Genomic DNA, 229,087 nt, shown 5'->3' with positions numbered 1-229,087 from the left:
CATGTTGGCCAGGCTGGTCTTGAACTCCTGACCTCAGGTGATCCATCTGCCTTGGCCTCTCAAAGTGCTGGGATTATAGGTGTGAGCCACAGCACTAGGCCACGAATAGTCTCTTTTTGACAAAGGCTCTCTGGATGTACAAGTGTGGGATTGCCCATGGATGCATGGAATCGGGTGTTCTGGGTGAGTAGCTCTGGGATATACATAAAAATTTATTCTGAAATATTCTAAAGTTATTATTAAAAATCCTGGTTTTGATTTTTTTTGTCATTTGCTTCTCCCTTTTAAAAACAAAGTCAACAATTGAGTTTAAAAGGCTAAAATTTGATTAGATATAAATGAAACATCTTTGCCTGAATGATGTCCCTGTAGCATTCTAATACTAAGATTGGGTTAGATTTCAACAATGAGATGAAGCTTTTAAGTATAGAAACCTATGAAGAAAATTTACAAGCTGAAAGTAAGACTTCATACAGCTGATTAATTCATCTCACAAAAAAAACTGATATTAATAGTAACATAATGCAGGTAAGAGCCTCCCGGGTGAAAAGGAAAAAGACTTGGATATCTCATTCACAGTGTGGCAATGGGAGAACTTTAGTTTCCTTATCTGTAACATGAAGTTGAATTGGATCCTTTCTGAGATCCCTTATGTATGGTCTTAAGTGGTTTCTGGATCCTTGAATATGTACTTTTTTTTTTTTTTTTTTTGAGATGGAGTTTCACTCTGTTGACCAGGCTGGAGTGCAGTGGCGTGATTTTGGCTCACTGCAACCTCTGCCTCCCAGGTTCAAACTATTCTCCTGCCTCAGCCTCCTGAGTAGCTGGGATTACAGCCGCACACCACCACGCCCAGCTAATGTTTCACTATGTTATCTAGGCTGGTCTCGAACTCCTGACCTCAGGTGATCCACCTGCCTTGGCCTCCTAAAGTGCTGAGATTACAGGCATGAGCCACTGCGCCTGGCTGAATATTCAAATTGATTAGGATAGAAAGTGGCACAGAAATGAAATTCACCAGTCTGTCTGCTTTAAACACTCTGGTCCCTTCTGGTCTGGCTGTTACTTTCTGAGGCTAACTCCCCCTTTCCTATGATGTTCACCACCTACCTGTCCATCCTCTTCCTCCAACTCTTGCTCATCTTGCTGGTCTCTGCTTGACCCTCGTCATAAAAGTTTTTAACAAATTAGTTATTTAGAAAAGTAGGAACTTAAGTTCTGTTTGCTGACCAAGATGAACCTACAATGAGAAGCTAATTCAAAAATGGAAAGCTTTTGGATATATATTGACTGATAGGAAAAATCAATTGAATTCAGTATCTCCAGTCAGTATATAAACTTGGACAAATTACTCAAAATGCCAGTTTTCCTGTGTATTAAATTAGAAGGTTGAAGTAGGGAATCTAAGTTTTCTTTTAATCCAGTTTGAGAAAATAGGATCTGGAGCACACAATTGTTAAGAGTATTTAATAAACTAGATGTCATTCCTAGAATATTTACACTAACGGATAATGGCTAAATTTTTATTCAATAACTTTGTGCCATTCAACATTAATACCATACTTAGAGTGAGGATACAAAAGAGAATGAGAGAACTGTTCCTTCTTGTGCCTGGTCTTGTGTTACAGCTTTTCAAAAGAAAGAGGCTGGGTGTGGTAGCACACTCCTGTAGTCCCAGCTACTTGGGAGGCTGAGGTAGGAGGTTCTCTTTAGCCCAGGAGTTGGAGGTTGTAGTGTGCTATGATGGCACCTGTGAATAGCCACTGTACTTCCAGCCTGGAAAATATTGTGAGACTCTGTCACTGGGGTCAGCGGGGGTGGATGGGAGAAGAAAACATCTGCATTCAAGCAAACACAGAAAATATTGTGATTGCTTTTTCCGTTGAAATAAAATTGGAGGAAATGAATTTTAAAATGAGAAGCTGAATTACCTCACAGAATTAATTCAATTTCTGAATGAGTTACTGAGGTAGCTTGTGCGTTTTCCTCCTTAAAATTTTTAAAACAGCACTCAATCATTTTCTCTCTTTTTTTTTTTTTTTTTTTTTTGAGACGGAGTTTCACTCTCGTTGCCCAGGCTGGAGTGCAATGGCTGAGTCTCGGCTCACCACAACCTCCACCTCCTGGGTTCAAGCTATTCTTCTGCCTCAGCCTCCAGAGTAGCTGGGATTACAGGCATGCGCCACCACCATGCCAGGCTAATTTTGTATTTTTAGTAGAGACAGGGTTTCTCCATGTTGGTCACGCTGGTCTCAAACTACCGACCTCAGGTGATCCACCCATTTTGGCCTCCCAAAGTGCTGGGATTACAGGCCTGAGCCACCACGCCTGGCCCATTTTATCTTTCAATAAGAATAAATTGGCCTAAAATTGAAGGATGGATTAAATAACCTTTCTAGTGGGGAGAGAGAATTTTCCAGATTCCTGGTAGCAGGATGAAAAAAAGGAACTTACCTGTCACATATTGGATTGGCTGGGATAGTAGTTTTTTGTTTTTTTTAAACATACATTTACCTCCTACACAAACCTGTTTTGCCTCTTTTATTACTATAATTTAATTTATATCAGAAGTCATGTCTCTTAAAGATTTTTTTTTTTGTTTTTTTGAGGCAGAGTCTCGCTCCGTCGCCCAGGCTGGAGTGCAGTGGTGTGATCTCAGCTCACTGTAAGCTCCGCCTTCCGGGTTCATGCCATTCTCCTGCCCCAGCCTCCTGAGTAGCTGGTACTACAGGCACCCACCACCACGCCCGGCTAATTTTTTTGTATTTTTAGTAGAGATGGGGTTTCACTGTGTTAGCCAGGATGGTCTCGATCTCCTGACCTTGTGATCCACCCGCCTCAGCCTCCCAAAGTGCTGGGATTACAGAAGATGGTTATTTTTAAAGCATCAACTAGCATATAAAAATTTTCCTAATTTATGTGTTGCATATCTGAAGTATTTATTTCAGTCTGGGGGTAGGGAGAGCAGAATAGGAAAAAACAATGTGAAATTATCAAATGAAGAGAAGGACTGTAATGGGAAATTCTTCTAAGTATATCCTCCAGAAACACAGCTTGTTTATGAATGGGGCCGTGATGCCAGAAAACTAATAAATTAACTTACAAATGAGAAATTCAGAGCAGTGATTATCCCTGATACCATTACTAGTTTCTTAGTGTAATCTGAATAACTAGACCCAGTTGGTTTACTCCCAGGATCTATACCCTCAATTTATTTGGTATTTTATACATGTATTTTCTGAGGAAAACAAAAATTTTGAAGTCTAAGGAATCAAAGAAAGTTTTCTTTATCAGGTAGAAAAGAGATAATAAGTATTTATTAATAAGATTAAGAGCACTTCCACTTTTATCATTTTTAAAGAAAGACTGTCAATGATTAGCAGTTGATTTGTATCCTTCAAACAATTAATAACAACAACTTGTAGTTACTTTAAGGAAAGATGTTAAGCTTTGAAATCTGAACACATAACTAAATGATAAGCAAACTGGTCTTCATTGGGATTGCATGTGAGTAGAATCTCATTCTGTTTTTTTAGTTATTAATATATAATGCTATTAGATTTCAATGCTAAAAACTGTAAAACATTGCTGAGGGAAATTAAGGAAGACTTAAATAAATGAGAAGCTACATCATGTTGATAGTTCAGACAATACTGTAAAGATGTCAATTCTTCCCAAACTGGTCTCTAGTTTCAATGCAATTCCAATAAAAATCCCAAGTTTTTTTTTTAAGAAATTGATAGATTCCAAAATTTAAATGAAAAATCATAGAACCTAAATAGCAAAAATAATTTTGAAAAAGTAATACGAAGTTATTCACCTTGGCATTTATTACTGTACCCCACTGTGCTGTGTGAGTGATGGGCTACCAACTTGCAGATGCAAGCACTGCTTTCTTTGGCAGTGGTAATGAATTTTAAGATTCCACTGTTATTTTCTTATTTATTTTAGTATGTTGTAGCATTGTATTTTAGATTTTTTGTCTGGGTTATTAAGGCATAATTTCTATACATTAAAATTCACTCTTTTTAAGCATACAGTTTGATGAGCTGTGCAGTCAGTCGTCTCCTAGACCACAAGACCGTGGTACTCAATGATCTGATTTCAGTTCCTATAGTTTTGTCTTTTCTAGAATGTCATCTAAATGGAACCATACAGTATTGTAGCCTTTTGTGACTGGCTTCTTTCACTTACTTTTAAAATCCATCCATGCTATTGCATATATCAGCAGTTTGTTCCTGTGGTGGCTTTATAATGTATCAACTTGGCTAGGCCTAGTTATGTTTCCCAAAATTCCCTTTCTTGTATGCTTCCAGTTACAAGAGACATTTTAATGCGAGACTGGAGAGCAGAAGTGAAGCAGCATCCGTTTTGTTCTTGATGTGGGCACTTCTGCAGCTCACACGTGCTGTAACTTATCTGCTGGTTCACTTTGCTAATGTGGGGCAGCAGCCAGGCCTACAGTTGACCCACCTTTCCTTGGATCCTCCTTCAGCTTCTCTGATTCCTGGGCCAAGTGAGTGTTCAGTAACATACTTGGAAAAGCAAGTGGCAAAGGGCAACACTTCTCCAACAGGGTACCACATCATAAGGTTGGAGATGTGAGGAGTCACGTGGGACTCGGTCTGTCTTCATGGGTTCTAGCTTGTTCCTGATCTCTCCCACTTGACATCCATCTTTTCTTCCCACCTGCCTACCCTGTGGACTTCCAGCTCTGCTCCAGCATTAGATAAAAAAACAGGGACTTACAGAGACTACTTACCAACTCCAACAGTTGTGTAATGTCAGATCCCTGTAAACAAATCACTACACACACACATACATGTGTGCCTGCAAATATCCTAGTAGCTCTGTTTCTCTGATTGTGACTGATATAATTCCTTTTTACTGCTGAATAAAATTGTCATTGTATGGATGTACAATTTGCTGATCCAGTCACTAGTTAATGGACATTTGGTTGTTTTCAGTTTGACATCATGAATATAGCTTCTATAAATGTTCACATACAGGTCTTTGACAGATTATCTCAAAACATGGTAGAGTAGTCCCCCCTTATCCACAGGGGATATGTTCCAACACCCCAGTGGATGCCTGAAACCACAGATACTACTGAGCCCAATTGCCGTCAACTGGAACACGTTTCTGTTCATACCGTCCACCCACAAATTTAACACCTTTTCCATCTTAACTAAGCACTTCCTACACTGTGGCTGTAACTTTTGCAGTTTCAGGTGTAACAGCAAAATTAGCACAGATTTTTTTTCTTTTTCACAATTTCTCAGACAAAAGATTCGTTCTTACTGTAGATGTTACCATAGATACATTTTTTTCTCTTTCCTGAAGTTCCTTAAGAAGTCAAGAGCTTTCACCATTGCACTTAAAGGAAGCAGGCTACAGCTTCTCTTTGGCGTATTCGAATTGCCTGCATCACAACTCTTGTACTTTGGGGCCATTATAAAGTAAAATTAGGGTTACACATAAAGCAAGGGTTACACAAGCAGTGGGATGCCATGACCATCGATCTGATAACAGAGAATGATGCTAAGTGATTAAGTGGTGGACAGTATATACTGTGTGAATATGCTGAACAAAGGGATGATTCACGCCCAGGCAGGATGGCATGAGATTTCATCATGTGACTCAGAACAGTGAACAACTTAGAACTTAAGAATTGTCTGAGCATGGAGGCTCACACTTGTAATCCCAGCAATTTGGGAGGCTGAGGCAGGAGGATTGCTTGAGCCCAGGAGTTCGAGGCTGCAGTGAGCTATGATCATGCCACTGCAGAGTGAGCCTGGGCAGACACTCTGTCTCTAAAAAATAAACAAAAAAAGCTTCAAGAATTATTTCTGGAATTTTTCATTCAATATTTTTAGATTATGATTGACTGTGGGTAACTGAAACCATGGAAAGTGAAACTGCAGATAAAGGGGGACTACTGTATATCTCAACTTTTTAAAATTGGTAATACAATGAACAGACTCTATCCATTTACAATCTAATGTCAAATTTTATTCACCTTTTTTCTTACAATATGCTGTCATTCAAAATGTACCTCAGAAGCGACTCAACTCATGCATACAGTAGGCACTCTATAAATGTTTTAATAATTAGGTATTTTTTAGAATGACTAAAAATCCAGATGTAAAATCCCAATTGGGAAGTGCATAATCCCATCGTAGACAAAATATATAACTTTACAATAAACATTTTTATAAGAATTTGCCCCAAAGAGGGAACACTTAAAATTTGGAAATTAAAAAATAAAAATGCAAAAGCAAGATGAAACATAATAGTAACCTATTTAGACAATGATCCCTGGATCGGTGGTACTTACAGACCAAGGGTTACCTGCACCCTGTGGCGTAAGACCATCTGACATTCAGTTAAGAAGAGAATTATATACCTAATATCCTCTTAACTGGAAATGCTGCGAGAATATATAATAGCCTATGAAAACATTTTAGCTACATCCCTTTATGTGAACACACCAAAAATTTAAATACATATTTTATTCTCTAATTTTAAAAAAACCAATGCTTTTCATCTTAAGCAGCAAGAATGATCCACAAGTAAGCATGAAGTCACTTTTATAGAAGCTGTGTTAAATTATGGAAAGTACCTTGGGAGATAAGCTCAAGAACCTTAGTCCACATATAAAACAAATCATTGCATTAAAGAGACCCTACGTTTTACAAAAACAAAACAGGTTGTTACTACATGTGATAAAAAAGTGTCTCCTATCTTAAAACTAAAAACATTCACTCCAACTTGAAAAAAAAAAGGACTATTACGATACAAAAAAATTAAAACCAACCAAATGTCGAGAAGTAGCTATGCAAACTTATAATTGAATAGCTAAAAAATAAAACATCTACTGACTGTATTTTTCAAAAACTATATAATTCTATAAAAATTTAAATGTGGACTACATCAATACATGGAAATGTATATATAAAATATTAAAAGAAAAAACATTAAAAATATAAAGTGATTATAACCATGTAAAAGTAAATATATTACAATAACAAAAACTGAAGTGAATTTAAATTGAAAGACATAAATAGATTCAAATATTAGGGTTTCTTCTTTGTTGCTTAAGATTATAACAAAATACAAAAGAAAAAAATAGACTATTATTTTAGATAAAATAATACTCCTAAACAATAAATACTGAACTATATGTGAACTCCTAAAACAGAGATATTTAAAACATAACTTCTATATTTCATGTGTATCCTATGAAGGAGATCAGCCCACATTTGCTGGTCTTCATTTTACAAAACGTTTTGGGCAATGTGTCCATTTATAACTGCCCCTCTTAAACATAAAAATAAAACATTTTAAAGCACTAAGTAAGAAAACCAAGCAGCATGCTAACAAAATCTATCTACTTAATCTGTTTTGCTTCTGCAAAAAGCCACTAACAGAAGGTTTAAAAAACTAATTCTATATACACACTTTACATAACATATATTTATACTATAAATATTTTAAAGAATGGCTTTTACATAATTCTTTATTTCAATATATATCTCATTAATTTCATTGCAAGTTATGCAATATAGTCTTTTGGATCTGTTATTGAAAATTATTCTCTTCATGATTTAGAAAATGGTTAATTTCTTGGATAAAACATAGCATATTTAGAAGTCCGAAAGCCAAGTAAATCCCTTATTTCATTTCGGAATTTTGACAGATCTTGGCGCAGTTCGTTTAGATTTTCCACAGTTGCCTGATCTGTACTTTGCATCTTCTGTCTCATGGAAGTCAAGTAACGATGCACTAGGCAGCACATCACTTTTTGATAGTTTTCATCTCTCTTCTGTTTCAAATTTCTCCATTCCTTCAAAACAACAATATGATACTAAGGATATGCAGAAACGATATTTAAATAAGGTAGAGTTCAAAAATATATTCACAGACACAAACACATCTTTAAATGCTTTATTAGACTATAGTTTTGCTACTACATGGTATAATATTCAACACTTGTTTAAAACAAATATAGCCTGCATATTTGTTTAATGAATTTAATTTTATGCTTATCTTGATTGAAAAAAATTAGTCTTAGGAATCCTTAGTTTATAGCAGGGATTGGCAAACTACAACCCACAAGCCAAATATGGTCCATATCCTGACTTTACAGCCTGTGACTAAGAATAGATTTTATAGATGAACATTTATCATCAATTGATAATAACACTAATTGTAAACTCTAGTTAAGTGAAATTTTATCCCCTCCCAAAAGGAATTCCATTCTTTTCACTAGTAGACCTGTGTTTAAAAAATTATTACTGTTATTGTTATATTTTGACTTTTATCAATAAAAGTTTTGTGAAAATTTGTTTTCTCTCTTATTGTATCACTGCTTACAATATCTCTGATTTTGTCTCAGCCTGAAAAGTGTAAAGTATTTACTATCTGGACCTTTACAGAAAAAATGTCCCAACCCCTGGTTTATAGTAACATATATTGAATTATTGATGTATTGAATAACTTTCAAGAAGAACCAGAAAAATATGAGCTGATTCTAGTAGTCATTCTTTAGCTACAGTGGCAGAATAGGTATTTTGAATATTTCCCATGTTTTAAAACTATGAGATGAAATTTTATATATTGGAGGAATCTGAAAAGTAAAAAAAAGAAATCACAGTACTATCTCCCATTCTTAATAATTATGTGTGTGTGTGTGTGTGTGTGTGTGTGTGTGTGTGTGTATATATTTGTTTGTTTGTTTTGAGGTGGAGTCTCGCTCTGTCACCCAGGCTGGAGTGCAGTAGCGTGATCCTGGCTCACTGTAACCTCCACCTCCTGGGTTCAAGTGATTCTCCTGCCTCAGCCTCCTGAGTAGCTGGGACTACAGGCACGTGCCACCACACCTGGCTAATTTTTGTATTTTTAGTAGAGATGGGGTTTCACTCGGCTGGTCTCAAACTCCTGACCTCAAGTGATGTGCTTGCCTCAGCCTCCCAAAGTGCTGGGATTACAAGCGTGAGCCACCGCACCCAGCCCTCTCACTCTCAATAGTATTTATTGAATCCTTACTTTATGTTGGATGCGATGCCATACATTAGGGAATATAGCAGTGAAAAAAAGTCAGACAGTCACGGCCCTTAGGAACTTGCATACTTATGCTTTAAGAAATATCTGAGATTAGGAATTGTTAAAACTTTTATGTTGCCATTCAAGCTTCTAATTTCTTACCTTTAAACTGTTTTGCCGTTTGACCTTGCCTTTTGATGTATGAGAGCAAATCCACTTACTGAGGCTACTAATCATATAGCAGATAGTCTTTGGTGAGGGAATGATGTTGAAAGGTGGAGGTAACGTACATTTGTCATCAAAGTAGCTAAGCCATAACTTCGCTCGCGCAAACTTCCATTCTTTGTCTTCATGATTCTATATAAAAGGCAAATTAAAAAGCAAACTAGAATATTAATACACACACAAATATGGGGGATGTTTCCACAACTTGCAGAAAAAATTTTGTTCAACATTTGCAATTATTATACATTACTTACATTTTAAAAATCTATATTTAATTTTAAAATACTATTTTTCAGTTCTTATAATCTTATAATCTTTGGCTATCTTATCTATTGTATGCACTTAGTATGGTCTGAGGAGAATATAAAGTTTTTAAAAGAATGAACTTACTGCTATCAACTGAAAGCTTTTATGAAGCATTGCCACCAGCAGTTTGGTAAGCACAATCACAACCACGACATTGTATGTACCAACAATGACAGCTCCCACAAAGGACTGCAGTTCTTCTCCATAGCCAAATCTTGTGACAAAGATTGCCACATGCGCTAAGGAGAAAATATACCAGAACAAAGCAAAGCAGGTGCCAATGAACCTGTAAAGACAATTGCATTTCTGTTTAAAAGGCAATTAAAGAAATGAGCAAAAATGAATAATTTGTTTATATCAAAATTATTTAAATAAAACATTGATAGTCCATGAACAATTCTTTATTTAAAAATGATGTTGACTTCCACAGTACAGATATGCCTTACTTTAAACAAAGAGACCCTAAGGAAGATAAATTATTCGTAACTGTTTAACCCCTTGCTGCCTTTCTGTCTGTTCTCAACAAGGCAGCCTATATGATTTGTTAATAGCTAATTAGATTTTGTCACACCTCTGCTCAAAACCTTCAAGTAACTCTCAATCTCAATAACTCAAAATCCTTACAAGGGCAAAAAAGTCCTACATGATCCCCATTACCTTTCTGACTTCATTTCCTACAACTCCCCATCTGATTCAACACATTCCATCCACACTGGCTGCCTGGCTTTTTCTTGAACATACCAGTCATGCTCCTAACTCTGGACACTCGCCTTTGCCGTTCTCTCTCTCTGTAAATGCTCTTCCCCCAGAAATGTTCTTCATGGCTTGCTCCTTTACCAGCTTTAGATCCTCACATGAATGTCATCTCTTCTGGGGCACTCCCTAGCTCCTTAGTTAAAACAACTCTGACACACAGACACTCTTTTGCTCATGCTTTATTTGTCTTTGTAGCCCTGACCACTGTGTGACATACTGAATATTTTACTCCTCTTTTTATTGCCTGTATCACCTCCCTAGAATGTAAGCTTCATCAGGGTAGTTTTGTTTACTAATACTTCATTTGCTCAGCACTTAGAACATTGTCTGGTATATAGTAAATGCTACACTGACACATACTCATTAATCTTATTCTTTACATAAGATGACACACAAAATAACTAAAGAATAGTTGACACATAATAAGAACATGACAAATGTGTCCTTCCACAACTCTTCTCCATTGTTTTATTTAAAAATGAAGGGAGGTATTTTGTTTACCTCAAAACAGGTTATTCAAATCCTTATGATACATTAGAGAAAAAAATGTTCATGAAGTTCTAATGATTCTCAATTCTAATGACCTCTTAAAAAGTGTTGAAGCTGTGAGCGTTTTTGGCTGTAACAATGACTGAGAGTTGCTACTGACATTTAATACCTGAAGGACAGAGATGCTGAACATCTTGCAATACATGGGACTGACAAAGAATTGCTCAAAATGCTAAGAACACACAAAATGCCAAGAATGCCTCTGTTAAGATAGACTGCAGTAGGGAAGACAAGGTAATAACTTGGACCCACTATTTAAGATGCTGTATGTAAAGATGACATAGTGATTCATGAAAAATAAGTATTTGTTAAAGTTTATGAACATTACTAAGGAATTTCTTAAAGAAAATGTGAAGTTCCATTTCTATAGATACTAATTCATATAGAAGATGGTAAAAAAAAAAAGACAAATATATTTACTAAAGCATTTAAAAGACACTCACGAATGGAAGGTATCATTGCTTTGCTGTTCACAGAAGATGCCTACACAGTCCTTCTGCTCCTTTGAAGTATATCCTTTATCATACAGTTGTGTCAGTCCAATTGTGAAAGAAAACAAAACAAGAAGAAACATCCCAAGAAATTTTCCAAAATCTTGTAACATCTGTCCCATTGAAATCTGTGGAATATATTACACAGGTATTCATTAAGATTATCAGAAAAACAAAATATTAAATATAAATGACCCAGCAACAAAAGGAAGAAGACAAACACATAATCCACAGGCCACCCCTTCTATTGCATCTGGTTGAGACAGATCAGCATTTTAAAAACATCGAAAATCCATCTGCCTAACAAAAAGTCATTCTAATCATACCAACACTATCAGTGTTAGATGGCATGTTCCTAGAACCTGGATCAGGGTTTCAGAGGACATTGTTGCTATGGAGATAGAGGCAGAGATACGGAGATTTAAGAAAAGGCCTAATTTGCAAGGGATAAAAGGAAAACACCCTGCTCAAACTTAAAGAGAAATAAATGCTTATATTTACATGGCTTCTTAAATTTTACAAATATAAAATCATTATGAGGCAAAGTATTTCACCTGATTTTTGAAACCAATTCTAAACCAATTCCTAAAATCAGCATTTCCTCCTATGGGACTGCCCTAATTTCTTTTGCTGAAGTGATAGATTTTCTTTCCCTTTGGGTCCATTTTAAGAAAATATTATGTGTGCAAGCCAAATGAGGGTGTCCAGTATTAGTAGTGAGTATCTTTTGTAGTTTAGACATGTATAGTGCATATGGAAGCTTTAATCCTAATTTCATTCTTCAAAATTTAGAGATTAGGTACTTTTCATAAATTCTTGTTTTTTAAATTGGCATACAAATTTGGGGACTAATGTGATAGTACTTTTTTGACCCAGCAATTCTATCCCTAGAAATTTAACCAATAGATAGGAAGTACACAAAGATGCATGTATATACAAGGATTTACATTGCAGCATTGTTAGAGTTAGCAAAAAAATTTTAGAAAATCCTCAATATTGTTTTTATCTTTTATTTTTTAATATTTTTTGGGAGGATTTTCCCGCAAAAACCGGAAAGCCTGCTAGACAAATTCTAAAAGAGCTGTAACATTACTCAACATTGTTTTTAAAAAGAATGAAGAACATCTACATGTGCTAGCATACAAAGATGGCTGTAAGACAGTAAGTCCAAAAAGCAGGGTATAAAACAGTATGTATATGTAGAATGGCTCCCATTTCTATTTTGTTAAAGGATAGACAAGATACATATTTTAATATAGATATGATTTAATATGCATAGGAAATTTCTGGAAGTTTACACAAGAAATTGTTAACCATGTTTATCTATGGAAGGGCATATATCTAAGGGTATAGAAGGCAGACTTTTTTTTTTTTTTTTTTAAGACAGTCTGTCACCCAGGCTGGAATGCAGTGGCGTGATCTCGGCTTACTACAAACCTCCGCCTCCCAGGTTCAAATGATTCTCCTGCCTCAGCCTCCCAAGTAGCTGGGATTACAGATGCCCACCACCATGCCCGGCTAATTTTTTGTATTTTTAGTAGAGATGGGGTTTCACTATGTTGTCCAGAATGGTCTCGAATTCCTGGCTTCAAGTGATCTGCCCACCTCAGCTTCCCAAAGTGTTGGGATTACAGGTGTGAGCCACCGTGCCTGGCCTCATTATTTTTAATGTACAAAATTTAGTGTTTTGAAACAACTCTTCCTCAAATTTAACAGGTCAAATTTATATAATTAATTACATCAAGCTTTAAATAAAATTCCTAATTGGCCCAAGTCTGCCAGCATAGCACATCCTCGCTTTCAGTGATACAAAATGGTAGCCACAGGCAACTGGCCAGATGCTTCCAGCCCACTAAAGTGGACCAGCTACTTAAGCAGAAGAGGTGAGTTTAAATTCTTAGGCACGCCACAAGCTAGTAACCCAGACTCTGCCATAGTGGAGAGGTCCAATATGCCTGACTTGTGCTTTTGACTAGACCATGTGGTACTTTTCAAGGCCTATGCTTCCCTCACTTGGCCCCTTACAAAATTCTGACACAAGAAGCAGGGGACACTTAGAATCAGAAAACTCAAAATATGTAAAAAGGAGAAGAAATGCATTTTCCTCTTAATCAATGACAGCTTTATTGGATCACCTTGAGAAAGAAAAGCATCCATTCAGATTGTGATTGCTTAGAATAAAGCTATACCATCTCAGTAGAGAACTCAATCCCTTATGACAGTAAGAATACAGTAACGGCTTTTGATAACTACAGAAAAGATCACCTTGAGGAAGGTCTGGACACTGCAGCTTACAGGTAAATCAGGTTTTCCAATAGTGACCATGTATGATATCATTTTAATTTTAAAACATGTAGTCAAAGTAGCTTTAATTTAACCTAAGTTTTAAATAAATGTAATCGAGTTCAGTATCAAGGTAAGCAGTTCTGAATGAGAACACCACAAACCTCATGACTTGCTTTAATTTTAAATTTAAAAAGAAATTTTTGAGACAGAGTTTCACTCTGTTTCCCAGGCTGGAGTATGGTGGTACAATCATGACTCACTGTAGCCTTAACCTCCTAGGCTTCAGCAATCCTCCCCACTCAAGCCTCATGAGAAACTAGGCACATACCACCATGCCTGGCTAATTTTTATTTATTTTTTTGTAGACAAGGTCTTGCTATGTTGCCCAGGCTGGTCTTGAACTCCTGGCCTCCAGCTATCCTCCTTGCCTTAGCCTCCCAAAGTGCTGCAATTAGAAGTGTGTTCCACCATGCCTGGCCTGACTTGTTGTTTAATAGCATGATATTGGTTCTTAATACAAGAAGAACTAAAAGTAGAACAGTGGATACCACTGAGGAGAACACTGGCTTGAAGACACTAATGAAATATTCATGTGAAAGGCAAATATTAAAAACAGTAAATTTATTTTAGACTGAGAGATTATAAGGTTTATGTATTTGTAAAAGTAATAATGCTTTCTCAAATATTTACTTTTTAAAAAGTACTTGGCGGTTTAACTTGAGAAATATGAAAACTTGTGAAATGAAAAGAGAAAGGTAATTAAAATATTAATACTGAAATTTACACAGAGTTAATACTAGTACACACAGGAAAAAATCCTTGCTAATCAGAAAAAGGGAAATTAAAGCAAACTACTAAATTAGCAGAACTTTAAAACAGCACCAAATGCTATTAATGTAGTGAAACTATTTTTATACTGCTTGTATTGCAGAAAATTAACATACTATATTGTAAAAAAATAAAAATACTGAGGTGTTAGGTGGATCATATCTTTTGATCTGTTAATACTATTTTTGGAGACTTACCCTTAGAAATAACAGAGGCAAAAAGCCTCATACACAGAGTACTATGCAGAACAACAAAAACAACCTAAATCTCTGATAAGGGAAAGGTTGCTATCATTAGGCTCATTAAATTACAAAAGTTGCTAACAAAATAAAGCAATAATAATGACAACTTCTAGTCACTGTCTTTCCAAATCTCCCTCCAGAATAAAGCCGTAATTATCTGTCCAAAAGTTCTATCTAAACAAGTCACCCAGGCTCAAAAACCTCCTTTGCACATGTGATATTAAAATTCCTGGCACAGAGACCTTCAGTGTCCAGCCCAGCCTGTCTTTTTTAGCCTCATCTCTCCAACTCCAATCCACGGTCCAACTATAAAGGATATGCTGTCTTCTCTAAGCATACCATGCTTTATGACTCCACGCTTCTGCGTGTTACTCTCCCTTTGTCCTTTGCCAGGCAGGCTTCTCATCCTTTCAAGGCTCAGATCAAATGCCACCTCCTCTAAGGAGCCTTCCTGACTCTCTCCAGCTACTTCCTCAGTCATGCTTCCAAAGTAACTTTGTTATTGCTAAAACAGTATTTTTGACTTCATACTAGTATTTATGTTGTTTGTCTCCTCTAGCAGTCTTTAAGAGCAGGCACTATGTCTTAGTAAGCTCCAGAGCCTAGTGCGTTAATTAAAATGTTGAATAATTCTTTACCACTTTCTTAGTTTCTTAATTTAGTTAATTAACACCAAGTCGTGGTTCTAACACTGTGTGAGCTGGGCCTTAGTTTCCTGATCTATACAAGGGATATAGTCAAATGCTGCATCAGACTCATCTGCATGTCATTTTCCAGCTTTAACCCAATCAATTTAATCAGTATCTCTGAGGGCAGGACTTGAGAATCTAGGTTGAACATGCTCCTCAGGTGATTCTGCAGCCCCACCAGTTTGGGAACCTCTGGACTACATGACTCCTCGGTTTCTCTAACTCTAATACACACCAAAATGCAAAACACCTGAAACAGCTCTTTACTCGTTAGAAGCAGCACCAACATGCCACTTATATTATACAGGCTACTAAATTAAATCTGATAATTATCCAGTAAAACCAAATAATTCACTAGAAATAAAATACACACTCATGTCTCAAGTACTAAGCTTTCCAAGTTTTCTTGTATTGTTTTTCAGGTCTGCCATAGTTAACTAACTATAAAAGGAATGGAAAAAATGGACCTAAACATTTATGTAAAGCCCACCATGTGTCAAGTACTGTGGTATGCATCTTACATACACTGACCCATTTAATCCTCACAATAACGGATAAAGAAACTGAGGCTCACAGACACTGAACAATGAGTGATGGAGCAAGATTTTGAACCAACCTGTCAGAACCCAAGGGGATGTTCATTCATTTGTAATATTAGTAATTCTAATAATTAGACCAAACAGAAAAGCAAGACAGTTAGATACAAGCACTTTCAAGTACCATAAATGTTGAGGCCTAGGAATGCATGCATAGACCCTCGAGGGCTCCCCTCCTTTGGTCTGATTTGCTCATCACTACCACTCCAGAACTAATCCTTGCCAGAGATTTCTGCTTTGGGGCTCCTCCTCAGAGAAACCTAATCAGTGTATGTGGTGCCTTTAAACTGTTTAGAATCACATGATATGGCAGATTTCCCTAGGAAACATTTCAACCTCTGGGAAAGAAATGCACCTCCTATCTTAAATGAAGTAGGAAGGGGAGGAACTTTAGGGAAGAAAAGGGATTAATATTTGAGAAAATTGCCAAATAATTTATTCCCCTCCAAAAAAAAAAAAAACCTTTTTTCCACTTAGTTTCTCTAGCTGTGAGGCCTGAAAGCATCAGGTCAAAAACAGAAGCTGAAGTGGGAGACTTGTTGCTTTTGTAAGGACTTCTTATCATAGCACTGAAGAAAAGGTGGTGATGTTTTACAGTGTGAAGGGGAAGAAAAAAAGAGGAAGGACAAACAGGTCCACTCGACTTTATGTCTGGGTCCTGTCAAATATGACAATCATAATAAACCTTAGCTTTCTCTTTGGATAGATTTTGGATTTGACAGTCCCTTGGACAGCAGGAGTAAAACTCCTTGAAGGGTTGCTTTCTCTGAAGGCCTTGCCTCTTTCTCTTCTATCCTCCTCAATCCACTCCACCCTACACTTTAAATGCCAGATTCAGTTAGAACCCTCTCACTACTTAGTACCAGTAACTGCCCTCAAAATACAAGCATACCTCGTTTTATTACACTGAACTTTGTGGCGCTCCACAGATACTGTGTTGTTTGTGGCAACCTTGTTTTGAGTAAGTCTATGGGAGCCATTTTTCCAACAGTATGTGCTACAGATGGGTAAGAATCAGGGACCCACGCAGCAGAGTCTTGGAGCAGGAGGAACTGATAATAATCACGTCTTTTGTACTAAGCTACAAGAATAAAGACAGGAAGCATGTGGGACCTGAGTGAGGGCCCTACCCTGGGACCAGCTAAGAAAAAAAGGAAATAAGGAAATAAGGAGAAAAGGGCAGAGTGCTGTGTGGCCATGGGTTGTTCTGTCTAAATTATCCAACTGTCAGTGTAAAAGATTGTTTAATTCATTTGAAACATGTGACTTGAATAACTTTTTAAAAAACTGTGAATTATTAAAGCCTGCCCACAGAAGTTATACAATAAGAGTTAATGAGGGAATCATATTATTCTGTAGTATTATACAACCTGGGGGGCGATTTAGTATAGTGATTAAGACCACTGGCTCTGGAGCCAAACCACCTAGGCGGAATCCCAGTCCTGCTACTTACCAACCATGTGACCTTGCGCAAGTTACTTAAAGTCTCTATGCCTCAGATTCTTCCTCTGTAAAATGGAAATAAAAGAGTCTGCCTCTTAGAATGGTTGTGAGGATTAAATGAGGTAATAAATGTGAATAAAGACTTTAGAACAGTATCTGGCACATAGTAAGGGCTCAATAAATGTCTGCTGTTATTACTATTATTACCACAATTATGTACAGATTCTATCTTCATGTCATTTTTTCTTTAAAATATAAAGCATTACTGATTTATGCCCAATCATGTTTCTTGTATCTGCTGAAGTGGATTAGCTGGCATCCTTCATAAAAGCAAAAGAAACAACAAAAAAATGCCTATCTATTTAGCTTTGTAGTTACCATTCCCTTTGGGTGTATTTGTATTTTGTTCATTCTTCTGTTTAGATCCATATTCCCCTGTGTTATTGTAGTCCTTCCACCTGAAGGACTTCTATTAACGTTCCTTGTAGTGCTGGTCTCCAGTGATGTATTCTTTTAGCTTTTGTGTGTCTGGAAAAGTCTACATTTTACCTTCATTTTTGAATGATATTTTGCTAGGTAGAGAACTCCAGGTTGACAGTTGTTTTTTTTTTCTTTCAGTGCTTTACAAATGTCACTCCACTGCCTCCTTGCTTGCATTGTTTCTGACAAGAAATCTACTGTCATCCTTATCTTTCTTTTTCTGTATATGATGACCTGCTATTCTCTGTTTGCTTTGAAGATTTTTTTCTTTATCACTGATTTTCAGCAGTGATACACCGAATATGATGTCCCTTGGTGTGATTTTCCTCATGTTTCTTGTGTTTGCAGGTTTATTGAACTTCTTGGATCCGTGGGTTTATAGTTTTCTTCAAATTTGGAAAATGTCTGCTATTATTTTTTCAAAAACTTTTTTGGTCTCTCCTTTTTTCAGGGATTCCAATTACATTAGTATTAATATTAGGCTGCCTGAAGTTGTCCCAAAGTTCACAGATACTCTTCATTTTTAAAAATTCTTTCTTCTTCATTTTATTTTGAATAGTTTCTATTGTTACCTATTCGAGTTTACTAATGTGTTTTTCTACAATGTCTAACCTGTCATTAATCACATCCAGTGCATGTTTCAGGTCACAGTGAAAATTTCATCTCTGAAAGTTTAATTTGGTGGTTTTTTTTTTTTTTTACATCTTCCATGTCTCTACTAAACTTTAAACTTTTTGTACATATGGAACACAATAATAATAACTGTTGAAGAGTCCTTATCTGATAATTCTAACATCTGTGTTGCTTTTGGATAGGTTTTGATGAACACATTTAAGTTACTTGGAAAAAATTTAATCCTTTCACATCTTGCTTTTAATATTTGTTCGTTGAAACTAGAGCAGTGTGTAGGCTAGAGATAACTATTGAGGCAAGACCCTTCTGAGTAGTCTGCTAATCCCGTCGGATGAGATGGTTCTTTCCCTGCCTCAGGTAGTGTCCTCACATGCATATGCTAATCAGTACTCTGCTGAATACTCAAGGGAGACAACTGCAGATCTCCAGAATTTTCTTTCTGTGCTGCTAAATCCAGAATTCTGCCAGGCTCTGACTGCACTGACCCACTCTGCACAATAGCCTAAAAATTCTCACAAAGCAGTAAGCTGGAGTGATCTTTGTTTCCTGTTTCTTAGAGATCACTGTTGTTTATTGTCTGATATCTAGTTTCTTATAAGCTGTTGTTTCATATATTTTGTTCTTTTTTCCTTTTTGATTGCTTTAGATAGAAGGGTAAATCCAATCCTTATTACTCCATGTTGGCTAGAAACAGAAGTCAGAAATTGACTCTTCATTCCTAAACAATATTATACTTTCTCCTTTTTAACCCTTTATAGGAATCCATAAAGAAATTTCCAGTATAGAAACCTAGTTCTGTCGTCCATTTTCAGTAAAAAAAATCAATGTGCATGTAAAAACACTGTAGACTCTTGATTAAAGCATTCATAGATGATATTAGTGGCAAAAATAAATCAAAAGGACAGATAGTTTAAGCCAGTGTTTCTATGGCTTACTGTGTTTTGGAAAAATACAGAGACTTGCACATATTTCATGAAAAACAGGTATGAGGTTAAATGACTTTAGGTAATGATGGTTTGAACAAGGTTAAACAAATTTCTTTCTCAGAGGCTTTAATGTGATAACATGCACTGTCAGTTCCCAAGAGGTATACAGTATGCAGTGTGTCCCAAACTTACTTAATTCAGAGCATCTCACAGGACTTGGTTAATAGAGCCACACTTCAGGAAACACTGTTGCTGGATGACAGCACAAGCCTAATCAAATCAGGTTTTTCCTATATATTTTATTTTCATATCCCTGTTTGGAGAAGGTAATTATGCCTTTTATTTAAAATATTGCCTTTAAAAATATGAGACAATCTAAATTGTTAGTAAATTTTGACTTAACGAAAAATGAATATTGTTCAGATTTTCAGAAATAATAAGCTATAGTATTACATAGAGCTAGCAGAGTTGACCCCACCTTCTGAAAACAACCAGTTACTAAATTCTGTGGGGTAAATGCAACCAATTATGAGTCTTTTCTTTGGTGCAAAGAGACTGAGAGTTTAGTCTTGAACTCTCATACATAATAATCATACTACTTTGGACAAATCAAATCCCATCTCAAAAGCTCAATTTCTTTAACTATAAAGTATTATAAAATATAAAGCTGAACTACATGCCTCTGTAAATTTTTTAGCTCTAAGTATGCTACTTTCCAACTTATTACATTTAATATTTATTAAACAAAAGTGTAGGTATTCTTTTAAATATAGCTTATTCAAAAATCATCAAATATGATTATTTTTGTTTGCACAGGTCCTCCCTTATAACCTAAAATATTTAAAACTTTAAATGTGAGATTCATTTTGATAAAAAGCAGATTTTTACATTACTCTACTGTCTGAAGTGTAATTATATTTTAAACATATCTATGTCTATGAAGTGGGGGGAGGAGGCTAATGGACCACAGCGTAATTAACTTGGAATACCTGAAAGCAAAGGATTATCACTGAGCCAGAAGCAAAGTAGATAAACATGCTGTGTCCTTCTAATTGCTACTTATTCTCAAAAGCAAAGTTTAGCTTTAATATCATGAGAGAACAGTATTCCAGTGGACAAGTAGAAAGATGTAACAATAATGACATCTAAAAAATGTTCTTTAAGAAATTTTAATTATTTACCTGTAATGGACCCAAGATAGAGCTGGTTGTATACATAAAAAAGAGACGAAGATAACTTAGAACATTTGCAAATGCAAAAAGCCCTTCTGCCACCAGTGTAGGATGGAATGCATCCCAATCCTTCCGATCAGCAAAATCATGAAACTAAGGTTAGGAAGAAAAAGCCAAAGGTAAATAAGCTCTCTCAATTTAGGAAAATAAAAGCAAATATTCTGACTGTTGAAAGAAAGCCATTTTAATTTTATCTTCTTATAGGGGATCTCCACTTATGTTTTATAGGGTTTTTTAAAAATAGAAATAATATTTTAATGAAATAAAAGATTATTATGTATGTGAGGCATTATCACTCTATATGAAGAGCTTTTTCCAGAAACTCTTAAATTTTAGAAAATTAAATAATTTTTTTAAATGATCATTAAGCTTTTTTATTAATGAAATGTTGGCTAGTTTTCTTAAATTCCACAACACAAACGTTAAGTACATGTGCTGTCAATTAATTCCCTATCATATTATATTAACCTACTCCTTTGACTTGGAATTCAGAGTTTTTTTTCCCCCTTTTAAATACAAAATAAAAAAGAGGGCATTATTGTACCTAGACATAGTGGTCAAATGTCCCTATTGCCTGGGATAGTTTAAGATGCTGTACCAGTTGCCCTGGCATAATTATTAATAGTGCCCCCTTTCACTCTCACAATGTCCTGATTTGGATAAAAAATTATATGGGTACTCCACTTATAGAACTAAAGAGATCAATCTGAAAAAGCAATGTCTCTCAATCCCTTTATCAAACCATTTATCTATATATGACCAGTTTTTTTTTCTTAGTAATTTCACACTCTAGACACTGAACGTACCTAACATATTCCATACTACTGATCAATTAAATAGAATTTTTTAATAAAATAGAATGATGTAAAATAATGAGCTTGCCTTTTCAATAATCTATAAGCTAATAAAAAACAGAGAATATTATATATTTTAGTTCCTTGAATGTGACACCCCAGAAGAATTCTAAACTCAGGGTTTAAACAAAGATAGTTAACACACAATTTATTACCCTTTCTGGGCTTGGGGGAGCTTAAATTCTTATGAAAGTAAATTATAAGTTATCTATAAGGGTAGAGTTTTGTCAAATTCTAAATAAAAATATATAGTTATTAGAAAAATAATAACATTTACATCACTTTTAAAGCTGTTAAAGATAATCATGATTTGAAATGTGCAAAATATTACATAACCAATTTCATTCATTATGAAATGGAATGGAATGGAAACTCTTTTTCTGGCAGATATAAAGATATCTAACACTAATCATTTTAAGTTACTTTGTTCTCATTTTAAGTATATACAGGTTAATAAGCTAAAAGAACCTACATCAGATATAAGGAATTGGCATGTAGTAGAAAGAAAATGCCTAGACAGAGCAGGATTTAAATCCAGTCTTGGTTTCTTATTGTGTGGTTTTGGACAAGTTGTTTAATATTTTTAGGCTTCATTTTTCTTATTTGCAAAATGGGAATAAGGAAATAAGGACTTCAGTCTCAAAGAATCCCAGTGTAGATAAAAAGAGATAGAGTATACCAAATGTCAACTATGGTCCCTATTATATAATAAATAACCATAATGTATAGGTAAGTAACACCCTGTAAACTACTGGAAAAATAGGAAACTACGTGCACACAGATAGGCTTAAAATGAAAACACACCAGACACTGATCTGGCTCAATCTAACTCTGAGTTACATAGCTAAATATCTTAGCTATTTCCAAAATAAACTTAATTTGTGCCTTCAATTGAATAGTAAATAGTCACCTTGTTGTGAGCAACCACTTTGAGGGCAAAGGTTGCCAAATAAAGAGAATTCATGACAAAACTGAGTTGATTACGAGATTCTTCTAAAAAGTCTTCCAACCCTTCATACCAGAGTCTTTTAATGTCTGACCAAATCATCCCTGAGAAAAGGAAGAAAAAAATCAGATAACACTTTCTTAATTCAATAATAAACTAAATACTACTTTAAGATTCAAAATATTAAATAAATAATCCTTGGGCCTTATTCAAAAGAAAAAAAAAACAAAAACATTTTAGTGAAAAGTTCTTAAAATCTGAAAGGAAATAACCTTAACTTTCACATGACTGGAAGAAAATAACCTTAAGTTTCATCTTTGGATGTGGAACAAACGTAAGAAACCAAATAAATTAATGCCAAACACACATGGGCACAAGCACACACACACGGATACACACACGGACGCATACACAGGGATACATACATACACGGAGACACACACAGATACACACATGGACATGCACGCACACACATACACACCCCCGCGCAAGGGGCTCAGTCCCTGATCCTTTTCTTTTCTCTACCTATACTTACTACTTTAATGATCTCACCCAATCTAATGGCTTTAAATATCATCTACATGGCAAAGGCTCTCAAGTTTATGTATTTAAGTTCAAATCTTTTACTTCTACAAATTTAGGTAAACCTAGTACCAGGTTTCAGCCTGTTTTGTTCTGTGAGTGCAAATGTCAAAAAAATGCAAAACCACTGCTGCTGATTGTGCATAGTGGGCATTGCACCCTCCCTTAAATCCCATTTTACTCAGAATCAAAACCAGTCTTCACAATGGCCTGCAAGGCTCCAAATTACCTATCCTCTCTGACCTCATCTCCTACTAATCTTTCCTTGTACTATTCTAGTCACGCTGGCCTCCTTGCTTCCTTGCTGTTCTTTGAACACATGATTCCTGCCTTTAGGGCCTTTATACTGGCTCTTCCTTCTGGCTGGACCCTCCTCACCCAGAGATCCATTTGACTAACTACCTCACTTTTTCATGTCTTTGCTCATCACCCTTCCTGACTACCCTATTTAAAATTGCAAACTGTTTGCAACTTTAAAATTGTCCCCCCCTCCCAATTCTCCTAACTCTGCTTTTACCTTTCTTTTGTAGTACTTATCTCTTTTCTAACACTGAATACAATTTACTTATTAGGTCTATTATTAATTGACTAACTTTCCCCCACTTTGGGTAAGCTCTTCAAGGGTAAGAATCTTTGTTTTATTTACCGATGTTTCCAAATGTCCTGAAAAGTACCTGATACAAACAGGGTCCTAAAAAATATTGCTAAATGAATAAATATACAAAAATAAAAACCAAAGCAAACAAACAGAAAAACTTTCCCTTTTTTGGCCAGAAGCTCCTCTATAACTATATATTTTTAGGAGTACCAGACCTCAGTAACATAATTCAGGATCATTTTATGGTACATTCCTTCATTAAGTCATTTTTGGGGAGAATACAGAGTAACAAAAGAATAGAGTACTGTAGCATCACACATGGGTGGAGATCAAATTAGGCCAATCAGAATCATTCTCTGGCTTATCAGTAGGCAAAATTATTCCCCTGGGAAACACAAGAAACATTCTTGAAGATCTCTGTTCAAAACATCTTAATTATGCAGTACCCATATTTTATACGAAAAAAAGTGTTTAAAACATTTGCAGATTTGACAGGAAAAACATTTTTAACAATTCCACCTCAGTATGTTTTTACTCAAAATGAATAGATGAAAACTGTCTAAAAATGTTAAATGAAATAGTCTAGCAGGTAACATTTTATTAACTCAAATACTGTTTTATTTGGGGAAGGAGTAGGGATGAAAGCTTTCTGATGTTTCTCATGTTCAACCTTCACCTACCACTCAGAGCTGTGGAGCAGAAACATATTAAACAAATCCTCCATGACCATACTTTCTTGAAGACTCAAAATTATTGTCTAATCCTAGATCCTGATGTGTGCAAATCCTTATTTATGAAACATCTTCAAACAAAAACCCTTATATTTAAACTTTAGATACACTCCTGTTAATATTTAAAACATCAAACTAAGAAAGATGTTTACAGAAATGTGTTTATTTCTGTGAAATGCAATATTTTACCTAAAAGAAACTCTTAACAAAAACTTACAACATGAATTGGAGAAAACTGTTGATCAAAAAAGACAGACATGAAAGTACAGTGAAGACCAATTGGTTAGTTTCCCAGCTCCTCTGCAATACCCCCACAAAAATGAAGCTAATACACTTGATGTATTGCATGTTTCCAAGCTGGATCAAAAACAACAAAGTAAGTTGAAACTAATCCAAGCAATACAAACACTACATAACCAACATTCTATGTTTTAGGGTCTATTTTTTTTAGAATTAATGTTAATAGTAACATTAGAAGGCAGCAATGTCAGCCATCTTGGGATTTCTCAAGGGCTTGATCTTAGGTCCTCTCTTTTTCTCAATTTATCTTTCTCCTTGTGTCTCACCTATGCCTATAGTTTCATATACCACCTATTTTCAGATATGCATACCTTTCTAACTCAAGTTCCAGACCAACTGTCTGCTTGACATCCCTTTTAAATATCTCAAAGGCTTTTCAAACTCAACATATCCAAAACTGTACTCAGGATCTACCTCTCAACACACAAATCCCCAAGCCTAGTACTTTTCCAAAAGACCAATATTGCTTAATAATCTCCCTTTCCTTCACTTCTCATATACTATGTATTTCAGTGTCCTACTGACCTTACATGATAAATATCTCTGAAGTCTGTTCCCTTCTCTCTTTCTCTATCACAATCACCCTAAGTCCAAGGTGCCATCAGCTCTCATCTGGATTAGTGCAACAGCATCGATATTAGTCTCCCTCCATCTACTCCTGCCACAGCACTATCCTCCCAGCTCATCCTCCACACTGTAGATAGAATGATCTTTTCGAAAGGCAAAACTGATCATGTCACTTGCCTACTTCAGGTAGGCAATGGTTTCCCCTTGTTCTTAATATATACTTAACCTGACCTACAAGGCCATGCATGGTCTGGTACAATATGTTTCTATAGCTTCATCTTGAATCAAGCTCTCCTGGTTCTCCCTGCTCCAGTAATGTTAGCCTTTACTCAGACCCTTCTTTGTACCATTCTCTCTCTTGCCACTGAGCTTCTGAATGTGCTTTTATCTCAGCCTAGAGTAGTTTCCTCTCCCAATTCTCTCAGTTGACATCTATTTATCTTTTAGATCTTAGCTCACTTATTACTTCTTCAAAGTGTCTTTCCCAACCTCCCTGACTAGGGCAAATGCCCCTATAATATGCTTACTCTTCTAACACTATGACCTTTAACCAATAGCACTTAATCCATTTTTGAGTTTTCATTTTTCCGTATGATTCTCAAGTCAAGTTTTTGATGGTTTTATTTGGCTTTTATTAGATCATAAGCTCCGAGTGTATGGGTCATATCTGCTTTTGCCTGTGCTTAGACAAAGTAGGTACATGACATTTAAAAAATACATTTCTATAATAGCCATTCTATTATGTTTAATAGCAAAAATTAAGGAAAAGGATACCATTAATATTCTGTGCATTCCTCAACAAATTATTCTCTTTTTACCTACCTTGCTTTTTATAACCTAACCTTACTTTTTTCTGAAAAGCTAATGAAAGCAAACAAAACAAATATACAAACATTGGTCACGATGAGTTAAAAAGTCATGTGTTCATGGCTTGAAATAGTAAGTTGAACCAAGCAATGACTTTAGGCAAGCAAGCAAAATACTCCTCCATGCTCACTTAGAGCAGGTTTGGATCTATATAATGAAAAGAAGCCCAGAGTGACCTAATTACATAAAAGGCTTAAGAAGATTTCTTTGGCAAGGCTTATTCAGATCAAACTGTTTCAAAGCAGAAACTGTGCTGAGGAAAGTAAGATACTTCCAGGAATTTTACTGGCTTAATGCACATGCATTCTTCTAGTGAAGTAGAATATGGTTAGAAAATTAATCATATTATGCGTGTAAGAGGGTACCCATGTATATATACATGTAATATCATTGAAAACAGCGTCATATAAAAGGGAAGAGCTATAGTTTTACCATTATTATGAAAATCGGGGACAGCAGTAATATTTATGCTATTCAAAGAGTGGTATGACTATTTTAGTTTGGTGAGTTTTTTCTCATTGCTAAGACATATAAACTTTAATTTGATTCTTATACAGACTGGGGTAAACTGAATCTAACAAAACACAGAAAATATTCTTTCTTACTACTAAACAATAGGTTATAGATAAATGTTATAAAATTTCATCTGTTTAAGACTAAGGAATATATAACAATCAGAAATAGTTTAAATGAATATAGGGAAAGTGCTCCTTAGCGATTCTCTTCAAACTAATGTGTAAAATTCTTCCAGGAATTTTTTAACTACTCAACTAGCAATACAAACATATTTCACATTGAAAGAGTCCCACAATCCAATATAAAACCATATATGGTAAAGTTAAAATTATTTCCTAAATTAAAAGATTAAATTTTAGATAAGAGCAAAACTACAGGAAATAAAAATATTAACAAGAAGGAATTATTTAATTTTCTTTAACCTAGTTTAGATGTGTATTATTTTTACTTTATCTACCTAATTTTAAACATTAATGCATCATAGATTAAATACTGTTAAAAGCAAAACTCTAATTATAATCTAGTTACCTGAAATTAACTGATTTTCAAATAAACATTCTAAAATATAAAAAGTATTTGTATAGTTACGGAACTAAAATTGAACATTGTGAAATAACTTATCAAAGTATTAAATAATTGAAACAATCAGGAATGTATTAATCAAAAGATAAATACACTCAATACTCTGTGCCATAGATAAGACTAAATTTTATTACCCTTTTAATCTATAGCAAATAGTAGATGGACAGATGGGAAGTGCTGAGGTTAAAAACAAGGTGGAAGATACAGAGGGAAATAAAGAAAATATCTTTAAAATACCATAAACAGATAATGTGATTCTACCTCAACTCTCCACATGCACCCTGACACACAGAGGGCAAGATGAGTAAAAATTGTAGAAGATGATTTAAGATATTTATTATACAGTGTAATACTTATAAAAATAATTTTCAGAAATAAAATGTCTTATACTTTTTGAAAAACTATCATTTCTAAAGAGATCTGGCTATCACTACAAAGAAATGATTTATGGAATGAGTCACCAGGGACTCCTTTAAATCTAAATTTAAATAATGTTTCCAAAATAGAGATAAAGCAAGATATGTCTGCAAAAGTTCATAGGTTCCAGGCCGGGCACGGTGGCTCATGCCTGTAATCCAAGCACTTTGGGAGGCTGAGGCGGGAGGATCACGAGGTCAGGAGTTCGAGACCAGCCTGGCCAACGTAGTGAAACCCCATCTCTACTAAAAATACAAAAATTAGCCAGGTGTGGTGGCACGCACCTGTAATCCCAGCTACTGGGAGGCTAAGGCAGGAGAATCGTTTGAACCGCGGAGGCTGCAGTAAGCCAAGACCGCGCCATTGCACTCCAGCCTGGGCGACAGAGCGAGACTCTGTCTCAAACAAAGCAAAACAAAACAAAACAAAAACCAAAAAGATCATAGGTTCTTAAAAGGAAAACTAATGTTATAAATGAAATAGAATAGTTAACTTTTAAAATGCAGAACAGTATAAAATAGATTGTTTCAAAATACCTAAGAAAACTTCATATTCTTACACCAAAAAAGCATTCATGTGTTAAAGCTGATTTTCTGTTTTACAATCATGAATAATTGTAGAGTCTGAGAATAAATAATTTTAAAATTCCATGTATTTAAGAAATATTAAATAAGAGATATGCTTCCTTATCATCAAGTTCAGGAACATTTATCTTTACAGACATGTTAGTTAAGTCTTCAGTGATCATGGAAGTGTTCAAATTCTTGTGGTGTGAACAGTGTAAAATTGCAAATTGAACCCAATATTCACAATGCCATCAATCAAGAAGGAATTAGTGGGCTAAATAAAGACAAAACCTTTCAAACTAACTTGATACTTACCAATAATCCACAGAATAAGAAGATAGTCTATTCTTTCAAGGGCTGGCCCCATTGTGTTTTTCTTATCCTCATTGTAGACAAGAGAGTATAGATTAAGCAAAAGCAGGAATGTGAAATATGATGCTCCATGAATGATAAATTTCATAAAAGGTGTGTGAATGATTCTGCCAAACTGAGATTTGGGAGCTATCAAATAACAAAGTGACAAAACTGGCCAAAAGATGCCTACTGTCAAAACAGTCATTATCTTCTTACAGGTGGGCTTGCGTCGGTAACCTGACATCTGTCCAAACCAAACAGTGTTCAGGAACTGCTGGCAGTTAGACTGGGAGACAAACTGAAAAGGACATACACACACATTAAAAAGAAAAAAAGTAAAAGGAAACCTTCAAATACTGATTGGTTGATATTCAAAATTTACTGAATAAGAGTTTAAAAATCAGTTCTATACATTCAACATAGTTTTGTTTTTTCCCTTTTTCTAACAAGAAAAGCATGTAGAGGTTAAGAGGATAGACTATGGAGCCAGATTACCTAGATTCAAATCTGGGCTCTGCTACTTGGTAAATGACCTTTACCAAGTTTTTAAATTTCTCTAAGCCTCAACTTCCCCATCTGTAAAATGGGAATAATAATAGTATCTACCAATAAAGTTGTGAAGATTAAAGGTAAAGCCCTTAGAATAGTGCCTGGTTCATAGCATGCACTCTATAAGTATTAACTATTATTATTAGCTTACTTAGCCATTTTTTCATATTTAATATATAAAAACTCATAATAATATTTATGAAATTTCAAAGTTAGCCTGCACAATCCATAGAAAAAGATACCACTAACTAATGTTGGACATCTTCAGTCTAGAGAAACTATTGATTTTAGTTACAAGAAGCCAAGAAGTCAAGATAGCAAAAACAATAAAAAGCTAAATATTAGACCTATTCTTGCTCCAAGAAAGCACTGCGGATTTCTTAAAAGGTATTAAAGACACTCTTAAGCCTGATTAAAACTGAATTTCATGTGAGAAGAAAAGGAAAAATATTCCTAAATATGAGAAAAATTTTAGTTCAGGTACAGAAACTAATTTACCAAAGTTTACAAATCTTCATAGTTGACAAATTTCATAGGCAATATTTTTCCAATATAATGCTCATGTTGTGAAGTATAACTTAAGGGTCCTGATAAGTCTATATATACTTATGTGATCAGGTTTGAAATTATTATAAAATTATATTATTCAGGTAATCCACAATAATATATGGTCAACCTTCTGTTTTAAAATGATTTATCCCAAAACAGAATATAACTTGTAGAATTAACACTGTAGTGTAAAAAAGAATTGGACAGAGTTTTGTTGTTTATTGTGCTTTCAAGAAAATTTCTAATATACTATAGAGTTGGCCCTCTGTATCTGTGTGTCCTACATCTGTGGATTAAACCAACCATGGATCAACAATATTTGGAAGAAAAAATCCACAAAGTTCCAAATAAGCAAAACTTGAATATTCTTCACGGCAAGTACTATGTTGAATTCACATGAATGAAATGATGTGTAGGCACTGTATTAGGTGTTATAAGTAATTGAAAGATACTTTAAAGTATATGGGAAGATGTGTGTATGTTATATGCAAATACTTATTTTTGGCAATACTTCATTCTTTACTCTTCTGCTCAGATTCCAATGTTCTTGGGAAATCTTAATTTGTCCCTCAAGGTGAAATGCCTGGGAGAGAAACAGCTTTTCCTCTCACCAATGACCAGGTTTAGTAAATCTCAAATTTAGTAGTTTCACCTTTTCTCCAAATATCAAAGCAATCTCAGGACTGATTACTGTCCTTGCTATTCCTCTATACAATGATGATTTAATTCGCAGTAATGTTAACTATGTATTTGGAATAAAAAGTTTAACTAGAAATGTTCTAAGTCTGCAGTGAAAGATGGACACGCTTTCTTCCTATCATCAAGAGGTGGGGAAGGGGGAGGTCAAAATTTCCTACTCTTCAATTCAACAGGCTTGTGATTGATTTAACTAGTAGATTCTAACAGAGGTGATGCTATGTGACTTCTGAAGGTAGGTCCTAAAAGGCCATGCATCTTCCACCTTGCTCACTGGAACACCTGCTCTTGGAGCCATGAACTGCTATGTAAAAAGCCACTCTGAAGCCACCATGCTGTGAGGAAGCCCAGGCTGCACACAGAGGTCACATGTACGCACCCCAGCCAGCCCGCATAGGCTTCTCAGACCACATCCTCAAAGTCTGCCCACTGTGATGGCCATGCCTCTCCTTGGTTCCTGTTGTGAGTTCTGAGGAGCCCCACCTTCTGTGGACTCACCCATCTGAGCACCCTGTTCCTGAGGCCTCAGCTGCTGCTTAGACACCAGACATGTGAGTGGAGAAGCCTCCAGCTGATTATAGCCCTGTCATTTATCTCCAGATGAGTTCCCAGACACGGAGAAGCAGAGAAAAAATCATGATTGCCATGCCCTTTCCTAATTCCTGACCTAAGAATCCAACAGCATAATAAAATGATTATGAAATTATTATAAAGTAACTATGAAGTGTTTTATGCCACTAAGTTTCAGGGTAGTTTGTTATTCAAGATTGATAACCTAGACAAAGCTTACCAACTGTTTGAGAAAATATCTTCCCCATTGATCGTATTTAGAAATCTAGTTTTAAAAACTATTTTACATTTTCATTCATCTTTAAAATCGCAAAATATCTTCCTTTCAAGTAACAAATATTACTATTACTGCTTGTCTTTTCTTTCATCTTCTTTAGAACGGTACATTTGGTTCCATTTTGACTCCACTCTGTGAGTCCTTCAGGGATATAACTATCATTAGAAAATTACCTCAAGATTTTTTTTCCTAAACAGGATAATTTTAGTTCTTTACGCCTTTCTTGGAAGTTCTTTTTTTAAATCACTTTAATTGATTTTATACCTTGTAATCCCCTTATTCTATCATTTTCTAGGACTTCATGTCCCTTTTAGGTTGTGGAACACAGAAGCAAATATATTAACCAGTAAACATCCTCCATCAATTCCTCCATCAGTTTCCTAATAACTTTGTGAGGCTCAAATTTTTAACCAAGGTAAGAAAAAATTCTGCCCTTAGCACCAAAGGTCCTGTATCTGGCCTTCTATCATTATATATTTCAGGCCCTATTTTTGTAATAATATAAATTTGATAAGCAAGTTTTATTTAAACATCTATGTTAATAATGAAAATAGTCTTAGAAGTAATACCTAATAAATACCATTTACCAACATCCCATACTATCAATTAGATATTATTATTATCTACATATGAATATCACTGTTTGGTTAATTATCTCAAAAATGAAATTTAAAATGCATATTTTCCTGATTCAAGTTCCTGGATCATGTGTATATGTATGCATGGGGAGTAGAAATGGGCATTTCTCTTAATAGAAAGGGATGATGCCAGAAAAGTCAGATTCAACTTAGTTATCATATCATGTACCTCTCCACTTTTGAGTTTCACAATGAATTATAAATAAGAGGAATCAGGAAATATAATATCTGATACTTTATCTTTAAATAGAAATCACTATTACTATAGAAGGGGCTATTTATAACCAGATCAATGAAAACCAACCTGTGACAGACAAAACACAAGATGGAAACTTCACTATAAAGTTTGTACCTACTACAAAGGATCTTACCTGTGTAGCAACTATTTAGCAAAAACATTAAATCAACATCCATGTTACAATTATAATCAATATTACTAAAAATAATAAAAACTACCATTTATTGCATACTTGCTTAATGCTAATACTTACTGTGCTAAACCCTTTTAGTATATATTCTTAATTATTAAAACAAAAGCTCAAACAGATCCAATAACTATCCCAAGACACACAATTTTTAGGAAGCAGAACTAGGATCTCAACCCAGATGAGTTGCTCCAAAGCCTTTGCCCTGAGCCACTAGACTACTGTAGAGAAAATAATTTAAATATATTACAGAAAGCCTCATACCTCTTTTTGGTTATATTTGATAGCAAGTTTTAGACGACTTAAATTCATTCTTTCTTCTAATAATCCCCGTTTGTCAAGAGGCTCGTCACTAGATGTATGGTTTAGAATAACTTCCAATTCACGAGAATTCCGGGCTTGCGCAAGTAAATCCTTAGCAAACATTTTACATTGCCGGGCTAGTTCCTCATAATCATTCCTACAAAATGCAGCATTCTATTATCAGAAACGTTGTTTCCATCTTCTAATTAAGCTATATTCACTAAAAACGTTTTTACTCAGCAACATTTTAATTCTGACAGTGTTACACAAAATCTGAAGTCATTTTCTGTGGATAATCAAAGGAAACTACTGGTGCACGAATTTTCCACAGCTTTGGGGAAAACCATAACACAATTACATTCCCTGTGTTCATACTAATAATCTTAGATGAGCACAGTGTTCATTTATATATACTGATGTTATTCCTAAAAATTCTAATAATATTTGTCAACCAGTTCTTCACTTAACTCATTTTCCCTTATTCTCTGTAAGCTTGGCTAAAACTTCCTTTTATATTACTCACCTTAACAATAGACATAATATCTTAATGCTATCCAATCATTATCATAAAATTTTTAACTAGAGCTTTTTCAATAGTCATCTACAATATGTTTGTTACTTCTAATATTAAGATAGCATTTTGATTCATATTTAAAGTGCTCATTTGAGTGAAATTCAAATTAGAAAGAAAGATATTAAAATGTGCCTAACAAAAACCTCTCTTTCAGAATCCCTATTCCTTGAATCTTGGGTTTGAACTGCTTATTAAAGGCAGGCCTAAACTAATTTGTGAGAAATGAAGCAGTTTTAGTATATAATTCTTTTAAAAAATATCAATTACGGCTGGGTGCGGTGGCTCACGCCTGTAATGCCAGCACTTTGGGAGGCCAAGGCGGGTGATCACCTGAGGTCAGGAGTTCAAGACCAGCCTGGCCAACATGGCAAAACCCTGTCTCTACTAAAAAATACAAAAATTAGTCAGGCGTGGTGGCAGGTGCCTGTAATCCCAGCTACTCAGGAGGCTGAGGCAGGGAGAATTACTTGAACCCAGGAGGGGAGGTTGCAGTGAGCCGAAATGGTGCCACTGCACTTCAGCCTGGGTCTCCAAAAAAAAAAAAAAAAAAAAAAAATTACATTAACTTTATGTCTAAGCTTAATCATAACTTAACAATAAAGTCAGAAATAAATAATTATGAGTCATGGTCTTGAGGATGGGCTTCAGAAAATAATGTTTTTATTCAGTTTTTTCCCAAACAGAAAGGAAGGAGAAACAGGAAGATTTCCCACTGGTTAGTCTTTCTATATAATGGGGCTTTCCATGAACTGGCTATATAAAAATCATAACTTAAGAATAAAAACTTCTTTGCCTTAATTTCTCTCATCATTCTTTATACATTCTATGTAGTTAAAACTCCTGAGAATAAGTAATTGGATTTATTTAACAAATGTGGCACTCCCTGCTTCTTGATTTAGGAATCTAACTGCAGATTGGAATGTTTATCAGAAGTATATATTATTACAAAAATATTCCATCTTTGGATAAACATTTGATGGACTACGAGATTCAAAAGTGAAATTTATACATCTTATTAATCTAATTCATTTCTAATAGATTACTGAAGACAAATAAGTGGCCTTATAGTTTACATGGAAATACAGAAAACCAGAAGCAAGGAGTCCTATATTCTAGTTATAACTTTGCTCCTACTTTTAGTTTTAACTCTATTCCTAATTAGATGCTGCTATTAGTAAAAATCTAGCCTTTATAAATCTCTTCCCCTGTCTACAAAACACTAGATTGAAGTAAATGGGTTCTATGATCACTTCCAAATCTAACTTTATTATTTTATGATTATATAATCATAGCAGTTTCTTCAAATCCTGTTTGAAAGGAGTTGAGTAAGTTTTATTTTATATAACTCAGACTCAAATTATGAGGTTACAATAGGAAGTTTTTCATATTTAAACAGAATAATTTAACAGCCTCATGTGCTAATAAAGTTAAAAGTAGCAACAAGTTACATTTGAACCATGTTTTGTGTGTTCATCAAAGTAAAGTACATACTTTATGTCATATCAAGTTTAAACAAAATTTAAATTATCCAAGTTACAAGACAGTAGTTCCAAACTTGAAAACATAAACAGGTCTTTTTTCAGTTTCTGGAACTCAGGTCTATGAAGAACACATTAAGTACTGCTGTTAAAGCTAAAGAAAACTCCAAGTTTCTTACTGCCCTTCCAGGAAGTAGAAGTTTGCACTTTCCCAATTTTGTCAAGTCACTGAAAGAGTGTCACACAAGACATGGGGTTCTAATAGCAGCTGTATAGGAAAGAAAAGGTAGGAATAGTTATAGATCTCCAGTAGAAACCTTGCAACAGGGGCTAGTGAAAAATCGTAATCAATTCCTCCTTCATTAGAGGGCAACAGGGATACTTTTCCATAAAGGAAAATCTCAACGCTTTCTCTCAACTCTACTATTAATAAAAGTAGTTTTCTAAGGATTTTTTTAAAACAATGTTTAAATTAGTAGTTTCATAGGCTGCTATTACAAAGTCTTTTTTTTTTTCAACTTACCCCCCTAAAGGAAAATAATAGGAGTGCTTCTTTGGTATGCCAAGTGCCAAAATTACATTTAATCTTCATTTCAGAAGAGAACTCAGACTGGGTGTTCATCCCTCTTAATTAGTTGTATTTTATTTTTATGTTTACATGTATTACATATATTATTTCTCTTACCAGAAAATCTGAGCAAGTAGTGAAAAGGGACTATGTCTGTGTGTGGAATGTCCTTGACATACAGAAAGCATTCCATGTGCTTTTGAAAGATCTGAAGGATCATTACTCAAGGATGATTATAGAGTCAGAGAATGAGGAGATATGTGAGAGAGAGAGAACAACTACAAATAAATTTGCTCCTGCTTTAGGCTATAACTCCTACTGTATTTCATACTGCTCTACCATGCCTTTGGTTAGGTTGAAAAGTGGGGACGAGATTAAGGGTGTTTATAGGGTGGCAGAGGGCAGATGGGGAAGGAATGACTTAAGTAGCACCAGGGTCTGTTCCTTTGAGGGAGAGCAGGGGTCTGTTGCCAAGTAAGTGGCAACAAGGTGTAGTGTTCTTGGATCAAATGTAAATATATACAAATTATAATTTGGGTAATGAAGAAACTGAGGTTGAAGATTTGAAACAAAATACATTATATAATTTGCATTCATTCCCACCTGAATTCCACCTCCACAAGACTTAGTTCTTTTAAATCAGCACTAAGTTCAAATGCTCTCAGAATTGGATCTTCCTCTGTTAACATTATTAGAGCTGGACTGGCCAAACATCGATATATATCAAGACGAAACCTGTGATAAAATTGGATTCCATAATGTAAAATAAACTTATACACATATAATTAGTATTTTAATCTATAATTTTCATAAATGTATACTTAAAATATTATAAAATTAAAAGAAAAACTACAGATATATTTATTACAAGATAACCTCCATAAAAAGACTTAAAACAAAGATTTTGAGATATAAAAATTGAAAAACCTTGCTATCTACTGCTTTTTAGAAAATTGTTTTACTGTCTCTTTTCATAGATTCAAAATGCCTTTGGTATAATATAAAGATTTTTGTTTAATCCAATTTAATTAAATTCATATTTCTGGACCAACTTTTTTTTAACTTAGAAGACAGGGTCTCGCTCTGTCACCCAGGCCAGAGTGCAGTGGAGTGATCACAGCTTGCCTTAGTCTCGAACACCTGGGCCAAGGGATCCTCCCACTTCAGCCTTGTGATTACAGGTGCATGCCACTACACCAGGCTAATTTTTAAAATTTTTATAGAGACAGGGTAATGCTATGTTGCCCAGGCTAGTCTCAAGCTCCTGGCCTCAAGTTATCCTCCCATCTTGGCCTCCCAAAGTGCTGGGATTACAGGTGTGAGCCACTGTGCCTGGTTTGAACCCAACATAATTTTAAATAAAATATGCTAATAACATAAATTTTTAATATGATGTGGATTTGATGACTAATACTTTTTTCTTTCTCTCTCAGTAATAAAAATACTGTTTTTTTTTTTTGAGATGGAGTCTCACTCTGTCACTAGACTGGAGTGCAATGGCACGATCTCGGCTCACCGCAACCTCCAACTCTCTGGTTCAAGCGATTCTCCTGCCTCAGCCTCCCAAGTAGCTGGGATTACAGGCATGTGCCACCACGCCCGGCTAATTTTTGTATTTTTAGTAGAGATGGGGTTTCACCATGTTGGCCAGGATGGTCTTGATCTCCTGACCTTGCGATCCACCCACCTCGGCCTCCCAAAGTGCTGGGATTACAGGCGTGAGCCACCGCGCCCAGACCATAAAAATACTTTAATATGCTCAATATATATAATACATGGTTTATTCGTTCAGGTTATGAGTTTGAAAGATGTTTCAAATCTTAAGAGTGAAATCATTTACTTATGCAGAGTCTCTAATGGAAAAGCACTCCCTTTGCCGTCTATAAATTAATATTCAAATTTCCATACCTAAATAGAAAACAAACCAGAAAAATTTTGCTATAGTCCATTTATTAATATAATTCTTAATTTACAAATTTGGTAGATATTATATAATATTCTTTTAATATAAATTTAAATACATGCTTATTATAAAACATAAGGTAAGCAATTTGGAAACATGATACTCCCTCATCCTTGTCCTCCCATCACCTCCCAACTGCAATCCTCAAAACTCGTCATTTTACAGAGAATTGTGCATGTCCCTGTCCCTGATATTTTCTACTCACACACGAACATAATCAGACATAATAAAGGAACAGCTTGCTTTTTAAAAAATGTAACATATCATGAATCTCTTTCTATGTTACCATATACAGATTCATCTCATACAACTGGATGGAGGTCTATAAGCTCTCCATTAATGAACATTTAGGTGGCTTCTAAATTTTTTCTGCTATAAAAAATGCAGCAATGAATATTCTTCAGTTTGCATATCTTTTGTGCACTTTCAATTTCTGGGGAATATGGCATTTGTATTTTAAATTCTGATAGATGTTTCCAAAGCAATAATAACAATGAGAGCTCATTTTCTCCAACAGCTTCATTAATACTGGGTATTACTGTTTAAATCTAACAGAAAATAGAATTTTATAGGTGGTTTAAAATGAATTTCTTTAGATGCCTGAGCATCTTTTCATGTTTAATATTCATTTATACTTCTTCCTCTGTAACTTGCCTGTTCATATTCTTTGGCCCATTTTTTGTAATGATTATTTATCTTGCTTTCAATCAATTTGTAAGATCTCTACATATCAAAGAAATTAGCCTACTGTCCATTCAAAAGTGATTCAAATACTTTTCTTTTTTTTTTTTTTTTTTTTTTTGAGACACTCTCATTCGGTTACCCAGGCTGGAGTGCAGCAGCACAACTTTTGCTCACTGCAACCTCCGCCTCCTGGGTTCAAGCAATGCTCCTGCCTCAGCCTCCTGAGTAGCTGGGATTACAGGTGCGTGCCACCACACCTGGCTAATTTTTGTATTTTTAGTAGAGACAGGGTTTTGCCATGATCCACCCACCTTGGCCTCCCAAAGTGCTGGGATTACAGGCGACTTAAATACTTTTAATCCAGTTTGTTGTTTATATTTCTACTTTGTTGTAATGAATTTTTCTATATGGAAATTCCAAATCTTCATTTAAACAAGTTTATTGTTATATTACTTATTTAGCTTATAGGTTTAATGTCTTACTTAGATACAAAAGTAATCCCATATAATGCATTTTTAAGAAAACAATATTTATGAAATTCAGTTATGATCTAGTTATTTAATTAATAAGTATATTAAGGATTTCTGAAGAAGTATTTGCCTATACTATACTGTCAAAAAACTGAGAAAAAAAAATATGTAATTGTGCAACTTATCCGTTTCCAACAATGTCTACATTAATTAATTTTATCACAGTTTCAAAAATAGGCTTTTGTATTAACCTACTTTATCATGTCTCAAGATATAGTAAGGATTAATCACAAAATGCACAGCAAGAGTAACTTCCAATAATGGTGGAATGAAAAGATTGGTAACCATTTGTATTAGACTTATAATGAAGCACCATTGTGTGGAAAGCATTTGATATAATCTGACAAATAATGAAGCCACTTCTTTCATAAGATCTATCAATTTTGGTACTCAAAACACCATTAAAACAATAACAGTATGAAGAGGCCAGTAATTCCCCTCCACACACACAAAAAAATACATAAAACTGAACAAAATTATCCAAAAAGACCAATCGTTTCAGGCCACTGGAAACTGTTTATTGAGAATTGTTGATTGTTGAAAAACTGCCAGTGCTTCAGGCAGGAATAGCCTTGCCTAGAACTGCCTCCATCACCCCTGCCCCCAGTTCAGTCAATGAGGTTTGTAGTTTTGCCATCTTGTAGCTTGTATACTTGTAGTTTTATGCCAGGGTGCCAAAATCAATTCAATGAGCGGCAAAAGCCTATAGCTCTACTGGCTGAAAGTAATGGACTTGGTGGACATGGATAGAGAAAACTTGCAGTTTTGCAAGACTGAGGTTGCAAACCAAGTTGAGGCAAGCAGTGGACCAACCAGAAACTTAACAGGGAGAACTTGGAAATAAGAAAGCCATAAATGGATTCACATAAGTTCTCCACAAATTCCTGGCTGACTAGAAAAATTACATATGTGTGGGGAACTTCAGAGAGTTGGTAAAAAGAAAAGACCAAGGAAAAATTAATAAATGCCCACAACTTCAAATGCATTCCCCAACTAACCCACAGATTGATTAGCAGATAGTACAAACTTTAAGGGCTGAAGGTGCATTAGCAGAACCTCAGTCCAAATCTTTGGCTGACATATGTAGACACTAAAAAGAGTCCTTAGGAATCAAACCTAAACAATGAAAATGACACTAAAACACAAACAAAGCACAGACATCATACAACACAAGGAGACAGATTCTGTAGGCTAGGCAAGTAATGTAAAAAATATAAAAAACAACAAAACAGGAAAAAAGTATACAGAGTTGCTATAATACATACAAAACTGTCCAGTTTTCAAACAAAGAAATACTAGATGTTCAAGGAAAAGGTGCCTCCCTGAGGAGCAACATTAGAGGTTTACCACTATGGGGGAGAGGGGGGTGGGGATAGACTTCATTAAAATAATCCAATCCATCACTAAAAAACTAAACAAGTAAATAACAATAACAAGCCCCAGGAAAGAGGGTGGGTGGGGACTAGCACACAGAGTTGCTACCATATTATCTAGAATGCCCAGTTTCCAACCAAAAAATTAAGGGACATGCAAAGAAATGGGAAAAGTATGACCCATACCCCCGAAAGGAAAAAAAAAAAAACTGCCTGCAGAGTGACCAGATGTCAGGATGCTGGGATACAGGCATGAGCCACTGCATCTGGCTTGTATTCCTTTTCATTATTTCTCCCTTTATGGATATTCTCTATTTGACGTGACATTTTCCTCTTACCCTGCTTTACTTTCGCAATCATGCTGTCCTTTTAGTACTGTGAGCATATTTATAATGGCTAGTTTGAAATCTTTTTCTCTTTAATCTGACATCTGGTTATTCTGCACGCAGATTTTTCTTCCTGGGGCAGGAGAATTGCTTGAACCCAGGAGGTGAAGGTTGCAGTGAGCTGAGATTGCACCACTGCACTCCAGCATGGGCAACACAGCGAGACTCCATCTCAAAAAAAAGAATATAATGGAAATTATGGAATTAAAAAGTACAATGACTGAAATTAGAAATTCACTAGAGAGGCTTGCTATGGGTTGAATTGTATCCCTCCAAATTTCATATGCTGAAGTTCTGTCTACCAGTACATCAAAATATAACTTTATTTGGAGATGGAGTCTTTAAAAAGGAAATTAAGGTACAATGAAAACCTCAAGGTAGGTCTAAATCTAATATGACTAGTGTCTTTATAAAAGACGGAAATGTGGAGACAGGCATGCAAACACGGAGAATGTCATGTGAACATGAAGATGGCCAACTACAACAAAGGAGAGAGGCCTAGAACAGATCCTTCCTTCACAACCCTCATAAGAAGTCAACCTTGCCAATATCTTCATTTCTGACTTCTAGGTTCCCAAACTGTAAAACAAAACAAAACAAAATTTGGTGTTTTTTTTAGATGGAGTCTCACTCTGTCACCCAGGCTGGAGTACAGTGGCACGATCTCAGCTCACTGCAGCCTCTGCCTCCTGGGTTCAAGCAATTCTCCTGCCTCAGCCTCTTGAGTAGCTGGGACTACAGGTGTGCGCCACCATGCCCAGCTAATTTTTTGTATTTTTAGTTTCACCATATTGGCCAGGCTGGTCTTGAACTCCTGATCTCAGGTGATTCACCTGCCTTAGCCTCTTGAAGTGCTGGGATTACAAGAGTGAGCCACGGCACCCAGCCACAAAATTTGTTTTTTTAAGCTACTTTGTGGTACCTCATTATGGGGGCCCCAGAAAACTAATACAGGGCTCAACAGTAGCTGTGAACTGGCAGAAGAAAGAATTAGCAAACTTGAAGATATATCAATACAGATTATGCAAGCTGAAGAACAAAGAGAAGAAATAATTAAGAAAAATGAACAGAGCCTAAGAGAGATGCGGAACACCATTAAGCATACCAACATACTCATAATGGAAGTACCGTAAGAAGAAAAGAAAAAGGAAAAGAAAAATATTCAAAGAAATAATAGCTAACAAATTCCCAAATTTCTTGAAAAACAACCAACACATCCAGGAAGCTAAAAAAACTCCAAGTAAGATAAATGCAAAGAGACCCACAAACAGAAACATCATAGTAAAAATGCTGAAAGTCAAAGACAAAATCTTGGAAGCAACAAGAGAAAAATATCAGGTCACTTACAAGGGAACCCAAATAATATTAACAGCTGACTTCTCAGTAGAAGCAGATGCCAGAAGGCAGTGAGAGAACATACTCAAAGTACTCAAAGAAATTTAAAAATTGGTAATCATAAATCCTAAATCCAGCAAAGTGAATGTTCAAAAATAAAGGAAAAATAAAATCTTCACTAGATAAACAAAAACTCACAAAATATATTGCTACCAGAACTGCCTTACAATAAATGTAAAAGCAAGTTCATCAGGCTGAAAGCAAGTGATTTAAAAAGCAATTATATAGAATAATATTTATAGAATAGAAAGTAATGTTTGGCCTATAACATAGAAATGTAATGTATTTCTATTTACATTTGGTGTAAATATTTTTCAATAACAGCATATAGTAGGTAGGTGGGGCCAAAGTTGTAATGAGTTAAGGAAATGCCTAGAGATGGTAAAGTAATAATTATAACAATGTTTTCTTGGGTTAGTAATATTAATAGATATAATATGTATAACAAAAATATCATTACGAGAAAGGAAATACAGATGTATAGGAGTAACATTTGTATATGTTATTGGTATTAAGCTGGTATAAATCTGAACCTGCTGGGCACAGTGGCTCACGCCTGTAATCCTAGCACTTTGGAAGGCTGGCGGGGGGACTGCTTGAGTCCAGGAGTTCGAGACCAGCCTGGGCAACATGGCAAAACCCCATCTCTACAAACAAACAAAAAAAATCTGACACTGACTTTGACAAGTTACAGTGTATATGACAAGCCCTAGAGAAACCAGTTAAAAAAAGAACTAAAAAAATTCAGTGAAAAATTCATTAATAAAAATGCTACATGATATAGTTTGGAATCTGTTCCCTCCAAACCTCATGTTGAAATTTGATCCTCAATGTTGGAGGTGGGGCCTTGTGGGAGATGTTTGGGTCATGGAGGTGGATCCCTCATGATCAGCTTGGTGCCATCCTTGCAGTAATAAGTGAGTTCTTGCTGTATTCATTCCCACAATATCTGATTTTTAAAAAGAGCCTGGCACCACCTTCTCTCTTTCTCTTGCTCTTTTTCTCTTACTATGTGACATCCTTGCTCTCCCTTAGCCTTCTGCCATGATTGGAGGTTTCCTAAGGTCCCTAACAGAAGCAGATGCTGGCACTATGCTTCTTGTACAACCTGTAGAACAATAAGCCAAATAAACCTCTTTTCTTTATAAACTACCTAGCCTCAGGTATTCTTTTATAACAATGCAAACAGTCTAATAAATCACATTAGAAAATATACTCAATGCAAAAGACAGCACTAATGAAGAAACAGAGAAACAAAAAGACATGAAACACATAAGAAACAAAAAGTAGACACAGAAAACAGCAAGTAAAATGGAAGGCATAAATCCAACTATCAATAACATTAAATGTGAACAGCTTAATCCAATCAAAAGGCAGCAGCTGTCAGACTAGATTTTTTAAAAATTCAATTATATGTTGTCTACAGAAGACAGACTTTAGATTGAAGGACACAAATAGATTAAAATTAAAAGCTGGAAAAAGATGTATAATGCAAACAGCAACAACAGGAAAATTTTAGTGGCTATGGTAATATCAGACTTTAAAAAGTTACTAGAGATAAAGAGGGATACCTTATAAGAATAACAGGGTCAATCCATCAGGAAGATATAACATGTATATGGCTGGGTACAGTGGCTCATGCCTGTAATCCCAGCAATTTGGGAGGCTGAGGTGGGCGGATTACTTGAGGTCAGGAGTTCAAGACCAGCCTGGCCAACATAGTGAAACTGCATCTCTACTAAAAAGACAAAAATTAGCCAGACGTGGTGGTGTATGCCTGTAGTCCCAGTAACTCAGCAGGCTGAGGCAAAAGAATCACTTGACCCCAGGAGGCAGAGGTTACAGTAGCCAAGATTGCACCACTGCATTCCAGCCTGGGTGACAGAGTGAGACTCTGTCTCAAAAAAAAAAAAAAAAAAAAAAGGAACATACAACATCTATAAATATATATACAGCTAACAACAGAGCACCAAAATACATGAAGAAAAAACAGACAGAAATGGAGAAACAGATAACTGAACAACAACAGTTGAAGACTTTAATATCCTACCTTCAATAATGGAGAGAACAATGAGGCAAAAGATCAACAAGGAAATAGAAGACTTAAACAACATTATAAATGAACTAGACGTAACAGACATCTACAGAACACTCTTTCAAACAAAGGCAGATTATATACTCTTCTCAAGTCTACATAAAACATTCTCCAGATTAGACCATATGCTATGCCATAAGGGAAAAAAAGTCAATAAATTTAAAAGGACAGAAACAACACAAAGTATGTTCTCCAACCACAATGGAATAAATTAGAAATCAATAACAAGAAAGTTATTTTAAAAACCCACAAATATGTGGAAATTAACAACACACTCTTAAATAATTGATGGGTTTAATAAATCAGAAGGGAAATAAAAAACTGAGATGAAAGAAAATGAAGACACAACATATAACAAATTATGGGGTTCAGCTAAAGCAGTGCTTAGAGGAAAATTTATAGATACAAATACCTATATTAAGAAAGAAGAGGCCAGGCACAGTGGCTCATGGCTGTAATCCCAATGCTTTTGAAGGCTGAGGTGGGAAGACTGCTTGAGGCCAGTAGTTCAAGACCAGCCTGCGCAACACTGAAAGACCCCATCTCAAAAATAAAAATGTTTTAAAAATAGAAAGAAGAAAGATCTCAAATCAGTAACATGACCTTCTACCTTAAAACAGTGACAAAAAAGAGCAAAGGGTATGAGGGTTCTTCATAAGGTGATAAAAATGTTCTAAAATTGACTGTGGTGATGATAATTTACATACCTATAGATATATGAAAACCCAACAAATTATGTATTTTAAATGGGTGAATTGTATGGTATGTGAATTCTATCTCAATAAAGTTCAAAAAGTGAAGGTGAAATAAAAATTTTCCCAGATAAATACCAACAGAATTTTCAGATAGTAGACTTGCCATACTGAGAATGCTAAAGCTGAAAGGAAATGGTAACTGGAATCCACAAGAAAAAATGAAGAGGAACAGAAATAGTAATTATGTGGATAAATATAAAAGACTACCTATGAATATTTTTTCTTGCATTTCTAAGAATGTAAGATTGTTTAAAGGAATAATTATAATACTGCATTATTGTGTTTATAACATATTTAGATGTAATATATGTGAAAATAATAGCACAAAGAAAATGGGAAAGCAAAGTTGCTACATTTTAAGTTGATATCAAGTTGAAATAGATTGTAATACACTAAAGATAAATACTATTATCTCTAAAAGAAAAAATTCTTAAATAGTTAAAAAAAACACAGAGGAAATAGAAAGGTATACTTTTTTAACACAAAGAAAACAGCAAAGGAGGAACAGAGGAACCATAACAAAAAGACATAAGAAATATAGAAAGCAAATGGCAAAATAAAAAACATAAATCTGTCATACCAAAAATTACATTACATGTGAGTGAACTAAACACTTCAATCAAAAGGCAAAAACTGTCAAAGTAGATAAAAAGCAAGATCCAATAGTACACTGTCCAAAAAAGACTATTTCAATTAAGAAAAACAAACATATTGAAAATAAAGGGTTGGAAAAAGTGCCATGTAATCAGTAACCATGAGAGAGGTAGAATGGATAAATTAATAGCAGAAGGAATACATAGCAATTATAAATGTATATGCACCTAACAACAGAGCCTGAAAATATACAAAGCAAAAACTGACACAGAAAAAGATAATGGAGCAACTGTAGTTAGAAATCTTAATACTCTCTTGCCAGAAATTGATAGAAAACCAGTAGGGATATGTAATATTTAAACAACACTATGAAACAATATGACCAAACTGAAATTTATAGAACATTTCCCTAAAACAGCAGAATGTATATTATTTCAAGAGTACATAGAACATTTCCATTTTAGACCATATGCTGAACCATGGACCCTCTTAATACATTAAAAAGGCATAAAATCATACAAAGTACATTCTCCAAATTAAGCAATGCCTTCTTAGCTATGACGCCAATATGCAAATGACCAAAAGAAGAAAAAAGAAGATCAAATGGACTCCATCAAAATTTTAAACTTGTATTCTTCAAAGGATACCATCAGAAAAGTAAAAAAAAAAAAAAATACACAATTCATCAATAAAAAAATCAGATAACCAATTAAAAACTAAGAAAACAATTTGAACAGACATATATCTAATAAAGATATGCAGATATCCATTAAGCAACCAAAAGATGTCATTCATATGAAATATCCAGAACAGGTACATCCGTAGGGACAGAAAGTAGATTTAGTAGTTGCCACCAGCTGGGAGAGTGACTGCTAATGAATATAGGGTTTCTTTTTGAAGTGATGCACAACTTTGTGAATATCCTAAGAGCTGAAATGTACACTTATGATATATAAATGATATGACATATAAAGATATATAATTTATTTATATATAATATATATTAATATATTTATATATAATATATTTTTATATAATATATAATATATTTATATATAAATGATACCTCAACAAAGATATCATTAAAAATAAAGTATAATCTCTAACCACAACAGAATTAAAGTAGAAATCACCAAAAAAAGGAAATCTAGGAAACTCCCTAATATGTGAAAGTAGAACAGCAAGTTTTAAAATACTCCGTGGATCATGAGAATGAGAAGGCAAACCACAGACTGGGAGAAAATATTTGCAAAAGACATAATGGACAAAGGACTGTTTAAATATTTTAAAAACTCAACCATAAGAAAGCAACTCAATTTAAAAATGGGAAAGATCTAAACAGATCTTTTTAAGTTAGCTTTGAACTTTTAAAGTTAGCTATGAAGAGTGAAAATAAAATTTAAGAAAATAATTCATGTACAATAGTATCAAAAAGTATAAAATACTTAGGAATAAATAGTGAAAATAAAGAAGCACAAGACCTGTACACTGGGGACTACAAAATATTGCTGAGAGAAATTAAATGAAACCTATTAAATGGAGAGATATACCATGTTCAATGCTTGGATAATTCAATATTTTTAAGATGGCATTTCTGCCTAAATGATTCAATACAATCTCTCTCAAAAATCTAAGCAGATGTTTTTGTAAAAATTGACAACTGATTTCAAACTTTATTTGGAAATTTAAAGGATATACAATATATGAAATTTTCAAGAAAAAGATTTTAAAATGAAGGACTTACAGTGTGTATTAGAGTTCTCTAGAGGGACAGAACTAATGGAATAGATATATATAGAGAGTTTATTAAGTATTACCTCACACGATCACAAGGTCCCACAATATGCCGTCTGCAGGCTGAGGAGCAAGGAGAGCTAGTCTGAGTTCTGAAACTGAAGAACTTGGAGTCCAATGTTTGAGGGCATCCAGCGTGGGGGAAAATGTAGGCTGGGGCCAGGCATGGTAGCTCACACCTGTAATCCCAGCACTTTGGGAGGCCGAGGTGGGTGAATCACCTGAGATCAGGAGTTTGAGACCAGCCTGGCCATACTAAAAATACAAAAATTAGCCAGGCATGGTGGTACATGCCTGTAGTCCTATCTACCCAGGAGGATGAGGCAGGAAGATAGCTTGAACCCAGAATGTGGAAGTTGCAGTGAGCTGAGATCGCAACACTACACTCCAGTCTGGGTGACACAGTGAGACTCCATCTCAAAAAAAAAAAAAAAAAAAAGATGTAGGCTGGGAGGCTAGGCCAGTCTGTCTTTTCACATTTTTCTGCCTGCTTATATTCTAGCCACGCTGGCAGCTTATTAGATTGTGCCCACCCAGATTAAGAGTGGGTCTGCCTTTCCCAGTCCACTGACTCAAATGTTAATCTCCTTTGGCGACACCCTCACAGACACACCCAGGATCAATACTTTGTGCCCTTCAATCCAATCGAGTTGACATTCAGTATTAACCATCACATAGTAATTGATTTTAAAACTTACCATAAAGCGATAGTAATCAGTGCAGAGTTATATTGATGTAAATATAGACATATAAGCATTCCTTTTTCTCCATAACCTCGCCAGCATCTGTTATTTTTTTACTTCTTAATAGACATTCTGACTTGTATGACATGGTATCTCATTGTAGATTTGATTTGCATTTCTCTAATGATCAGTGATATTGAGCCTTTTTTTCATATGCTTGTTGGCCACATGTATGTCTTCTTTTGAAAAGTGTTCATGTCCTTTGCCCACTTTTTAATGGGGTTATTTAAGTTCTTTATAGGTTGTGGATATTAGGTCTTTGTCAGATGCATACTTTGCAGATATTTTCTCTCATTCTATAGATCATCTGTTTATTCCCTTGATAGTTTCTTTTGTTGTGTAGAAGCTCTTCAGTTTAATTAGGTCCCACTTGTCAATTTTTGTTTTTGTTGAAATTACTTTTGAGGACTTTAATCCACCTTGAGTTAATTTTTTTATATGGTGATAGGTAGGGGTCCAGTTTCATTCTTCTGCATCTGGATAGCCAGTTATTCCAAGACTATTTATTGAACAGGAAGCCTTTTTCGTCATTGCTTATTTTTGTTTACTTTGTCAAAGATCACATGGTGGGGGTGCAGCTTTATTTCTGGATTCTCTATTCTGTTCCATCGGTCTATATGTCTGTTTTTGTGTTGTACCATGTTGTTTTGGTTACAGTAGCCTTGTGGTATAGTTTGAAGTCAGGTAATGTGATGACTCTGACTTTGTTCTTTTTGCTTAAGATTGCTTTAACTTTTCAGTTCTTTTTCGGTTCCATATGAATTTTAAAATAGTTTTTTTCTAAGTCTGTGAAAAATGATGTTGGTAGTTTGACAAGAATAGCACTGAATCTGTAAATTGCTTTGGGTAGTATGGCCATTTTAACACTATTAATTCTTCCTATCCATGAGCATGGAATGTTTTTCCATTTGTTTGTGTTGTCTCTGATTTTCTTCAGTAATGTTTTGTAGTTCTCATTGTAGAGATTTTTTTTACCTCCTGAGTTAGCTGTATTCTTACATATTTTATTCTTTTTGCAGCTATTGTAAATGGGACTGCATTCTTGATTTGGCCCTCAGCTTTAACAATGTTGATGTATAGAAATTCTGCTTGAAGATCAGCTGTTTGAAAATACACATTCAGCAGAGAAAAAAGACAAAAGAACAAAAAGGAACAAAGACTGCCTATAAGATATAGAAGAGTACCTCAAAAGACCAAATTTAAGAATTCCTGTGTTTAAGAGGGAGCAGAGCAAGAACAAGGGATATATAACTTATTCAAAGAAATAACAACAGAAAACTTTCCAAAACTTGAGAAAGATATAAATATCCACATACAGGAAGGTCTTAGACCACCAAACAGATTCAATCCATATAAGACATATAATAATCAAACTCACAAAGGTCAATGACAAAGAGAATATCCTAAAATCAGCTACAGAAAAGAAGCAAATAACATATAAAGAAGCCCCAATTCATCTGGAAACAGACTTCTCAATGAAACCATGCAGGCAGAAGGGAATGGAATGGGATTTTTAAAGTGCCCAAAGGGAAAAAAAAGCCCTGCCATCCAAGTGTTTTGTATCCAGAAAAAATTGTTATTTAAATAAGAAGTAGAGATAAAGTCTTTCCCAGACGAATGAAAGCTGAGACAATTCATCACTACCAGACCCACCTTGCAAAAAATGCTAAAGGGAGTTCTTCAATCTGGAAGAAAATACAAAATACCAGTGTGCAAATAAAAAATGTTCAAGGTATAAAAACCATTGGTAAAATTAAGTATACAGACAAACACAGAATAATCTATTACTGTATCCATGGTGTACAATCTATTCATATCTCTAGTATGAAGCCTCCAAGACAAGTTTATCAAAAACAATAATAGCTATAGCAACCTGTTAAGAAATAGGTAATATAAAAATATATCAGTTGACAACTAAAAGTGAAAATGTTGGGAGAAGAAGCTAAAGTGTAGAAATTTTTTTTTGCCTTTGTTTCCATTCTTTTGTCTGTGATCTAAAATAAGTGTCATCTCTTTAAAATAATTTGTTTTATATATATATATATATATATATTTTTTTTTTTTTTTTTTTTGAGACAGAGTCTCGCTCTATTGCCCAGGCTGGAGTGCAATAATTTGTTATATTTATAAGATGTTTTTTGCAAGAATCATGGTAACGATAGTATAAAACCTATAATATATTCACTAAAAATAAACATCAATAAATTAAAATGTACTACCAGAGATAATCACTTAACTACAAAGGAAGACAATAAGAAACAAAAAAAGGAAAAGAGAATTCTCAAAACAAGGAGAAAACAAGCAATAAAATGGTTGCAGTAAGTCCATACTTATTTATAATCACACTGAATGTAAATGGTCTCAATTGTCCAATTAAGAAGTATAGTGTGGCTTAATGGATAAAGAAATAAGACCCAACTGTATGCTGCCTTCAAGGAATCCATTTCACTTATAAAGATACACATAGACTGAGACTGAAAGATATTCCATGTAACTGAAAACTAAAAAAGATCAGGAGTATCTATACTTAGATAAAATAGACTACAAATCAAAGACTAAAAAAAGACAAAGAGGGTCACTATATAATGATAAAGGTGGCAATTCAGCAAGAAGATATAACAATTATGAATATCTATGAACTCAACACTGGAGCCCCCAAGTATATAAAGTTAATGCTTGCTTTATATACATGAGGGCTCCAGTGTTAGGTTCACAGATAAACTACAATACAAAACAGTACGGGACTTTAACATGCCACTCTAGTAATAGACAAATCATCTAGACAGAAAATCAACAAAGAAAGAGTAAAATTAAACTACGCACTAGATCTAATAGGCCTAACTGACATTTACAGAACATTTCACCCTATTGCTACAGAATATACATTCTTTTCACCAGCACATGAAACATTTTCAAGAACAGACCATATCTCAGGCTACAAAACAAGTCTAAACAAATTCAGAAAAATACAAATCACAAGTATCTTTTCTGACCACATGGAATAAAACTAGAAATCAATAATAAAAGGAATTTGGAAAATACACAAACACATGGAAATTAAGTAACATGCTCTTCAATCACCAATGGGTCAATGAAGAAATTAAGAAGAAAATTTAAAAATTTCTTGAAACAAATGAACATGGGAATATAACACATCAAAATCTATGAGACAGAGCAAAAGCAGTACTGAGAGGGAAGGTTATAGCAATAAATTCCCATATTAGAAAAGTAGAAAGAGTTCAAATAATCTAATGATGCACCTTGAGGAACTAGAAAATCAAGAATAGGCTGGGCACGGTGGCTCATGCCTGTAATCCCAGCACTTTGGCAGGCCAAGATGGGAGGATCACTTGAGGTCAGGAGTTCGAGAGCAGTCTGGCCAACATGGTGAAACCCCATCTCTACTAAAAATACAAAAATTAGCCAGGCATGGTGGCAGACACCTGTAGTCCCAGCTACTCGGGAGGCTGAGGTGGGAGAATTGCTTCAACCCGGGAGGCGGAGGTTGCAGTGGCCGAGATCACGCCATTGCACTCCAGCCTGGGTGACAGAGTGAGACTCCATCAAAAAAAAAAAAAAAAAATCAAGAATAAACCAAACCCAAAATTAGTAGAAGAAGAGAAATAAAGATCAAAGCAGAAATAAATGAAATTGAAATTTTAAAAAATACAGAAGAGGCCAGGCATGGTGGCTCATACCTGTAATCCTAGCACTTTGGGAGGCCAAGGCAGGCAGATCACTTGAGTCCAGGAGTTCAAGACCAGCCTGGGCAACATGGTGAAACCCCATCTCTACAAAAAATGCAACAATTAGTCAGATGTGGTGGCATGTGCCTATAGTCCCAGCTACTTGAAGGGCTGAGGTGGGAGGATCACTTGAGCATAGGATGTCAAGGCTGCAGTGAGCTGTGATCACGCCACTGTACTCCAGACTGGGTGACAGAGTGAGACCCTGTCTCAAAAAAACAAAAACAAAAACCACAGAAGATCAATGAAATGAAAAACTGATTTTTTGAAAAGATAAACAAAATCAACAAACCTTTAGCTAGACTAAGAAAGAGAGATCCAAATAAAAAAATTAGAAATGAAAAAGGAGATATAACTGAAACCTTAGAAATACAAAGAATCATTAAATAATATTATAAACTACTATATGCAAAAGTAATTGAAAAACCTGGAAAAAATGGTTAGATTCCTGGACACATACAACCTACCATGATTGAGCCAGGAAGAAATAGAAAACCTCAACAAACCAATAATGAGTAACAAGATCAAAGCCGTAATAAAAAGTTTACCATCAAAGAAGTGCCCAAGACCTGATGGATTCACTGCTGTATACTACCAAACATTTAAAGAAAACTAACACCAACCTTACTCAAACTCTTCAAAAATATTGAAAAGGAGGGAATGCTTCCAAACTCATCCAAAGAGGCCAGCATTACCCTGATACCAAAACCATACAAGGAACCAACAAAAAAAGAAAACTACAGGCCAATACACTTTGATATATTGATATAATATGAACATAGATGCAAAAATCCAGCAAACTGAATTCAACAACACATTAAAAAGATCACTTGTCATGATCAAGTGGGATTCATCCCAGGGATGCAAGGATGATTCAACATATATGTATCAATAGACATGATACATCACATTAACAGAATCAAGAACAAAAACCACATGATTATTTCAATGGATGCCAGAAAAGCATTCAATAAAATTCAACATCCCTTTATAACAACAACAACAACAACCAAAAAAACCCTCATCAAAACAGGTATAGGAGGGACATACTTCAAAATAATAAAAGCCAACAGGGAAAAATTGAAGGCCTTTCCTCTAAAGACTGGAACAAGATGATGATGCCCACTTTCCCACGATTATTCAACATAATACTGGAAGTCCTGGCCACAGCAATTAAGCAAGAGAAAGAGATAAAGAGTATCCAAATTGGAAAGGAAGAAGTCATATTAGCCTTGTTCTCAGATGACATGATCTTACATCAAAAAAACCCTAAATACTCCACCAAAAAACTATTAGAAGTGGTAAAAAAAAAATTCAGTAAAGTTGCAGGATACAAAAATCAACATACAAATGTCAATAACATTTATATATGTCAAAGAACAATCTGAAAAAGAAATCAAAAAAGCAATCCCATTTACATTGGTTACAAAAAACAAAACAAAAAAACTAGGAATCAATCTAGACAAAGAAGTGAAAGATCTAGGCAAGGAAGACCATAATACTCTGATGAAAAAAATAGAAGAGGTCACCAAAAAATGGAAAGGTATTCCATGCTCACGTACTGGAAGAATTAATGTTGTTAAAATGACAATACTACCCAAAGCAATTTTGAGATTCAATGCAATCCTTATCAAAATACCAATGACATTCTTCAGAGAAATAGAAAAAATAATACTAAACTTTACATGAAACCACAAAAGACTCCAAATAGCAAAGCAATCCTAAGCAAAAAGAACAAAGCTGGAAGCATCACATTACCTGACTTCAAAATATACTACACAGCTATAGTAACCCAAACAGCATGGTACTGGCATAAATACAGACACATAGACCAATGGAACATAATACAGACCCAGATATAAGTCCATGCATTTACGACCAACTCATCTTTGACAAAGGTGCCAAGAACATATTTTGGGGAAAGGATAGTCTCTTTAATAAATGCTGCTGGGACAGCTGGATTAACTATGTGGAAGAATGAAATGAAACTAGACCCCAATCTCTCACGATACACAAAAATTAAATCAAAACTGATTAAAAACTTAAATGTAAGACCTCAAATTAAACATTGGGGAAACTCTTCAGGACACTGGTCTGGGCAAATATTTTTTTCTGTGTAAGGCCTCAAAAGCACAGACAAGGCCGGGCACAGTGGCTCACGCCTGTAATCCCAACACGTTGGGAGGCTGAGGCGGGTGGATCATGAGGTAAGGAGATCGAGACCATCCTGGCTAACACAGTGAAATCCCATCTCTACTAAAAAAATACAAAAAAAATTAGCCGGGTGTGGAGGCTGGGGCAGGAGAATGGCATGAACCCAGGAGGCGGAGCTTGCAGTGAGCCGAGATCGCGCCACTGCACTCCAGCCTGGGCGACAGAGCAAGACTCCCTTCCTTACACCTTTCACAAAAATTAATTCAAGATGGATTTAAAGACTTAAATGTTAGACCTAAAACCATAAAAACCTTAGAAGAAAACCTAGGCAATACCACTCAGGACATAGGCATGGGCAGGGACTTCATGACTAAAACACCAAAAGCAATGGCAACAAAAGCCAAAATTGACAAATGGGATCTAATTAAACTAAAGAGCTTCTGCACAGCAAAAGAAACTACCATCAGAGTGAACAGGCAACCTACAGAATGGGAGAAAATTTTTACAATCTACCCATCTGACAAAGGGCTAATATCCAGAATCTACAAAGAACTTAAACAAATTTACAAGAAAAAATCAAACAACCCCATCAAAAAGTGGGCAAAGGATATGAACAGACACTTCTCAAAAGAAGACATTTATGCACCCAACAGACACACGAAAAAATGCTCATCATGACTGGCCATCAGAGAAATGCAAATCAAAACCACAATGAGATACCATCTCACACCAGTTAGAATGGCGATCATTAAAAGTCAGGAAACAACAGATGCTGGAGAGGATGTAGAGAAATAGGAACACTTTTACACTGTTGGTGGGACTGTAAACTAGTTCAACCATTGTGAAAGACAGTGTGGCGATTTCTCAAGGATCTAGAACTAGAAACACCATTTGACCCAGCCATCCCATTACTGGGTATATACCCAAAGGATTATAAATCATGCTGCTATAAAGACACATGCACACTTATGTTTATTGTGGCATTATTCACAATAGCAAAGACTTGGAACCAACCCAGATGTCCATCAATAATAGACTGGATAAAGAAAATGTGGCACATATACACCATGGAATACTATGCAGCCATAAAAAAGGATGAGTTCATGTCCTTTGTAGGGACATGGATGAAGCTGGAAACCATCATTCTGAGCAAACTATCGCAAGGACAGAAAACCAAACACTGCATGTTCTCACTCATTGGTGGGAATGGAACAATGAGAACACTTGAACACAAGGTGGGGAACATCACACACCAGGGCCTATTGTGGGGTTGGGGAGGGGGGAGGGATAGCATTAGAGATATACCTAATGTAAATGACAAGTTAACGGGTGCAGCACACCAACATGGCACATGTATACCTATGTAACAAACCTGCACGTTGTGCACATGTACCCTAGAACTTAAAGTATAATTTTAAAAAAAGAAAAAAAAAACAGACAACCAAAGCAAAAATAGACAATTGAGATTACAGTAAGCTAAAACACTTCCACAAAGCAAACAAAAGTGAAGAGCCAACTCATAGAATGGGAGACTATATTTGCAAACTATCCATCTGACAAGAGATTAATAACCAGAATATGTAAGGAGCTCACACAACTCAATAGCAAAAAACCAAAAATAAATAATCTGATTTTACAATGGGCAAAAGATCTGAATGGATATTTCTTAAAAGAAAACATACAAATGACCAACAAGTATATGAAAAAATGTTCAACATCACAAATCACCAGAAAAAGGCAAATCAAAATCACAATGCAGTATCATCTCACTCCAGTTAAAATAGTTTGTATCAGAATGGCACGCAATAACAAATGCAAGCAAAGATGTGGATAAAGGGGAACTCTCACACACTGTTGCTGGAAATGTAAATAATTATAGCCACTATGGAAAACAGTATGGAGGTTCTTCAAAAAACTAAAAATAGAACTACCATATGAGGGTGGTGGGGGTGTTAGGAGAAGGTGGGGATGGTTAATGAGTACAAAAAAAATAGAAAGAATAAGACCTAGTGTTTGATAGCACGATAAGGTGACTATAGTCCATAATTTAATTGTACATTTATTATTGTACATTATAAAAAGAGTATAATTGGATTGTTTGCAACACAAAGGATAAATGCTTGAGGGGATGGATACCCCATTTTCCATGACATGAGTATTACACTATTGCATGCCAGTATCAAAATATCCCATGTACCCAATAAATACATATATGTACTATGTACCCACAAAAAAAATTTTTTTTTAATTATTATATTTTAAGTTCTGGGCTACATGTGCAGAACATGCAGATTTGTTACATAGGTATACGTGCCATGGTGGTTTGCTGCACCAATCAACCTGTCATCTAGGTTTTAAGCCCCACATGCATTAGGTATTTGCCCTAATGCTATCCCTCCCCTTGCCCCCCATCCCCCAGCAGGCCCCAGTGTGTGATGTTCCCCTGTGTCCATGTGTTCTTATTGTTTAACTCCCACTTATGAGTGAGAACATGCGGTGTTTGGTTTTCTGTTCCTGTGTTAGTTTGCTGAGAATGATGGTTTCCAGCTTCATCCATGTCCCCACAAAGGACATGAACTCATGTCTACATGCCTAGTATTCCAAGGTATATACGTGCCACATTTTCTTTATCCAGTCTATCACTGGTGGGCATTTGAGTTGGGTCCTAGTCTTTGCTATTGTGAATAGTGCCGCAATAAACACATGTGTGCATGTGTCTTTATAGAATGATTTATAATCCTTTGGGATTATTTTAAACATAATTTTTTTTAAAAAAAAGAACTACCATATGATCCAGCAATTCCACTATTAGATATATATATATCCAAAAGAAAGGAAATCAATATATCCAAGAAACATCTGCATTCCCATGTTTATTGCAGCATTGTACACAATAGTCGAGATATAGACTCAACCTAAGTACCCATCAATGGATGAATGGATTTTAAAAACATGGTTTATATACATAATGGAATATTATTCAGCCATTGAAAAGAATGAAATCCTGTAATTTGCAGCAACATGGATGGAACCTGAGGCCATTATGCTAAGTGATATAAGCCAAGCACAGAAAGACAACTTTCACGTGTATTTGGTAGCTGAAACAGTAGATCTCATGAAGATAGAGAGTAGACTGGTGGCTACCAGAGGCCAGGAAGGAATGGGATGGATGAAGGGGAAAGAAAATAATACTCATGTATTTATTACTACTGAACTGTACACTTAAAAATGGCAAAGATGGTAAATTATTGACATATATTTTACCTCAACAATAAATAAAAAAAATTTTAAAACCACAGTAAGAAACCACTACACTTCTGCTAAAATGACTAAGATAAAAAAGACTAACAATATCAAGTTTCAATGAGAATGTGGCAGAATTAGAACCATCATACCAGGGCCTGGTGCAGTTGCTCATGCCTGTAATCCCAGCACTTTGGGAGGCCGAGGCGGGCGGATCACAAGGTCAGGAGATTGAGACCATCCTGGCTAACACGGTGAAACCCCGTCTCTACTAAAAATATAAAAAATTAGCTGGGCGTGGTGGTGGGCGCCTGTAGTCCCAGCTACTCGGGAGGCTGAGGTAGGAGAATGGCGTGAACCTGGGAGGCAGAGCTTGCAGTGAACTGACATCGCGCCACTGCACTCCAGCCTGGGCGACAGAGCCAGACTCTGTCCCCCCAAAAAAAAAAAAAAAAAAAGAACCATCATACCTTACCAGTAAAAATGTTAAACTGTTTCCAACCATTTTGGAGAACAGTTTGACAACTACTTAAAAAGTTACACACACCCAGAAATTCCATTCCTAGGTGTCTACCCAACAAAAATAAAAACATGTCCACACAAAGACTTGTAAGTGAATGTTCACTGCCAAAAACTGGAAACAACTCAAATGTTGAGCAGCTAGTGAACAGATAAAAAAAAAAGGTGGTACTATAACCATACAATGGAATACTACTCAAAAATTTTTAAAATGAATTACTGACATATGAAACAATATGGATGGACCTCAAAAATATTATGATAAGTAAAAGAAAGCCAGAGACATAAGTCAAGATATTTTATGATTCCATTTATATGAGATTTCTAGTAAAGAAAAGACTACAAAAATAGAAAAACTGGTGGTTGCATGGAGCTGGGGATGGAAACAAGGATTGACCATGAATGAACAGGCAAGAGAGAAATTTTCCAATGACAGAAATGTTAGAATATTAGATTATGGTAATAGTTACACACTTTAAACATACTGTAAATCATCAATTTCCACACTGTAAAAAAAGCCTTTTTTGAGGCCCTGTGGAGTAAGGTGATTATGATCTGTGTAACTTTCTGGGGTTTTGGTTTCATCCACACCAATATAAGAATATGGAAATATGTAATTCCCTATGTCCGAAGTACTTTTAAAACACTAATTTCATATGGTTCAACCTAAATATGTGGGCAAGTATAAAAAGAACTGGAGTAAATGAGGCAAGATTAGTAAGAGGCAGGCAAACTTAATAAAAAAAGGAAAAGAAACAGAATGGAATTCTGTATAGGCAGAAACTGGGAGAGGGGATTTCTAACATGTAACTAAGCCATTGATGAGACTAGTTTCCAATCTAACACTGTAGCGAAGAGTCACATTTCTTTTTCTTTCTTTTTTAGATGGAGTTTCGCTCTTGTCACCCAGGCTGGAGTGCAATGGTGCAATCTTGACTCACCGCAACCTCTGCCTCCCAGGTTTAAGTGATTCTCCTGCCTCAGCCTCCCAAGTAGCTGGGATTACAGGTGCCTGCCACCACACCCGGCTAATATTTTTGTATTTGTAGTAGAGATGGGTTTTCACCATGTTGGCCAGGCTGGTCTCGAACTCCTGACCTCAGGTGATCCACCTGCCTCAGCCTCCCAAAGTGCTGGCATTACAGGTGTGAGCCACTGCGCCCAGCAAGACTCAACATTTCTAACCAATGGTAATGTTAACCATTAAGGAACATGTGTAGAATACCAAAGTAGTAACAGTGGTTAGCTCTAGAAATGAAAAGAAAAATTGGGATTGAACAATACTTCCCTTTAGAGATTCTGGCAATATGGAAGCATAATGTCATAATACCTGACTCTTACAGGCCATATTATTCATTCATTCTCATATCAAAATCACCCTTTTTGGAGATTCATACCATTCAGTTATTCCAATACTCCCTCATCATCATCACTGTCATTTCCTACTTCTGTGTCACTCTTGTATATTCATTGAGGACTGTGGCACTAAGCAGTCTCTCTCCCAAGCCATTTTCCTGCCACTATGCCAGAAGAATTCCATACTCCTAAGATGACCCCAGCCAACATCTTACTCTCTTGGTAGATACTGAGCCAAGTTTTACAAATTCATTTGCCTTCGGGGTGATGTTGGTAATAATATGAATAAAGCTGAGTGTACATAGGGCTTACTGGCATTCAAGTTCAAAATTATAAAAAACACCATACAAGTTAAACAAAGCTCTTCTGCAAATTAAATTTTTGTTTGTTTTTTATTTTTATTTTTATTATACTTTTAAGTTTTAGGGTACATGTGCGCAATGTGCAGGTTTGTTACATATGTATACATGTGCCATGTTGGTGTGCTGCATCCATTAACTCGTCATTTTTTAAATTATACTTTATGCAAATTAAATTTAACTGGCAATCCATTTCTTTGCTATCTTTCCCAATTCCGGTGTTTCTCAAGTTTTTTAAATTTTTGTCTTCCACTAATAGATAATAAATAAAGACTCCTTCTTTAAAGTTATTTGAAATTTCAAAATACATCAAATATTGAGACTAAAGCCAAATCACAGCTATTATATTACTGAAAATGTTTTTCTAAACTACAATGGTTCACTACCCTTCCCTGGCCCATTAGGAAATATTACCCTGAAACTACACCATCTCTAAAATTTAAAAAACAATTGTCTCTCTTTTTTTTTTTTTGAGATGGAGTCTCGCTCTGTCACTTAGGCTAGGGTAGACTGTGGTGGTGCAATCACAGCTTACTGTAGCCTCAACCTCTTGGGCGCAGGTAATCCTCCCACCTCAGCCTCCTGCATAGCTGGGACCACAGGTGCAAGTCACCTCATCTGTCTATTTTTGTAAAGACAAGGTCTAGCCATGTGGCCCAGGATGGTCTGGAATTCCTGGACTCAACTGATTCACCCACCTTGGCCTCCCAAAATGCTAGGATTATAGGTGTGAGCCACCATGTCCAGCCATCTCACTTTCTTATTGCCAGTATATTGGCTCTTCAAATTCTGAGAAACCTTGCTATTTCTCTTTTTACTATTTTTTTTTTTTTTTTGAGACAGAGTCTCAGCTCACTGTGACCTCCAACTCCCAGGTTCAAGCGATTCTCCTGCCTCAGCCTCCCGAGTAGCTGGGACTACAGGTGCATGCCACCATGCCCAGCTAATTTTTGTACTGTTAGTAGAGACGAGGTTTCACCAAGTTGGTCAGGCTGGTCTCGAACTCTTGACCTGAGGTGATCGGCCTGCCTCGGCCTCCCAAAGTGCTAGGATTACAGGCGTGAGCCACCGCGCCCGGTCTCTTTTTACTAATTTTGTTAACCTCCTTTGCTTCTGCAGTTCTACTTAGCAATTCCCAGAAATTACTTAAGTCAGGGGTCCTTGCCATTTCGTACAAATGTTTTCTCAAAGATCATTAACAAACTCTCTCAAACTCTACTGTTAATGTTCCAAACCATTTGCAGTTTCCAAATAAACAAATCACGTGCTGTACTTTCTGCCTAAAATACCTTTCAATTTTTAACTCTTACTCCTACTAAAAGATCTATGTCAAGTCATAGCTCCCCCAAAAACCTTCAAACAAGTTTGTCCCCCAACCTCAAACCAAGCCAGGTAAAGTGTTTTCTCTAGCTTCAACCTCTAAGCCCCCACTGCTTCAACTACACTTATTTAACAAGCATATAATTTGAAAAATATTTACACTTAATACTAATAAAGGATTTTAAAACTGGAAAAAGCCTTAAAGATAATTTCTGCTTGTCATTTTATAAACTAGTCATTTTAAAACTAAAAAGTTAAGTGATGTAGCCATCGCTATCAACCAGATCTTATCAAAGAGAAACACAGATCTCTTTGTAAAATAGTCTTGAAAATAGAAAAAAAATCCAGGTAAACCTCTGCAAATAAACATCAGATTGATTCCCAGGAGACTTTCCCAAATTAGAGATTTGTCACTATCTCAAATCCATCACAGGTTTGTTCTTAAGGTGAGGAAAGAGTGAGGGTGGATGGTTTACAGCCTTAAAGTCTATTTCATATACTGTTTAACAATCCTTAACCTAAAAATAATTTGTCACCAGGCTGCCTGGGACTTCCAGATGATATTTTCCACAGTAGATATTATATTTGATACTATTTCAACTATATTTAATTACCATTTACATACACACACACAGTCATGCATTGTGTAACAGGGATATATTCTGAGAAATGTGTTGTTAGACAACTTCATCATTTCGCGAACGTCATTAACTGAATTTACACAAACCTAGTTGACATAGCCCATTAAATACCTAGGCTATATGGTATAGCCTACTGCTCCTAGGCTACAAACCTGTATAGCATGTTACTGTGCTAAATACTGTAGGCAACTGTAACACAATAGTAAATATTTGTGTATCTAAACATAGAAAAGGTACAGTAAAAATACAGCATAAAATATTTAAAAATGGTATACCTGTACAGGGCATTTACCATCAATGAGCTTGCAGAATTGGAAGTTGCCCTGGGTGAGGTAGTGAGTGGGTGGTAAGTGAATGTGAAGGCCTAGAACATTACTGTACTACTACAGGCTTTATAATAACTATACACTTAGGCTACCCTAAATGTATATTTTTAAAGTTTCTTTAATACTAAATTAAACCTAGCTCACGGTAATTTTTTTATTCTGTAAACTGTAAATTTTAACTTTTTTACCATTTTGGAGTAACAGCTTAAAACACATACAGTTGTACAAAATATTATTTCTTCATATCTTTATTCTATAAGCTTTTTACTATTAACTTTTTTTAATTTTACTTTTAAGTTCTGGGATACATGTGCAGAATGTGCAGGTTTGTTACATAGGTATACACGTGCCATGGTGGTTTGTTCTCATTGTTCAACTCCCACTTGTGAGTGAGACATGCAGTGTTTGGTTTTTCATTCCTGTGTTAGTTTGCTGAGAATGACAGTTTCCGGTTTCATCCATGTCCCTGCAAAGGACATGAACTCATCCTTTTTTATGGCTGCATAGTATTCCATGGTGTATTCTTGCCACATTTTCTTTATCCAGTCTATCATTGGTGGGCATTTGGGTTGGTTCCTACTCTGTGCTATTGTGAATAGCGCTGCAATAAACATACGTGTGCATGTGTCTTTATAGTAGAATGATTTCTAATCCTTTGGGTATATACCCAGTAATGGGATTGTTGGGTCAAATGCTATTTCTGGTTCTAGATCCTTGAGGAATCACCACACTGTCTTCCACAATGGTTGAACTAATTTGCACTCCCACCAACAGTGTAAAAGCATTTCTATTTCTCCACATCCTCTCCAGAATCTGCTGTTTCCTGACTTTTTAATGATTACCATTCTAACTGGCATGAGATGGTATCTCACTGTGGTTTTGATTTGGATTTCTCTAATGACCAGTGATTATGAGCTTTTTTTCATGTTTGTTGGCCGAATAAATGTCTTCTTTTGACAAGTGTCTGTTCATATGCTTCACCCACTTTTTGATGGCGTTGTTTTTTTCTTGTAAATTTAAGTTCCTTGTAGATTCTGGATATTAGCCTTTTGTCAGATGGATAGATAGCAAAAATTTTCTCCCATTCTGTAGTTTGCTTGTTCACTCTGATGATAGTTTCTTTTGCTGTGCAGAAGCTCTTTAGTTTAATTAGATCCCATTTGTCAATTCTGGCTTTTGTTGCCACTGCTTTTGGTGTTTTAGTCATGAAGTCTTTGCCCATGCCTATGTCCTGAATGGTATTGCCTAGGTTTTCTTCTAGGGTTGTCATGGTTTTAAGTCTTACGTTTAAGTCTTTAATCCATCTTGAGTTAATTTTTGTATAAGGTGTAAGGAAGGGGTCCAGTTTCAGTTTTCTGCATATGGCTAGCCAGTTTTCCCAACATATTTATTAAATAGGGAATCCTTTCCCCATTGCTTGCTTTTGTCAGGTTTGTCAAAGATCAGATGGTTGTAGATGTGTGGCATTATTTCTGAGGCCTCTGTTCTGTTCCATTGGTCTATATATCTGTTTTGGTAACATTACCATGCCGTTTTGGTTACTGTAGCCTTGTAGTATAGTTTGAAGTCAGGTAGCGTGATGCCTCCAGCTTTGTTCTTTGTAAAATTTTTTATTAACTTTTTTCTTTTTAGACTATTTTATTAAAAATTAAGACACAAACATACACATTAGCTTAGGCCTAGGATGATCAATATCGCTGTCTTCCACCTCCATATCCTGTCCCACTGGAAGGTCTTCAGGGGTAATAACATGCATGGAGCTGTCATCTATGAAAACAATGCCTTCTTTTGGAATACTTCCTGAAGGAACTGCCTGAGGCTGTTTTAGTTAACTATTTTTTTTATAAGTAGAAGGAATACACACTAACATAATGATAAAAATATAGTAAATATATAAACTAGTAAGTCATTTATTATCAAGTATTATGTACTGTATAAAATTATATGTGCTCTATTTTTTTTAAATGACTGGCAGCACAGTAGGGTTTGTTTACACCAGCATCACCACAAACGTGAGTAATGCGTCACACTATGATGTGACCACAGCAATGACATCAGTAGGCGATAAGAATTTTTCAGCTCCATTTTAATCTTACACGACCGATGTCATATACGTGAACTGTTTTTGAACCAAAATGTCATGTAGCACATGAATGTATGTATAAATGTTTCTGCTGAAAATCAGATTCTCAAATCTAGTCCAGCACCATGTATCTTATACAGCATGCCCACGTGTGATCTTGCTCAACCTGTGACAGGGTATTTTCTTGGTCAATCAATCCTCAGTTGTTCTTAACATTTTTAATTGGAGAAACAGGAAGAGATGACCAATAAGAAAGAGAAAAAGACTTGAACATTGTGTGAGAGGGGAAGATAGAGGCATAAAAGGTCAATATTTAGTTAGACAGAAAATAGTTTTGATTTCTTTATAAATGAGATAGGAGGTGGTATCTCCACTCCTTCCATGACTTGGAACTTCTCTTGGATTAATAAACTCTGCCTCTAAAAAGCAAATAGTGCCCCTGCCAGCAGGAGTATGAGATAACTTCATTCATAATTTGAAGGATTTTTGCAATTATTCAGCATTTGGTGAACACTTCTTAAAAATGTAGAATGCATTATATAAAACAAAGGAGCTACAAGTTTGGCTTTCATAAGTCACCCCAGCATCACATTTCTTAAAAGCTGCACAGAAAGAATACCAATTTTAAAAACCAACATTGTTGATATATACTATATCACACATCTATTTATCAAAAGTTTAATGTTCTAACCTGGAATGTCGGAGGCTATCCTTTTTGTTTTTTGCAGAACACAATGTGCATTCACAGCCAACTGCATGGGGCTTGGGTAGGGATACATCCTGTTTTAAGAGCATTGTAAGAATTTCATAGTTGTTACGATGAGCAGCTAAAATGACAGGTGCAACATCCATAGTCGTTGAATACTCAGGATTCTGAATTCGTTCCATTAGTTTCTGAAAAATATTTATATAAATGTCCAAAGTTATTATTTGTGACTTCAAAAAATATATTTATCTGAAGAATGAAATGAAAAAATAGGAAGGCACAAAGAACTTAAGAATTATTTAAGGAATATGTTAAACATTTTGCTTGGACTAAATTTTTCTTTGAAACCTCAAAACTTTAATTAATAAATACAATGTAATCATAACAGACAAAATCTTCAATAGGTAACATTCATTTAACTAGAGGTCTGTTTTTTCCAACAAAGAAGTGAGAATATCTAGAGAAATATCTTAGGGAAAAGTGTTTAATTTTCACAAGATTATAGAATCATCCTTGACAAAAATAAAGAAGAATGCTAGAAAAATATATTAGAAAAACAAAAATGCTAAAAAATAGGGAGAATATTAACATGTGAGAAAAACTGTAAGAATTTCACCTCTATGGCAAACCTTATCACACTGACAGCAATGCAGCTACTTGAAAAGGGTAATAGGAAGCACTCTTCATTTTGTATAATTTTCTACACATTTTCAATCATTACATATACTACTTCCTACTATAAACGCCAAAAAATTAACAATAATGCTAGTATTTAATGAGTTCTGGAACTGTTAGGCACTTTACATTTATCATCTCATTTAATTGCCATAGTAGCCTGCAAAACCAAGCATTATAATCCCCACGAAGAAACTGAGGCTCAGAGAAGTTAATGTGCCTGAGTCACAAACAAGGTGGCTGGGTGCTGATCAGAATCCAGGTTTGTATTACTCTAGAGCTGGAGCTCCTTCCACTGCAGGAGTCCACGGGCGTGGTAAGAGCATGAAATGAGGAAAATACCATTAGTAATTAAAGAACCAGGCTTAAATAAAAAGGTTGACTATTTTATAACTATTGTATTTTCTTTCCAATACTTCTTACTTTTTTTTGCAATATTATAAAAGTAGTGTATATACTTATTATAAAATATCTGAAAATGTAGCAAATCAGAAAGAATTTTAAAAATACCCATATTCCTACTACCCAAAGAGCATTTTCCAGTACAGTATTTCATTTTAATCCTTTTTCTACTACACCCCCCTTTTAAGGACATCTTTGGCATAAACAGTAGGTATTCTAAGGACCAATGATTAAACAGTGGTCATTAATATCTCCAAGAGCAGGGACCCTTTTAATAATCCATAAAGCAGGATCTTTACATAGCCCAGAATCTTCAGAAAAAAATAATTCATGCACAGAATTTTATATGCAATTTAAGGAAGTTCTGTGTTCAAGTATTTTATTTTGCTAATTTACCATAAACATCTTTATGAAAAGAGTGTTTTCCAAATTTAGGATTATCTCATTAATATAAAAGCCCAGCAGCAGAATTATGGGTCTAAAGGTCATGAACAGTTTTTTGTTTTTTTGGTGGAGTCTCGCTCTTTTGCCCAGGCTGGAGTGCAGTGGCACTATCTCGGCTCACTGCAAGCTCCGCCTCCTGGCCATGAACAGTTTTGAAGCTCTTGAAACATATTGTTAAAGTCCTTTTAATAGTTTATATTACCAATAATATAAGAAGGTACCCATTTCACACTAAAGTTTTACTCACCAGTCTTAGGCATGATCACTCCCAATTTATAGTGAAAAATACTATCATGAAATTGTAATATAATTTCCTTTGATCACTGGTAAGTTTTAATATTTTCTGATATACTTATCTGATTTTCCTCCTCTTTTATGACTAATTTGTTTATATACTTCTTATTTATTTACTGAGGACTTCAAATTAATGACTTTATTTAAAATTACAGAGAAACCTAAAACTAGCCCTTTTCCATCTATCATTGCATTACTGGTTATAAAGAAGAAAAAAATATATTTAATCCCTTAAGAGAAAAGTGGTCCTCATGTTTCCTATGAAACATACTTAACTGTATGAAAAACATCACTAGATATGCATAAGATTAAAGTTCATAATTCCATTGTTCATAATATAATCTGTATACTATTAAATAAAAAACCTAAATTTGAAAGTCAATTGCCAAAAAGACAATCTGGCAAGCCAGAATACAGAATGAATTCATTGAAATGCTAAAAGAATATTACCATTACTGAAATGCTAAAAGAAACTATTTTTCTTCTGCTTATAGCCAGTTTATATTCTCTCAGTTATTTAAAATATATAAAAATATTTAATATTGCCTCTCTAGAAGTAAAAGGGCTATCAAGATATGATCTTGGCTGGGCCTGTAATCCCAGCACTTTGGGAGGCCAAGAAGGGTAGATCACCTGAGGTCAAGAGTTCCAGACCAGACTGGCCAACATGGTGAAACCCCGTCTCTATTAAAAATACAAAATTAGCTGGGCATGGTGGGACGTGCCTGTAATCCCAGCTACTTGGGAGGCTGAAGCAGGAGAATCACTTGAACCCGGGAAGCAGAGGTTGCAGTGACCTGAGATCACGCCATTGCACTGCAGCCTGGACAACAAAACAAGAGCGAAACTAAGTCTCAAAAAAAATAAATAAATAAAAGAAGGTATGATCTTGCTGTCATTGAGTGTATTTAAATAAAGGCTGAATAATCTTTATTTGTTAGAGACAGAGTAGAAAGTGTTCTTTCCTTTTTTTTTTTTTTTTTTTTTTATAGAAGAGTTTTGCTCTGTCGCCCAGGCTGGAGTGCAGTGGCTCGATCTCAGCTCACTGAAATCTCCACCTCCAAGGCTCAAGCAATTCTCCTGCCTCAGCCTCCCAAGTAACTGGGATGACAGGTGCACGGCACCACGCCCGGCTAATTTTTCTATTTTTAGTAGAGATGGGGTTTCTCCATATTGGTCAGGCTAGTCTTGAACTCCCAACCTCAGACGTTCCACCCGCCTTGGCCTCCCAAAGGTTATTTTACTAAGTAGGTGAGGGCTGCCAACACTAAGATTTAATCGTTAGTGATAATGGTGATAAATAAAACCAGTCAATGGTTCCAGTACTCAAGCACACTACACCCCACCCTTCCCCCCAGGAAAGGAAATGGACTAAAAGGCTAGAAGATGGGACAGGTGTACCAAAATATAATAATAACTGCAAGGTAAGTGGCAGAAAATTGAATGGTATTTTAGATATTTCTGATCCTTTGGATAGGGACTATATCCTTTGGATAGGGACTATATTCTTAGCCCTTTGTATTCCTGTTGATTTCTTACCACCACTTTAACTAGATGGTACTATCCTCTGGAGAAAGTCACACTTTTGTAATAGTCTGAATGAGTAAGATTTTTCAGTTACTATATAATAAAGTATGCAATTTAGCAGAGCCTCTCACAGTTCTCAAACATGGCAGAGAGTCAACAACCAATTTATAATTCTTTCTTAAAACAATATTTTTCTTCTGCTTATAGCCAGCCTATATTCCCAGCAGTTATTTAAACTGCCTGTTTCACTGTATCATCACCAATAATGAATGTTATCATGTTTAAAATTTGATAAAAAACAATAAAATTAGCATTTATTTAGTAGTGACTATCCTCCTAATTACAAAAGCAATAAAGAAAAAGAGTACAAAAAAATCCATAATTTGGTTAGTCAATGAGAGATGATGATTGTTAGGTAACATTTTGTTGCATTTCCACACAGTCCCTTTTCTATGTGTATTTTTAACCTTGGTAAGTATTTTAACCATAGTAAGTATTCCACTTACTATGTTATATTTTTCCATGTTCCTAACTATTCTTTTAAAAGCACTGTTTTAATGATTGCATAATATTCCACTGTACATATATGTAATCATTTATATTTCCTATCTTCTATTTTGGAATGTTTAGATTATGTCACATGGGCTTTTAAAAATTACTACAAATAAGATCACAACCAACATTTTTGTCCACATTTCTGACCATTTCCTTGATAAGTTCCCAGAGGAGAAAGCACTAAGTTAAAGCATATGAACATCTTTCTTATGACAGATCCTGCCAAAACACTTCCCAAAATACCTGCCTCACTAGTAGCATATAAGACTGTAATACTCCCTTGCTATCAATGATTTTTTTTAAATTTTCAACTTCAATAAGTAAATTTGGTAAGTTTAAAATTAGTATCTTACTGTATTTGATTAAGATTTAACATTTTGTATTTTCTGCTATTTCTATGTCCTTTTCTAATATGTTTTTCACCAATTTGTCCAATATTATTTATGATATATGCTGCAAATATCTTTTGCCAGTTATTCATCTGGTTTCTAAATTTTGTCTGATGTTTGGATTCCAAAAATTTAACTTTTCTAACAGCAAAAACTGTGCCACTGTGATTTCTGTCCATTGCTTTTATGCACATAAAGTCTTTCCACTCACGATCAGTTAAACATTCACCTACATTTTCTTCCAGTTTGTTGGTTTCATTGTTTACGTTTAATTCTTATCTATCTGCAAACTAATCTATATTTTCAACATTACCTGCAGAATATTTCAAACGGTAAATACTGGTCCACAGTGACAAAATTATGGAAATATCAACTAAATTTAAAAAGTTTTCCTGAAAGAAATACTAATTATTCCTGCAAGTGTCTACTTACTTTAAAGTAATATTTTACAGAGTGAGAAAAAAGATCTATTTTTTGAAAAAACAAAATAAATTTGAGGGAAGGAAAAAATGGCAATGGGGCAAGAGATCTATTTTGGTTTAAAAATCCAAATTAATAAATATTTAAGAGTACTAACTACTATAGTTGGTCTTGATGATCGTTTTGGTCGATGATTAAGTAGTATATCAACAGCTCCCACTACTTCAGAGTCGATTGCCACCAAAAGTGCATCTGCAGACTTCAAAAAAAAAAAAAAGTTAAAAATGAAAATGGAAGATAAAAAGGTAAACTACTTCTTTTTACTAATTCATAAATAAAACTTTTTAAAAATTTTAAACTGTATTATATACAGTAATACTTTTCAAAAATTTTGACTGTACAAATAGTACATTTGCTTGCCTTAGGAGTACTTCTGTGTACCACAATACACATGTTTCTGTCCTGGTTTCAATGCATGCGTTGGTAAAATAATGAATGTTTCATTGAAGAGATTATTAGCGTAACAGTGCTGATCCATGCAGCATTTAAGGTTGAAAATTTTTTTTCAAGATCTTTACTCTTGAACTGTGGACCAAAAGAATCTTAACAATCCAAATCTATAAAAGAAACTGTCAAGAACTATTACTACAGGTAAAGGATTGTTTTCAGTCTAATGAAAATGATTATCATCAATGCAAACAGGAATATGGGGAGAATATCTAAAGGTGAGAGCCTTCTGTTTTCATTTTTAAAACACATGGCTGACTAAAATGCTACAAATTTGACATTTATGAGCAATTTTATCAAGTATAAGCCACAAATAGTTAGGCTACCAAAGTTCATGGAGACTGGAGGGAGAAGTGACTTTATCATTGTACTCCCAATCTATAGCTCACTGTGAAGATCCGAAAGAGGAAAAAGTAAGGAGACTCTGAGGAAATGGGGACTTTTCAACTTTGTAACAAAGCCTATAGTCCTACTGGCAACTGTAACATCAGGTTTTTGGATTTTTAGGGAAAAATATAAAGGAAGAAGGAAAACATGGGGATAAATAATGATTTAATCTAAGAAAATGCCCTGATTATTTTCAATCTGTACATTTTAACTGCTATAATCTTTAATAACTATTTAAATCAATGTTCTTGCTCTTGGGAACAAAACTGTATCAATCTTTAATATTCTTTGTAGCTGAAAAGAGTAAAGTTTATATCCACTTTATCTGGACGTAAAAAATAGAACTAAAAGTGGCAGACTTTAATTGAATATCTAAAAATAGGACTATGCACCTCAAAAAAAAGGGTTGGAGTCCTCACTCAACCCTTAGGAATCACCTATGTTTTCCCACAGAAAAACTTCCCACCCAGATGGGAAATTTAAGCCATTGTACTATCCCTTAAAACTTTCAGGGTTCATTGAGCTGTGGCCTATGCTTTAAAGTCCTAGCATTATTATTCTGCTTTGCAAACATTTCTCTTCAGATTTTAGCATATTTAGTCAGTTGAAGGAAATGAACAAAAAGAATGCTATATCCATTACTACTAAATATTTCATTTATGATTTTTAATTTTTTTTTTTTTTTTGAGACGGAGTCTTGCTCTGTTGCCCAGGCTGGAGTGCAGTGGCACAATCTCGGCTCACTGCAACCTCCGCCTCCCAGGTTCAAGAGATTCTCCTGCCTCAGCCTCCCGAGTAGCTGGGACTACAGGTACATGCCACCATACCCGGCTAATTTTTGTATTTTTAGTAGAGACAGGGTTTCACCCTGTTGGCTGGGCTGGTCTCTAACTCCCAACTTCAAGAGATCCGCCCACCTCGGCCTCTCAAAGTGCTGGGATTACAGGCGTGAGCCATTGCGCCCGGCCTATGATTGTTAATTTTAACCAATAAAGCTAACTACAGTAATGTCATTACTTTCATAGTCAAACACCAGGCAACTTCAACAATCTGAAAAATAGCCATGGATTTAAAAACAGCAACATATTGAGCTGTCACAAAGAAACTCCATGGGTATTATTTCCCAAAAGAAACAGACCCAAGCATTCTGATTTAGAATTGTCCATAAATGATGAATATCTGGCTTTCCCAAGTATCCTTCAGATCTTTACTGAATAAAAGAATAGCTAGATTAAAACCAACAGCGTAGAGGGAAAGGAAGAAAGAATTACTAAAAGTTGACTACTGAAAAGATTAAATACCAGTACAGCAAAATCACTATCAATGCACAGCAGTCTAAAGCCACTTAATGTAAGGACAAACATGTTAATAGTTTCAGACCATATGAAGCAAAGTAAAATAATTACATTCTCAATTATTCCAACTAGGGATGGTAAAGTTAAATTATATTCAGATACATTACTTAGTAAGGAATAAAGATTTACATTAAATCTTTCAATGCTTAAAAGGATAAGCTTCAGCTATAAAAATATTCATTTACATTAAAATGTCTTGTAAATAAGGAGTTACCATTTACTTATTCTGCACAAATGGTATGTTATTTGATAAATCAATGGCAGTTATGAGGGAAATAAATGTTTTAAATTATTTTAAAAATACATAGTTATACAAAAAATCCTCACTAGTTTTGCTTTCCAATTTCTCAGATATTTGACGATTCTTTATTAAAAGCTCTTCAATACACATACTTATTACATATTTATGAGATCATTATCTTCCTTCCTACCTTAGAATTTGTCTTCTCAACAATTCCCATACTCTTTCCTTTAAGCTCAGAGTAAAAAAGTTACTTATTTCCTTTCCAAAGCTACATTTTCCACCATAGTATTCTATTTGATGCTCTCCAATCTTTAGAACCCTGGTCCTTCATTTGCAGAAATACCAGTCTCATCTCCCACCTCCCAGAACTTTAAATCCTTCCTCACTCTTTGCTAACTTGCTTACTAGCTCTTTGCTAACTTGACTTAATTCCATCTTTCTCTTACCACTCAAGTTTTCTTCTTCCTTTCACTGTGTCAAACTTTGCAAATCAAAGTGTATCATTTCTCCAATTCTACTGATGCCAGTTTCCAAATCCAATTACTTTTTCTACCTTCTAATTTTTCTTAATTTCTAAGCCAATATGTTAAAAACTATTCTTTTGGCTTTCACAATGTTGTATTATCCTAACTGCCTCTGATATCTTCAACAATTCATTTGGTCTTTAATGAAACTCTTTCCATGTAATGCTCTTTATTAAATGTAGATGTTTCCTTAAGAATTAATCTGCACCAGCCCTTTGCTCTTCTCCATGATTTCACCTACTCTCACAATGGTGATGGGCATTCCCATGGCCATGACTGCTTACTGTATCTCTTTAGCCTGATCTCTCCCTAGAAATATAATGTTCATCTGTGTTTGTCTGATGAGGACTGCCTGATAGCTGCCAAATCAACAAGGATAAAACCAGAATTCACATTCCCTTGCCCCAAGCTTTACTAAGCTTCTGAACTTAATGTTTTCCTTTTTTCCTTCTCCTAGTCACCCACGTTTAAGATTTCCAAATCATCCTGGACTCCTTTTCAATTTCCCACTCCAAATCAAAATATTCACTAAGATTTGTCAATTCCTCACAGCGGTCTCCAACCTTTTTGGCACCAGGGACTGGTTTCATAGAGCAGGTAGGGAGATGGTTTCGGATGAAACTGTTCCACCTCAGATCATCAGGCATTGGTTAGATTCTCATAAGGAGCATGCAACCTAGATCCCTTGCATGTGCAGTTCACAATAGGGTTCGTACTCCTATGAGGATCTAATACCATCGCTGACCTGACAGGAGGCAGAGTTCAGGCAGTAATGGTCACTCACCTGCTGCTTACCTCCTGCTGTGCAGCCCAGTTCCTAATAGACCATGGAACCATATAGGCCATGGACCCATATCTGCCTTTTTCCCCCTCTTCTCATAGCCACTGTTTTTCTTACAGCACTGTTCCAGTTCAAGCCTTAACCTCTTCATATGTAGATTACTACAAAAACTGTTCACATAGGCTATAGCCTCTCCCACTTTCCATTTCCCAATCTATACTAAATTCAGCCACTAGATTCATCTTTCTAAAATACCACTGGACACATCACATCCTTTCTCGAAAATCATGTAATGGTATCCCCTATTATATAAAACCCAAATTCCTTATTCTGGCATTCAAGGCCCTTTGTATCCATTTTGTTTTAATTATTTTTCCTAATTCCTACTACTCCCCAAACCAACTGTTTTGTTCAAAAATGCTAAATCAATTCACTGTCTCAAAAATATACATTGCACATGACTCTGTTTACATCCTTCTCCACATCTCCTGTTCCCTACCTGTCTTTACATGTTTGAGAGTAGATTAGCATAATAGGTAAGACCATGGATTCTGGAGCCAGAACCTAAGTTCAAATTCCAGGTCTGCCATTTACAGAGTGACTTTGGGCAAGTTACTTAACCTTTTTTACCTCAGTTTCCTCTTCTATAAAATGGGGACAATAATAATATCTAGGCCAGGCGCAGTGGCTCGCACCTGTAATCTCAGCACTTTGGGAAGCCAAGGCAGGTGATCACCTGAGGTCAGGAGTTCGAGACCAGCCTGACCAACATGGAGAAACCCTATCTCTACTAAAAATACAAAATTAGCCAGGCGTGATGGTGCATGCCTATAATAATCCCAGCTACTTGGGAGGCTGAGCAGGAGAATCACTTGAACCCAGGAGGCAGAGGTTGCAGTGAGCCGAGATCACGCCATTGCACTCCAGCCTGGGCAACAAGAGCAAAACTCCATCTCAAAAAATAATAATAATAAAATAATATCTAACTCATCCCTGAATTCAATTTGAAGATTAAATTCAAATCCCTATGTTGTGAGGATTAAGTAAGTGAACATATTTAAGGTTCCTGGCAGAGAGTAGTATTATATAAATGTTAGCAATTATTAATATTTCAAGGCTGAGTCAACTGATACTTTTCCAATGAAATCTTTCTTGATAGCCCCAACCTATCCTATATTTCTAAATAATGTATATCAAACCACAAAAGTTTAAACATAAAATAGGGTTTCTCAATAGCAGCACTACTGAAATTTTGGGCCAAATAATTTTTTGTGGGGACTGTCTTGGGTATTGTAGGAGCCTCTACCCACTAGATAACAGTAGTAACCTGCCCTCCAATTGTGAAACCAAAGTATCTTCAGACATTGCCAAATGTCCCCTTATGGTGACAAAATCATTTGGTTGAGAACCACAGATATAGCACAAGATACATGAAAGCTCTTATAAATGCAAAGCAATATAAAATGGTCAAGTATTATTACCACTCAACACTTACCAAATACACCTTTGTATTACTTAATTTACTTGTAATTCATACACACTTTAATTGTCGAATTTGTCTTAAAGATCCTATCACGCAGAACCCATGTTTTACTTATTCATTTCCACAATCACACCCAACCAAAGGCCCTGGACATTTGTGGATTGATAAAATAAGACACAGGTAACCTGGACAGAACACAGTGAACTAGAAAGTGCATGAGATTTGCAATCAGAAGATTATATTCAAATCTTAGTCTTGTCCTTACTAATTTTAGAACTTTGGGAAATTCATTAAAGTCTATGAGCCTCAGTTTTCTAATCTATAAAATGTAACATCTATATAGGTTGACTGTGATGTACAAATGTGATCAAGTATATGAAAGCACCATGTATACTGCAAAACTATTACATGTATATAACCATGTGTAAAAAAGACAAAATTATAATACCATAGTAATTCTTTTATCCAGAATCAGTGTATGAATTTTTTTCTACCCTTATTTTCTAGGTAACTGAAGCTTATGCCTTTAAGTGTTTAATTTTAAAATTTAAACTATTTTGATGGAAGTCTTCTGCTTTTGTGTCTTATAGACACACAAACGCACATACACAAACACACATATATACAGTCTTTCTTCTAAAACAATAGGTACTGAATATAATTTAACTCTTCCTTACTGACTCTGCGCCATTGTTATAAGCCTTAATTATCACCCTAACATACAGCTCCCTCAGAGAATATCACATGTGTAATGCTGTTGACCTCTGTTAAATAGTGTCGGAGGTACCACTCCTCATTTTATTCCACTGCAGCTCTCATGCCCCTTCCATTGTCCCTCAGATTCTCTATGGATTAGAAATTAATTATGTTAAAATGGAAATTAAAATGAGAAAAAATAGACCCTGATGGAGGACTCCTATAACTAAAGTTCATAAATTTAATTTGTAAACTTCATGGCAGCAAACCACTGGGTGCTCAGAGGTATTTTTTACTTACTTTCTGCTTCTCAATTGTGGTCTGGATAGCTGAAGTTGCTGGGTAAGCAATTCTTTTTTTTTACTCCAAACATATATATGGAGACAGTACCACATGTTGTTTTATACATACATACATACATATATATATATAAAATAGCAATGTACATAGAATTACCCTACTTATATTCAGAAAATCTGCTGCGAATGTCTCCTGATGTCACTCAAAAAAAATGTGCCTCATTAAGAAAAAAAAAAAAAAGAGGTAGAATTAATGTGCCAAGTCCCATCATAAGCAAACCAAAAAGGAAAGGAAAATATTATCAAATTTCCTTCAGAATCTCTAGACTGAATTCATTCAAGACTTACACACATGCCTGTTTTTCTACCCAAACTGATATGAAGTAGGAAGGTCTACCTTTTATAGATAGATAAAAATCATTCATCTTTAGATAAAAAAAACATTAAGTTTCAAACAAAAAAATAAAATTTAATAAAACGTAGGAGAAAACCAAAGTCAAACTGAAAACTGTTTTGAGGCAGGAACATTTTGTTGATGTGTCTGTAACTAATACGGGCCAGAAAAAAAACTATTCCTCTGACACTTCCAGAGTATTTGTACTATTTTAGATATATATAATATAAATAGTGTTTATATTATATATATCTAAATTTATATTATATATTATATATATTATATATATCTAAATTTTTATATTATATTTTAGATATATATAATATAAATAGTGTTTATATTATATATATCTAAATTTATATATATAAATCTATTATATAGATTTAGATATATATAATATAAATAGTGTTAACATAGGTAATGAAAACAAAGTCATCTTTAATAAGTCATGTGGGGAAAATGACATTTGGGAGGAAAAAGATAAATCAATTCAAAATATTATACTTTTCAAAAAGTTTTTTTTGGTTTGTTTTTAAAACTTTTAGTGCCTCAAAACCAAATAAAAGATGAAAGACAGAAGGAGAGTAAGAGAGATAAGAAAGAAAAAGAAAGGAAGAAAAGGAGGAAAAAGAAGAAAGGAAACAAGAAGGGAAGAAAGCATGGCATATCTAACAGCACTTAGAAGTTAGTTAACTGGATTAAATTATCTAGCCTTGTACCTGACAACCGTAGTCCAAAAGAAGCTGCAGTATATCCAAGTTTTCGTTTTCAATAGTTATGGTAACAGCATTTCTCCCAAGCACATCTACGCAATTTATGTTCAAGTCACCTGAACTGTTTTCCTCCAAAATCTTTTTAACCATATAATAGTCACCTAAATAACAATATACAAACATAATTTAATATCCATGACATATCAAGTAAGGATGACTGTAAAGAAAAACTTAGCTTGCTGAATTAAAAGACTAAAAGCCTAAACTCATTTTTGTATATGAAAATCTACACAAAGAATGTGAACATTTCCTTGATGAAAATTTATACCTTAATAAAATAATACGTACATCAGCAGCAGACATAAAAAGTAGAAAATTTTTAAATGTACAGAATAAAATAAAAATTATTAGTTTAAAAATAACTGAATGATCATAAGAGGAGAAACTTTTGGAAGATATTTAAAGCAATTTAATAAAGGATGCCCAAAGGCACAGACTGGACGCTAGAAAAATTAGATGGAAAAAGCTTAAAGAATTAAGTTTTATACCTCAAATATACATAGATATTTACTTACACAACATAGTGTTAAAAATGAGATCTAGTAATAAGTAGAGGATATTATAAAGAGGTTTCACAGGAGAAAACATACTTTGGAAAAGCAGTATAAATACATATATATTCAAGGATATGTATAGTAAAGGGAAAGATGTCTGAAAATCCTCTTCCCTACTTCCCACCCTCCCAACACACACACACACCCCATCTCATTTAATGAAGCTGATGAGATTAAATGGCCAGGGAACATTCAGTTCACAAAACTCTTAAGGCAGGACTAGGATTAGTGCCTGACCTGTTAGGAGCAGGCAAACTGCCTTCTGTGTGACTGTAGCCCACAACAAAACAGTTGTCTCATGTGAGGAAATGACAACAATTACAGCAGTAATTATTTTCAGCAAGGCCCCACCGTATTTGTCTGCTGACCAGATGGTACAGGAATATGGGGAATAAATCAAAAGAGAAATGCTAATTAAATAGAGAAAAAAAGCCAAGGGGGGTTTTGCTTGTTTTGTTTCATTTGACTTGTTAAACGATAGATAAATAAGCCATTTTAAGTGATGTGCAAATACAGTTGCTCATTAGAAGTCTATACATAAACAGGGAAAGAACAATCAGCATAGAAAATAGAAAAAGAAATGATTTCATGATACAGAAAAAGAAAATACTGAAACTGGGCTAAATAACTGAGTAAGAAAGACAGGTAACATTTTATTTGTTAAAATTTCAAGTAAATTTGCTACTATTTTTAATCTATGGCCTTAAACTCCCTGCCTCACACATACAACTTCTTTTGAAGGAAGCTGGGTGATAGTTTTCTTGACAACGTATTTCCTTAGGTCCCTCAAGAAGAAAACTAGTCACAAAAAGAAATATTTTCCCCATAGTACTAGTAGTTAATAGTTAGACACAAATGCTCCCTGGGAAAACCTTATCAGACAGACACTTCACAAAGTGATACTCTAAGTCACAAGTTGAACCAATAGTGACCAAAGATAGACCAGTGAAAATTTATCACTATTACTGGAAAGTGACATTTAAAATCTTATTTCAGGTGGCTCTATTTCAACATCTTAGTAGTAGAATGCTACACATAAAAATTCTGGTATACTTTGTTATTGTGATGTGTCCAGGTAAGGAGTAATTTTTTATTTATTCTGCTTAGGACTCATTAGGCTTTCAAATTTTTTTTTTAATTTTTATTTTTTATAGAGATGAGGTCTCGCTATGTTGCCCAGGCTTGTCTCAAATTCCTGGCCTTAAGCAATCCTCTCACCTCGGCCTCCAAAAGTGCTAGGATTATAGGCATGAGCCACCACATCTGGTGTAGGCTTTCTAAATCTAAGGACTTCTACCCTTCATTAATTCTTCAGTATTTTCAGCCATTATCTCTTCAAATATTGCTTCATCTCCGTATTACTTTTTCTCTTGTCAACTTCTATTAGACATTAAGTTAGACCTTCCCATTTCAACATCTGTGTCTCTCAAGATTTCCTGTTTTTCTTTTTTTCCTCTCTCTTTCCTGCATTCTGGGTAATTTCTTCCATATTTCTTCCACTCACTTATTTCTCCTTTAGCTTCCATTCACATTCCTCCTTTAACCCATTCACTGATTTCTTAAAAATTTAATGACTGTATTTTTTATTTGCATAAGTTTTACCGGATTTCTTTCCAACTCTCTTATTTTCTTATGTTTTCATTTCCTTATTTTAACTTTCTCATCATTTTAAACATAATTATTTTATAGTCTCTGTATGACAGTTTAATTATCTGAAAGGAGTATTAATTTGAACCCCAAGACAACAAGAGGCAGGACCATGGTTATGTATTCTTAAAGGAGTCTTATTTTTACCCTTATTCAGAGCCCACAATAACACAAACAAGCTTCTTCGAAGTCTCCATGTGCTGGTAGATTGGTTTTTCTCCTCATCTACCTCTTTGCTGAAGGTACAGTCCTTTAAGGATCCTGGTTTTATGCTTAAATGTTGAATCCAACTCCTCACTTTGTACAGTCTCCAGGCCTTGTAACCTGTTCTCATATGGGCATTAAGACTCAAATCTCTGCAATGCCCAGAACAGTAACTCTTATCCCCACCCATGGAGCAGCCATAGTGTCAGCTCACAAACTCCTGTTTTTCAGTTTTTTCTTCACTTTTGTATCTTGGTGGTTTTCCCTACTTTCTTGAAAGCTCAGCTGTTCATTTAACTGGATGTTCATTATATTTTGGCTATAATTTCTAGGTGATTTGAAGACGAAAGGTTTTCAGATTATCTAATCAACCATATTGCTAGAGACAGAAAAGTAGGAAGAGCTACATAAATAAATCCTTATGACATTTTATAAATTTCAGGTATAGCGAACAGACAAAAATAATTGCTACATGTTTAAAAGTTTAGATTGCTGTTAAAAAGGAAAGTACATTACAAATATCACATATTCCAGCTTTAAAGTTTTTGTTTTGTTTTTAAGACAGAGTCTCGCTCTGTCACCCAGGCTGGAATACAATGGCACCATTTGGCTCACTGCAACCTCTGCGTCCTGGGTTCAAGCGATTCTCCTGCCTCAGCCTCCTGAGTAGCTGGGATTACAGGCGCCTGCCACCATGCCCGGCTAATTTTTGTATTTTTAGTAGAGATAGGGTTTCACCATGTTGGCTAGCCTAGTCTCGAACTCCTGACCTCAAGTGATCTGCCCGCCTTGGCCTCCCAAAGTACTGAGATTACAGACATAAGCCACCGTGCCCAGTCCTAAGGTTTTAAAGATTATTTCTATTGTAGTCAAGGAGCTATGCAAGAAAGAAAGAAAATCCCTAAAAATCAAAACCAAATAAATAAATAATTTTCATCCCTAAAAATAAAAAGTTCCACCCTGCTACAGCTAACACAGTCATGCAAATGAAAAATCACGTTATAGTCACAGAACCTATAGGAAACCTAGAGTGGTTGCTAAGCATTTCAGAGAAGTTTATATCTGCAATTCATTTAAAACAATGTACTATGTCAAAAAAAAAAAAAAAAAAAGACCAGAACAGTCTTAATTTTTAGGATGAGTATATATGTAAAAAGAGGTTAGAAAACTTAAAATAGCAAGAAGCTAGTTATAGAACAAGGATTACAATTCAAAATGCCTGTGTATGACAGACAAAAATATAAATGCCATTCATTTTATACTGAAGTTGCTTTCAAGAGTTACATCTTTTGTCTTTTAAAATATAACACATAGAAGGAAGTGCAACATACATAATCTGTTTACTTTTTTGGCTAGATGGTAGTCTTTTTCAGTGAAGGAAAAAGAAACCATTTTCAATCAATTCCACAGGGAATATACCAATTCAACAGCACGTGTTCTTAGCCCCCTCTCTAAAATATCTCCCATAATCTACTTGTCTCCATGTATACTGCTACCCGCAGTCCAAACCCCCATGATCTTCCTCCTGCACTCTGCAATAGCCTCTTAACTAACACAGCTGCTGACCAAGATTCTCTCCTTAACCAAAGTCTAGTCAGGCTTTTCTGAGCCCTTCTCCACAAGGCCTCCACCTTGGCCCATATAAACTTGAACAAAACACTAAGTGTTTCTAACAGCTGAAGGCCGGATCCCTAGGATGACCCTAGCCCCTCTTAAAATGCCTGCCCAAGAAAACTCAAAGCTGACATAAAAATTTACTTTTGTTCCAGCCAACACCTGAAGACAGGGCCCCTATCTCCCAGCCTCCAGGGAGGGTAGGAGCCTAACTCCTTAAGTGCCATTAGCAAACTCAGGTGGGATTCACATGGACCAACTCCTCAAGCCCCATATTTTGTAATTTTTCACTTCCCTGACTCCACTGAGCCCACACTCACCCCCTTCCTTGTTTACTCTTTTCCCTATTGCAACTTATATTACTTATTAATACTTTATACTGTAGCACAGGGGTCAACAAAGTTTTCTGAAAAAGGGTTAGATAGTAAATATTTTAAGCTTTGTGGGCCATGCACTCTCAGTCACAGCTACTCAACTCTGCCCTTTCAACACAAAAGCAGCCATAGACCATATGTAAACAAATGATAGTGGATGTGTTCTAAGAAAATTTTGTTTATGGACACTGAAATTTGAATTTTATAGACTTTTCATGTGTTACGAAATTATTTTTAACCATTTGAAATATAAAATGTTAAAAACCAGTTTTAGCTCCAAGACCTCACAAAACAGGCAGATATGGTCTGTGGCCCATAGTTTGCTCACTCCTGCTCTAGCCTCACCCCTTCAATCCACTCTGCACTCCACAGCTAGAGTTATCGGTTAAAAATTCAAAACAGAGGCCGGGCGCAGTGGCTCATGCCTGTAATCCCAGTACTTTGGGAGGCCGAGGCAGGCGGATCATGAGGTCAGGAGATGGAGACCATCTTGGCTAACATGGTGAAACCCCATCTCTACAAAAAATACAAAAAATTAGCCGGGCATGGTGGGGTGCACCTGTAGTCCCAGCTACTTGGAAGGCTGAGGCAGGAGAATGGTGTGAACCCAGGAGGCGGAGCTTGCAGTGAGCAGAGATCACGCCACTGCACTCCAGCCTGGGCGACAGAGCGAGACTCGGTCTCAAAAAAAAAAAAAAAAAAAAAATTTCAAAACATATCAAGCTTACAACCTTCGTGATATTTCTATCACACTTAAAATAAAGGCCAAATTTTTACTGTGGCCTACAAAGCCCTATAGGACTTAGTTAGACCTTGTTACCATTCTGAATTCATCTTGTGCCTCTCTACGGCTCAGCCAATGATCATTCCAAACCAATGTTTTCCAAACTGCAGGTTGCAACCCATTAACAGTCATGAAATCAATTTAGTGAGTCCTAACCAGCAATTTAAAAAAAATGAACTAGTATACAAAATACCAGAGTGATCCCATAGATCCTTAGCAACAAATTTACTCTGGTCAACTGTAATAAACCCTTGAGAAATACAATGGAGAAATGTTACAATACTGATTAAGAACAGGTGATTCCACCTCTTCCTCATTAGCATCTCGTTTGATTTTATGGCAAAGAGAGTATTAATGTTGTTCAGTTTAATTTTATATTAACCAAATTTGAAGTTAGTTGTGAAGTGTGAGAGAATTTAATGTCAAAAAATTTGTAAAGCTTTTCAAACCAAGTTTCTGTAACAAACCTGAGTGTGGCAATTGCAACATTCTAACTGAAATATTACAAATGATGCTTAAAACAGAAAGTTTTATTAAGAGGAAAAAGAATGATGATGTGAAAAAATACAAAGACATGATCAAGTTCAGTTGCTGGATCTGGAAATATAAATGACAATACTGATAAAAATGTTAACTGACATCAACCAAACTTCAAATTAGCTTGAACCAAATTCTAAAAAGGAAAAAAAAAAAAAACCCATGCAGACTTTTTACAGTGAAAATGATTTAAAATGTAGCTTTATCAAATGTGCAAAACTTGTATTACAGACCCCAATGTATTTATAACCATATTATTGTAAATGAAACCTTCAAAATTAAAGATACTAAAAAACATGGTAGGCTAAACTGTTTATAACACTTTGAATATTTTTGTAAAAAGACAATTATTACCATAATTTCTTAGTTGCTTATGAATCTTAATGAGGACTATTAATAATAATGAATATCATTTGGCAAAAGAGCAAAGATTCACACTGCTGCTGGAAATTATACTATAGCACAGAAGGTAATGCTGATTTTTTCATAGTAAATCAGTTGATAAAGATTATAAACAGCATATTCTTAACTCTATTAGAAGAATAGTCAAAAGCAATGTTTATTTTGTAGTTAGAGTCTGATAAATGACATGAGATCCCATTCACAATGCTGCTGTGAGTTGTTTAAAACTTTTAGTTTATATCAGGTTGTTGCAACACAGTCTCAGAAAGGATTTATTGTGTTGCTTAAATTTAATCTCATATACATTTGAATTATACATATTTATAAAACTAGAAAAATATATTACTGGCCAATATGTTAATCTAGAAAAACATACTTTTAAAAATTAACAGAAGCTATTAATAACAGTGCCAGTCACCCCCACTTTATACATAACAAAGCTTTGGCATCCAAAGAAATCTGAGTCTCATGACTATATTGATACAGTGCTGGAATTCTTTTAGTCCTTATCATTCATCTAGGCTCCTAAAAGTCATTACTTAATCACATCTTAGTGATAACTTTTGAAATCCTCATTACCTATTCAACTACTGATCTTACATCTTAAATTTCTCAGTATCATTAAATTTGGAAGAGTTAGCAATGAAGAAGATATTTAGAGCACTGGCAGCAAGGTAGAAGAAGAATTATTAGGTTACAATAATACCTATATAATAAAATTTAATCTTTTCACATGCTTCCTCCAAGTCTGTATACAAGGTATAGCTAGGAGTCTGGCTTGGGTTACATTTTTTTTAACTGCCCAGATAAAAGACTGACTCTGTACAAGTAATATCCCATCCTCCAAACTACATATAGGCCATTTAAGTTAAATTGAGCACTTGCTTCTTCCCTTCAGACAGATATATTTCATACAAACATACTTTTGTTTCCTTACTTCTCACTAGAGCACAAGAGAGCGTCTCCATTAAAGAATATTCTCCTAAAGGATAGGGATGTACTCAGTACTTTCTTGATAAAGCACTTTCGCAGTGCCTTAACACAATTAACAGCTTGATAAGTATAGTTTGATTGTGACTTACAGAAAAAGAGCAGCAAAGCTGCGTGATCACTATAAAGAATTACCAGTATCATAGAACTACCAGGCAGCTAGCTGCTGAATTACTAGTCTGTTAGAGATAAATTATCCACTAAGATTTTCGCAATTTGAGTCTTGTTGCTGTTGCTAAAGTATCCCTGAACCGTTCCCCATGGCAATGTTTTTCAACTATTACATTATAAAACTTCGGTTATTTGAAAAGCTTTCCTATATAAAGTACATAAATGCCATGTCTATGATGATTTGTGAAATGTTTATAGAATGCTGCCTACAATACCCTCTTTACCTCTCATTTCTGCAAAGTTTTTTCCTCACAGCACATACCTCCTTACATTAGGTGCCCCATTGTCAACATAACACTTCACACCAATACTCAGTACTCTGCATTTTTTGTTTCTTCCCACCACCATCCTCTCTAATACCAGACTTCAAAATCTCTTCTCAAATAAGTAAAAAAAATTTAAAGGCCCATTATTATATAAATAACGTGTTTAAAAAACAGCAGCTTAATATTACTTCTCTCAGAAATGTTGCACTTTTTTCTTCTGACTCTGGCTTCTCTCTGGAGTTGCACATTTTTAAAGCATCCTTAGCCCAAAGGTACACAAAGCTTATGGAGAAAGTCAGTCATCAGGCCAGGCACGGTGGCCCACGCCTATAATCCCAGCACTTTGGGAAGCCGCGGCGGGTGGATCACTCGAGGTCGGGAGTTTGAGACCAGCCTGGCCAACATGGTGAAACCCCGTCTCTACTAAAAATACAAAAAAATTAGCCGGGCGTGGTGGTGGGCACCTGTAATCCCAGCTACTCAGGAGGCTGAGGCAGGAGAATCGCTGGAATCCGCGAGGCGGAGGTTGCACTGCACTCCAGCCTGTGCAACAAGAGAAACTCCATCTCACAAAAAAAAAAAAAAAAGAAAAGAAAAAAAGAAATACAGTCATCAAAACATTTTTCCTTACAACATAGCAAATCTTACCACAAAGGTGACACAGGACACTGAGACTAGGCTGAGCCCAGTGATAAAGGTGAAAACCTGCCCTCTCCATCCCTCCCCCTAACCCCATGCTGAAATTTCAAGAAGGGGCTTCTGACTCATTTACTGCACATTAGATTTCCTGAAAATACTCTCCATGGAGAGTTGGCAGGGACTGAATCATTTCATACTTTCTTTCCTGCACATGAACTGATTAATGATCATCGCAAATCAAACAGTTTATGCAGGTTTATATTTACAAATATATACTAAAAGCTACCATCTACTCAACAGGTTTTTTTTTTTGAGGAAAATTAACATGAACTACACTTATTTTAGGTGTTTTCTAAATAAACTTATTTACCCTTTCTCCTGTTAACAGACCTGAGGGACACCATAGGTGCCTACAAATAAAAGAGGCTCATTATGACACTAATTCTCAATGAGAGAGGACAAAGCCATGGCTGTAAGAATCTCTACTTAATTTTTCATAAAACAACATATTTATAGTCAGCTCCTGTTTCAATTAAGTTTTACCTCTGAATTATAGCTTTCTATCTCTAGAAAGAACATGAGTGTACTTTCTCAGAATTTTATCTGGGGGGCTTAGACTTCACTTTATATATTGCTGGCACAGTAACTTTCAATTAAGGTTTTCCTTTACAAAGAAAGGATTCAATGTTACCTCTGAGATGATCCTCACCCACTATGAAGATCACCAACAGCCATTACTAAGTGGCCACTACCTAGATCAGCAGTTGCCTAAATCTACTGAACTTATTTACATAAAAGCCAGCTATCACAAACTATAAATCTTTTCCTTTTCTCTTTCCTACATTTTTTGTGTACTCTTTAATCTGTACACATCTTTCAAAGGGCCACCCATCCACTAACACACATATCCATCTCATCTCCACAATTTTTGCTTTAGGAATTCCTCAATTTTTCCTAAGAAGAATATGTTATGAACATTTTGCATATGTAGAACAAGAATGCTACATGAAAAGAATGAGACACTCTAGAACACCATAGATACTCTAGAGTTGATTTACTCTGGTGCTACTGAAGTACCATGCTTGCTTTTTACCCTTCATTGAACAAATGTAATACACACAAATCAAGGTTTATAAAGCATCCATACAAAGAAAATATAATTTCAGCTACTAAGTCCAAATATGGATGTGTCTTTTCTGACACAAATGATGTTCACTCATTCACCTACAACCAGATCTATATAACGTAGTGGTTAAGAGTGCAGGCTCAAGATAAATGCCAGTTCTACTATTTTCTAACCAATGTAACCTTGGGCAAAGTAATTTTAAAATTTTGCTAAGCCTCATTTTCCTCATCTACAAATTGAGGACAACAACAGATCTGCCTCATGGGGTTGTGGGGTTTAAATGAAATCCTCTATTGAAAAGCATGAACACTCGACCCCAATAGCTGCTTTAGTGAATGTTTAACATTTGGTCTGAGGAAGGCTCTAATGTAATGGTGGAAGCCATAGCTACTTCAGGAAATTGTTCACTTTTAGATTGGTTTAGGTAACATTTTTAAAAGTTTAACAATATTAGCGAATACAAACATGTAATCAAAAGAATATTCCTATAACTCAAAGTTACTTTTTAAATGTAAATGTACCCCATAAGTTCATGTAAGAATTATGCTATTTTTCCAAATCTAACTCAAGAAATTGTTTAGACATACCTGAAACAGAAAATTCCTATTTTAGCTCACTTGTTTTAAAAATTTCTAACTTATATATGGGGAAAAGATGCATATTTAGTTTCCACCCTACCCCCCCAAAGCCAAGTCTCTCATCTCAATTATGTTATAAAATAAAAAACTGACAAAGAATATCAAGGTATTTCACCTGGTACTACTACATAGGCTATACAACTATCATAAATTAAAACTCTCTTTTGTTTGAGATATGTCATGCAATAATCCTAAATATACACAATGCACAAATACTTCTTCAGCCATATTCCATTGATATTTCTCTGTCCTCAGTTTGACAGGAATACCAAATTTCCTTTCTTGACATACTTTGTTTGCTTTAAAATAACCATTGCACAGTGAGCTGGAATACATGGAGCCAGCACTTACTCATTTTAGTACAACACAATCTTTTCCCCTTCCTCTCTCAGAACTTTTGAGGGAAGAGAACTCAGGCAACCCACTCCAGCAATACTAAATAATTTTACATAATCCGCAGACCCTATTTTTGTGACGTTGTAGATATATATTCTGTTTCTTTACATCTCAAAGACTGCTCAAAGTTGTGTCCATGGTGTACTTTAACAATATTATTAATATTGCTTTCATAATATTATTTAATACTATTACATAAGAACATAAAAGTGGCTCAACCACAGACATAGGTGGAGTTTGTTTATATGTCAATTGTTTTCAAAAAATCATGTAAATAAAATCCTATTTCAAAAGCAGTAGGAGAGGTTAGGAAGGCTGTCATTTATTAATTACACATTCACACATACAAACAAAAAAAAATCCTCTGTAGTTAGTCTTTTCATAGTGTAAACTGCCCTTTGGGTTTGTTCCAGAAGTTTGCATGTTTCTAACAGAGTTTTCCTAAGTGTACAGCCATATAAATTTGGAAAAAGAAAAATTTTAGTGTTTCCATGTAGGAAACAAAAGCAGTCTTAGGGCAATCAATTTCCTATCCCTTTTGTTATATGCATCATTACAAAGGATGATTGCGTGACATGGCCTTAATATGGCCATAAAAATGATTAACTTCTAGACTAAAAAAAGGAAAACGCGCTAAATATATTCCACATATTTTTGCCTTGTAATTCCTGCAATTATTTTTCACTATCTTTATCTCCCAAAGAAAGATCTGGGAGCAATAAACATTTCTCTCCAATAAAAAGCACTAACAATCAAAGGCGTTCCGTAAATCCAGAGAAAGTTTTGGCAACTAAGGCAGAATTTCTTCCGTCCCGTCCTTACTTCATGTATCTCCATTCCGATATTCCGATATTAATGCCAGTCAACAGTCACTGGCTAAAGCACTGGTCAGGTGAAGCTAAATAATAAGAGGGTCTGGTTTTGTTTTTAAGAAAAACAAAAACCAGGTGATGAGAACCCTCCATGCGAGGCATCCTAAGGTAAGGTGACGGAATTTTCCGACTGGAGTGCCTCTCGACTCCCGGAAGGAATGAACTGCGAGCCAGAGAGAAGACCAGGTCATTCATGCGGTCAGTAGCAAGGGCGACGCTAAAACGCTGGGGTCGGGGCTCCCAAGGCGCTACCTAAACCCCGGACCCCAAGGCCAGAGCCACCCCCTACGGTGCCGCGCTCCGAGGGCGCAGCCCCAGCTCCACTCGCCCGCCAGCTCCACACTCACAGGGTAGAGGCGGTGAAGAGAAGACAGCCTGAGGCAGCAGGCGAGGCGGGAAGACACTCGGCGCCTGAGACAGAGGGAATGCCCCGATATAAGTTGAGGCGGGGGAGAGGACTAAAGGTCTGGAGGACAGGGGCGTCCAGAGGAGAAAGGGGCCTAACTCTCACCCTTGTCGCACGCCAGCAAGAAAAGCTTCTCATTCAGCGTATTCTCCTCCTTCACCTCCCGCACATCCTTCAGCGCCATCACCTCGTTCGGCGACGAAGAGGATGGAGAGGAAGGCAGGGAGGAGGAGGAGGCGCCCGAGAGGTCCGTGCTCGGGTACAGGGCCGCCATCATCGCGGCCCATGAAGGTGGCAGGCCAGGAGACGGGGGCGGGGCCCCCACCGGCCCCGACCCCGACCCGGACCCCGACCCCAGCCACGCCCCAGGGCTGGAAAAAGGATGAGTCGTTCCGACTGCTGCCTCGGCTCGAGGCCCGTTGGCCCCGAAGGGCGTCGCCTCCCCTGCGAACCAGCACTCGCCCTCCACTGACAGCCCCAAGTTGGTGGCGGCGCATGCGCGGCCTCGGGGCCAGCGACCCCTCCCCAGCCGCCGGCGCCCCGGCCGAGCCGGTCCGCGCCCGTCCGGGGACGACAGTGTGGCGCGCGCCAGGGCGGCAGCCGCGCACGGGGCCGTGCCAGGAGTCGCAGGGGCCGCGCCTGGGGCGGCCTAGCCCAGGAAGAGGACGAGAGATCTGTGGGAGAGGAGCTCCAAGAGGCGCTTCTGCGCACGTTGGGCTCCAGGGCTGTGGGAACCGCTGGCCCAGCTGCGCTCCGAGGAGATGTTCGCGACTCTGTCCTCACGTCATCCTCTGCTCCTCTGTAGCGACGACACTAGGGAGGAGCCTGCGGCAAGGGAGGGCTTGGGTGGGCGGGGCCTGCGGCAAGGGGGCGTGGATGGGTGGGGCCTGCGGTGGGGACGCACTGGGCTCCTGGAGCCCGCTGCAGCTTCCGTCGCTCTGCGGAGGTGAACCGCAGTCTGAGGAAGACTTCGCTCAATCGTCCCTTTCCACACCCAGGATACTGGTTTAAGGTAATTAAGCAAATATGGAGCAGTATGTTAATTGAGTCTCTGACGACTTAATGTTTAGTCGAAACCCTTTGTGGAATTGTCCAGCTATTTCATATTCTGGTGCCCTATGCTTAAAGCACAATGGAGAGCCCCGCCACACCGCCAGACTCGTGGGTTTGTATGTTGTACTCATTTTAGGCTGGAAATGAACTCTCATTTATAAAGGAGATATATATATATAATTATGTTTAAATAATTTATACAAATATATAAATTTTTATTTCCATATTATTTCCATAGGTTTTTGAGGAACAGGTGGTGTTTGGTTACATGAGTAAGTTCTTTAGTGATGATTTGTGAGATTTTGATGTACCCATCACCGAGCAGTATACACTGAACCTAATTTTGTAGTCTTTTATCCTTCTCCCCCTTCCCAGCCTTTCCCCCTGAGTCCCGAAAGTCCATTGTGTCATTCCTATGCCTTCGCATCCTCAAAGCTTAGCTCCCACTTGTGAGTGAGAACATACGATGTTTGGTTTTCCATTCCTGAGTTACTTCATTTAGAATAAGAATAATAGTCTCCAATCACATCCAGGTTGCTGCGAATGCCATTTATTCATTCCTTTTTATGGCTGAGTAGTATTCCATCATTATATATATATCACATATATATATATATCACATATATATATATATATCACAGTTTCTTTATCCACTCATTGATTGATGGGCATTTGGGTTGGTTCCACATTTTTGCAATTGCGAATTGTGCTACTGTAAACATGCGTGGGCAAGTATCTTTTTCGTGTAATGACTTCTTTTCCTCTGGGTGGATACCCAGTAGTGGGATTACTGGATCAAATGGTAGTTCTACTTTTAGTTCTTTAAGGAATCTCCACACTGTTTTCCATAGTGGTTGTACTAGTTTACAGTCCCACCAGTAATGTAGAAGTGTTCCCTTTTCACCGCATCCACACCAACAGCAATTATTTTTTGATTTTTTTTATTATGGCCATTCTTGCGGGAGCAGGGTGGTACGGCATTGCAGTTTTGACTTGGAATTCCCTGATCATTAGTGATGTTGAGCATTTTTTCATATGTTTGTTGGCCATTTGTATATATTCTTTTGAGAATTGTCTATTCATGTTTTTTTGTTTTTTCTTGAGACAGAGTTTCGCTCTTGTTGCCCAGGCTGGAGTGCAATGGCGTGATCTTGGCTCACCGCAACTTCCGCCTCCCAGGTTCAAGTGATTCTCCTGCCTCAGCCTTCCGACTAGCTGGTATTACAGGCATGTGCCACCACACCCGGCTAATTTTGTATTTTTAGTAGAGATGGTGTTTCTCCCTGTTGGTCAGGCTGGTCTCGAACTCCAGACCTCAGGTGATCCACCCGCCTCAGCCTCCCAAAGTGCTAGGATTACAAGCATGAGCCACCGCCCCCAGCCCTTTTTATGTTTTTAGCCCAGTTTTTGTTAGGATTGTTTTTTTTTTTTTTGATTATTTGTTTGAGTTCATTGTAGATTCTGGATAGTAGTCCTTTGTCAGATGTATAGATTGTGAAGATTTTCTCCCACTCTGTGGGTTGTGTGTTTACTCTGTTAACTGTTCCCTTTGCCATGCAAAAGCTCTTTCATTTAATCAAGTCCCAGCTATTTATCTTTCTTTTCATTGCATTTGCTTTTGGGTTCTTGGTCATGAAATCCTTGCCTAAGCCAATGTCTACAAGGGATTTTCCGATGTTATCTTCTAGAATTTTTATAGTTTCAGGTCTTAGATTTAAGTTCTTGATCCATCTTGAGTTTATTTTTGTATAAGGTGAGAGATGCAGATCCAGTTTTATTCTCCTACATGTGGCTTGCCAATAAACCCAGCACCATTTGTTGAGTAGGGTGTCCTTTCCCCCACTTTATGTTTTTGTTTGCTTTGTTGAAAATCAGCTGGCTGTAAGTATATGGGTTTATTTCTGGGTTCTCTATTCTGTTCCATTGGTCTATATGCCTGTTTTTATGCCAGTACCATGCTGTTTTGGTGACAGTAGCCTTATAGTGTAGTTTGAAATCAGGTAATGTGATGTCTCCAGATTTGTTCTTTTTGCTTCATCTTGCATTGGCTATGCAGGCTCTTTTTTGGTTCCATATGGATTTTAGGGTTATTTTTTCTAGTTCTGTGAAGAATGATGGTGGTATTTTGATGGGAATTGCATTGAATTTGTAGATTGCTTTTGGCAGTATGGTCATTTTCACAGTGTTGATTCTACCCATCCATGAGCATGGGATGTGTTTCCATTTGTTTGCCTTGTCTGTGATTTCTTTCAGCAGCGTTTTATAGTTTTCCTTGTAGAGGTCTTTCTCCTTCTTTGTTAGGTATGTTCCTAAGTATTTTATTTTTTTGCAGCTATTGTAAAAGGAATTGAGTTCTTTGTTTGATTCTCAGCTTGGTTGATGTTGGTGTATAGGAGGGCTACTGATGTGTGTACATTAATTTTGTATCCTGAAACTTTGCTGACTTCTTTTATCAGTTCTAGGAGCATTTTGGAGAAGTCTTTAGGGTTTTCTAGATATACAATCATATCATCAGCAAACAGCAACAGTTTGACTGCCTCTTTACTGACTTGGATGCCTTTTCTTTCTTTCTCTTGTCTGATTGCTCTGGATGGGACTTCCAGTACTATGTTGAAGAGGAGTGGTGAGAGTGGGCATCCTTGTCTTGTTCCAGTTGTCAGAGGGAATGCTTTCAACTTTTCCCCATTCAGTATTGTGTTGGCTGTGGGTTTGTTATAGATGGCTTTTATTACATTGTGGTATGTCCCTTGTGTGCCAGTTTTGCTGAGGGTTTTAATCATAAAGGGATGCTGGATTTTGTCAAGTGCTTTTTCTGCGTCTGTTAGGATGATCATGTGATTTGTTTTTAATTCTGTTTATGTGATGTATCACATTTATTGACTTGCATATGTTAAACCATTCCTGCATCCTTGGTATGAAACCCACTTGATCATGGTGGATTATCTTTTTGATATGTTGTTGGATTCAATTCGCTAGTATTTTGTTAAGGATATTTACATCTATGTTAATCTGGAATATTGGTCTGTAGTTTTTTTTTTTTTTTTTTGGTTATGTTCTTTCCTGGTTTTGGTATTAGAGTGATACTGGCTTCATAGAATGCCTTAGGGAGGATTTCCTCTTTCTGTATCTTGTGGAATAGTGACATTCTTCTTTAAATGTCTGGTAGAATTCAGCTGTGAATCTGGTCCTGGACTTTTTTTGTTGGTAATTTTTTTTATTACCATTTCAATCTTGCTGCTTGTTATTGGTCTGTTCAGAGTATCTAATTCTTCCTGATTCAAGCTAGGTGGGTTGTATCTTTCCAGGAATTTATCCATCTCCTCTAGGTTTTCTAGTTTATGTGTGTAAAGGTGTTCATAGTAGCCTTGAATGATCTTTTGTATTTCTGTGGTGTCAATTGTAATATCTCCCATTTCATTTCTAATTGAGCTTATTTGGATTTTCTCTCTTCTTTTCTAGATTAATCTTTTTAATGGTCTATCAATTTTATCTTTTCAAAGAACTAGCTTTTTGTTTCTTTTTTCTTTTTTTTTTTTTTTTTGTGATGGAGTCTCGCTCTGTCGCCCAGGATAGAGTGCAGTGGCACAATCTCAGCTCACTACAAGCTCCGCTTCCCGGGTTCATGCCATTCTCCTGCCTCAGCCTCCTGAGTAGCTGGGACTACAGGTGCCCGCCACCACGCCGGGCTAATTTTTTGTAATTTTTTAGTAGAGACGGGGTTTCACTGTGTTAGCCAGGATGGTCTCGATGTCCTGACCTTGTGATCTGCCCGCCTTGGCCTCCCAAAGTGCTGGGATTACAGGCGTGAGCCACTGCGCCCGGCCTATTTCATTTGTCTTTTGTATTTTTTTTTTCCATTTCAATTCCATTTAGCTCTGCTCTGATCTTATTTCCTTTCTTCTGCTGGGTTTGGGTTTGGTTTGTTCTTGTTTCTCTAGTTTCTTGAGGTATGACTTTAGATTGTCTATTTGTGCTCTTTCAGACTTTTTGATGTAGGCATTTAAGGCTATGAGCTTTCCTCTTAGCACCACCTTTGCTGTATCCCAGAGGTTTTGGTAAGTCATGTCACTATTGTTGTTCAGTTTGAAAAATTTTTAAATTTCCATCTTGATTTCATTTTTGACCCAGTTGTCATTCAGGAGCAGGTTATTTAATTTCCATGTATTTGCATGGTTTTGAAGGTTCCTTTTGGAGTTGATTTTCAGTTTTAAGTTTTATTCCACTGTGGTCTGAGAGAGTGCTTGATATAATTTTAATATTCTTAAATTTATTGTGATTTGTTTTGTGGCCTATCATATGGTCTATCTTGGAGAAAGTTCCACGTGCTGATGAATAGAATGAATATTCTGCAGTTGTTTGGTAGAATGTTATATAAACATGTTAAGTCCATTTGTTCCAGGGTATAGTTTAAATCCATTGTTTCTTTGTTGACTTTCTGTCTTGATGACCTGTCTAGTGCTGTGAGTGGAGTATTGAAATCCCCCACTATTACTGTGTTGCTGTCTATCTCATTTCTTAGGTCTGGTAGTAATTGTCTTATAAACTTGGGAGCTCCAGTGTTAAGTGCATATATATTTAGGATTGTGATATTTTCCTATTGGACAAGGCCTTTTGTCATTATGTAATGTCCCTCTGTCTTTTTTAACTGCGGTTACTTTAAAGTTTGTTTTGTCTGTTGTAAAAATAGCTATTCCTCCTTGCTTTTGGTGTCGATTTGCATGGAATGTCTTTTTCCACCCCTTTACCTAAAGTTTATGTGAATCCTTATGTGTTAGGTGGGTCTCTTGAAGGCAGCAAATAGTTTGTTGGTGAATTCTTATCCATTCTGCAATTCTGCATCTTTTGAGTGGAGCATTTAGACTATTTACATTCAATGTTAGTATTGAGATATGAGGTGCTTTTCCATTCATTGTGCTATTTGTTGCTTGTATACCTTGGGTTTTTTTTTTTTAATTGTATTTTTGTTGTATAGGTCCTGTGAGATTGATGCTTTAAAGAGGATCTGTTTTGATGTGATTCCAGGATTTTTTTCAAGATTTAGAGCTCCTTTTAGCAGTTCTTGTAGTGCTGGCTTGGTAGTGGTGAATTCTCTCTGCATTTGTCTGAAAAAAACTGTATCTTTCCTTCATTTATGTAGCTTAGTTTCACCAGATACAAAATTCTTGGGTGATAATTGTTTTGTTTAAGGAGACTGAAAATAGGGCCCCAGTCCCTTCTGGCTTGTAGGGTTTCTTCTGAAAAATCTGCTGTTAATCTGATAGATTTTCCTTTATGGGTTACCTGGTGCTTTTGCCTCACAGCTCTTAAGATTCTTTCCTTCATTTTAACTTTTGATAACCTCATGACAATGTGCCTAGGCAATGATCTTTTTGCGATGAGTTTCCCAGGCGTTCTTTGAGCTTCTTGTATTTGGATGTCCAGGTCTTTAGCAAGGCTGAGGAAGTTTTCCTCAATTATTCTCCCAAATATGTTTTCCAAACTTTTAGATTTCTCTTCTTCTTCCACAAGAATGCCAATTATTCTTAGGTTTGGTTGTTTAACATAATCCCAGACTTCTTGGAGGCTTTGTTCATTTTTTCTTTATTCTTTTTTCTTTGTATTTGTTGGATTGGATCAATTTGAAAACCTTGTCTTCGAGCTCTGAAGTTCTTTCTTTTGCTTGTTCGATTCTATTGCTGAGACTTTCCAGAGCATTTTGCATTTCTCTAAGTGCATCCATTGTTTCCTGAAGTTTCGATTGTTTTTTATTTATGCTGTCTATTTCACTGAAGTTTTCTCCCCTCATTTTTGTTGTTGTTGTTATTGTTGTTGTTTCTTTTTTTTAGTAGAGACGGGGTTTTGCCATGTTGCTCGGGCTGGCCTTGAACTCCTGGCCTCAAATGATCGACCCACCTCAGCCTCCCAAAGTGCTAGGATTACAGGTATCAGCCACCATGCCTAGTCTCCCCATATTTCCTCTATTTTTTTTTTATTTCTTTAAATTGGGCTTCACCTGTCTCTGGTGCCTCTTTGATTAGCTTAATAACTGACTTGAATTCTTTTTCAGGTAAATCAGGGATTTCATCTTGGTTTGGATCCATTGCTGGTGAGCTAGTGTGATTTTTTGGGGGGTGTTAAAGAGCCTTGTTTTGTCATATTACCAGAATTGTTTTTCCGGTTCCTTCTCATTTGGGTAGTCTATGTCTGATGGAAGGTCTAGGGCTCAAGGCTGCTGTTCAGATTCATTTGTCCCATGAGGTGTTCCCTTGATGTAGTACTCTCCCCCTTTTCCTAGGGATGTGGCTTCTTGAGAGCCAAGCTGTAGTGATTGTTATCTCTCTTCTGGATCTAGCCACCCAGCAAGTCTATCAGGCTCTGGGCTGGTACTGGGGGTTGTCTGCACTGAGTCCTATGATGTGAACCATCCGCAGGTCTCTCGAGGCTGTGTGTGTGTGTGTGTGTGTGTGTGTGTGTGTGTGTGTGTATTTATTTTTTTGAGACGGAGTCTTCCTCTGTCACCAGGCTGGAGTGCAAGTGGTGTGATCTTGGCTCACTGCAACCTCTGCCTCCCGGGTTCAAGTGATTCTCCTGCCTCAGCCTCCTGAGTAGCTGGGACTACAGGCGTGCACCACCACGCCCAGCTAATTTTTGTATTTTTAGTAGAGACAGGGTTTCACTACATTGGCCAGGATGATCTCAATCTCTTGATCTCGTGATCTGCTCACCTTGGCCTCCCAAAGTGCTGGGATTACAGATGTGAGCCACTGTGCCTGGCCTTTTTTTCTTTTTTTTTTTTTTTTTTTTGAGATGGAGTCTCACACCGTCATTCTGGCTGGAGTGCAATGGCGCAATCTCGGCTCACTGCAACCTCTGCCTCCCGGGTTCAAGCAATTCTCCTGCCTCAGCCTCCCGAGTAGCCGGGATTACAGGTGCCCGCCACCATGCCCAGCTAATTTTTTGTATTTTTAGTAGAGACGGGGTTTCACCGTGTTGATCAGGCTGGTCTTGAACTCCTGACCTCGTGATCTGCCCACCTCAGCCTCCCAAAGTGCTGGGATTAGAGGCATGAGCCACCACGCCCGGCCGAGTCTGTATATTTTTTAACAACCAGTTTGTGATCTGAAATTGGCATAAGATTCCTATTGTCACACATGTGTTTGCAATTAATTCAAAGGTATGGACATGTAACTATTGGATAAGTTTGTTGTCACGTTTATGAATCTGATTTTAAAAGACGGATCTGTTATTTGGGCAAGAGTTGAATGAAGCTCCGTAAGTGCTCCTTCCCTCCTCTCTTTCTCCCAGAGGGTCTTGCTGTTTGGCCCAGGCTGGAGTGTGGTGGCACGATCATAGCTCATTGCAGCCTCAACCTTCTGGGCTCCAGCAATCCTCCCATCTCAATTTCCCAAGTAGCTGGAACCAGAAGCGCATGCCACCACACCTGGCTAACTTTTTAAATTTTTTTTGTAGACAAGGGGTCACACTATGTTGTCCAGGCTGGCCTTTGAACTCCTAGGTTCAAGTGCCGCCGCCCACCTTGGCCTCCCAAAATGCTGGAATTACAGGCATGAGTCATCGTACCCTGCCAAATAATTTATTTTTAACCAAACTTTTAAAGTATTATAACCATTATAGAGTTGCTATTGTCTTCTGCTTTTAAAAGGTAATGGAGGAGAAACTGGAAATTTCGCCTCTTGAATAATTCCTGTTGCTTCCCATAATCATATAGAAAACTCTAAATTGTGCCTTTAAAGTTTTAGGTTTTTAAGAGAATACATAAATTTACTTCGGAGTGTCTTATATTTGGGGGAAATACTCCCTATCCTGTTCAGGCTGGTATGTTCCATCCCTGTCTCAGCCAACACTTTAACTCCCGAAATTTCCTAAATACAACTTTCTCATAATTCAAAAGTCTTTGTTAGATCTTTTCTAAGAGGCCTTAGCAGACCGTCTTTCCAAACATTTTCATGTATTTACTTCAAAACAGTTGATAATCTATTGAGTTTGTTTTCTGTCTTATCCCTAGTAGATGGTAAATCTTCCTCATTTTGTAATGTTTAATACAGTTCCAAGTTTATTTCGTGGAATGTCAAGATTGTTCCTTGTAAATTTCTGGCCAGTGAACAGTGGCACATATTTGTATTTATGTGTGTGTGCTTATACTCTCTGTAGTGCAGCACAATTTTTAGTTAGTAGCAGAAAAACACTAACTCTGATGTACCCAAAACTTCGTGTTTGAGGGAAAAAATTTAGATGGCTCAGAACTATGTCGCACATGTGATATAGCAGGAGAGCAAGCGAGATAGAGCGCAATGTAAATATAGCTTCACTTCAATCCGAGGCATTTGCAAGTTGCTGGACTTAGATGATTCTTTATCCAGAGGACTCCCATAGGGGCTGGATTAATTTCTAAGACTGGGGAATCCCAGCCTACTTTGGTAGATAATCCTAGGAGGCCTTTCAAAGTGCTGGGGGTCGGGGGGCTGTTCCTACTTCAAACTAAGCCAGTGTTGCAACTGCACCCTGTTCTTCAGAAGTCTTTTTGGATCATCTCAGCTGCAGAAATCCTCTCTTACCTCTCTGATACACTTTTTGTTGTTTTTAAGAGACAGCATCTTGCTGTGTCACCCAGGCTGGAGTGCAATGGTGCAATCATAGCTCATCATAGTGTCAAAATCCCAGGCTCAAACAATCCTTCCACCTCAGCCTCCCGAGTAGCTAGGACTACAGGTGCACACCACCACACCCATCTAATTAAAAAAAAAAAAAATTGAGGACTGGGCCCAGTGGCTCATGCCTGTAATCCCAGCACCCTGGGAGGCCGAGGCGGGCAGACTGCTTGAGGTCAGGAGTTCGAGACCAGCCTGGCCAACATGGTGAAACCCTGCCTCTACTAAAAACACACAAAAAAAATAGCCAGGCATGGTGACACACATCTGTAATCCCAGCTACTCAGGAGGCTGAGGCACGAGAATCACTTGAACCCGGGAGGCAGAGGTTGCAGTGAGCCAAGATCGTGCCACTGCACTCCAGCCTGGGCAACAGAGAGAGACTCTGTCTCAATAAATAAATAAAATTTTGTAGCAAGAGTCTATGTTGCCCAGGTTGGTCTCAAACTCCTGGCCTCAAGCAGTCCTCCCACCTTGGCCTCCCAAAGTGCTGAGATTATAGGCATGAACTACTGTGCCTGGCCTGGTACCCTCTTTATCCAGCATAAATTGGGGTATTTTAACATAATCTATGCAGCCTATCAGTTTTTTCTACACAGGTGATACAGAGACCAGTGGTAGAGTCATGATGAACAATAACATCCAAGATTCAGAAGCAGCATATTTCAAGCAGCTTACCCAAACCACATATACAAAAGAGCAGTCATGACTCCAGTCAGAGAAGAAAAAAACAAATCCAGATTTAGATCTAGTCCTACAATACCCTAGACTCTATCTCCATCTCCAGACTCTGACTCTCCCTCAGTACTCTCTGGTCACGTTCACCTGTTTGTCTTCTAGGATGCCTACAGGACTGCCTGCTTCAGGTTCTTTACATTTGTTCTCTCTGCTGAACACTTATAGCACAAATATCCTTAGAGAGACCTTCCCTGACCACCCAAATACAAATAATCTCCACTCCATTTCCCAAGTCAGTCTCTATCACATTACCTTATGTTATTTCTTCTACTGCATTATCACTCTAAAATTCCTATTTATGAATTGTCTCTCTACTAGGATATGATACATGGATGTGATACATGAGGTTAGGAGACTCCATCTGTATTTTTTTCAGATGAATCCCCAGTGTCTAGCATAGTATCTGGATCATAATAGATGATAAATTTGTGAATGGATTGATTCACCTGAATTATTTCAGCACAAACTAAATTGTAGTAATCACACAGTTGGTTTTTAGTAATTCTTCATATTTAAGAACAAAAGAACTACCCTCATCTTCAAAGAAATCAAATACAATTTTTTTTTGTTTTACTAACTCATTTAGGAATTGTTTTCTTTTCTGGAAAATAAGCTTATGCTAGACTAATTTTCAAGGCTGAATATTTTTCTTCAAATGAAATAAATACACATTTCTATATACACAGCATTTTTATTAAATATACTCTGTGAGAAAAAGAACACCCTAAAGTGCCAGATTTCATGTAAATCCAATAACTTAGTAAATACAATGGTGAAAAAAAATCAGAGGGAAACATAATTTAAATAATCTTATAAAAGAACAAGAACATATCTTAATCTTCATATAAGAAAACAATCATCAAAATATAAAAGGGAAAGAAATCTCTTTCGTAGAAGAATATATTTCAAAATTCCACCTGTTGATCATTTCATTTAAAAAATTCTATTCTAAACACATGGGCAGTCTCACTCTTACCAATATATATATTTAAATCAATGGTAGAAGGGGAATTTAGACTACTCATTCACACTGAGATAAAGTGACATTTTTGTTGCACAACAGTATTGCTCACTGGCACTAACAGTGGAAGATGGAGGAAGTAGATTTCTGGATTCAATTGTTAGCAGCAGAAATGGACTAATGCTAAAAATTTAGAAAAAAATAGGTCCAAGCTGTAGCGATTTCCAAGTAATACAAACATTAACCAAACATTGCCAATTTGTTAACGGGCTGTGAAAAAACATATGAAAATACTCTACATTGAATACTAGCTTTATGTTACTTTCTATTAAAGATATTCAGTGGGCATATTCTAAATTATATAGGGCTTCTATAGAGACCTAAACTAGCAAGTATAATATGAAGCTAACAGGACCGTGTCAGCATATCTTGGGATGTTCTAGCCAATGTTTGGCTACAAGTATTTGGAAGGGGTCAAATAACTATATGCACATTCAAAATGAATACTTATAAAAAGAAATCTTAATGTATCAGATATCCACAGACTGAAAAGTGTTACACATGTTGTGGGGGAAAAATACTGATGGTTGGCTGAATGACCAATTAAACATACCACTTATGAAAAGCTGGGTGATTCAGGTGCAAAAAAATATATATGTGCACATATCTAATAACATCCTACCAACATATATATGTTGCATGACATAGTTAAAGCTGTATTACCAAACTAGGATATGTAAAATATAAATGTAGTTAAAATTAAATTTTAAGTAAAAAGCTGCTGCTACTTAAACAAGAGAGTGAATTTTGGGGTTTATTCAAGAATTAGTTCTCATATATAAAAAAGTTTGATATTAATAAACAATTCTGGTCACCATAAGGTTTTAGACAGTATAGAAACTTACAGAAAAGAGTTTTTGGACCACTTTAAATAGTTGGAGGAAGCAAATAAAAGGATTAAACTGGATTATGTGTATGAATGCATTTATGATCAAAATTAACACACCAAAAAAATCAAACCACATTTCACAGCAGAACCTGCAAAAATGTTTGTATTCATCTTTTTTGAACCATAAAAAAGAATGATTTAGTCTTGTCTAATATGACTTTTAAGCAACAAAAATAATTTAATCATGAAGTATCAGCTTGATTATGAATATATTCTATTATCTGTATCAGTTGGTAAATTAACTGTGTTACCCAAAAAGGCTGACCAGCTCTAACTAGTATGAACAGGATATTGAATTCATTAATGAATATATAACTATTTTGAGCATACAAATAATCTCTGGTTTTACACCCACTACATTTCAGAATCCTGTAAACTGTGAGGCATACAATATGTTTAATGTGGCAGAAAATCATATGAAATGATTATTTTATTCTGTTCAGTCCTTTTCCCATTAAGCATGCAAACACCGTCATAACCATCTTTGGTTTCACTTCTACGAGGTCATCAGGTAATGCATATATCCGGGCACCGATCTTTCGAGCAACTGAAATGGCATATCTTGAAGAGACAAGAAAAATATCTTGGTGTTATCCACTGTGTTTTCACTTAACATATTTTAACAAAAGAGTGAAATATTTTGACAAGATTAGTTTTATGAAAAGGTTAAGTTTGTGAGTCTTAAATCTAAGACTCACACATAAGTTATATTTAAAAATATGAATTTTAAGGGCATAGTAACTTTTCCTATAAGGATTTTAGAGAATTAAAGGGCCATGTATTCTAATATAAACCATAAAGGCTTACTTAGCATTGTTCAGCTTGTCCTCATCAGATAAGTTTTCTCTCCTGATCATTTCTTGACGAACTGCATTTGGTGCAATGGCATCTATTAAATCTAGGACAGGTAAACTTGTGCTTATAGATTTATCCTAGAAAATAAAGCATAGATGAACATCCATAAACATCTGACCTTTAATTTTCATTATTTTCAGACTCTTCTGATCATATAACTGAAGGCAATCTATAAATTCTTTGTACTTAACCTAACGTTCAGCTTTTCTGCAACCAGCACACATAAATAAACCCTTTAAAATATACATTTCCTTAAATCTTTATATATAGTATAGAGTTGTCACCATATCTGAATAAGGTTTGTGGACATGATAGCTCTTAAGTATGCTAACTATAGTATCCATTCTGTAAAAAATACACAACTTTTGAAAGGGAGTAGATGAATTTTTAATTAACAATTTTATAAATTCTACTCACATATTTCTTAGACCATGAATCCCAAAGCCTTCCCTTAATATTTTTCAGAAAGAAAAATGAAATAGTGAAAGGGAACTAACACTTACAAAGACATTGTCTTGTTGTTTTACATGTTTTAGTTTATTTAATCCACTTTTTGAACGCTAGCATCTTGATAGTAAAGGAATTCTTTTTTAAAAAAAGATGAAGAATATGAAGTTAAGATAGCTCAAATGACTTGTTTACACAACCAGTAAATACAGAACTGGTATTCGAACCCACGACAGTCTGACTCTAAAATGCCCAAGAGTCTCTCCATTTTTAAGTTACCACCAAGGCAAGCTAAAAATGGACAACTAAATTATAGTGAATAGTGCACTGCAGATGAAATCAGACATCCTGGTCTGAACTGATTTTTACCACTTATCAGTACTTGAACAAATTATTTGTTCTCTCTCTCAGCTTGAATAGTGGCCACCACTGCTTGCCTACCCAGAATCTACACACTCTTTACTTCTTTCATACAAGTAGAACCCATATTTTTGCTCTATATCCATACCTCCTTCACACAGACATAGCTTCAAGGAAAGCTGACATTCACAGTTCCAAGAGTGAACCTAAATTAATCTAGGTCAAGCATTCTCAATAGGGGTAGGGTGATAACCTTTTTTATGTATAAAGCATACAGTGCATAAACAGGTATACAGTGTATCTCTGCATTAAAATTTCATGGGAGAGACAAAAAGGAAAAAAATTCTAAAAATATTCCTTAGAGGATAAGTTTCTTTTAAGATTTCAAAACACTGGTCTAAGCCAAACAGAGGAATGCTATTCTATTACCACAGTACTTTAATTTGGGCCTATGTTATGGAAAGCCAGCAACCCCTCCTCCTGGATGTGAATGAGAGAATGAAACCTCTGTCACAAGCAGCAACTATCCTATGACCAAAAGAAAACCAGCTTTAGGGTGAAGCTGGCACATTAGATGGCAAAGCAGAGATGGGGGAAAAAAAAAAGAGTCCTGAATGACATTCTTCAATTATTGGTCCAACCGATCCAGAAGTCTACCCTACCTCTGGATTACTGTTATTGTAGTCAATACCTTTCCTTTTGGTTTAAACCACTTGAAATTGGGTTTCTGTTACTTGAAGCCAGAGCACCCTTTCCTAATCTCTAAAGTAGAATGTCATAGGATTCTTAGGAATGCTGAGGTGGTATAGGTGAAAGCATCTAGTATAGGCTCTAGCCAAATGTCAGTTCTTAATCAGTATCTAATAAAACAATTTGAAGCCATGTGAAGAAGAGTAACAGCTTCTTCGAGCCACAATCTATGAGCCACTTCATTTATTAATTTTTTTTTTTTTTTTTTTTGACACAGTCTCGCTCTGTTGCCCAGGCTGGAGTGCAGTGGCGCCATCTTGGCTCACTGCAAGCTCTGCCTCCCAGGTTCATGCCATTCTCCTGCCTCAGCCTCCTGAGTAGCTGGGACTACAGGCGCCGGCCACCACACCCGGCTGATATTTTTGTATTTTTAGTAGAGATGGGGTTTCACCATGTTAGCCAGGATGGTTGCAATCTCCTGACCTCGTGATCCACCCGCCTCGGCCTCCCAAAGTGGTGGGATTACAGGCGTGAGCCACTGCGCCCAGCCTCATTTATTAATTTTAGAAAAATTTATATTCTTATTAGGAATGTTCATTTTATGATACAGATCTTTGGGCAGGGGTAAGAGATAGAGGGTAAAAATAATTAGGTCCTTTAAGTCTATCTGATGCTGGTAATCTGGATCTGCTTTTTGTATCTTTTCTGTTTCTGAGAAATCAGTCTGCAGACCACCTACATGAAAATCATGTGGGGTACTTGTTAAAAGTGCAAATCTAGCCCCACTCAAACTAATGTCAGGTTATCTATGAATGAGGCTGGGAATCTATATTTTTAATAAGCTTTCTAGATGACTCTAAATGTGTACTGTATTATACTTTCTAAAAACAATATTTCATTCTAGAATACATTTTAATTTCTATGGGCTTACCTTTCATATATGTATATGATTATTTTTTAAAAGACAAGTGACTTATTTAATTGTGCTATAATTTGATTCCTTATTTACATATTTGTGTTATTTTAAATATTTCATTTAGATTTAGGAAACAAGTATTTTTCCCACCCATTTTCTTATGAGTTACCTTGGGTAAAGCTTCTACGGAGTTTAATGAAAAATTTAAGTTTCTAAAGATTGTATCAGATCTCTTATCTTCTTGTTTCCAAGAAAATAGCCCTGTTTTCCAAATCCTCTGATTTGTACATTATCAGTGAAAGACATTTTACTTTTGCAAAGGGAAAGGGGTTATAGCGAAAACCCTTAGGTTAGTATATAAATACATTTCCATTATTTTTCCTTTTATTTCCTTAAGTTCATCATAAAGAAATGACTTCGGCAAAAAGAATTTCAATATCTTAATCTAGAATTACCTACAGCTTGATTTTCAAGATAATGATTTTTCCCTCTATTTGATACATATTAGAACATTTCATTCCACTGCTGTTTCTGACATTTTAAAAAATAAAAGTGGAAAGGCCGGGCGCGATGGCTCATGCCTGTAATCCCAACACTTTGGGAGGCCAAGGCAGGCAGATCAGGAGGTAAGGAGATTGAGACCATCCTGGCTAACACGGTGAAACCCCATCTCTACTAAAAATACAAAAAATTAGTTGGGCGTGACGGCGGGCGCCTGTAGTCCCAGCTACTCGGGAGGCTGAGGCAGGAGAATCACTTAAACCCGGGAGGCGGAGGTTGGAGTGAGCTGAGATCGCGTCACTGCACTCCAGCCTGGGCGACAGAGCAAGACTCAGTCTCAAAAAAATAAATAAATAAATCTGGAAAAACAGTGATGTGGACACCAGACTTCCCTAAGAGGCTCAGCAGAGTCCCCTGCCCTGCCACATATGATGCCCTTTATATATTAGCAATGCCAACAGCGTGGTAAGCCCCATTTATTGAGCCCTTAATATGTGCTAGGTACTTTTAAGCTCTTTACATTTTGTTAACTTATGTAGTCTAACAACAATCTTAGTAGAGAGGGATTATTAATTTCCCCATTTTAGATATGGGGAAACTGAAGAATAGAGAAATTAATAACTTGCCCATGGTCACACAGATACTAAATGCTGAGCCAGAAGTAAGCTCTGTTTTATTCATCAGTAGATGTAGCCCTGCTGTTAGTTTAAACTGCTAAGGTTTCTGTGAAACAGATGCCCTTCTCATGTGGTCCCATACTCCCCGTTTAGCTGATTTATTTAGTATGCTGACACCCCATACTGTGATTCTTGTTTTCTTATTTGCCACCTTCCCTGAATAGTGATTTCTTTGAGGGCACTATGTAGCCACAGCAACTAGCAAGGCACCTGACACAGGGCAAGCTTTGAATATTTATGGAATAAATGAGCAGTATGCTACTCAGCTAATCAGTAGCTCAGCCAAAAGTCAACCCAGGGCCATACAACTCCAAAGCTTGGCTTTCAACTTGTGTGTAGATAGACCTGGATATGAAACCCAGCTGTTCTGCTTAAAAGCTGTATGACAGTAGACATTTAACTTCTCTAATGCTCACCTTTTTGCTCAGAGTATTTAGAAAATTAAACAATGTGTAAAGTGCTTAACACAGTGACACGAAGGACTCAATAAATGGTAATTATGATTATTATTTGCTGACATACCACCTTCTCTATCTTCTTAGCAAGGGAAATTTATTTTGTGGCTAAAAAGGGTAAATTTGTCTTTTCTGAAATTCCTATAGTGCTACCTTGATTATAATTACAATTTTTCTGCTAGTGCCACTTATTATAGCCTTCAAACATAATGCCTTCTGTAGTTGGAAAAGTACCTCCCTCACCTCAACTATGTTTTAGCATTCACTGCCTCATTTCTTAACCATTTGCATTCTCTTTAAAGATTTTATCATTAGGCATATGCAAAATGCCAAGCACTTTTGCGATGTTTCTGCCACCTCAGTTCTAAGTAGAGCCAAACTCTCAGGTCGGCTGTTCTCTAGGGTTGCTCTCCCTTAAAAGGTTTATGCACTCCCATTTCTCAACCCTTTTATTCAACTGATCACCAAGTCTGTCTTTCCAGTTTTAATATCTCCTTTCATCATCCCCATTTTCCTAAAATTACCTCAAATTCAAGCTTAAAACTGAACTCATCACCTTTTCCAGGAAGCAGCTGTACCTCATGACATCCTCATTTCTATTAGTGTTATCTGTTTTCCAGTTACCCATGCCCAAAACATGAAGAGTTTTGGCTCCTCCCTCCCTTCTTCTTCCCCAAATCAGGAAGCCAAATCCTAGTTCTTCTTTTGCAATAACTTATAGCTTTCTAATCTTACCATTTCCATTCCCAGCCCCAACCCCCTTATTACATCACACCTTGAGTACTGCCTTGGATTCTTTTGCACTGTCCTTGCAGTTACACTATTCTCCATCCCCATCCTGTTCACTACATTCAGATTGGTATTCCTAAAATAATTGCCTTTCTTATTACCCCCTTTACTCAATATCCTTTATTTAGGCCAAAATCCTCCACAATCTTGACCCAATTTATGTCTTGCACAACATCCCTTAGGAACCATACTATTTCTCCTAACTTTCTGAGACATGCCTTTATTCAAGATGGACCCTTCTAAGTTTGTTATCCCCCTTTCTCTCCACTAATTCAAATCCTCCCACCATCTATGATGTTCAAATCCAGCTGTCTTTATTGGCCCTTCACTGACCATTCAATTGGAAATGATCAGACTTTTCATCCATAATATTAGTTGCATTACTTGGATTTTATCATTTATTCTATAGTATTGTTACCCTCTCGGTTATACAATCTTTGTCTTTAAAATAAATGGTGAACACTCTGAGGGCCAAATTAATTTCCTATAATTTATGCCTTTTTCTTTACTTAGAAAAGTTACTTAATAGGAGCTCAATAAATATTAATTTGCTCCTAAATATTTTCTCATTATATTAACTATATACATGCTTAATATTTTCTATAAATTAATGTGCAAATGCATATAATTTCAACATAACAATTTTAAAGAATAACTGCCAATTAGAGAATTTTATAATACAATCCCCATTGCTATTTTATATTTTTGTGTTTTATGTTTAAAACACAGAGAGACAAATCATGGACTGAAAATTACTTCAAAAAAAAAAACAAGCAGTAACAAAAACTCAATGTCATTAGTTTCTTCCAAGATAGAAAAGGGGGGAAAAAATCAATTTAACTAGGACTCAGGCAACATCTCTGCCAATATCCAGCCGTCCTGTTAAAACCGTTTTGGGCCTCAGTTTTTGGCAAACATGAGAAGATTGAACTGATAAATTTCTGACATTTCTTTCACTTTGCAATGTTGTTAAGCATATAGAGCAAAGGCAAAGAAATAAAAAATAGGTAGATATCTCTTAGGATAGCTTAGTGTTTCATCTCTTTGTACTTTATTTCAGTAAAAAACCCACAAATTTATTGCTAGTTTTTCACACATAATAAAATCACAAACACAAGGCTCACTGAATTAATGTGTACAAGCAGACATGCTTATTTGTAGCTAACATCGGCTTGCATGCAAAAGCAAAACACAATGGAAATGCATGAAAATTAGTGGGTATGTATGTACAGATTACATTTTGAGTGCTTTATGAATCATCCACAAATGCTTGGAAGTGAGTGTTAAGTGCCATTATGAAGCTAGATGACAAGATTTTTTTTTTTTCCTACCAGTTTTCTCAATTCCCACTTGAATCGGTTTGGCTGGCTCTGTTATGCCTTGGAAATGATGTCAATACAATTCTGAGACTGCTGCTAGGGAGCACAAAACATTATAGGTCCTATATAAACAATGGCTTCTTATCTTTTTCATTTGATAACTGGATTTTTTTTTGGCTCTGTTCTGTTTATTTTTTAAGATTAGATTACCAGAGTCAGATAATATTAACCTACATTTATACTTAACTGGACAACCAATCAAAAATTTAGTAATTAAAACTGAATATTTCAAGTTTACACAGGCCAAATAATTAGTATGTCTAAACTCACAAATCATGTTTCTGACATACAACATTAATATATTTCTAAACCAAACCAATGTAATTTCCAATAAAAATTCGTTCCTGGCCGGGTACGGTGGCTCATGCCTGTAATCCCAACACTTTGGGAGGCTGAGGCGGGCGGATCATGAGCTCAGGAGATCAAGACCATCCTGGCTAACATGGTGAAACCCCATGTCTACTAAAAATACAAAAAAAAAAAAAAAAAAAAATTAGCCGGGTGTGGTGGCGGGCACCTGTAGTCCCAGCTACTCAGGAGGCTGAGGCAGGAGAATGGCGTGAACCTGGGAGGCACAGCTTGCAGTGAGCCAAGATCACGCCACTGCACACCAGCCTGGGTGACAGAGCGAGACTCCATCACCAAAAAAAAAAAAAAAAAAAATTCCTTCCTATACCTACAAAAAAAAAATTTTTTTAGGACTCTTGATTACCTTGAAGCTGGAAATAGAAGTCTTTTTGTTTGCACTTTTAAGAGTCTGATTGACCCATTTAATTATAATTTCATCATTTACTTTTTCACCCTCTCCAAGATCCGATAACACATTCAATGTGTACCTGCAACAGAAAAGATGTATATTTGAGACTGAAAAGGGTGAAATTTGCTTTCACATAATTTATATCAATGTTTAGATAAATACTTAAGAAATAGTTCCGTTCTAATAAATATTTCTAATTTTAGTCTGGCATTTGCACCCAGTTACATTCCAAAGTTACAAACCTCATTAATCAGAAACAAAAACTACAACATGGTATTTTTAAAACTTAAAGCAATTCCTTATGAAGCCATTTTTAAGAGGCATTAATAAAAGTGATAGTGTTTCTGGATATTGACCCATTTTTAAATAAAATATAATTTACAAAAAAACTATAATCAACAGTAAATCCTTTAAAAATTAAAATATTTTGCATTGTATATTTCTTCTGTGTTCATCATTGTTCAAAAATAGCTAAAAGTTTAGTTCAGATTACTTGTTGGAGGAAACAGGCAGTGTTGCTACCAACATATCAGCCTTTACCTTCTCATCAGCTGCCATACCAATGCCAGGGTAAGTGTTGAATTCCCTTCATTTAGGTCCTGCCCAGCAATGCCAACCAAGGAGAATTTGGCCTTGTTCTTCCCAAGTTCCACTGCATAGTTACAGTTTTCAATCTATAAATAAGTAAAAGTTTGGGTATAAAAACAGATTTTTAAAAACATATCTCCAGAATACGCCAGCCTAGTTCAGCCATCTGAAAAACAATTATGATGACACCTTGAATTTATATGACCAATTTCATAATAATAATTTGTCCAGGGAAAGCAAGGACATAATTATTTCCATTTTATAGTTGAAGATATTAAAGCACCGAGTGGTTTAACCTAGATAGAGGAACAACTGGCCGGTAAGTTTTAAGATCCCTTCCTACTCTAAAAGTCTTGACTATCCAGGCTGGGCGTGTTCGCTTACGCCTGTGATCCTAGCACTTTGGGAGGCCAAGGCAGGTGGATCACCTGAGGTCAAGAGTTCGAGACCAGCCTGGCCAACATGGTGAAACCTCATCTCTACTAAAAATACAAAAGTTAGCCAGGTGTGGTGGCGGGTGCCTGTAATCCCAGCTACTCAGGAGGCTAAGGCAGGAGAATCGCTTGAACCCGGGAGGTGGAGGTTGCAGTGAGCCAAGATTGTACCACTGCCCTCTAGCCTGGGCAACAGAGCAAAAACTCCGTCTCAAAAAAAAAAAAAAAAAAAAAATTCTTGACTATCCAAGATGAAATAGCTTATTAATGGCACATCTGTGACTAAAAACCTAGGTTTCCTGCTTTCCTTTAATAGAAGTAATAGATGATGTTTTGTCTAGATTTAAAATTTAAAAATAGAGAAGAAAGTAATTGTTTTATTAAGAATCTAACTTCATCTCCGATATTCTTTACCCAGATCTTACTCATCCTCTGAAATTCAGCTTTTGGCCCACTTTCTTCAATAAAGGCTTATCCTTAACTGTACCAACTAATAATGATCTATCCTTTCCTTGAACTCCTAAGAATGCTTACTTTGTAATGCTTATGCACCATCTTCTACTATACTTAGCCTTGTATGTGTTTCCTTTCAACAACTAGAGTATAAGCTTCTTCTAAAGGACAAAAATTTTTACGTGCACAAATCTATATCATACTGTCCCCACTCCCAGCACAATGCCCTGCCTAAAATAAGAATCTGATACATAAACACCTAATAAATTGTTTACCCTCCCCAACCACACACACATACTTCTTTCCAGTGGTATAAGTCCGGTTAGGTCCTTTCTCTAATAATTTTTTTTGTCTATCCTGGAGTCAATAGGGTTTTTTATCTCCATCATCTACTGCTGTGTTTCTTACATCAGAACTTATAAATTCTTATGTATCTGAGTCTTTTTGCTCCAGTGAAATTATAAGCTCTCATAATCTTATATCACCAGTAGAACAAAAGTGCTTACACTAAGTACTTTTTGGAATAAACACTTAAGAGGAGAACACTACTTTTCCTAATTTTCTTCCACGAGTTAGTTAAGGTACCATTACAAAACAGTCTAACCTAAGGTACACAGATACATTTTTCCCAATAGTAAGAAAATATTTCCAGGAAATGTGAGACAGCTAATACAATAAAAGAATTTGTACAAATATATGGTTATTGTTCTTTAAAAAAGAGAATCCAAATTCCCAAAGTTCAATTTACTAAAAATAAAAATGGAAGATCTTTGAACCTGCTGTAACATCTGCCTGGCTCACTTCACAAATTGAATAAAATGTTGGATATATATTCATTATTTTAAAATCCAAGGAGAAGCTGGATGTGGTGGCACATGCCTGTAGTCCCAGCTACTTAGGCTGAGGCAGGAGGATCACTTAAGGGCAGGAGTTCAAGGCTGTAGTGTGCTATAATCACGCCTGTGAATAGCATGCACTCCAGCCTGGGCACCATAGTGAAACCCTACTTCTAAAAAATTTTTTAAAGAATTTTTTAATGCAGAGATAATATTCCAAAACATTTTTTGGAATCATATTATAGGCTTAGCCTGCTTAAAAGAAATGTATGCTATAAGAATATAGACTTTAAAAAATAGAATAGATTCCTAATATATAGAAAATAACATTAGCACTTAAATTATTTAACACTGTGTACAGGAGAGTAAAAAGACAGCATATTTACCATGGACACCCATTTCAGTGGGAGAATTTTATAGCAAACTGCAGTAATCACATGTGTAAAATGTGTTTCAATGAAGAGCCATCTGCTTTATAGTCCTACCAAAGTTCCTAAGGGAGATGATGGTGAGAAAGGAGTTCAGGGTTGCTAGTATAGAGGCCTAAGAATATATTGATATGACCAGCATTGAAAAAGAAACTGGAAATAGGTGCTGACATAAGGGAAAGCATATATTCTTTTATGGGCAATATTTGGTTCCAAATTTGGCAGAACACTTCTAAGAGATCTAGAGAGGTACCAAACTAGAGAAAGAATGAGAAATTAGGTTCCTAGAGGTAATCCATGTGTATGGTAATACAGGTTGAGTATCCCTAATCTGAAAATCCAAAAACCCAAAATACTCCAAACTCTAAAACTTTTTGAGCACCAACACAATACTCAAAAGAAAAGCTAATTGGAGCATTTCAGATTTTCAGCTTAAGGATGCTCAACCAGTATACTGCAAATATTCCAATATCTGAAATATGTCTGGTCCCAAGCATTTTGGATAAGGGATACTCAACCTGCAATTAAAACACTAAAAACAGATCTGCTCCCTGAGGGTGTAAATATAAAAGTTAAGACCTTTGGGCCAAGAACCAGGCCTTGGAAATACTGAGTTCTCAGGCTAAAAGATGAAGAACCTATGAAAGGTAAGAATGAGCACAAAGCAAGAAAAACTTGAGTGCAGTCTCACAGTTAACGGAAGAAATGATTACTGTATCAGTCCATTTTCACACTGCTGATAAAGACATATCCAAGACTGGGAAGAAAAAGAGGTTTAATTGGACTTACAGTTCCACATGGCTGGGAAGGCCTTAGAATCATGGCAGGAAGCAAAAGGCACTATTTACATGGTGGCAGCAAGGGAAAATGAGGAAGATGCAAAAGCGGAAACCCCTGATAAAACCATCAGATCTCTTAAGTCTTATTCACTACAATGAGAACAGTATGGGGGAACTGCCCCCATGATTCAAACTATCTCCCACTGGGTCCCTCCCACAATACATGGGAATATGGGAGTACAATTCAAGATGAGATTTGGGTGGAGACACAGCCAAACCATATCAATTACCAAGTACTTTAAATGCTTTGGACAAAAATGAAGCTTAGATCATTTGGACAATGAGAAGAGTTACATAATGGGACACAAGGGTTCAAGTGAAAAGAAATACTTAAAAGTAAAGAAGAAGGCCGGGCACAGTGGCTCACGCCTGTAATTCCAGCACTTTGGGAGGCCAAGGCAGGTGGACCACGAGGTCAGGAGACAAGACCATCCTGGCTAACACAGTGAAACCCCATCTCTACTAAAAATACAAAAAAATTAGCCGAGCGTGGTGGCAGGCACCTGTAGTCCCAGCTACTCAGGAGGCTGAGGCAGGAGAATGGCATGAACCTGGGAGGCAGAGCTTGCAGTTAGCCGAGATCATGCCACTGCACTCCAGCCTGGGCAACAGAGCGAGACTCCATCTCAAATAAATAAATAAATAAATAAATAAATAAATAAATAAATAAATAAAATAATAATGAAGAAAGGCTATTTTAATGGTGCAGCTTTAAGAACTTTGTAAGCGAAGGAAAGTGACATGTATTGATTATTGCCCAAATTCCATAAAATAATTCCCTGTGATACTGTGTCATGAAAGTACTGCTTCTTCATTTTTTAAAAATCTTGAATTTATTTCAGGCTTTATGTTTCATTCTATACTTGTTGAAAAAGTATTCTGCATATGATTCATTTGTGACATATGTATTTATTTGTAGTTCACATTAAAATTCCAGGTATAATGAATGGTTAATTTCTGTTTTCCTGTTACATTTTGCATTCAAAATTTTGGAGAAAAAACTTACATGAAATTAGTCAATAAATTTTCTGAATTCTACTCCCATGAAAAGAAGTATATGCAAATCAAATGAAATTAAAAATGCAAGCAGTCCAATGACTAGAAATGCTGAAAAATATGAGCAACTCTGTATTATTATACCACCCATTTAACTACTTTAATATTATGATGTTATTTCCCTTTAAAAGTCTTTAAAAATTTTTTTCTTTAAAATTAGTGTCTATAAATACATTTTCATTCTATAGATGTGGAAAACTAAAAGTCCCTTTTGAATACATCTCTGTGTGTGTTATGTATTTTAAACAAATTAGATTCATATTATGTATATATATAATTTTGTGTCCTGCTCATTTCCCTACCACTATTACTAAAACACTATTTTTTGTTAGTTTGACTACACTTTAAGTTCTGGTATACATGTGCAGAACATGCAGGATAGTTAACATAGGTATACACGTGTCATGGTGGTTTTCTGCACCCATCAAGCCATCATCTAGGTTTTTTTTTTTTTTTTTTGAGACAGAGTTTTGCTTTCTCACCCAGGCTGCAGTGCAATGGCACATCTCGGCTCACTGCAACCTCCGCCTCCCGGGTTCAAGCCATTCTCCTGCCTCAGCCTCCTGAGTAGCTGGGATTACAGGCGCCTGCCACTACACTCGGCTAATTTTTTGTATTTTTAGTAGAGACAGGCTTTCACTATGTTGGCCAGCCTGGCCTCGAACTCCTGACCTCATGATCCACCTGCCTCAGCCTCCCAAAATGCTGGGATTACAGGTGGTGTAAGCCACTGCGCCCGGCCCCCATCATCTAGGTTTTAAGCCCTGCATGCATTAGGTATTTGTCCTAATGCTCTCCCTCCCCTTGCCCCCCAACCCCTGACAGGTCTGGGTGTGTGATGTTCCCCTCCCTGTGTCCATGTGTCCTCATTGTTCAACTCCCACTTAAGAGTGAGAACATGCAGTGTTTGGTTTTCTGTTCCTGTCAAACACTATTTTTAATGGCACATTTTACTGCATCTTATGGGTGTATCAATTTTATTAACCCTTTACTGAACAACTAGGTTGTTTTCTTGTGTGCTGTATAAACATTGCTATGATTAGCATTTTGCCACAAAACTTTGTGTCTTTCTGATTTTTTCATGAGGATAGGTGGAAAAAGGTGAAATTAGGTCAAAAGATTTTTTGGAAGATTAATATGTATTGACAAACTGGTTTTAGGAAGATTATACAAATGAATACTTCCTCTTACATTGGATGCAGTTCAATAGTTTCTCGTTTTAAATTGCATTTCTTTATTCTGGGTGAAAAGTTTTTCATATGTCTACTATTCATCATTATTTTTCTATGAATTGTTCACTCATGTGTCTTTCCCATTTTGCTATTACTATTTCAGTAGCTCTTCAACTTTCTTCCCTAGAACTCATAATATTCACTTTTGTTTACCATGTACCATATCGTAGTTGTTTGCACACATATTTCCCTAATTTATTTAGGCTTTCCTGAGGACCAACTCCATGCTTTATACTTTTTTTTTTTACGTCCTGCATAACACTGTATAGGTATTAGGTAATTGATAAATATCTGTTGAATAAATGAGTGGATAACCAATAAAAATTCAGAACGTTATACCAATTGTAAAAAAAGAATACATTTACAGTACATCTCAAAGAACATTAAGTACTATGACTTGATAAAGATGAAAATAGTTATATAAAGTGTCTGACTAGAGGGATTGCCTTCATCTTTGCATTTATTAAAGCAAACTTGTAAAAAGGCTATTAAGCTTAACACATTTTGGTCTGAATCAGAATTGTGGGGACAGAGCACGTTTAACTTCATGAAACTCTAAATTCTTTGTTTCATATCAGAACAATAACAATATATCCATGGCCATTATTTCATTCACCTTCTTCATGTTCCCTCCAAGGGCAGGATAAGGAGGTTTGTTGACATGGCTCCAGTTGACTGGCACTCGGATCATCTCATAGAGCTGAAAGATCACTAAAGCATCTGCAAGGTCACTAAAACAGGAAGGAAAAGCAGATAAAGGAGGAGGAAATGTTGGGTACTACCTAATTTTATTAAGTACACTGGAGACAGACTTATATCTTTAAGAACATAAGTCATTTAATCCTTAAAGAATGACAGGACATATCATTTGACCCAGAACTTCCAGTCTAAGAATCTGTCCAAAATGTTTACATAAATATTTACAAAGGTATACATCCAAGGACATTCATTGCCACAATATTTATAAATTTGGAAGCAACTTAAGTGCCTGGCAGTAGGGAGCTGTTAAGTAAACTATACTATAAACTCCTTAGCCACCATTGGACATAAGGTAGATCTCTATGTATTGATGTGAAAAGCTTTGCAAGACATATCAAATTTTAAAAAGCAAATGGCAGAACACTTCATACAATTTGATCTCATTTATTTAAAAAAATTTAGAGTCAAATGTATTTATATACCTATATATGCTAAGGACAGTTAATACAATTACCTCTATCAGGTAAAGAAAGAGGCCAGGAAAAGGGGAGTGTGAGAGAGTAAGGGTGGAATATTTGATTTTATTCCATATACTTACATACTTCTTGAAACTTGTACAGTAAGAATAAGTTCATGTATTATTTATACATTATTTTTTAACTTAAAAAATAATTACAGGAAAATCACAATAGCTACTCAGTAGGCAGCTGTTTGTGTTCAGGAATGAGAGTTAAGAGGAAGGAACTTATGAACAAGTAGGAATTCTCGAAGTAAAAATATTACTACTTTGGATTCAGAAAAATATGTTCTCCTGAGAAGGTTAACGTATGCCTGTTTAGTCTATTTTCAATGCTGTATGCTAAGGACATAAAGCAATAGCAATTGATTTTTTAAATTGCTAGCTTTGTGATATATTATATGGCTTTTCTCCTCCAACAGCTTGTCCAATAAGTTATGTTTCGCTAAGGTTAGTATTAAATTACTTTGCATTCTCTGAGCACAAACCATATGGCAGTGAAGGGAGCTGGGCCCAGTACTGGGTGATAGATGGAGAAAGTCTGATATGAAGGTAATTAAGATCTGAGTAGATTATCTTTAGGCACATGAAACATTCTGTATAAAAAAAGAATCACTAAAGTATTTCTATAGGTTCTGGAATCTTATGTTTCATGTATTTTTCTTTTTTACTTTAAATGAATTCATTCTCATTCCTGTCTAGTATGGTATTATTATTAGTAGTAGTAGTATTTTGCAAATAGAACTGAGGTCCAGAGAGTTTAAATGATTTCCAGAGACTTCAAGATGAGTTCCAGAACCAACTGGTCATAGAAAAACTCTAGGACTAACAGTTCTTGAAATATATAACATTTTAGAGAAGAGAATTTTCAGTGAAAATCTAGCTGTTTTGGTATGGGCTGGCTATACTATAGGCAGGAACCTAAAAATTCTTGGGGGTGGGTTTAGGAATATGATGCAGACACAATTCTATGGACACATGGTTCCACTGTCAACTAGATGTCCACCTACTGTTCTTCTACATCTGACAGTTCTCCAAGATTATGTTACTTTTAAGAATTTTCTGAAAGTAACAGTTCTTTCTGCAAGAAAAAATACTGTATGCTCAGAAGCCCTATGCTGGTATTTCTTGAATAAAGATATTCTTCAGATATCTTTAGCTAAAAGGTTTGGTCAATTCTTTTTTCCACTGTCAGTGATAGAACTCTAGTGTTCCTGACATTTATGAAATAATTACATGAGTATCAACAAATCTTAATCTGCTATTTTTAAGCTTACTCTTTAATTATAGAAAAATACATGCTCATGGTTCAAAAAAATGCAATCATGTTTAAGTTACTAAGATTAAAAGTAAAAGTCTTGGGCATGGTGGCCCACGCCTGTAATCCCAGCACTTTGGGAGGCCGAGGCAGGCAGATCACCTGAGGTCAGGAGTTCGCGACCGGCCTGACCAACATGGAGAAACCCCATCTCTCCTAAAAATACAAAATTAGCTGGGTATGGTGGCACATGCCTGTAATCCCAGCTACTCGGGAGGCTGAGGCAGGAGAATCACTTGAACCAGGGAGGCGGAGGTTGCGGTGAGCCGAGATCACGCCATTGCACTCCAGCCTGGGCAACAAGAGTGAAACTCCATCTCAAATAAATAAATAAGTAAGTAAGTCAGTCTCCTTACTATTCTCTACTCCTACTACCCAGGCTACATACAGTTTGCTATGTACCTCTCTAGATTTTCTTTTAAAATTCGAATACAAATATCTACACACTCAAATTGTAAACAAAATGGGATCATACTAGACCTGTTATTCTTTTTTCTTGAATATATATTATAGACATTCTTTCAAATCAGTCCATAAAAAGTGAATCCCTCCTCACCTTCAATATTTGTTTTAACTTCCTTGCTACTGTAACAGGAGCTCTGGTCTAATTGACATATATCTCCTGTCTTCCAGCTGAAATTTACACACTCTTCAAGAGCTTTACAAATATGGGTCTATCACATCAAAGCCAGTTACCATAATAAGGTAACACTGGTTTTCAATTTTAAAGAACATTGTGAATAAACACCAAGGAGCAGAAATTACAACATCGTAAATCCTCAGTGAACCAGTGAACTTGGCCTGTTGTGACATTAATCTTCTTTAAGGAGTTAATCATAATCTTGTTTAAGGAGTTTCTTGGGTATGTAAATTATTAATATATTTAGCTAATTAGAACTTTTTTCTAAAAAAAAATACAACTAGCTGAAGTTGGCTTCTTTTGCACTTTATCAAGGCAGGCTGGTAGATTGTATAATAAAGAGAGAAGAATGGTTTCCTCTCATCCACACTTAGAAAGATGCATCATTAGCCCAGGAATTGATTTAGTAAAATATTTTCTTAGCCCTACTAATGTCAATAATCTGTTATCATTTTTTAAACAAGAAAGAATGAGATAAGCTATAACAATTTTTCAAGGAAAACAAGTTACTTTTACAAATTAGAAAAAAATACACAAAAATTATGGAATAATTAAGTTTTTGGCAAAAATAAATGAAAAATGACATAATAAAAATACTGATATAACAACAATTTATCAGTTATTACTGTTACTCTAATCTGTTAAAGTTGAAATTATTTTTACAATCAATAACTATAAAAGAGTAAGGATTATCTTTACTGATTTACGTATATCATCAAAAACATAACTATTATTCCTTTTTTGAATAGTAGCTTTCTTTTAAAATCCATTATACTGCCAATTCCCAGCATCCTGAAACTCTAAAAATTGGCTAAAATTCTTGCAACTTGAGAAAATGTTCCATTTAAACATGCCTACAGTTTGAAACTTGAAAAGTTAGACCCTGACAGTAAAGCTGAAACAAAATATGTACCTGTACAAATGATTAATGTATGGGTTGACTCCCAAGGAATTCATCCAGTTCCGAAATGTTCTCTCTTCCTTGCTCTCTCCTAGAGTAGACACAAGCTCACACTGATGACTCAGGACAAAAGGAACCAGGAACTATATGTTAAACCATTCTAGCAGGTACAAACTGGTCAAACCTACCTTGCCATGGTTCTTTAGATACTACAGTTTCTTTAAAGGGAGAAAAAAAGTCTCTTAATGCCAAAGTCCCTTCTTTCCTACTATCTAGGAAGCCTCTATTTGCTCTAAATCTCTCTTTCTAGATTCCCTTTGATGTCTGTGAACTAGTACGGAGCCATGGGTTTCTCTGCCTAGAAATAACAGATACACTTCTGTGGTCTATAATTATGATTAGATGCAAAAGGGATTCACTAAACATTAATAAAAACAAAATGTTTTCGCAGTCAGGGTAACATTAGCACATTAAACACAAATAGAAAAGTTATACCTTTCTCGGTGCAGTGTTTCTAAATTTGTACAAATTACGGTTTTACATAGGAAAGTTTCTCAGCACACAAACCTACACTTTACACCACACAATGAAGGGCAGAGGGGATTACAGGTAAATATAAAAACACACAATGAGGGGAATATAACTATTTTACAGGCTTCCTGAGTTAGTTTAGATTATCATTACTGAAAATACATAAGGAACACAGACCCAATACAGGTTGATAAGAGAAAGACACATTTCATCATAGTAAGTTCCTGGACCTCAAAGATCCCCTCAAGGAGATAACTCCTTCAGGTGCTGTTATTTAACCCTACCTCCCTGAGCATTCCCTTTGTAACAGTGCTTACATCATCTATAAGGAAAATGCAGGTTATGGTATACCACAAAGTGAGCAGGGATGTGGGCTGGCTCTGCCACTGTCTGCCTTCTACTCATCTCCTGATTGCAAATAGTTCTAAGTAACTATCATGGTTATTTGTTCTTTGGCAAAGTTATTAGACAGTGGAATGGCCTAGTTTACATCTTATCACCAGACTCCTGAAAAACTGAAACATTCATACCTGTCATCACTTCTAAGTTATAGGCAAGTTCAAGTCACTCTCTAGATTTTGGCCCATGTGAGACTCACAGGACAATTTGGCACATAAATCTATAATCATCTGCGTTCCAGGGGCTCGTTCGTATAGAGCCATTGCAACAGTCATCTTCACATTGAGTGCCAAAGACAGTATAACCTGCACACCCATGATAGGAACCCAAGCCTTGTGAGATCTAAAGGATTCTGTTATTTGTGCCAACTGTTCAGGAAATAATCTACCCACTGTAGTTTCATGTGATTTCAATGCCATTATCTAACAGCTTTCCCAGAATCTGCTTTAATTATTGCTCTATTATGTAGCCCTATAATTTCTTGCTTAAATTTTGTTCCCTCTGGTCTGCATAAAAGGTAACTGATCAGTCTGTTGTATCTGCTAACGCCACTTTATAATAAACAGTCTACATGAGAATCTTTTTTTAAGAAGAACCAAGCTAAACTAAATATTTCTAGAATCCATGCCAGCCTTATTTGTAGGAATTATTAAACAGGTATAAATTAAATCTATGAACTATCCCCAAAGTGACATAAATATAAACATACTATGATCAATAACTTGATGCCTTTGATTTGGATTTACCTCTCAGTTGTTTCTCTATTACTATCTATCATAAAGATATATATATATTTTTCTCTAATAGTTACAGAAGTTTTACATTTTTCCATCTAGGAAAATCTAAATGTCTTAAAATTATGAAGATTAATAGTGCCATAATGGTTTAATTTTTAATTAAAATATCCAAATTCTGTTGAACCTAATGATGCAGTGAATAATATTTTAAAATAACTAAACTTGCATTTTGATTGAGTTCTGAAACTATCTTCAGGGTTTCATATTTCTTCCTATTGTTCTCAACTGATTATATAATTATTTTAATTTTTGATACCTGGAAAGTAAAATAGATTTTATAAATGAGCATTTATTTATCTAATAACATTTCAAAGTGTCTTGGTAAATAAATGCTCAAAGCTAGAGGCACTATGCATTTGTGCAACAGCCATGGTAAAGCATTACAAAGATATATGTATTCCAGATTGGAAAATGTTGTCTGGATTATAGACAGCTAAAGCAATCTTAGAAGTAAAACCTTTTTTCCCCCTAGATCTGATATACAATTTCAAAAAGTAAAATCTTAATTGCTGATATACAAGATTGAAAGAACTATAAAACATTCTTTTCGTTTGCAGGCTCAATTTGACATCTACAAATAATAAAAAATAGTAATAAAAATAACAAATATCTTAGAAGTAGGCTACTAAGAGGGAAAAAAGGAATTAACATATATTTAACACTCAAATGTGCTGTGACATATGAAGTGCTTTCCTCCTCCCTATTAATAAACACATACTGTATTCTTTCATTCATGATCACATTTAGCTTGCTCTGTAACTCTTCAAATTAAGTTTATTAGTCTTGTTTTATATATGAAAAAACCAAGGCTCACAGAGGTCATTCAGATTAAATAGTGGAACTATGATTTGAACAAAGTCTGATAGTTTGTGGCCTGTGTACCTTCTGTAACCATAAATGAATTCTGAGATGATCTTTCTATACGTAGCCCACATATCTGGTTCAATTTGATGTGAGCGTTTAATATTTAATTGTGTTTTATTTAATTCCCTAGAGAGAAAATTATCTGCCAATGAGGACATACTAACATATGAATTTGGGATGTGATATGATCAAGCTTCAAATTTCATAGGGATATATTAAAACATAAATTTACAGAGGAAAATAATCCAATGACAGTCAAAGTCAAATACATTTTTGGCAGATGTATGAGGACATACATAATAAAGATGACTGATAAATATTTCCCATGTTATCTTAATAGACAGCAAATAATAATGGAAATATTTAGCAATCCTATTCACACTGAAAAATTCCAAAAGCATGCTGAACACTAGCAAAAAGAATTCAAACATGAAAAATAAGAGAGCGAGCAAGTTGGAAAAGATATCTAGCAAGAATTCAGTGACTATAAAAAGCAGATCATTTTTAATATGCCATTCTAAACAATGCCTTCTACTGACAGAGGGATTTTGAAATTTTCCAGACTGATAAAACCTAACAGTGTTGCTTTTGCTTATTTTTTTTCAAGTTCTAATCTCTCACCCTAAATTTCTCTTTGCTGAAAAATCTACATTTTTTGTCTATTTTCCCTCTCAGTTACATATCTACATAGAAAATATAATCTTTATTTTATTTTACGGGACCTTCAAGAAGAATGAATTACTCATATTCTTCGAAGAATATATTTGTTAAATCTGAAACGCCGTTCATTAATCACAAAACTGTAATTATAAGGTGACAAGGACACTGGAACTTTGGTTATGGCAGTCAAGCAGAAAAAGATCATGAAATTGATTTCTCATTCTGTCTCACTGGGAAAGAAGGGATAAGTGTGAGTTTTGTGAGAGAATGAACACTGAGATCATGAATACCGCGCATCATATTCTCCCTACCAAGAAGAATCCCTGCTTTCTCCAAACCAGGGCAACTAGCAAGAAAAATCTTAAGATGGGCGCCTTCCTCTGACAACTGCCTTTCCCTTCAACAACTGCCATTACCACTGCCACTGTTTTTACTTTAAGTTCTGATACTAATGTGGGTGTGTTGGTATGTATGAGAGTGGGAGAAAAAAGAAAGGCTGGGAAACAAGTGAGTAAGAACTGGGTATTGAGAATGTTTTGTCATTATGATTCATATATTGTAAGCTTCAATGACGTTCAGTAAATATAACATAGCTAATTGATACAAAATAATATGTTATAGAACCTAAATGAATCCTTTCAAAGATTACTTGACATTTTGTCACAGGAGAAGGATAAAGATTTTACATCAAATCATGAATTCCAGTTCTCAAAATTGAGTTCTAATGTGTTTACAACTACAATATCCCATCATTATAGAAGGCAAATTAGGTAGAAATTTTACAAAATCAAAGCTTTGTTCTGCTATTCTAATGAAGTTTTATTTGTGTTTCATTCTATGGGCATATTAAGAGAGAAATAACACAGCATGAACAATGCAAAAAGTAAAATATCAACCCAGATGGAGAGAATAAATGTTACTAAATAAAAAGAACATTCAGAATGAATATATTTATAGAGTATAGAAAAGTACTAAATACAGTACCTACATTAGGAGGGGTCAAATCTGCATTTCATGAAGCAAAATAGGAAAGTATTATATATTATGAGACAGATAACGATAGACCACACAAAAGACAAATAATGAACACTGTAATTTTTTTCATGTACACTAAAAACCTTAAAAAGAGAACAATACTAGAGTCAAACTGGACCTTTCAAAGGAGAAAAACACCTACAAATAATTATTTTATTCTAATAGATAATTCATTGTCCATATTGGTGATAGAGCTGTTATGTGATCATTTATGAGAATATTTTAAATGTATGATAGTTTTCACTAACCTCTTATGGAGAAATAAAAGATAAGATTTACCCCAGCATTCTCTTTTAACCAAAGCCAGCAACCACCTTCCATAATTTTAATTTTTCAATAGATACACATGCCTACACACACTAAATTGCATTTCCCACCACAATCCCCTATCTCTGACGGTGAAGTAAGACAATACTGTAAGAAGATAAATATAGCAAGTCAATTAAAGGCAGAAAGAACGCACCTTCCAGTAAATTCATATCGATGTCATTATTATTCGGCTTGTGCAGGCATGGGTATGTGTTAAACAAATTAGCTACAAAAGCTAAATTAAGTTTAGGATTGCCTGAAACCACATCTGCAGGAGTAACAAACTGCTTGCAGCCCAGTTTATCTGCTTCTTGAAGCATGAGTCCAGCACGCTTCAGGTCATTTGTCTCCTAAACAATAAAACAAAAATGGTTACAATTGAAGTTTTAATTGGCATAATTTTTATTGGTATACATATTTATAAGCAATTACTTTTCCACAAATATATCAAATAATAACTCAAAATAAGATCAAAATGTGCAGTAATTCCAAGTCAACTTACCCATTCCTTTATTTATTTATGTATTTAGAGACAGAGTTTTACTCTGTTCCCCAGGCTGGAGTGCAGTGGCGTGATCTTGGCTCACTGCAACCTCTGCCTCTTAGGTTCAAGTGATTCTCCTCCCTCAGCCCCTGAGTAGCTGGGATCACAGACACATGCCACTATGCCCAGCTAATTTTTGTATTTTTAGTAGAGACAGGGTTTTGCCATGTTGGCCAGGCTGGTTTCGAACTCCTAATCCGCCCACCTCCGCCTCCCAAAGTGCTGGGATTATAGCTGTGAGCCACTACTCCCAGCCCCCGTGCCTTTTAAGTTAAAAGGAAAAAAGTCTCTGAATTTCCTTGCTGGGATAACTGAGTTATATTTTACCCTTTTTGCTAAAATACTCAGCAAAATCCTCAAATATTGTATCAGTAAGCTCCTACTGGTCGCACTACAGGTAACTTATTCAAGACCAGCTAGTAGAGTGCCCTCTGGATAACAGGCATAGTTATCATACCCACTGTACACTGAGTGACATTTCCAGAAGGCTCTTCTTGATGAAAAACAATTTGAAATACATATTTTAAAAATTAAAATCATAGGGAAAAGCACCTTTCACAACTGCAAAACCCTGGAAACAAATGACACAACCCAAATACCTATAAACAGGAGAGTAGATGAATGAATTTGTATAGTCACACGATGACATCCAATATGGGTAACTCTTAGAGATACAAGTTCAAAAAGAAGTACTAGAAATTTAAGTATAACATGATAAACTTTAAAGGAAGTTAAAAGTAAAATGAAGAATTTAATTTTATAAGGGATACATTTGGATGAAGGGAAACTACATAAAAAGAAAAGCAAAACAACAATGAACACAAGATTCAAGACTGGGGTTACCACACTGGGCTAAAACAGAGATGGAATAGGGAAGAACTGTACAGAAAATGTAATGTCAAGGTTTTAGTTTTCCTGTTAGATTGAAAGTTCATGAGGCTTGTTACAATTTCAAAACAAACAACCACACACAAAAATAAATTTAAAAATGGGTATGCACAGACCCATATGAGTATATCATGACCAAAGATAACCTAATTCTGTGCACCAGAGTTGCAAAATAATTAATCATGTAAATGAAATCAGAGAAAGCAACAGATTATTAAATTAATGAAGAAAAGTTACCATTGTAGACATCAAAAAATGACAATATGTGGCTGGACGTGGTGGCTCATGCCTGTAATCCCAGCACTTTGGGAGGCAGAGGCAGGCGGATCACCTGAGGTCAGGAATTTGAGACCAGCCTAGCCAACATGGTGAAACCCCGACTCTACTAAAAATACAAAAATTAACCAGGTGTGGTGGTGTGCACCTGTAATCCCAGCTACTCAGGAAGCGGAGGTAGGAGAATCACTTGAGCCCAGGAGGCGGAGGTTGCCGTGAGCCAAGATTGTGTCACTGCACTCCAGCCCAGGCGACAGAGCAAGACTCCATCTAAAAAAAAAACCAAACAAACAAATAAAGACAACATGTGGACCTTATTTTAGATCTTAATTCAAATAAACTATAAAAAAATGGCATTTATGAGGCAAGTGGAAATGTCAACATTGACTAGATATTTTGATGATGTTACAGATTGTTGTAATTTTTTAAGGTATGATAAGGTATTGTGGTTTTACTTTAAAAGTGTCTTTATCTTTTAGAAATATATATTGAAATATTTATCCATGAAGTAATGTCTAGGATTTGCTTCAAAATAATATAGGAGAGGAAGGAAATAGGGAATAAATGAGAGAAGATTGACCATGAATTGGCAGATGTTGAAACTGAGGGATGAGTACCTGATAGTTTAGTATACTAAGTCTGTTCTCTTGAATATATTCAAAATTTTCCATAAGTTTAAGTTCCTAATTTTTTTTACTTAAAATGATTTGCACATTTTACAGAGCATTGCAATACTGTGTTTCTGAAATGTGTCATTATAATAATGTGAGATATAATTAATTAGTAATGACTCAAGTTGCCTTTAAAACCAAATGTTACGAACGCCGCACTTTAAGTACATGACATATTTTCATACAATCTATTATCTGACCAAATTTTAATGTTTAGAATTCAAGTTTGTCCAACCCATGGCCGGTGGGTCACATGCGGCCCAGGACAGCTTTGAATGTGGCCCAGCACAAATTTGTAAACTTTCTTAAAACATTAGATTTTTTTGCACCTTTTTTTGTTTTTGTTTTTTTAAGCTCATCAGCTATTGTTAGTGTTAGTGTATTTTATGTGTGACCCAAGACAATTCTTCTTCTAATGTGGCCCAGGGAAGCCAAAAGACTGGACATCCTGATTTAGATAGAACCATCCCTGGTATTTATAACTTATGCTAAAAGAATGAGATTCCTAGGAAGTATGCTTGGTAGGTCAGAATCTGTATCAGTCCTTCCTACACCATAAATACTAGGAATATCTATTTTTATTTTGTATATTTCTAAATATAAGCTGGTAAAACTGATAATTGATTGCTTAAAAATCTAACAACAGGTTGTTGCTTCCTTTCCTGGCATATGCTGACAGTCAAAAGAGCACCCTGGTGAGTTCCAATTGCCTTGTACCAGGGAAACGTGAATGTAGGATTGATTCCACAAATACTCCAGGTCACAATTACGCAGTTCCCTTTCTTCTGTCATGACAGCCAGTTGGCTTGACATGGAGGCTTGGAGCCTTGGGCATGGAAAAAACTTCCATAGAGCAAAGCACCAAACTTTAATGGAGGGCTGAGGGCTCTACTGGGAAATGCTGCTTGTAGAGAACTGTACTCTAAATTTGACTGTACCTGCTACTCAAATTCAAATTCATAGTCAGAAAGTAGAACAGTGGTTACCAGGGCCTGGGGGAAGGGGAAAATGGGGAGTTATTGTTTAATGAGTGCAGAATTTCCCTACAGGATGATGAAAAGTTTGTAGAGATGGATAATGGTGATAGCTGCACAACAATGCAAATGTACTGAATGCCACTGAACTGAACACTGAAAATGACAAAAATGGTAAATTTTCTATGTCTATTTTACCACAATATATTTTAAAAGTTAAAAATTGCACTCACATTAATTCCTGAAAGGTCAATGGCAATGGCAGGTCCATCTTCCCCACCTTTAGGGGCAATCTGATTAAGCAGATGAAAATAGGCTCTTGAGTCCTTCAAGGAAAGATATGAAATAGCATTTTTAAAATGAATAAAATCATCATTGAATTTAGGGAAAACAAGTGCTCAAACTGAAGAAATTGCCTCTATCTCAAAGAATGGAATAACTTTAAAAATACAGAATTACTTGTAGGTTCCTGAATGTACCATGCTGTTTCACACTTCAGAGCTTCAAAGCAATCCTGTTTCACACCTCAGAGTTTATAGCAATGCTGTTTCCTGCACCTGGATACCCTCCCTTACTTTTCCATCTGTTTACACACCCAAGCATCAACATCAGTTAAGATTCAGGTCAAGTATTAGCTCCTGGAAGCCTTCCCTGGATTCTCTAGGATGAACTAAGAACCCCTCTTCTGTAGTGCACAGCACCCCTTGCCTACCTTAATAAGTAAACAGTGATGACACTATTAAATCATCCAATGTCATTGTCTCCAAAGATGGATATATAGTTCTTCCCCATGCATACATTAACTCTTCCCACCAAAAGGCAGAAGCTATTTCCTGTCCTCCTTAATTTGGATGGGCCTTATGATTCACTTTAACTAAGAGAATGCTGTGAAAGTGATGTTCTGGGGCTTCCACGCCCAAATCTTAAGAGCTTCTGCTTCCTCTCTCTTAAAGTTAACCTCTACATAAGAAGTCCAACTATATGAGACTATCATGCTGTGAGGAAGCCTGAGCTCACCATGTAGAGAGGCTTTGTGGAGGAGCACTGAGGCACCAGACATGTGACTGAGGCCTTTGTGTACTTTCCAGATGAGCCCAACTGACAGCTGAATGTAATTGAGTTAGTAATCCCAGCCAAAACCATGTGAAGCAGAAGAACCACCCAGCCAAGATGCATCTACCCACAAAATGATGAGAAATAATCATTATTTAAGCAAATTTTGCATAATTTGCTATATAGCAATAGGTAACTGAAATATCCCTCTGGTACATGTTTGTCTCTGAGAAGAATTGGCAAGCTTCTCAAGAGCTGAGTCTTTGCATCCCCTGGGCATAATGCCCTTCAGAAAGAGCTGAATAAATGTTTGATTAGCTGAATTTTCAGATTTCAGAGTAAGAGAAATCTCCCAAATAAACTTTCAAATATAATAGCGTATAGTAGATGAAAGCAGAGAAATAAAATGTCACTTCAAATTGAGAGACTGTCCTGTAGGCCATAATGGAAAAAGATAACCTGACTGAAGGTTACATAGCTAAAGAGGGAACATGAATTAGAGCCAGCACTGATTACTCTTGGGGGGCAGGCTGGGGGAGGACATAAAGAAACAGAGAGAAGAAAAAAGTCACAGCGACCTGGCTTGGCAATGCCCATCCAGGCAGTAACCAAGGGAAAGTTGTCATGAGACAAAAATGCCTGTTATAGTTTCCTTGACAAGATTATCCCAGTAGAGAGGGAAGTGTTTTAAGCTACCCTGGTTAAGGCACATACCTTAAGATCCCCTTTGTTTACTGATTCTCTGTGCCCTCAGATAATCTGATTTCCTGTTAGCTGGTTATTGGCAAAGTGGGAGTAAGAGTGTTAAACCAGTAAATAGATATAATTATTAGTCCAAATGAACAGACTGACATCCTCATTATAATCTAGCAGATCTGTGGCATGAAAAATGAGACAGTGTGTTTTAATCTGTTGAGGCTAGCACCTCTTTCCTCTCACAGTCAGTTGAGTTCTTATTAAAAGCCAATATATCTGGTTTTTAGAAAATATATATTTTGTGAATATAATTGGGGGATCTACTTCACATAGTAATGCAAATTTTCATTTTCTATCCCAAGCGTTCTTGTGAATTTAATTCAAATTTACGTCTGAACTCCTTTTATTTTTACACTGCACATCCTTATTTCATGTCACAAATTTGAACATTTAAATATAAACCTTAATGTCTTGGCTGAAGTTGCTGATGGTATGCCATCCTGCATTGGTCAGATGGTAGTTCACCCATCGCAGCAGTAATTCCTCGGGAGAAAGCTTCATCAGCTCCTCTAGTTCCTCACCTTCATTTAACAATGCAATCAGAGCTGAGGGCAAAACAGCGAAATGTAAATTCTTCCCATAGCAAGCACATGTCAATGAACAGCAAATATTTCTAATGATCTTACCTTCATTCCTGGAAATCTCAATATCAGCAAAAAGGCCAACTTTGATGATCTGCCAGAGAAGTCCCAAGACCAAGTGAGGTTTTCCTTCTTTGAGATCTGATGCACCAATGTTGACCACTGTACAACCAATGGCCGAGGCAGAATTCAGAGCTAGGTTTAAATTTTCCTGAATTGCCAAAAAAAAAAAAGTACACATGAGGAAGTCCTTTCTAAGGTCTTATCTAGAAAAATTATCTATAAGAAACAATGGGCTGCCAAATTTCAGATTTATAAATCTAATATTTATACAATGAAAATACCACTACTCAAAAAAAAAAAAACACATGGTTTTAACTGTTACTTTATATGCCAATGACTTTCAAATCCCTATTTCCACCCAGACCTCCTCTGAGTCCCCACTCTAAGCTCTGTATCTATATATGTACTTGGTTATGTCTACCTGGATGTTCTGCCAATACCTCAAACTCAACGTGATATTTTTGTAAAGTGCTCATTTGGAAGCACTTCTTTAAAAAATGATGTACAATTAGGTTTTAAGATAATTTTAAAGTAACTCTTAAGATGGATTTTACAGATGAGGAAACTGCAGCACTGACAGGTTCCACAGTGGAAAGGCCAGGGTCTGATCCCAGTGGTCTCCCGAGCCCATCCTCTTTATTTATTTATTTATTTATTTTGAGACAGAGTCTCGTTCTGTCACCCAGGCTGGAGTGCAATGGCACTATCTTGGCTCACTGCAAGCTCCGCCTCCTGGGCTCACATCATTCTCCTGCCTCAGCCTCCTGAGTAGCTGAGACTACAGGCGCCCGCCACCACGCCCGGCTAATTTTTTGTGTTTTTAGTAGAGACGGCGCTTCACCATGTTAGCCAGGATGGTCTAGATCTCCTGACCTCGTGATCTGCCCGCCTCGGCCTCCCAAAGTGCTGGGATTACAGGCGTGAGCCACCGCACCTGGCCCAGAGCCCATCCTCTTAATCGCCATGCATTACTGCCATTCTCATATTGTAGCAGTAATAGCAACAATTTAATGCGCTGGTCACCACAGCAGCAAAGCATAGAGGTTCTCAAAGCATAGTGAATATTTCAGCGGCTTCCTCCTATAGTGTGCTGAAGTGATTTATTGAGCTCCAAGTAAATAAATGGCTGTATCTTTGGGGGATCGTCTGGGGTGATTAAAATAAGCATTTTGAATTATTTTTGTAGTAGTATTAAGCAATGTTCATTTAAATACCGTTCTCCTGAAAGAAGCAGCAGAACCAGAGAAGCCTTCAATATTTTTATAACCTCATAATTCACTACAAATAAACATAAACATGAAAAAATTAACAGCAAATTACAAATACTTTGTGGAAATCTAAGATTTTTAATAACTTCAGGTGTTTTTAATTAACACTCCTGCTTCAAATGTTTTTTAAGTTACCTTAAATCAAATCTATGCAACTTTCAAGAGACAGCTTCTGCTGATTTAGGCATGATCACTAATATTTTTCTCTTTGCTTCCAAGAGCATAAATGATGTTTGCTCCAGTTGTGATTCCCCAGAATGCATCAGCAGGGGAAAGAACTGGACTGAAAATTAAGCCAATAATAGTATTAATCTCACAATAACCCATTTCATATGCAGTTTACAGCATGGTACTGTGGGCCAAAAGAAGTGTGTAATTTCGCTAAATTGATTGCAATACTAGTAAGAACCAAAACCTACCACTACTCTCAGCCTGGACAATGACAAACAAAACCACATCTTACTGCCTACATTAATATGACCTTGTGTGCTATCCTCTTGTCTTCACTGGCATGACTTTACTCTCTGTCTTCATTAGCATGATCTTATTCTTCCAGGAGTCTTGACCCTAGGCAAAAGGTCTGATTTTTCACTGCAGGCGCTACCTAAAAGACCCATTAACTCTTCAAAGAAAACATCAATGACAGTTTATACTCTAAGGTTCTTTGACTTCCTCACCTTAAAATCCTCCCCTTGCTATTTCCACCAGTCTTGGGCTGGGGTATTGAGAATCTTGCCCAATCTTGCCCTCTTGCCCCCTCTCATATTGAAAGACCTGCCCTAAACCACAATCCCAATTCTCAGATGCTGCCCTCACTTTCCCAGCATCAAGACACTAACAAAGCTTTGCAAGTATTTTCTCTTACTGCGTTAAACAGTTAACTCAGCTTTGTCTTATCAATGGGTTGTGTTGGTCATATAGGAGAAAAACCGCTTTTGATGTTAATTTTATTCAAAGATGTTTGCTTTACAAGCATATCAAATGTCTTAAAGTAATTTGGCTTTAAAAAATGGGTAGAAAATAAGGAGTTGCAACATGTTTCTTTCAAGTAAATGGTAGTTTCTACTTGATAAATACAACATTATTGCCCTACCAGTTAGTAGGGAATGGAATGGCCACACTAAGCTACTTCTAAACATCTTAAGAACAAGAAGTAACAGGAGAACCCCATGGAGAAGTTGCTATACAATTCTTACCATGGACAACTGCCCTGAATGCCCAGCCTTCCTGAAGACTCGTGTTGATGCAGAAAGATAGGGACAGTAGGGAACCACAAACAACTGGGACACAAGAGAGGTGGCCCTGCCTTCTTAGGGCAGTGGTACATGGTTAGGCTTGGACTGTCTAACAGGTTCCCTCATTTCCTGTTATCGTCGAGAAGTACAGAATTGGATGTTGACTACATGGCTTTCTTGTCCCCTGCTTGCTAATAGGTCAATAATGTTGCATATCACTAATAGAAATTACCATTCTTGAAGAAGCCTATTTCCAGTTGCAATTGCCAGATTATTTTTCACATGTTGTACTGGGATCTTCATCTAATATCCATGATTACTGAAAATATTCACATCTATCTTATTTATAGAATATATACATGACCTTTTTTTGGTCACTCAATCTGAACTACAGCATTTCTTACTATCATATACATTTATTGCTTGGTTTTACTTTTAACATTTATATTTAGTGCATTAAAGAAAATAAAGAAAAAATATTCTATAAGTATTTTGCGGTAGCCACAGTGTGGATCTGAGAGGCTATCATGCAGTTTTATTTTTAAAGATAGCACACTTCCAAAATATGCAGGGGGTAATAGTCTATAGAAGACTAGCTTTCTATAGAAGACTCAACAATTTTAGTGAAATCAAGGATTGCACTTGCCAAACGAAGGACCCAGGTTAGCAGTAGCTGAATTTTAATAGCTACTACTGTGACTACACCTTAAATAGTTGCTATTACTACCACCACATGAGATTGGCAGTATAACACAGTGATTAAGAAATGAGCTCTGGCACTAGACGACTGGGATCACATCCTGGCTCTGCCTCTGTATAACCTGTCAGTGCCTCAGTTTCCTCATCTATAAAATCATAGTATATACCTTATTATAAAGTTGCTGGGAGGATAATTTACATAGTGTGTTTAGAACAGTGACTGATACCCAGTAAGTACTCAGTAAATATTAATATCCACTCATTGTTCTAGAGATTTTGAGGGGGAAAGTGTGGTAAGTATAAATACCTGGACTTATACAAGATCTGTATGGAGGAGCCAACTACAGAACAATTTAGTACAAAAAGATTAGTTCAAAATTTTGTGAAATGATAAAACTGCAGTGTTCTTTTTCAACCACCTAATAAGAGCACTGGCATCAAACAGGTGTTCATTAATAAATAATTCAACAATTATAATAATATAAACTGAATACTACAGCTTAAGTAAGTGCATCCAAAGTACCTTGAATCTTCATTTCATTCATTACAAAATCCAACTGAATTTTTATTTAATAAAAATCCGGTTTTGGCCAGGCATGGTGGCTCATGCCTATAATTCCAGCATTTTGGGAGGCTGAAGCAGGAAGATCACTTGAGGCCACTAGTTCAAGACCAGACTGAGCAACATAGCAAGACCCCATCTCCACAAAAACTTTAAAAAATTAGCAGGGCATAGTGGTACATGCTTATAGTCCTAACAACTCAGAAAGCTGAGGTTGGAGGATCACTTGATCCCAGGAGTTTGAGGTTACAGTGATCTATATTGGGGGGCATAGCAAGACCCTCGTCTCTTTAAAAGACAGTTTTTATAGGAGAATAACATTACATTAAATCAAAGGTTTTATCTGGGTCCAAGCATTCATTAATAAAGGTCTTATATTTCTCAGCATAGTAACATGATAATAAGCAAAGGGCAAATACTTACAGAAATAGTGAATGGCGTGAGCTTTTTCTTATTGATGGCTCTTTCATCAATTGTATCTGGTTCAGATAAGTTGATCATTTTGCTAAAGAGAAAATGAGAATAATTTAGTTTAATACTCCAAGAAATTTTTTTAGTTTATTATTGCAAACAGCCAAAATAGATAAATTTTGAAAATAACAATTCATTACTTTAAAATATTAAACAGTGAGCCAGGCATGGTGGCACGTGCATATAATCTCAGCTACTTGAGAGGCTGAGCCCAAGAGTTTGAAGCCAGCCTGTATAAAACAGAGAGACTTCATCTCAAAAAATAATAATAATGAATTAAACTATAATTCATGCCAGGAACTTTATTCTTAAAATCCAAGAAATATTTCCATTCCTAAAACAAATCCATCACTCACTGCAATAGTAATCTTAGCATTTCTCCTAATTTTTTTTAACCATCCTGAATTTTCTTTTTTTTTTTTTAAGAGGGAGTCTACCTCTGTCACCCAGGCTGGAATGCAGTGGTGTGATCTCAGCTCACTGCAACCTCCACCTCCTGGGTTCAAGTGATACTCCTGCCTCAGCCTCCTGAGTAGCTGGGATTACAGGTGTGTGCCACCTCTCAGCTAATTTTTGTATTTTTAGTAGAGATGGGGTTTCACCATGTTGGCCCGGCTGGTCTCAAACTCCTGACCTCAAGTGATCCTCCTGCCTCAGCCTCCCAAAGTGCTGAGATTACAGGCGTGAGCCACCATGCCCAGTCATCACCCTGAATTTTCTTTATGTTAGTTTTGTCTTTATTTCACTTAATGATCATCAATATTCCACAGCCTAAAACAAAGAAATTCTCCAAGAAGCCAAGTTTCATAAAGTAGTATCAACACTGTTAAAATTACTGTTGTTGCAGAAAGATACGAAGCCAGAGATTTCATCTAAGACCAATAATTTAGACATTTTCAGAGAAATTAATATAAATTTTGTCTCTATATTTCAGAATTTTACCTTTTAAAACAAGAATAGGAAAATACCCATTCGGTTCATAATAGGAATTTCTCTGAGAGTCAAAGAAAGATAAGAATTGTAGGTGGAGGTCAAGGTATATTTTATATTTAATTTCATAAAATCTAATATCCTGTACTTATGGGTAAGGTTTTGTTTTCCTTTTTAAGTAAAAACATCAAAAAAAAAAGACTGAAGGAAATGTGTTAGAATATTAATAAGTCATTTATGGGTGGTAAGGATATTTTTGATGGTTATTTTCTACTTTGTAAATCTTTTGTACTTTTTATAAACTAAAGAAAAGACCTCTGCTTTGTCCAAAGAAGTATGCTGGGACTGTGGTACACACAACAATGACAAAGACATTCCCTCAGAGAGTTTACAATATAGTGAGAGAAAATAGAATGCAAAGAGCCAAGGATAACACAAGGCTGAATCAAAACATTATTTTCATTTAGGTACAAATAAGGAATATCTTCCCTTTGCATTTCCTCACGTCCCGTTCCAGTCAATAATCAATACTCTCTTACTGGAAAAAGAAAAGAGAAACCCTGCAAATATTTAAAACTGCATCAGACAAATAACTCAAAAGATTCCTGGCAATTATTACAGTAATATACGTAAAAGGCAACAGAAAAACAAGGGATTGTATTTGAAGGAAAATTTTGGAAATTTTCCAATAGATATACAGTAGTTCATTTTCTATGCAATATAAATTCTTCATGACCTAAGTAGCTACTGACTCCAAAAGACAATGGACAGCTGAATTGTAGTTTTCATGGAATGCTCATCAATGTAATCAGCAAGAACACAGCTTCCTTAACCAGAAGTTCAACTCACCAAAGAAGGATGCCATCTGCAAGTGACTTGAAAAGACTATCATCATTGGGATTCATGGGTATAAGATGCTTACAGTCAGGGTCATTCTCCAGGGCTTTGTTTATCCAGTTAACAAAAGCCACTTTTTCTTCCTCTGAAAGGAGAAAATCTTGGTAGGCAAATCTCATTTCACAAACTTTATTGCACTATAAAAACATACATAGCTATTGCACTACAAAAACATACTTGTTAATTTCTGCTCAAAGATAATAATTGACCATTATTACAAATCTACTAAAACACAAAAGGGTTCAAGAAAAGAAGAAAGATGGCTGGGTGTGGTGGCTCACGCCTGTAATCCCAGCACTTCCCAAAGCACTTCCAAGGCGGGCGGATCACTTGAGGTCAGGAGTTCGAGACCAGCCTGAGCAACATGGAGAAACCCCGCCTCTATTGAAAATACAAAAATTAGCCAGGCATAATGGCACATGCCCATAGTCCCAGCTACTCGAGAGGCTGAGGCTTCAGAATCGCTTGAACCGGGAGGTGGAGGTTGCAGTGAGCGGAGATCGTGCCACTGCACTCCAGCCTAAGCCACAAAGAGAGACCCTTTCAAAAAAAAAAAGTCGGGGAGCACGGTGGCTCACGCCTGTAATCCCAGCACTTTGGGAGGCCGAGACGGGCAGATCATGAGGTCAAGAGAGCAAGACCATCCTGGCCAACATGTTAAAACCTCATCTCTACTAAATATACAAAAATAAATTAGCTGGGCATGGTGGTGTGGGCCTGTAATCCCAGCTACTTGGGAGGCTGAGGCAGGAGAATGACATGAACCCAGGAGGCAGAGCTTGCAGTGAGCCGAGATCGCGCCACTGCACTCCAGCCTGGCAACAGAGCAAGACTCTGTCGCAAAAACAAAAACTAAAACAAAAACAAAAAAACAAAAAAACGGATCTATTAGGAGAGATGAAGATATATATCTTAAATGAGCACAATATATATTTGGTTTGATTCAAAAATATTTCCAAATATGTATTGCTTCTGAAAGCTAATGAGTCAGAAGCAGACCATCAGAAGTCAAATATGTTTATGTAATTAAATAAGGAAAAAATACAAGAAACAAATACCATGGCAATAAATCCCATCCTCCCCAAAAGGTTGAGAGAGCTGTGATTTTTAGCTTACAACAGAAATACTGAATTCAGTCAAGAGTTATTCAAATGAATAAAACAGCTCAATTTCAATAGAATTTAACTATTAAAAAATTGACACAAATTGGCTGGGTGTGGTGGCTCACGCCTGTAATCCCTGCACTTTGGGAGGCTGAGGTGGGTGGATCACCTGAGGTCAGGAGTTTGAGACCAGCCTGGCCAACATGGCAAAACCCCATCTCTACTAAAAAATACAAAAATTAGCCAGGTGTGGTGGCAGGCACCTGTAATCCCAGCTACTCTGGGGGCTGAGGCAGGGAGAATTGCTTGAATCTGGGAGATGGAGGTTGCAGTGAGCCGAGATCACGCCACTGCACTCCAGCCTGGGCAACAGAGCAAGACTCTTGTCTCAAAAAACGAACAAAAAATTGACACAAATCTAGATACCAGCACTATCTTTGGCCATCTTCATCCACCAACTTCTCAACGCATGGCTTCTAGTATGGGTATATTAATCTTAAGTAGAAAATTTTGTTGGGTTATGCAGTGGGGAAAATAGGAAGGAACTTAAAGTAAAAACATTGTACAACTTTATTATTATTCTGTAGATATAAAAATCATTTAAGATTATAAATCCTTAAAGTAAATAATCCCCATTTCCATCAGAGGGTAGCACATAATGAGTTGGCCTTCTCCATTGTTGCCCCAGTTCCTGGAATTAAGTAATTTTCCCAAGGGAATATTTTGCAGGTACCCCCAAAATTTAATCCACCACACATACATACACACACAAGCCAACAAAAACACAAATATGTACTAATATTTCCTCTTTGTACATATCATAATCTGCCTTATCTTCTCGCCTCCTCATACACACCTCCTTAGAAGGATTTGGAGTCTAGGAATTCAGAGATCACTAAAATACTGTATCTGCCATTGAGGAATTTTTTAGTGTAATTATAAAACAAATATACAAAGAAATGTGATATAAGGGAAATACATACACCACCAGAAATATATATGCAATGTTTGCAGAATTTAAAAAAACAAGCAATCACTTTTAGTTAGGGTGATCAAGAAAAGGCTTTATGGAGGAGGTACTATTTGAAATATAGGTTTTCAATAGGTGAATATAGGCAAGGAAAGAAAGGATGTTTCAGGTATAGGAACCAGGAATGAGATACCACGTCACAACCACTAGGATGGCTGTAATTTTTTAAATGGGCAAAAACAAGTGTTGATGAGAATGTGAAGAAACTGGAGCCCTCATACATTGCTGGTGGGAATGTAAGATGGTGCAGCCACTTTGGACCTTGAGAGCTTGTTTGGAGGTTCTAGCAGGGGAGTGCAGCTACTCATATACCCTTGACCAAAGACCAGTCCTCTTCTATTGGGGATGGTTGTCCTCTTCAACTGAGCACGCAGCTTCGGGAAGGACTCACATGGAGCACTGAGGGAGGAAGGGGACACCCGCCTAGCCAGCCAGATCAGCCAAATCAACCCTGGCAATCAATGGGGTGACAGATGTCACAGCCAGATCGCCCTCACAAGTGCAGCCACTTTGGGAAAACAATTTGGCAGTTCTTTAAAAATGTTAAACATAGAGTTAACAAAAATTTGAGCAATTCTACTCCTAAGTATATGCCCACGAGAATTCAAAGTATATGTCCACACAGAAATGCATTCATGAGTGTTCATATAGCATTATTTGTAATAGCCAAAAACTAGAAACAACCAAATGTCCATCACCTGATGAAAGGATAAACAAAATGTGGTATTGCCCATAGAATGGAATATTCAGTAATAAAAAGGAATGAAGGGGCCAGGTACCATGGCTCACACCTGTAATCCCAAGGCAGGCAGATGGCTCGAACCCAGGAATTCAAGATCAACCTGGGTGACATAGCAAAACCCCATCTCTACAAAAGATAGAAAAATTAGCTGGGCATGGTGGTGCACATTTGGGAGGCACGGTTGTGCACTTGGGAGGCTGAGGTGGGAGGATCCCTTGAACTCTGGAGGTCGAGGCTGCAGTCAGAAAAAAAGGAATGAAGTATGATATATGTGACAACATGGATGAGCCTTGAAAATATTACACCAGTGAAGAAGCCTGTCAAATGAAAGGCCACTACAGTATGATTCCATTTATATGAAACTTCCAGAATAGGCAAATTTATAGAAATAGAAAGTAGTTTAATGGTTGCAGAGCCTTCAGGAAGAGGGAAATGGGGAGTGACTGATAATGAATATAGTGTTTTTCTTTGGTGTAATGAAAGTGTTCTGAAATTAAAGTGATGACAATTGCACAACTATGAATATACTAAAAACTACTGAACTGTATACTTTAAAAATGTATTCCGTGGTATGTCAATTATATCTCAATAAAGCTGCTATTTTTTATAAAAGCCATTAAATGTTCCATATCTTTTTCTAGAGAATAGTTATATAGGTGTATTCATAGGTTAAAAGAAATCATCAAGCCATATACTTAAGAATAGTACACTTCGGCCTGGTGTAGTGGCTCATGCCTGTAATCCCAGCACTTTGGGAGGCCGAGGCGGGTGGATCACGAGGTCAAGAGATCGAGACCATCCTGGCTAACATGGTGAAACCCTGACTCTATTAAAAATACAAAAAAATTAGCTGGGCGTGTTGGCGGGCACCTGTAGTCCCAGCTACTCAGGAGGCTGAGAAAAGAGAATGACGTGAACCCGGGAGGTGGAGCTTGCAGTGAGCCAAGATCGCACCACTGCACTCCAGCCTGGGCGACAGAGCGAGACGCCATCTCAAAAAAAAAAAAAAAAAAAGTACACTTCACGCACTTTACTACATGTATCTTATACCTCAATAAACAAGTAAACAAAAATTTATGGTGAAAAACATCAGAAAAGAGGTTACCTCTAGGGAAGAATAGTTACTATCAGGGGAATGAGGGAGTCTTCAGGTGATGAAAAGATTCCATGTCTTGTTCTGGTTGGCAGCTACATGAATGTATACACATGGAAAAATTCATTGAGCCATATACTTAAGATTATAGCACTTTGCTGAATGTGTATTATACCTTAATAATTTTTTTTATCTTTAAAAAGAAGCCACTTCAGTAGAATTGACAGGCAGAAACTGGGTTAAGGGGTGAATACCTTTCAAAAAGTGAAGGTAACAGTTATGGACCTTTGCCTTTATGGCTGCTTCCCTAGTGGGAAAAAGTTGGGAAAAAGGAAAAACATATAATAAATGAGAGAAATTTGAGTGTATCGCTAGAGGAAAATCCAATTAGGAAGGGACAGAATCAAGAGGATAATTAACAGATTCAGATCTGAAATGAAGAAAGAGGGGAAAAGGTTACAGGTAATTTTGTCAAAAGGCCAAAAAGCATAGTTCTAGTTATGTTCATATAAATAAAAAGAACTTGGCCAAAGGTTCTTAGACATCTTAGATAACTTAACATGGGGAAGACACCTCATCTTAAGAGTTAATATGCTTCTGCATTTCCCACTGGGCAATGGTCCAGTGGTTTAATCAGATCAAGCAAATCAGGTGCTATGCTGTCTAGTCACTTGGTTACCAGATAAAAGATGAATCGGGTATCTCAGATCTCAGAAAATGGAAGAGAAAAATCCTTGTAATATAAGCCTCTCTCCCATTCCTAGCTCAGGTCTAAAAGTAAAGCCACCTCATCAGTCAGGATGAAAAACCATTCAAAAGCCACTTTTAAATACATCTAATGCTGGAGTATAAACAGCTTCCACTTTGTTGTTTATAATCTTGTTTCTGTAGACTGAGCCTGATACATAGCAGGAACTCATTGATTTCAATGATTCTAGGATTTTTCATTTTGACATCTGTGAAACTGAGATGTATTTCAAATTCAATGGCATGTTATACTGTGGTCTGCAGTATTTTTTTCTCCTCAATGGCACATAAAATAATGGTATGAATCACAATGAGTGGCATCTTAGAACTGATTAAATATGTCACTTAATGAATGAATCAGTGACTAAAAGATCAAATTTGGAGAAGTCAGTTACCTGAATAAGAATGCTGTGTGCCCTCACTGGAAATAGTTGAAGTTCCTCCAATAGCAGTAATCCCTTCCCTCTTGTTAATTATTTTTCGGAATGTTTTGCTGATATCTTTGCTTTTTAATTCTTGCATTAGCTGGAATGGAACATAAGTAAAATTGAGAATCAGATAATCAATAAAAACCTGACAAGATGAAGGATATTTATTTACACTTCTTTATTTGAAATGACACCAAATTAAATACTAGTCAGTTGTACTTATTCCTTGTATACACAGATAACTTTCATTTTACTAATAACACAAAATAGACAAACACTTGAACCCCAAACGGTGGAATAAATTTTTTATAACTAAGCTTAAACTGAACACACTGAAATTATTCTTCTTGGCTTGCCATAATCTTTTGTACTGAAAACCTAAGAAATAACTAACTACATGCTAAAGATAAAAAAATGCCTTAATGAAGACATTTTCCTGCCTGAACATCTCAAATGCATTCATGATAAAATAAGTCAGCTCTTAGAGGAAATTACATAGGCTTACAGAAACTCCCTTTCCCAGTCATTTTCTCACTGGACTCACCAGAGATTGGCAACACTCAATTCAATCAGTTCTGCTTGCAGCAAAGTGATTGGGTTTTTTTTAAACGCAAATCTGATCTTGTCACTTCACATTCTATTCTTCCCATTTAATTGGCTTCCTATTGCTTTTAGGATAAAAACAAAAATTCGAAATGGCCCTGTGTGACCTGATTCTGAGTTACTTCTCCAGCTACATTCCTTACCCTTACCATCTCAGCTCCAGAGCCACACAAACCTTCTTTCAGTTTCTTGAGAATATTCACCATCTCTAAAGCCACAGGGACTCTACCCATGCTGTCATGTCTACCTTCCTCCCACATTATTCATCTTCCCACAACCCACTTTTATCTGTTTAACATCTGTCTTCAGAACACATCACAGTCTTCACTCTGTAGGGATACCTTCCCTGAGTCCCTGGGTTATCCAGCCTTGCCTCCAAATTCGATTCCTTCTACCACAAACTCTCACAGGATCTGTACCACTCTGTCATAGCAATTCTCACAGTTATCTTTTATCAATTTGTGCAATGCAGTCTTCCCCCACACATATAAACTCCATGAAGGCAGGAATCACGTTTCTTTTTACTCATCACATTACTCACAGTGCCTAGCAAAATTTCTAGGAAGAGAAGAGCTAAAATACCTGCTTAATCAATAAAGAATACAAAACCAGACAATTCATATTTCATAAATATTTATTCAATTATATTAATGGTCAATAAGCATTGAACTCACCTAGTTATTCTAGGGAATGATTTACTATTATCTAAACCTGATTTCCATTCCAACAATTTGAGAATAATTTTTTTCCTGTTTTATGAATTAGTTGTGGAAATTATTTCGATAATAATAGTTATTGTCATCATCATCATCATTTTAAAGCAGTCCTTTTTCTGGTCTCTGAAGCTGGATTTAACCAAAGCTAGTGATGACATTACTACAATTCTGCTCTAAGCAAGATTATCGTAGCCCGAAAGGATTAGATTACTTACTGACACAAACTCTTCAAAACTGATTTTGCCATCTTTGTTGCTGTCAGCAACTGATAGAATTTTCTCCACAATCTCGCGCACCTTGTAGCCAGGCAGAGGAAGGCTTGCTTCCTTAAACAGGTCTTGAAGTTCATAGTCACTGACATACCCACTATTGTCAATATCTGTAAATATATATCATAAAATATATTTTGTAATCTTTGTTGAAGGTGTACACTAAGAATGCCTTTTGGGAGGATTCATAGATGTGCAGACAGAGCCTTCCACATTTGTTTCACAGGTGGCAGTAACCTTTTTTCCTGTACCTGATCCGTACAGAATATGCTATATGCTTTATTTTAAAAACTCATATTTAAGCCAGGCTTGGTAGTTCCAGCTATTTGGGAGACTAAGGTGAGGGGATTGCCTGAGCCCAGGAGTTCGAGGCTGTAGTGAGCTATGATCGCACCACTGCCCCTCAACTTAGGCAATAGAGTGAAACCCCATCTCTTAAAAAACGGAAACAAAAACAAAACAAAACCCTTGTATATATTTAAATCGAGTTTATCCCCATAGATTTAGGGCCACCATATATATTTTAAGGGTACTGTTGCTCTGATAGAAAACCCAGTTTTAGCACGTGACTGAGCATCAAAGAAATAAGCATGGGGGGGCCAGGCGCAGTGGCTCACACCTATAATCCCAGCACTTTGGGAGGCCGAGGTAGGCAGATCACCTGAGGTCAGGAGTTTGAGATCGGCCTGGCCAACATGGCGAAACCCCATCTCTACTAAAAATAGAAAAATTAGCTGGGCATAGTGGCGAGCACCTGTAATCAAAACTACTCAGGAGGCTGAGGTAAGAGAATCACTTGAACCTAGGAGGCAGAAGTTGCAGTAAGCCGAGATTGCGCCACTGTACTCCACCCTGGACAACAAAGCGAGACTCCATCTCAAAAAAAAAAAAAAAAAAAAAGGAATAAGCATGGGGAAGTCACAGATAGCTAAAAAGGGAGCACCCACTCAGACTTTAACTTCTTGAGGGAATTTAGAAAATAAATCTGCTGACCCCACATTCCATACAAAATACATGCGCTGTGTAAAATACACATAAGGCATTTGTGTTCTATGTTTCATTTGGTGGCAGTTCTGTTTCATCTGTCAATAACTCATTGCTTCTTCATTATATATTCATGATACCATTATGTACGCTGAATCATGCTTGATGTCATTTGAGATTAGGTGTTCAAGAAATTCACACCTATATTTGGACTTTGGGAAACAGGTTTCCAGGTCATGGCATCACTGAGAGATGTCCTTCCCTAGGTTTCCCCTAGAGGCTGGGTATCACTTCTTGACTCAGAACAAAGGCAACACAAAACACTTCTGCCCAGAGTTGACAGAAGAGCTTTGCATTGTTTTGTTGCCTGGATCCACCTTGTATAGGCTCTCTTTGCTCATCTGGTAATAGCTGCTTTGTTTCCTATATTTCTTGTTCTTCTTAATAAAAGAGCTGCTATACTAACTGAATTAATGGTTAGGATAGAAACTTTTCTTTGGAACTCTCATATGAAAGTTTTAGAATTAATACTGTTCAGAATGATAGAATATTTCTAAACTAGAACCACCAATAACCAAAATATTGGTATAATTGCAAAATTCAGCTAGGAAGCTAAGTTGCTTGATATTGCAATAATATTGCCTTCTTTGAATTTAGAGAAAAATCTCATTACATGACCAGTTCAGAACTGTTTCCCATAATTCTGAAATATACACATAGATTAGGCTGGCTTATTTCTAAACCAGCATAATAGCAGGAAATATTTTAAAATAAACAAGACTGAGGAAGTTTATTTGCCTAATAACTATCATGTTAAACTAACAAGATTAGTTAAGAGCTAGGATTCTGAAGACAGATATGGGGGCTTAAGCTCCCAGGCTCCATCCCTAGGTCCTCTGTGGTTTTGGTGTGACATGACAAGAACTAATAGAAACCATCTAATGCACATATATGCTTAGCCAAGCGACTTGTTAAGAACTTGACTTATCTCATGAAATTGTTTTTTTCTTTTTTTCTTTGAGACAGAGTCTCGCTCTGTCGCCAGGCTGGAGTGCAGTGGAACGATAAGAACTTGACTTATCTCATGAAATTCTTTTTTTCTTTGAGTTGGAGCCTCGCTCTGTTGTCAGGCTGGAGTGCAGTGGTGCGATCTCAGCTCACTACAACCTCTGCCTCCCAGGTTCAAGCGATTCTCCTGCCTCAGCCTCCCGAGTAGCTGGGACTACAGGTGCGTGCCACCACGCCCAGCTAACTTTTGTATTTTTAGTAGAGATGGGGTTTTACCATGTTGGCCTGGATGGTCTCAATCTCTTGACCTTGTGATCCGCCCGCCTCGGCCTCCCAAAGGGCTGGGATTACAGGCGTGAACCACTGCACCCAGCCATCTCATGAAATTCTTACAACTTTGAGATGGTTACTAATGTCATTCCCATTTTAAAGGTGAGGAAATAAAGGCTTAAGTTAAATAACCATAAAGATCGCAGTTTGAAAAGAAAACAGGACTTTCTTACAACTCGACAACAACAACAAAACAACTTGATTCAAAAATAGGCAAAGGGCTTGAAATGACATTTCTCCAGAGAAGATATACAATTGGCCAATAAGCATATCAGATGCTAAACATCACTAGTCATAAGGAAAATGCAAATAAAATGAGATACTACTTCACACCTAGGAGAATGCTTATTATCCAAAAGAACAGAAAACAAGTGTTGGTGAGGATGTGAAGAAAATGGAACCCTGGTACACCACTGGTGGGAATGTAAAATGGTGCCTCCACTATGGAAAACAGTATGGTAGTTTCTCCAAAAATTACATATGGAATTACCATATGATGTAGCAATTCCGCTACTATGTTTACACTCAAAATAATTGAAAGCAGGGACTTGAACAGGTATTTGTAGACCTATGTTCATAGCATTATCCACAATAGCCAAAAGGTGAAAGCAACCCAAATGGCCATCAGTGGAAGAACGGATAAGCAAAATGTGGCATATACATACAATAAAATATTATTCAACCTTAAAAAGGGAGGAAATTCTGACACATGCTACAACATGGATGAAGCTGTTGATGAGGACATTGTACTAAGTGAAATAAGCCAGTCACAAGAAGACAAATATTATGTGATTCCACTTATGTAAGGTACCTAGGGTAGTCACATTCATATAGAAAGTAGGATGATGGTTACCTGGGGCTGGGGGAGCAGGAAGTGGGAGTTATTGTTTAATGAATATGGAGTTTCAGTTTGGGAAAGGGATGGTGGTGATGAATGTAGAACAATGTGAATGTACTAAATGCTAATGAACTATACACTTAAAAATGGTTAAAATGGCAAATTCTGTTATGTATATTTTACCACAATTTCAAAAAGAAACAATACAGAGAAATATTTCAACTTCCCCCTTCTCCCCAGCGGCCCCAAAATACTCCATCTAATAACAATGGATGGCCGTGTTCCTCTGTCCCTGAGAAAAGTGTGCTACAAATTAGCAGAGAGGTTTCTGAGTTCACAGAGTAAAAGTTTACCTCGTAAATAAAGTCAGCAAGTACCTATTCTGCTAGTGTTACTGCTTTGCTCAAACAGAACAAATTATCTTGCTCTCAAAATTGTTCCATCGAGGACCTGCTTCTGGGTTGGGGTTTTGTACCTAGCAGAGCAGCTCCCTCACTACGATCTATTGAAAATCAGCCCTCAACACAAGGTTTTGTTTAAAAAAAAAATTGTTCCATCAGTGAATTGTTTATTCAATATATCATTAAGTAAATATTGCAAGATTATATTAATATGTTCATGAGTCAAAGATTAAAGTTGTTGTGCTAAACAAAGCAAATATATTACTAATTCATTTATTTTACCAAGACCTGGGTAGAATTTTATTCAAGCTACAAAACTGCATCTATAAAATAACAGAAATATCAAACTATGAGATACATTTTTATTACTTCCCCTGTTTCAATGCTCAAAATGAGCAGAACATTTCAACAATTGCCCAGTTTTTGTCTTGAAAAGATTCTGGACACTACATACAATTCTCTATAAAATGTATGATTGTTTTCTGAAAATCATACCATATTCATACAATGCTCTAATGACAAATATGCCATTCCCAGGGAGAAATGGAAGAGCCCAGAGATTTGTAGAATTTACTTTACTTTATTTCACAGTAATGATTTATAAAACATGAGCTTCCTGAGTTTCACGGTTTTTTGGTTTTTTTTTTGGAGTGCTTTTTTTTTTAAAACATATCATTTTTCCTTGTATTGGTCAATAAAACTCATGTTGCATGATATTTTACTCACATTAATTTTAGTCGTTATTAGGTTTGTGAGAAATCTAAGCACCAGACCAGCGGTGATCATTTTCTCCTCCCTGATCTACCATATGACTGTTTTTCATGGAGGGCTCTATTACACTAGAGAAGGAGCTTGATGAGTAAGGGGCAAACATAGTGGTGTCATTGTCCCAATGTCTATTCACTGTGCTCACCTTTCACTGGGTTCACCTTTCACTTGCATGCATTTGCAAACTAAAGCAAAAAAAAAAAAAAAAAAAAAACGTATTTATATTCTCCTTGTTTACCATGGGTTTCCTAAGAGCAAATTGCAGAAGAATTGAGATCCAACAGAGTATGAGGAAAATTTTTTGGAAGAAAAATACAAAACTGTCAAAATGATAATGTCATAAAGACAAAACAGTAAATGGCTATAAAAAGTGAAAGAAGAAAAATAAGGCATACGGCCTTTAAAAACAATACTAAGACTTTCTAAATTATGCATGTGGGAGAAGGAAAATAAGACATATGGCATTTAAAAACAATACTGAGATTTAAAAAATATTCTGCATGAAGTCAGAAAGTGTTATTGTTAGTGCAAAGATGTGAAGGCCAGAGTTCAGTTTATACACAAGGAAGTATTTTTATATTTTTTCTCTGTAATAAGGATACCGTGTAAAGTGTATTCAGTTACACTGTCATTCATTAACCAGGATTACTCTCTGCAAAGAAATGATCAAAGAATTCAAAGTCCAATTCACCTAGAAATTCAAGCCAGTCTTAGCTTATCTTTCAGAAAGAAAGAATCCAGTGAAACCTAGATAGAAAAAAAGGAATAAATCTGGAGGTAATTGGGTGGTGGTAGATGAAATAAAAGGTATTTTTCCATTCCTGAAGTCTGACATCAAGCAGACCAGTAATATCATATTTACTTTTTCTCAAGCATACCTATTTTATTAAATGCCTCTTGTAGTTCTTCAAGCTCCTCCCGAGAAATGGTAGTAGTACTGTTTTCCATCTTTGGACAGAAAAGACTATCTTCAGGTCTTTATATCTAGAAAAAGCAACATTATGAAAAGAGCATGAAGCCTTTGGAAACATTTAACTAAGCAATATAAGGTACAGAAGAAGTACATTCTCTAGGAGGAATTATCTATGAGATCTGGCTGACAAAGAACAAATATGAGTAGGTCCCCTGGTAACAATCTCTCAGCATAGGCCCGCCAAACTATAACTGAGGCTCAGTAAGGGGAAGAAACACCTATTTTTCTCACCTTGTGCTTTTACACAGATATTTCTCAATAGCCTAATGAATTAATAATTTCTATTTGCATTTTACCCCACAATTTCAAGAAAATAAGCATTGCATTTCAAGTTTGAGAAAAGTATAGCATTTATAAATGTACAGCATAAGGTCAGAAAGTAAAATTTTTTAAGACACGAATAATGTCCACAAAAAAGGTAAATTCAGCATCTGCTTATCTTATAATGGGATTTGTGGTTTTAACATTCAGCTTTACAATATCCAACCACTGCCACATTCTTTCCCCTACCCCATGTGAAGTCTCTGAGAGTCTGTGGGGCTCTTCTTTTTTAAGGTATGATCGTGGCTCACTGCGGTCCTGAACTCCTAGGCTTAAGTGATCCTCCCACCTCAGCCTCCTGAATAGGTAGGACTACAGCCATGCGCCACTGCACCCAGCTAATTTTTTAAGTTTTTTATAGAGACAGGATCTCACTATGTTGTCCAGGCTGGTCTTGAACTCCTAGCCTTAAGCAGTCCTCCTGTCTTGGCCTTCGAAAGTTGGGGGCAGGGGGCTTTTGTATTCTGAGTAAGTAAGACAAACTAAAAAGGAAAAAATTATGTAAAACTGGGCTGTAGGAAAAGTCACAAGGTGGTGTGTGTTCACTGCAGAAAATCATTGATAATGAATGTCCCAAACAGAAAATTAACATTACTCATAATCCTTCTATCCAGAAATATCGACAAATATAATTTCGTTGTCTTTATCCTTCTGACTTACTTTTTTTATTTTTTTTGAGACAGAGTCTCACTTCTTCACCCAAGCTGGAGTGCAATGGCGCGATCTCAGCTCACTGCAACCTCTGCCTCCCAGGTTCAAGCGATTCTCCTGCCTCAGCCACCCCAGTAGCTGGAATTACAGTCATGTGCCACTATGCCCAGCTAATTTTTGTATTTTTAGTAGAGATGTGGTTTCACCACGTTGGCCAGGCTGGTCTCGAACTCCTGACCTCAAGTGATCTACCCACCTCAGCCTCCCAAAGTGCTGGGATTACAGGCGTTGAGCCACTGCGCCCGGCCCCCTTCTGACCTACTTTCAAAACACATGTGTACCTTTTTGGGGGTGAGAGCAATGTGACCATACAATATTATAACCTTTTTGTTAGTACTAACACATTGTCACTATGTTTTCATGTTGTTCATCAACATAATACTTAATGGCTACATATCATAACTTATTTGGTAAATCTCCTCTTTCAGAGTATTTGTACTGCTTCTAATTTTTCATTACAAATAATGCTTCAATGAACATCCTTGCAGATAAATCTTTGTTCTCCATGTTTATTCTGTGTGATAAATATCTAAAAGTAGAATTACTTACATTTTTAAGACTTCTGATATCTAGCAATGCAACTCTTATTTATTTATTTTTATTATACTTTAAGTTCTGGGATACATGTGCAGAGAACATGCAGGTTTTTCACATAAGTATACATGTGCCATGGTGGTTTGCTGCACCCATCAACTTGTCATCTACATTAGGTATTTCTCCTAATGCTATCCCTCCCCTAGCCCCTATCCCCCAATAGGCCCTGGTGTGTGATGTTCCCCTCCTTGTGTCCATGTGTTCTCATTGTTCAACTCCCACTTATGAGTGAGAACATACAGTGTTTGGTTTTCCGTTCTTGTGTTAGTTTGCTGAGAATGATGGTTTCCAGCTTCATCCATGTCCCTGCAAAGGACATGAACTCATCCTTTTTAATGGCTGCATAGTATTCCATGGTGTATATATGCCACATTTTCTTTACCCAGTCTATCATTGATGGGCATTTGGGCTGGTTCCAAGTCTTTGCTATTGTGAACAGTGCCGCAATAAACATACGTGTGCATGTGTCTTTATAGTAGAATGATTTATAATCCTTTGGGTATATACCCAATAATAGGATTGCTGGGTCAAATGGTATTTCTGGTTCTAGATCCTTAAGGAATCGCCACACTGTCTTCCACAACGGTTGAACTAATTTACACTCACACCAACAGTGTAAGAGTGTTCCTATTTTTTTTAGTGAAAGCAAGTTTATTAAGAAAGTAAAGGAATAAGAGAATGGCTACTCCATAGACAGAGTAGCCACAACTCTTATTTTTAAAATGACTTAGTGGCTTTTCTATTCAGTGTAAAGCTAAAGATGAATACAAATTATATTGTATTTCTCATAAACACTTAGTTCTATCAGACAGTTAATATGTGCCTCAGAAAATAAGTGAAAACAAGTGCTTTATAAAACAATAGGAATTGAAGCTAAGTGGAAAATCCTCTTTTTTATACACTTTTATAAACTTGTATTTATATAGAAGGTTCAATATCATCCCTAATTTTTCAGTGAAGCACATCAATTTTCAAAATAATTTATTCACTGAAATTTCATTGATCATTGAAAAATTAAATTGTGTGATGCCCTCTAAGAGTATGGCTCATTTGTGATCTGTACACAAATTTATTCAGGAATTTTGGTGTTCTTTCAAAATCACAGATTTCTCTCTCTTACAATTTTTCTGGAGCCTGGTTCTAACTAAATGTGCAATTAATCTTTTGGTCTTATTTTAAATATACTATTGTCCGCTATTTAATTCTACACTGTTTTTTAAAAAATTCTAAAGAGCTCAAGTCAGTAGAAAAAGGAGTAAATAGAAGTCATCTTACTCCCCAGATGCAGTTTCTTACATCTTAGCATTAAATACTCATTTCATTGGATTCTCACCTTTAGAAAGCTTTACTATATTTAAAACTATTTACAGGCATACTTATTTTGTGTTCAAAGAGATGAAATAGTTTTTTTACGGTTGTTAAGCATAATTCCCTGGGTCTGCAAAATGCTACTTGTGTTGTGGCTGGCTTTGAATCTCTGTGGTTTCAGTGATCCTGTAGATCCTTTCCTGTACTCAAAATGCTTTCTATCCCTTGCCTCAAGTTTTAAAAATAGTAGCCCAGTTTTAGCATTTGCACTCCACAGAAAGGCTGCAAATTAACAGTGTTTGTGTTGACCCTGCATTTGAAATGATAAAAATAAAACTGGGGTTATATTCTTTGCTCATGCCTATTCAAATTTATATAATTTGTTAATTACATAAACTGTTTTTAGTCTCATATAACCAGGCAAAAGCAGCATGTAAACTTATCAAAAAAGCAATTTACCCATACAACGTTGTTTCCTATCTTTAAAGCTTTGTTTTTATAGCTAATAAGTGTAAAGATGTTGCTTTGAATCCTTTGGCATTAAAATGAAACAAACAGAAAAATATAAAAGGATCTTCAAGATTGTATACAGACAGCTCCTAACTTACAACGATTTGACTTAGAATTTTTCAACTTCACGATGGTGTGGAAGTTATACACAGTCAGCAGAGAGCGGTATGATACTCTCACCATGTTGGGCAGAGGTGGTGAGCCACGGTCAGCCATACAATTACAAGGGTGAACAACCAATACTCTACATTTACCACATTGTCAGAAAGTTTTGCCCAACTTTAGGCTACTGTAAGCATTCTAAGCATGTTTAAGGTACGCAAGGCTAAGCTATGAGATTCAGTAGATTAGGTATACAAAATGCATTTTTTACTTACGACGGGTTTATTGGAATGGAACTCCTCTAAGTTAAGGAGCATCTGTACTCTCAAAAAAACAAAAGAAGATGCAGAAAAGTAAGTGTGGCACGGGAAGGAGAGTGATGGTATCAGCTGTATGTTTATAAAACATTTTCTGGAAGGGTACAAAAAAATGGTAACAGTTGTGATTTTTACGTTGTTAGTCTCATGGCAATTCAGGATTGTTTCTATTGCCTTTTTTTTCCTGAAACTGTTCTAAGAAGGGTTTTAGATTCTGCCAATCATAAAGAACTGCTCTGACTAACTTTGGTAAACTTTTAAAAGGCTCAAGGAAGAAATCTGAGGGAGGATAAAAGATCAAATCCAATTTTATCTAAATTTTCAAAAGTCTCTTTTAGAATGTGCTTCTTTAACTTTCCAAATATATATTTGGTTGTGTCACGGTATACTTGAGGATTAGGCAAGCGAAAAAGAGGCTTTAATTGGTGAAAGAAGGTTCCACTTAAAATGATTTGTGCTTAAAGTGGAAGTAAATTAGCCAGGCATGGCGGCACACACCTGTAATCCCAGCTACTCAGGAGGCTGAGGCAGGAAAATTGCTTCAACCCAAGAGGCGGAGGTTACAGTGAGCTGAGATCGCGCCATTGCACTCCAGTCTGGGCAACAAGAGCGAAACTCCATCTCAAAAAACAAAACAAAACAAAACAACAACAACAAAAAAAAAAGAAAAAGAAAAAGAAAAGTGGAAGAGGAACTGATCCTCTAGTAGAAATGGAGACTGAGGCAGACTGGGAAGAGGCTTACTCTTCATTATACGCTTTTTGTATTCAGTTTTTTAGACCATCAGCCTACCAAAACAAACAAATAACTGAAAAGCAAAGGCAATTTTGGTAAAACATTCTTAAAAAATGAAACAAATACTAGTGGTCTAAAGATACACATTACTGGGTACTGATAATGATAAAATTATATATACAGTACCTATAGTGACCATTTTAAATAAGAGCACCTATGTTTCTTTACAAAGCAAAATCTATGATTAAAATAGTGAACTAATTTATAGCTTTCCACAAAGGCACCTTTTCATTTCCCAGCTATTCTATTTTCCCATCTTCCACAGTGGCCCTGTCACAGGTCACTTGAAATTCTGACTTCTCAAGCTAGCCCCTGACTTGGGTCAGCCAGCTTTTCTCCTTATCCATCCTCCAAAATTTCCTTTTTCCTTTATTCTTCCTCGTCTAGAAATATGAAATATAATGGCAAATATTTATTGAGGGCTTTCAATGGGTCTGGAACTGTGCTAACCTCCTCACATACATGAGCTCACTACGCATTTATCTGCTCTACTGATGGTACAAGCATCATCCCTTAAAAATGTGTATTTGAGGCCTACAGAGATTAGGTGACCTGCCCAAGGAAGGTAGACAAAATAAGAGATTCAAAGCAAATGTTTTTCTAGTGCCCAAGTTCTTAAGTTCTACACGTAGTTCAATTAGCATTCCTACTCTCTCACGGCAAACATCATAACTAGTTTTAAAGAAAGGAATGATGACTACTTAACACTAAAATGTGAATAACCAGTAAACGAAGCCCGTAAAGTGTTAATTCTTTCAAATATATTTACATTACTATTTAATCAATATGTATACATCAGTAAAATAAATGAATCACATCTGTTTCTCAAAATCATACTAAATGAAAAAAGCAAACTGCTGAAGTATACATACAGTATACTATTTATTATACATTATAAAAACACAAAATACTATATATGTTGCTTATGATCCCATACATATGTAGTAAAACTTAAACACACATGAGAATAACACAACAAATTCAGAATAGTGGTGGTCTATGTAGAGGGAGGCAAGGAGCAGGGCTTGCAGGGTAGGGCTGGATCTGTTACATCTTTTTTTTTTTTGGAGACAAAGTCTCACTTTGTTGCCCAGGCTGGAGTGCAGTGGCATGATCTCAGCTCACCGCAACCTCTGCCTCCCAGGTTTAAGCGATTCTCCTGCCTCAGCCTCCCGAGTAGCTGGGACTACAGGCGCCCATCACCACATCTGGCTAATTTTTTTTGTATTTTTAGTAGAGACAGGGTTTCACCATGTTGGCCAGGCTGGTCTCGAACTCCTGACCTCAAGTGATCTGCCTGCCTCAGCCTCCCAAAGTGCTGGGATGACAGGCGTGAGCCAATGCCCCCAGCCTGTTACATCTTTTTTAAAGATACAGTTGAAGCAGTTATGGCAAAATGCTAATGTCTGCTCAATCTAGGAAGTGAGTACATGGACATAGGTTATACTGATTCTGTATTTTAGTCTTTTGCTTTAAATAATTCATATTATAAAAAATTATTCTTAAAGAGAAAAAGGGATGCTTCTTAATCCAAAGCCACAAGCCACTAATAAAGGAAAATCAAGCCATAAAAATAATAAAAAATAAAGATGACCAAGAATATGTTTTTGAACAGGGGAAATTTTACCAAGGCTTTAGGAAATTTAACTACTTCAATCTTGAGAAATTAAAATAATATTATTGTGGGAGAATAATTTATTGAAATGTTAAATTGTGTTTATCCTTTTTCCTCCTCAATTAAAGCAATAACATGCTGGGTGTGGTGGCTCATGCCTGAAATCCCAGCATTTTGGGAGGGCGAGCTGGGCGGATCACGAGGTCAGGAGTTCGAGACCAGCCTGGCCAACATAGTGAAACCCCGTCTCTACTAAAAATACAAAAATTAGCCAGGTGTGGTGGCACACGCCTATAGTCCCAGCTACTTGGGAGGTTGAGGCAGGAGAATTGCTTGAACCCAGGAGGTGGGGAGGTTGCAGCAAGCAGAGATAGCGCCACTGTACACCAGCCCGGGCGACAATGCGAGACTCCGTCTCAAACAAACAAAACAAAACAAAACAGCAATAACACTATAACACTTTCTTATCTGAGGGACTCTGGCAGCATAGAAGGCAAAACCAGTCTAGAATCTTGGTTCCCTCAGTCCTTGGGAAGAAGCATGAACCTCCTAGAGGGCTTACTTAGGTTGGATGTCCTGGCAATCGGATCAGGGGGAAGAGGCCACCTCTGAGAAACCACTAGATGAGGAAGGCAGAGAGAGGGAAAGATCGCCCCCACGGGGAGGAAGGGAAATCTCTAGATGCCAGCAAGTAAGACTGCTGCTTGCTGCCCTAGGGGTGGCAGGTGCAACAGAACCTCACCAGAAAGAATCTGCAGACTAAGCCAAGGGGTGTTTCCCAGGTAGCCACTGAAGACTGATGATGGAGAATAGAAGAGCTTCCTCTCAGCCTTTTGCTCTACATTAGACCCAGGACAACAGAGGCTGAGGAGCAGATTCCAGTGCCTGAGAAAGACTTGGCAGTATTCAGGCAGGATGAAGCATGACAATAAAAATAAAGTTGCTTTAAAGAATATCAAGAAATGTGATCTTTCTTTTATCTGACTTTTATGGAAAAAGACTTGATAGTGTTTCTATGGAGAATTGACTGAGATCAGAGGTTCTAGAATATTTCAGTATCTCTGGTGAGTAGAAGTTCTACTGGTACCCCATGTCCTCTTCTTCTTCTTTGCAAATTATTGTCTCTCTCACCACAGCCCTTCCCTTTTTCTATGTTAGTTCCCATTTTCAGCCCTCCATTATAAGTTTACAGATCACAAGGTCACTGAAATAAATCACTATGTGAAAAAAAAACAGCTAAGAAATAGTTGAAGAATTTTCCTTCTAGTTTAAAGGAAAACCTGGAAAATATTTTCATCTATATGTCTAGCAATCTCCTTATTCAACCACATTTCACAACAGGGAGCTGTATCATTCATTTTGGAAAAAGTATTCATATTCCATATCAACCTGTCCATTTTTTATCAGATTTTCTTTAACTGGAATGTCTACTGACTCTTGAATATAAGTATGAATTGGGATATCATTTATTTTGTTAAATATTAGTCTCCTACTCTACATAACAGTCTTGACTGTCCTTTGGACAAAGGGTAAAATATATGAAAATGGTGCAATATAATTCAAAAATTTCCTGAGCCATCCTTCAGCACTAAAATAACTGAGTTCAACTTTTTCATTCATTCACAAGGGACAGCTATGATAGAAAACTTTTCTTAAAAATTGGTTGGGTGCGGTGGCTCATGCCTGTAATCCCAGCATTTTGGGAGGCCGAGGCGGGCAGATCACTTGAGGTCAGGAGTTCGAGACCAGCCTGGCCAACATGGTGAAATCCTGTCTCTACTAAAAATGCAAAAATTAGCCAGGCCTGGTGGCATGCACCTATAATCCCAGCTACTTGGGAGGCTGAGGCACAAGAATCGCTTGAACCAGGGAGGTGGAGGTTGCAGTGAACTGAGATTGCGCCACTGCACTCCAGCCTGGGTGACAGAGTGAGACTCTATCTCAAAAACAAACAAAAAAAAGTAATTAATTTGATTGCCAACAGCCTGGATTTGCCAAATCCTGGGCTATTTTAAAAAGACGATTTTATTTTCAAACACATAAAATAATTTCCCACATGCTTAGACAATCCTAGAGACCTTGAGAACTTCAAGTGTGCACCATTATGAAGTGTTAAGCCTGGAACAGTGCACCGGGGGGAAGTGACACTGGTTCCAAACTGACTGACTCTTTTGTGATCTTTTTTTTTTTTTTTTTTTGAGACGGAATTTTGTTCTTGTTGCCCAGGCTGGAGTTCAATGGTGTGATCTCAGTTCACTGCAACCTCCACCTCCCGGGTTCAAGCGATTCTCCTGCCTCAGCCTCCCTAGTAGCTGGGATTACAGGTGCCTGCCACCACGCCCAGCTAATTTTTTGTATTTTTAGTAGAGACGGGGTTTCACTATGTTGGCCAGGCTGGTCTTGAACTCCTGACCTCAGGTGATCCACCCACCTCAGCCTCCCAAAGTGCTGAGATTACAGGCATGAGCCACGGTGCCCGGCTTGTGATCTCTTAAAGGGAGGCCTGACAATCTCCTACAAAAACAAAACATAACAATACACTGTTATTTTAACATTGGGACTTTTTTCTGCTTCAGTCTTCCCAAGTATTTACCATTTCATTATACCCCACGTTGCCAAATTAATGTGGTCTCTGTTCTCCACTCTCAATTTGACAGCTTGGAAGGCCAATTCCCCCATATCCTTAACGCCTTCCCATTGGCATAAGACATCATCACTTCTGTCTTTTCCTTTGCTCAGTGTCTTCATTTCTTCTGTATTATTCCGTTCATGTACATTAATTTATTCTTGGTTATGTGTTGTGTTGTAATGGTCTTATTTTGCTATTATATTTTCATCCCACCTTCCTATCATTGTTTGCTCCTTGCAGGTAAAGGATATTTTATATTTTTATATTCCCAGTGGCCTTGTGTTGTATATGTGGGGAAAGGTTAGTAAAATTCATTAAAGGTAATATTTCTCTAATATTTCTCTTCACAGAGCATAAGGAGTACTAGATAACAAAGGGCCAAATAAAACAACAGTTTATGGGAAATGTGCTACCAACTGACAAGAGGAGACGAAGAGTTTCTATACATCAATAACCAGTTCTCTTCATTCACTTACCCATTTATTTATTCAACAACTTATTGAGCACCTGTTTGCTGTACCTCTTTACTGTGCTATGTATTAGAAGCACAAAGACTAATTTGACAGCATTCAAAGTTTTTAATCCACATGTTTATACATGATGTTTCTTCTAAATCTATCAAAATAATTTTTGTTGGGCCAGGGGTAGTGGTTCATGCTGTAATCCCCACACTTTGGGAGGCCAAGGCCAGAGGATTGCTTGAGGTCAGGAGTTCAAGACCAGCCTGGGCAACATAGTGAGACTTTGTCTCTACAAAAAAAGAAAAAAAATTTAAGTTAGCCAGGCATGGTGGTACGCACCTATAGTCCTACTACTTGGGAGGCTGAGATGGGAGCATCACTTGAGCCTAGGAGTTTGAGGCTATAGTGAGCTATGATTGTGCCATTGCATTCCAGCCTGGGCAACAGAGCAAGACTCTGTCTCAAAAAAAATAATAGTATTTGTAAACTTTTTCCTAATCATTTTACAAAGGATTTAATGATATAGCCTTCATTCTTCCCTAGGTGAAGCTTTTAAGTTCTGATCCTCTTGTGCAAACACTAGATATATAAACAAATCTTCTAGCAAAGCAGAGAACAGACAGGGCTTACCTACATCCCCTCCCTACTGCCTCACCACATGGGCCACCACCATGGTCATCTCCATGACCAGCCACGGTCATTATATTCCCATGCATTTGCAATTTGGGACGGCCTTCAGTGGCTGTCAGACTTGCCACCAAGACTTTTCTACTATTTACTTTAAAAGCCCCAACATGTGGCCCCTAGTAAAGGAGTTTAAATTCATTCATTCATGTATTCAACAAATACATCCTATTTGGCTGGGCTAAATGAAGATATAAAGATGAGTAAGAATCAGTTTCTCCTAAAACTATACTCATACAATATAGTGCTTATCAGGTTCAACTGTTAATGCCTGAAAAGTTTAATTTAAACTGATTTTTTGTAAATAGTACAATCTTATGATTATTGCTCTTTGATGAACAAATTAGAATCATCTTCTAATTCACTTTCTGTTTAAATCTGGATATAAAGGGGTCTCTTTTTATACTATATACCACGTATTATAGGAGTTATTCAGCATATATTATATATGGCTTTGGGTTAGAAGTTTCTGAACTAGGGCCAGGCATGGTGGCTCACACGTGTAATCCCAGCACTTTGGGATGTCAAGGTGGGCAGATCGCTTGAGCTCAGGAGATGGAGACCAGCTTGGGCAACATGGTAAAAACCCATCTCTACTAAAAAAAATACAAAAATTAGCTGGCCGTGGTGGCTTGCGCCTGTAGTCCCAGCCATTCTGGAGGCTGGGGTGGGAGGATCGCTTGAGCACAGGAGGTGTGGGTTGCAGTGAGCCAAGATCACGCCACTGCACTCCAGCCTGGGCAACAGAGCCAGACCATCTCAAAAAAAAAAAAAAAAGTTTCTGAACTAATTGTAACCAAGGCAATTGTATCATATAGAATGGTGATGTGAGAAGGCTAAAAGGGGTGGGTGAGAATATGCATATGTACACACATACTCACGTGCATGCATTTAAGAGAAAACAAGAATAAGAGAAAGACAAAGACCAAAGACGTGAAGAAAACAGAAACAAGCTCTTGGAAAAGCATTTGGTATGAGAAAGATTCACACTGCAGCAAAATTATCCCTTTCTTCATTAAACCTAAGTGCAAGTCAGGGGCGGCAGTTACCAGAATAACAATGTAAAAACATGCAATGAGTCAGCAAGTATTTGGTGAAGAAAAATATGGACGCGGACCCAAAAATTGGCTGTACAGAAGGACTTAGAAGAAATAACTTTCCCAAAGAAAGACAACATACTGAAATCAAAGCTGCTGGCACCACAGCTCTGACTTTACTTTTTAATACATGGGATTTGGTCACTCAAGCACAGAGGTTCAAATGTTATTTGACTTGTGCAACTGAAAGAATGAGTGTGCAGAGTTAGACTTGCTTACTGAATGGTTAAATCAGCATGCCAACAACAAACAGGCAAACAAACAAAAACCAACAACAATGTAGCCTCTTCTCACAAGGCCTTTATCCCAGAGTTCTCCCCATTATCCATGGCTAACACCAAACAGGTGCTATTCAGTTTTGAAACCCAAACACTTCAAGTGATCAGTGAGGAAGTACGTATTGAAGGGATGGCCTAGGCAAAGAGGGACAATGTGAAACATGTGCCTCACCTTGGTTCCCCGGCCTCCTACTCTGTGCCCTCGGCTCCACTCAGATAGATGTGCTAATGGATTTGCCATGCCTCCGAGGACACAGGCACTGCTCCCTCACTGCAGCCTGTCCAAGGGGCACAAAAATCTTTGCCTCTTTGTTGGTAGAGCCAAGGTTAGTAAGTTTTCTTAGCTGGAAAATAGGAAACTAGATTAAAAGTATATATAAAAGGTTCAAAGTAGGATTTACTGACCAATGCACAATAAAAAGTATCAATAGGAGACTGACTGGAACTATTTGTAGGGGTGAAAGAAAGGGAATGACTTAGTCCCCAGTACTTTCCTAAAGCCTTAAGTCCTCTCTAAATCCAACATTGGGTGAATATAGATAACTTGTAAGCTGAGGAAATTAGAATCTACGAAGTGGGAATCAGTTCTTCTGAGGACCTGCTGAACAATGATGCCCCATGGCCCCAAGCTCAGCAAGACTTCCAATCTACAGCCATGAACATTCTTCCTGGTTCCTGAAGTCCTGGATGAAGAAAGAGGCCCCTCCCCATTTGACTCCCCAACCTTTACCCCTTCCTTAATGTGTCCATAATGCCTAACCCCTGGAAATGCCATCCATGTCTCTAAGCCTACAAGGGCCAGGCAGGAAGTCAGAAGTGTGATTCAGGCCTGGTAGGGGATGGGAAGGGCTCTGAAAAGGAGCAGCCACTGCTGAACTCCAGTGGACTGTTGCCAAGAGGAATGAGGCCCAGGGTTGCTAGATCTTCTGATTTTTCAAGGCAAGTCAGAGATCCATATTTTTATGTGAAATTTGATTTTTAAGCTTTGGCAAACAACTTGAATTATTATAAAGCACTGTGTGTGCCAGATGAGTCCTTCAGTCTATTAAGCTTGGTTCCTCACCTTCTTGATTCTGTTCATTCATTGGCCTCCCAGGGAGCCTTGATGGAAATGCTGTGTGTTTCTTTAGGAACACTCCCATCAGCTGGGCACAGTGGCATGTGACTGGAGTCCCAGCTACTCAAAAGGCTGAGGTGGGAGGATTGCTTGAAGCTAGGAGTTCGAATCCAGCCTGAGCAAGATAGTGAGACCCCCTTGTCTCCATCTCTTTGTTTTTTGGGTTTTTTTCTGAGACAGAGTTCCTTTCTTGTCACCCAGGCCGGAGTGCAATGGCACAATTTTGGCTCACTACAACCTCTGCCTCCTGGGTTCATGTGTTTCTCCTGCCTCAGTCTCCAAAGCAGCTGAGATTACAGGTGCACATCACCATGCCCAGCTAATTTTTGTATATTTTTAGTAGAGACGGGGTTTCATCATGTTGGCCAGGCTGGTCTCAAACTCCTGACTTCAGGTGATCCACCTGCCTCGGGCTCCCAAAATGCTGGGATTACATGTGTTAGCCACTGTGCCCGGCCCTGTCTCCATCTCTTAAAAGTAAAGAAAAGAGAAAAGAAAAAAGAAATGCTTCTGTCAAATTAGCTCACTGAGGGCCAGAAGAAAACATTTGGTCTCTAAATCTGTCAAAACCCAACCTCAGTTTTATACCACTCCATATCCCTGAACCCAATAAGGGGCATTTCCAATTGTCACCTCCTCTGAAAGATGAGGGGCCAGAAGGTCACAAGCCTATTAACCACAGAGACTTTCCCAGCTCAGGCAACTGGGCCTGCCCAGCATCCCAGGATCTTTTTCTTCTCATTTAGTATTTATATCCCATCTACTGTCCCCTACCCCTACTGCCACTTTAGGCCTTCTCTGGCTCTCTGGGAAAATTCAACACATCAGTATTACCCAAGTCCCCATCATTATAATGTCAGTATTAACACTTCGAGTATAATTTCCTCAACATGTTTTATTTTCTCCTTCAGCAACTATTTCCCTTCTTCTGGCAACAGTCCTAACTTTAGTTCTGATGTTCCACCTGTAATGATACATCCATGCCATTTTTGGCTGAGGTTTCAGGTCCAAGCCACGCAGCACATCATATTCCCTGGCCACAGTGATTTTGCTTTAGGAATAGGCATAAAATCCAGCTGGAACCAACAAGACGTAACAAGGCTTTTGTAAAGCATTATATAATGAGAATTCCCACATGATCCCCTGAATCAGAGAGGAAGTAGAGGTCAGAGCAGCTGCAGCCATCACGCCTCCAACAAAGAGAGAACACAAGGCTAAGAAGAAGCCAAAACCAGACAATGATTAGCCGGGCGTGGGGGTAGGCACCTGTAGTCCCAGCTACTCAGGAGGCTGAGGCACAAGAATCACTTGAACCCGAGAGGCAGAGGTTGCAGTGAGGTGAGATCACACCACTGCACTCCAGCTTGGGCGACACAGCGAGACTCAGTCTCAAAAAAAAAAAAGCAGCAGCAGCAGCCAAAACCAACACTGCAGAAAACAAACAGTAAAGACAAGACACATTCTGGCAGGGTAGTCAGGAATTCAGAGTCCTGAATTCCACTGTGGTTTTTTTCTTTCTTTTGGTGGTTACTCAAAACAGTTTATTAAAAGCCATTTAAACTGGGTTTCTATTGCTTTGAGCAACAAGTGTCTAAACGAATATATAGAGAGCAAAAACAATCTACATGAAGAAAATGGGAGGCAAGTCACTTCCTCAAAGGATGGAGAATATTTGGGCATTCTGAATTGGGAAAGAAAATTAACTATATTTTCCAAATAAGTTTATATCTAGATAATAGGCATTACTTTGGTCATAATTTGTATTTTACCACCACCTCACCTAATCCCAGAAACTCAGTGCATCAGTGAACCACAGAAGTCAGTTTATAGTTGCTCCCACATTGATCAGCAGTATTAAAGATTATATTCATAGCCTAAGGGTCTCTAGACCTATGACTGCTTTGTACCTTTTCTTCCCTTTCCCTTCATTCAGAAAAATTCTTCCTTTTTTTTTTTTTTTTTTTTTTTTTTTTTGAGACAGAGTCTCTCTCTGTTGCCCAGACTGGAGTTCAGTGGCGCGATCTCAGCTCACTGCAAGCTCCATCTCCCAGGTTCAAGCAATTCTCCTGCCACAGCCTCCCTAGTAGCTGAGATTTCAGGCATGAGCCACCATGCCTGGCTAATTTTTTGTATTTTTAGTAGAGATGGGGTTTCATCATGTTGGTCATGGCTGGTCTCGAACTCCTGACCTCAGGTGATCCACCTGCCTCAGCCTCCTAAAGTGCTGGGATTACAGGCGTGAGCCACCATGCCTGGCCTTTTTTTTTTTTTTTTTTTTTGGACATAGGGTCTCACTCTGTTACCCAAACTGGAGTGCAGTATTATGATCATGGTTCACTGCAGCCTGGAACTCCAGGGCTCAGATGATCCACCTCAGCCTCCCGAGTAGCTGGGACTACAGGCGTGTACCACCAAGCCCGGCTCCTATTAACTTTTAATTCACCTTCAGCTAAAGATGATAAAGTGAGTAGTAATATATTATGAGAAATGGGCAGGTCTTTCTGACATGAGGCAGGGCAGGGCAATCTAGCTGCAATGACATACAAAGTCAATAAATCATTAAAATCAGGAAACTTCTAAAGTATTGCATGTAGAGAGAAAAAAGCAATTTACTTAGTACCTGAGAGTAAAAAATATATATGTCCAAGATGTTTGCAGATTTATCTAACATCCTATCAAAAACAGGTACACTGAGTGGCAAGTCCCTTTAAGTTAGTTAGATTTCCAAAGTGGTGCCTGACCCAGGTCTCAGTAAGACCCACACTATAGTTTGCTGTGTGGCATGATAATGTGCTTTCAAAGCTCAAAGGGAACAAGAAGGCTGCATGGCAGACAATGCAGGAGTGAATGAAGCTGAAAAAATTCAAAACTCTCCATTCCTTTTTGTACAGGCATTTTTATATATGGTCAGATATCTAACATAGGTACAGCTTCTCAAAAAAATTGGCCTGAAATAAACCTTATGTAGGAACATTAGAAATGAGAGCTTCTTTATCAAATCTATTTGTTGCTTTTATTATTGTTTTGAAGTTCCAGTTGACAATAATAATGTCACTATATTGCTACTCATAATCACACAAGCTGCCCAATTCTCTATTTTCAAATCCTGGAGGAGGAAAATATTCCAAAAACTGATGCCTCCCACAACTGAATTTTCTCGTCTTTTTTAGTTTGTTCCATTAAACTATACTTCAAACAATTTCCTTCATGAGATCACAGCCTCAACAATTTTAGTTAAACCTTCACCTATAGACTCCAAACCTTTCAACAATCTTGACTTCCCACTACATCCTGAAAAAGTCCTCCTCTTTCTCCTGAGGCCTCTTCCATATCGTTCTACAACTTTCCTTCATGCCATTTCCTGTCCCTAAAAACTCTATTCTCCCACAGCCAAATCTTTACCCCCACTCCAAGCAAAGTTCAAATTCCACCATCAATTTTTTCCTTAATTGCCCTCATTTCATTTCAGCACAGATTTATTGAGAACATCTAAGGTGCTAGGTGTTGTGCCAAGTGTTGGAGGCAATCAAATGGTGACTCACACACAGACCTGACTCAAAGAGTTTACAACTTAGTAAGGGAGTCAATGAACCAAAGATGACAGCAATGGCAAACACATGACTTCCTTACCCACTGCAGACATCCCTCACCAATTGCAGTTCTTTCTCCCTGAGCCTTGAGTGATTCAGGATCCCTTTTCAACACAGTCCTCCACACAACCCCTACTAGAGAGTCAGCTCTCAAAATGAACTAGAACCCCTGTACAGGCTAGAATGAAATAAGTAGGAAAGAAAGAATCATCTGACTAGAAGATTCAAGGAAGGCTTTCTAGAGTAGGTATCAATTGGCTGAAAAAATGAATTGAAAAATGAACAGGCATGAGGTCAGGAGTTCGAGACCAGTCTGGTCAACATAACAAAACCCCGTCTCTACTAAAAATACAAAAAATTAGCCAGGTACGGTGGTGTGCACCTGTAATCCCAGCTACTTGGGAGGCTGAGGCAGAAGAATCACGTGAACCCAGGAGGCAGAGGTTGCAGTGAGCCAAGATTGTGCCATTGCACTCCAGCCAGGGCAACAGTGTGAGACTCCATCTCAAAAAAAAAAAAAAGAAAAGAAAAAGAAAAAGAAAAATGAACAGGCAGACTGAAAAAGATGCAAACCCCAGCTAAGGGAGAAAAACCTTACTGGTCTCCCCAACAGACCACTCATAATCTGACAAATGGAGTTCTTGACTATTTATATTGTATTATAGCATCTTATCACCTTGCAATTTTTAAGTATAGAAGAAATATGATACACCATTATCCTTAAGAAACTCCTAAGGTGATAAGATGATGTAATACAATATAGATTTTAGTTAACAACATCATTTTTAATTTCTCAGTGGCAATGATGGTGATGATTCTATTCAAAAAATGTCACTTCTTTGAAAGCCTTTAATTTTCTGTTAGTCTTTTTGACTATTGGTAATTTGCATATCTGGCACATGAAAAATCACCACTCCCATCTCCAAACACATCTACACGCTACACCTTGTATTTAGAGCAGGCCAATATTGGCCAACTTAAGGACTCTCCCTTTTTCCACCCAAATAGGTCAAAAATGCATTTCTTCTTATGTACCTTAGAAAAGAAGGGATATTCTCACTCCCTCCAAGCCATGCTTTCTAAGAAGGAATTTTCTATGACTTCCAGGACTCTTAGCTTCATCTGTGTCGCCTTACCTACTGACAGTGGAAAGATTTAATCTTCCTACTTGTTATTTGTGCCAATTAAGGTATTTTCACTATAAGCAACAAACAAACCTGATTCTGGTAACATTTGTCAAAAAAGGAATGTACTGGATTCAGGGCATTGACTCAAAGAATCAAGAGAGGGCTGAAGAAATAGACTACCAAAGAACAGGCGCCAGACAGCTCCACGGAGCTCCACAGTAAGAACTATGATGTGCTGCTTTGCAGCACTGTCTCCAGATGCCTCTGCTGCTATCTGAGGATGACAGTCTAGTTCCTAGGATGTTGTGTGATTGGCAGAGCTTCAGCAACATGCCCATGCCTGTAGTAAAGGGATATCAGGAAGACAAGACCTAAAGCTATGGAGAAACTTTTTCCTATACTCATTTGCCTTATGTAGTCTTTTTATTTGCATGAAGCAAAGATGAAGTTTTAAATCTGAATCCTAAGCAAATGCAAGCATGCCATCCTAAGAATCTTCTCCTGACCTGAACTCATTGCATCCAATCAAAAACACAAGAAGATTGTATAAACATGGCTCATAAAATCTCCCCCTAGCTCCCTACCCAAAAAACACAAAAGACAGCACTCATGCCTCATACACAGTGGCAGTCCAAACACAGCAAGTGAGACTTCCCTTACCCCTTTAATAATAGGCATTCATGGGCATCCACTATAGGCCAAGCACTGTTCTAAGTACTACATGTATTGACTCATTGAATACTCACAGCAACTTTATGAGGTTGATATTATTACAGTTCGCATTTTAGAATTAAAGAAATTGAGACCAAAAGCTTCACATAAGTGGCAGAGCTGGGCTCTGAACCCAAGGAGTCTGCCAAGTCCAGACCCTTAATTATATAATGCCTTCATATTGGTGGTCTCCATCAAGCCCCTTCCATGCCTACATCTTATGTTGTACCCCCTAAGACCTTCTCCTGTTAGAAGCTGCCCTAGAACCTGACTTGTCGGTACAGAACTGCCAGGGTGAAGTGTGGGCAGAATGTGACCTGTCTTATGATACTCAGGGAATGGATTAAAAGATTTAAATGAGCTTTGTGAAAATGACACAAATTTTTAAATCATATTTTTTTCCTCTGAAAAAGTACCTTGTTCCTAGTTTCTATATATTATTTAGTAACAGGAAATTATACATTAGAGATAATGCTCAGACTGTAACTCCCTATAATGACAAATATCTCATTCAGAATGAATGCCTCAAGACCAACACTAAAGAACTGTCAGAGAGCAGGAAGCTGTGAGTCATTTCCAAGTGCTCTGGAATAACCCAGGTATTACCTCCTGGTTTGTAATCCTCTTTCCTCCGGTTCTAGCTGAGAATTTCAGTGTAAATGATTCACAGCAGCACAAGAGAGATTCTGATCCAACTTGAGTCTGAGTGAGCAGTGGAGTCCTACCCAGCGTGCTTCCAAGTCAGGGTTTAAACTTTAATCTCTAAAACACACATTGGTTAAAACTTGAAGTTTTTCACTCTTTACAGAGATTTCAAACAGTGCTTTTCAGAGTTGCAAGTCTGAGGTACTGCATTTTGCAACCTACACAATCCAACTCTGGCCTTCCCTATTAAAAGACAAAAGAAGGAATTGTCTTATACATGCATGTTTTTTCAAGGATTCATAGAAGTATTTCCTAAAATCCTAAGTTTTGATAGGTTATGGATTTGAAAAGGTACTGAAAAATATCAATCACAAAGAATGCCATAACAAAGAATTAACTATCAAATTATTAACACAATTTACTTAAAGAATACAACTAATTATCAAATTTATGTTTTATAATTATTTTAATAGTCTGAATGCCACCATTGAAGGATTCTATCAAACAGGTTAGAGTTTGGAAGGATTCTACCAAATAGGTTAGAGTTTTTCCTACTCGCAAAAGATGGATGACCCTTAGGGAAACCAGATATTTGCCAGAGAACTATGAAGTAATTATACCTTTTGCTTTTGTAGGAGGAAAGTGGTGCCCACTACCAACTCTGGAAATTGTCTCTCACTAGAATCTTGGCATTAGAAAAATTGATAACTGCACTTCATCAAGTATTTTATACTTTCCAAAGCAGTTCCACATCCATTACCTCATTATTAGATAACGTTACCCTCATAAATGAATCACGACACTCAAGTTTAATGATTTCTAACAGTTATAAAGTCCTGTCCACACTCCTCACTCCACAATTAAGAAAAACAGCATTTAGATTGAGGGGTAAAATGATATGCTTCACATTCCAGGACAAGTCATTGACAATGCTGAGTAAGAGTATGCACATCAAAAGAGGACTTTAAATAAAAAACTACTAAAGAAGTCAGGCGCCGTGGCTCACGCCTATAATCCCAGCACTTTGGGAGGCCAAGGCAGGAGTATCGCTTGAGCCCAGGAGTTTGAGACGAGCCTGGACAACACAGAGAGACCCCATCTCTATGAAAAATAAAAATAAATTAGCCAGGCGTGGTGACATGCACCTGTGGTCTTAGTTACTCAGGAGGCTGAGGTAGGAGAATCCCTTGAGCCTGGGAAGTTGAGGCTGCAGTGAGCCATGATCATATCACCGCACTCCAGCTTGGGCAACAGAGTGAGACCCTGTCTCAAAAAAAAAAAAAAAAAAAAAACCTACCAAAGAAAACCACTGTCATTTTATATGCCTAAGAGGTTCAAGCCAAAATTAAGACACAATAGGCATTAATGTTTATATGCCATGGGTTGTATAGCTTTAGAAATAAAAGAAGAGGTCAGGCGCAGTGGCTCACGCCTGTAATCCCAACACTTTGGGAGACTGAGGTGGGAGGATCACCTGAGGTCAGGAGTTCGAGACCAGCCTGGCCAACATGGTGAAATCCCATCTCTACTAGAATATAAATTAGCTGGGCGTGGTGGTGCACACCTGTAATCCCAGCAACTTGGGAGGCTGAGGCAGAAGAATCACTTGAGCCTGGGAGGTGGAGGTTGCAGTGAGCCAAGATCATGCCATTGCACTCCAGCCTGGGTGACAAGAGCGAAACTCCATCTCAAAAAAAAAAAAAAAAAAAGAAATGAAGAAATTAACAAGAGCACAACTACTGTAAGAGATTTTAGCTATTGATAGTTTCAAAGAGAATTCGACTAATATATTCAATTCAATAACTCCTAGATTACGTTCCTTATTTTCCTAAACTAAATCCAAGTTAGCTCTACGTATACTCAGTATTAGAAGACCAATGCTAGTTGTTATGTAGATCCCTCTCCATTCTTTGATGTATACCAGGACCCCAGAACTTATATAAGAGGAAAAACTGGACTCCTTTTGTCATCAGTGAGCAGAGCCTTGCTTCAGTCTTACCAGGGCTACTTCAGGAGGTTCATTTCTGCTCGACCTTTCTCCATCCAGTATTTGGCTCTTACCTTGTGCCCATCATAGGTCATAACCACAGCTTCAATGCATTCCTATCAAATACAGCCAGCCTGGCAATGCATTTAATGAGAAATATCTTGCCTAAGACTTTGTGGAGAAATCAAGAAGAAAAATTTATTTTACATACCACTGGGCAAAACTGCAAAATTTCCTTTAACTGTTCTGTCTTTCTCCAAAGCTCTTCTCTGCAAGAGAGCCACCTCCTCTCTGATCACTCTAAAACTCTCTACCCTGACACAACTCCTGGCCCTTCCTTTCTGGGCTCCAGTCTCCCCTTCTCCAAGGCTTTGTTCCCTCAACCTCCATCTCAACAGCTTTTCTTATGTTAAGCAATTTAATTCTTTCCTCAGCTTCTACAATTTGCAACTTCTCTCACCCATCATTGCCCTTAACAAATACAACTTACACCTAAAGATCCAATTCTTTTGGGAGGAAATAGGAAGACAGCAAATAACAAAAGAAGGCTGGGAACAGGCTCATGCCTATAATCCCGGGTGGGAAATGGACTGGGTGAAGGATGGTGGTGGGGTAGGCAGATCGCTTGAGCCCAGGAGTTCGAGACCAGCCTTGGCAACCTGGCAAAACCCTGTCTCTACAAAAAAATACAAAAATTAGCCCAGTGTGTTGGTGCATCCCTGTAGTCTCAGCTACTTGGAGGGGTGAGGTGGGAGGATCACTTGAGCTCCAGGAGGTTGAGGCTGCAAAGCTGAAAATATCACAGATCTATTCAAACTATATTTTTAAATGGCCATTAAGCTAAATGAAAATTAAAATAACAATGAAATATTAATACCATTGTTTTGCTCAGAAAATTAACCATACTTTTAAAAGGATAATATGTTCTGGGAAACAGAGACCCCGTCATATGGGGCACAGACTGACAGACCACACTGATGGGGTGAAAACTGGAACAAACTTTGTAGCACAATTTAGCAGCAATGGATTCAAAAGCCTCAAATTAACAAGGCTTTCTTCAAAAATGTTGATGAAACAATTCCATTTGTAGGAATTATTCTACAGAAGTATTCCAAAATGAGCAGAGAAATTTTGGTATAGATCTTTACTTGATTTTTACTTAAAATAATGGAAAATGAAAACAACCTAAACTTCTAAAAAATAGAGAATTTATTTAATAATATATGGTAAATCTCCCAATAAAAGGAATATCAGATAGTAATTAAAAATCATGTTCTCAAAGAATATGGAAAAAAATTCACCATATACTATCAGGTTTCCAAAAAGGAGATTATCAATATGTACAGTATATTCCCAACTTTGTTTAAAGTATACACCTGTGCAAAGAAAAAAAGACGGGTTAGACAGAGGTGATAAGGGAAACATGTAGAAATGTTTAATAAAATACAAATCTTTAAATATTTTCAATAGATACATGATCTAAAGCAAGCAAAAGAAATCTCCAGAGCCAGATATGAAGTAGGAAGCTGCATAAGAGCAGGGCAACACTCACAACTCAAGGTAGCAAGACCTCAGATCCTGAACACAGCAGAAAGTTAGAAGTAGAACAGAAAGCCCAAACCTGGGAAGAGGCAGTCCTGTCTGTAAAGAGGTATACTTAACACATACTACAGATAGAAAAAAAAAAAAGGCACCCAGGAGAAACTGAATCCCAAAGCTGCCCTAGGTGTGAGGGGGAGCCTGAATTCACACCATCTCCTCTAAAGAAACCCAGAACCCAAGAAACCAATGAAACCATAAGGATCTTACAAAGGCAAAAGCAGAAGTGCTCCGTAGGAAGACCGCCACCACCCAGAGTACACGCTGGACTCCAGCTGAAGATAGTGCTCTTAAGACAAAACTTACACAGACAAAAATTACGAACTGTAAGAATCCATCAGCATGAAAGTAAGAGACTTCCAAACTGGGAATCACAAAAAGGACTTTGTAATAAATATGTCTAAATTTTTCAGAGATTAAAAAAAAAAGTAATTCATAAAAACAGAAAATGTTTAAAATTATATATCTTTTAAAAAGATTATATATCTTTTAAATATATAATTTAAAGATATAATAAAAGATATATCTTTTAAATTATATATCTTTTAAAAGATATAAATTATATATATTTTAAAAGATATAATTATATATATTTTTTAAAAATTATATATCTTTTAAAAAGAATAGGATATATATATTCATACATATATAAATGATAATAGGAGCTGTTTTGGGGATGAGGGTGGTGAATATTTTATTCATAATAAAAAATTATGAATGCCTTAATTTTTTTCTATACACTTGTATATTTCCAAAAATGACCAAATATTACTTAACATAAATAAATATATTATTTATCTATATATCATATAGATATATAGATAATATATAATATACAGATATTATATATTATATATTATATAGATTATATATAGATAATATATTATATAGATAATATATCTATAGATTATATATATATATAATATATATATAATCACTCTGGGTCTCTGTCACCCAGGCTGGAGTACAGTGGTGCAATCATTAGCTCATTGCAACTTCAAACACCTGGGCTCAAGCCAGTCTCCCACCTCAGCCTGTCAAAGCTAGGACTACAGGCATGTACTACCATACTTGGCTAAATGTTTTGTTTTGTTTTTGTTTTTTGTAGAGACCAGGTCTCACTCTTTTAACCAGGCTGGTCTCTGTAGGCATGGGCTGTCACCAGGCCCAGCTCAAATATTACTTTTATAACAGACAAGAGAGGAAGAAAAAAAGTGAAGATTCACACTTAACTATTCCCAAATGATGGCTAAAAAGAATTTTTGAGAAATGAAGGGCATAAACCTTGATAAACTACTACAATAAATCCAAACGGGCCTCTAAATGAATGCCCCTACAACCTAGCCAAACCCACATCAGACACCACCCAACCACACACTCCGTACCACATGCTGCAATCAAACTGAGCACATCATCAGATCCCGTACATGTTATTTTTAAATATTAACCCTCTATACATGCCCTTTTCCTGAAATTCTCTTCATCCTTTCTTCACCCTTTAAAGTCTTGGTAATCATTCCAGATCCAATGAAATACCATTTCTCTTATGTAGTCTTCCTCAAATCCTTCAGCCTGAATAAGCAATCATATTACCCAGTGATGTCAAAGGAACTCACTGAGCCTTCTGATTAATGCCATTTTGCACACAGTACTTTCTGTTCATCCTGGCTTCATCAAGGACTACACATTCTTGAAAATAAGAGACATCTTTTTTCAGGTTATCTCTGAAAACTGTCAAAAGCATTATTTACCCATAGTTGGTGCCCGATAAAAATTTGTTGTATGAACCCAAGTACAGAAAGTCACTAAAACCCTACCAAAAGATAAACTCAAGAAAATCATCTTGTTAGTTCATTTTTTCTACCATACCTTCAGAGAAGTGAAGTAGATTCATCTGCCCACTGTTTGCTTATATCCACTTAAACAATACACATTTCAAATAATATCAGCAGGATTTTAAATTTTTCTGGTCTTGTATTGTTTCCTGTCTCTGACATGCCATGTATGTAATCACACTTATCTCCTCTATTGTATAAAATTCTCCCAGTCAATTTTAATCAACAGCTTAAAATATTTTCCAATGAGCAGTCTGCAGCAAACATGGTTTTTCAAGGCTTCGTTAGACACTAGAAATACATGTAGAACTAGTAATATAAAATGGCTCTCAATTCAATTCAATTAATAGTCTATGACTGCTTAGTGTTTAACACTATGTCAAATATCACAGGGGATACAGAAAGAAATATTAGATTTATTCTCTACACTCAAAAAGTTTAAATTCATTCATTTATTCATCCAGCCAACACTTACTAAGAACTGCCTGTGCACTCAGTCCTATGCTAAGCACTGCGAAGGGCATCAAGAAGTTTAATTTCCGGTCTAGAGATTCCAGGAGCTTTCAAACTAGTGTGGGGGATGTAAGAAAAACAAATTAGTAAGCTAAATAGCAATGTGAGTATAAGTGTAATCAATAAAATTCACCATCTGGTACAGTCTAGACACAGAGAATTAAGGAGGTGAGATGAAGAAGAGGTGTTTGTATATTCAAATGATACAGAAAGTATTCAAGGGAGAAGTAGGAATTGGAGAAAAGCAATGTTATCTCAAGTGTAATGGGGTAAAACAGCTAAATAATAACTTACTCTTTGACAATCCGAACCCATTCCCTCTACCATTCCACTACTAAAATCCCCTTCAAGTGGACTTGAAGGGGATTCAGGGTCTTAATGAAGGGACCCCACATGGACCTCATTACTATAGACTAAGGGGAAATTCAGACACTTCAGATGTCAGCAGGGAGGGATAACCACACCCAGGGACTACACAAAGTCTCAGCAGAAGCTGGTTTAAGAGAAATGACAGCCCTGAACTCCTCGCCCTCCTATCCATGCTATGATACGATGAAGTTTCTGAAAACCTACTGCTACCACCCAGGGATGACAACTGAGCTCAGCCTTAAATGACTGAGTTTTACTTGTATGTTTTACCCTAAGGAAGTCTTCTATTATATAAGTACTGATGATAGAAATTACGTTATAATAAACATAAAGATAGGCCGGGTGTGGTGGCTCACACCTATAATCCCAGCACTTTGGGAGGCCGAGGAGGGCAGATCACCTGAGGTCGGGAGTTGGAGACCAGCCTGACCAACATGGAGAAACCCTGTCTCCACTAAAAATACAAAATTAGCCGGGTGTGGTGGTGGATGCCTATAATCCCAGCTACTCGGGAGGCTGAGGCAGGAGAATCGCTTGAACCCGGGAGGCGGAGGTTGCAGTGAGCTGAGATCGCGCCATTGCACCCTAGCCTATGCAACAAGAGCGAAACTCCGTCTCAAAAAAATAATAAAATAAAATAAAATAAAATAAAATGAAGATAAATGTTTCTTACACACCTAAATTTTGAGGCCTGGGAATTCATCCTTGCTACAGAGTTATAAATTAAATATAATACAAGCTAGTATATTATTACATTCCAAAATGAATATTGAGAAAATGTGCCTCAGAGAAACAGATGGTATGGCTAGAAAGAGTTTAAAGACACATGCTAAACACCACTCCCAGGCATCCTCTTTAGAGCACTCAAAAGCAGGCATGTTTCCACCAACCCTGAAGTGTCACTGTTGTCCCTGTGTTCAGAGACTGCTCACAGACCAATTAAGGGGGCCACAGTTACTACAGGTGTCAACCCTTCATGACAGCACTTCTGCCTTCTCAACACCCCATGCTTTCTTGCCTTCAACTGAGCTTTGAAACGTGGCAGATCCAGAATGCCATGCTGGCTTTACATCTTAACAGCTGTGCAATCTGGAGTATCTGACCTCTCTGGATCTCACTTTTTAGAGTGGAAGAAATAATACCTATCTCATAGTGTTGTCAGGATCAAATGAGAAAGCACATGTGAAAGGCCAGGCACTATTTTATTGCCTCTTTCAGGAGACTGCATGCTTAAAACGACTTTCTTAATTATAGAATAAAAAGTTTTATCCTCTAGGAATTTTGGAATATCAGGTTAAGTGAGCAGATAGACAGGTATGTTGGGGAAAAGGGATCCCCTGGCCCCCTACACTCACATCTCATACATGAATTACAACTATCACCTTTTCCGATGGCGCTGGCTAGCTTCTTGGAGAGTAGTGACAGCAGGAGGGTGAGTAGAGGAATAAAGAATGGAGGAAGAGTTCTTGTCCATTAAAGCAGCTCTAAATCTCATATATATAGATATAAATCTATATCTCTCTATATATAAATCTATATATATAAATCTATATATATAAATCTATATATATATAAATCTATATATATAAATCTATATATAAAAATCTATATATATAAATCTATCTATATATAAATCTATATATATATAAATCCATATATATATAAAAATCTATATATATAGAGAGAGAGAGAGAGAGGGAGGCAGGCCTGGCATGTTGTTTATCTACAGATAAAAAGTATTAGTCAGGATGATGGAATCTGGGATAACCTTTAACTTTCTACTTTCTTTTCCATATTTAATTACATATCCTGAATACACATACACATATACACAGGGGAAAACTACACTCAATTTTTTGGACTGTTCCTTCATAGGCTTTTCACAGGCTTTTTCTTAAAACATAATTTACACAAAACTATCCACTTTTGAATATTAATTACATTGTAAGTATTTTCCCATGATGTTAAAGCTTTTCATGATCATTTTCTAAACTATAAATTGATTTTTAATAGCTTTAAGGTATAATTGACATATGCTAAGCTGTACATATTTAACGTATAAAATGTGAAGTTTTGACATATTAGAACATATTTGAAACTGCCACTATTAAGAAAGTGAACATGTCTATGATTCCTATAATATTCCTCATACTCCTTGGTAATCCCTCCTTCCCATCCTCCTCTGTTCCCAAACAACCACTGATGTGTTTAATGTCACTATAGATTAGTTTGCATTTTTGAGAGTTTTATATAAACAGAATCACATGTACATACTCTTTTCTTCTGGCTTCTTTCAGTCAGCATAAATATTTTGAGATTTATCTATGTTGTGTGTTTTAGTAGTTCATTCCTTTATATTTCTGAGTAGTGTTCTTTTGAATGGATAAATCATGAAGACACTTAGGTTGTTCACAGATTTTGGTTATTACAAAAAAGCTGCTATGAACTATTGTGTGCAAGTCTGTGTGTGGACAAACACATTCATTTTTCTTCAGTAAATGCCTATAGTAGAATGGCTGGAAATCATGGTAGATGTATATTTGACTTTTTAAGATGCTATCAAGTTGTTTTCCAAAATAATTATACCACTTTGCAGTCCCATCAATAGTGTATGAGATTTCGGGTTCCTCCACAGATTCACCAACACTTGGTATGATCGATCTTTCTAATTTTGGCCATTCAAATAGTGCTATCTCACTATGGTATGTTATTTACACTTCTCTGATAACTAATGATGAGGAGCATCTTTTCATGAGCTTATCTACCCATCCATATATCTTCTTTGGTTAAGTGTCCAAATCTTTTGCCCATTATTTTATTGTGTGTTTTGTTTTCTTAGTGAGTTGAGGGTTGTTTGCATATTATGGATATAGGTGCTTTATTAGATATATACTTTGCAAATGTTTTCTCCCAGTCTGAGAATTGTCATTTCATTCTCTTAATAGCTTATTTGAAATGCTAGAACTTTTACATTTTGATGAAGTCCAACTTATCAACCCTTTCTATAATAGACCATGCTTTTGGTGTTGTATCTTTGAAATTTTTATCAAACCCAAGGTCACAGTATTTTTTCTTTCAGAAGTTTTGTATTTTCTAGGACTGATATTCAGGTCTACAATCTATTTTGGGTTTGTTTATAATACAAGGTATGAATCAATGTTCTTTTTTGCATCTGGGTATCCAATTTTTCCAGCATCATTTGTGGGCAATTATTGTTTCTCCACTGAATTGCATTTGCATCTTTGTTGAAATTCAGTTGTCCATATGTGTGAGCCTATTTATGGACTTTCTATTCTATTCCATTCATATGTCTATCTTTATGCAAATACAACACTGTTAATTACTGTAACTTTATAAAATGTCTAGAGGGGCCGGGTGTGGTGGCTCACACCTACAATCACAACACTTTGGGTAGCTGAAGTGGGAGGATAGCTTGAGGCCAGGAGTTTGGGACCAACTTGGGCAACACAGTAAGAACCCTATCGCCACAGGAAAAAAAAAAAATTAGCCAGGTGTGATGGCATGCTCCTGTTATCCTAGCTACTTGAAAGGCTGAGGTGAAAGGATCTCTTGAGCCCAGGAGTTCAAGGCTGCAGTGAGCTATGATGGTGCCACTGCACTTTAGCCTGGGCACCAGAACAAAACCCTGTCTCTTAAAAATGAACAAAGAAACAAACAAAACACACACACACACACACACACACAAACAAAAAGCTCTAGAAATCAGGTAGCACTAGTTCTCCAATTCTGTTATTTTTGTCCAAAATAGTTTGGGCCATTCTAGGTCATTCACATTTCCATATGAATTTTAGAATCAGGATGCCCGTTTCTACCAAAATAGCCTTCTGTGATTTAGCCTGGAATTCCAGTAAACCTAAGGATTGATTTTGGGGAACTGACATCTGAACAATACTGAGAGTTCAATTACCATGTTATATCTCTATTCAAACCTTTTTTTTGAGACAAAGTCTCGCTCTGTTACCCAGGCTGGAGTGCAGTGGCACGAACTCAGCTCATTGCAACCTTCGTCTCCCAGGTTCAAGCAATTCTTCTGCCTCAGCGTCCTAAGTAGCTGGGACTGCAGACTCACATCACCATGCCCGGCTAATTTTTTTTTTTTTTTTTTTTTTTTGTTATTTTTAGTAGAGACAAGACTTCACCATGTTGGCCAGTGAATCTCTACTTTTTAATTGAGATATGTAGACAATTAATCTTTAATGTGATTATCGATAAGGTTAACCTTTTCCTCCTATTTGTTTTCTATTTGTCCCATTTGTTCTTTGTTTTCTTTTTTCCTCTTTTTTCTTCTTTTGGATTACCCAAATATGATTTATAATTCCATTTTATCTCCTTTCTTGTCTTAATTCTTTGTCATTTTAATTATTGCTTTAGGATTTATAGCATACACATTTTTAACTTACCACAGCTTATCTTCAAGCACTATTACACAATTTCAAATATAGCATAAGAATATTACAGTGTGGTGGTATGTGCCTGAAGTTCCAGCTACTTGGGAGGCTAAGGTTGGGAGGATCACATGAGCCCAGGAGTTCGGAGGCTACAGTGAGCCATGATTGCACCACTGCACTCCAGCCTGGGTGACAGAGTGAGACCCTATCTCTAAAAGGAAAAAAAAAAAAGTTACAATGGTATGCTTCCATTTTTCCCCTCAAAGCCCGTATGTTTTATGATTTTTATTTAAAACCACTGGCTTTTAAAATGATTTAAACAATAAGAAATCTTATCTGTTTACTCATGTAGCACCATTTCTGATGCTCTTCTTTGTATAGACCTGTATTTCCTTCTGCCTTGAGGACTTCCTTTAACATTTGTCAGGCAAGGCTGCTGGTGATGAATTCTTTCAGTTTTCACATGTCTAAAAAGTCTTTATTTCATCTTTTTTTTTGAAGTATATTTTTGTTGGGTGTAGAATTCTAGGTTGACTGTTTTTCTTTTGCTACCTTAATGATGTTCCTCCACTATCTTATCTATACTACACCATCTTGGGCAAAACTTAGCACTGCAGTGAGAAATAGATAAATCCACATGTATAGTTGAAGACTTCAATTGAATACAAGCAAAAGACATCTACATCATTTTTACCTTTCTTCCTATGTAATGTGTATTTTTTCTTCGGGTTCTTTTAGAATTTTATCCTTATCAGTGGATTTAAACAAAACAATTATGCTTTGATGTAGTTTTCATCATATAGCTTTTGTTTGGGGTTCACTGAGCATCTTGGATCTTTAGGTTTATAGGTTTCATCAAATTTGGAAAATTTTTTCAGCCATGATCTCTTCAAATATTTCTTCTGTTCCTCCCTCCTCCTTCAGGGAACTTAAGTATACAAATATTAGACCACTTAAAGTTATCATGCAGATTACTGCTATTTTAAGTATTTTTGTAGTTATTTCCTTTTTGTCGCATTTTAGACATTGTTGTGTCTCCAAGGTCTCTGATCTTCTCTTCTGCAATGTCTAATCTACCCTTAATCCTGTCCAGTGTATTTTCATCTCAAGGGCTGTAGGTTTTATCTCTAGACGTTTGAATTTGGTCTCTTAAAATATTTTCTATGTCTCCACTTAACTCTCTTAAGCATATGTAACATAGCTCTAATTACATTTTAATGCCATTGTCTGAAAAGTCTAACAACTGTGTTAGTTCTGGGTCAGTTTTGATTGATAGATTTTCCCTTCTAGTTATGGGTAATATTTTCCTGCTTCATTGCATGCCTGGTAATTTTTTACTGGATGAAAGACACTGTAAAGTTTACTTTGTTGGGTAACAGTTTTGTATTCCTATAACTTTTTTTATTGTGGTAAAAAACACATAACATTAAATTTACCATCTTAACCATGTTTTTTGTTTCGTTTTGTTTGTTTGTCTGAGATGGAGTTTCGCTCTTGTCACCCAGGCTGGAGTGCAATGGCGCAATCTCGGCTCACTGCAACCTCCACCTCCCAGGTTCAAGTGATTCTCTTGCCTCAGCCTCCCGAGTAGCTGGGATTACAGGTGCCTGCCACCACTCCCAGCTAATTTTTGTATTTTTAGTAGAAACAGAGTTTCACCTATTGGCCAGGCTCATCTCGAACTCCTGACCTCAGGTGATCCATCCGTCTCGGCCTCCCAAAGTGCTGGGATTACAGGTGTGAACTACTGCTCCCAACCTTCTTAACCATTTTTAAGTATACATTTCAGTAGTGTTGATTATATTGCGTTGTCATGCAACAGTTCTCTATAACTTTGTCATCTTGCCAATCTGAAACTCTATACCCATTAAACAATAATTTCCCCTCTCTCCTCTCCCCAGCCTCTGGCAATCCCTTCTAATTTGTTTCTGTGATTTCGACTACTCTACATGCTTCATATGAGTGGAATCATACAGTCTTTGTACTTTTGTCACTGGTTTATTTTGCTTAGCAAACGTCCTTGAGGTTCATCTATGTTGTAGCATATGACAAGATTTCCTTCTTTTAAAGGCTGCATGATATTCCATTGTATTTCTACACCACATTTCCTTCATATAGTCACCTGCAAGTGGACATGTAGTTTGCTTCCATGTCTTAGCTGTTGTGACTAATGATGCAATGAACATGGATATGCAAATATCTGTTTAAGATCCTGCTCTAGGCTGGGCACGGTAGCTCACGCCTGTAATCCCAGCACTTTGGAAGGCCAAGGCAAGTGGATCACCTGAGGTCAGGAGTTTGAGACCAGCCCGGCCAACATGGTAAAACCCCGTTTCTACTAAAAATATAAAAATTAGCTGGGTGTGGTGGTGTGTACCTGTAATCCAAGCTACTCAGGAGGCTGAGACAGGAGAATCGCTGGAACCCAGGAGGTAGAGGTTGTAGTGAGCTGGGATCATGCCACAGCACTCCAGCCTGGGTGACAGAACAAGACTCCGTCTCAGAAAAAAAAAAAAAAAAAGATCCTACTCTAAATTTTTTCAAATATATACCTAGAGGTGGAATTGCTGGATCACATGTTAATTCTATTTTTAATTTTTTGAGGGCCCTCCAATACTGCTTTCTATGATGGCTGCACTATTTTACATTCTCAAAAGGGGTCCAATTACTCTGCATCCCCTCAGCAACACTTTTTAAATTTTCTGTTTGCTATTGGTCATCCTAATAGGCACAAGGTGATATGTCATTAAGATTTTGATGCACATTTGTTTTCTCTTATGAATACAGATGTTCTTCAACTTACAATCATGTTATATCCTGATGATGAAAGTGCACAGAAAACTCACTTTTGACTTATTTCAACTTGGGATGGGGTTGTTTATAACCCCATCGTAAGCGAAGGAGTGTACTGAATGTGTATAATTTTTGCATTATCATAAAGTTAAAAAATTGTAAGTCGAACCACTACAAATTGTAAGTCAAGGACCATTTGTAGTGATACTGAACATCTTTTTATATGCTTATGGACCATTTGTATGTCATCTTTGGAATGTCATCTACTCCGATCTTTTGCCCACTTTTTAATTAGGTTGTTTTTAGTTACTGAATTATAGATCTTCTTTATATATTCTGGATATTATCCTCTTATCAGTCATATGGTTTACTAATATCTTCTTCCACACCTAAGGTTGCCTTTTCACTCTACCGATTATTTCCTTTGATGTGCAGAAGTTTTTTGGTTTGATGGAGTCCCATTTGTCTATTTGTTCTTTTGTTGCTTGTGTTTTTGATGCCATATCCAAGAAATCATTGCCAAATTCAGTGTCCTGAAGCTTTCACCCAATGTTTTCTTCTAAGAGTTTTAGGTTTTACATTTAGGTCTTTAATCCATTTTGAGTTAATTTTTGCATATGGTATAAGGTTCAACTTGGTTTTTTGGTTTTTTTTTTTTTTCCTTGAGACGGGGTCTCTGTTGTCCAGGCTGGACTACAGTGGCATGATCTTGGCGCACTGCACCCTCGACCTCCCAGGCTCAAGTAATTCTCCCACCTCAGTCTCCTGAGTAGCTGGGACCACAGGCACACACCACCACGCCAGCTTTGGGATGTTTGGTTGTTTTTGTTTTTTTGAGATGGAGTCTCACTCTGTCACCCAGGCTGGAGTGCAGTGGCACGATCTCGGCTCACCGCAACCTCCACCTACCGGGTTCAAACGATTTTCCTACCTCAGCCTCCCAAGTAGCTGGCTAATTTTTGTATTTTTAGTGGAAACGGGGTTTCACCATGTTGGCCAGGCTGGTCTCCAACTCCTGACCTCCAGTGATCCACCCACCGTGGCCTCCCAAAGTGCTGGGATTACAGGCGTGAGCCACCGTGCTGGCTTTTTTTTTTTGTATTTTTTATAGAGACAGGATTTTGCCATGTTGCTAAGGCTGGTCTCAAACTACTGAGCTCAGGTGATCCACCTGCCTCGGCTTCCCAAAGTGTTGGGATTACAGGCATGAGCCACCATGCCCAGTCTCAACTTCATTCTTTTGCATATGGATATCCAATTTTCCAACACTATCTGTTGAACAGACTGTCTCTGCCCCATCGTGTAAGTCTTGGGACCCCTCTCCCTCTATATATATGTGTGTGTGTGTGTGTGTGTGTGTGTGTGTTTATTTACATGCTCTCTATTCTGTTCCATTGGTCTATATATATGTCTTTATGCCAGTACTATACCATCTTGATATCAGACTGCTGCTTTGTACTATATTTTGAAAGCAAGAAGTCTACACTCTCTAACTTTATTTTTTTCAAGATTGCTTTGGATATTCAAGGTTGCTTGAGATTTTTTTTTTTTCCTTTTTGAGACAGAGTTTTGCTGTTGTTGCCCAGGCTGGAGAGCAGTGGGCCAGATCTTGGCTCACTGCAACCTCCGCCTTCTGGTTTCAAGCAATTCTCCCACCTCAGCCTCATGAGTAGCTGGGATTACAGGCACTTGCCACCATGCCCGGCTAATTTTTGTATTTTTAGTAGAGATGCAGTTTCACCATGTTGGCCAGGCTGGTCTCGAACTCCTGACATCATCATCTGCCCACCTCAGCCTCCCAAAGTGCTGGGATTACAGGCATGAGCCACTGCACCCAGCCAGGATTTTATATTTTAGAGTTTTGTTTTGTTTTGTTTTGTTTTTTTTGAGGCAGGGTCTCACTCTGTTGCCCAGGCTGGAGTGCACTGGTGCAATCTCAGCTTACTACAACCTCCACCTCCTGGGCTCAAGCAATCCTCCTGCCTCAGCCTCCTGAGCAGCTGGTATTACAGGCACCTGCCACCACGCCTGGATAGTTTTTGTCTTTTTAGTAGAGATGGGGTTTCACCATGAGACCAGGATGATCTCAAAATCCTGGCCTCAAGTGATCTACCTGCCTCGGCCTCCCAAAGTGCTGGGATTACAGGTGTGAGCCACCTTGCCAGGCCAAAATTTTAAAATATTTTTTTCTGTTTCTGTAGGTGGGCGGAAGCCCTATAACCATTCTTGATCTTTATTCTTGGATGCAGTTAAATTACTTGGAAAGAGTTTGACCCTTAGGTCTTGCTTTTAAGCTTCATTAGGCAGGACCAGCACAGAAGTGAGTTTAGGGCTCTGATTCTCAACAGGAGATGACTATGCTCCTCAGAGGACATCTGGCAATGTCTGGAGACATTTTTTACTTTCACAAGAGGAGGTATCACTGGCATCTAGTGTGTTGAGGCCAGGGACATTGCAAAACATCATATAATACACAGGAGATCCCCTTAAAACAAAGAATTATCAAGTCTAACATTCCTATAGTGCTGAGGTTGAGAAACCACACTGTCTGTGGGCTAATTATTCCCCATTATTGAGGCAAGAGGCCTCTGAGTACCCAATAACCTGTACATTACTACATGGTTTTTTACCGTGTGGCTGGTAAGAACTGGAACTATTCCTGGTCTGTGTGAGTGCTAAGCCCTATTCCTTCTAATCCTTCCCAACAGTTCTTTCCCAGGTCTCCAGTTAGTTTCCTCATACACATGTGTGCTAATCAGAATTCCGATGAATATGTGCCAGGAACTTTATATAAATTATTTCTAATCCAGCCAAGCGCGGTGGCTCATGCCTGCAATCCCAGCACTTTGGGAGGCCGAGGCGGGCAGATCACGAGGTCAGGAGTTCGAGACCAGCCTGGCCAACATGGTGAAACCCCGTCTCTACTAAAAATACAAAAATTAGCCGGGCATGGTGGTGCACACCTGTAATCCCAGCTACTCAGGCTTAGGAGGCTGAGGCAGGAGAATTGCTTGAACCTGGGAGGCAGAGGTTGCAGTGAGCCAAGATCGTGCCATTGCACTCCAGCCTGGGTGACAGAGTGAGACTATGTCTCAAAAAAAAAAAAAAAAATTATTTCCAATCCTTAAAACAGCCCCCAAAAGTAGCAGTTGTTATATCTATTTTTACTTATAAAATCAAGCTCACTAAGGTTAACTAACTTGCCCAATACCACTCAGCTAGTAGGCACACATTAGTATCAAAACAACTAGAGTCATATTGAAACAAACTTGAAACAAGTGTGTGAAACAAGTCCACATTATTACTATTCAATCTAAGGCTGGGTCCAGGAAGCTTCCCCTCTGGACCTGCCATAAGAGAATTTCGTCATTCTGCTTACAGAGTTAATCTGACTCTATACAGCTTTCGAAATCTTAGAATATTTTACTTTAGTTAACTTCATTACTTAAAATAGCATTAATCGGCTGACCCAGTGTTTTTTGTTGTCTGTTTCAAAGTGATGGGTTTTTTCATTAAGTCATAAGGTAGTATGAATGTCTCAGGACAAATTCACTAGAGATTTCATTCTCAGCTAATAACAATGACAAATGTTGTAAAAGAAAGAAATAAGTTTGAAAGTGATTCTTTATGGTGGCCTAAAACCAAAGACTAAGGAAGACCACCATGATATTATAAGTAACAGGTGCCATTATCAAGGTAAATTACATTTCACATTTAAGTGTTTTCTAATTTATAAAGCACTTTCAGATGTATTATCACATCTGACTTTCACATCAGCCCAGTGAGCTAAGGAACAGGACTGAATATTACATATTATAGAATTATTAGCTGTTTCTTCATATGTAAAATGGGAATAAAAATAATATTACACTACATAAATTTATACACATACACATATGCATGCACACACGCACACTGCATGCACACGCGCACGCACACACACACACACTATATTCTGGGACCCATCTTTTTTCCCATTTCCACATATAAGGAAACAGATTCAGAGAGATCAAGCTAAACAGCCCAGATCATCCACTAGTAAGTGTCAAAGCTGGTAGTATTTTCAGTGTGCCCGAGTCCCAGTTCCATGTTCCTTTCAATAAACCACACTGACTCTTGAATGGCCAAAAGCAATGATGTCATGAATCAGGTTCTCAAGGGAACCAAGGTATCATCTTTCTACATGATATTCAAGAAAGAGCTCTGAGCTTCTTTTATGTAGACATTGAAATTAGATGACTCAGTATAGAGGTTTACAAAACAATTCTTTCTGTACATGGTTCTTTTTACTTTCTCAATTCTAACAACTCCAAATCCTCATTTTTTTCTAAAAATTAAAATATGATTGGCCCAGCGTGGTGGCTCACACCTGTAATTGCAGCACTTTGGAAAGCCAAGGCAGGTGGATTGCTTGAGGTCAGGAGTTCAAGACTAGCCTGGGCAACACAGGGAGACTCTGTCTCTATTAAAAAAAAAAAAAAAAAAAAAGTCTGAAAAAAAATAACAACATGGTGGTACATGCCTGTGTTCCCAGCTCCTCAGGAGGATCTCTTGAGCCTGGGAGGTCGAGACTGCAGTGAGCCCTGATAGCAACACTGCACTCCAGCCTGGGTGACAGAGCGAGACACTGTCTCAAAAACAAAATAAACAATAAACAGCTGTGCCTCATAAAAAGCAAACATGTACACATATAACCATAATTCAAGTCTACTGATTAATGTACAAGCAGAATTATATAGAAGAAAAAAAACAGATAGCAGATACTTCTAACATGGGTCTGAAAAAATTTTCCTGAGAGGGTAGAGTTTAAACTGGATGGGCCTTGAAGAGTAAGAAAGCTTCTCAAGTTCCATTTTGGGTGTAACAGATATTTCCAAAATCTTGACTTAAAAAGCAAACCTTAATATGTCACTCCTATTTCTGAACATTATTCCTTACAGAAACTTCCAACCAGTGAATGTTACTTAGAAGGATGAGTTAACAGGCATATGTAAGTACAAAAAAGTAGGTACAAAACTAAATGTGGTTAAAAAAAAAAAATCCCCTTCCCAAACACCTAAAAAGTCATCTAGTCCAACTCCCTGTTTAACAGATGAGAAAACTGAGGTCACACCCTTGTCTACTCAGAAGACAAGAGTCACCAAGAACAATGATCTCTACCAGAGCGTAGGAAGTAAATATTAGAACTATGTTTATTTTTAAAACTAAAAGTAAGGAAACAAAATTAGCTAAAAGTAAGGAAACAAAATAAAACATTTAATGTGTATATTTTCAGTAAAATCCTAACTTGGTCCTTATGACAAGATCCCATGACACAAACAGTTCAAGGGATATCACAAGAGAGGAGTAGACGTGCCACAAAGAAGAGCCTGGACAGTGACTGTCTTTCCTTTTTCACTTCCAGCATTTGTGATGTTTTACAGTTTGTACATGCCTGGTTGAGTGGATTAACAGATTATATAACCCAGTTGATACCAAAGCTACACTCACTAAATAAGCAAGTAGCTTTAAAAATATGTCTGCAAAGCAATTGGAGACTGTAAAAAATACAAATCATATAAGCATAAGAAAACAGTAGAACACACACCTCTATCCTTAGTAGGAGTCTTTACCAGCTACATCAGAAAACAAAAGAGGAGCAGTGTGATCACATGTTGGGCAAAAAAGTCAAAATTATCAAGATTATATAAAATACAACTTTATACTCACTAATAATAAACAGTATCTTGTGTATATATTTTACTATGAGATATTAATGATATGATAAAATCTTTCCAATTAACAATAGATTTAAAAAATCATCTTATTTTATCTTTTTTTCATTTAACGCCTGTCTGCCTTAGTCTTCTCATCTTAAACCCCACTTTATGATTGGCTGCCAGGATGAAATGATAATGTACAAAAAGCACCCGGCACAATGTTAGTGATGTAGAGAGCACTCAAACAGCAGCAGCGAGGGAGTTCGCTCTAGACTCCTCCCCCTCCATCCTCCCTAACAAATCCATGTCTCATTGCTTATTAACATATTGTGTTTGCTAAGATGCTCTCTTCCTGATTTTCCATCATCCCCACTCTTCTTGTTGCTAAAACTATGTCCCATGCCTTATTTACTTCTGATCTGTCTGTGCTCTACTTGGGAGGAAGTAGCAGTCCCCTAGCAAAAAAGGAGTCCACCACAATCTCTATGAGCTCCCCTTCTTATCCTCTTAAGTTTAGTTTTAGTGGCTCATGCCTGTAATCCCAGCCTGGGCAACATAGCAAGACATAGCCTCCTGAGTAGCATGTATGCATGAATTCATTGATTCATTCATTCATTCATTCATTCATTCATTCTTTTTTGAGACAGGGTCTTGTTCTGTCATCCAGGCTGGAGCGCAGTGGCACAATCACAGCTCACTGCTGCCTCAAACTCCTGGGCTCAATCAAACCTCCTGCCTCAGCCTCCCAACTAGCTGGGACTACAGGTGTATGCCACCACATCCAGCTAATTTTTGTATTTTCAGTAGAGACGGGTTTTGCCATGTTGCCCAGGATGGTTTTGAATTCCTGGGCTCAAGCAATCCACCCGCCTCAGCTCCCAAAGTGTTGGGATTACAGGAATGAGCCACCACATCCAGCAGCATTTATTTTCATATATACCCTAGTATATATAACCTACACATTAAGTAGAACATGTATAACATATACATTTAGTATATAAAAATTAAAAATATAGACCTTGCAAGTAGTATATGCACAACATGTTGTCACTGATGCGCTAAAAATTCCAGAAGCCTGGGGACCACCGCTCCAACATTTGAAAAGGAGAAGAATCTCCACCTCCCACCTCAGCTGGAGTAGGTATAGGGATAAGAATTTAGCGGCTTCGGACAGCACCTTGTTTTTCCTGTAATACTGAGAACTGAGTTGGAAACATTTGGAAGGAAAGAGAAAGAGGGAACCCTAGAAACCTCAATTCTAATAGAAGAACATAGTCAGAAATGGTAGCTAAACTTTTATAATTCTTAAAGCAATTGAGGCCCAGACCCAGGGAGCTTTAGAGATTAAAATCAGCACTTAGAAGAAAAAATAGGCAGTCAGGCACTCAGTGGCATATTCGGGAATTTAAGAGGTTTGTTTCTGCAGTTTATCCCTAACCCCAAAGTGCTGCTCTATTCTCTTTGGGCTCGTATTTCCAGGGTTCCAAGCAACAGTGCCTTTGACAGCACTGACTGTTAAGTCATCAGAGGCAGACTTTTTTTTAATGGCTAGACAAGACCACACCATTAGTAGCATTTGTAGCTACGCAAAGAAACCTAATAAGGGTAATCAAATATCATGCTTTGGGTGGTAAACTGATCTAAACTGGGATCATAAAGGAATGTTATCCCCCTTCTCCACAAGAATACAATTGAGCAATTGGTTGATTCATTGTAAAAGGACTGGCACAAAGGCATAGCCTTTGTTGGACTCCAGGTATAATATAGGAAAGGCAATTCCAGTTCCTAAGAAAGCTATGTGTTTTGTTTTAACTATGTAAAATTTTCCCATGGCACTCACTTTCCATGGTTAATTGGTCATAATGTGTTCACTTCTCTAACAAGAGTATTCTATGGTGCGTACAAATAAGTTGACTGCTTCACAAAGCTGAGCAAGTCTTAATTCTCTACTTAGACTTAGGTTTAAGAGCTCAGGTCACTGCAAAAAGAAAACATACTTAACTTTTTAAAAGCTGGCCTCTTTTAAGAAAACTCAAGAGTCTTTAATTCTTTGGCACTGGGGCCTATGTAAATTGCCAGCAGTATCAGTATCCAAGTTTCCTCAACATGCATCATTCAAGATCTTCTCAGCTTTACACAGGGTGGGAACTGCTCATTTTCTGCTTTACTAAGAAAACAACTTAAGGTAAGGCTGCTACAGCTTCTAGGGCTGCATAGGGCAAAGATACAGAGTTTTTTGGCCAGCCTCAGAAATCATTAAAAATGCTCACTAAAGAGCAACTTGCTCATTTGTACACTATTTATAAGAAAATTATCTTTCTGAAAGCTTTCAGGCCCTTCCCAAATTCAATGAAACAGTGAAAAGCTTTTAAGCAAAGTTGCTATCCCCAAGTACATTTTGGTACTTGGAAATGCTGAAGAACAAATATAATGATAAAGAATTTATTTCCATTTAGATATTTTCTTCAGACTCCAGATGCTTAAATAGAATCTTACACATTCCTAGTACTGGAGATATCCTCTACTACTATGTCTTATAATCTGTGAAATTTCTCTAGAAAAAAGCGGAGTTTTGCTTATCCACAATTAAACTATAGACTGGAAGAGCTGTTTCCATCAGACTGAAAGCATCAAGTTTCCAAGCAATAATACACACACATTCTAGATAGCACAGAAAGAGCACATTCAGTCACTTCAGCATTTTCCTAATAATTTATATCCATTTCTGAAAGGAAAATCAAAGCCCAATCAAGAATTATGAGTCTAATATTTTTATCTAACCCTGAATAAACCAAAACAGTCCTTTCTTCTCTAACCAGTGGTGCTTACAGAAGAAAGTTTTCAAACAGAAAAATGAAGAGATAATTAAGAATTATATTATCTTCACACCAAGGTTCCTATTTACATTGATTATGCAAAGCCATCTAGAGTCCCAAAGCAAGAATGCATTTAAAAAAGAAATACTATGAGGGTGTTTATCTCAATTTAACAATTATATGAAAAAGCAGCCTGGAATCCGAGGCTGTCTTACTGCTATTGACAGAGAGAAATTTTTGTATACCTGCTTCTGCTGGTCTTATCACTTGAGATTTGGAAGTCCAGAAAAACAATTCAGAAGACTTAAAATTCAGTCTTCCTAAGCTGTGTCTATCCTCTGCCAAAGTTAGTGTTTGACCAAAGAAAAGAAGCAATTCCACACTGAAGTGTTTTGCCTATTACTAGAGATTTTAATCTTGATGGAACTTACTCTCAGTAGAAAGGCCAATCTGCAACATGGGTGTGGTTTAGAACCATAAAAAAATCAAGAGGCAAAAATGTGGATGTCATCATCATTTCTATTTGATTATAGCTGGGGAGCTTAAAATATATTGTGGTATTCACCTTACCCCTTAGATTTTACCCAAGTAGGTTTTCTTCCTATGAAATGGGACTACCCTATGAGCTTCCATATTCTTTTTATAAATGTTCCTTTGCCACTTTAATTTTAAAATGGCAATGTTGAGCTGGGCACAGTGGTATGTGCTTATAATCCCAGCTACTTGGGAGGCTGAGGCAGGAGGACCACCTGAGCCCAGGAGTACAAGGTTGTAGCATGCTATGATAACTCCTGTGAATGGCCACTGCACTCCAGTCTGGGCAATACAGCAAGACCCTATCTCTTAAAAAAGAAAAGAAAACGGCAATATTGTTTTCATCATGTAAAAAATCATGAAGAATTAATTCCCAGAAATAATTAGGAAATTGTAAAACCAAAAACAAACAAACAAACCCTAACATCTTACTGAATTTCAATTAGAGTCACTGGACCAATTTCAAGCAAATATCCAAAATTATCTTTGAATAGTAACTGAAAACATGTTACAGTATAATACAGTGTTAAAACCAGAAGATGCCCCAAGGGTTATAGTCCAACACTACCATTTAAGTGAGGCAAGAACAGTTTCACTTATAAAATGTATAATGCATTTTCACTGTCTGGTTAATTATCTGAAGGGAAAGTCTAAAACATCTTTTATGATGGCTCCATAAAGGTAAAGAATGGATGTTATAAAACTGCTTCATAAAGTGAAAGAAAAAGTTAAGGACTTTTATAAGGCAGTTTTTTTTAAGTACATACAGTACTGTATGATCCCATTTACGGAAATTCTAGAAAATACAAACTAACCTATAGTGACAGCAGAACAAAGGTTGCTTGGAACAGGGTGAAAGGAGGGATGGAAAGCAAAATACACGAGGAGGCTTTGGAGGAGAAAAGTGTTCTACGTCTTGATTGTGGTGGTGATTTTGTGGATGTATATACCTGTCAAAACACAGCCGGTTGTCCACTTTAAATGGGTACAGTCTAGCATATCTAAATTATACCTCAATGAATGTTAAAAGTACACACTCACATTTAAATATTTTAAAGGACATCTGTATTGAAGAAGGCTTATTCTTGCTCTTTATGGCTACAAGCTGGTAGAATTAGGACCACTGGCAGAAATACCCGGAGACAAATTCTGCACGAATGTAAGGAAATATTCTGTCCACGTGGTCCAGAGACAATCCGGACTGGAACAGTGAGGTTCTACACCCGGAACACTGGACCTGTGTGTCCAAAAGCTCAGAGTCAATTTTGGAGGTGCACAGGCTGTTGTCTTTGGGAATTCCTACATAGAAAGTTGGATGAGGTGGCATTAATGTTTTTTGCATTGAAAATTCCATTATTTCAAGGAGACCACTTATGGATGGCCGTAGTCCTGCTGCTGTTGCATGGAGTTCTGCTAACCTCTTGACTAAAACATGTATTTGCTCTGTCTGATTTCCCCCAGGACTTCACTTCACAGGAAAAACCAATTATCTGCCCTATGTGTCCTTTTAAAAAATGGATCCTGTGTGGTTATCTTCTGATTGTTGAAAAGCAATATGCAGAATTAAAAATATTTGGAAAATAATAAAATCTAAATTGCTCTCAAGCACACCATTCAGAAATAACCAAGGCCAAAATGTTATAAATTTTCAATCTTTCTTCTATGCACATGTGTATGAATATACAATTTTCCAAACAAAATTGGTATTTGCTATATATCGTTTTACTTAATATTATTTAAAGTTTTCAGTTTTTGAAAGTATGCCTTTCATGCTTCATAATAGTCCATATATGACTATACCATGATTTATTTAAGCATTCATATTGCTAACTAAGGTGGTTTCCTATGTTTCACTTTTAGAAATAATGCTTCAGCAAACATCCCTGAACACAGAGGGTAGATGGGGACATTACCCTCTGTGGTATAATGAGGGACACTATAGCTGTGAATCCAATTGCTCTAAGAGTTTACCCATTCCATTCTGTTACAAGCAATTTCAATTTCCACTTTGTTGGGAAATGTCACAGTAGACAGTTAAAATGTACAGTATGGAGACTGTCACTTTTGCTGACAATATATTCTTCTTTAATATCTACTATGAGCCTAAACCAAAATTCCAGGAAAAAAATACTGGAAAATTTTTAAATTTGATCTCAATAACAACTATGTAGAAAAAGATATGGTGCCAAGTCACTGATCAGGGCCAAGTGTATGGTGCAGTTCTTGTTTGTTCTTTTATTTTATTTTCTTGAGACAGAGTCTCACTCTGTCGCCCAGGCTGGAGTGCAGGGGTGCGATCTCGGCTCACTGCAACATCTGCCCCTCCCAAGTTCAAGCATTCTTCTGCCTCAGCCTCTCTAGTAGCTGTGATTATAGGCACCTGCCACCGCATCCAGCTAGTTTTTGTATTTTTAGTAGAGACAGACTTTCACCATGTTGGCCAGCTGGTCTTGAACTCCTGACCTCAAGTGATCTGCCCACCTTGGCCTCCCAAAGTGCTGCGATTACAGGCATGAGCCACTGTACACGGCCTATATGGTGCAGTTTTAACAGCCTATGAATATTTGAGGCGTAAGTATTTTGAACCATCACAAGTACTCAATAAATACTGGAAAATAATAAACCGAATCAAAGTTGTATCTGTAACTCAAACTATTTGATAAAGCAAGAACATTAGGAAAGAATTTACTATTCCATGTTTAAATGCACCTTCAGGGCAAGAGTCACATTTAAAAAAAAAATCTCTATAAACCCATAAACATTTGCTTAGAGATTTGTTTCTAAGATTGTCATATCATCTGTGAGAATATCTTTCTGCATCTTAAAAATAGTCTACTTCTCAGGCTTGGTACAGTGGCTCACGCCTGTAACCCCAACACTTTGGGAGGCTGAGGTGGGTGGATCACCTGAGGTCAGGAGTTTGAGACCAGCCTGGCCAACATGGTGAAACCCCGTCTCTACTACAAATACAAAAAAATTAGCCAGGCATGGTGGCAGGCACCTGTAATCCCAGCTACCTGGAAGGCTGAGGCAGAAGAATCACTTGAACCTGGGAGGCGGAGATTGCAGTGAGCTGAGATTGTGCCACTGCACTTCAGCCTGGGTGACAGAGTAAGACTCTGCCTCAAAAAAAAAAAAAAAAAAAGTCTACTTCTCAAACTTCTGAAGCATCAGGGTAGTGATGACCCCTGAGAATGACAGCAACTGGAAAGCAACCAGAGAGTTTCTGGGGAGCCAGGAGTAATTCTGGTTTCTCAATAGGGTGCTGATTGTGGGAGTAGCCATTTGTGAAAATTCATCAAACTATACACATAATTTTTGTTTTTCTGCATATATACATCACATTAAAAGACAGAAGAAAAAAGTCCACTCCCTTGCCCATTATACCTCTAAGTAATCTGACAGAATATGAATTAACATATTTAGAAAAAGATGAATTGGAAACCTCACCTCTAACAATCCCAGTTTTATTTGCTTATATGAGACATTATTAGCAATGTTCTTCTGTTTAGAATATTCTAAGGACACAATACATACACACATCTTGCAGACTTTTGGTATAAAGATAATATAATCAATTACTTAGATTTAGTACTTCAAATCACTAAGTAGTTACAAAGTACTTACTATCTCCAAAATGCTGCAGGGGCTTCTTTAATGCTGTACGCATTTATGGAGGAAAACATCATAGAGAAGAACTCAAAAACAGCCTTTGGAAATCTGGCAGATGACATGGATTCTTTTTAGCATTTTACTTCAGTTTTTGGGAAAAATGAGTAGATGCCATACTTTTAGCATCTTGGAAAATGTTTCCCAGAATAAGTAGGTGTCAAAACTTGTCATAAATATGTATCATAGATAAATTGGTAGACATAAGGGCACACCAAGCAGCTGGAAGTGCATGAACAAAGGTGCGGAAGCAGGGGAGCATATGGCAGGCAATGAGTCACAAAAAGCAAATATTCTGGCTGAATGGGTGTGCCTCTTTCATATCAGAATTGTTTTCTGAATCCAAACTACCAGAGAAGCAGGCTCAACGTGAATTGCCTTCCTTTCCTACTCACAGAGATAAATGTTGTGGCAGCTCTGCTTGACTACACGAAAGCCCTGAAACATCCTTTTCAAAACTATTTGTTTTGGAATCTGGCCCTGAAATGTTTTCTGTTTAGAAAGATATCCAGTTAAGTCACATTTTCTCACGTGTACATCAACATGAATGCTTGGAGCCCTGCTGGTAGTGATAACCACCGCTATCTTATTTGTCAACAAAGGCAGACAACGCATCTGTGGCAGGCAGGATAATACCCTGTCCCCCAAAGATGTCTGCATCCTAATCCCCAGAACCTGTGAATATGGTACCTTAAATGGCAAAACGGATTTTGCAGATGTTCATTAAGGGTATGGGCCTTGAGATGAGGCAGATTGTCTTAGATTATTTGGGCAGGCCCAATCTAATCACATGAGTCTTTAAAAAAAGAGAACCTTTCTCTGCTGGCTCAGAGAGATGAAACAGGAGGAGGAAGAGGAAAGATTCAAAGTATGAGAGGGGCTTGATCGACTGTCGCTGGCTATGAAGACAAAGGAAAGGAACCATGAGCCAAGGAATGCAGGTGGCCTCTAGAAGCTGGGGATGGCCTTCCCTTTACGTCCAAGAAGAAAACGGAGATCTCAGGCCTACCATCAAAAGAAACCGAATTCTGCCAGCAACCAAAATGAACCATGAAAACAATTCTCACCTAGAGCCTCCAGAAAGGAACGCAGTCCTGCTGTGTTGACTTTAGCCTGGTGAGACCTGGGTCAAACTTCTGACCTGCAGAACTGTAAGATAATAAATTTGTATTGTTTAAGTTGCTAAACTTGTGGTAGTTTGTTATGGGAGCAATAGAAAGCTAATACAGGCTCAGATAGTTTTATTCAGAATGGGATGTTCTTATCACCTTAGCCTTGGATTGTCTACGAGAGAACAGCTAGCATTTGGGAGATGCAGCAGGGTGAGGGTAGGCAGAATTTGTTTGAGGGGAGAGATCAATGTTGATTTTACAGTTCTCCTTAAATAAATTTTCCCTCCAATAACATATACATATTAGATGTTAGTCAAATATTTAGTGTAGGAGCTTAAAAAGAAAAACAGTACAAAAATAAAAATACTCAAGATTCTGCCAATAATGATGAGCAGGGATACCTTTGTCTTAACCCTTCCTGAGAGACTGGGCCCCAGAGATTACTGAAATGGACATGAAATGATGCCTAGCAATTAGGTGCAGTAGTTGTCTTTTCTTTTTTGAGACAGAGTCTCGCTCTGTTACCCAGGCTGGAGTGCAGTGGCGCGATCTCGGCTCACTGCAACGTCTGCCTCCTGGGTTCAAGCAATTCTCCTGCCTTAGCTTCCCGAGTAGCTGGGATTACAGACGCATGCCACCAAGCCTGGCTAATTTTTGTATTTTTAATAGAGATGGGGTTTCACCATATTGAATAGGCTTGTCTTAAACTCCCGACCTCAAGTGATCCACCTGCCTCAGCCTCCCAAAGTGCTAGGATTATACAACTGAGCCACTATGCCCGGCCAGGTGTAGTAGTTTTTCATTAGTCATAAAATCAACATGTGGATCTTATTTTGAATGCAGATTCCTGGGTCTCAACCCAAAGAGTCTCATTCAGAAGTTTTAGGATGGGGCCTAGGAATCTGAATGAGATCTAAAATAAGGATTTCTGAATTTTTTCCTTGAACAAATGATTAATACTGCTGAAGCACTCCCCATTTCTCCCACCAACTACCTGAGACCTCTGCTACGCTGATCAAGGCCCCAAGTGCAAATCTTGTCAGGAGTTAGCCCATCTAGCAGACTAGATGATTAAGGACATAGCTTTGATATGAGCAGACTTGGATTTGAGTTTGCTCCTGTTTCTCAAGCACAGATGGGGTGCTTTTGGCAAGTCAGTTAAGTTCTTTGTGCCTCCGTTTTCTCATCTGTATAAAAGGAATGAAAGACTACCTGCCCACAGGGTTACGACAGATCAAGCACAGTTCTTGGAACATGGTAACTATTCAGTTACTATGATGATCACTACCACCATAATTCCATTTTCGGATGAAATCAGAGGCAGCTTGAATTCTTTAGCATTTCTCATTCCTGTAACAGTATCTGGAAAGACTAAACATTTAATGGAAACAAGCTTCCATTCTGGACTGCAAGGACTTGAGCGTGTTTACAAGAGGTTGGCATCCATGTCTAGTTAAGGTTATATGTACCCAAGGGGGCATAATTTTATTCCAAACCTCTAAAAAAGTTGGCTAAAAGAAAAAAAAAATCTTCCTAATCACAACATTTTGGAAATGTATCCCTTTTTCAACCTTAAAATATGAAATGCCAACTATGTGGATTATTGTGACAAGCACCCGCCATCACTGGCTATTTTAGTGGCTAACTGGGCAATGGTCCATTGTGATTTGAAGACTGCTGAAACTGCAATTAAATGACCTACTCAAGGTTACAAAGCAATTTGAATAATCTGAACTCCAGGTGAATATGAAGGACACAAATAATTGTGTCACTGGCCGGGTGCAGTGACTCACACCTGTAATCCTAGCACCTTGGGAGGCCTGGGCTGACGGATCACCTGAGGTCAGGAGTTCAAGAACAGCCTGGCCAACATGGTGAAACCCCATCTCTACTAAAATATAAAAATTGTCCAGGCATGATGGCGGGTGCCTGTAATCCCAGCTACTCGGGAGGCTGAGACAGGAGAATCGCTAGAACCCGGGAGACAGTGGTTGCAGTGAGCTGAGATCGTGACACTGTACTTCAGCCTGGGTGGCCGAATGAGACTCCATCAATAATAATAATAATAACTGTGTCACTAAACAATACACACAATTCAACATGAAAATGAATAGATACAAAAAGCAAATAGCACTGCAGTCCATGCTGACATGATCACAGTCAAATGGCCTATTGTTGGGGTCACAACTAGAAAAACAAATCAGAGACTAAAAATTTAATCAATAATATAGAAAAATAAGTGATTAATTGTAAAGGAAGAAATACAATACCTATTATTTTCTATATCATTTAGTGTTCTTTCTCTTCCTGCTAGTGTGCTTTCTTCCATCATTCTTTTTTCTCTACCTTATCCTTTATAGAAAAGGTAGAAAACATTAACAAATGAGAAAAGGAGCATCTGAAGAAAGTCTTCATGTTTGCTCTTGCATTTTTTCTCAAACTATCATCTTCCAGACTACAGGGCAGGATTATCTGTTGGGGGAAACCCTTATCTTTATGTTTCCATGAGGACCTATTGTCAAAGCAGCACCTTTGGCCTCTTTGCACTTCTTTCTCACTCTCCTCCATAAAATGGGAACTGATTTACCTCACTGGAGAGACAGTAAGTGTCTTGGGCCCACTGAACCTCATTCCTCTACTGCAATAGTTCTCAGACTTTAAATGCAATAGAATCACCAAAAGGGCTTGTTAAAACATAGACTCCTGGGTCTATCCTCCAGAATGTTTGATTCAGTTTGTCTGGAATGGAGATGAAAAGTCTGCATGTCTAGTAAACTTCAAGGTAATGCTAATGCTGCTTGTCTGGGGACCACACTTTTGAAAAACCACTGCTATGCTCAATGGAGCTAAAGTGGTTTTTACGGAGTAGGGTGGGGTAAAGTGCTAAACATCACTGTCCTTACATGGTTTGCCCCTTCCCTCTTCAGCATCTGCTTGCCCTCAGGACACAAGCTCTCCTCTTCCTCCACATGGTAACAGACCCAGAGGCAATTGTTCACTAGGTTTCCCTGGGATGTGGTGAGTAGACGTTAAGCTTCTGGGAAGAAGGATATTAGGAAGGCCATTTGGACACGGGCCTAGGCTGCAATCCTGGTCCACCTCCACCAAGAATAAAGTTGACATTTCAAACTCCATTTGAGAGACCTGTATCTATTTCTCAGTTGGTTCAAAAAATAAAAGGAAGAAGAGTCTGAATTATCAGGCCCCTCAAGAGCATCCATCATGATCATGATTGTGGAATGATCGGGAATATAACTAGGAATTCCAAAGTCTGTGACCTCACTCTGGAAGCACAGTGACCCTGCCTTGTCTCAGCCATAATGCTGAAGCCAGATGATATCATCTGTATACACTGAATAATGTTCTTGCTCCTGTGGAACATGCTTTTACCACCAAAGTAATGTAAATGGAGAGAAGACATACGGTCTTCAAGAAATTCAGACTACATCACTTCTCTGGGTCAATCATCAACAATTGTCCAGACCATGTTGGCTGCCTCAATAGCTTCCTTTCCACCCACAACTAAGCCAAGACCTGGGGCTATTCTTCAGTGCCTTGGGCACCTCTTAACTACCCCCACTCTACCCTCCTTTTCCATCCTTGGGTCTGGAAGCTCTGTTTCTGTTCTGTGTTCTGCCCACCCTACCCAGATCCTGCAGATGGATGCTTCTCTGTCTCAATTTTCTAATGACACCCTGCCTTGAGACCCATAGTATAGCCAGGCTTGCCTCACCACTGCCCAGCCCCACCCAGTTCTTGAAGTCCCCAACAGCATTCAACACTTCCAGCCCCTCTTTCTCCAGGAAGGAAATCTAGAGAGTGAAAGATTTTCCTTAAGCAAAATTAAAACACACCCTCCTCCACAAAACAGAAAAAGAAAGCAGCAGGTGGAGCCCAGGCCAGGTCTCACACTCTATAGCCGCCATACTCCTAGGGCACCCATCACAGGCTCTTGTAACTCCTCTTTCACCAAACTAAGAGGCTCTCCTGGCTGCCAAAGGGACAAAATGGCACCCATGGGCCAAACACTGCCTGGACACATGTCCTCTGTGGCTCATTGAGTGTTGGATTTTTTTTTTTTTAATTTTGGAGCAAATATATAAAAATTAGGAGATTAGCATAAAATTCAGATTTCTGTTTTTTCATTTAAAATCAGAATATCTAGCAATATTGCACCCACATTCTTATATGGTAACACTGGGCTAAGCCAGGGTTGCTGTACCCTCTAGATAACATGTGAACCTTGAAGTCTGGCACAGGCCTTGTGATTCCCTGCCATCCTCATTCTTTAACTGCCTTCTTCCACAGAGCATACCTGAATGACCACCCCCTTCTACACACCCTTCTACCCTTGGTAGTTAAGTGTAAGCTCTACTGCCTGCCACTGCTAATTTCCTGAGCTATCCCTGAGCTGAAATTATATGGTATGGTGCTGTTGAGACAAAGAACATATGTATTCTTTTTCCTCCTCAGCTGGTGGTTGCTTCCATTTTCAGTCATGAAGCTGTAATTGTACAGATCATGAACAAATGGCAAATCCCAAAGTGGCCTGACTCACAGAGGATGAGGAGAGAGATGGTAAAGGGACTCAAAATAAAAAGGCAATCCTCTTTTAAACATTTCTGGTTCCTTAAAAGATCTGGACTAATGAAAGAAAAAGTAGCCATATCCTGTATTGTTACAGGACAGAAATTCCATAATCAGAAGGTACCAAATATAGAATTTTATGGTGCACCTAATTTTTAATTATACATAAAGCAAATAAAAGTATGTTGTTTTTGGAAAGACCCTGTCACCTGGTAGTCCTCTTCATTTAGCAATAAGCTCTACTACAGAGTAGCTTAGAGGAGAATTTTTAGTAACAGGAAACATCAAAGTGTACAAAGTGCACTAAAATAAAAGTGTACAAAGATCTTTTCTTGTCTTGAATCATCTGTTATTTGCATGCACAATGAGCTGGTTGAAGATACTACTATGCCATCCTATGACCTCAGTGTTACAGCAAGAGACACACCCCAGGGTGGCACAAGTGTGGGTATCTTTTGAATTCTTGGTCTTTGCCCACAAGATTAGATTAGTGAGTCAGCATCAAGGTAAATAATATTTTCTTTTCAAAATCCTTCCTTTTCCTTCATACCTCTTTCCTTCTAAGACCAGAACTTAGCTTTTTTCTTTTCTTAAGTTGAAAACTTTTTTTTTTCTTTTGAGACAGAGTCTTGCTCTGTCACCCAGGCTGGAGTACAATGGCATGATCTCAGTTCACTGCAACCTCTGCCTCCCAGGTTCAAGTTTTCCTGCCTCAGCCTCCCGAGTAGCTGGGGTTACAGGCTTGAGCCACCACAGCTGGCTAATTTTTGTATTTTTTTGGTAGAGGCGGGGTTCCACCATATTGGCCAGGCTGGTCTTCAACTCCTGGCCTCAAGTGATCTGTCCTCCTTGGCATCCTAAAGTGCTGAGATTACAGGCGTGAACCACGGCGCCCAGCCCTAAGACCAGAACTTAAATGGGAAAATAAACTGTATCTGATCCTACTTCTCTTTCTTCTCAGACTTCCCAGGATGAGAATAGATTCTTCAGTCCTTTTCTCCTGGTTCAACATAAAACAGACTGAAAATTGGCCGGGCACGGTGGCTCACGCCTGTAATCCCAGCAGTTTGGGAGGCCGAGGAGGGCAGATCACCTGAGGTCGGGAGTTCGAGACCAGCCTGGCCAACATGGGTGAAACCCCATCTCTACTAAAAATACAAAAATTAGTTAGGTGTGGTGGTACATGCCTGTAATCCCTGCTACTCAGGAGGCTGAGGCAGGAGAACACCCAGGAGGCAGAGGTTGGAGTGAGCCAAGATCATGCCACCACACTCCAGCCTGGGTGACAGACTGAGACTCTGTCTCAAAAAAAATAAAAATTAAATATAAAACACGCTTAAAATTAAATAAGGGATTTTTTTTTCTTTTTTTGAGACAGGGTCTTGCTGTATTGACCAGACTAGACTCCAGCTCCTGGGCTCCAACTGATCCTCCCACCTCAGCCTCTTGAGTAGCTAGGATTATAGGTGCACACCACCACAACTGGCTGGTGAAGGGAAATTTTAAATAGTCCACTAGGAATCTTTCAGTTGTGTTTACTTGAGATCTAACCTTTTCTACTGATCCAACTAAAGCAACAATGAAGGTAGAACTAAGGCTATATCTACAGTGGAATGAGCCACCGGGATGATGAACAACGATCCCTTTGGAATATGATTTGCAGGTAACAAAGCACTTTCACATCACTTATCACATACAACAGAGCATTCTCTAAATCTTATATAAAAATACAACGTATCTGTATTACAATTTTGGCACTGGACACAATACATCATTACACTGTAAATCCAGCCCTGCCCCGATTATCAGTGTTAATTAAGTTCAGAAAATGGAAAGGTCCCAGCATGCTGTTTATCCTGAGTTAGAGTTGGAGTTGATTATCTTTTCTCATGGACAGAAACAAGTTAAAGTTAAACCAGTGAGAACTATTAAAGCACTTATTTGCTAAATTCCTCTTTCAATGATGTACTTGTTTCTTAGGAAAAATAATTTTTTAATCTTTACTTCTATTTTCTTACATCGTAATAAAAAAATGGCCTAATGACTTTTGCACATATATTTCAGTACCTAGAGAGGCATAATATGTCATTGAGAGCGCCGGCTTTAGAGTTAGAATTCTTGAGAATGTCTGCTTCTTACTAACTATGTCACCTTAAACAAGTCATTTAACCGTTCTGAGTCTTGGTTTCATAGCTAAAAAGTTAAGAAGATAGTAATACCAACTTCATACAGTTTCAGGGAGGCTTAATTAAAACAAATAGCAAAAGGCTTAGAAAAAGGCCTAATATATGTAATAGTAAATGCCCAATAGATATTAGGTATTATTTTCAATATTGGTGATTCATGATTATCATAAAATCAATGGTCCCCAAAAGCAATAAGTGTGTGCACTTATGTATATATTTTGTACACACTATATAATAGTACATACATACTATATATAATACTATATACATACTGTTTTTTAAAAATTTTGGGGAGACAAGGTCTTGCTCTGTTGCCAAGGTTGCAGTACAGTGGTACAATCATGGCTAACTGCAGCCTCAAACTCCTGGGCTCAAGTGGCCTTCCTGCCTCAGCCTCCCGAGTAGCTAAGACTACAGGCATATGCCACAATATCTGGCTAATTTTTAAATTTTTTGTAGAGACAAGATCTCACTATGTTGCCCAGGCTGGTCTTGAATTCTTGGCCTCAAATGATCCTCCCACCTCGGGCTCTCAAAGTGTTGGAATTACAGACATGAGCCACCATGCTTGACCAATTTAAGTAATTATTAAGGCAGTTCAGTATGTATTTGTGAGAATAAAATAACACAGAACTCATTCTAGACCAGGGGGTTGACAAACTCAGCCTGAAGACCAAAACTGGTCCACTGCCTGCTTGCTATATAACCTGTGAACTAAAAATAGTTTTTACATTCTTAAACAGCTAAGAGAAAAATCAAAAGAATAATAGTTTGTGACAAGGGAAAATTACAAGAAATTAACATTTCAGTGGCCACAAATAAAGTTTATTGGAAGACAGCTATGCTTATTCATGAACATATTGTCTATAGCAGCCTTCATGCTACAAGGGCAGAGTTAGGTAGCAGAGACAGAGACCACATGAAACACAAAGCCTAAAATATTTATTACTTGGCCCCTTACAGAAAAAGTTTGCCAACTTCTGGTCTAGACTTAGCTCTACAATGGTAGAGACAGATGAGGCCTAGCTCAGTGCCTGGGCCCAAAATTGTGTTCAGCTTTTTGATGAATGAATGTGGAATCAACATGAAAAGCCTGAGATGGGGCTCCTCATATGTGGTAAAGATAGTTGTGCTCAAACAACCAAGAGCCTTCTTGAAAACTGAGTAAGAAAGGACTGCCCCAGTCTGTGTGGCCCAGCGAGAGTCTTTGTCATCCTATCATTCTAATGGTGGAATTTGAGGCCACACTGAGGAGAGTAGGGAAAGGGGACATCAAAAGGACAAACTAACAAGAGAATTCTGCGTTCATCAAATATAACCATTTTAAGACAATATTAGAATCACAAAAACACAGGAGAATTCATTTGGGAAAAAATTATATTGAAAAAACATCCTATGGGCTTAGTTCACCTTAACCTTATTTTTAGATATGGCTGCTTAAAAGGTTTACAAAGTCTTAAGCTGCTATATTTAAGTATGATCCGAATCACAGTAAATGTTAGATCTTGCTGTACTCTGTGCTAGTTAGACAATATCCAGAGTGTCACATTCAACCTACGGAGCATTATTTTTAAGGTAATTTAGTGACAATCTGGTTTCTAGAGGGGAGCTATCTGCACGGTGATGGGTCTAATCTAGGCACCATTCAAACAAGGCAAGTTGATGGAACTGGAGAATATTTACTATCGAGATGAAACTGCAGTGCCCAATCTAAATTAACGTAATTCATATAAAATACTTAGAGTACCTGGCACGCAGGAGATACCTAATAAATACAAGCTTTGTGGGAGGCCGAGGCGGATGGATCAACTGAGGTCAGGAATTCGAGATCAGCTTGGCCAACATGGTGAAACCCCAGCTCTACTAAAAATACAAAAATTAGCTGGGTATGGTGGCCTGTGCCTGTAATCCCAGCTACTCAGGAGGCTGAGGCAGGAGAATCGTTTGAACCAGGGAGGCGGAGACTGCAGTGAGACAAGATGGCACCACTGCACTCCAGTCTGGGCGAAAGAGCAAGATTCCATCTCAAAATAAACACATACATACATACAAACTTTGATCATCAGCACCATCAGCTGAAGTATCATAACGTAAAAGAAGCTAACTTTATTGTTATACCCTTAGAAGGTATAATCATACCCACAAATGGAAATCAGGTTGCTAAATCAACCATACATAAATTATTGCAAATGTTAACAGTTTATGGTAAAATTCACTTATAATTTTTTATCAAGTAATTATCACTAAATATTCAGTCCACTTTTCTATCTCTACTGAAGAGACTTTGGCAAACAATTTAACTACTTCTGTTGCTCTAAAACCAGGGATGCAAAAGACATTTATTGTTCACTGAATACCCATGTGCTCCCTCTTATTTCTAGGCCCTTGCTATTAAGCATGGTGATGAGCTTAGTTCTAGCCAATAGGCTGTGAGTCAAAGTGATGTTTGTCACTCTAGGCCAAAGCATTTCAGAGCTGGTACGTGATCATCCAGTTCCCCTTCCTCTGGTGGGACCACTTGAAAGCCCCATGTTAAGAAAGTAAAGTCACAAAAATCACAGCAGCCTGGATTTCTGAGTCATTGCATATAGGGAGCTGCCCTGGGGAACAGCCAATAAACACTGACATTTACATGAGCAAGACAGTAATGGAGATGTCACAGTTAATTTGTTACTGCAGCACAGACTACTTTATCCTGACTAATACATAAAGTCTGATATTCTGGTAGTATAGAAAGAAACTTTGTATTAATCTGTGATCAATCATCTTGGGCAGTTTACAAAAATTAGCTGAATAAACAGGGAAATTTTCCAAACCTTCCTCAGACAACTATCTATGCAACTTTATTATTTCAAGTGCATTCACACAGTATTACCACATCTACTCCAATTTAAAGATAAATATTTAAAATCAAATCCTCTCTGACACTCACTTATTGAAAAAACTTGAGAGGTAACTAAGACATACATTGATCAATGTAACCGCTGGCAAACATACTCAGCTAATGTTGTTCTCCCACATAGCTCGTTGCCTGCTTTATGACCCTTGGGCTTCATTTTCAGAAGACATGTGGCAGGAATTAGTGCCCTAGGCAAAGCTGGCTTAGTTTCCCTTTGTTAGCAGTCAACAGGTATGCTGTTAATCGGACCAACCAATTTCAGTGGGGCCTTAAACACAGAGAGATACTATCTCCTTTGGCTGGCAGTAAAAATATCAAGCCTGTGTCCTTTGATACATTCATGATTTAAAACCACTGGAAACTCTGGAGTCTGGCAGGCAGCAGAGTATAGGCTTCCACAGCCCTGAGTTCAAATCTCAGCTCTTCTACTGACAAGCTATGTGAGTCTCAGTCCAAATGACACAGCCTCTTTGAGTCTCAGTTCCTACTCCCTTCACAAAGCATTTTGAGAATTACTGGGATTGACGTAGGTGGAAGTACTCAATATACATTGGATGCTTGCTGCCATAGTGCTACGGAATTCTAAAAGTTAATCTGAATTTCTATTAACTTTATGTTTTATTACAAGCAAAACAACATTCTCTTAAAGCAGTGAAAAATGTATCTTTGGCTTTACCTTTAGGTTAGATGCTGTCTCATAACAGTCATGAAGATAAACACTACCTAATTTGATCATCTTCCAATGTGATCAAGCTCTTGTTAGGAAAACATATCTTGAGTTAAATGTCTGCTCATCTTCCAGAGGCAACTGAATTTTTAAAATTCCTAAGAGTTTCCCAGCCAGGCATAGTGGGTGGCTCATGCCTATAATCCCAGCAGTTTGGGAGGCCAAAGAGGGAGAACTGCCTGAGCCCAGGAGTTTGAGACCAGCATGGGCAACATGGCAGACCCTGTCTCTAAAAATAAATAAAATAGGATAAATTTTAAAAATAAAAATAAATGAAAATAATTTCCCACCAACTACATTCTGCTGATTTCCAATTCTGATCAAGTTGCCCTGAATACTAAAAATCAATGTCATCACAGGCTAATGTTAAAAAAAAAAATTCAGACAAATTCCAACATAGAGGCATTCTACAATGTACCTGATTGCTATTCCTCAAAACTCTCAAGATCATCAAAAAACAAGGAAAGTCTGAGAAACTGTCACAGCCAAGGGGAGCCTAAGGAGACAAAGTAACTAAATGTCATGTGGTATCCTGGATGGGATCCTGGAACAGAAAAGGGATTTTGGCTAAAAACAAAGGAAATACGAATAACCTAAGGACTTTAGCTAATAATAATATAACAAGATCAGTTCATTAATTATAACAAACATGTCATACTAATTAATGTAAGATGTTAATAATACAGCCCAGAGCAGTGGCTCACGCCTGTAATCCCAGCACTCTGGGAGGCCGAGGCGGGTGGATCATGAGGTCCAGAGATCGAGATCATCCTAGCCAACATGGTGAAACCTGTCTCTACTAAAAATACAAAAATTAGCTGGGCGTGGTAGCACATGCCTGTAGTACCAGCCACTCAGGAGGCTGAGGCAGGAGAATCGCTTGAACCCAGGAGGCAGAGGTTGCAGTGAGCCGAGATTGTACCACTGCACTCCAGCCTGGTGACAAAGCAAGACTCCGTCTCAAAAAAAAAAAAAAAAAAAAAATTGTTAATAATAGGGTAACAGTATGTCAGTGTGGGAACACTGTTTCATCTGCTTCATTTCTTTGTAAATTTGAAACAGTTCTAAAAGATAAAGTCTATTAGTTTTTTTTAAGTCACTACAATGTGATACTTACTTCACATGTATTAAAATGGCCATAATTTAAAATACAGATAATAAAGTGCTGGTGAGGATGTGGAGAAACAGGAACTTCCATTCATTGCTGGTAGGAATGTAAAATGGTGCAGCTCCTCCAGAAAACGGTTTGGCAGTTCCTCGAAATGCTAAGTGATATGACCCAGCAATTCTACTTCTAGGTATATGCCCAGGAGAAATGAAAATAAATGCCCCTAATAAACCAGTGCACAAAAGTTCACAGCAACAATATTCATAATAGCCCAAAAGAAGAAACAACCCCAATGTCTATGAACTGAAGGATGAATACATAAAATGTGATATGTCCACATAATGGCATATTATGCACACCCATGAAAAGAAGTCTTGATATGTGCTACAACATGAATGAACCTTGACATCATTGTGCTAAGTGAAATAAGCCAGATGCAAAAGGCCACATATTATATGATTCCATTTATTTGAAATTTCAAGAATAGGCAAATCTATAGACAGAAAGTAGATTTGGCTTTGCCTAGGGTAGAGGCAGCTGGGAAGGAGGTAGTAGAAAATGAGGAAAGTGCTAATGAATACAGGGTAATGAAAATATTGTAAAATTGACTATACAGTTTAAATTGGAGAACTGTATGGTATTAAGGAAAGTCTGAGAAACTGTCACAGCCAAGAGTAATAAAACTGTTATTTTAAAAACAATGTCATGTGTGCCAAGAATACTGATGAAACAGCATTTAATCCTATTCAAAGTGAAGATTTTGACAATGTGTGGTTGATATGAAACCTTTAATTTCTCTGAGAAGTCCTGCTGCTTGCTTTAGTAATACCCTTAATGCCTCAGGACATAACATACTCAAAAAAAAAAACTGTGCATAAAGAATTTCTAAATGAATCTTGGTATTCTTTCTAGATTAAATGAGCAACATGCACATCACATGGTCTTCCTTAAGTGTGCCTGAGATGTGAAATAGCATGCAGAATATTCCCACTGATATTTAATAATACATTAACATGCAAAAATGGGTATCATTGTGTACCCTTTTGTACAATGCTTCAGGATTCAGTCATTTCCTCTGAATTACTAGAAAATTACAATGTTTTGGGTTCTCCCATTATTTATTGTCCTAGTGGTATGAGAAATGCTTATAGTAACCTTGCAGAAATACTTCAATTAAGGCTTAGTCTCCCACAAAACAATATATATCACATAGGGAGGATATAACTTTGTAAAATATTTAGAAACTTTAATCTTTTGTCCTACACATTCCAGATGTACATTAGCAGGAAATATAAGTTTTAAAACAAAACTACTTTGTTCAAGATGAAAGAGATGGATATTTTTCCACGTTAATCAACTCTTATGTCAAGAACTCATTTTACTGTTAACATGCTCCATAGTTGAGGGTTAGCCATAAAATACATTTAGACTTTTATAAAAATTGCACATAAATTTCATAGAGGAATTATTTTATATGGTCAGTAACAGAAGAAAATATGAATTGACTGGAAGAGCACTAGATTTGGAGCTAGACTGAAGTCCCATGAGGTCAGGAGTTCGAGATTAGCCTGGCCAACATGGAGAAACCATGTCTCTACTAGAAATACAAAAATTAGCTGGGCATGGTGGCACATGCTTGTAACCCCAGCTACTGGGGAGGATGAAGCAGGAGAATCACTTGAACCCGGGAGGCGAAAGATTGCAGTGAGCCCAGATTGTGCCCCTGCACTCCAGCCTGAGCAACAGAGCAAGACTCTGTCTCAAAAAAATAAACTCTGACATTTTTTCAAATGTTGAAATTATAAGACACAGTTATGAGTTTAATTTCTGCCAGTTTCAAATCAGGCAACCTCCAGCAGGCAAGTCATTCTCTAAGTCTTGGCCACTTATCAGTGAAAGGAAGCAAAATCAGAAAGCTTTTTTAAACATCAATAAATGCCTTACCTCTTTATCTTGTAGTTGACTAGTTACTTTCACATTCACTATCTTGTTTAATTATCAAACCTACAGCTGAAGAGAAGACCTTCCTTCTCATGGGGTCAGAAACAGAATCACAGACTTTGACTTCTCATCCATGGTTCTGATCATAGGCCAACTGGTTTCAGGTATCTAAACTTTAAATTGCCCTAAGACTCATTTTAATTGACTACTAAACATTCAGAGATTTTCAGATTTCCTTTTTCCACTGATAATAATCTTGAATTTTTTTTTTCTTTTTTTTGAGACGGAGTCTTGCTCTGCCACCCAGGCTGGAGGTGCAGTGGCGCGATCTCGGCTCACTGCAAGCTCTGCCTCCTGGGTTCACGCGATTCTCCTGCCTCAGTCTCCTGAGTAGCTGGGACTACAGGCACCCGCCACCACGCCTGGCTAATTATTTGTATTTTTTAGTAGAGACAGGGTTTCACCATGTTAGCCAGGATGGTCTCGATCTCCTGACTTCGTGATCCGCCCGCCTCGGCCTCCCAAAGTGCTGGGATTACAGGCGTGAGCCACTGCGCCCAGCCAATAATCTTGAATTTAATTTGGCTGTTTGAGGATAAGAAAGGGATCAAGCAAATTGCTATTATTGTTGTTTTTCCAAAATCAACTCACTTCCATGACAACTTCTGATGAAAAACATCATTGGGTTTTTGTGAGTTGTGTTTCACAGCTGGCACCTCACTGACCTGATTAACACTTAAAATTCCAATAACTAGGTCACTCTTAGAACATTTCCTTGACCAAAAGGATGTCCCAATGATCTTAAACCTGGGGAGAGGGGAAGGAAAAGGGAGACCGCCAGGAAAGAATTCAGAGTGCTCTCCAGGAAAAGACAGCAGGAGTCTTTGAGAGGTTTTGGTTTATTCACAAAAGTTATAAATACTAACTTGATATCAACCTAGAGATTCTACTTGTCTAAACCTTTCCCCCTCTTTTATTCATTCCAAGCAGCCCTTGGTCCAAGGTGTAATTAACAAGACCAATCCTTCCACACACATTTACCAGTGTCTTAAACTCAAATCCAAATTCTATTTTGGCAGTACTGCTAAAATCTCTTATTTCTTAGTTCTCAAAAAAATTGAAGGAGCTTTTGTCATTTTTTTTTATATAAACATCTTCTTTCTTGAAACTGGATCTATAAACAATTTAATGTATTGTGTTCCTCAATAATAGAGTAAATCTGATTTCTGCTAATATTCTGGGTCAATGACACCTCAAAACCTTTTGCTTTTTATCATGAAGAAGCCCCTCAGACACCTTCTACCTTACTAATGTCTCCAATTTACTATCAAGAAAAGACAGTTTCTCTTTTTTTTTTTTGTGGTCAGCTTGGATCTTTTGAAGGAGGCATGTCTGTGTGCAGTGAGTTATCACCCAGATATTCTTGTAGGTTTTTTTTTTTTTTTTTTTAAGGCAGGGTTTCACTTTGTCACCCAGGCTAAAGTGCAGTGGCACAATCTCAGGTCACTGCAGCCTCAACCTCCTGGGCTCAAAATGATCCTCCCACCTCAGCCTAAGTAACTAGGACTACAGGCACGCGCCACCATGCCCAGATAATTTTTTTGTAGAGACGACGTTTTGCCATGTTGCCCAGGCTGGTGTTGAACTCTCGAGCTCAAGCGATCCACCTGCCTCAGCCTCCCAAAGTGCTGGGATTATAGGCGTGAGCCACCATGCCCAGCCAGTCTCGTAGTTTTATAGCTGTGAATTGCTCACAAAAATCAATCATAAAATTTAGTTTATCGTAAAGTCTGAAGTCCCTTCGCCACTGGACTTTATGAACAAAGCTATGTCTAACTCTGCTAGGAAATATTTTCTGATGAAACAAGTGTTTTAAGTAAGAAAAAAACTCTCCCAATCATCTAACTCCTCATCCTTTCTGTGCCCACAATATTACTATAATAAAAAGCTATGTGCCTTTACAGAAGCCATGCTACATATGTCTCACCAAAAACGGCACATAGGCACTTTCAGACACAGTGCTGAAAAGAAATCAGATGATCAAAGTTGAACAGCCTTACATCTCATGTGACCTTACATGTCAGCAAAGTTTCCAGCAATCAAAATTGTATAACCATTTTATAACCAATAAACCCGTATGCAGCACAAATGTCTCTTTCTCTTTCTCCCTGACGTTCATCATCAGCCAGAGTAAAATGTTAATTCGGAACTGGATGAAGTGACAAGCTTTTGAATGTTGAGAGAAGTAATGAGGGCCAGAGGTGGCCTCAGCCTCAACATTTTGGGAGGCCAAGGCGCGCGAGTCACTTGAGATCAGGAGTTGGCGACCAGCCTGGCCAACATGGTGAAACCCCGACTCTACTAAAAATACAAAAATTAGCCCGGCGAAGCCAGAAGCTGCGGCCCTGCCTTTCATATCCAGAGAAGAGGCCCTGGGAACAAGAACCACTCAGGGGAAGGTAAAGCAGAACCAGGAAATGGAAAGAGAGCTCAGGCAGCAAGGGAGGAAAGCACACTCTCAGCTGGGTTCCATTTTGAGACTCCCAGGAGAGTAAGTTCTCTACGTTAATTAGGTTCATCAAGAGGAAGGAGTGGAGCACACTTTCTCACAGGTCAAAGCTGGGGCCTACGGGGTGGGGGTGGGGGGCCTTTAAATTATTTGTCTTTGACCTGGGGCCTTTCCTGAGGTATCCACACCCACCTCCAATTAGTCCACAGGGACTTCACAACTCCCCGATCTTAAAAATTGGGGGAGAATGTGTTCACACCTGGATTCTTCCTGGGGGTTTATGGCCATAGTTCAAAGGCCTGAGATTAGAGTCATGATCCATAGATATTCCAGGAGCTTCCAGCAGTGGATCCTGACACCCCAGGGAAAGAAATCCTTATACCTGGTCACTCCAGAGTTCTTAGGCTCCTACACAAGGTGAGCTTCCCAGTTTCCCATTGCCAACTCCACAGACATCCCCTGGATGACCACCAACTCACTCCCCAACCACAGCTCCACCCCAAAAGAAGGTGGGAGCAGATCAGAAGTGGCTTTAATGGTGTACCCAGAGAAAAAGCTGCTGTCCCTTTCTCTAGGAATGCTTCAAGAGAAAAGGAGATAAAGACTAAGTGGAATGGAAAAAAAAAAAAAAAAACCAGAACGATTTATCACTGTTGTTTTGGTGTTTTTAAATATGGCTCAAAGAATGTTGGTGGTTCCACCAGCTGAAACCTGTGGCTATTCTAAGCATCTGTTAGAGTTACCTCAGAAAGAGATTTGCATTTTTGTTAAGACATTTGATTAAGTTATTTGAGCGCTCAGTGTATAAAGTCAGATAGGCCTGGGGTCAAATCTCAGCTCAGCCACTTGTAAACTGTGTGACCTCAGATAAATGCTTTTACCTATCTCTAAGCCTCAATTTTCTCATTTAGAAAATGAGGGTGGGCCAGGTGCAGTGGCTCATGCCTGTAATCTCAGGGCTTTGGGAAGCTGAGGTGGGAGGACTGCTTGAGGCTAAAAGTTTGAGATCAGCCTAGACAACATAGCAAGACCTCATCACTACAAAAAAAATTTTTAATAAGCCGGGCACATTGGTCCACACCTGGGAGGCTGAGGCAGGAGGACTGCTTGAGCCCAGGAGTTCAAGGTTACAGTGAGTTATGATCCTGCCATTCCACTCCAGATTGGGTGACAGACTGAAACCGTTTTTAAAAAATAAAAATTAAAAATACATGAGTAATTGTTGCATCTATCTTACAGGATGGTCTATAAAGATGAAATGATATATTACTTGTAAAGTATTTAGTATAGTGCCTGGTTCATGGAATATATTCTGTAATACTAGTTACTAATATTACTACTATTATTTTAAGAAAGATATTTGTCATTTTACAAAGGGCCATGGTAAATGCTAGGATTTAATATTTGGACATTTAAGTGTATGAGACATTAACTTCAACATACTGCCTGATTTTGCATCTGCCTAATCAATTTTCACTAACATCATCATGAAAAACATATATATATATAAAAAATATGTAAAACCAGGCCAACCCTTCCCTTCCCCCCTGCTGGCCATTTCTCAAGCTCATTTGTTCTGTCTCTCCTCTCAACTGCTCTCTCTCTCCTTGACATTTTTAATGGACCATCATTGCCTGTGGAAATATGAAGATGGTGGTCAACCACGGTGTGCAAGTCAATGGCAAGGATGTGGCATCCAACAGCTCCCTCATCGCTGTGTGCAGCTCAATGGAAAGGCTGTGTTTTGATTTGCAAAATGGCTATGATTTGCAAAATGCAACATCTATTCCAAGTAAACAAATATTCCAAACCACCTCTTGAACTGGAATTTTGGATTCAGCAGCACTGCTTTCTGTCTTGTTTTTCCAGGTAGAATCTGATCACAATTGTCTCTCTCTCAGCCTTGCCTCACCCCCATGTTCTTGGGTCATAAACACCACCCTTTGGTGCCACCCTCCTGGCCTACCCTCACTGCACCTGGCCTACCCTCTCCAAAGCCATTGCTCACCACCTCCTGGTAGTGTAGAATATTTCTAGGAAATAGACTCTCAGTCCCAAGGACTTTGGGCCAACCCATTTGTGTCTGCCTCTGACAAGCTAAGCTACCATGACCTTTCCAGACTTCAACTCCCCAGTGTGAAGATTCCTAGGACCCCAGCCCCACTCCCTCCTTACTGTGTACACTCAACCTTGAACTGGCCAGCAGCCTTGTGTTTTACCTCTTCCGATGACACACACATTCTCTCATCGACCACCAAATTTCCCCTTTAGATTGGTTTCTGAGGGCTTTCAGTCCACAGAACATCTTGAACTGGAGTGTCTTGCTACCAACTCAAATTAATCTTGGGAGGCTGAGCATGGTGGCTCAGGCCTGTAATCCTAGCACTTTGGGAGGTTGAGGCAGGCCAATGGATTCAAGACCCAACCTGGGCAAAATAATGAGACCCCCATCTCTAAACACAAAAAATACAAAATTAGCCATGCATGGTGGCACGTGCCTGTTGTCACAGCTACTTGGGAGGCTGAGGTGCGAAGGATCACTTGAGCCCAGGGAGGTCAAGGCTGCAGTGAGCAGTGATCGTGCCACTGCACTCCAGCCTGGGCGACAGAGTGGGACCCTGTCTCAAAAAATAAATAAATAAATAAAAATAATCTTGGTGCCAACAACCTCAAAAAGTAATAGTTAATGAAAAGAGCTTGGGTCTAGTAATGAGGAAATTTGAACACAGCTTCTGGCTATCCCACTAACTAGCTTAGTTAAGAATATCTGAGTCCCTCCTCTATACAATTAGGGGATAGTCTGGATAAAGCACTACCATATAGCTCTAAGATCCTAAATGCCCACCCTCCCCATGGCAAAATGCACTTTTTATTTATTTATTTATTCATTCATGTAATAACTATTGAGTGTCTGATATTGCAAAGCAATGTGCCAGGTATTGTGAGGGTTTAAAGATCATCCTTCAGAGAGCTTATCATCTAGAACGGGAAATAAGACAATTACGTCACTAACTATAAGAAACAGAGACAATGTCACAATTCAAGGTACTTTTTTTTTTTCAGATGCAGTCTTGCACTGTCGCCCAGGCTGGAGTGCAGTGGCATGATCTTGACTCACTGCAAGCTCCGCCTCCCGGGTTCATGCCATTCTCCTGCCTCAGCCTCCCAAGTAGCTGGGACTACAGGTGCCCACCACCCCATGCCCACCCGGCTAATTTTTTGTATTTTTAGTAGAGATGGGGTTTCACCGTGTTAGCCAGGATGGTCTCAATCTCCTGCCCTTGTGATCCACCCACCTCAGCCTCCCCAAGTGCTGGGATTACGGGTGTTAGCCACCGCACCCAGCCAAGTGGAGGTACTTTTAAGATAAAAAGAACATTATAAACCCATTACTAACACCCCAACCCTGAAATTCATTTTCAACATGTCTTTCCTTCTCTGCATCTAGTCTTTCACCACATGCTTCTTCCTTTACATTTCTTAATTCTGTGCCCTCTTTTGTCCACTTTGAGTCACAGGCTTAATCGAGGGCCTGGACCAACTGACCCCTGTTATGCTTTTACACCTGTCTCCCGTAATCCCCCTAACTAATCTGTGATCTGTTATCAAAATATGAGGAATCAGAAATGGACTTGGCTGCTGTCTTGATACAGCTCTAACACGGCCTTCCCCATATTATAGAACACACATGAAATCCCTTTACAAAACTATCCATACTGCACTTCCTTCCCCCACTCCCTCCCACAAACAGGGGCTAAGAATATACTTTGTGCTTAGTGCTGGGTGGGATGTTTAAGTCATAGGCTTTAACCTCCAAGAGCTTACACAACCTGTCAACTTCCTGGTCGGGAAGTTGGGAGGTGCTAAAATACTCAGGATACTATATACAATGGGGATACTAACAGCACAAACAACAGTAGTAAGTGCTATAGGGTTCAGAAGAGGGAGAGCTACTTCATGCTAAGGCAATCAAGGAAGGCTTCCAAAAAGAGGTCACACCTGAGCTACACCTTGCAGCATGAGCAGGACTTCAATACGGAAGGAGGGAGGCAAACAGGCATTTTGGGCAAAGGGCCCAAGTGACTGAGGGAAGGAAGGAGGGCGGTTTCAGGACCAGCAAATTGTTAGGTGGGGCTTCAGTGAAAGGGCACTTTTTGAAAAGAGTTTATGAGGTACTAGCAAGCTTAGTAAGAGAAACAACTAATTTTCTGCTTAAGCCAGACTTCATGGTATAAGTAGAAGAGAAAAAGGAAGTTTAATAATGGAGGCAAAGAAGAGTATCAGCAGGAGTGGTAAAAAGACCCCAGAAAATGAGAAAACCTAGCTTTGCCAATGAGGGGCCTGGGTGGCCACAGCAAGTCATCTAACCTCGCTGGTCTCAGTTTTCTCATTTGTAAACTGAAGCAGCTGAACTGGCTGACCTCAAAGGTCTCTACAGCCAAAACTAGACCAACTGTATATTATTTCTGCCATTAAAACATTTATCATGGGAGGAATGAAGGGGGGCAGGATACCTGTATTCCCTTTTCATATAGGTTTCTCTTCCTGAACTTAAAATTTCCTCTTCCTAAACTTACTACCTCTCTCTCTATATATATATATATATATATATATGCCTCCACATTACAAATTTAACACTTTACTATAGAATTTCATTACATAATTCAACTTAAAGGAGAGCTGATTACAAAGGTGGTGGGGGGTGTAAAAGTACTTGCTTCAAGTTCAGTGTGTGCCCCCTGTCCTGAAATTTTGCTTCTGGCTCACAGGTTCTTCAAGAAATTTATGCAGCACAGCTGAAGCCTCATACAAGTGTATCCAACACCGTGGCTGGAGGGAAAAATATCACGGTATGAGCCATAAAATGTGACACAGTAAGTAAAGGGGGAAAAGTGAGAATTCTGTTACTCATCTAAACGACCGCTTCCTTTTAATAGTACCAAATGAAGACCGAAATACAGTAATAATTGAGAAGTTAGGGAGAAATCTTAAATTTTTTTAAGTCTCCACTTGAAAATGCAGCTGAAACACGGAAAGTTTTTTGGCAGTGAAATTCGCTGAAAACTGACATTTTTATGCCGCATCCAGAGGTCCCTATGCTCCAGGAAAGGTACCAAAAACAGAAAGCACGGATGGGATTTCACTACAGCCCTATTGATCCTATGCACCAAAAGGCCAAAGGCAAATAAACCAGTCTCAGAATTAAAACAAAACAGGCTGGTTCGGAAAGCCTCGCCGGCAGCCACCCAAAGTTGAAAGCAGAAAACTTAATGAAATACCTTATTTCATTGCATGGAATCACAATTCAGTTAACAGGCTTATTGTTTAAGCAGTGTAAATACGCGATTTAACACCTGCGGGCACTGCCTGCCGGGACTGGGCTTCTAGAAGCGCGCCCGGAGGACGGCGGGCGCCACACTGCACAGCCAGGAGACGAGACGCGAGCGAGGGGACCCGGAGAGACTGCCCCCGAGCCGCCGCGCGCCCCCAAAGGAGTAACGCTTCGCTTTCCATCTCTGTCCAGCCTTCCTTTTGGGCCCTATCCCCACCCCCGCGTACCTGCCGCCACCGCTGTCCTGCCTTTGAGAGCGCAGCTCCCACTGGAGATCGAAGTACCCGCAGGTCCACTCTGCGGCTACCTCTCCGCGCCCGCGTAGCCGCTGCGCTCGCGCCACTGCGCATGCTCGGCTGGCACCCGGGCCCGCAAACTCTGAATCCACTTGCCACGTTTTGCCTGCGGCTCCCAGGGGAGGGAAAGGGAAGCCCAGAACCTGGGTTCAGGCTAAGGGTGAAAGAGGAGTTGCAGGGGCTGGGAGCGTGGATGGGGAGAGGTGGACGGGCGCTGCGGCAACGTTATCTCTACCGCCCACAGTTACCCAAGTCTAAAGATGACCACCTACACCCTGGGAATGAGTTTAGCACAGCAGTTCTCAAACTTCAGCGTGGATCAGAATCACCTGGAGAGCTTTTTAAATCACAGATCCCAAACCCAGAGTTTCCGATTCAGTTAGGTCTGGAGCGTAGTGCGACAGTTCCCATTTCTAACATGTTCTCAGCGAAAACTGGTGCTGCAAGTCTGGGTACCACACTTTGGGACCTGCTGGTCAAAAGGAAAGGTATACGTTATTAAAGGAAGACTTGTTTCTCTCCCCTACTCTTTTTTTTTTTCCGTTTGTTTCACGGATTGCTTCCTTTTCATTTAACAGCCACACCTGATTAAAATAAATATATAACTAAAGCCCACACTCAAACAAAAGTGGGATATTTTCTCTCGCATGTGAGTCAGGTAAATGGAATACTGCCTCAAGAGTTCTCACATACTTTGCCTAAAGCATAATCGTAGTTGTGGTCTGTCCAACTCAGTCCAGAGAACAGAACAAGGTTTTGCTGCCCCTTTAACTCAAAGTCCCACGTGCCCCTTCTGCGCCTAGCACAATATCCAATACAGAATAGGCACCCAACCAACCCTGAGATGGTAACAACAGAACAAAAAAAAAACAGGGAAGTTGAAATTATTTTAAGAACTCAAATAAATTGGACGAGCAATGAACTATGCAAGTAGGTGGGCCATGGAGAGGGAAGATAAGGAATTTTTCCCACCTGCCACCTAGAGAATCAGGTAAATTTAGTATTCTTATCTGATTTTTCCCACCTGCCACCTAGAGAATCTGGTAAATTTAGTATCCTTACCTGATACTTATTTATCTAGATATGCAAGGGGAGTTAAGTAAGTTCTCACAAAATAAAGCAAAATATTTCTTTAAAAGGTAAACATACATCTAACATATGACCCAGCCATTTCATTCCTAGATGTTATCCAAGAGAAATTAAAACATATGCTTACACAAAAACTTGAACAGGAATGCTCATAGCAGCTGTTTTTCACAAAAGCCCCAAACCAGAAGGAACCCAACTGTCCATCAACATGTAAATGAAAAAACAAATTGTGGTATATTTATACAATGCAATACTACTCAACAATAAAAAAGAAGAAATACTCTCACACAGGACTCAATATGGATAACTCCCAAAATCGGTATGCTGAGTTGAAGAAGCTAGAGACAAAACATATTGTATAATCCCACTTATATGAAGTACAAACTAACCTATAATGACAAAAACCAGATTAGTAATTGCCTGGAGCCAGGAGTGGAGGGAAGGATAAACTGCAAATGAGCAGAAAAAATATTTTTGGAGGGGGACGATGGAAATTTTCTCTGTTTTGATGGTAGTGACAATTTTACAGGTGTATACAACTGTCATCGCTAAGTTGTACACTTTAAACATGAAAAATGTGTGTAAATTATTCACCAATAAGTTTGATAAGAAAACACTTTTTCATGAAATACTCTCATGATCTGTTTTTTTTTGTGGTAATATTGACCAGGGCAAGTTCATGAGGAAATGTAGATTCTAAATATGGTATAACCTGATCTGGGAAAGGTAAAATAAAAAGTCATCCTCTGTAAATGAAGCTAAAAATAATCCATATAAAATGTCTTTAACAACCCTCTGTAAAAGCAGCCAACCCTAAGATATGATTTGTAAATATACCATTGATAAAACAGTTTCCCAAAATTGTTTCCAAGTGTAAAATAATAACTAGAGTATATCATTAGAAATGCACAACCAGGGCCCAGCGCGGTGGCTCACGCCTGTAATCCCAGCACATTGGGAGGCCAAAGTGGGCAGATCACCTAAGATCAGGAGTTCAAGACCAGCCTGAGCAACATGATGAAACCCTGTCTCTTCTAAGAATACAAAAATTAGCCGGGCATGGTGGCGAGCACCTGTAATCCCAGCTACTCAGGTGGTTGAGGCAGGAGAATCCCTTGAACCCAGGAGGCAGAGGTTGCAGTGAGCCGAGATCAAGCCACTGTACTCTAACCTGGGCGATAGAGCGAGACTCTGTCTCAGGAAAAAAAAAAAAAAAAAAAAAGAAATGCACAACCAGCGTGTAATAATTATATAAAGAAAATTGTTATCTGCTTAACTGATTGTATCACTAGCAATGAGAAATAAGGTATTCAAACTGTGTTTCCAGGAGCCCTGGGTTTCATGGAGAGAAAAATACACAGGGCTCTGGATCAAGGACCCTAACCCTGACTGCTTACATATTGTAGTATCTTGTGAAATCTTATTTGATAAAAGGGTTTCACTGATAATTTTTTTTTTTTTTGAGACTGTGTCTCGCTCTGTTGCCCAGACTGGAGTTCAGTGGCACGACCTCAGCTCACTGCAACCTCTACCTGCCAGGTTCAAGAGATGCTCCTACCTCAGCCTCCTGAGTAGCTGGGATTACAGGTGCACACCACCACACCTAGTTAATTTTTTTATTTTAGTAGAGACGGAGTTTCTCCATGTTGGCCAGTCTGGTTTCGAACTCCTGACCTCAGGTGATCCACCCACCTCGGCCTCTCACAGTGCTGAGATTATAGGTGTGAGCCACTGCACCCGGCCGTCATTGATAATTAAAAGAGCAATCGTTCGAAAACAATTGAAGTAATAGCATCAGGTCGTAAGAATTCACAAAGAGATGGTATACTTGGTGGACCTAAGTATTCTGGTAATCAAACGTGTACACTGTTCTTTGGCTTGCAGAGCAATGAGAAAAAATATATACAAAGATTTTTAAACTAGTTAAAAATGTACACTGTAGTTATAGTAACCATATGTTCCAATTTTTCTAGAATAGTCTTAATTTAAATATTTGTTTATCACATAAATTATATCTAATCATGTATTCCAACTGTTGGTTGAAAAAAATAACATCTTTTAAGCTGGGGGTTGTTTTTCAAAATAATATAAAAAATCACGAACTAAAAATAAAACGAGGATAAAGCAGGGCATGGTGGCACACACCTGCAATGCCAGCATTTTGGGAGGCCAAGGTGGAAAGGGCACTTGAGCTCAGGAGTTCAAGACCAGCCTAGACAATGTGGAAAAAACCCATCTCTAAAAAAAAAAAAAAAAAAAAAACTAAAATTAGCCAGGTGGTGTGGTGGCATGTGCCTGTGGTTCCAGCTTCTCTGGAGTTTGAGATGGGAGGATGTCTTGAGCCCAGGAGTCTAAGGCTACAGTGAGCCATGTTCACTACACTGGACTCCAGGCTGGGCAACAGAGCAAGACCCTATCTGAAAAAAAAATTGAGCTGCTACTGGGTAGTCACCATTTTAAACACTTCACCGTATTTACTCATTGAACATCCATGCCAACACTATGAAATTATCCTCAATTTACAGGTGGGAAAACTGAAGTACAAAATGTTATTTTTCCCATGATAACACAACTAAAGACTAAATAACTAATTACAACTATATTTTTAAAATATATTTTATATAAAGACAATCTTTGCTAATTTCACAGTTTCCAAGGATCCACTGAATTATTAATTTATTTTTCCAGGCTCATTGATATTGAGAGGGCTACCAAAAAAGCAGAACTCTAGTGATTACTGCCATCATCATCTTCATTATCATTGCTAATATTTATTCCGTGTCTTCTATGTACTAGCTACTGTGCCAAGAAGTTCACATTGTTTATTTCATTTAATATTCGTGAAGACAAAAGTGCAGATTCAATAATAATAGGTAACAAAGAGCGAATGGCGGAACCAGGATTCCAACTCAAGAGTGAATGGCGGGCCGGGCACGGTGGCTAATCTCAGCACTTTGGGAGGCCAAGGCAGGTGGATCACTTGAGGTCAGGAGTTCAAGAACAGCCTGGCCAACATGGTGAAACCAAAAAATACAAAAATTAGCTGGATGTGGTGGCATGTGCCTGTAGTCCCAGCTACTTGAGAGATTGAGGCGGGAGAATCACTTGAAGCTTGAAGCAGGGAGGCAGAGGTTGCAGTGAGCTGAGATCACGTCACTGCACTTCATTCAGCCTGGGTGACAGAGTGAGACCTTGTCTCAAAAAAAAAAAAAAATAGCTAATGGAAGAACCAGGATTCAACTCCAGTTTTCTGCTATTTACAATACTGGTCCCTGCAAAGTTATAATATATCCTGTATTCTAAGGGAAAAATATTGGCATTTTGGATTATAACCGAGTCTCTGTGAATGTGGCTAATGTTAGTTCATTCCCCAGAGCCTGATGGTTTCTAACATGCTTATAACCACAACACCCCACTGCAACCCAGCCCTGATCAGCATCCCGAAATCAGCTACTATATAGGCACCAATTTTATAATCAATTTTAGAAAAGTAGGTGCATTCTGAATGATACCAGCAAGTGTGATGTGACCATATTTATTTTATTTGGCTGTTTTTTTTTTTCCCCCAGAACAAAGAGAGTAGAGAAAAAAACATATGTGAGAAAGACTAAGATTCAATAGTCAGTCTGTGGCCATACCACCCTGAACACTCTCGATCTCGTGTGATCTCAGAAGCCAAGCAGGGTCAGACCCGGTTAGTACCTGGATGGGAGATTCAGTATTCATTTCAACCCTGAATTTATGATAAATCATTTAGAAGAGAAAACAATAATATGAGAAATAAGTCCAAAAAAACAGGGCAAAACTGCTCTCTCTCTCTCATGCATACACACACACACACACACACACACACAATTTAACACACACACCGTTTTGATCTAACACAGATAAGATCAAAATAGCCAACAAAGCACACACACCTGAACCCACCTACCACCTAAAATCTCATGAAATGATAAAGGGGATAATTTTGTTTATTATAATCATTATTTATTTTTGAGACACAGGATCTCACTTTGTCACCCAGGCTGGAGTGCAGTGGCAGAAACATGGTTCACTGCAGCCTCCACCTCTGGGGCTCAATTGATCTTCCTGCCTCAGCCTCCTGAGTAGCTGGAACTACAGGCATGCACCACCACGCTCAGCTAATTTTTGTATTTTTTGTACAGACAGGGTTTCACCATGTTGCCCTGTCTGGTCTGGAACTCCTGAGCTCAAGCAATCCGCCTGCCTTGGCCTCCCAAAATGCTGGGATTACAGGCATGAGCCACAGGGCCCAGCCAGGAGATACTTTTAAAAAGTAAAGCCCAGGTGCAGTGGTTCACACCTATAATCCCAGCACTTTGGGAGACCGAGGCAGGCAGATCACCTGAGGTTGGGAGTTCAAGGCCAACCTGACCAAAATGGAGAAACCCCATCTCTACTAAAAATACAAAATTAGCCTGGCGTGGTGGCGCATGCCTGTAATCCCAGCTACTCAGGAGGCTGAGGCAGGACAATTGCTTGAACCCAGGAGGCGGAGGTTGCGTTGAGCCAAGATCGTGCCATTGCACTCCAGCCTGGGCAACAAGAGCGAAACTCCGTCTCCAAAAAAAAGTAAAAGAAGGCTGGGTGTGGTGGTTCATGCCTGTAATCCCAGCACTTTGGGAGGCCAAGGCGGGTGGATCAACCTAAGCTCAGGAGTTCAAGAGCAGCCTGGTCAACATGGTGAAATCCTAGAAACAAAAAAAATTGCCATCGACAAACCAGAAATGTTGAGAAAAGATAGAATGCAGATAGAGTAAATCTCAGAAAAACCAAATGGCGGGAAAATTCAGCTCAAATCATATGGAGGAATCTGCTAAAGGCAAAAGTAGGAGTAGTTGGGGAGAGGGTGTACAAACTTACAGTTAACAGATCAAGAAGTAGGGAGGAGGGTACTGAGACATTGGTCAGGGAGAGTAATTAGAATAAGAGATTTACAGTAGCTAGGCTGGTCAACCACTTTCTTCTCCCCAACTCGTTCTAAATTGTGGCCCAGAAAGCAATAGACCACCAGGAAGAACACCAGTCTTCCACACTTTAAAGACGAGCAACCACACACGCTTGTCTTATAAGTGCTGTTCCCTACACAAAATTGGCAGAGAACAGCTACCATAAATAAGAAGGCAAAAGGAAGAGAGATTCTGAAATACAAAATTGAACAGCTAGCTAACACATTATCATACATTTGAAAAAAGTCACCATGAAAGAGGCACCATTTTTACAATTATTATTAGAGAAAGCAAAGCTAGAGAACAATCAGAAGAAGACAATTTGAAATGTATAACATCTTCAGAGAAACATGAGAAGATGTCATATGTACAAAAACTTTGACTATATATTTGGAAATTTAAAATTTTGATAACTGAGGCTGGGTGTGGTGGCTCACTCCTGTAAATCCAGCACTTTGGGAGGCCGAGGCAGGCAGATCGCTTGAGTTTAGGAGCTTGAGACCAGCCTGGGCAACATGGCTAAACCCTCATCACTACAAAAATACAAAAATTAGCTAGGAAGCCAGGCACGGTGGCTAACGCCTATAATCCCAGCACTTTGGGAGGCTGAGGCAGCTGGATCGCTTGAGTCAGGCGTTTGAGACCAGCCTGGCCAACATGGTGAAACCTGTCTCTACTAAAAATACAAAAATTAGCCAGTCATGGTGGTGCATGCCTGTGATCCCAGCTACTCAGGAGACTGAGGCAGGAGAATCACTTGAACCGGGAGGTGGAGATTGCAGTGAGCTGAGATCACGCCATTGCACTCCAGCTTGGGCAACAGAGCGAGACTCAATCTCAAAAAGAAAAGAAAAATATTACCTAGGCATGGTGGCACACATCTGTAGTCCCAGCCAGCTACTTGCGAAGCTGAGGTGGGACGATCACTTGAGCCCAGGAGGTTGAGGCTACAGTGAGCCATAATTACACCACTGCACTCCAGCCTGGGTGACAGAGACCCTGTTAGAAAAAAAAAAAAAATATATATATATATATATATGATATATGAGATATATATATATGATATATGAGATATATATATGATATATGAGATATATATGTTATATATATGATATGATAGATGAAATTAAAAAATGAAATGGATGGTCTGGGTTTCAGAATAGACATAGATTAGTAACTGGAAAATCAAGCTGGCCAATTATCCCAGAATGATGTCACCCCAATGAGCAGTGGCAGAAAAAAATGGCTTTAGGGCCTATAAGGGTGCCCTGAGGCAATTTTCTACATTCTCCGCCCTCCCCCCATACCTTGCCCTTCCTTATTTGGAAAAAAATAAGATCATATACCACATTAACTGAAACAGATGGCAAATTACGAAAGAGCTATGGGGTGTGGCAAAGGCTGCTGATTGTCCCCAAATATCTTTTCATTAAATATATCTATGATGTATTTATGAAAATAACGGCATTTCAAAATACAGGAGAATGATGGACCAGTCAGTGACATAGTAACAGATACCATGCATGAATTGACCAACTCTCTTCTTGGATGCCTTCCTGTAAAGCCAAAACCAATATTTCCCACATTCACTTGTAGCTAGGGTTCCAAAAATGATTTAGGTTTTACCAAGCCAAGTAAGACTGATTCAAATTTGTTTTACATGAAGAGAGAGGAAAGGCATGAACCCCTTTGGGCAGGTTCCTAATTCTGCAGCGTCCTGATCCTTTCAGAGTTAGCAGCTGCCTTGACAGGTAATTTGGGGAGTTCTTGAAGACTCATGATGAAGCCTGTTTCTCTCAAAGATTTTGTATATCATCTAGATCCCTTAAACCCTTTATTCTGAAAGTGGCAGAAGGGACTTCAATACCAACATATGAACTATCTGTCTGGGAAATGAGTTGTCTGATCTTGTTTCAAAAATGATCTGTAGATAAATGGGAAAACGAATACTAGCAAACTGAAGTACAAAAATATTAGGGAAAAGTATAAAGGAACATTTTAAATCTTGTGGTTAGCCTTCCTAGGCAAGACTAAAATCCAGAAGCCACAAAGGAAATGATGGATAGATTTGATATAATAAAAATTAAAATTCCTACATAAGAGCCAAGTGACAGAGTAAGATATAATATTCTCAGATAAATCAGAAAAGGTTTAATTCATAATATGTTAAAATGTTTGTATAAATCAATAAAAAAGACACAACCAAATTAAAACTGATAAAATTCTAAACAGATAATTTACTAAAAAAAGGTAATCCAGATGATTAATAGACATGAGTAGATGTTTGAACTTGCTGGTAAGTAGAGAAATGCATATACATACATGTAAGTGCCGTAACCTAGTCAAATCAGAATCTCTGGGAGTCCCCAGGTACTTTTTAAAAATCTTCCCATCCACATAAATTCAATGTGTAGCCAAAGTTAAGAACCACTACCCTAAAACAGTGCTAACTCAAAGTGTGGGCAGTGGACCAGCAGCAGTAGCATCTAGCAGCTTGTTAAAAATGCGAATTACTGAGTTTCCTTTCAGACCGATTGAATCAGAATTTCTCCAGGTGATTCTGATGCACGCTCAATTTTGAGAACTCTGAAACCTCTCTGCATTTTACTTACAGAGCTACTTGGAGGATAACAGCAGGTGAAAGTATTTTCAGAAAAGTAAAAATAGTAATCCCAAATACAAATAATCATACTATTCCAATATATTTTACATAATCTTAGGGTCATACTCAGGACCTAGCAATGAAAATGACAATAATTCATTATTGAAATAGAAATCTCTTGGAGACATAAAGAAGTAGTCCATGTCCTTATTTCGGAATTGTCTCCAAATACAGTGGAGTCTTAGTTAGTTCTATAATACAGTCTTAGTAGATGTGAAACTGCCACAGGGATAGGAAGCCAAATGGCTTACTTTTAAGTTTCTTAAATATTTTGTTACTTTATGACTGCTTTTTTTTTTGTAATGGGTTTTTGCAGTGTTTCCACTAAATGGGACAAGTGTATTGGTGCAGTTTGGCTATACTGGATCGTTTATTCTGCATTATTAAGTTTCAGAATATTGGCTTGTGGTTATGTTGTCTATTATTTGAGGCTTTACCCAAAGAAAACTAATAGACATGTGCCCCCTTTTACCCTTAATCTATGTCTGGCAATATTCCATACATAGCCAAGCTATTAAAGAAGGGAAATGGCATGGTCTTTGGGTTTTAAGAAGGTTGCTCTGACTGCTGTGCAGAACAACTCCAAACAACATCAGCATCATCTAGAAGCTTGTTAAAAATGCATATTATTGAATGTGTGTGTACCAAGAGGTGTCCACTGAAGTTCATTCAGATGTAGAAAGGAACTTGTAAAACTGTTGCATTATGTTGGAACTTGCATAGATAACCAACCAGGAGTTTGGGCATCTGGCTGAGAACCAAGTCTATCTTAGTCTCAACTGGGTTGTAGTACCACCTGGTGGTCATTTTCCACTCTAGTTTAATCATAAATGGGGACAATTCTATACACATGGCTGACTGGAATTCCAGAACACTGACTGATGCACCTTTGGCAACTTGATCTGTGACACTGGGCTTAGGAAATACCAGGGACACTGGGACCTATCCACACCAACCACTCTGCTTCCTGCCTTACCCTCTACTCCACACTCCCACTCCCCAAATGATAAAAAGAGGGCTGAGAGGAATGCAGGAATCAATTAACAGTTGTATTATGTTCAAATTTACATTATCATGAAATTCATGTACATTAGGATGTAGAACTATATATGGTTAATAAAAATGTGCACATATTAGGATACATATTTTTAAAATTTCAACAGTACTACTGAATAATAATTTTTTAAAAGTTGGATAACAAATGCTGGCAAGGATGTGGAGAAAAGGGAACCCTTGTACACTGTTGGTGAGAATGTCAATTAGTACAACCGCTATGGAGAACAGCGTGGAGGTGCCTCAAAAAACTAAAACTAGAACTACCATATGATCCAGCAATCCCACTGCTAAGTATATACCCAAAAGAAAGGAAATTGGTTTATCAAAGAGATAACTGCACTCTCATGTTTATTGCAGCACTATTCACAATAACCAAGATTTAGAAGCAACCTAAGTATTCATCAACAGATGAATGGATAAAGAAAATGTGGTACATGTACACAACTGAGTAGTATTCAGCCATAAAAAAAGAATGAGATCCTGTTATTTGCAACCACATGGATGAAACTGGAGGCCATTATGTTAAGTGAATTAAGCCAGGCACAGAAAGACAAACTTCACATGTTCTCACTTATTTGTGGGAGCTAAAAATAAAAACAATTGAACTCATGGAGATACAGAGTAAAATGACGGTTACCAGAGGCTGGGAAGGGTAGTGGGGGTGACGGGTGTGCGGTAGGGATGGTTAATGGGTACAAAATATAGTTAGATAGAATAAGTATTTCAGCCTGTAATCCTAGCACTTCAGGAGGCTGAAGCAGGCCGATCACTTGAGCCCAGGAGTTCAAGACCAGCCTAGGCAACATGGCAAAACCCCTGTCTCTACAAAAAACACAAAAATTAGCCAGGTGTGGTGGTGTGCACTCGTAGTCTCAGCTACTCAGGAGGCTGAGGTGGGAAAATCACTCGAGCCTGGAAGCCCAAGGCTGCAGTACACCAAAATCAGGCCACTGTAGTCCAGCCTGGACAACAGATGAGACCTTGTCTCAAAAAAGAAAAAAGATCTAGTATTTGATTGCAGAACAGGGTGACTATAGTCGAACATTTATTGTACATTTTTAAATGAGTATAATTGGATTGTAACACAAAGGATAAATGCTTGAGGTGATGGATACCCCATTTACCCTGATGTGATTATTACACATTGTGTGCCTGTATCAAAATAGCTAATGTACCCCATAAAGTATATACACCTACTATATACCCACAAAAATTAAAAATTGGCCGGATATGGTGGCTCCTGCCTGTAATCCCAGCACTTTGAGAGGCCAAGGCAGCAGATCACCTGAGGCCAGGAGCTCCAGACCAGCTTGGCCAACATGGTGAAACCCATCTCTACTAAAAATACAAAAATTCGCCAGGCGTGGTGGCACACACTGGGATTACAGTAGCTGTAATCCCAGCTACTCAGGAGGCTGAGGCAAGAGAATGGCTTGAATCCTGGAGGCGGAGGTTGCAGTGAGCCGAGATCGTGCCACGGCACTACAGCGAGTGAGACTCCATCTCAAAAAAAAAAAAAAAAAAAAAAAGGCTGGGAGATGGCCAGGCGCAGTGGCTCACTCCTATTAAATCCCAGCATCCCAGCACTTTGGAAGGCCAAGGTGGGCAGGTCACTTGAGGTCAGGTGTTCAAGACCAGCCTGGCCAATATGGTAAAACCCCATCTCTACTAAAAATACAAAAATCAGCTGGGCATAGTGGCACGCACCTGTCATCCCAGCTACTTGAGAAGCTGAGGTGGGAGGATGGCTTGAATCCTGGAGGCAGAGGTTGCAGCTGAGCCGAGATCACATGATTGCAATCCAGCCTGGGCGACAGAGTGAGACTCGTTTCAGGAAAAATAAAAGGTCTGGGAGACTCCCTCCCCCATCAAGTATGGAGAATGGGTTAGAGAAAAACAAGCCTAAAGGCAGATAGGCAAGCTAGAAGCCTGTTGAAGTAATTTAGGCAAGAGGTGATGACGGTCTAAAACTAGAATGGTGGTAAAGGAATTTGGGGGAAAGTGGATAGGTTTGATATTTAGAATCTAGTCCTTATATCTTTTAAAGATATAAACTGAAGTATCTGCAGATAAATTGATATGAGGTCTAGACTTTAATCCAACTGAGGAGAGAGAAAATGAGAAAGGTGGTTATAAATGAAACAAAGACTAACCATATGCTGATAATCATTGATTGGGTGATGGACATAAAGGAGTTCCTTATTGTGTCTACTTTTATATATATTTGAAAGTCCCCATAACAAAAAGTTAAACAAAATAAAGTGCCTGGGAAATGCTGAAGGGAAAATATTCAGTAGGGAGATAGACATAGGAAATATAAATCTTGGAGAGAGATAAGGGAATAGCAATGAATTTTGGAGTGAACAGCAGACGGAAAGTTAATTGAAGCCTTGAGTGTGAATGAAATAATAAAAAAGAGAAAAGAACCTAAGTTAGAATCCTGAGGAATACCAACAGTAACGGGAATGGCAAAGAAGTGTTGTTAACAAGAAAGAGTCATGGAGTCCAAAGAAAGCTTTCCCAGGAAGCAGCAGTGGTCTACATTAGGGGTCTCCAACCCCTGGGCCACAGTACTGGCCAGTGACCTGTTAGGAACCGGGCCACACAGCAGGAGGTGAGTGGAGGGCAAGCAAGTGAAGCTTCATCTCTTTTCACAGCAGCTCCCCATCACTGGCATTAGCGCCTGAGCTCCACCTCCTGTCAGATCAGCAGGGCATTAAATTCTCACAGAAGTGCAAACCCTATTGTGAACTGCACATGTGACAGATGTAGGTTGCAGGCTCTTTATGAGAATCTAATGCCTGATGATCTCTCATTGTCTCCCATCACCCCACATGGGACTGTCTAGTTGCAGAAAAACAAACTCAGGGCTCCCACTGATTCTACATTATGGTGAGTTGTATAATGACCTATTATATATTACTATGTAATAATAGTGCAAAATAAATGTAATGTGCTTGAATCATCCCAAAAACATCCCTCCACCTCCCTGTCCATGGAAAAACTGTCTTCCACAAAACTGGTCGTTGGTGCCAAAAAGGTTGAGGACTGCTGGTCTCTATTGTCAAATGCTGCTAAAAGGTCAAAGGAAAGAACTGGTCAACAGCCATATGAAAGTCATTGGTAACTCTGGTGAGAGGCACTTAAGGGGTGGGAGGGCAAACAGGACAGAGAGTATAGTATACGTAGGTTTAGGGCTGAGTAGAAGGTGTAGAAATGGAACCAGCCTGGATAATACATGAGTTACTAGAGGGAGGATGTCTACTTGGAATGCTGACTTCTTGAATCAACTCATTTGTTAAAATACTGCTATAGATGTTTGATTTCTCTAAATGACCTGCTATACTCCTTTTATTCTGTTCTACACTCTCCTGCCAGATTCAAGTGTAGCTTTGACCATCACTCTTTATATAAAATCTCCCAGAGCCTCTCCAATACTTACTGAAGTCTGTACAAATGTCTCAGATTACTCTAAATGTTCCCTCGTACCAGCCAAAGGGGACCGTGTCCCTCCCTCAGCATGCTTTTTGTTCATACTGCTGCCTCTAGTTAGAATATATTCCTTTTCCCCAATTTTTGTCTCTTGAAGTCCTCCTCACCCTTCAAGTCCAATCTCAGATACGGTGACACCTTCTCCTTGAGCTCCTTCCTGATACACCTCTTCTTTCCACTGGATTAGATTGTGTCCTCTATTTTTCCAATACATGCTGTTTATATCCCTCTCCTGGCATTCACTGGATTTTGCTTTGCTCTTAATTGTCTATGTTCTCATTATATCCTTTCTGTATCCACAAATTGTACTTTACCTGAAATTAACTTTTTTTTTTTCCTCTGAGACAGGATTTGGCTCTGTTGCTCAGGCTGGAATGTAGTGGCGAGATTGTGGCTTACTGCAACCCTGGATTCCTTGGCTCAAGCCATCCTCCTCCCTCAGCCTCTCAAGTAGCTGGGACTACAGGTGTGAGCCACTGTGCCCCGCTGAAACTAACTTCATCTTCCTCATCTTTGTGTCCGTCACAGAAGTACCTAACCCAATATCTTGCACAAAATGACTTTTTGAATTAAATGGGATTTCCAAGGCTCTATTATTTATAAGGCTTGCAAGTTTATACTACTTTTTAGAATTACCATGCTATTTAGCTATTGCCTTCCAGATAGCACTCTAATTTTTATAATCTTTCTTCATATGTTCTAAAAATAGCTAAAATTTGGTATTTTTAAACTATTTTTCAGATGTGTTATTTAAGCTTAAAAGTATACTTATTTTAGTTTTTAAATGCATCAGTTATTTAATTAGGTTCTTGGTAAGAAATCTGGAACACCTATTTGCTAGGATAAACTCCATTCATCAGGGCAAACACAGATTACAGGTAGCCCTGGAGCTAGGGAATAGCTTTGATTTTTGGTAACATTTACGAGTCCACAACTTTCTTTCTTTTTTTTTTTTTTTTGAGATGGAGTCTTGCTTTGTCACCCAGGCTGGAGTGCAGTGGTGCGATCTCTGCTCACTGCAAACTCTGCTTCCCGGGATCAAGTGGTTCTCGTGCCTCAGCCTCCCCAGCAGCTGGGATTACAAGTGCCCGCCACCACGCCAGGCTAATTTTTGTATTTTTAGTAGAGATGGGGTTTCATCATGTTGGCAGGCTGGTGTCGAACTCCTGACCTCAAGTGATCCACCCGCCTCAGCCTCCCAAAGTGCTGGGGTAACAGGCGTGAGCTGGCGTGCCTGGCCACGAGTCCACAGCTTTCTGATCAACCTTGCATTGCTCCATAATCTTCTATTACTTTCTTTCTGTGTTGACGATGTCACTTTCCCAGTATTTGGGCTTCCGTAGCATCATCTTCTTGAAGCAAGCATTAGTAAGATGTTTTGGAATTTTCACATTGCTGATTTCAATTTTGTGATGACCTCTGGTGTGTTTTCCACAGAATTTGAATGAGGACCAGAGGTCCAGTCACAATTAACAAGCCACTCCTCAGCTGCTCCAGTAAAACCACCCTCTTGCCTTTGTGGTGCTCAGTGAGGATGAACGGAATGATCCCAGGAGAGAAGCTAGTTTGCAGTTTTCTCTGTGCTGACTGAGGTGTTTCTGTCTGTTTTTTTTTTTGTGCCTCAACAGCAGCTTTCGAGGCACATCTTTGGAAGGATCTAGGCATTTTGTAGGGTTTACTTTGCAGAATGTATCACCATTCTTGTTGCCACCAACTGGTTTTGTAGCAACGGCAAGAACCTTTTCCTTTTTCAATTCTGGACTTTCTTCTTTTTCTTTTCAATTCTGGATTTAGTAGCCAAGTACTTCCTCTCGTACCTGGCCTTTTTGACATAGCAGATTGAGAATATCTGCCAATTCTTCTGATAAGGACAGGATTTCTGCAGCAGGGGGGCTTCCCTTTC

At 37.6% G+C, this 229,087-nt stretch overlaps 2 protein-coding genes, 1 long non-coding RNA gene and 1 other non-coding gene across 16 annotated transcripts; 1 reads left to right on the top strand and 3 right to left on the bottom strand.

Annotated features, from left to right (window-relative positions):
• Nucleotides 1-5,990: 5,990 nt before the first annotated feature.
• On the bottom strand, nt 5,991-88,593 carry TRPC1 (transient receptor potential cation channel subfamily C member 1). 8 transcript variants are annotated; one of them, XM_009239380.4, is made up of 13 exons: nt 87,874-88,587; nt 76,095-76,249; nt 68,863-68,964; nt 63,985-64,187; nt 35,838-35,969; nt 32,576-32,771; nt 28,569-28,905; nt 22,492-22,631; nt 20,677-20,820; nt 11,325-11,500; nt 9,661-9,862; nt 9,208-9,402; nt 5,991-7,846 (listed from the first exon to the last, which is right to left on the bottom strand). In XM_009239380.4, exons 1-13 carry the CDS (start codon nt 88,043-88,045, stop codon nt 7,619-7,621), a joined length of 2,382 nt encoding a protein of 793 aa, XP_009237655.1. In that variant the 5' UTR covers nt 88,046-88,587; the 3' UTR covers nt 5,991-7,618. The 8 variants fall into 8 exon arrangements, with proteins under 8 accessions (XP_009237655.1, XP_002814176.1, XP_054408773.1 ...); XM_002814130.6 differs by lacking the exon at nt 68,863-68,964 and having other exon boundaries at nt 87,874-88,593; XM_054552798.2 differs by lacking the exon at nt 76,095-76,249.
• LOC112132867 (U7 small nuclear RNA) lies at nt 12,402-12,464 on the bottom strand. The gene has a single exon (XR_002914573.1). It is a non-coding gene; the product is annotated as a U7 small nuclear RNA (small nuclear RNA).
• An 82-nt stretch (nt 88,594-88,675) lies between the features above and the next one.
• LOC129058666 (uncharacterized) lies at nt 88,676-227,847 on the top strand. Its single transcript, XR_008523941.2, has 3 exons — nt 88,676-88,780; nt 213,054-213,158; nt 227,533-227,847. It is a non-coding gene; the product is annotated as an uncharacterized LOC129058666 (long non-coding RNA).
• On the bottom strand, nt 98,879-213,960 carry PLS1 (plastin 1). Of its 6 annotated transcripts, none has more exons than XM_024244039.3 (17): nt 213,844-213,960; nt 192,283-192,364; nt 146,286-146,391; nt 141,025-141,188; nt 139,458-139,587; nt 134,300-134,432; nt 132,473-132,554; nt 128,268-128,433; nt 128,044-128,186; nt 126,066-126,158; nt 122,634-122,829; nt 117,897-117,975; nt 114,426-114,540; nt 108,484-108,617; nt 107,899-108,022; nt 100,925-101,049; nt 98,879-100,678 (listed from the first exon to the last, which is right to left on the bottom strand). In XM_024244039.3, exons 3-17 carry the CDS (start codon nt 146,353-146,355, stop codon nt 100,543-100,545), a joined length of 1,890 nt encoding a protein of 629 aa, XP_024099807.1. In that variant the 5' UTR covers nt 146,356-146,391; nt 192,283-192,364; nt 213,844-213,960; the 3' UTR covers nt 98,879-100,542.
• Nucleotides 227,848-229,087: the final 1,240 nt, after the last annotated feature.

This window comes from Pongo abelii, chromosome 2 (assembly GCF_028885655.2).
Source record: "Pongo abelii isolate AG06213 chromosome 2, NHGRI_mPonAbe1-v2.0_pri, whole genome shotgun sequence".
Taxonomy (NCBI): domain Eukaryota; kingdom Metazoa; phylum Chordata; class Mammalia; order Primates; family Hominidae; genus Pongo; species Pongo abelii.
The sequence above is the reverse complement of the archived record's forward strand: the minus strand, read 5'-3'. Positions and strand labels throughout refer to the sequence as shown.

Coding starts and splice junctions, on each gene's coding strand:
- TRPC1 (XM_009239380.4), bottom strand. CDS start 88,045: ATGATGGCGGCCCTGTACCCGAGCACGGACCTCTCGGGCGCCTCCTCC. Junction 11,501..20,676: donor CTATCTTGGGTCCATTACAG/GTAAATAATTAA, acceptor TATATTCCACAG/ATTTCAATGGGACAGATGTT. Junction 7,847..9,207: donor AACGGCAAAACAGTTTAAAG/GTAAGAAATTAG, acceptor GTTGTTTTGAAG/GAATGGAGAAATTTGAAACA.
- PLS1 (XM_024244039.3), bottom strand. CDS start 146,355: ATGGAAAACAGTACTACTACCATTTCTCGGGAGGAGCTTGAAGAACTA. Junction 128,434..132,472: donor TCACGCCATTCACTATTTCT/GTAAGTATTTGC, acceptor TTGGCAATTCAG/GAAAATTTAAACCTAGCTCT. Junction 117,976..122,633: donor CGATATGAATTTACTGGAAG/GTGCGTTCTTTC, acceptor TGTCTACTCTAG/GAGAGAGCAAGGAAGAGAGA.